Here is a 270,281-nt window from a genome sequence, read left to right on the forward strand (position 1 = left end):
CCTACTCATTATAATAGTATGAATACTAATAATACTATTATTATTATTATTATTATTATTATTATTATTATTATTATTATTATTATTATTATTATTATTATTATAGTTAATAATAGTATTAATAATATTAATAATGGAATTATAGAATAATAGAATAATAATAGTAGAACTTAATAATAATAACAATAATAACAACAACAATATTAATAACAACAATAATAATAATAATAATAACAATAATGATAATATTAGTAATAATAATAATAATAATAATAATAATAACAATAATAATAATACTACAGGTAGTAATAATTATAATAATAATAATAACCTTTTGCTCCTGGCATTGAGCTTACCTCAAAATGTACTTTTGAATCAATCTGTTTCAATTATCCCAAATCATTACCTCATTTGAAACATTTAATGGTGCAAAGCTTTTAGTAACAGCCTGGGAACTGTGAACACAATTTGTTTTAAAGTGCTGGTGAGATGTTGCAGCGTGAAACTCTGCCACATGTACAGTAACACTAAGTAGCCAGTGTTCAGCGTTTCTCTTGTTTCCCAGCCAGAATGTCAGTAGGAAAGGCGAAGGAATTTAAATGACTTATCGCTAAAGAAATATTGTTTCCAAATGCAGCGTCAATTGGTGGTGCGTTAACAACAACTTGGATTTACACAGCGGCGAAAATAATTACATGTTCGCCGGAGCAATTGTGAAACAAAACTGAGCGCAGTTACAATCAAAATGCGGAGCAGGAGGAGCAGGGTTTAGTTTACGTGGGCTTTTTGAGAGAATTTTAAATCTGGCCTTCACAGCACTTTCACATTTACGTATAGGAAAGAACTGCAGATGCTGGTCTAAATCAAAGGTAGACACAAAATGCTGGAGTAACTCAGCGGGACAGGCAGCATCCCTGGAGAGAAGGATTGGGTGACGTTTCGGGTTGAGACCCTTCTTCAAGCTGATGTCAGGGGCAGGACCAAGATAGAATGTAGTCTGAGACAGTAAGACTGGTGGGAGAACTGGGAAGGAAGAGGGGATAGAGAGGGAAAGCAAGGGCTATTTGAAGTCAAAGGTTCATACTGCTGGGGTGTAAACTACCCAAGCGACATATGAAGTGCTGTTCCTCCAATTTGTGCTGGGCCTCACTCTGACACTGGAGGAGGCCCAGAACAGAAAGGTCAGTGTGGGAATGTGAAGGGGAGTTGAAGTGCTGGGCCACCGGGAGATCAGGTAGGTTTAGGCGGACTATGCGGAGTTGTTCAGCGAAACGATCGCCGAGCCTGTGCTTGGTCTCATCGATACACAGGAGTTGACACCTGGAACAGCAGATGCAGTAGATGAGGTTGGAGGAGGTGCAAGTGAACCTCTGCCTCACCTGGAAAGACTGCTTGGGTCCTTGGATGGAGTCGAGGGAGGAGGTTTAGGGACAAGTGTTGCATCTCCCGTGGTTGCAGGGGAAAGTTCCCGGGGAGGGTGTGGTTTGGGTGGGAAGGGACGAATTGACCAGGGAGTTGCAGAGGGAACGGTCTCTGCGGAAAGCAGACAGAGGTGGAGATGGGAAGATGTGGCCAGTAGTGGGATCCCATTGGAGGTGGTAAAAATGTTGGAGGATTATAAGTTGTATGCGACGACTGTTAGGGTGGAAGGTGGGAACAAGGGGGAGGAGGAGCAAGAGTGGAGCTGTGGGATATCGAGGAGACCCTAGTGAGAGCCTCATCTATAATGGAAGGGGGCAACCCTAAAGAATGAGGACATCTCTGATGACCTGGAATGGAACACCTCATCCTGGGCACAGATGCGGCGTAGACAGAGGGATTGGGAGTAGGGGATAGAATCTTTACAGGAAGCAGGGTGGGAAGAAGTGTATTCTAGATAGCTATGAGAGTCAGAGGGTTTGTAATAGATGTAATTCAATAATCTGTCTCCTGTGATGGAGACGGTGAGATCTAGATACGGTAGGGAAATGACGGAGATGGTCCAAGTGAATTTGAGTGCAGGATGGAAATTAGTGTTGAAGGTGATGAAGTCAGTGATTTCTGCATGGATGCAGTCGTCAATGTAGCAGAAGTAGAGTTTGGGGATAGGGCTAGTGTATGCCTGGAACAGTGATTGTTCGACGGACCATACAAAGAGGCAGGCATAGCTGGGGCCCATAGCTACGCCTTGGATTTGGAGGAAGTGGGAGGAGTCAAAGGAGTAGTTGGTAAGGGTAAGGACCAGCTCTGCTAGGCGGAGGAGAGTGTTAGTAGATGGAAATTGGCTGGTTCTGCCCTCCAGGAAGAAACTGAGGGCTTTAAGACCTTCCTGATGGTGGGTTGAGGTGCAGAGTGACTGGACATCGATAGTAAAGATGAAGGAGTGGACCTCTGTAAATTGATGTTAATGTGTAGGGAAAGTGGGATAACGCAGAACTAGTGTGAATGAGTTCATAGATATTGCGCAGAAAAAAGCCCTTTGGCCCACCTATTCCCGCACACTAACACTATCCTTCACACTAGGGATAATTTGCAATTATACTAAGCTAATTAACCTACAAACCTGGACATCTTTGGAGTGTGGGTGGAAACCGGAGCACCAGGAGAAAACCCACGCGAGTTACGGGGTGGAAGTACAAACTCCGTACAGACAGCACCCTAATCTGATGGGGGTCATTCCTAAATTGCTGGGAAAATTTTGGGTTGAGGGAAAGGCAAAATTAGTCTGAAGGATCCCGACCTGAAACATCATCCATCAAAGTCCGTCAGAGATGCTGTCTGGCCCACTGAGTTACTCCAGCACTTTGTTACTCCAGGCCCTTTAGGAAAAAGACTGTGGGTGTTTACCTCATCCATGCCCCTCAAGGACAGATAGTCTTCATATAGATAATAGACAATAGACAATATGTGCAGGAGTAGCCCATCGGACTTCGAGCTCTCTCTTGAAAGCATCCAGAACCGCAACCGCCCTCTGAGGCAGAGAATTCCACATAAATAGAAACATAGATAGAAACATAGAAAATAGGTGCAGGAGTAGGCCATTCGGCCCTTCAAGCCTGTACCGCAATTCAATATGATCCTGGCTGATCATTCAAAATCAGTGCCCCGTTCCTGCTTTCTCCCCATATCCCTTGATTCCGTAAGACCTAAGAGCTATATCTAACTCTCTCTTGAATACAATCAGGGGATGCCTAGCAAGGGTTGTGAATCACTCACATCCCAAATAAAGACATTGAAGTTTTACCCCAAGGTCAATAACAATCACACGCTGGAACACATTGCCAAAAACATGCAGGCTTTGAATGCTGCAATAAGGGAATGGAAGAGAATATTAGTTTGGAAATTAGTTCTGAAGGATATCACACACTGACTGATTAAGAAAGCAACAGATATAATTGAGAGTTATAGTTTTATACTCAAAAACTAGGAGAAACTGTGAGTGGTTAAATCATTGCGCTCAAGATCTATCATAGGTATGGTGTTTTAGGGGTTATATGCACTGAGAGACAGATTAATGCATGATCTGAGAGATGATAGGATCCAGTTGAAACTATTAGGAACACTGTGAATAGTTTGCAACTATTATGATTTGTAGGATTTGAGGATTTGAGTATAGGAGCAGGGACTGCAGTTGTACAGGGCCTTGGTGAGTCCACACCTGGAGTATTGTGTACAGCTTTGGTCTCCTAATCTGAGGAAATACATTCTTGCCATAGAGGGAGTACAGAGAAGGTTCACCAGACTGATTCCTGGGATGGCAGGACTTTCACATGAAGAAAGACTGGATAGACTCGGCTTGTACTCGCTAGAATTTAGAAGATTGAGGAGGGATTCATAGAAACGTACAAAATTCTTAAGGGGTTGGACAGGCTAGATGCAGGAAGATTGTTCCCGATGTTGGGGAAGTCCAGAACAAGGGGTCACAGCTTGAGGATAAGGGGGAGGTCTTTTAGGACCGAGATGAGAAAAACATTTTTCACACAATGGTGAATCTGTGGAATTCTCTGCCACAGAATGTAGTTGAGGCAAGTTCAATGGCTATATTTAAGAGGGAGTTAGATGTAGCTCTTGTGGCTAAAGGGATCAGGGGGTATGGAGAGAAGGCAGGTACTGTATACTGAGTTGGATGATCAGCCATGATCATATTGAATGGCGGTGCAGGCTCGAAGGGCCGAATGGCCTACTCCTGCACCTATTTTCTATGTTTCTATGTTTGTGTCTTTTGTTCTGTAAACCAGCATCTGCAGTTCCTTGTGTTTCCAAAATCACTTAATGATTTCATATTTCCAGCATTATTGTTTTCATTTTCTTGGATGTGTTTACATGTCATCAACACTTGTGTTTTGCTGAAGAGTCGATAGAAGGCATCCGAGCGTGAAATGTCGCCTGTCCATTCCTTCCACAAATGCTGCCCACCCCGCTGAGTTCCTCCAGCATTTGTGTGGGATGGAACTGCAGATGCTGGTTTAAACCGAAGATATACACAAAAAGCTGGTGTAACTCAGCGGGTCAGACAGCATCTCTGGAGAAAAGGAATTGATGACATTTCGGGTCGAGACCCTTCAGTCTGAAGAAGGGTCACGACCCGAAACGTCACCTATTCCTTTTCTCCAGAGATGTCGACTGACCCACTGAGTATTCCAGCACTTTGTGTCTTTCTATAGACATGATATAACTTTAATTACTTTTGCAACAGTGTACAAGATTGCTCAAGTCCATACTCTAATGGAAAATTAACTATTGACCTTAGTGAGACATCATTCACTTTGCACTGCACCTTCATTAAAGGCAAACGACCTGAAACGTTTGAAGGGGTCAGATCCGAAACGTCACCTAGTCCTTTTCTACACAGATGCTGCCCGAACTGCTGAGTTACTCCAGCACTTTGTCTCCAGCGCTGCCAACCTGCCACTTTGTCTGCAACCTGAAACACTAATCGTTTCTCTCTCCATAGATGCTGACTGGCCTGCTGAATATATTGATAGGAAGGAATTGCAGATGCTGGTTTACACCGAAGATAGACACAAAATGCTGGAGTAACTAAGCGGGACAGGCAGCATCTCTAGAGAGAAGGAGTGCAGTCTGAAGAAGGGTCTCGACCAGAAACATCACCCATTCCTTCCGTCCAGAGATGCTGCCTTTCCTGCTGTCACTTCGGCATTTTATGTCTATCTTTGGTGAAAACCATGTTTTTAATCCTACAAATTAAAAGCTCCTGTTTCATTTGGCTTTGTTTCCCATTGCTTTTAGAGTTGGCATACGAAACCCCAGCATATGCAGTTCCTTCCCACACATTGTTGCACTCCAAGTGAACTTGTATCATGACTGGAGACAAAAAGCTGGAGTTACTCAGCGGCTCAGACATTTCTCCTTTTCATTTTCCTTTACCCCAGAGATGCTGTCACCTATTCATTTTATCCAGAGATGCTGCCTGACCCGCTGAGTTATTCCAGCTTTTTGTGTCTATCTTCGCTTTACTGACACCAGCATCTGAAGAAAGGTCTCGACCCGAAATGTCACCCATCCCTTCTCTCCAGAGATGCTGCCTGTCCTGCAGAGTTAGTCCAGTTTGTTTTGTGTCTATCTGCAGTTCCTTCCTACACTTTGTTACACTCCCAGTGAAGTTGTATCATGAGCCATTCACGCGACCACTGCCGTCCTCGCTGACTGCGCATGTGCAACAGGCCTGGTGGTTGCTGGGAATTGTAGTGCTATTGAGTGGACAAACGCGTTGTGGGGGGCGGTGTGCGCAGGCGTTGTCCGTGGACTGGAGGATTCTGGGAGTTGTAGTCCGTGCGCATGGCATTACCAGCATTAGCGGCAGAGTTGGACTACAGCACCCAGCGCCCGCTGCGCCCCCTGCAGGCGGCGGCCGGGCGGGCAGTCAGTCAGTCAGTCAGTCAGTCAGAGCTCGGCGGCTCCATGGCCGGAGCTTGAGGGGCTGCCCGCCGTCTGCAACCGCGCTGCCCGCCCGCACGGATCATGAGGGAAGAAGAGGCAGCGACCCCCGCAGCGACACCAGGGCCGGAGGACGCGCTCCCTGCCCCTGCCCCGGTCCTGGAGCGCTCGACCAGCCTGAGCCGGGAGCTGCCGCCCAAACTGTGCGGCTACCTGAACAAACTGTCCGGCAAGGGCCCGCTCAAGGGCTTCAAGAGCCGCTGGTTCGTCTTCGACCCCCGCCACTGCCACCTGTACTACTTCAAGGGGCCGAGCGACGCGCTGCCGCTCGGGTACATCGACATCGCCGATGCCAGCTTCACCTACGACCTGGAAGCCGAGGAGGGGCAGCTGGAGATCCGCTCGGCGGGGAGGGACTACACCCTCAAGGTGAGGGGGGCAGGGGCAGGACAGGGGAGTGGGGAGTGGGGGTGGGCAGGAGGATGGAGAGGGGTCACCCTCGGTGGAGTAAAACAGGAGCCAGATCTGGGGGAGACAGGGAAAGGTTGCTCTTGGTGGGGGTATATTGTGAGGATGGGGGTATATTGGGGAGGTGGGACATAGAAAATAGGTGCAGGAGTAGGCCATTCGGCCCTTCGAGCCTGCACCGCCATTCAATATGATCATGGCTGTTCATCCAACTCAGTATCCTGTACCTGCCTTCTCTCCCTTTAGCCACAAGGGCCACATCTAACTCCCTCTTAAATATAGCAATGACATGGGGGTAGACTGAAGCGAGTGGGGATATGGGGGAAGGGAGTGCTGTGGGATGGGAAGGGGAGTTGAGGTGGGAGTGCTCTCTCGGGAGGAGAGATGGGGTTGGGAGTGCTTTGACAGGAGGAGTGGGGGGTGAGACAGGGTGGGGGGGTTCTGGTGGGGAGATGGCTTGGAGGTGAGTTGTGAGGTGCAAATGGTCTGGAGTGATGATGGAGGGTGGGGGGGTAAGAGTGAGAAGCCTGGTGTGTCTGAAGTGGGAAGGAGGGATGGTGGTAATGAGCAATAAGGATGTTACAACGAGAGAGGTAATTCTCTACCAAGAGATGTTTAAGAAGGAACTGCAGATGCTGGAAAATCGAAGGTAGACAAAAGTGCTGGAGAAACTCAGCGGGTGCAGCAGCATCTATGGAGCAAAGGAAATAGGCAATGTTTCGGGCCGATTTGGGATAAGATGATTTGGGATAAGAATGTGAAGTAAGAGTTTCATTGTTCTGGTTTGGTACGTATAAGACTCGGACAGAGCAGTAGAATCAGGCCATTTGACCCATCGAGTCTGCTCTGCCATTTGATCATGGCTGATCTAGTTTTCCTTCTCAATCCCATTCTCCTGCCTTCTCCATGTACCATTTGGCACCCTTACATATCAAGAACCTATCAATCTCTACCTTAATAACATCCAACAAAACACTGTTGATGCACTTGAGGAGCAGCAGACAGAGTTATTGAGAGAAAAGTTAATAAGTTTATGAAACTGAAGTTAAATGAAAATGATATGAATACTCTGTGAATGGGAGTAGTAACGGGGAGTGAAAGTTGCCATTTCAGGTTTCTGGCATCTAGTTTTTTTGAATAATAGTTGGGAAACTGAATGTTTGGTAATTAGGTGTGACTTGGGTTTCTGGTCAATGAGAAGAGTATCTAATGAATTGCACAAATCTGGTGCTCGGTCTAATCCAATCTTCCCTGCCACCTAGCTCGGCAGTTGTTTGCCATTTGTTCTAAATCCACCGCATACAAAGAGAATTGAACTCTCGTTGATGAACCTACTTTTTTAATTTCGGTAAAAATACCTTAAATCAGTTGTCTGAAGAAAGGTCCCGACCCGAAACGTCACCCATTCCTTCTCTCCAGAGATGCTGCCTGTCCTGCTGAGTTAGTCCAGCTTTTTGTGTCTATCTTCAGGCCACTTCCTTCTATTTGTTTCTGCTCAGTGTCAAGGGCAGTGTCCCAGCATTGTTAAACAATCAGTTATGCATATTCTGAGTATTACGATTACAACAAGCGCCCTAGTTGTGGGAGTTTCCCCAATCAATGAGATGATATTTTGATGAAGGGTTACTTTGTCAACTTAAGTTAAGTGGGGAGAAGTCCAGATGTGATAATTGCTGGATTTTTCAGGACAATAAATTTCTCTATGTAAGTGGCTCTGCTGTCATCTTAATATACACACCGTGCATTATCTTTTGTTAGTAAATATGGGGAAATACATGAAGTGAATGCCTACAGCAGTGAGTGTTACTCAGAAGTTTGGCATGTTAAAATTCATTTTCAATCGTGAAACAACATAACTGCTGGTAACAACAATGTTTGAAGAACCACCTCTGAAGGAAAGTAAATATCAAAAATAGTTTTGATGAATTGCATTAAAAAGACCAATTTTTTACCCCATCCCCGCTCTATCCACTTGCGCATAACCCCCAACTCGCAGGCGCGTCTGGAGAGGGAGGGGGGGGGGTAGAGAGGGAGGGGGCAGAGACAGAGTGAGAGGGGCAGAGGAGGAGGAGGGGGGGCAGAGGCGGCGGAGAGGAGGAGGAGGGGGGCAGAGGCGGCGGAGGGGAGCGGGGCGGGTGGCCCTGGGCAGCAGTAGGCGGCCGGTTGACGTCACTTGCAGCGTGAGACCCATTGTTTGCTTATTCTGTATTTTTATTTCTATATTGCACTATTACTACGAACAGACGCTAAACTGCATTTCGTTGTACCCATACTTGTATCTGTGCAATGACAATAAAGTTGAATTGAATTGAATTGTGACGTCATTAGCCACAGCCAGCCGGTTTTATTTTCTAAATTATTTCAGATTTTTTAACATTTTGATTAATAACTCGAGAAATAATGCTGGAAATTTTCAGATAAGGCAATTTTGGACTCCACGGGATAAATCTCTACCGGAATATGTACAAATTTTACCGTTACCGCGTCGTTTTTTTTTAGAAGATGTGATCACACACAAACAAATAAACGAATACACATCCAACGGAGGGGGGGATGATATGGTGGGGTGGAGAGAGAGGGGGGGGGGGGAGATGGAGGGCGAGAGGCCGGGGAGGTGAGGGGGGCAGCGACGGGGGGTGGGGTAGAGAGGAGAGAGGCCGGGGAGGGGGGAGAGAGGAGGCGGCGGGAGGAGGAAGGTGGGAGAGGAGGGGGAGTGGAGGAGGAGGGGGGAGAGGGACCCGACCCGATCAGAGACGGACCCGAGAGCTCTGGTACAGGGCCTGACTTCTAAGCCCGGAGGAAGAGAGAGCCCGGCGGCAGGCAGCGAGCGGGTTTATCTCCAGCAGAGTCTTGAACGAGGGAGCAGGGAGCGACGAGCAGCTTCATCTCCGGTAGCGTCTTTTGAATAACAGGGGGCAGGAGGGAGATGGGGAGGGGGGGGGGGAGAGAGGGAAGGGGGGGTGAAGAGTGGGAGAGGGGGGTGGGAGCGGGGGGGGGGGGGGGGGGGGGGGAGGTCCATGCCAAGCCGAGAACCAGACCCAAGCCTAGGCGCGAGCGTGCGTCTGCCAAAGGAGTGCGGGTTGGGCCGCCGCAGTCTTCAGCTATGATCTTTGGTCTGCAGTCGATGGGCTGACTTTTGAATAACGGGGGGAGGGGGGGGGGGTGACGTCACTCGTAGCGCGAGCAGGCGGCAGTCAGGCAGATCCATTGTGACATCATCAGCGAAAAACAGGCGTTTTGATTTCAACGTTTTATCGGATTTGTGATCATATTCATTAATAACTCAAGAAATGAAGCACAACCTTTCACGTAAGCCGATTTCGGACTCCAGGGGGTAAATCTCTACTGGAATATGTTAAAAAAAATTACCATTAGCGCGTTTTGTCGTGAAGATTTGACAACACAAACAAATAAACACACACACACACACTTTTTTAATTATAGAGATAAGGATTTATTGGCCACCAGGTAGCCAAGGTTATTAATGTGTCTGCAATGACAGATTGATTGCCCAAACATTAAGATTAACTCTTAATTCCTGTGGAACAAGAAGGTTTAATTTAGAGATACAGCGAGGAACCAGATCCTTAGGCCCACCGAGTCCTCACCAACCAGCGATCCCCACACACTGGGCCAATTTACACTTATACCAAGCCAATTAGCCTACAAACCTGTACGTCTTTGGAGTGTGGGAGTAAACCAAAGAACTCGTAGAAAACCCACGCAGCTCACGGGGAGAACGTATAAACTCTGTACAGACAGCACCCATCATCAGGATCGAGTCTGGGTCTCTGGCGTTGTAAGGCAGCAACTCTACTGCTATGCCATTGTTATGTCCATATTCAAGATAACTAATAATTATTAGTCTAGGGATAGATAACTGATAGAAAAACACTTCACATTTGTCAAATTAACTGCAGAAAGATTTTGCATTTATGATCATGATCACAGTTCCTTGACATCTCGACCGTTGCAATTTCCCATCTCTTTAACTTTCCTCATCCAGAATTCATCTTTCCACTTTTTCTAGGGGGATTGACGAAGTCATGTGTTAAAAAGATTGTGCGAAAGGAAACTGAAATGATCTTTGTTGGGAAGACTTGAACTCTGAATTTATTTTCTTTCCATGGGTGCTTCCCATCATGCTGGACATTTTGTGCATTTTAAAAAATTCCATCTTTTCTAGGACAGGGTGAATAGTTCACCCCACAGCACCCGAGTGTCTTTTATTTGTTACCTATCCTTTGTCTCTCTGAAATGTTAGTTTCAGTGTTTGAATTCAGTTTTTTGATTAGTGAGTGAGTTTGTGTACATGCAATTTATGATTCCTGCTAACACTGGGAAAATATTGCCCTTGTTTCACTGATCACTGTCGTTGAGGATGTGGTGGAATCTTGTAAAGTAAACTAGTGGCAACATTGCACAACAGTTCAAGTTAATGAATGTGCCAAATGCCACTCCAGAATCAACACAGTATCTAGGAGGATCCTCCAAACATTTGATTAAAAATTGAGGGTCAGTGACAAATCAGGAAATCATTTTCCATCCAAAATTGACCATGAGAAGGTGGATCTTGTCTTTAAGCAGGTACATAGAAAGTAGGTGCAGGAGGAGGCTATTCGGCCCTTCAAGCTAGCACCGCCATTCATTGTGATCAATCGCGGACAGGTGTGATGAAGGGACTGACAGTGTTGATATGTTGGGGAGTCTTAGAGTGATACAGCGTGGAAACAGGCCCTTTGGCCCAGCTACACTAGTCCCACCTGTCCGCGATTGGCCCAAATCTGTCCTATCCATGTACCTGTCTAACTGTTTCATAAACATTGGGATAGTCCCTGCCCCAACTACCTCCACTGGCAGCTTGTTTCATACTCCTACCACCATTTGTGTGAAAAAGTTACCCCTCTGATTCCTATCAAACCTTTTCCCCTTCACCTAAAACCTATGGCCTCTTGTTGTCAATTTACCTACTCTGGGCAAGAATTGCCCAGTTACTATCCATTAATGACCGAGAAACTGTATTATATTTAAATCTAAAAAACTGCATGACTTGGGGGGACATCTGGGTGATTGCATTTCCATGCATCAACTAGAGGTTGTCAATTTGCCTGATGGTGTCAGAGGGCCTGGTGTGTTGCTATGGTCACGAGAGAACAGCAGCATATTCATGTTGTATGTTTGTGTGAGGTTATCTACCATGGGCTCGAGTGACTACCTTTCCAAAGAGCACTTAATTCTCTGCAAACACCTTGGGATGTGTACATTTTTTCTCTTTTTATCAAATCTACAAAATCATGAGAGCAATAGATCGGGTGGACGTACAGTATTTTACCCATGAGTAGGGAAAGTTAAGAACCAGAGGACACAGGTTTAATGTGAGGGAGAAAATATTTAATAGGAACCTGAGGGGTAACTTTTTCACACAAAGGGTGGTGGGAGTCTGGACCGAGCTGCCGGAATCTCAACATCTAAGAAACATTTTGGGCATGTACTTGGATAGGACAAGTTTAGAGGTATATTGGCCAAACGCAGACAGGTGGAACTAGAGTAGCTGGGACATGTTGGCCGGTGTCGGCAGGTTGGGCAAAGGACCTGTTTCCATGCTGTAAGACTCTATGACTCTCTGTATGACTGTCTATCTTTTGGTTGGCTATAAGTTGTCACATAATCTCTATTGTGATGGAATCATAGTCATGGAAGCTGCGCAGCACGAAATCAGGCCCTTCGAACCACCTTATCTATGCTGACCAAGTTGGGCTAGTCCCAACATCTGCATTTGGTCCATAGCCCTGTAAGCCCTTCCTTTATACATATCTTTCCAAGCATTTTTTAAAAGTAATAAAAGTATCCACTACTTTAGTTTTCTCTGACATCTCAGTCTTGAAACCGAGCACTCTCTGTGTGAAGCAGCTGCTCCTCTTAAATCTCTCTCACCTCACTTTAAGTCTGTGCCCACTAGCTTTAGATTCCTCGACACTGGGGGGAAAAAAGACTGTTCACTTTATCCATGCCCCTCATGACCTTGTACACCTCAATAAGTTCATCCCTCAAACTCTTGCACTCAAGTCCTAAGTTATCCAACCTCTCCCTATAATTGAAGCCCACAAACCAAGTCTGCACCCTTTCTAACTGAACAACATCCTATCTATAGCTGGCCCAAAACTGCACACAGTATTCCAAATTTGGTCTCACCAACAACTTGCATAGTGAAATGATGATGTCCCAACTTTTGTACTCAATACACTTTCTAACGAAGGCAATTGGGCCAAATGTTGACTTCACCACACTATCCACCCAAGAAGGAACTGCAGATGCTGGTTTAAACTGGAGATAGACACAAAAAGCTGGAGTAACTCAGCAGGACAGGCAACATCTCTGGAGAGAAGTAATGGGTGACGTTTCGGGTCGAGATCCTTCTCCAGACTGGTTAGGGATAAGGGAAACGCCTCCCTTTAATGTTGTCCACCTGACATGCTACCTTTACCGAATCAATGATGGAGACGTACAGTATAACCGTTGCGTTAAGGGGATAATATGTGAGGTAAATCACTTGAGTAATTGCCATATTTGGCGAATAAAAGCCAAAGTTTCACTGTTTTTTGAGTTGATGTTCATCAAAACCATGTCCAGTTAGTTTAGATAACCATGAGTTGGCAGCAGTAGTTCTAGAATTTTTGCTTCTGGTGTGCTCGGCAAAAGGACAGTTACAAGCAGATTGTCATGTTAATGGAAGCTATTCAGCCTGTCAAGTATATTCCAAACTAGGTGAGCAATTGAGCAAATCCACTCACCCACTTGCTTTCCTTTGTTATTATCCAGATCTTTTCAATACTACACTTGAATCTGCCTCCACCACTGCACCAGCATTACATTCCAGACCCTCACAGCTGCCATTACTTAAAATTAAAAAAATGCTTTGCTATTTTCATTTCCTTGCCAGTCACTTTCATTCTATGTCTCCAGAACTTGATCCCTCTGTCAATAGGATCAGTTTCTATTTATCAGTTCCGCCAGTGTCCTTAATGGTTTTAAATATCTCTCTGATCTCCTCACAATCACGTGTTATAATGTGAACAACCCCAGGATCTCCAGTCTATCCACGTAATATGTTCCCTCATTCATGTATTCATTTTGATAGCTGTTTCTGAAGGAGATAGATAGTAAAAGCAGATAGTTTAAAGATACAACGGGACACGGTTCAGCTGGAAAGTTCGGAGCATGGTAGATGGAATTAAATCCAGACAACAGAGGTTGTGGAAGTTGAGAGGTCAAATTCTGTTTGGACTAGGAGAGTAAATAGTAGGGATCTTAGTATTAATGTAGAGAGGGCTTTGACATGTAAATCCATAGCTCTCTAAAAGTGGTGACACAGCTGGATAGTGTGTTTGCCATCATCAGTTGAGGCGTTGAGTAAAAGATTCTCGTTTTGGTCACTGCACGACAGGAAGGTGGTGCAAGTAGCAGTTGGCTGGGTATATTCTCAATGGAACGCGGGGGGGCCGTGCAAAATTATGAGTAGGGCCGTGAGTGGGCGCGCTGGGGGGCCGCGAGCGTAATCAGGTCCTGCTTCTTAACTCTTCAGGGTCTGCCTGCTGCCGCTCATCCCTGTACCACCTCTGGCATTGGTAGTAGTATGGATGACTGTTCATCCTTCCCCCTCCAGCATTTTCTGGAGCCATTCATTGATAAACTTGGCAACATTCTGCAATTGCAGCAATGCCGGTGTGCTCCTCTAACTATTGCACCACCTACAACTATTACTCTTTGACTTCTTCCTCTGTGCACACATGAGCCACCTATGATGCGAGGGCATGGCTCAGACTGGAAATTGGATGACATTTCCTCGCATGATGCAAAACATACTTGACGAATAAAATCTGATTCTGATTCTGATTTAAAAAATAAAAATGTAACAAAGATTTTCACTTCTAAACCTGCTGAACAAGGTTAAGCTGTTCAAGAAACTTGCTTAACAAGATGAACAATGTCAAAGACTAGGGGGCATAGCTTTAAGTGAGGGGGAGAGTTTAAAAAAAATGTGCGGTAGCCACATTATGGAGGGCACTTTAAGTTTAATTTAGCATGTTTGGTACAGACATTGTGAGCTGAAGGGCCTGTCATATGTCATACAGTTCAGTCGAATGGAAAATTAAAAATAAGCATAAAACATTGGAGGAATGAGGATGTTAAGATGTATATGAAATCCTTCCCATTTGGGATTAAAAAATTAAGTATCTCCTTTACCATTGGATTTGTTCTTGTCGTGTTTCGTGGCATTTTTCACAAGGTTATACCAAAGTGTTACTGGTTTGTTTTGGAGTGCGGTCTCTAAACCTTTCCATCTTATTTTTAAGGAAGTCTTAGCTACAGTTTTCACTGATTTCAGTTCCCTCAATGTCCAGTTTACGGCTGTTTGTCATCCAGAAGGTTTGCCATGTCTGCTACTGAATAAGTGGGTTGTTAGTCGAAATGCTGCCAATTATTGTGATTGCTGTGCTAGTAACTATTGTGTTTTTTTTGTTTGGGTTTGTTTCTATCATACAAAGAGAATGTGTTGCAACATGCACCAAATTAGGCAACAAGTTAGGTGAATTGCCCAATAGATTTTTTTGTTTGCTAAATGAATGAAGAGTCTGTGCTATCTAAAAGCAAAGTCAAACGCAGTAACGTGTGGGTTTTGCTGGAGTATATTCACCTGGAGCAACCTATTTTTTCTACACAGTGGCGCAGAGGTAGAGTTGCCGCCTTACAGCACTAGAGACCTGGGTTAGATCCTGCCTATGGGTGCTTGTCTGGGTGGAGTTTGTACGTTCTCCTCGTGACCTGCATGGGTTTTCGCCGGGAGCTCCGGTTTCCTCCCACACACCAAAGACGTACAGGTTTGCAGGTTAATTTGCTTGGTATAATTGTGAATTTTCCTTGGTCTGTGAATGTGGAGATTGCTGGTCGGTGCGGACTTGGTAGGCCAAAGGGTCTGTTTCCGCGCTGTATCTCTAAACTAAATTAAACTATAGGTGGTCACATCATGAAGCTGCTGACAGCTTCCTCATTTCTGGTTTCTTCATAAATAAGCGAGTTTGGTATTCCGACTGCACATGCCCAGGTCATAGGTCACTAGCTATAAAACAATCTTGGCTACGGTGGTGGTGCATTGTGTGCAGGCTTGCGTTTTGTCCGTAGTTGGGGTCGGCTCTCTGTCACTGCGGGTGCTGTTGAGTTGCTGTTGAGCATGCCCCGCCCCCTCCAGCGCCGGGCCAGAGGAGGCTGAGCCCAGGCTGGCGCTCTGGTGCAGGCGAGGCCGGGGCCCTCGCTCCTCCTCGGGGTTGTGGATGAAGTGGCAGCGGGTACCGTCGGGGCAAAGCCGGTGGTGTGCAAGGTACGGCTTGTATTGGGGTGGCGGCTGAGGCCATGGACAAACTGGCGACCCATTGGGGAGCGGGTTCCTCTGGAGTTGGAGCGGGGTTAGGCTGGAGTTGGCACTGTCTGTGGGTCTGGGGCCACTGGTGTTGTCGGTCCTGGCTGTCGGTTGGCCCGGCGGGAGAGGCGGAGGTGAGCTGGGGTTGGCACTTCTCCGCGCTGGGCCTGGGGGCAGGTGTCCCGTCAGTCCGGACGTCTCCGGCTGCCACACCCCCCCCCCCCTCCCCGACGGGGATGGGACACTCGAGTGGAGGGGGGGGACCGGGGGCGGTCTTGCAGCGCTTGCTGGTCTCCTCCCCGCCCGCCCAGTCTCCCCCACCCGCCCGCCCAGACTCTTCCCCCCCCCCCCCCCCGCCCGGTTTCCCCTGTCCACCTGCCCGGTCTCCCACAGAAAAACGACAAAAAATTGGACCCAAACTATACTCTCTGAATCTACAGTGCTTCATTCGATTTTAATTTATAACGTTCGACCTTTGACAAATCCTATGATTCCTTGCGTTTTTCAGAATTCCGGACTCGCTTATTGAGATTGTCTGGTCAGTGAGGAGTACGCACTGGAGCAGATCCACCTGTGTCAAACCTTTGTTGTGTTTCTTAGTGTTCACTTCACATCTGTGTATAAGTTAACGAGACCGCATTAACTTCCTCATCACCTCTACAAAGGAAGTTTCTAATCAATCATTAGCAGTCAGTATATTAGGATTTTAGTCACTTTTTTAGGAGATAGTGATCGACTTCAGGAAGCAAAGTGGTACACATACTCCATGTATGCATTGACGGTAGATATTGAGTAGAGATTGTTGAAAGCTTCAAATTCCTAGTAGTAAATATCATCAGCAACCTGTCCTGGACCACCCATATTGAAGCAATGGCCAAGAAAGCACTCCAAGCCTCTACTTCCTGAGAAGGCTTAGGAAGTTCGGCATGTCCCCAACAACTCTCTCCAACTCCTACAGATGCGCATCACGGTATGGTTTGGGAAAAGCTCCATCCAAGACCGCAAGAAATTGCAGAGAATCGTGGATGCAGCCCAGGCCATCACACAAACCATCCTCCCTTCCATTTACTCCATTTACACTTCATGCTGCCTCAGCAAGGCCAGCGGCATAATCAAGGACGAGTCGCACCCCGGCCACTCCCTCTTCTCTGCTCAACCATCAGGCAAGCGGTATAGAAGTGTGAAAGAGCATGCCTCCAGATTCAGGAACAATTTCTTTCCAGCTGTTATCAGACAACTGAACCATTCTATCAACAACTAGAAAATGGTCCTGAGCTGTTATCTCTATCTGTTGGAGACCCTTGGACTATCTTTAATTGGACTTTGCTGGACTTTATCTTGCATCAAACGTTATTTCCTTTATGATATATCTGTGCTTGTGGCTGTACACTGTGGATGGCCCGAATGTAATCACGTATTGTCTTTCTGCTGACTGGTTAACATGCAACAAAAGATTTTCACTGAACCTCGGTACATATGATAATAAACAAAATTAGTTGCTCTGCATAACCAATTGGTATAACAGTACAGTCGTAGGTGTGAGTGAATTGCTACCGACAGTGACCAGGGCAATGAAATGGTTTTTGTATTGGTTGGATGTGAGGAAGCTTAATCAACTACTGCTTGTGTATTTGAACCCTCTGAACTCTTGGGGCACACATTCTCACCCCAATTGTAGGTAATCTCTTCCTGCGGTGGTCTCTCCAAAAATCAGTCTCTCTATCGGCCTGTGAGGTGGAGATCTGCCTTCAACTTGAGGACTGATGGGCCTACTAATTATGGTACTACATGGCCATAGGTTGCACCTTTGACTTACAAATGAAATACTCTTACTAGCTATTCATTCCCATTTTCATGAGGCACTATCATCTTCTGGATGTGCCCCATCTGCTCTGCTCTGGGCTTTTGTCAGAAATCTATCCCTCGGTATGAATTTGTGCCGAAAATTCAGAGCCATGTAGAGATGCCTTGCATTTTTTTCTCTGGGACTGAAATTAGACTAAAACTAGGATCGAGTGAAGATGTTAAATTTGCATGGGAATCTCAGTTATTATATCCTCCAATTAATACCCGTTTCCTTTTGCAACGGTTGTTGTGGTGAGGATTAGAACACGGAGAAACCTAAAGTATGACCATCAGGAGTATAATCCATGGTAGACTCTCGATATTTGAGGCAATGTCTGTAAATTATACTTGACTCTTTTGACTCTCCTTTGCTGAGACCCAACTCTCCTTTGGGGAAAACACCGAGTGCCGTCCAATCCGTACACTAGCGCTATCCTACATACTAGGGCTAATTTGTACAATTTACAGAGGACAATTAACCTACAAGCCTGTAGGTCTTTGGAATGTGGGAGTAAACGGAAGATCTCGGAGAAAACCCACGCAGGTCACAGAGAACGTACAAACTCCACACAGACAGCACCAGTAGTCAGGATTGAACTTGGGTCTCTGTCGCTATAAGGCAGCAACTCTACCACTGAGCCGCCAGCAAAGAAGCAAATAAAAATTACAGAAGACTGCCATTTTATGGGGATGTTGAGGAGCCTTCCTAGCAAACAGTCTGTATCGCGATTTTCCATCACGTGACATAATGTCATCGGCGCATGCATATACAGTGCCCTCCATAATGTTTGGGACAAAGACCCATCGTTTATTTATTTGCCTCTGTACTCCACAATTTGAGATTTGTAATAGAAATAATCACGTGGTTAAAGTGCACATTGTCAGATTTTAATGAAGGCCATTTTTATACATTTTGGTTTCACCATGGAGAAATTACAGCAGTTCCCCCATTTCAGGGCATTATAATGCTTGGGACATAGCGTGTGTCCCTGGTATGTGTAGGATAGTGTTAATGTACAGGGATTACTGGTCAGCACTGACTCGGTGGGCCAAAGGGCCTGTTTTCGCGCTGTATCTCTAATCTAAATTAAACTTGCAGGTGGTTGCTCAAACTGCTCCTGTGTCTACTGGGGAGTTACGGAGGGAAGTACCTCCTGGATGCCAGGACCATAATTTTAAATTTTAAATTTTGCATTTTAATAAGTTCTCCTGAGAATTTAAAGCAGAATTGCGCATAAACATGTCTAATGAGAAGCCAGCAGCTGTAACGGAAGCACAAATGCTATTCCAGGAAACAAAGTGCACGTATGATCTTCACTGAGAATTAAAATTCAATACATACTGACCAAGGTGTTAACACATTTGCAAATGATGTGTAACAACAATATAGGACCAGATGTTCTCTAAGTCTAGCAAACATCTGCAACCAATCTATTCCAAGCCTAGGTCAACATTTCTCTGCAAGGCCCAGATAGGAAGGATATGGAACTGTTCTAAAAATAAGGGGTCATTCATTTTAAACGTGGCATTTACTTTTGTGGGGTCAAGAACCTTTGGGACTCTCCCAGTTCAAGCATGGCGGAAATAGATGTTTAACTATTTTTTACGTCAAGGTAGTTACAGTGCCGTCCATAATGTTTGGGACAAAGACCCATCATTTATTTATTTGCCTCTGTACTCCACAATTTGAGATTTGTTATAGAAAAAATCACATGTGGTTAAAGTGCACATTGTCAGATTTTATTAAAGGGTATTTTATACATTTTGGTTTCACCATGTAGAAATTACAGTAGTGTCTTCCCCCCCCCCCCCCCCCCCCCCCCCAAAGACATACAGGTGTGTAGGTAAATTGGCTTGGTATAAATGTGAACTTGTAAATTGTCCCTAGTGTGTGTACGATAGTGTTAATGTGCGCGGATCGCTGGTGGGTCGAAGAGCCTGTTTCCGCGCTGTATCTCTAAACTAAACTAAAATATATTTTTTGACCCCTCAAAACATTGTCTGTCAAGAAGGACTGCTGTATCCTTCTCAAATTTGCCTAGTTGCATGAATTTGTCTCCATTTTGTCTTCCACCTAATGGTGTGCAAGCCATGGTCACCTGCCTCTTTACAGTGTCGTTAACCCCATCACCTGGCTCTTTCCCCATTAGTTTTTGTTAACATATTTATCAGTTCCCCTTGAAAGCCAGCAACCGAGTCCACTTTCATTACCTTTTCTGCATTGCAGAATGCACTGCAGATACGTTTCTTAATGAAGTTAAAGGATTTACATTTAGCTTGAAGTCAAGGCAAGGGCTTAGTTTATGAAGGGTATGCGAAAGGCAGGGGGCATTCACCATTATATGTTTGCAAAGTAAAAGAGAAATCTCAATTTAAATACATAAGTTTTGACCCCATAGCCAGAAAGTTCTCACTTTCACATTCACTTCCTATGCTTGATGGGCAATTTGACCACTACTACATGAGACTGTATCCTCAGATTAGTGTTGAAAAGTATGTGTAACCACTTGCATTTATGTGTGCAAGTGCAAAAGAGCATCTTCATAGCCTCTATCTCCCACATTCTTTTCATCTCTGACTCTTATCCAATGATCTGCCAATCTGCTTTGAGTTGGGGATAGGCCCTTGGAACAGGAGCAGTTTTTCATAACGCTAGCAAGGAGACCTGATGAGTTGTTGACAGGAAATTGAAAGTTCATAAGTTTTAAGAGCAGAATTAGGTCATTTGGCCCATCATGTCTACACCATTCAATCATGGCTGATCTATCTCTCCCTTAACCCCAATGTGCTGCCTTCTCCCCATAACCCCTGACACCCGTACTAATCAAGAACTCAAGATCTGTTGTAAAGTCTGAGAACTGGATTATGCCCGGAATAAAGCTTAAAACAGGTTGTCCAAAGAAAGTTGAAGCTCTCAAGGATCAAATCAAAATGATCAAACTGAGAACTTTCTGACTTCAGGAAATTTTATTCCCAGGATTGCAATTCGCTAAAATCCCTGTGGAAATGTGCTGTTCTTGTTCATATGAAATGTTCTTATTTTCTCCATTACAGTATTACACTTTGTTTGGTGAAATTAATGTTGATTGAAATATACTGGATGGAAGCAGGCCCTTTGTCCACCATGTCCACACCAACTATCAATCTCCCATTCACACCAATTCTATTGTTCCACTTTCACATTCACTTCCTACGCATGATGGGCAATTTACTTAGGCCATTTAACCTACCAACCAGTACGTCTTTGGAGTTTGGGAGAAAACCCACATGGTCACGGGTAGAACATACAAACTCCACCCAGGTCGCGCCCGTGGTCAGAACTTGTGTCTCCAGCGCTGTGGGCAGCAGCTCTACCCTCTGCACGATAGTGATGACCCCATGGTTCTCTGTCAGCTTTCTTTGCAACCAGTGGGCAGCATGGTGGCGCAGTGGTAGAGTTACTGCCTTGCACCCTGCCGGACACCCGGGTTCGATCCCGACTACAGGTGCTGCCTGTATGGAGTTTGTACGTTCTCCCCGTGACCGCGTGGGTTTTCTCCGAGATCTTTGGATTCCTCCTACACTCCAAAGAAGTACTTGTTTGTAGGTTTATTGGCTTGGGTTTGGATACTTGGTATAAGTGTAAATTGTTTCTAGTGTGTTAATGTGCGAGGCTTTTGTTAATGTGCGGGGATCGCTGGTCGGTGCAGACTCGGTGGGCCAAAGGGCCTGTTTCCACGCTGACTCTGGCATTTTACTCCCATGATATTTCTTTGCCTTACTTGAAAACAAGCATCTGGTAGTTTCAGAATTTACCAGATTTCTGTTGAAGAATGAAGGGGTTTCAATCCTGTCTATGGGTGCTGTATGTATGGAGTTTGTACGTTCTCCCGGTGACCGCATGGGTTTTCTCCAGGTGCTCTGGTGTCCTCCCACACGTCAAAGCCGTGCAGGTTTGTAGGTTAATTGGCTTCTGTAAATTATCCCTAGTGTGTAGGGTAGAACTAGTGTACGGGGTGATCGCTGGTCGGCGCGGACTCGGTGGGTCGGAAGGCTTGTTTCCATGCTGTAAGTCTAAAGTCTTATCACTCAGTAAATGCCTACTTGTTATCTTCCCTTTGAAACAAACATGTCTGGTTTTGTTATCTTTAACGACTGTTCTAAGAAATGAAGCAGTAACAAAACATTTGAAGGCAAGTATTGGTGCATATAGCAGCATTGAGCAATGGATTCAGTTCAACCGCAAATATCAATAAGCGTATGCGTTGGTCAGATAGGGCCATGATAACCCAACATCCTGTGTTCATACATGTGGTATAGAATCATTGGTAGCAGCACCAACACTGAAAGAATTATAACTTTTTATTGTTTGCTGGGTTACATTTTCTCTTCAAACAGGTTATTTACTTACAAATGAATTTTTAAGAAGAGGTTTATGGAAATTCACAGTTATTTTGGGGACTTTTTTTTAATACTCTCTCCTCATTAAGATTAGCATCAACACTCAACTTTAAAATACTGCACTTATTATCAGTTTAGCCGGTCGGGTCCCTTCTTCAGGCTATTTATATAGATATTTATATTGTAGATATTTATATTGTATGTTTGACCATCTGTGAGATAAATATTTTCAGTAGCTACAATGTACCAGCCAAGTATTTTGATTAAATGAAAAACAAGCTTCAGATTTGGTAAATTTGAAATTAAAAATAAAATACTGGAATTATTCTTGACATGTAGGATCTGTGGAGAAAAAAACAACGACTCAGTTTTGGTTGATTTTTATTAAGACCTTGTTTAGTCTGTTAAAGGATGACTAGCCCTGCAAGAATCCCCTATGTTTCAACCCAATTCCTGTTTCTATGCATAATCAGATAAGCACAGATACAGGCCTTTCGGTCCCACTTGTCCATGCCGACCACGATGTCCCTCTACACTACTGCATTTGACCCATATCCCGTAGTCTTCCCTATTGCCCTACTCTCAATTTCTCTCCACCGCATCTGTTCTCAATATGAACCTTTCCATTCCAGGACATCCAAGATGTGCACTTTCTTTGGTAAATGTGGTTTTCTCTCTGCTGTAATAGATGGATCCCTCACCCATGTCTCCTATGTGTCCCGTAGTTCTGTTCTTAGTCACACTCCCCCCAACGGAACAAAAATGTAGACCCCCTTGCCCTCGCCTTTTACCCCACCATCCTCCTCATCCAACTCCACATACTCTGACATTTCCATCACTGCAACGCTATTCCACCGTCTTCCTATATCCACCCCTTTCCAACTTGCGCAGAGACCACTCCCACAGCAACTCCCCAGATTGGTTCCCCTGCAACCATAGGAGGTATCACCTGTCCCCATACGTCCACCCTCGTCTCCATCCAGGGACCCCGGCAGTCCTTCCAGTTGAGACAGACATTCATATGCACATTCTCTAACCTCATGTACTACATATAGTATTCATGAAGTAGCCTCTAAACATCAGCGAGACCAAGCGTAGACTCGGCGACCATTTTGTGGAACACGTGTGCTGTGGTCTGCCAAAGCCTACTGGATCTTCTGGTTGCTATTAATTCCTCATTCCCATATTGACCTTTCTGTCCTCGGCTGCCTCCATTGCCAGAGTGCGGCCACATGAAAACTGGAGGAACAGCACCTCGTATTCCACTTGGCTAGCATACAACCCAATGGTATGAACATTGAATTCAGATTTGCCCCTTTGTTTCCAATTAACTCTTTCTCCACTGACCATAAACCTATGCCCTGTGATTGTTAATTCCTCTACCCTGGGAAAAGAGTGTGTACATTCACCCCATCTATGTGCTTCATGATTCTATACACTTCTATAAGATCCCCCCTCGGTCTTCTACGCTGCAAGAAATAAACTCCCATCCTGACTAACCTTTCCCTAAAACTCATCCCTTGTGTTCTGGTAACATTCTTACAAATCTTTTCTGTTCATTTTGGAGCTTCATGGCATCTTATAGCAGATTGACCAAAACGGAACACAATACTCTAAATACAGCCTCACCAAGGCCATACAACTGTTGTAGAATGTAGACACAAAATGCTGGAGTAACTCAGCGGGCCAGGCATCATCTCTGCAGAGAAGGAATGGGTGAGGTTTCGGGTCGAGACCCTTCTTCAGAATGTCTCAATTTCTATCCTCGATGCTCTTACTGTTTAAGGCCAGCAGGCTAAAAGTCATCTTCATCACACCTGTGACACCACTTTAAGGGAACTGTGTACTTATGCTCCTAGGTCTCTCTGTTTCATAACACTTTCCAGGGATCTTCCGAAAGTCTTACTCTGGCTTCACTTCCCAAAATGCAACACCTGGCATTAACTGAATTAAACTCCATTAGCCGTTTAAGAAACATTTGGATAGGTACATGGTTAGGACAAATTTATTCGGACATGGGCCAAACGCAGGCAGGTGGGGCTAGTGTAGATGGGACATGTTAATCGGTGTGGCCAAGTTGGGCCGAAGGGCCTGTTTCCACCTGTATGATTTTATTCCCGATATTCCCTTCATCACATATCTGTACACTGTGAATGGCTCGATTGCAATCACTTATTGTCTTTCCGTTTACTGGTTAGAACGCAACACAAGCTTTTCACTTAAACTCTTTTCATCATCCACCTTACCCAGCTGATCAAAATCCCGCTGCAATTCTTGGTAACTTTCTTCACTGTGTATGAGACCTCTTATTTTAATGTCATCTATAAGCTTATAACCATGCCTTGTATATTCTTATCCAAATCATTGCATCGATATCAAACAACAATGGTCCCAGCACCACCACTGAGGCAAACCACTAGTCAGAGGCCTCCATTTTGAAAAACAACCTATTATCATGCTCTGCTAGGTATCCAACTAGGTAGATCTCCATGGATCTCTTACGATCTACCCTTTCGGAGTAACTACCATGTAGTTTGTACTTTGTAAAAGGCCTTGTTTGAAGTCTCTAAAGTCTACGTCGTCTCCTGTGCCCGCATTGACCTTTTTTGGTTACTTAAAAAAACCTCAAAATTTGTGGGACACAATCCCCTATGCTCAAAGCTGTCTCTAATTAACCCCCGTCTTTTTAAACGTAAGCTATTTTATTCCTCAGAATCCCACCTGCAACATACCTACCACAGTTGTCAGTGGTAAGATATAGCTTGTGTAGGAATTGTGTAGCCGCTCCCCTGACATCAGTCTGAAGAAAGGTCTCGACCCGAAACGTCACCCATTCCTTCTCTCCAGAGATGCTGCCGGTACTGCTGAGTTACTCCAGCATTTTGTGTCTGCCGTAAGATATAGCTTACTGGTCTATAGTTTCAAACTTTTTCTTTGCAGTCATTCTGAAATGAAAGTACAATGTTCACCCCCATTCTTGCATAGATGATGCATACATCTCAACCAGAGTTCCTGCAGTTTTTACTCTAGCTTCCCACAGCGTTCTTGGATATACTTAAAACTAGAGAATGTAGATATTACGGTGAGAGGGGAATTATTTAATAGGAATGTGAGGGGTGATTTTTTACACACAAAGGTGGTGGGATATGGATTGAGCTTTCAGAGGAATTAGTTGAGGCAGGTATAATACCATTTAGAAGACATTTGGACAGGTACATGGATAGGAAAGGTTTAGAGGGATATGGGCCAAACACAGGTAAATGGGAGTAGCTGAGATTGAGCATGTTGTCAGCATGGATGAGTTGGGTTGATGGGCTTGTTTCCATGTTGTATGACTATACGTGACGATTTATGTAACTTTATATGTTTTAAGATTCCAGCAGCTCCCCTACTGTAATGCAGACTATCCTCAAGACATCTCCATTAAAAGCCCTGTCCCACTGTACGAGATCATTCAAGAGTTCTCCCGGGTTTGCCCTGATTCGAACTCGGAGATTTACGGTAATGGCCGCTCGCAGGTACTCGGGGCTCTCGTGGACATTTTTCAACATGTTGAAAAATCTTCACGAGTCTTCCCGAGATTACCGCATTTCCCGAGTAACTACCGTTAGCGTTACGAGCCGCTAAGAGACGTCCCCGAGCACCGATGTACCCGCTATGTACATTCCACGTGCTTCCACGAGTTTGAATGAACTCGTACAGTGGAACAGGGCTTTAACTTTCTTGAGTTCACTTGTCATTGTCTTTCACCATGCCGGTAAAACCAGAGGAGAAGTATTCTTTTAGGGCCTTGCCTATCTTCTGCACCTTCAAACATTGATGTCCACACAGGTCTTTGCGGGACTCTATTCTCTCCCTAGTTACTCCTCCCTTAATATAGTTTCAAATATTTGTTCATTCAGCCAAATGATTTAGAAGGCATTCAAAGCCTTACTACTGACAGATCATGGCAGAAACATCAGATTTTAGAATTGCCGTCTGACATGAAAGATGTTGCATTCTAAAGTGTAACAATTATGTGCTGTTGTGTAATTAAAATCGATTAGTTTTAATCTGCAATACAGGGGAATTTTTAGACTTGACGTACAGAGGTCATAATTCTATTTGAATGCTATTTGCTGAACAAATGTACATTGGGATATTTATTCGCATCCTGTGTACTCCTTGATTTTTTTTAAATCTGTCTCTAAAGCCACATTATATCTTTGGTCAGATTAGACTTGTTGATCTTTGTGATGTGAATGTGTTGGAAGAAATTGAAGATGCTGGTTTACACCGAAGATAGACACAAAATGCTGGAGTTACTCAGCGGGTCAGGCAGCATCTTTGGAGAAAAGGAATAGGGGACATTTTGGAGGGAGACCCTTCCTCAGACTGAAAGTCAGGGGAGAGGGAAACTAGAGCTACAGACAGGGACAGAACAAATAAGAGCCGGCAACTGATTACTCAAGAAAGGTGGAGCATACAATTGTTGGCTGCGGAAGAGGTGATAATGAAAGGATATAAACAGTGAAACTAGCAGGGCGACTTGGGTGGGAGAGGACAGAGAGAGAGAGAGAGGGAATGCAAGGATTACTGTGGAGGAGTCACTGTGGTGGATGTTCATGTAAAAATGTATTTTGTATGTTTTGTTGCTTTTTGATGGTATGATGACTATGGCAAATCAAATTTCTCGTATATTGTAAAACGTATTTGACTAATCATACTAAAGTATGATTATGATGGTTAAAATTAAATAAATTAATATTCATACTGTTGGGTTGTAAGCTTCCCAAGTGAAATATGAGTTGCTCTTCCTACAATTTGCGTGTGGCCTCACTCTGACAGTGGAGGAGGGCCAGGACAGAAGTCAGTATGGGAGTGGGAGGAGAAGTTGAAATATTTGTCAAGTGGGAGATTGGGTAGGTGGACCGAGCTGTGGGTTAGTCCGTCTGGTCTTTGGGTACAGGAAATATTTATATGAATTGGAGCTTCGGTACAGTAACGTTAAAATTGTCTAAAATTATTATTTAGTGCGAGAAGAACATTGATTTTATTTTGTTTTGTGACTGACAGGCTCCCAGCGCACAGGCTATGAGATACTGGCTACAGCAGTTGCAACAGAGGAGGTGGGAGTTTAGTAACAACTGCACCGTTGGACAAAGAGATAATCGCACATTGTCCCATTTCCCAGATTCAGCTACAGGTCTAGTTGCTAAAGATAATGGTAAGTCCTGAACATAAAGGCTAACTTTAGTTTGACTATTTGTTTCCTAATAACAAAAAATGAGCAGCATGTCCAGTGTGAATTGTATTGTATGAATTTCATGAGTTTCATGAATTAACGTTTAAATTTAAGTTTTTTTAAAGAACCCCACAATGGTGAGATTTGTCTAGCTGTTTTAGAAGGATGCAAAGTCACCTGCACCCTTTGACATTTTGCAAAGGTGCTTGTGGCCTGCATTTCTAGTTATAGCCTCTGATTGAAGGTTGGCAACAAAACCCATAGCTGGTTAATTATTTTGCCCACCCTGTCCCCACAGTAATAAAACCACAATTATAAATTTGCAGCAAACCGTCAAATCCTAAAAGCAGAAAATACTCGGGCGGTCTGGTCGGGTTGCAATTGAGCAAAGAGAAACACAAGTAACGTGAGGAAAATGGACAGTTGACATTTCTGGTTGAGAACCTTCATCTAGACTGAGTAACCACGATAAAGAGGGGGGTGGAGGGATGAGGTAAGAGTTGACAAAGGACAGGTGAATTGAGGTGAGGAGGGGTTGATTGCCAAATTACAGATGTGTGCAGGAGAGAAGGGTAGAAAAAACAACAAAGGCTTGGAATTGGAGAGACAAGAAACTGCAGACATTGCAATCTTCAGGGGAAAAAACTAAGCACTGGAGGAACTCTGCAGGTCAAGCTGCATCTGTGGAGGGAATAGGCAGGTGACGTTTTTGGGTTGGGACCTTTCAGAAAAAGGATCCCAACCTGAAATGTCATCTGTCCACCCCTCCACACATGCTGTCCGACCTGCTAAATTCCTCCAGCTATATTTTGTTTTGCTAAAGGCTGGTAAGTGGAAGGCAAAAGGCTACATATTCTACAAAGTGATATGGAGGAAAGGGTGAAGAATGGACCTGAATGAGGGGTGGTGGGAGACGGGTGCAACAGAGGGAAGGTGAGATGATCAGAAGAGGGCATCCAATTGGAGTAGTGTTCAGGGAAGAGGTGTAAAGAAAGAAGAATTTGGGGTTTAGGGGTAAGCTGGAAAGAAAGGAGACAATGTGAGAGACCAGGGTAGGTTGGAGGAGAGAGAAGGGATGAAAGGGGTATGGGTTACCTAAAATGGTGGATTATTGGTAAACTCAGGAAGCTTGAGTTTTTATCAATGTTGCATAGGCAGATTTATTCAAAGGATAAAAAGTAGATGGCCCAACATTTTTGCAAAGATAGAATCTAGTTTCTGAACCAGTTCGTCTTTTTTTTTTAAAGTTGTGTTTCCTGTACTGCCTGATAATTGGGCTATAATGGACCTATTATGGAGGGATAAGTAGGTATATTTGATTATATCCAATTATGTTTAAGTTAATAGGAATTTTCTATTTTCCACTGTTTCCTGCATGTATGGCATATGCTGTAATGACTGCCTCGCCAATGCTCCCTCCCCAACAAGCATTGAAGCAAAATATGCATTCTAGGACAGACCTTTCTTGAATGTCTGAAGAAGGGTCTTGACCCGAAACATTGCCCATTCATTCTCTCCAGAGATGCTGCCTCACCCGCTGAGTTACTCCAGCATTTTGTGTCTCCTTTTCTTGAATGGTCTGGATATGAAAACTGGCTGAAACTACAGTTGATCTTGGGTTAAAAAAAATGTTTTCCCTTCCTTGGCCTCTTCCTACAGGATGTCTGTGTAAGGACTGCTGACGTGAAATTGTCCAGTCTTGCCTGTCAATTGAAAAGTCAATTTGAGCACTATGGTCTCCTTTATCCTTTTTAAAAGAAGGTAATGATGGATCCCCAGCCACGCTAATGGCTGGTTCCATCCCGCTGATCAGAAAGGTTTGCAGCAGCAATGAATAGGCATTACTTTCCATGCAGCAGTGCTTCGCACATTTTATTTTGTGAGAGCCAAATATGCAATGCAAACCATTTCTGATGGCTACCGATGAGAAACATGTTTTATTTTCACCATGACCCTCAGCTTGCTGTTCCACCCATTATATCTCTGGTGCTCTTTTACACCTTGCTGACAACCTCAGGATCACTCGTGTTCTTGATCATCTCTCTGGTGAGTACCAGAGTCACCTCCTGATTTGACCATTCAAATAAATCCATTCCTCAGCTATCAAGATTGGGTGCTGGCTTCACCTGGTGCAGGTGGCGTAATTGGATTGAAGATTCGATAATCTGCGTAATTCTGGAAGATGGCAACTGGTCATCGGCCATTTCCAATACCTACATATCTGTTGGACAATCAGTGTGGCTGAGGCTCCTCCCGCGTTGCCACAGTCACAGCGAAACTTTGGCCTGTGAGGTTGAGGGGCCTCCAGACCTGCCACATTAGTTTAATGCTCTTGCCCCTCTTCGTTGACCCGCTCTGCAGAACACAATCTAAGGACTGTGAATGCCTCTTTAAAACAGCGCTGAGGAAACTTGCCGCTTCCTAATGCATTTCAGACTCTGAGATTAAATCTCAACCTGTCAACTCTGAGCTAAACTTCCTTGAGATGTAGACACTTATTTCAGATGTGTTTGCCAAAGATTAAAAACACTTTCCACCAGCTCCCACAGAGTGCAAATGTCCTGCAACACCATATCTACTTAAAGTCTATAGTCTGTGGATAATGCACACAGTGCTAAAATACATTTGCAAGGGCCATTCTTTTATTACTGGCATTGATTAAAAAAAAAAAATCCTATGTTGTAGCTATAAATGAAAGCTAATTTACCCCAAAAAAACACCTAATCTCACCTTTGTTTTGTCTTTGTTCTCAATTTCTCTTTGATATGACAGTTTTGTGTTAAAGGATGTTCAATCAGGAATTAAGCCATTTGGTTCTTCTGCCTTTGTTGTCATTCAGTGTGGTGATTCTTATCAGCCTTCATCTTATTTCCCCAAAATTGTCATTTAACGAAATCTAAATTAATTAGCACCAGTCTGCTCTCTGGTGCAAAGCATCAGTTCCCCTTGCTACTTTGGTTTAGAATAAAGAAATGTAGAAACAAAGAACTGCAGATGCTGGTTTACAGAAGAAAAAAAAGACACAACGTGCTGGAGTAACTCAGCCGGTCAAGTTCAAGTTCACATTTATTGTCACATGCAACAATTGGTACAGTGAAATTTAAGTTACCATACAGCCATACGAATCAATAATGAACACAATTCACAATAGAATTTAACATAAACATCCACCACAGCGGAATTAACGTTTCACACTGTGATGGAAGGTAATAAAGTTCAGTCATCTTCCTCTTTGTTCACTGTGGTCGGGGCCTAGAACCCTCCGCAGTCGTCGCTACGGACGGCCCGATGTACTGGCCCTCTCGCCGGGATGATCGAAACTCCGATGTCGGAATGGAGGAACACACTCAGGGGGGGGGCGAAGATGCGACACAGAGAAAAGACGCATCTCCGTCCAGGTAAGTGAATGAGAAACGGTTTACCCCTATTCACCCCCCCACACCACCCCCCACATAAGACATACTACGAAACATTAAAACATACATTTAGACACGCTAAAAATAACAAAAAAGATGACAGGACTACGAGCTGCTGGCGAGGCAGCCACTGTGGTGGCGCCACCCGATGGAGCCGGTCAGGGTGCATCTCTGGAAAACATGGATAGGCGATGTCTTGGATCAGGGTCGTTCTTCAGGCTCCAGGTCAGAACATGGCCATAGAACAGGAGAGCATCAGAAATGCAGAAGGAGCAGTGAGAGAGGATCTCACGGAACTCTCATTGTAGAGAGAACACCTACTTCAAAGTAAACATACCTTGAGGAGATTTTGCATTGAAACAGTAAAATGTTGAAACAATGAACTGCAGATGCTGGTTGAACACGAGTCTGAAGTACGGTATCGAACCAAAACATAATTTATCCATATTCTTCAGAGATGCTGCCTGACCTGCTGAGTTATGCCCTGTCCCACTTAGGAAACTTCAACAGAAACCTCTGGAGACTTTGCGCCCCACCCAAGGTTTCCGTGCGGTTCCCGGAGGTTTTTGTCAGTCTCCCTACCTGCTTCCACTACCTGCAACCTCCTTGTGTGGGGCGATAAGTCTCCAGAGGTTTCCGTTCAGGTTTCCTAAGTGGGACAGGGGCATTACTCCAGCATTTTGCCTCTTGGTTTAGAACAGCCTACTTTTTTGCATGTCCAAATGAAGTTTGGTGGCTAGTGGAAAATCAGGTAACTGAGAATTATTTTCAAACAGATCCTTTGTTGAATATGACCGTATGTCAACAGCAGTCAGCTCCTATAGTTTTGGTATAGATCTGGGAAATGTTAATACCGTCCATTGCTCTTGGTGAACATGCAGGGAAGATTGAAGCACTCTTGTCATTAGTAAGCAGTGCTTTAGTGGATTGTGATAATATTCGATGGATTATTCTGGGTGTAATCACTGTCATTTAGTAATAACATGGAGCATTAGAATGGAGAACATAGAAGATTACAACACAGGAACTTCGGCTGACAATGTCAATGCCAGACATGATGCCAGGTTAAACTAATTTCCTCTGCCTGCACATAATTAATATCCTATAGCGAGACACGTGTTGTCAAACACAGTGCTCTTTATTAGGTTAGCACAGAACAGCTCTCAGAACCACAACAAGGGACAAGGGTGTTACCAGCAGTATATATACCCCAGGGGAGACCATGACCCATTCTTCCCGCCAATCTAAGCCACATGACCCAACCCCCAGAGCCGAGGGTTCGCACCACGAGTGACTAACCGCCAGGGCCCGCCACAATCCTTACATTCCCTCATTGTCCATGTGTCTACCCAAAGCATCTTAAATGCCACTATCACATCTGCCTCTATCACTGCCCTGGCAGCACCTTCCAGACACCCATCATCCTCTGTACAAACAGGGCGATGGGTGTCCCACACATCTCCTTTAAAATTTGCCCCTCTCATCTTACAGCCGTGCTCTTTAGTGCTTGACATTTCCACCCTAGGAGAAAAAGGTTCGAACCATCTACCCTATCTACCTTTCATAAATGTTATATACTTCTATCAGTCTCCCATCACCCTCCGGCGTTCCAGAGAAAATAATCTGTCCAACCTCACCTTCTAGTTAATACCACCTAATCCATGCAGCATTCTGGTAAACATCTTCTGCGCTCTCTCCAAAGCCACCACATCCTTTCTGAAATGGGGCGATCGGAACTGCACACAAGACTCCAAATACAGCCTTATAAAACTATTCAACAGTTGTGAGCCAAGAAAAGTTCTATAGATGCATGGGGATCTGCTGCTATCTGTATTTTGGGAAAGAAAGAGGAAATGAGAAGAGAAATAAGTACACAAATACAAATTGGCCGTTAAAAGGTCAGGCTTGTATTCTTAAAAGGAGGTTATTTGAGGTTGCTAATAGGAAATGAAACGTTCAAATGAAAAAAAAAATCCATGTCTGTATGGTTTGACAGATGATCATATCTGGAATAACAGCTTGTGTTCTTGGCTGACCGTTACTAATTCTGGCATTCATTTTTATCTACCATGTGCCAAACCTGATCTTCTAAATGTTACGGAGCTGTTACAAATGTTACGAAGTTAGGGAAAGCATGACGTTAGCTGAATCAAACAGCATGCCAGGGGAAGGGCACAGATTACGTTAAATATTTCCATTGACCAGCGTTTTTGTAAGATTTTAATTACTTGGCCTGGGCTTTGAGTAATATTGGAAACAGCACTCTGAAAGATAAAAAGGGCCATTTGGATGGTATATTTGGGAGGAGGGGAGTAGTATATAATGCACAAAGAACAAGCAGGTTAAGTGAGGTTCCTCTGTCACAGTTTGGTCAAATTTTCAGAACAGCTTTCTTTCACTTTACACTCTTTATCCATTCTCCCTTACAAAATACATAGTGTTCTGCCAAATCTCCTAAATAATGTTTCTGTTACTGTATCTAGGCCACAGGAATGTTGGTTGGACGATGCCAGAACGTTTAGATTCTTTTGCAGATGCGTTGTTCCCCACATTGGGATTTTTGTTTAAGGGCAGTTGCTGTTTTGAAATGCATCAGATCATATGACTGGGTAGACACACAAAATGCTGGAGTAACTCAGCGGGACAGGCAGCTTCTCTGAAGAGAAGGAATGGGTGACGCTTCGGGTCGAGACCCTTCTTCAGACTGATGTCAGGGGAGTGGGCAGGACAAAGATAGAATGTAGTCCTATGACTACAGATCATATACAGATCACATGACTGGTTAAGATGCATTAATATTATTTTGACTGAAGTTTTTGTGCTGCACTTTCATTATAGCTAAATTTAACATTAATTTAATATTAATTTCTGCTTAATATCTTGGTCTTGAATTCATTTGTGAGTTGTTGGCTCTATAAGTTAAGTGAGAATTTAGCTACCATTTGTAGATTTGAAACCCAGACTTGTTCTATTGTTAGTTTAAATCAGCTGCCTCTGATGAACTAGCCAACATGAAACAGATTGTGAAAATGATTTGTAAAACAGCTTGATAGCCAATTCTAGAGATATTTGGGGGAAAGAATTTGGGCATTCACGCCAGCTTATGATGCCGTAGCTAGTGTTTTAGTTAATGATTGAACATCAAATGTCAAAACATTGTAAAAGAGGGTAATCAGCATTAATATTAATTGGGTGTTTTTTCAAATAATTTCTCGAAGCACTTTGAAATTTGGTTTAGTGATACAGCCTTTCAGCTCGGAGAGTCTGCGATGATCAGCGATACCCCACAAACTAACACTATCTTACACACACTAAGGACAATTTACAATTTTACCAAGCCAATTAACCTAAAAAAATCTGTACGTCTTTGGAGTGTGGGAGGAAATCTGAGATCCTGGAGAAAATGGGGAAAATATACAAACTCAGTATCTGTCGTCAGGATCGAACCAGAGTCTCTGGCGGTGTAAGGCAGCAACTCTACCATTGTACCACCGTGCCGCCCTGTGATGACGTATAAAAACATGAGACCTTTTAGCCCCTCACGTGCTACATTCAACTGGACAGATCGCTGCTGATCATTGTAGGAGCACGAAGCAATTGGAGTTTCAGTCACCTCAAGGGTTTATATCACAGTTGATGTGGCTTAATATGCTTTGATTCTCTGGTTATACCCATCTTGATCTTGTATAAGCTAATCATCTCCAGCTGTCGTGTAGGGAATTCTAAAGAATCAAACCCTTGGAGTTGGAGTTTTTCTTGAGTGTTATCCTAGTGCAGGATTCTCTTGCCACAGGCAACTTCCTCCAGTATTAGACTTTGATTTCAGTCAGATGATTCTTAGTATCTCTTGAGAGCTTTGGCTTGGCTCAGTCACTATTACCTCAACAATTCCATCCTTCCTCCTTCCCAGTCTTTGCAGGAATTCTATCAAGCCGCCATCACATGTCATCACTTGTTTGCCTGACTAAAACCATACGCTGTCCTCCAGATGCCTTAACTACATTTGTCCACTTTGTGTAAGATGGAACTGCAGATGCTGGTTTACACTGAAGATGGACACAAAATGTTGGATTAACTCAGCAGGTCTGGCAGCATCTCTGGAGAAAAGGAATAGGTGACCTTTTGGGTTGAGGCCCTTCATCAGACCATTTCCTTGATCAGTCCACTTTGTTTCCGTTTCAGTGCATCCATGTGAACAGATTTTTAGAAGAATTCTAATGTTTAGAGGATTCTAATCCTAAAAGAAAAAGCTAATGTAAGGTTTAAGATGATGAAATCAGATGGGTCCTTTGGGGAATATAAAGCAAGTAGGAAAAAACAACCAGTGATTGGAAGGGCCAAAAGGCCAACACATTGCCAGGGGTGATGGTTGCGGTGGCAGATACGATCGTGGCGTTTAAGTGATGGGCATGGATATGGCAGGATATGGATCGCTTGTTAGCAGATGAGATTAGTTTATCTTGGCATCATGTTCGGCACAAGCATTGTGACCTTGAAGAACTTGTTTCTGTGCTGTACTGTTCTGTGTTGATCATCATTGCTTCAATCTACCATTAATTATCTCCATATGCAGCCTTAAACCTTTTTCTCAAGTTAGAAAACCCCTCAGACCAGAACCCAGATCTTGGGTACAAAATGTGGGCAAATATTATCAGAGCACAATGCAATCAATTAGTGTATTTATAGCAGCGCAAGTTAATTGTGGAAATGCTTGTAGAACTGCTTCCTCTTTTTTGAATACCTTCACGGTTATTGAATCTGCCACTGTTACATAATTTAACCACGGATGTTCATGGCTGAATTTTAGATATCAGCTGTGCAGAGTCCTCACAGCTGCAGTGATTGAGGGGCAGTTCCTCGGCATTTTCAGCTTATGTTGGAAGTGGACAGTTCTGACATAAGGACTTCAATGTTATCTCGCTTTTCTCTCTTTCCGCAGATGCTGCCCGACCTACTGAGTATTTACACGGTGTTTTTAATTTGAGCTTTCCAATCGCTGGAATTTTTGTTTAACTTTTAAATTTGTGACAACTGGAGATCTCACTTGGTTCCATTCCACATTGTTTTGGGGTTTAACATTCCTGGATATCTGTATTACAAGTTGACTAAGTTGGCTCAACTCTTTCAGGACTGTCTAGTGTTCATCTTGTATGCTCTTGTCAAGAATGTTTTATTGTCATATATCCCGGACGGGACAATGAAATACTTACTTGCTGTAGCACAACAGAATATGTGAATATGTAAACATTGTATATAACGGGAAAAAATAAGAAAAAGTTCAATAAATATAGTGCAAATAACAAATAATAATATAGCCTTTTGCAGTTCAGAGCTCATAGCTTATTTGTTGTGTTTAATAGCCTGTGTTCCTACAATCTTTCGTTTAGTTGAGAGATACAGCGCACAAATATGTCCTTCAGCCAACCGAGTCCGCGCTGACCAGCGATCCCCACACATTAACACTATCCCTCACAAACTAGTGACAATTTACAATTATACAAAACCAATTTACGTACAAACCTGTACGTGTAAGGAGTGTGGGAGGTAAACGGGAGATCCCGGAGAAAACCCAGGCAGGTCGCGGGGAGAACATACTAACTCCATACAGACAAGTGCCTGTAGTCATGATTGAACCCGTGTTTCTGGCGCTGTAAGGCAGCAACTCTACCTCTGCGCCACCGTGCCGCATCACTGTAATAGCAGAGAGAGGGATCTGGCAGACCAAGGGTTACAATTTGTGACTGCCCAGTGCTCTCAATTTACCAGGTGTACTGAGACTATCACAGAAGCAGCATGCAAAATTATATAGGGTGCACTCAATGTGTACCCAGAACGCAGTCGCCATTGCGGCTATTCAAGATATGGCTGTAATAGTACAGCTGTGACATTTGGATGTTCCAGGCCCTAGAAATTCAGAAGACCTTGGAGATTCTGCATTAGGGAGCTGAGGTTGGGGTTAGAACTTGCAGAAGTGGAGGATAGGAAGGTTGTCAAAAGATTTGAAAGTGAGTGAAAAAGTTGACATAATATTTATTCCTCATAGTGAAAGGATCATCAGTTTAGTTACAGTGCCCTCCATACCATTTGGGACAAAGACCCATCATTTATTTATTTGCCTCTGTACTCCACAATTTGAGATTTGTAATAGAAAAAAAAAAAACATGTGGTTAAAGTACACATTGTCAGATTTTATTTAAGGCCATTTGTATACATCTTAGTTTCACCGTGTTGTAATTACAGCAGTGTTTATACATAGTCCCCCCCATTTCAGGGCACCATAATGTTTGGGACACATGGCTTCACAGATGTTTCTAATTGCTCAGGTGTGTTTAATTGCCTCCATAATGCAGGTATAAGAGAGCTCTCAGCACCTAGTCTTTCCTCCAGTCTTTCCATTACCTTTGGAAACTTTAATTGCTGTTTATCAACATGGGGACATTTATCAACAGTTGTGCCAATGAAAGTCAAAGAAGCCATTATGAGACTGAGAAACACGAATAAAGCTGTTAGAGACATCAGCCAAACCTTAGGCTTACCAAAATCAACTATTTAGAACATCATTAAGAAGAAAGAGAGCACTGGTGAGTTTACTAATCGCAAAGGGACTGGCAGGCCAAGGAAGACCTCCACAGCTGATGACAGAAGAATTCTCTCTATAATAAAGAAAAATCCCCAAACACCTGTCCGACAGATCAGAAACACTCTTCAGGAGTCAGGTGTAGATTTGTCTATTACCACTGTCCGCAGTAGACTTCATGAACAGAAATACAGAGGCTACATTGCAAGATGCAAACCACTGGTTAGCTGCAAAAATAGGATGGACAGGTTACAGTATGCCAAGAAGTACTTAAAAGAGCAAACACAGTTCTGGAAAAAAGGTCTTGTGGACAGATGAGATGAAGATTAACATATCAGAGTGTTGGCAAGAGCAAAGTATGGAGGAGAGAAGGAACTGCCCAAGATCCAAAGAATACCACCTCATCTGTGAAACACGGTGGTGGGGGTGTTAAGGCCTGGGCATGTATGGCTGTTGAAGGTACTGGCTCACTTATCTTCAATGATGATACAACTGCTGATGGTAGTAGCATAATGAATTCTGAAGTGTATAGACACATCCTATCTGCTGAAGTTCAAACAAATGCCTCAAAACTCATTGGCCGGCAGTTCATTCTACAGCAAGACAATGATCCCAAACATACTGCTAAAGCAACAAAGGAGTTTTTCAAAGCTAAAAAATGGTCAATTCTTGAGTGGCCAAGTCAATCACCCGACCTGAACCCAATTGAATAAACCTTTTATATGTTGAAAAGAAAACTGAAGGGGACTAGCCCCCAAAACAAGCAGAAGCTAAAGATGGCTGCAATACAGGCCTGGCAGAGCATCACCACAGATGACACTCAGCAACTGGTGATGTCCATGAATCACAGACTTCAAGCAGGCATTGCATGCAAAGGATATGCAACAAAATACTAAACATGACTACTTTCATTTACATGGCACTTCTGTCCCAAACATTATGGTGCCCTGAAATGGAGGGACTATGTATAAACACTGCTGTAATTTACACATGGTGAAACCAAAATGTATAAAAAATGGCCTTTATTAAAATCTGACAATGTGCACTTTAACCACATGTGATTTTTTTCCATTACAAATCTCAAATTGCAGAGTACAGAGGCAAATAAATAAATGATGGATCTTTGTCCTAAACATTATGGAGCACGCTGTAAAATCTTTTGCACGAACATTTTATTGAAAACATTCCTTGGAGCATATGAAATCTATGAGAGGTGTATAAAATCCTATATATATTTTCGGGTCGACACTAAGAGTCTCTTGCCCAGAGTAGGGGAATCGAAAACCAGAAGACATAGGTTTAAGGCGAAGGGGAAAAGATTTAATAGGAATCTGAGGGGTAACCTTTTCACACAAAGGGTGGTGGGTGTATGGAAAGAGCAGCAAGGGGAGGTAGGTACTATCGCAATATTTAAGAAACAATGAGACAGGTATATGGATATGACAAGTTTTTAAGGGATATGGGCCAAATGCAGGCAGGTGGGACTAGTTTAGTTGGGACATGTTGGCCGATGTGGGCAAGTTGTGCCGAAGAGCCCATTTCCATGCTGTTAGACTCTATTGACTACCCACGTACTTGTGTTAAGCAAAGAAAAGCAGTTTTAAATCCTTTTAGAGCTCTAAGCAACCCTTTGCAGTGTCACCACCTCCATAGTTTTCCCTTCGTTTCCAGCTTGAGTAGTGGGCAAGATATTGTCAAATTTGGGGCAGTGTATCAGTTCTGCTGTTATATAGAAAAAATTGATTTAGTAATTAGCTAAATTTAATTTCTTGCAGTTGAAGGGATTTCTCTGTCTTCCATCAATGATGGGTGGTCTTATGCGCTGTTTCATATGATTAATGCCAAACATCTTTATCACTGAACCAGTTAAATACAACAGTGCATGGAATTTTAGGTATCCTATGGAGCTCAGTTTGGATGAATATTTGGTGAATTGGCAGCAAAGTGAGCATTGGATTAGATCCCAACTGCTCTGACCTGGCTTCATGGGCATGGAAACTTGGCCGTGGGGAATGGGGGGGCGTGTGTACTGCTTCCCTCCTTGGGATAACAGCACAAGCAATGGTGACAGTGTTGTTTTTTCTGTCGACACTGCATTCTTGTGCCTGATTTGGCAGGTTTCCTTTCTGCACAATAGTGAAGGACGGCGCAATAGTCTTGAGTCACAATTGTTTCTCATTTGTGAACAAGTCCATAACCTAAAGAAAGTTTCAGTAGCTGTACTGCCCACATGCGCAGCTGCAAATACTTTGACTAAACATTGGAATGAACTGATGGAATATTTACTGAATTTGTTTTGTCTTTTTCTGGAAGAAGTTAATGTTGGGATCAAATTCTTGTTGTGACTCGTCTAAACTGATGTTTTGCATCAATGTGTGTACCAGATGAATTAGCAGCTGAAACTGAACCTAATAATCAGTGGACAAAAGTGCTGGAGAAACTCAGCGGGTGAGGCGGCATCTATGCTAATAACCATTTGGATTTGGGAGGAAACCGGAGCACCCAGAGGAAACATAGCAACATAGAAAATAGATGCAGGAGTAGGCCATTCAGCCTTTCGAGCTAGCACCGCCGTTCAATATGATCATGGCTGATTATCCACATTTTTCCCCGTATCTCTTGGTTACTTTAGCCCTAAGAGCTAAATCTAACTCTCTTGAAAACATCCAGTGAATTGACCTCCACTACCTTCTGTGGCAGAAAATTCCACAGATTCAGAACTCTCTGAGTGATAATGTTTATCCTCATCTCAGTCCTAAATGGCCTACCCCTTATTCTTAAACTATAACCCCTGGTTTTGGTCTCCCCCAACATCGGGAACATTTTTCCTGCATCTAGCCAGTCCAATCCTTTAGGAATTTTATATGGAGATCCACGTGGTCACAGGGAGAACGTGCAACCTCCACACAGACTGCAGCCGAGGTCAGGATTGAACCGTGGTCTCTGATGCTGAGAGGCAGCATCTCCACCATCTGCATCACTCTGCCACCCTCAAAGGTGTACAAACATTTAAATGTTCTCTCCGTGTTACACTCCAGTCCATTTGGGGAAGGGCTTTCATTAGCCACTAATGTTGTAACGCAAAGTCATGAGATTTGTTTATCTGATATCAGTTGTCATGAACAACTGTGTAGGAAGGAACTGCAGATGCTGATTTAAACCGAAGATAGATAAAAAGTTGGGGTAACTCAGGCAGCATCTCTGGAGGAAAGGAATGCCAGACGTTTCAGGTCTGAAGAAGGGTCTCGATCCGAAACGTCACCTATTCCTTTTCTCCAGAGATGCTGCCTGACCCGCTGAGTTACTCCAGCTTTTTGTGTCTGTCCTTGTCATCACAGTGTATGTCTGAATACATTCTGCCGTTAACAGAAATTGCTGGTTCCCTGAACTGACTTCTGCTTTCATTGTCTGGCATGTAACGCTTTAACATGGTAACTGCTACAAAGGACACATTCTTGGAGTTGTACCAAAATTTGTAAAAAATAATTGTATTTACTTCAGCTTTCATCATCTATTTTAGCCTTCCTATAATTAGTTCATCTGGAAAAAAACAACTTCCACACAGCGTGAAGAATATAAGCTTATTTAGGTGCTTCTATTGTTCCATATTAACATGTAAACAAAATAACATGCACATTCCTGCTCGTGCCCAAATTCTATGTTGTTGGGGCAACAGCCATGGACGGTTGTCAGGATTCTGAGAGTGTTAAGGTACAGGAAAAATGTTTATAGGAAACATCTTTATAGGAACGATGCTGATAAGCTGGAAAGAATGCAGACAAGATATTTGAAGATCTTGCCAGGACTTGAGGGTCTGCGCTATAGGGAGAGGTTGGGCAGGCTAAGTGTATTCCTCGGAGTGTAGGAGGTTGAGAGGTGATCAAATAGGATCATGAGGGGAATAGATAGGGGAATACGTAGAATGTTTTACCCATAGTAGGGGAATCAAGAGACATAGGCCTAAGGTGAGAGGGGAAAGATTTAATAGGAATCTGAGGGGCAACCTTTTCACACAAGGAGGTGGGTATATGGATTGAGCTCAGAGGAGGTCTTTGAAGCAGAAACTATAATAATATTTAAAAGACATTTGGCCAGGTACATGGATAGGAAAGGTTTGGGGGGATATGGGCCAAATGTGAATAAATGGGAGAAGCTTAGATTGGGCATCTTGTTGGCAGGTGCGACTAGTATAGATGGGGCACCTTGGTTGGCATGGGGAAGTTGGGTGAAAGGGCCTGTATCTGTGCTGCACAAGGCTAATGGATCCAAAACTGGCTTGGTGATAGGAGGCAAAAGATACTGATTGAAATATTTTTTCCAGATTAGAAGCATATGGCCTTGTTTGTGATGTTAGCAGCTTAAATGCCATCGTAGGAGATGTGGGTTTGGGGAGCATGGCACAGGAGTAGCAGAAGGAATTGGAATTTGAATGACCTTGGTCAGTAATTGGTCCCCTAAATTTCTGTGCATCCAGAACTAGGGTAAAGGGCCTGTCCCACTTGGGCATAATTTGTTCATAATTTACGCGTCACGACACGTGCGTTGTGCCGCGCGCGTGGTGACGTAGGCAGTAACGCTCGGTCGTGCATGGCGCCCCAGGAGTTTAGTATGTACAAAATCTTTGTGCGCCATTTGCATGACGCGCAAATGACGCCCAAGTGGGACAGGCCCTTAAGGCATCAGAATAAGGAATCGCCCATCGCAGATGGAGATATGGAGGATTTTATCACTCGGACATTTGTGAATCAAATTCTTTCCATATCCACAGAAGATGGATACTGACATACATTTAACCTGCAAGTGAATTGTGGGTTATGGATACAGGGTTTTGGCCCACCATGTACGTGCCATCTTTTTACCCAATTACATATCGTATTAGCCTGCATTAGGACTGTATCCCTACATGCATTGCCTATTTATATCTGTATCTAAATGCCGCTTAAACATTGGTGTCTGTCTAAATACCTCGTAAACAATACCTCTGATTACACCACACCAACCACATTTTTTAAAAATCCCCTCAAATTCTCTTTGAAACTACTTCCTCTCTCAACTTAAACCGCATTTCTTTGCCTTTCCCAAGAGGGGCTGAGGACCAGAGTTAATGTGCAGGTAATTGCAGCCTGTGAGATGGGGTACAAAATGCCTGAACAACTGGCCTTTTCCTTTCTTATATGCTCCTCCTTAAATATAGCTAATATAATAACTGCCTTGAGGTAGCTCTATAGTTACACAAATATAAATAATGCCATTCACTTGTTTCAGTAGCAACCCTTTTTATAATCTTAAGTGGCATCAGTTAACATTTAGTTATGAATGTTCTGTCTCTTTGTAATGCATGAGCAAACATGTACTCTGCAAAGTGGTTTATAGCCTTACACAAGAACCATTGTCATTTAAAATTACTCTTTGGACCGGGCAGATTTTGTTGGAATAAATGCATTGTGATTGGAATGATCAAGGTAATGAACCAACCAGGTACTTTGTAATTTGTTCTTTGCTTGTGCTAATAATAATGATGAAGCAATAATCAGTCTTAAGAGGGGTCCCGACCCGAAACATCACCCATCCCTGTTCACCAGAGATGTTGCCTGACCGGCTGAGTTACTCCAGCATTTTGTATATTTCTTTGTACAACAGCATCTGCAATTCTTTGTATCCACAGACACTAATTAATTGTTACTTGTTATGCAACAGTGGTGGCGTATAGTCACCTAGAATTTTAATAATGTGGTGATCTCAGAGGACATTAACCCACTGGCCAGTCATTTATTTAGTGACCACCTCTGGTACAGCGCAGTGTAGGCTAATATTGCTGTAAACTGCAGCCTTGGATTGAATATTACAGTGCAAATCTCAGTCGAAACTAGAACTGTCTGAAAAAGGGTCCTGACCCAAAACAACACCTATTCATGATCTCCAGAGATGCTGCCTGAACCGCTGAGTTACTCCAGCAATTTGTCTCCCAAACTAAAACCATTCTATTTAACCCGAAACGTCACCCATTCCTTCTCTCCAGGTAAAGCTAATGGGTTGATTGAAGGGTTTCAAGGTCAGTTTATTGTCAGGTGTACCAATTAAGGTACAGTGAAATTGATTCTCAGTGTAAGACCTGAGTAATGAGGAAGAGTTTGGAGCCACACAAGTTTTCCAGCTTGTGAAGTTGGTGGTTAGTTGAGAAGTGAACTTGAAGGTTAAGTGAGTGAACGGAAACTTCTTCCAAATGTAAGTGCCACAAGTACTGAACATGAGGCAGACTTGGATGAAATGAGAGTTGTTGTGGTTGAGATATGGAAAACTTTAATTTTTAGGTGACTTGGTTATGATAAGTTGAATGCCTCATTTTCCAAGTATTTTGTGAACTAGCATTTTTACCATACAAATAATTTGCATTTATTTTTGTAACTTCTGATTTAAATTTTTTTTTTTTTTTTTTTAATTTATTAGAAGTACAATACAGTGGTACCTTTTTACAGGCTCCCAAAAATATGTTTACATATTACATTCTCTGTACAACTTCCTTCTTTTTTTTTGTTTTTAAAGAGAAAAGTAAGAAAGAAAGAGATAGTAAAGAATAGAGGAAAGTCTAGGTGTGTGTGAATAAAAAGATGGAAAAAGAGATAGTGAAGAAAATAAATAAGTAAGAAAGGGAAGCAGGAAGGAGGTTATCCAATCACCACAAGGAGATGATTTTTTATATTCTTGATCATCTTTCACCCATACCTGAAACTTTTAATTTTTACGATACTGTTACACCACATGAATCCAAGAAATCAATAAATGGAGACCAACTCGTTAAGAATTGGTCTTGTTTGTCTATTAGGAGGAGTCTCATTTCTTCCAAGTGTGCTGTGTCCAACATATTACTGATCCACATTTTAAATGTTGGTATAGTAGCATTTTTCCAAAATTTAAGTATAAGTTTTTTTGCTATTATTAACCCATAATTAAAAAATGAATTTTGGGGTATGTTTAATTTGTTCCCCTCCCATTACTCCAAATATAATCATTTCAGTATTAGGTTCCATTTTTATCTTAAATAGATTTGTGAATATATCAAATATGTCACACCAAAATTTATGAAGTTTTGTGCAAGAAACAAAAGAGTGTGATATTGGCATTTTGAGAAAGACATTTATCACAGATGGGAGAGATATTTGGATAGAATTTATTCAACCTAATTTTTGAATAATATAATCTATGTAATATTTTAAATTGAATTAAATTGTGTCTAGCATTAATCGAACATTTATGTATATATATCAAATACTTTTCCCATGTTTCTTTTGAAATTTTTATCATTAATTATTTTTCCCAGTCTTCTCTAATTGCCTCTGTTGATGGTGATTCTCTGTTTAAAATACTATTATATAGATATGATATTAATTTTTGTGAGTCCGCCTTGATATTCATTGCTTCTTCCAGTGGATCTAAGATTATACTTTGAAATCTTGGTATATATTTCTTCATAAAGTCACATATCTGTAGATATTTAAAATATTGGTTGTTATTCAGTTTAAATTTAAATTTTAATTGTTGAAATGATAATAAATTTCCCATTTCATACATATCACCTACCTTTTTAATTCCCAATCTTTCCCATTGTCTATATGTTTTATCGATAAGAGATGGTTTAAATATCGGATTATTCACTATTGGTTTTAGCACTGATAGGTTTCTTAATTTTAAGGTTAATTTTATTTGTTTCCAGATTCGTATTTTATTATGTATAATTGGATTCTTCTTATATAATGTGTTGTTCAGTTTTATCGGGGAGAAGAGGATCGCTCCTAAATCGTAAGGAGAACAATCCTCTTTCTCCATTCTTATCCATTCCATCTGTTGAGAAGAACTATCCAACCAATAAATTATATTCTTAATATGCACTGCCCAATAATAATATAAAAAATTAGGCAGTGCAAGTCCCCCTACCTCTTTGGGTTTGCACAAGTGGTTTATTTTAATTCTATGTGCTTTATAGTCCCAGATAAAATTGGTAATATTAGAGTCTAATTTTTTTTAATGTTTTGGTATATATATTGGTATGGATTGAAATAAATATATTATAACTAGCACTGTTACCATACAATAATTTGCATTTATTTTTGTAACTTCTGATTTTAATTGATGTTTAGAATGAGTTTGTCTTATTTTCCTTTTGCATTGTTGAAAAGATGGTGATGTGATTGAGTGACAAGGAAATAAATGGTGTGAACGAGCAGTGAAAGAGATATTGGGGTAAAGGTGGTTAGTCCCACTGGTATTTGGCCTGATGAAGCCCGGTTAGAAAAGGCTAAGTTCCCGTGAAGGAAGTACCTCGCCTCCACTTATCCCGCTCCTACCTCTTGTTCCCATCTACGTTCCTAGTCATTTGGAGCTGCCCAGGACAGCACGGTGGAAATGCAGGCAATGCAGCTGTCTTACTGCTCTGACAATCTGGATTTGTTTCTGACACTCAGCGCTGTCTGTGTGGAGTTCACACTTTCTTTCAATGCGTGGGTATTCCCCGGAGAAAAAGGATGGGTGACATTGTGGGTTGGGACCCTTCTTCAGACAATTTCCGCAAGACGGTTGTGTTACTCCAGCACTTTGTGTCTATCTCTGACTGTAACCTCAACTCAGTGTACCCATAGTAACCTTTCATCCCCTGGTTTATTAAGTATCGAACTACCTCGACTTAAAAAATATTTAAACATCTATTTCCGCCATGCTTGAACGGGGAGAGTCCAAAGGTTCTTGACCCCACAAAAATAAATGTCACGTTTAAAATGAATGACCCCTTATTTTTAGAACAGTTCCATATCCTTCCTATCTGGCCCTTGCATAGAGATGTTGACCAAGGCATGGAATAGATTGGTTGCAGATGTTTACTAGACTAAGAGAACACCTCTAGGTGCTTTATTGTTGTTACACAACATTTGCAAATGTATTAACACCTTGGCCAGGGTGTATTGAATTGTAATTCTCAGTCAAGATCACTTTGTTTCCTGGAATAGCATTCGTGCTTCTGTTACAGCTGCTGGCTTCTCATTAGACATGTTTATGTGCATTTCTGCTTTAAATTCTCAGGAGAAGTTAATAAAATGCAAAATTTAAAATGATGGCCCAGGCATCCAGTCGGTACTTCCCGCCGGTGAACACGGGAGCAGAGTTCCCAGTGGACACAGGTGGACACAGGAGCAGGGTTTGAGCAACCACCTGCAAGAGTTTAATTTAGATTAGAGATACAGTGTGAAAACAGGCCCTTTGGCCCACCGAGTCAGTGCCGACCTGCAATCCCCGCATATTAACGCTATCCTACACACACTAGGGACAATTTTTATCTTTATACCTATGCAATTAACCTACCATCCTGGACGTCTTTGGAGTGTGGGAGGAAACCAAAGATCTTGGAGAAAACCCACACAGGTCACTGGGAGAACGTACAAACTCCATACAGACAGCACCCATAGTCAGGATTGAACACGGGTCTCTGGCGCTGTGAGGCAGCAAGCCTGCTGCGCCACCGTACATAGTTTGGTATGGTTTGATGGGATCAAGGGATGGATTATTAGGGTCGTGGAATGAAGGGGAGTTGGATTAGACTGGGCAGTAGTTGGTGTGAGGGGTGTTTGTAATACTGGGATTAGATGGAGTTAGAATGGGAAGTAATAGTGGCGCAGCAGTAGAGTTGCTGCCTTACAGCCCCAGAGACATGGGTTCATTCTGCTCTTTGTGTGGAGTTTGTATGTTATTCCTGTGACTGCGTGAGTTTTTGCCGGTTGCTCCGGTTTCCTCCCACATTCCAAAGATGGGCAGGTTGGTAGGTGAATTGGCTTCTGTAAATTCTCCCTCGTGTAGGATAGAACTAGTGTACGGGGTGATTGTTGATCAGTGTGTTCCCAGGGACTGATTCCATGTGGTATCACTCAAATACACTCAGGAAGCATTTAACATTGAAATCGACATTTTTTTTAATGGTAAAATAAAAACAGAAATACTCAGCAGGTCGGGGCTTTATCAGTGGAGAGAAAAACCGTTTTTAGTGCTGAAATGTTATAGATTAAAGGAAACGATAATCTAGTTATGCTGTTTGTGGGTTTGGGACCAGTGAAAATGAGTTGAACTATTTCATATATCATAACAGTTATGACAAATATTTTTTGACCTGAAACATTGACTCTGTTTCTCTTCCCATAGATGCAGCCCATCTTACTGAGCATTTCCATCATTCTCTGTTTCTATACCAGCGAATGCAGATTTTTTGATTTTTCAGCTGGTATGCTTAATGAAATAATGCATTTAAAAAAGTTAGAACCAACCCAACTTGTGAATGTTGCAACGATCTGCTTTACAGCAGCATCTAGTTGCAAATAACACTGTTAATGTTAAAAGTTGCAGCCTCCAACCACAATATTCACAAATTGAGCTGTGGTCAGCCTTTAAAAATGGGTTATTTACATCATTAAAGATGGGTTAAGGAGGTATGTGTGATGTGGCAGTACTCGAAGGAAGGTTTTGGAAATAATCCTCCCTGGTGCAATTCCTAAGGCAAACCTTGATCTGGAGGCCTTGTTGCCATGGCTCTCCTGTGGAGCGGAGCGAAGGGCTGACTAGGCCTTGAGGCAGGGCTTGATGTTTCACTCCTGGATTCCCCCGGGCAACTTATGCCATGGAAGGCCTTTCTGTTTCTCAATGACCTCGTTGATTATTGGTCCACCAGCCAAAACAGTCATGGGAGCGATCTCCCCTCTGGACTTTGGAATAAAAATACATTGCTCAGGCTCCCTGCCTCTACTGTCGTTGAGTTTGTTACCATGGAGGAGTTTTCCAGCGGGGAGCTCCACAACTAAATAGAAATGAGGCATCGTACCATCACGTTGATCAGGCGGTGATGGGAGGGACTGAAGGTGGGGTGTTAGGAGATGGAGCAGGTGCTGCGGACAGGGTGGGATAGAACTAGTGTACAGGTAATGGTTGGTGGACGTGGTGGGCTGAAGGGCCTGTTTCCATGCTGTATCTCTAAACTAAATTTGCTAATTTGGAAGTATGGAAGATTTCTGGCTATAGGGTGATTTTCTTTGTATTGGTGGGTAGCATAAAATACTACATTGCGCTTTATCCCAGCTCTTTTAAAATATTTACATCTCTGCCTCTGCTTACAGTAAAATAAGGGTTTTTGGAGTTTAAAAAAAATTGTTGGAGGAACTCAACGAGTTAGGCAACATCTGTGGCAGAAAATGGACAGACAGACGCTGTTTTGGGTCGTCTTTGGGTCGGAGTGAAGAGCTTTGAGTGAAGATGCAGGCTGACCTGCTGGGTGCTTTATACTCAAGGTTCTAGCATCTTCAGTCTCTAGTGTCTCCAAGAGTATTTAGAGATCTGCATTTGAAGTATTGTGGTAAAGACACTGGTTAAATCTAAAGTAGTTTTGTCGGATGAGAAGAGGTCTGAAGAAGGGTTTCGGCCCGAAACATCGCCTATTTCCTTCGCTCCATAGATGCTGCTGCACCCGCTGAGTTTCCCCAGCAATTTTGTGTACCGAGGAAATTAACAGTTGCTTTGATAATCTGACATGAGGCTACATTGTTCATTCCACAGAAAGCTGCTGATCATTATATTGCTAATGATTTAGATCTAATTTTACCAGGATAACAAATCTTCAAATAGAAAGCAGATTACTTTGACAAGATACAGATTGTGTTTTTTATTCAGACTAGCAATGCGTTTATGAACTAGATCTTATTTAATGCGTTACCACTATGTTATCTCTGCCGTCATGTTTTCCACTGTACTCAGAATGTAGGTTAACCACCAGCCTGCTTTTGCTGAAGTATGTGAAGGGATGTTAGTACAGACAATAATAAGATTTCATATTAATTCCAGATGCTCCCTTTCCTCCACAAATGCTGGATATTGCTGAGAGTGCAAGAAGAGTATTGGAAGAAGAGGTTGCCCCGGAGACCCTGGTGGGTGAGCGAGCAGCAAACTATCCATCTCCAATAAACCCCACAACCATTAACTTCTCCTTGAAGCACTTGGGCACAGAGATCAGGTGAGGCAACCTTACCCAAGTCATAAAGACACAAAAACCTGGAGTAACTCAGCGCGACAGGCAGCATCACTGGAGAGAAGGAATGGGTGATGTTTCAGGTCTAATCCCTTCTTCATACTGATATAAAGAAAGGGGTGTGATTGTGAATGCTCACCAGCTGCCAAATAACCAGAAGGCATTCTGAAGAAGGGTTTCGGCCCGAAACGTTGCCTATTTCCTTTGTTCCATAGATGCTGCCGCACCCGCTGTGTTTCTCCAGCACTTTTGTCAACCAGAAGGCATACATTTGAAAATCAATAAAATTCTGCAAAAAAATTAAATTATTAAATTTATTCTCAGTACAATTAATCATACAGTGACATCCCAAAGATTTTGGAAACCACCAGTCTATTTAAGCTTGTAAGATATCTTAGATTGAAATATGTGAAGTCCCTGGCATGCATAAAGAATTTAGAAAATAATTTGGGATCAAAAACTAATTTAAATCAGATGCAGACTGTGTACTTCCTTGCAGCCTTTAAAATGGTTCAAGGACGCAATTTAATGCCTTCCCAAACTAAAAAAAAAAAATCTAAAGGCATGGTGATGAAAAGCTGTTTTCCATCATGAAAGCACAGTGAATTAACTAATGCAGCACCACTTGCTTTGAAGTTGATGAGCCAAGCTTGTCATGTCTGAAGTCTGAAGAAGGATCTCGACCCGAAACATCACAAATTCCTTTTCTCCAGAGATGCTGTCTGACCGGCTGAGTTACTCCAGTTTTGGTGTCTATCCTCTTGTTATGAAATGTGCTCACCAACCACTGCCAATATCAAAATATCATTAATATTTTGTTGTAAAATCTTTCCTTTGAAATCTAGTTCTATGAACAAACTTCTAAAAACAACTTTCATTTGTATCATGCTGTTCGGTAGTTCCAAATTACTTCACAGCTAACAAATTACTGTTGCGTAAATGAGTGAGGGTTAGTTTTAGGGCGGTCCAATGTCCGCAATGTGGCAGAGGTGAATTAGACAGCAACCAAGCTAATGGAAGGACCGTTCAGAAGCCTGATAGCAGAGGGGAAGAAGCTGTTCTTGAGTATGGAGGTGTGCTTTTGCAAGCTTTTATTTCTTCTGTCCAACGGGAGCAGGTAGAAGGAATGGGACAAATCTTTGATTATGTTGGCTGATTTTCCGAGGCAGTGTGAAGTGTAGATGGAGTCAATGGTGGGAAGTCTGGTCTGTATGATGGAATGGGCTACATCTACAACATTTTGTGATTTCTTGCAGCAGCATTTCACCAGAGGAAAGTCCCATGAAATGCATTTGAAATGAACAATATGTTAATCTGTTGATATCAGTCAGTTTGGCCAAGGAATAAATCTGTCTAGGACACCAGGAGGATATTCATCTTTCTGGGAAAAGTGAGCGGAGGGCTTGGGGTAGCATAGTGGCGCAATGGTCGAGTTGTTGACTTGTAGCGCCAAAAACCCGGGTTCAATCCTGACGACGGGTGCTGTCTGTGTGGAGTTTGTACGTTCTCTCTGTGACCACATGTGTTTTATCTGGTTGCTTTGGTTTCCTCCCACACTCCAAAGATTGGTCAGGTTTGTAGGTTAATTGGCTTCGGTAAGTTGTAAAATTGTCCCTAGTGTGTGGGATAATGTTAGTGTAGGTAGGGGTTGATTGCTGGTCGGCGTGGACTCAGCAGGCCAAGGGGCCTGTTTCTGTGCTGTATCTCTAAAGCCTAAAGTCTTAAAGTTCACGTGCCTGAGGATGGAGATTTTGGCAAGTCATTTGAAATGTACCCGTAAAGATTTAGTCTTGCAGTAAAAAGGCCCTCATTTCACACATTCCATTGCTTTGCCATTTTGTATCTCAGAGAAAAGAGAATCCTTAAATGCAGACAATGTTGGAAGTACTCAGCAAGCCAGGCAGCATCTGTGGAGGGAGAAACCATGTGTTTCAGATCAAAGACCTTTCTTAAGAATTTTCATTCACACGATTTTCATTCTAAAACAGTAAAGGGCCTGTCCCACATGAGATTTTTTTTGGTGACATGTATGGTCATGTATGATGACGCCTGTATGGTCGTGAGCACTCGCCCAAAGAATCGTACCTTTTTCTGGTCGCCGCTGGATTTTGAACATGTTGAAAATTTTCGGCAACCTGCTGCGACTATGTGCCGGCAAGTCGCCGATAAAATCGCGTAAGTGGGACAGGCCCTTAACACTCTTGCTCATTCCTTAAAAAGTTTGATTTTCCTGAAAATGAACCACTGGGCAAGCAATTGATCACCTGCTCAATAAAATTAAATGTTTTATCTTGTGAAGCATATTGGAGCATTTTCATGGCACTATATATCTGGAGGTTACGTTTAGTTTAGTTTCGTGTCACGTGTACCGAGGTACAGTGAAAAGCTGTTCTGTTGCATGCTAACCAGAAACAGAAAGCTTTTCACTGTTGTATGTTGGGCATGATTCCTGTACCAGGCTGGGTCATTTGGGTCATACTCCTGCAATTCTGAATCCATTGCAGAAACTCAATGTCAAATCTGAAACCAGGAAAAGGAAACAATGAAAATCGGAAAAGTATGTTCTACACAGACGATTGGGTGCTGCTGGATCCAACCCTGAAAGAGTTGGAAGAGGCTGCAGGGCATGACGAAAAGAGGAAAAAAGAGCCTGCTGAATCAAGTAGAGGTTTGTCATTTGAAATCAAATTCATTCAAAAATAAGGGATTATTGCACAACTGATATATACTTTAAAAACTATAGATGGTTTTGTTATAATGTGTGTTTCCTGAATGCAAATTGCATCAAGTCAAAAGGCTTTTAGCACTTTGGCCTTCATCAGTCAGAGTATTGAGTATGGAAGTTGGGAGGTCATGTTACAGTTGTATAAGACATTGGTGAGACTGCATTTAGAGTATTGTGTTCAGTTCTGGGCACCATGTTATAGGGAAGATAGTGTCAAGCTTGAAAGCGTTCAGAAAAGATTTACAATGGATGTTGCCAGGACTAGAGGGTGTGAGCTTTAAGGAGAGGTTGAGTAGGCTGGGTCTCTATTCCATGGAGTGTAGGAGAATGAAGGGTGATCTTAGAGGTGTACAAAATCATGAAAGGAATATATTGGGTAGATGCACAGAGTCTCTTGCCCAGAGTTGAGGAATCTATAATCAGAGGACATAGATTCAAGATGAAGAGGAAAAGATTTAATAGGAATCCGAGGGGTAACTTTTTGTTGCCAGGACTAGAGGGGCTTGTTGGCAGAATTCCTTTCCCTCCCAACTATCCCACTGCTTTAGATAGGCACAAAATGCGGAGTCTCCAGAGATGCTGCCTGTCCCCCTGAGTTAATCCAGCAATTTGTGTCTATTTTCGTCTGTAAACTTGCATCTGCAGTTCCTTCCTACATATCCCACTTAGGTAAAATGATAAATACTTCAGCTGTTACAAAGCCCGTTTCTATGCCAAGAGTTTCCGTCTTCCTTTTGTGAGAAAAATGTCCTGCTGAACAAGTGACATTGAGGTGATATTTCTGAGTATTCGGAGTAATTTAAATATTGGCTTTATTAAATAATATCAAATGCATTTTCTTTCATCTGTCAAGGAAATGATGAACAGATGTAATTATAAAGAGACATCTGCAATATATCTCAAGCTCAGCTTTGGCTTATTTTCTATCTGGATTCAGTAGCTGTTCAAATCAAAACTGTCATGTATTGCATTGTTAATGCAAATATAATTACAAATTGGAAAAAATAGTGAAATGTATTACATAAAATATCAAGGGAATTTGTGGCAAGACAATTTCAGAATTTGCATTCATCAGGCTCTTCAGCCCACAATGTCTGTGTCCAACCTGTCTCCTGATCCACATCCCTACATCCCTTGCATATCCATGTGCATCTCTAACAGCCTCTTAAACACCACTATCGTGTATGTCTCCGCCACCATTCCAGGCAACAGGTTTCAAACGCCCACTTTTGTTTTATTAAAAGAAAACTTGTAAAGCACATCCACTTTAAATTTTGGCTTTCTCACTTAAAGTTATGTTCTCTCTTCTTTGACATTTTCACCCTGGGAAAGTGATTCTGACTGTCTACCCTATCTATGCCTCTCATTTTATATAAACAATAGACAAAAGGTGCAGGAGTAGGCCATTCAGCCCTTCATGCCAGCACCGCCATTCACTGTGATCATGGCTGATCATCCACAATCAGTACCCCTTTCCTGCCTTCTCCCCATATCCCTTGACTCTGTTATCTTTAAGAGCTCTATCTAACTCTCTCTTGAAAGCATCCAGAGAATGGCCTCCACTGCCTTCTGAGGCAGAGAATTCCACAGATTCACAACTCTCTGGGTGAAAACGTTTTTCCTCATCTCCGTTCTAAATGGTCTACCCCTTATTCTTAAACTGTGGGAACATGTTTCCTGCCGTGTCCAATCCCTTAATAATCTTATGTTTCATTAAGATTCCCTCTTATCCTTCTAAATTCCAGTGAATACAAGCCCAGTCGCTCCATTCTATCAACATATGACAGTCCCGCCATCCCGGGAATTTACCTCTCAGGTCCCTAGATGCTTCAGCCTCTGATGCTCCAAGGAAAACTATCTGAGTTTGTTTATCCTTTCCATAGCAAACACCTTCTAAACCAGGTAGCATGTTGGTAAACCTCTTCTGCACCCTCTCCAAAGCTTCTGCATCCTGTCTATAATGGAGAGAATAACCCAGAACTGCACACAATATACTCCAAAAACAGTCGCAGAGTCCTATAAAGCTACAAAATGACTTCCTGACTCTTGTACTCCAATGCATCAATTGTTGAACAAATTAATTAACTGATATAGAGACTAGCATTCTCAATTTATCTTGAGTTTCAGAAGTGGCAAATCACATAGTAGACCATCAGGAGGAATTTAATTAATCATGAATTTAATATCAAAGTAAATCAAAATGTAGTTTTTTAGTGTATCCGTTTGCCTTTTGTTTTTCTTACACTAAGATTTAATGAAAGCGTTAACCTAAAACATAGCAAATGTATGCACTGATCGGCATGGGCAAGCCTGGGATCACTGACTCTCGCTGTGCTTCTTCTGCAGTGTGCGCACAGTCTGGCCGGCAGGAGTTTAGTTGTACGATGCATTTCCCTCAAGCTTCAATGGATTAATTTTATACTTTGGCACACGTTGCCACATCCAGCACTGCTTTTCACGTGCCCTCCAGCTGTTTAATTTAAGTTCCCTTGTAGAGGCTTTCAAGATGTTATGTTTTCTCAGAGAGAAACAAAAATGGACAGGTACTTCAATAGCAGAGCTTGGATATCAAAGGGCTGGCTAAAGATCTATCTTTCACCAGAGCACTAGAGCTGGAAAAAAACAGAGAAAGTTGATTCATTTAGGAGAGAGTTAGGAAAGTACAACATGATAAGAACCTGGTACACATAAAAGCTGGAGAAACTCAGCGGGTGCAGCAGCATCTATGGAGCGAAGGAAATAGGCAACGTTTCGGGCCGAAACCCTTCTTCAAGGAGTCTGAAGAAGGGTTTTGGCCCGAAACTTTGCCTATTTCCTTCGCTCCATAGATGCTGCTGCACCCGCTGAGTTTCTCCAGCTTTTTTGTGTACCTGCGATTTTCCAGCATCTGCAGTTCCTTCTTAAACATGATAAGAACCTACAAGGTTATGAGTCTGAAGAAAGGTTTCGACCCGAAACGTTGCCTATTTCCTTCACTCCATAGATGTTGCCTCACCCGCTGAGTTTCTCCAGCATTTTTGTCTACCTTCGATTTTCCAGCATCTGCAGTTCCTTCTTGAACAGGTTATGGGCACTACTGCATAGGATGTGGATATGACTGGTTTTCCAAAAAGGTTACACAGACATGACAGACTAAATGGCCTCGAATGCAAATTTCAATTAATTGACACATGTGCAACAAAATATCCTTGTAATTTGTTGCATCCTACAAATTATATAGTGAATTGCAAGTGGAATTCTAATTTTGCTGATTGTTTTATAGCTGCATTTACTTAACAATAGTGTCAGTTAAATCAATTTGCCAATTCACATGGAGCTTGAATGAAGGTTTGAGGCTTGGATTGCTATTCAAGTGACAACAATTGAGAATCCACGAGGGAACTCGTGGAGTTTAAGGAAAATAAAGTGAAACTCTACATTTTATAAAATAATTTCCGTGTTTTCAACACCAAAACTGCTTTAGGAAAGTAATCTAAAAGTAAAAAATTGGTAAACATATTAAACATAGTTTTGTGCTATTAAACCCTTATTAAGTTTAAGTGGCAGTTGTTTCAGTAACATTTGGATACATTTGTATTTACTGTAGGAGCAGCATTTGCTTTTGATTTTGCAAAAGCATCACAAAGAGCTAAACGGCCATTCTTGAGGGATATAATCGGAGCATCAAGGTCACGAAATAACGGCGAGTCATCTCCTGTAGAGTGTGTCATTACTAATGGAAAGCCTTCAACAGAGATTCAATCGAGAATTCAAGCTCAACAAGAGGAATTGAACAAAGTGAAAGAAGACTTGAGCAGCCAAAAGGTAAGGTCATAAAGAAGAATGGTCCCGACTCGAAACATCACCTATCCATGTTCTCCACAGATGCTGCCTGACCCACTGAGCTATTCCTGAACTGCATATGTTTTTTGTGTAAACTAGCATCTGCAGTTTCTTGTGTCTACGTCTTAAGGAAGATGCAGTTTATTGGTGTTAGGGTTGTAAAGTTGTACAGCATGAAAACAGACTCTTAGGTTCAACTTATCCAAGCCTAAAGATAGACACAAAATGCCACTGTAACTCAGTGGGTCAGGCAGCATCTCTGGAGAAAAGGTATAGGTGATGTTTTTGGTCGAGACCTTTCTTCAGACTGAAGTACACATTTACTTCTGCTTCTCGATGTGTTTGCAAACAGATAATCAGCCGGATAATAATTATCCCTCAGCCAACATATTACCTGTCATTATTTCATTCTGTTTGGGGGAGCTTGATATAAAGAAATTAGCTCCTGTATTCCTTCCCTCTGTTATCAGAGACTAAATTTTCAAAGCCATTGACTCTAAATAACTTTGAGGCATCCTGATGTAACAAACGAAATTGCACAATTAGTCAATGTGCGAATAAACTTTACAGGATCAAATACAACTGGCACTGCTGGTGAGGGACATCTCAAACCTCCGGAGACTTTGCGCTCTACCCAAGGTTTCCGTGCGGTTTCCGGAGGTTTTTGTCAGTCTCCCTACCTGCTTCCACTACCTGCAACCTCCAGCAACCACCTGCAACCTCCGGGAACTGCACGGAAACCTTGGGTGGGGCGCAAAGTCTCCAGAGGTTTCCGTTCAGGTTTCCTAAGTGGGACAGGGGCATAAGATTTGCTCCATCCACCTAGTGGTCATTCTGTGAAACAACAAGTAACAACAACAATCTGCTATAACCAAAATCTGTTATAAAGAGGTCCGTTAAAATGAGGGTTTACTATATTTATTTATTAATGTTGCATAAAATAGAAGCATGGACTTTAAGAACAAAGGTGCAGGTTATATAATAAATTTGTCTCGTTTGTTTACAGGAGCTGGTCCGCCTGTTACAGCAGTCATTGAAATGTTCCCAACAGGAAAAGTACTCTCTGAATACTGCGTGTGGATCTGTGGATCACAGCATGGCGCAGCGTCTGCATCAGAAAGACCAACAAATACAAGCCCTGAACAAGCAGCTGGACCACGTTAACCAGCAGAAAGATCACATGGAGCAAGAAGTGAAAGCATTTCAAGATAAACTTACTGGGACGAGGGACCAGCTTAACATGTTCAGAGAAACCATCCAAGCCAAAGATGAAGTGATTGTGAAGTTATCGAGGCAGCTCAATGAATGTGAGAACAATCTCTCGCCCCAAGGAGTGTCGCCAGGTGGACCCTCAGTGAACAAGGAACTGCAGGAGTTGAACAGGCTGAAGGTATTGATTTAATTCAGACACTTGTACTTTAGTGAGCTATACCAGACTGGATGATGTATCATGTCCACAATGAAGAAGGGTCTCGACGCGAAACGTCACCCTTCTTTCTCTCCAGAGATGCTGCCTGTCCAGCTGAGTTACTGCAACATTATGTGTCTACATTCGATTTAAACCAACATCTGCAGTTCTTTCCTACACATATCATGCCCACAATCCATGCATCTCAAAACCTATTACTTTCCCTGTATAAATCCCAAAATACTGTCCTAGAGATCAGCATTGTTCACATGGAGCTTACAGCACAGTAATAAGATCATAAGGAATAGAAGTAAATTAGGCCATTCGGCCCATCAAGTCTACTCCTCCATTCAATCATGGCTCATTTATCTCTCCCTCCTAACCCCATTCTCCTGCCTTCTCCCCAAAACCTCTGAAACCCATACTAATCAATAATCTATCTATCTTGTCTAATACTCCATTTAGATCATTGCCAGGTCCACATGAAGATCATTGAACATGAAGTGACCTAAATCTGCATCTCTTCATAGTTACAGCTTGACTTACTGAACATTTTCTGTGTTGTTTTTGTACTTCACATTTCTAGCATTTGACGTTGTTTTTCTTTTATGCTTTTGCCAGTGTTGATGCTCCAAGCAAACCTTTCCCCATCTAACTTCCATCAATATATCCTTCTACTCCTACCCTCACATAACTTGCTTGTCGTTACCTTTCTGGCTCAATCATTTCATGTGAGAGCCAGGTTTACCACCTCGCCACTCCTGAGGATTCCTGCAAATTTCTAATTGGGTTCATTTGGCACAAATATTCATTTGGGTTCATTTTGCACAAATATAATTGACTTGAAACTGCCGCCTCATTTTAGGCCTAATTAGGGATGGGTGATAAATGCTGGCACTTGCCATAACATTCATATCCTATAAATGAATAACAAAATACCTTCCTGCATTCATGGCTCCTCGTCTTTGTTGCCTTTCCTAGTAGAAACATCTGTGTATCTACACAACAGAATATTCAGTCTAAAGAAGGGTCTCGACCCAAAACGTCACCTATTCCTTTTGTCCCGCTGTTACTCCAGCATTTTGTGTCTATCTTCGGTGTAAACTAGCATCTGCAGTTCCCTCCTACACATAACATTTCGCAATCTTCTCTTCTAAGAAAATGGTTTCCAGCAATTCAGCGGTTTCTTCATAGATGACCTTTGCAGTTTGGTTGTAGTGCTCACAAACCACTTTATTCCCCCTCTATCCTTCTGTAATATGTGGAAATTTGCAGACGAACCAAAAGGAAAGATTCATAGATATAGGTAAAGGTAAATATTAAGGGATCTTGTTAACAGATTATAAATTGGAGATCTGGTCCAAAAAGGCTATTAGAATATAATTTTTATAGCGTGAAGGCAAAAATATGAAAGGGAATTTTGTTCCAGCTGTACAAAACCCATGTTGGAGTTCTGGACAACACACTGTTGTGTGGGAAGGAACTGCAGATGCTGGTTGCATTTCTTCAAAGTCATCTTGTTGAGCCTCAATGCCTGTAACTCTTTTTCACCTAGACAACAAATAACGATAGCCTGTCTCCTTTATCATTATGTATTTGCATATCTTTCATTCATTTGTTCTATATCCCTCATTATCACTGGCTATATCTCTTGTGTGGGAAGGAACTACAGATGCTGGTTTAAACCAAAGATAAACACAAAATGCAGGAGTAACTCAGCGGGATAGGCAGCATCTCTGGGGGGAAGGAATGGGTGACGTTTCGGGACGAGACCCTTCATCAGACTGAATATTTAGACCAAAGAAGGGTCTCGACCCGAAATGTCACCCATTCCTTCTCTCCAGAGATGCTGCCTGTCCTGTTGAGTTACTCCAGCACTTTGTGTCTATCTTCTATATCTCTCTTTTTCTTTTTCTCTTTTCCTTGTACCTTCTTCCCGATGGCAGTGGTGAAATGAATGTGTGGCCAGGATGGTGTGGGTCTCTGATGATGCTGGCTGCCTTTTTGAGGCAGCGACTACGATAAATCCCTTCGATGGTGGGGAGGTCAGAGCCGGTGATGGACTGGGCAGTGTTCACAACTTCTTGCAGTCTTTTCTGCTCCTGGATGTACAAGTGACCGAACTAGGCCATGATGCAACCAGTCAATATGCTCTCTACTGTACACCTGTAGCAGTTCAAGAGAATCCTCTTTGACATACCGAATCTCCTTAATCTTCTCGGGAAGTAGAGGCGTTGATGTGCTTTATTTATAATTGCATCAGTGTGCTGGGTCCAGGAAAGATTTTCAGAAATATGCACGCCCAGGAATTTGAAGTTTTTGACTCTCTCCACCATTGATATAAACAGGATTTACCAAATGGTGCCAGCACAACCTAGCTCTCAATATCAGCAAAACCAATGAATTGATTGTGGACTTTGGAAGAGGAAATAGAGAATACTGTACATAGATTTGGTTGGTAATTTTGAGTAACAAATATTTTCAAATGATTTCTGTGAGTTCAGTATTTCAAAAATATATAAATGGGAGAAGACTAGAAGTTTGATTTTCTACTGGAGTCAAGAGCAGGAAAACAACATCAGTAACTGTCTTAAAGATGTAAGAAATCGTTTTATAGCAAACATTAGTTGACTTAATTCTCTCAAAAGAGCATTTTGATTCAATGAATAAAATTGGAGATTGGAAATCATTCTAGCCAAGGATGTTAAGGATATGGAGCCAGTGCAGATGATGGGTTAGGATGCTGATAGCCACGAGCTCCTTAAATAGTACTGGATCAACTGTCTGAACAAGGGTCTTGACCCAAAATGTCACCCATTCCTTCTCTCCAGAAATGCTACCTGTCCTGTTGAGTTACTCCATTTTGTGTCTATCTTCAGGATCAACATAAAGTTTCTGCTTTTGAATTCTGTTCATCTCAAAGAGAGCCCTATTATCTAGAACCTTTTATGGTTTTATCTACGTTGCTTTTATAATTGCAAATGGGTGCTTCTCGACCTTTTTGCACTATTTTCTAAATGATTTTTTTATTCCTTGTGGCAAACTTTACTGGCTTTATCTTGCACTAAATATTATTCACGATATTCTCTTTATCATGTATCTGTACACTGTCGATGGCACAATTATAATCATGTATTGTCTATCCGCTGACTGGATAGCACGCAACAAAAGCTTCTCACTGTACCTCGGTACACGTGACAGTAAACTAATGACTCTTCTAGCTCACATAGCTGTATTAAAATATATTTGGCATTTATATCCTAATTTTGCACTTGTTCTGATGTCTCAGAATCAATAAGCATACCTTCACTCCTCCCCTTTACAGCAACAGGGAATCAATATGGTTATGGGGTTAAGAAGGAAAGCAGAGTCAAGACCAAGATCAGATTAGCCAGTCTGAGGAAGGGTCTCGACCCAAAACGTCACCCATTCCTTCTCTCCAGAGATGCTGCCTGTCCCACTGAGTTACTCCAGGTTGTGTGCCAATCTTCGGTTTAACCAGCATCTGCAGTTCCTTCTTACACATCAGACTAGCTGTGATTGGTAGGGGCTGTGTAACCACAAACAGGCCCCTATGGAAAACCAAATGCTCCATCACCCACCTTACTTGTGGGGAAGCTCCTCTTTTGCAGCCTGTTTACTAACCATTCTGCTGTTTGCCCTAACTTTAGTCACCTTCTGCTTGGCAACCTAATGGGTTATTCATGCACTAGTTGAAATTCAGAGTGTTAGTAAATATGGGGCAGTAAGCATTCGTGCACGATAGTGATCCATTTTGAAACCTGTAATCCCAGAAATGTCCGGTTATCCTGTTCATCGAGTATTCCGTCAGACTGATGTCCTGTGAACTATTCTGATCCCTATTGGCAAGGACTGCTAGTGGACAAAACCCACATTTGTTCCGGTTTTTGAAACTTCAGAAACAAAAGGTGCAAATGTTGTGCGTTTCCATTTATGAAATGGATCAATTTTGCGATGTAAAGTGACATGGTAACTCAAATTTCACTACACCAATTGGAGCATGTGACAATAAATATCCTTTTGTCCTTTGACATGGTACAAGTGTCAGATTTGTTCAGTAGATGTTCTCATCTAGGCCATGTTAATCTCTCTACCTCAGTCTATTTGAAATGGGATGCAGTAATATTGTAATATTTGTCTTTCCAGGATGCTCTTCAGGGTTACAAGACTCAGAACAAATACCTGAACAAGGAAATCTTAGAACTATCTGTGCTTAAGAGAAATGCTGAGATGAGAGAAAATGCTCTGGAAGCAAAGGTATGTCAACTGCAGTTAATGTCCACCTGTATTGATCATGCCTATACTGTAAAACAGGCCCTTCGGCCCACCGAGTCCATGCCGACCAGTGATCCCTGCACATTATCCTACACACAGTAGGGACAATTTACAATGATACCACACCAATTAGCCTACAAACCTGTTTGTCTTTGTAGTGTGGAAGGAAACCAGAGCACATGGAGAAAACCCACGCAGGTCATGAGGAGAACATACAAACTCTGTACAGACAGCACTCACAGTTGGGATCAGTGCTGTAAGGCAGCAACTCTACTACTGCGCTACCGTGCTCTCTATATGCGTTAGGGGCAGTTTTCATTTGTTTTAAGATTTGGTGTAGACAATTGCCTTCATTTTGTATGTTCACTAAAAAAAATTCAAGTTAGTAACTTTAAAAGAAAAAGCAGAATAATGATCTGCTTGGATTCATCCAGATGGATTCAAACACCTTGTGTGCACATCCAGTAATGAAATCCTCTCTTGAAGATGAGCCATCCTCCTCTTCCTGCAGCTTCCTCAGCATCACACTTCATGATGCTCTGAGCTGCCTGCCCATCAATGGCCCTATTTTGATTAAATTAAAATCTTCATTTTCCTTTCTAGCATTTAGCACAGCAACCACTGATCTGTGGTAATTTGTCCTTGCCTTTAAATCTTCAGCCAGTTGAAAATGCAGTCAAGATGTTTGGCTATTTATTATTATTTAACATTTTACCTTTAGCATATTTCAACCTTGATAATTAGAGAAATTGATCCTTTGTCACTCAGATGTATTTATAAAAATAACAATTGAGGACCATAGAAATAAACCTACACTTTCTGAAACATTTAATATTACTTTGTAGCAAATAAGTTAATGAATCTGAACAATAACATTTCTTGTTCATAGCATGGATGAGTTAAGGGGCTGGTGATTGTAGATAGACACAAAATGCTGGAGCAACTCAACGAGTCAGGCAGCATCTCTGGAGAAAAGGAATAGATGACGTTTCAGGTCATCTTCAAACTGCAAGTCAGGGGAGATGGAAACTAGAAGTATGAAAAGGTATGGAACAAATCAGAGTTGGTAGATGTTGGGTTGGGAAAAGACATCAGATGGTGATTACCTGTGTGTGTGTGCACGTGTGGATATCACCTAGATCTAAGCCAGCTATTACTGCCAAGAGTAGAATAGTGCCGACACTGACTACAATAAACTTAAACCCACATATATGTCTGAGCTCATTTTATTTCTTTGTGTACTTATCCAACTATGACAAAACTAGACTAAAGAAAGATAATTGGGTGGATAATAGGTGGATGACCTGAATTGGAAGTTAAAGATCGGCACAAATGTTTTGGAGGCTTCAAGGGATATGGGGTCATTCCAGAAGAAATGAGGATTGAGAGCTGATCTCATTGGAACATAAGGACACAAAGTAAATCAGTGGGTTAGGCGGCATCTCTGGCAAACATGGATAGGTGATTTTTCAGGACAAGACCCTTGCAACTGAACTTGACTTGAAACGTCACCTATCCATGTTCTCCAGTGATGCTGCCTCACTTGCTGAGTTACTCCAGCATTTTGCGTCCTTTCGTGCTTCCACTCATTGAACCGTTTTTTTAATGGGGTGAATACAAGGATGATATTTGTCTGTGGTGTCTAAACCCAGGTTTAAGGTGAGAAGGGGAAGATTTAATATGAATTTAATAGCAACTTTTTCACACAGACGGTGATTGGTACATGGAGTAATCAGCCAGAAGAGGTAGTTGAGGCAGGAGGTACAATGACTACATTCAAAAGACATTTGGACAGATACATGGATAGGAAAGGTTTCGAGGGATATAGGCCAAACACGGGTAAATTGGAATAGCTTAGCTGGGGCATCTTTGTTGGCATGGACAAATTGGGCTGATGGCCTGTATCCATTTTGTGTGAATCTATATTCAGTCTAAATACTGAAACATCTACATACCCTTATTTTGTTTCCTTCAGTCATCTTTTTAACCTAATCTAAAATGTTGACTCCTCTATTTTGGTCATCACTCATATATTTGCAGCCTTAGGCCTCTTCTTTGAAGCTTTATTCTAATACTCGTTGTATATCAGTACACGTGACAGTAGTAAACCAATACCAACTTAATATATACAAAGTTTTTTTTAACTAAGTCACAATTCATAGGGGTGTCATTTGAACTCATCAGGTTTGTTTTCACAAATGCCTCGATAGTTCATGACAATATTCAACCACGTATTCAATATTGTATTCAATAATTCAATATTCAACAACACTTGTATTGGTTGATCAGTGAAACAACAGAAAAATAAACTGAGTGGCAGGACCAACTGACAGTTACTGGGATTCTGCTCGAGAGGATTAATGAGGAATGTTGTGAGTGCTCCATCCCCTTTGCATTGAAAATTCAAGTTCTTTTGTTCAGTGTTTTCTGCGAGCATTTGCAAAGGGGTCACCCAGATAGAGCTCCAAGATAATTAAAAAACATCATAACCTTTTCAATTATGATTATATCGTAATTGCATCTGACATGTATCATCGACATATGTGGTTAAACATCATAGATAAGCACTTTCTTGACCAATCCATAACATCTATTCATTCTCGATCAATCCGTGATGAGCTCCCTGCCCGTGTCAGTATCAGATATTCCCAAAGCTCATCACCACTCCCCTCATGCTTACACAGGTTAATTGTTTTATGAACAAGCTGCTTATGTCTCTGATGAACATTCACTGAGCTGTAAGTCTTGCTCAGCCTGCTTGCAGAGTTACAGGAACTGGGTCTGACTTGTTTCATAGGAACAGGCATTTTGTGTACACATTTAGATTTTACTGTGTGGTAACAGGCCCTTCACCCCACCGAGTCTGTGCCGACCAGTGATCACTCATACACTAGCATTATCATACACTTATACTCATACACATACACATACAATTTATAGAAGCTAATTAAACTGCAAACCTGCACGCCTTACGAGTATGGGAGGAAACCGAAGCTCCAAGGGAAAACCCATGCAGTCACAGGGAGAATGTACAAACTCGTACAGACAGCATCCGAGGTCAGGATAGAACCATGGTCACAGGCGCTGCAAGTCTCAGATTCAGATTCAGATTTAGATTCAACTTTAATTGTCATTGTCCGTGTACAGTACAGAGACAACAAAATGCATTTAGCATCTCCCTGGAAGACCGCTGTGCCACCGTGCCGCCCCTACTGCATCAGACCCCAAGTGCCATCAAATTATACTCTGGCAAGGAATGTTCCCACATCTTAAAAAACAAGGTTGGTCCTATATTTCCAAATAAAAATCACTCGCTTTAAAATTCCGAGTGTAGATTTTCCAATTAACTAAATTTAGGACAAGCGTATGTTGGGGTTTCTTTCAGTCAGTGTTAGTTTACACGAGTTGTAATTTTGGTTCCTACTAGAGAACTTTCTCAATTCTTGTGTGATGATGGTTTACTTTTTCCCAATGCACGTTGAGTGTGGCAATGATTTTAGTCCCATTCATTGAAAAATATCTAAACCATCTGATTTCATATATGTTGTTCTTCTGACAGTGATTGCTTTCTCTCCCCCCTATCTTGCCAGTGCACCAGCCTAGAAGCTAGACTGTGCCAGGTAGAGAGCAAGCATCTTGTACTCCTCCAGGAAGTGAAGAACCCTGTGTGTTCTGGGGAAAAAGGTCCCACGCATGAAGTAATCTCCAGACTCTTGGAAGATGCTCTGAAAGTGGACAGCGCCGATCAACCGGAGCAAACCGTTCTCAAGCCAAATCCTTTCAGGTAATATCACTTCACGGGTCTCTGAGCCGGGGTGGGGAAGGAAAACCTTGAAATAACGTTTAATGGCTCCCCACTGAAAGGAGAAGAAAACGACTGAAGAAAGAGAGACACAAGGAACTGCTGATGTTGGAATCTTGAGTAATACTCTTAAGTGCTGGAGTAACTCAATAATTCAGGCAGCATCTGTGGAGGGAATGGACAGGTGATGTTTTGGGTCAGGATCCTTCTGAAGAAAGAGTTGCTGTTTGGTCTATCAAGCCCTCAATGAATGCTGGTTATAGAGCAGGCTTGAAGGCACGTGATGTTCCTATCTTGTGTTGAGAGGAAAGAGAAAGATAGATAAAACTATCAGCATTTTATAATGCAATTAAAAATGTTGCAAGATAATTGGCCACATCAGTTCATGTTTATACTGCACATGAGCAGTAGTTATAACTATTCTTTCTCTGATCACATATTCCCATAACCTTCAATCACCTTTTTTAAGCTACTTTTAAATGTTGACTCCATTTTGATCAGAACTCTGATATATTCTGCAGACTTGCAGGCCAGAGTTTAAAATAAGATGTTTCACCTCAGTCTTAAATCTATCTTCTAATCTTTTATCTGTGCCCCCTTGTAGACTAGTCAACCACCGGAAACAGATTAATCTAATAAATTTTAAACCCTTTTGCAAAATTGCTTATTTGTTATCTTTGTTTGCATGCAAAAAAGCCACAATCTTTTTTATTTGTGCTTCCACGTACTGAGCCCCCTCTTAATTTATCGTTGCTATACTCTCAACTCTGTCGAGATGTTCAGAGTATAACCAAAATTCATTATGATCCACTAAGGTGTTGCAATGATTGACAGATACATCTTTTCAATTAATTCTCATACACAATGTATACTTTAAAAAAAAATGTTAATTGAATTTTGCTTACAGCCTTTGCCTAAAGAGCCTGTCCCACTTTCATGACCTAATTCACAAGCTTTTTTACTCGTGGACATTTTTCATCATGCTAGAAAAACGGCCCGACCTACTTGATGCCACGAGTACCTACGACTAGCATCATGGCCTACCTACGACCTTCTACGACCTCGTGACAACCATGCTGCCAGTATGAGTCAAGGGCAAACGCGGCAGAGGTCGTGAAAGTGGGACAGGCCCTTTATCCTTCTATCATTCTATGAAGATAGAGCCAAAATGCTGGAGTAACTCAGTGGGTCAGGCAGCATTTCTGGAGAAAAGGAACAGGTGATGTTTCAGCTCAAAACCCTCCTTCATTCCATGACCTCCTCTATTTTTTATGCTATTTCACTATACAATCTAGATATCTGCAAAACTGTCCTCCACCTTGAAGTTTGCATTTTTTTTGGAGCAATTTCCTCATTTAAAAAATATCTTTATTTACAGTGAAAGTATCAGCTCACTCGCTTTAATGCTTACACTTAAACTGACAAAACCACACTGCTTCCCTTATCCCTTTTTTTAAAAAAAATGTTAATTGAATTTTTGAATCTGAGACAATATAATAGGGTCTGACTTAGTTGGAGACCTTTCTATTCACAAAGAATTATTACATTTTCCCCACTTCCCCCATTTATTCCTTCATGTAATAATTTAGTGCCCACTCGCGATTAGCTCCATAAATCTGGATTATTGCAGCAGCAGATGGTGCATTAACATCCAGCTAACGGCTGCAGAGTGTGATTTTTATTTCATCCAAGGTAATCAATAACACGTTACCACATACCAGCAAAGAGATTTTACATTAGATTTTCAAATCTAATTAAGATATATCTATTTTCAGGTTTACAAGCATGACAAGAGTGTATTTGTGAGCTGCGAAAGAAACCGTCAACCTGGCTTTGGTTTCGTAAAATTCAGTGGAGCTAAACAAATAGCTAATTGTCTGAAGTTTGCCAATCATTCCTCAGAGGCCCCGTACAGAATATATATTACAATGTAGATAGATACAAAATGCTGGAGTAACTCAGCGAGTAATTCAGTCTGAAGAAGAGTCTCGACCTGAAACGTCACCCATTCCTTTTCTCCAGAGATGCTCCCTGTCCCGCTGAGTTACTCCAGAATGTTGTGTTTACCTTCGATTTAAACCAGCATCTGCAGTTCTTTCCTACATGCATTACAATGAACTAGTCCAGCATGCAGCAAAAAACAAAATGCTGGAGCTACTCGGTGGGCCAGGCAGCATCTGTGGAGCATTAATGACAGACGACATTTCAGGTTGTGATCTTGCCCCAACTGAAGAAGATTCCCAACCTGTAACATTGCTGTCTGTCCGTTTTACTCCACAGATGCTGCCATTAGACTGTAGATACAGCATGGAAACAGAACCTTTGTCCCACCGTGTCCGCACCGACCATCAATCAACCCTTACACTAATTCTATTCTACACACTAGGGATAATTTACAGGTCGATTAACCTACAAACCTGCATATCTTTGGAATGCGCCTGACCAGCATTCCACCAGCTTCTTTGTTTTTGATCCAGATTCCAGCACCTGCAGAACCTGAAGAAGGGTTTCGGCCCGAAACGTCGCCTATTTCCTTCGCTCCATAGATGCTGCTGCACCCGCTGAGTTTCCCCAGCAATTTTGTGTACCTCCAGCATCTGCAGTCTTTGTTCATGTTCCATGTTCAATACGCATCCTGAGAGCATCTGGCAAGATTCACTTTAGATTCTTTACAATAAATAACATGGATTGGTGACGACTGTTTGGTATTGAATTAAGTTTCTCAGGTGGACAAAAATGCTGGAGAAACTCAGCGGAAACTCAGTCTGAAGAAGGGTTTCCGCCCGAAACGTTGCCTATTTCCTTTGTTCCATAGATGCTGCAGCACCCGCTGAGTTTCTCCAGCATTTTTGTCCACCTTCGATTTTCCAGCATCTGCAGTTCCTCCTTAAACAATAAGTTTATCTCAAGCTGGTGATCTGGAATATAAAAGCGGGACCATTCCAAATCATAAACAGCTTGGCAAAACAAACAGTATAAATGGAAAACCAGACGGTACCTCTCTGCAAGTTTTACACATGGACTTGTGCCCTTGAGCATGGGACAAGCAACTTAGAGTTAATGCTGACAACTTGGCGATGTGTACTGAGATCTATGACAAGCAAAGACTCCCCCACCCTCAATTATGTGAAGGAAAAATTCACGGTAGGAGTTGTAAAATTGAATGCAATATGAACTGGAAAGATATTTTGTTTAGTTTAGACTTGCAGCACAGAAACAGGGCCTTTTGGCCCACCAGGTTCCCACTGATCATTGATCACCTGTTCACACTATTCTATGTTGCTCCACTTTCCCATCCACTCCCTACACACTTGGGGCAATTTATAGAGGTGCAATTCTCATAAAAGACAGCAAATCTTTGGGATGCGGGAGGAAACTCGCGGTCACAGAAGAGAATGTGCGCACTCCACACAGACAGCACCCGAGGTCAGGATCAAACCCGGATCCCTGGTGCCTGTGAGGCAGCGGCTCTACCCACTGCACCAGTGTTCCGCCGTACTAAAGAGCCAAGCTGTGTTTGTACTTTTGCACAATGCATTTTTTTGATTCATGTTATTGTGAAACCTCGAGTCTAGAAAAATGTTAAAACATGAAATGTTTGTTATTTGTGTTTAGTGAGTATGACATTTATGGCTTCAAGACGGTCCCTGAAGACAGTGAAGAGGAGACATTGATTGCCAAAGTTCGAGCTCTAGATTTAAAGTCACTAACACTCACTGACAGCCAAGAGATTTCCACGGGGGTGAAATGGGCAAATTACTTTGCCGGCACCATGAACCGTGAAATGGTGCGCTCACCGGAACTGAAGAGCCTCATTCGTTGGGGTGTTCCTCATGAACATAGGTCAAAGGTGTGGAGGTGGTGCGTTAACCTCCACGTCAGGAAGTACAGAGACAGATGCGGGCTGGGATACTTTAACTCCTTGCTGGAGAGAGCACGAGAGAAACAGAACCCTGCCTCGAAGCAGATCGAGCTGGACCTTATGCGCACTTTGCCAAATAGTAAGCACTATGCCTCGCCCACCTCTGAAGGAATACAGAAACTTCGAAACGTTCTGCTGGCATTTTCCTGGAGGAATCCGGATATTGGATACTGCCAAGGCTTAAACAGGTACGTTTTATTTTCGAATATGTCGTAAACTATCAATTAGCTAGTCCTAATCTCTCATTTTCTCATCGACAAAGCAGCAGGTACAATATAACCTGTGACAAAAGTCCAATCCGAAAAAATCCATGATATTGAAAGCTTCTTTCCATTAAATAACCCTTGTTTAAATTGTGAGATATTCATTCAAAAATGATTGCTGTGATTTGGGTTTGAATATGTTGAGACTGGCATCATCTTAGTATTAGTTTTTAGTTTAGAGATACAGCATGGAAACAGGCTTTTCGGCCCACCGAGTTTGTGCTGACCAGCAATCCCTGCACACTAACACTACCCTACACGCACTAGGGACAATTTACAATTAGACCCAGCCAATTAGCCTACACACCTGTACGTTTTTGGAGTATGCGAGGAAACCGGTGATCCCAGAGAAACCCACATGGTCACGGGGAGAACGTACAAACTCCGTACAGGCAGCACCAGTAGTCGGGGTGGAACCGGGGTCTCTGGCGATGTAAGGCAGTATCCCTACCCCTACTGCGTCATCGTGTCATCTACTTAATATCTTCAGAATAGAGTAAGTACGATTTAAGACTTCTTTGGAATGCTACATAAATCAAATCAAAAATCCATTCTTCGTAGATCAGTTTATACTGTTTGTGTGTGTGAATAAGACTTAATCAAGACTGTGAGGACCACAAGCTATTACTAGAGGTTATTGATTTCTTTTTGACATTTTATCGTCACTCCCCATTGATTCCCAGGCATCCCCGATTTGCAGTTTAATTGGACTGATGTTGCTGAAAACTTGGAACGGCTCAGCCAGTCCTGGATAATTGCAATATTGGTTTCTGTGCAGCTACATAACTCAGTCCACAGTTACGGCTTTGATGCAATTACTGCTTTGTGGTAATGCGCAGCAGTTTGGAATAGTGGATTTCTCAGAGAAGCAAGCACCGCTGTTTATTGGCATTAGGAAATTTGCTTTGTTCAGTTAATTGGTTCTATTCATCCAGTGTTGGCGATTTGTGGAAGAGCTACTGGTCTAAGAAACTCTCCCAGCGCACATGGTAAATCACCCGTGGCTTGTCTTAACACAGGGCTGGACTGTAGTGAAAGGACCAAGTCACTGAGAGGAACATTATCAGACATTTGTTTCTCAGATAAATCTGTAGTTATTTAGAAACATAGAAACATAAACATAGAAAATAGGTGCAGGAGGCCATTCGGCCCTTCGAGCCAGCACCGCCATTCATTGTGATCATGGCTGATCGTCCCCTATCAATAACCCGTGCCTGCCTTCTCCCCATATCCATCTCCACTAGCCCCTAGAGCTCTATCTAACTCTCTCTTAAATCCATCCAGTGGTTTGGCCTCCACTGTCCTCTGTGGCAGGGAATTCCATAAATTCACAACTCTCTGGGTGAAAAAGTTTTTTCTCACCTCAGTCTTAAATGACCTCCCCTTTATTCTAAGACTTAGGGCGCCTTGCAGCGGTAGAGTTGCTCTCTTGCAGCAGTAGAGTTGCTGCCTTGCAGCGGTAGAGTTGCTCTCTTGCAGCGGTAGAGTTGCTCTCTTGCAGCGGTAGAGTTGCTCTCTTGCAGCGGTAGAGTTGCTCTCTTGCAGCAGTAGAGTTGCTCTCTTGCAGCGGTAGAGTTGCTGCCTTGCAGCGGTAGAGTTGCTCTCTTGCAGCAGTAGAGTTGCTCTCTTGCAGCAGTAGAGTTGCTGCCTTGCAGCGGTAGTTGCTCTCTTGCAGCAGTAGAGTTGCTGCCTTGCAGCGGTAGAGTTGCTGCCTTGCAGCGGTAGAGTTGCTGCCTTGCAGCGGTAGAGTTGCTCTCTTGCAGCAGTAGAGTTGCTGCCTTGCAGCGGTAGAGTTGCTCTCTTGCAGCGGTAGAGTTGCTGCCTTGCAGCGGTAGAGTTGCTGCCTTGCAGCGGTAGAGTTGCTCTCTTGCAGCGGTAGAGTTGCTGCCTTGCAGCGGTAGAGTTGCTGCCTTGCAGCGGTAGAGTTGCTCTCTTGCAGCGGTAGAGTTGCTCTCTTGCAGCAGTAGAGTTGCTCTCTTGCAGCGGTAGAGTTGCTGCCTTGCAGCGGTAGAGTTGCTCTCTTGCAGCAGTAGAGTTGCTCTCTTGCAGCAGTAGAGTTGCTGCCTTGCAGCGGTAGAGTTGCTCTCTTGCAGCGGTAGAGTTGCTGCCTTGCAGCGGTAGAGTTGCTGCCTTGCAGCAGTAGAGTTGCTGCCTTGCAGCGGTAGAGTTGCTCTCTTGCAGCAGTAGAGTTGCTGCCTTGCAGCGGTAGAGTTGCTCTCTTGCAGCAGTAGAGTTGCTCTCTTGCAGCAGTAGAGTTGCTCTCTTGCAGCAGTAGAGTTGCTGCCTTGCAGCGGTAGAGTTGCTCTCTTGCAGCGGTAGAGTTGCTCTCTTGCAGCAGTAGAGTTGCTCTCTTGCAGCGGTAGAGTTGCTGCCTTGCAGCGGTAGAGTTGCTCTCTTGCAGCAGTAGAGTTGCTCTCTTGCAGCAGTAGAGTTGCTGCCTTGCAGCGGTAGAGTTGCTCTCTTGCAGCGGTAGAGTTGCTCTCTTGCAGCGGTAGAGTTGCTGCCTTGCAGCGGTAGAGTTGCTGCCTTGCAGCGGTAGAGTTGCTCTCTTGCAGCGGTAGAGTTGCTCTCTTGCAGCGGTAGAGTTGCTCTCTTGCAGCGCTTTCAGTGCCAGAGTCATGAGTTACATCCTGACTACGCTTGCTGTCTGTATGGAGTTTGTACGTTCTCCCCGTGACCGTGTGGGTTTTCTTCGATTTCCTCCCACACTCAAGTCAAGTCAACTTTATTTGTCACATACACTGCTTTAACCTGGGCTGGTGGAGAGCTGGTGGAACTGCTCATCCATGCATCTGAGATGTATTAATCACTGTCCGGACTTGTGCCATGAGGTCGGTTTGAAGGAGTTAAGTTACTTTACTTTAGACTTTGGAGATACAGTGTGGAAATAGGCTCTTTGGCCCACCGAGTCCCCACCGACCAGTGACACAGGGAGGACATGCAAACTGGATTGAACCTAGGTCTCAGTACGATGAGATGCTTGGTATGACTATAACCGTTGCAGTGCTTTCTCCTTGAGTTTTCCCAGGGCTCACATCTGTTGGTGCAATTGTTCCCATGTTGGCCTATATCATGGCCAATCACTCGCATCATCTCTGGACCTCCGATCTTCAGGCCATGCCAGGAATAAGTTTGTGACATTTCTGGAGCTGAGTGCTCCTGGCCAAAGCAAGTTGGTTATGTGTGCGTACGCGCTGCCTGTAATAAAAGTGGCAAATGCTGGTAACGCTCAGATGAGAAAACATCTGGGGAAAGAGAGGCAAAGATAAAGTTTCTGGTCGAAGGCCCATTCTGTCCTAATCAGACCAGCAGTGATCGTATTGAACAGTGAGCTGGTTTAAGAGGGTTATAAGATTAATTATTATTTAAATAACTTTTTTTTTAAAAAATTAGTATTTGCAATTAATGTTGATTAGTAACTTTTGTTCAATTACTACTGTGACGGAGGTCGTGGGGGTGAACTTAGAACATATAACAAGGGAAAGGAACAGGCCCTTTGGTCCACGATGTCTGTGCTGAACATGAAACTAAATTAAAGTCATCCCTTCAGCTTACACGTGATCATTGCCCCACCATCCCCTATGTATCCATGTGCCTATCTAAAGGCATCTTAACCATCATCATATCTGCTTCCACCATCACCCCAGCAACAAGTTCCAGGCACCTACGCGCGTGTGTGTGTGTGGTATGTCGGCTTCTCTCACCATAAAGCTGTGTCCTCTAATATTTGACACATCTACCTTACAAAAAGAATATGACTGTCTCTGTCTCAGAATTGTATCAGCTCCCATCAGCTCTCTCTTCAGACTTTAGACTTTATAGATACAGCATGAAAACAGGCCCATCAGCCCACCGATTCAGCGCCGGCCAGCGATCACCCCCTATGTTAACAATATCCTTCACACTAGGGACAATTTACAATTTTACCGAAGCCAATTAACTTACAAAATTGTGCGTCTTTGGAGTGTGGGAGGAAACCGGAACACACAGAAAACCCTTGCGGTCATAGAGAGAATGTACAAACTCCATACAGACAGCACCCATAGTCAGGATTGAACCCGGACCTCTGGTCCTATAAGGCAGCAATTCTACTGCTGTGCTACTCTGCCACCCCCAAGCCTCTGCCTCTCCTCAACCTATGACTTTCCAGAGATATCAATTTAAGTTGTCCAACCTCTTCTGCACACACTCCAATGTTTCTACATCTATCGAAAGGGGTGACCAGAACTGTGAACAATATTTCAAATGCGGCCTAACCTAAGTTTTACAAACCTGCAACATTGCTTCCTGATTCTTATATGAAATGCCCCTAAATCTGACTTCCCAACGTGCAACTTGCATGGTTTCTACTCCATCTACCATTTTTACACCCCATATCTAACTGATCTAAAGTAGACACAAAAAGCTGGAGTAACTCAGCGGGGCAGGCAGCATCCCTGGAGAGAAGGAATGGGAGAATTCAATGTTCATGCCCGCCGGATGCAGGCTCCCCAAGCGGTGGGCGATCGTTTCGCCGAACACCTCCGCTCGGTCCGCAAGAACCTACCTGACCTCCTGGTGGCTCAGCACTTCAACTCCCCCTCCCATTCCCAATCCGACCTCTCTGTCCTGGGTCTCCTCCATTGCCAGAGTGAGCAACACCGGAAATTGGAGGAGCAGCATCTCTTGGGGAGCCTGCATCCGGCGGGCATGAACATTGAATTCTCCCAATTTTGTTAGCCCTTGATGTCTCCTCCCCTTCCTTAGCCCTCGAGCTGTCTCCTCCCATCCCCCAGTCCTCGGGCTCCTCCTCCTCCCTTTTTCCTTCCTACTCCCCGTCACCCCCTATCAGTCTGAAGAAGGATTTCGGCCCGAAACGTTACCCATCTTCTTCGCTCCATAGATGCTGCTGCACCCTCCAGCATTCTCCAGCATTTTTGTAGACCTCCTTGCACCACCACTTCTGCAGGCAAACCAGTTCTGAATCTAACGGTATATGTGAAATTAAAATACAAAAGGCTGGACTAATTTAGCGGGCCAGGCAGCGTTTCTGGAGGACATGGATGGGCAACGTTTGGACCTCAACCCTTCGTCAGACTGATTCCTTGTTTCCCAGTGTGTGTGAAATTGGTCTTTGCAGTTAGTTTGGATGGTGGACGAGGCAAAGGTTGTTCAGTGTTTGCCATCTAGTGGTGCTCTTCAGCAACTGCGGGCTGTTGCAAAAATATGGAATGCAATGCTTGAGTCGGTTGTGGAGGCAAGTACTCTCATAACATTTAAATATCTAGATCACCACTTGAATTGCTTCGCATATCAGGCTGTGGACTAAGAGGACTAGAATACAAAAACAGGGATGTAATGTTGAGGCTCTATAAGGCGCTGGTCAGGTTTGCAAGAATTATCCCAGTGGGTTAACATATGATGAGCATTTGTTGGCACTGAGCCTCTACACGCTGGAGTTTAGAAGGATGGGGGGCGGGGGGGGGGGGGCTCATTGAAACTTACCAAATAGTGAAAGACCTGAAAAGAGTGGGCACAGAAAAAAATTCCATTAGTGTGAGAGTTTTGGGCCGGAGGTCATAGTCTCAGAATAAAAGGAGATGAGGAAGAATTTCTTTAGTCAGAACATGGTGAATCTGTGAAATTCAGTGCTGCAGAAGGCTGGAGGCCATCAATGGAAATTTTTAAGGCGGAGATAGATAGATTCTTGATTAGTATGGGTGTCGGGCGTTATGGAGAGAAGGCAGGAGAATGAGGTTATGAGGGAAAGATAGACCAGCCATGACGGAGTGGACTGGATCGGCCGAATGGCCTAATTTTGCTCCTGTCACTTATCAAATTATAAATTGATAAATGGGATTGATAAAGGTAGGTGCTTGATAGTGGCACCTGTATGTTGCGTCAAATTCCCTATGAAGTTTGTCAAGTAACAGGGATGGAATTTTATTCCCCTCCGTGCTGAGTGTCCTTTCACCCCACCCCCCTCCCCCTTATCCAAACACATGCCAGGAAGGTGCTGTCAAGCAACTACGGAGGAAGCACCGATTGTGTGATCTTTCTCTTTATGACACATCTGGAGATTGTCAGCCGTAGTTTCACGTTGAAGCACAACCTGTAACTGGGGGCTTCTCCTTAGGTGTCTGGAAATCAAAAGTGTTGATGAAAATATGTATCTTTAAGATCTGACATCTACTATCCAATGTGGTGAGGATTTCACCGCCTCTGTTGGCAAATTGTAAGTAACTGTTTGTCAAAAAATTGCCAGAGTAGATACAAAAGTAATACATAACTCTCACTCCCAGATCAGCAAAACCAAACTCACTGATCGCTCGCTCATCCTGCCCAGGATATGGCAATCAATTAATGTCAATTATTCAGCAGGGAAACGGGTCCTTCAGACCATCAGCCGCTCATGTACACTTCTCTCCACATTATGAACTCAGGGCAATTTATAGTGGTTAATTTACCCACCAACCTGCACGTCTTTGGGATGTGAGAGGAAACCAGAACTGCAGATTTATGTGGATGTTTTATGGATTCCAAACTACTGGGGGTGAACTAATGGATTAAATGTATTTTCATTATCATATGGTCTGTAGGGTATCTCACAAGGTTAGATGGATTCAGCAAGCCAGGTGGCCTCAGTGGAGGGAAATGGACCAACAACTCTCCGAGATAGACACAAAATACTGGAGTAACTCAGTGGGGCAGGCAGCATCTCTGGAGAAAAGGAATGGGTGGCATTAGGGTTGCCAACTGTCCTGTATTAGCCGGGACATCCCGTATATTGGGCTAAATTAGTTTGTCCCATATGGGACCGCCCTTGTCCCGTACTCGGGTCGAGGGGACTGTCAGGGCGGAGCGCCGCGTCCGGCACCGCCTCACCCGTCCCGACGTAGTGCAGCAGCGTCTCGCGCACGGCCCCGTCGGTCGGCAGCCCAGCCAGCTGTCCGACCTTCGGACCTTCGCTTACCGCCGACACCACCACCCCTTCTTCTCATGGCCGATCATCAGTTCATGAGTTGGACGGGGTGCGGGCCAAAACTCTTCAGCTGACCCGCCAGCTGGGATTTGTGTGCAGTCCAGCACCCAGGCCAACTCATCATTCACCCAGCCACAGCCGATTCGGTCAACGAATTGTCGTTGGGAATTTGTCCCTTATTTTGACCGTTTGTCCCTTATTTGGGAGTGAGAAAATTGACAACCCTAGGTGACGTTTCGGGTCGAGACCTTTATTCTAAAGAAGGGTCTCGACCCGAAACGTCACCCATTCCTTCTCTTCAGAGATTCTGTCTGTCCCGCTGAGTTACTCCAGCATTTTGTATCTACGATTTAAACCAGCATCTGCAGTTCCTTCCTAAACAACTTTCTGAGTCTGGATTAGTCTGAAAAAGGATCCCGAGCTGAAATGTTGTGTGTCTGTTCGTCTCCACAGATGCTGCCTGACCTGTGGAGTTATCCCAGCACTTTGTTTTTTGCTCGAGATTCCACTGTCTGGAATATTTAGTGTCCTCCGAACGAGGTCATTAAACAAACAGCACATGGGGTTAGGTGTACTATATTGGTGTAGATTGAGGATTGGTTAATGGAGGTTGGGAAACTAGCTAAGGGAGTGCAGTGGGACTCTGGCCTCAGCTGCTCACAATTTCCATCAGTGATTTGTGAGAGTGTTGTCCATTGACAAGAGGATGCAGAAAGGCAACAAGGGGGGTATGGGTAGCCAAATAAACAGGTAATAACATGGCAGACGGGATATAATGTGAAGAAGGGTCTCGACCTGAAACGTCACCCATTCCTTCTCTCCGGAGATGCTGCCTGTCCCGCTGAGTTACTCCAGCATTTTGTGTGTACGGAATATAATGTGAGGTCATTTTCTTTAGGTTGATGGTGGAAATCAAGGCAGACTATTTTCGTAAAAATGGTTAAATTGAGAGATGGACCTGGCTGATCTTGCACACAAATCGCTGGTCAGTTTGCAATGCTCTCAGGTACAACAAGCAATTAGGAAAGCAAAGACTTTAGTTTAGTTTATTATTGTCACATGTGCCGAGGTACATCAAAGGAAAGACTATTCATGAATACAATCACCGTCCACAATGTGCAGATCACGGACAAAAATGGCACAACATTTAGTGCAAGGTAAAGTCCGATTAAAGATGGTTCAAAGGCCTCCAGTGAGGTCAATGGGAGGTTAGGACCACTCTCTTGCTGATGAGAGCACTGTTCATTATTGCAGTGAGATTTGAGTCCAAGGATAAAGCGGACTCACTGCGTTCATAGAGGGCGACAGTGAGACTGCACCCAGAGCATGCACAGGTCTGGTCTCCCCATCTACCAAAAGGACACACGTCAAGATAGTCAAGTCAAGAGTGTGTTTTCAAACGTACCGAAACAGATCAATGAAATGGAGGGAGTGCAACAAAACGCTCACAAGATTGATTCCTTGGATGAGGAAAATTGTCTTATGCAAAGAGTTTAATTGGATTAATGTTTAACAAACTGGAAAGCACAACCCTGTTCACATTCAGGATAACTGATATTGCCTCGTGCTTCGTGACTGTTGGGAAAGTACCAAGCTCCAAGGATTGATTACAATACCAGAGGGATTAAACATACTGCCCAACCTTTCCCAGTATTTTCCAATATTCTGCATTTCTCCTATAAACACAAAAGTCTAGCCTGCCAGACAAGTCGAACTATTTAAAGACAAGTATGCAGAGACTAAAGGTGGCATATAACGATGCCATGAGAACACTGCTAAGGCAACCTAGATGGTGTAGTGCCAGTAATATGTTTGTGGCTGCAGGAGTCAGTACTTTAGAAGCTATCCTAAGACACCACATGTATAAATTCATTTGCAGGATAAATGACTCTAAAAATGTGCTTATTGTGGCCTTGACAAACATAAGGGTTAGCATTACACGCTACGAATCCCAGCTGTGGAGACACTGGTATCGTTGTCTCGTTGTAGGACATTGATCATCTTTTAATCTGGATTTTTAACTTAAGTATTGTGGGTTTTAAAAAATATATAAATTATGATGTTTTTATAAGTGATATACCATGATTTTATATGTATTTATGATATTTGATATGCAATGCATTTTTAATGTAATGTTGCCCCTTGTCTGGACCTTGAGTCCGTAATAAAGTTTATTATTATTATTATTCTTATTATTATTATTATTATTATTATTATTATTATTATTATTATTATTATTATGTCCCACCACCTCATTAATGACATCACCCAGACCTGGAGACTTGTGGAACATTGAGTAGTGCAGCACAGGAATGGGCTCTTTGGCTCACAATGCCCGTGACGAACATAACATCACGTTAAACTAATCTCAACTGCCTGCCTGATCCATATCCCTTAATTCTTCGCATATCCATGCGCCTATCCAAAAGCCTTTTAAATGCCACTATCGTATCTGCCTGCACCACCACCCCTGGCAGTGAGTTCCAGGCACCCACGACACACTCTATAAGACAAAAAATAGTTCTGCATATTTCCTTTGCACTTTACCCCTCTCATCTATCCCTTCAGCATTTGACATTATCATCCTGGGAGCATCCTTCCTGTAATGAGGCGACCACAACTGCACATAATACTCCAGATGCAGCCAAACCAGTTTTATAAAGTTGCAACATGACTTTCTGACTCGTATGCTCAATGCTTTGACCAATGAAGTTGAGCATGCCATTAGCTTTATTTTCCACTGTATCTACTTGTGTTGCTATTTTCAGGGAGCAATGTACTCTGACCCAGGCATCCCTCTGTACATCAATGCTGATAACGGCGTATTTCTTGCATTTGATTTCCCAAAGTGCAGTACCTTGCATTTACTCAGATTAAATTTAATCTGCCATTTCTCTATCCTTATCTGTAACTGATTTATATCCCGCTGTATCTTTTGACACCCTTCCTCACTGTCACTGAATTAGATTTGGATTTATTTGTGTAATTGTGAATTTTCCACATGGCTGGGATTGCAGTGTAGTGCAATGTCTAACGCTGCTGGACAAGGGTGAAGGGGTGCTAAACCTGCATTAATACATGTGTGACTTTCCACGTAGGTTGGCAGCGATAGCACTTCTGTACCTAGAACAAGAAGAAGCCTTTTGGTGCCTCGTTGCCATCACGGAGTGTTTTATGACCCCAGATTATTACACAAAGAACCTGATCGGGTCACAGGTAAGACAACTGCATGTTTACGCTCTGTTATATGCAGCAGGGAGTAGACAAGATTAACTGAGATACTTTGTAAACTGGGTAGTACTTAATAACAAAGTACTTACCCTACACCTCTTTGTTAATCTTTGCCCCTTTCACTATAGACCCCTGGACTCTAATCTTTGACATTACCACCTTATGGAAGAAGGTTGGACTGTCTAATATATCCAGTAAGAAGGATAAAACATTAACTGAGATACTTTGTAAGCAGGGTTGAACTTGAAAACAAATGTAGTTAAAATGTAGATAGACACAAAAAGCTGGAGTAACTCAGCGGGACAGGCAGCATCTCTGGAGAGAAGGAATGGGTGATGTTTCGGGTCGAGACCCTTCTTCAGACAGGTTAGGGATAAGGGAAATGAGAGATGTAGACGGTGATGTGGAGAGATAAAGAACAATTATTGGCTGATCATCTAAAATCTACCCCGTTCCGGCTTTTTCCCCATATCCCTTGATTCTTTTAGACCTAAGAGCTAAATCTAACTCTCTTGAAAACATCCAGAGAATTGGCCTCCACTGCCTTCTGTGGCAAAGAATTCTACAGGTTCACAACTCTCTGGGTGAAAAAGTTTTTTCCACATCTCAGTCCTAAATTTTCATTCTTAAACTGTGATTCCCTCAACATGGGGAGCATTTTTCCTCCATCTAGCCTGTCCAATCCTTTAAGAATTTTATATGTTTCTATATGGACATACTGATCGGATCTGTTTTTATGCCTACAATATTCTGTTGTGCTACAGCAAGCAAGAATTTAATTGTCCTATCTGGGACACATGGCAATAAACTCTCTTGACTATACGAATCTTTCTAAATTCCAGTGATTACAAGGAATCCTGGGAATTAACCTGGTGAACCTATGCTGCACTTTCTCAATAGCAAAAATGGAGACCAAAATTACACACAATGCTCCAGGTGCGGTCTCACCAGGGTATTGTACAGCTGCAGTAGCATCTCCTTGCTCCGAAAGTCAAATCCAACGCAATGAAGACCAACATGCCATTAAGGGCCTGTCCCACCAGCATGCAATTGCATACATCTAGCAGGACCAAACGTGGTCACTTGAGGCGTACGGCCTCGTGAGGCCGGTCCCACTTCCAACCGAGGAGACGTCTGGAGTTGTGCAGGGCTGGTCCCGACATCATACTCGCCAATCAGCTGGGCAGGAGGCAGGCCAACTAAATTTGGACGTTGCACGGCGTTGGGCGGTGACGTCATCACGCAACGGCACGCGCTAGGCGTACGCCGTCAAGACGCTGCGTACGAGACGCTGCGTACGCCCGTCGAGGCGCTGCGTACGGTCTCAATGCGGCTGCGGGCCGACAGGCCGTTGTCGGGCGGGATTTTCGGACAGTGCAAGATTTTTGGAGCCCCGCGCGACGTCGGAACCAGCCCCGCACAACTCTATACGCCTCCGCCGATCGAAGTGGGACCGGCCCCGCGAGGTCGTACGCCTCAAACGACCACTTTTGGTCACGCTAGACGCATGCTATCGCATGCTGGTGGCACAGGCCCTTTAGCTTTCTCCACTGCATACTTTCAGAGACTGATGTACAAGCACACCCAGGTCTCGTTGCACCTCCCCGTTTCCTAATCTGACACCATTAAAATAATAATCTGCCTTCCTGATCTTGCCACCTCACATTTATCCACATTATACTGCAAAAATGTGATAACCTCACATTTATCCACATTATACTGCATCTGCCATGCGTCTGCCCACTCACCCAACCTATCCAAGTCACCCTGCAACCGCATAGCATCCTCCTCACTGCCACCCAGCTTTGTAGCCACAAAACTTGGAGATGTTACTTTTAATTCCCTCGTCTAAATCGTTAATATATATCATAAATAACTGGGATCCCAGCACAGAGCCTTGCAGCACCCCACTAGTCACTGCCTGCCATTCTGAAAAGGATCCGTTAATTCCTACTCTTTGCTTCCTGTCTGGCAACCAGTTCTCTATCCATCAATACCCTACCCCCATTTCCACGTGCTTGCATTTGCGCACTAATCTCTTGTGTGGGACCTTGTCAACGGGTTTTTGAAAATCCAGATACACCACATCCATTGGCTCTCCCTTATCCATTGTACTTGTTACATCCTCAAAAAATTTTAGAAGATTAGTCAAGCATGATTTCTCCTTCATAAATCTATGCTGATTTTGACCGATCCTGTCACTGCTTTCCAAATACGCTGCTATAACATCTTTAATAATCGACTCGAGCAACTTCTCCACTACCAATATAGGGCTAACTGGTCTATAATTCCCCATTTTCTCTCTCCTTCTTAAAAAGTGGAGTTACATTGGCTACCCTCCAGTCCACAGGAACTAATCCAGAGTCGAGAGAATATGGGAAAATGATCACCATTGCATCACGATTTCTAGGGCCACCTCCTTGAGTTTTCTGGGATGCAGACCATCAGGCCCTGAGGATTTATCTGCCTTCAGTCCCAACAGTTTACTCAACACCATTTCCTGACTAATGTGGATTCCCTTCAGTTCTTCCCTCCCACTAGATCCTTGGTTCCCTGGTATTTCTGGGAGATTGTTTGTTTCTTCCTTAGTGAAGACAGAACCAAAATACTTGTTTAACTGTTCTGCTATTTCCTTGTTTCCCAATATAAATTCACCTGTTTCTGATTGTAAGGGACCTACATATGTCTTCACTAACCTTTTCCTTTTTACATATCTAAAGAAGCTTTTAGTCAGTTTTTATATTCCCCGCCAGCTTTCTTTCATGCTCATTTCCCCTCTTAATTACCCCCTTTGTCCTCCTCTGAGTTCTAAATTTCTCCCAGTCCTCCAGTTTGCTTCTTCCTCGAGCCAATTTATATGCCTCTTCCATGGATTTAACACTATCCTTGACTTCCCTCATCAGCCACGGTTGAGCCGACTTCCCCATTTATTTTTTCGGCAGACAGGGATGAACAATTTCTGGAGTTCATCCATGCGGTCTTTAAATCTTTGCCATTGCATCTCCACCGTCAACCCTTTAAGTATAATTTGACAGTCTATTCCAGCCAATTCCCATTTTATACCTTCAAAGTCTCCTTTATTCAAGTTCAGGAGCCTAGTCTCTGAATTAACCATGTCACTCTCCATCCTGATGCGGAATTCCACCATATTATGGTTACTGTTGCCCAAGGGGCTTTGCACAAGATCACCAATTAATCCTTCCTCATTACACAATACCCAGTCTAGGATGGCCGATCCCTGGTCGACCCCTCTACATATTGGTTTAAAAAAACATCCCGTATACTTGTTAAATGCTGAGTTGCCCCACAGGTTCCTATTAAATCATACCCACCTGCTGAAGGAACTTGTGTTTTTTGCCTGTCCTGAGGATTGGGAATATGCTGCATGTTTACATTAATACTCCATCATGTCCCTTTCTTAACGCCAGGTTGACCAGCGGGTGTTCAAGGACTTGCTGAGTGAGAAGTTGCCACGGTTACACGCACACTTTGAACAGTACAAGGTGGACTTTTCGCTCATCACGTTTAACTGGTTCCTTGTGGTATTTGTGGACAGTGTTGTCAGTGACATCATGTTCCGCATCTGGGATTCGTTCCTGTACGAAGGTCCAAAGGTACGGTGTAAAATTCACCTGTTTGTAGCAGGAGCCTGGAGCAATGTCACTTGAGGATGCTTTTTCCACAGGTCTCTCCTTTCAATGAAGTCACCCTAGTGGGCTGCTGAGTACACACTGTAATTTCGCATTTCACTGTCTAGTACAGCATGGACCCTGCTGACCAAAATGCCCCATCTAAGCTAATCTCATTTCCCTAAGTTTGGCCCATATCCCTCTAAATCTTTCCTATCTATTTACCTGTCTAAGTCTATCTTTTATGCTGTTATAATACCTGCCTCAACAACCTCCTCTGGCAGCTCGTTCCATATACCCACCACCCTCTGAAAAAGTTGCCTCTCAGATTGGTATTAAATCTTGTCCCTCTCACATAAACGTATGCCCTTGTTGTTGATTCCTCTAATCTGGGTAGAAGACTGTGCATTCAGCCCATCTATTCCCCTTATGATTTTATCATGATTTCCCATCCGACAACAAAAGTAAAACCTGGTCATTATCGTATTACAATCTATCTTGCCTCTCTCACCTTAAACATAAGTCCTCTTGTTTTTGACAGTTTTTGATTTTTTTTTAAGATCTAATTTAGTAGCTGTCATTTTGATTTTGGTTGACATTTGCATCGCAAGGGTTGACTTTTGAATGGTTGGCATTATTTTCCAGGTTATATTTCGATACGCACTTGCAGTCTTCAAGTTTAAGGAGGACGAGTTTGTAAAGCTTCAGGATTATATGTCCATATTCAAGTATCTGAGATACTTCACTCGCACGATCCTCGATGCACGGTAAGCCCACTGCGGCGTTCTCGGCTTGAACTATTCTATACCCGCCCCTTTCACGTACCCTCACTTTCTTGTATTAATGAAACAGAAGGATGGAGCTGCGTTGGAGTCGCTGCCTTACAGCGCCAGAGACCCGGGTTTGATCCTGACTACGGGTGCTGTCTGTATGGAGCTAGTACGTTTTGCCTGTGACCGCATGGGTTACCTCCAGGTGCTCCGGTTTCCTCCTCGGGTCTGCAGGTTAATTGTCCGTTGCAAATTATCCCCAGTGTGCAGGATAGATCTAGTGAACGGGTGATCACTAGTCGGTAGAATTCTGTGGGGCAAAGGGCCTGTTTCCACGCCGTATCTCAAAACTAAAGCCAGTATCCCAGGTAGACAAAAATGCTGGAGAAACTCAGCGGGTGCAGCAGCATCTATGGAGCGAAGGAAATAGGCAACGTTTCGGGTCAAACTCCGTCTGAAGGTTGTACATTCCTCCAAGTTTGTGGTGAGTAGTAATGTTGTGAGAGTAGAATAGGTGGTTGATGGTAGGCATGGCTCAGTGGGCAGAAGGGCCCGTTTTAGTGCTCCACAACTCTAACTATAGTACCAGGGTTTCCTTAAACAAGGTTTTTCATTTTTGATATTCAGGAAATCCTGAGGTTAGATAGATAGATAGATAGATATAATTTATTGCCACACAACCAGGGTTGGTGGAAATTTGGGTTGTCAGCAGCAGTACAATAATAAAGAACACACAATAAAACTGTAACACAAACATCCACCACAGCATTCATCACTGTGGTGGAAGGCACAAAAATTTGGCCAGTCCTCCTCCATTTCCCCCCCGTGTACAGGACCAGAGTCCAGTCAGTCCAGGATCGGCTCTTCCTCACCGGAGACCGCGGCTTTAGATTGTTGTAGGCCGCAGGCCGGCGGTCGAGATTTAAAGTCCCCGCCGCAGCCAGAAGCACCGTAGACAGCAGGGCCGGCGGTCGAAGCTCCCCTCCAGGGGTGATGGTAAGTCCATGCCGCACCCACGGTAAAAGTTGGCCGCGGGCCGGCAGTGATGGCTTCTTCTTCCCCCGGGTCCCCCACGAGGGATGCCGGGCTGTAGACGCCGCACCAGCTGGAGCTCTGCAGACCGCGGCTTCAGGCTGCGACTTCAGGCTGCCGGCTGCCCCGGGCCAGCGAAACGAAGCGCTCCCCTCCAGCGAGCCCCAGCGAGGGTCGCCCGCTCCACGCCGAGAGTCCACGCTGCGCCCGCCGCTGAAGCCCCGGGCGTGTCTCCGGGAAAGGCCGCGTCGATCCTTGATGTTAGGCCACGGGGGAGGCGACCTGGAAAAAGTCGCCTCTCCATGGAGGAGGCGACCGAAGCGGTTTCCCCCTTACCCCCCCACACCACCCCCCACACAAAACACACGAAGAAACACAAAATACACACTTTAAAACATACTAAAACAATTTTAAAAAGCTGGAAAAACTGACGCACTGCTGACATGGCTGCACACAGAGGAGCGCCCCCTACAGGTTATTTAAAGCTTAAACAAGCGCTAAGACTATTGAGTGTGTAGGAAAGAACCGCAGATGCTGGTTTAAATCGAAGATGGGCACAAAATGCTGGAGTAACTCAGCGGAACAGGCAGCATCTCTGGAGAGAAGGAATGGGTGACGTTTCCCATTCCTTCACTCCAGAGATGCTGCCTGTCCCGCTGAGTTACTCCAGCATTTTGTGTCTAACTAAGATTACTGACATGTGCAACTGACTTCCACACTGGGTGGCGACGCCATCGAATGTGGCAGCTGTCCGTCCTTTCACCCTTTTTGTTATTTTTAATGTCATAATGTATGTTTTTGGAGGTCTTTTAGTTTTTTTTATTTGAGGGGTGGTTGAGGATGCGTCTTTTCTCCGAGCCACATCTTTGCCCCCCCCCCCCCCCCTCACGGCCTACCATCTGGATTGGCGTGGCCTTTCCTGCCGGAGACTGGCCACGGTTTTAGTAGCGGCGCAGCACTGATTTACCATCGCGGAGCAGGCGATGCCTTACCGGGATTGCTGTGTTGGGCCGGCTGACTTTAACACCGTGGAGCTGTGGGCTGCGGAACTTCCAGCCACGGGCGGCGCTGACTTTAACATCGTGGAGTCCTTGGTCCCTTGCCGGGGATCACCTGTGTTGAATCTCCGCCTAGCTCGGTCTGTGGATTTCGGGAGCCGCGGTCTCTGGTAAGAAGTGGCCGATTCGGAAACTCCAAGCCGCTGAGTGTGTTCTGCTGTTCCGACACTGGAGCTCCGATCATCCTGGTGAGAGGGCCTGAACATCGGGCCGCCATAGAGGCGACTACGGAGGGCTCATAGGCCCTGACCACGGGTGAACAAAGAGGAAGAGGACTGAACTTTACTGCCTTCCCTCACAGTGGGGAAACATTGATTCCACTGTGTGGGGGATGTTCATGTTAAATTCTATCGTGTGTTGTGTTAATTTTATTTTATTTGTGTGGCTGTATAGTAACTCAAATTTCACTGCACCAATTGGTGTATGTGACAATAAATGTAACTTGTAACTTGAACTTGACCGAGGGTTGTGTAGCCTTTGTGGTAAATGATGAGATGAGAGCAAGCTAAAGGGGGAGGAAAGGAAGAGGAAATTGGATATGTTGTTTGAGAAATCTATAAAGAGGGACGTGATGAGTCATGTATCCTATTGTTGAGAGATTATAAAAATTGCTGATTTAAAACCTGGAACTGTAGTAAAATTCCAACCAGTGGATTAAATTTCACTCTGAAGCAAAATACTAAAGATGCTGGAAATATTCTTAGTGCAAGTTTTGGTCTCACTATACGTAGCCCAGGTCAGACTTTAGTTTAGAGATACAGCACGGAAACATCCTTTGATCCACCGAGTCCCTGCCAACCAGCGATCACCCTGTACACTAGCACTATCCTACACACTAGGAATGATAGACAATAGACAATAGGTGCAGGAGTAGGCCATTGGGCCCTTCGAGCCAGCACCGCCATTCAATGTGATCATGGCTTATCATCCCCAATCAGTACCCCGTTCCTGCCTTCTCCCCATATCCCCTGACTCCACTATTTTTAAGAGCCCTATCTAGCTCTCTCTTGAAAGCATCCAGAGAACCTGCCTCCCTCTGAGGCAGAGAATTCCACAGACTCACCACTCTCTGTGAGAAAAGGTGCTTTCTCGTCTCTGTTCTAAATGGTTAACTCCTTATTCTTAATGATTTTACCAAAGCCAATTAACCTACAAACCTGTATGCCTTTGGAATGTTGGAGGAAACCGGAGCACCCGGAGAAAACCCACACGGTCACAGGGAGAACAAACATACTCTGTACAGACAGCACCCGTGGTCAGGATCGAACCTGGGTCTCTGACACTAAATCTGCAACTCTACTGCTGCGCCACAGTGCCATCATGAATGAGTAGCTACAGCCATTTAATTCAAGATGATATTGGTCATGGAACATTTGCCGGATAGGTTTACCATATAAAACTGAATGTAATTTGTAATTCCTGGAATATTGAAGGCTAACCAGTAACTTGATCTACATTTTAAGAGAACTGGTGGATGTTATAAGCTTGGAACTGTTTTCACAATCAACAATTGGTGTTGATTTTTGGATGAGGATGATAGATAGTTGTTAATCAAAGGTGTAAACAAAATAATGAAAAGGCACATGACAATATGTAGCGTGAGTTGATGGATCATCTGTGATCACAACAATGGAAAAGCTGTGAAGGATTGAATGCCCTCTTTGTTTGATTTTCCAGTGTTGTGTTAGAAGATTACCTCGCACTTCAAACATTCCAGAGTGTTTAGCAACCAGTAAAGGGCTGTGTTGTCACTGTTGTGAAGCATTACTAATGATCAGTTGACCTGTTTTGCAGTGATGTAGGTTATGGAACAAATATTAGCCACGGTGATGGTATGGGGACGTTTATTTTTATTTTGAGTACTGCCACAGTCTCTGACGAATCGCTAGGAATACAGGCAGAGGCTTGGTTAATGGGCTCGTGGAGGCAAAGAGCTGTAACTGTGCAGCTAGACAAAAGTGCTGGAGAAACTCAGCGGGTACAGCAGCATCTAGGGAGCGAAGGAATTAGGCAACGTTTCGGGACGAAACGTTGCCTATTTCCTTCGCTCCATAGATGCTGCTGCACCCGCTGAGTTTCTCCAGCACTTTTGTCTACCTTCGATTTTCCAGCATCTGCAGTTCCTTCTTAAACACTTTGTAACTGTGCAGCACTCCCTCGCTGCTGCAATGGAGCATCAGGTCCAGATGTTGTATTCACTTCTCAATTGGGAATTGAAGCCATGTTTTCCCCCTCTGAGATAAGAATGCTAACTATTTAGCCACACCGTTAGGACCAAAGATCATGGGTGGCTAGGAGAACGATCCATGGAATGAGCAGATTCCTTGCGGAAAGACAGGACAGGCTAGGCTTCTTAAGTAAGCAAGTTATGCCCCTGTCCCACTTACGAAACCTGAACGGAAACCTCTGGAGACTTTGCGCCCCACCCAAGGTTTCCATGCGGTTCCTGGAGGTTGCAGGTGGCTGCCGGAGGTTACAGGTAGTGGAGGCAGATAGGGAGACGGACAAAAACCTCCGGGAACCGCACGGAAACCTTGGGTGGGGCGCAAAGTCTCCAGAGGTTTCCGTTCAGGTTTCCTAAGTGGGCCAGGGGTATAAGTTTATTGGCCAAGTATTCACATACAAGGAATTTGCCTTGTTGCTCTGCCCACAAGTAACAACACGACATACAGTGACAGTGACAAATACTTTCATTGGTATTTAGAGTCAACTTGGCTGAAGCACACATGAGTGATCAACAGGGTGGATGTGGATTCGACATTTCTTCATGTGGGTAAATCTAGCGCAAGTACATTGTGTAAAAATAAGGGGTTCTCCTTTTTAAGACACACAAGAATCTTTTTCTCTTTAGGTTCATTAGTCTTTGAAACTCTCTTTCTCAGAGGGGTTATAGAGACATAGAGTGATACAGTGTGGAAAAAGGCCTTTCGGCCCAGCTACACTGCTATTTGTTGGTCCCTGGAGGCTACCCCTGGTTTAGCACAGTGATCAGAAGTCAGCTTGTTTATGCAGCAGCTTCCGAATCAGGTGCTTGTGAATGTACATTCAGTGAGGACGTCATTGACAACAAAGCGTGTAAGGTCTGAATGTTTTATGGCAGCGGTAGATAGTTGCTTGATAAACAAGGGGTGAATGGTTACTGAGGGCTGATAGAAATATGGAGAAGTTACAATCAGATCGGCCATGATTGCAAATGGAGAAGTGGGCTGGAGGGGCCGAGTGGCCTCTTGCTCCTAACTCGTGGGCTCTTCCTGACCCTCCAGGTAATTCTGCATTCTGAATGGTGTGATCTTGTGAATGAATGCCAGGGCGAGTTCTGTGCATGTCCAAGATAAGCTGCTGGCTCCTCCTCAGCACCTCCCTGTGTCTCGGGAGAAAGGTTGTGCTGAAGCTGAACTTGTGTGTGAGATTCATACTGTCCTTCTGAGAACAAAGGGAAGGGAAGCAACCAGCACATTTTTCATCACAGTTTAGTTTAGAGATACAGCTGGCTCTTTGGCCCACAGAGTCCATGCCGACCAGCGATCCCCCGACACCAGCACTATCCTACACACGAGAGACAATTTACAAACTTTTTACTGAAGCCAATTAACCTACAAACCTGTACGTCTGGAGTGTGGGGGGAAACAGGAGCACCAATAGTAAACCAACAAGGTCACAGGGAGAACGTACAAACTCCGTACAGACAGCACCCGTAGTCACAGTCGAAACCGGGTCTCTGGCGCTGTAAGGCAGCAACTCTACCGTTGTGCCACCTTTTATTTATGTTTCCAGTATGTTAAGTTAACATCACATCAGAACATCACAAGGACAGGTCTTTGGCTCACAATGTCTGTGCCGAACATGATGCCAAATCTAAACTAATCTCAACTACCTGCACATGATCCAAGGTAGACAAGATTGCTGGAGAAACTCAGCGGGTGTTGCCTATTTCCTTCGCTCCATAGATGCTGCTGCACCCGCTGAGTTTCTCCAGCAATCTTGTCTACCTTCGATTCTCCAGAATCTGCAGTTCCTTCTTGCACATGATCCATATCTCTCCATGCCCTGCCTCTCCATGTGCCCATCTAAAAGTATCTTAAGCACCTCTCTCGTATCCGCCTCCACCACTACCCCTGGCAGCATGTTCCAAGCAGTTACCACTGTGTGTGTGTGTGTGTTTTTTGTGTGTGTGTGTGTGTGGGTGGGGGGTGGTGGGTGGGTGGGTGTGTGTGTGTGTGTGTGTGTGTGTGTGTGTGTGTTGCCCTGCACGTCATCTTGCCACTCTCACCTTAAGGATATGCCCCCTAGTCCTGACAATTCCGCCCCTGTCTAACCTGTCTATTCCTTTCATAATTATACGTCTGAATTGTTTTGTTTTGTAGGAAGCTCACCAGTATTGCCTTTGCGGACATGAATCCCTTTCCAATGCGCCTGATCCAGAGTCGTCGAGCTTTCCACTTGGAGAAGGTGCGGCAGGAGCTGAGTGAATTGGAAATAATCCGCCAGGACTTTCTGCGGGAACGTGAGACTGCAGCCCCCGAGAGGAGGGACGTCATTAGCGATGATGACGACGACACCTAGTTGCACACTCAGTCTCACCATACAAACGGGGGACTGACTAGCTGAATAACTAGGAACACAAGGAAAGCTAGCTTTCCCACTGGATTGTTGTGTTTGAGCCCCGCAGCTACATCTATACGTGCCGCTCGCTCTAGATACCAGTCGCCCAGTTCCCAGCTGGGCCAGAGAGGGGGTTGCTGTGTGGGTGAATGTTCAGACGTGAATCGTTTATCGCATCTTGTAAGATGAGCCACCTTTAGGCTCCTGTTTCTTTGGCCCATTATTAACAGGGCTCTACTTTCAATTGAATGTTATTTGGAGGTGAGTGGCTCTTGCACGTCCAAAAGAATGGGTGAATGTTTCTTCTAAAAATGTGCTGGGCATATTTCCCCGCGATTCCGCACATGCCATCGAACTAAAGGTACAGCTGTGCCAGATACACACTCGGCACACTGTGCTAACTGTTTAATCTTTGTAGTGGCAAAGAAATGTCAGTTTTGGTCACTTACTCATGGGACCAGTTTCAATAGTTTTGACAGTAAGTGTTATTTGGAAATCTTGTTCAGTGATTTCCATCCGTAGGCATTTATTCTTTGTGTTTTACATATCAATATTTTGGGAAGCAGGCTTCCTGGACCAAAACAAAATGTTGGGGAAAGAGTGCCTTAAAATCTCTCAGCATGTGATGTCCCTTTAAATGGAGAAAGGGAATCTGGGCTCCTAGATATATTTTAGCCATCCTTGCTCAGACTATCATTTCACTACAATTTTGTGTATTGGAAATGTTATTGATAACTCTTGGTTTAAGCTTTGCTTCCATTAAGAATATTCACCAGAAGTATGATCACACGTTTACATTCCAAATGAACTTATTGAAAATAAGGAATAGCACTCAATCCGCGCGTCTTTATTAAGAACTTGAATTATCCTGTCACTTCTTTCTCATTTTGTCCCAAATTGTTTTGTATGTGTGTTTTATCTGACACAGTCTTACCTGTATGTATAGTCTTAAATGGTACCTAGTAACTGATAGTCTGTGTCTTCCACTGATGTAGAAGTGTGAGTAAGACTGGGTTTGACTTCAAGTGGCTACTGAGGTAACTTAGCCCTAAACTTCTATTAACATAACTGGGTGGAAGATCTTGCCTTTATCTCAGCCTCATTGTGCTGGGCTTCGACTAAACACCTAATGAGCCACATGTTAATTAGCACAGAAGAAGCTAGCTGTTTTGGTGAAGTAAGAATGTTTTTAAAAAATGAAGCGTTTGTTCCATGAAATTCATTGAACCAAGGTCGTTTTGCTTATTTTTTGACTTTCAGCTAAACTCTTGCTCATCCTTGTCAATCCCTATTTGACTACAGGAGGTTGGAAGAATGCAGCAGGATCACAACCCCTTGAGTGCACTTTGTTTATTGTAGTCTACAAAGAGTTGAAATATAATGTTCATAATTTTATTGGTTCAGAACGATCTCATGCACTGGGTTAACAATAGTTGTCATGTTGATATATCGCGAGCATCTGTACCATGTTATCAGCTGAGTGATTGTTGATTCTTTCCACACGGGCGGGTTTGTGTCTCATGTCATTTGTCATATACCTGTATAACCAGCACCTAAAGAAAGCAATATATAAAATAATGTTGTACACAGAAGCTTGACTTTTTATTTGTGACGTTTAAATATTACCGTTTCATTGCAACTTTTGTTGACGTGTTAAAGGAAGCATTTTGCCTGGTTTGTTTGTGAAGTTTTACCATTGTGAAAATTAAAGTAACTTTGACACAATTAAGCATCTTTAGAAGTTTAAACATTAAATAAATATTGCCATTATGATGATGATGATGATGATGATGATGATGATGATGATGATGATGATGATGATGATGAGAGTCCTGGAGGTCGGTTGAGGATACTCCACCGAGAGAACCAAGAGGTAACCAGGCGTGGGGTGGACTGCAATGAATAGTTTTAGAGATACAGCGCGGAAACAGGTCCTTCGGCCCACCAAGTCTGCGCTGAGCAGCAATCCCCGCTCACATTAACACTATCCTACACACATCAGAGTCATTTTACACATACACCAAGCCAATTAACCTACATCCCTGTACGTCTTTGAAGTGTGGAAGGAAACTGAAGATTTCGGAGAAAACTCATGCGGAGAACGTACAAATTCCGTACAGAGAGACAGCACCCGTAGTCGGGATCGAACCCGGGTCTCCAGCGCTGTGAGGCAGCAACTCTACCATTGTGGCACTGTGCCACCAATCGTAACTGTCAGCGCATCATTAGAAGTAAAAAAGAATGGAGCATAATTTTAAAGTTATTGGTAGAAGGACTAGAGGTGCAGTAAGAAAAAATACTTTTCACCCAGTGGGTAGTGCGATGTGGAGCTGTAAAGCTCTGTAAAGCCAGCAGGAACCCTCGCCACATTTAATAGCGCCTGAATTTGTGTTTGGAGCAGTGGTCGGGTGGACTATGATTTGAGTGCAAAGGCGGGATTAGGCTGAGTAGCTCTTCAGATCGACACAAACACGATGGAGGAAAGAACTGCAGATGCTGGTTTATATCGAAGAAATCCAGGGATAGTGCAAGACCTTTGAAAATGTTATCCAGTGGAAATATGACTTAATTTCATGACACTTGGGGCACTCATTCAAAAATATCGCCAGGCACATTTTGTGTTGTATCTCTGGATTTAAGTAAACGGAGTTTCCATGGGTCGGGTAACTAAACTGTAGAGCTGTGTAAGAAGAAACTGCAGATGCTGGAGCAACTCAGCGGGTCAGACAGCATCTCTGGAGGTGACGTTTTTGGTCGAGACCCTTATTCAGACTGATGTCAGGGGAGGGGGACACTAGAGGTACAGGGAGGTGCGGAACAAAGCAGAGCCTGCATCGATGGCCCAGGAAAGGGGGAGCCCTCAATGGTTCATTGTTGGCTGTGGGAATGAGGTGATAATGAACCAATAAAAATGGTGAAAATAGCAAGAGGACTAGGGTGGGGATAGGGACGGAGAGAGAAAGAATGCAATGGTTACGGTGAGGAAGGAGCTAATATGCTGTTACATGTGGCTTATGATTTGCAGAATATGGATGACTAACCACAACTCTGACTAAAGCAACCACTGTCTAACCATTGTTGCCAGTTTGATCTGTCTATTGCACAATGGGTTGATGTACAATCAATCTGAAGATGGATCCATATCCTAACCGTTATTTATCTGTGTTCTCCAGAGAGGCTGCCTGACCCGCTGAGTTACTCCAGCAATTGTCGTTTTTTTGGTTAACCAGCATCTGCAGTTCCTTGTGTCTACTGTGTTGATACACTTCATGCGTACACTTTCTAAACATTTACCACTAGGAAAATGAACCAATATGCCAATAAAACACCTGGCCTTGCTGCTTTTTATATTTTCTGTTTTGCTTACAGAGGTGATTTAAAAGTTCAAAAAAGTAAACATTGCAAATCTTAGTTCCCCAAATTTGGCATTGACTCGGTTTCTATTTTCACAGGTTGCCACTCCATCGTGCCACTTTTCAATAACACTCCACCCTGTGCTGCCTCACCCGCTGAGTTCCCCAGCGTCAGTGGCCGGGACCGCACCAGCGCTTACCAGCTTCTGCTGTCCAGCTGTTGTAAACAAGGGAACTGGCTCTTCAGCCCAACTGGCTGAGATGCCTATCTACACTCATCCCATTTTCCCTTTAGTCCTTATCCATATCTAAATGTTTTTATAATACTGTGATTGTATCTGCTTCTACCACCCTCCTCTGCACAGTTCCATACACTCCACACCCGCTGTGTCAAATATTTGTCCCTTCGCATCTCCTTTGAATATTTCCCCTCTCACCTTAACTCTGTGACCACTCTTTTCTGACTCCACCACCCTTGTGACAATCTACCTTATCAATGCACCTGAATTTTATAATTCTCCATAAGGGTCACCCGTCAGCTTCCTGTGCTGCAGCGAGACTAATCTATTCTATTTCGGTCCACAGATCTGTCTGACTTGTTAAGTTCCTCCAACAATAGGGTTTATGCTCAGGATTCCAACATCTGCAGTTTCCTGGGTCCCCAGTCTGTCTGAACTAAAGCCCTCCAATCCAAGCAATATCTTGGTCATAGACACAAAGTGCTGGAGTAACTCAGTGGGTCAGGCAGCATCTCTGGAGAAAAAGGATAGGTGACCTTTACGTTAGGGACCCTTCTTCAGACTCAAAGTAGAAGGTGGGGGGTGAAGAGCTGGAGGCGAGAAAAGACCAGGACCAATCAAGGCCGGCCATAAATGATCTCAGGCCTGTTAAGTCCTTTGTAGGCTAGGGAAGATGAAATTCTGTTCTGCATTCTTCCTAACCCTATAACATCCTTTCTATAGTGTGGTGACTACAACTATACAATGTTCCAAATGTGATTCAAGAGAGTTTATTGTCATGTGTCCCTGATGGGACAATGAAATTCTTGCTTTGCTTCAGCACAACAGAATATAGTAGGCATGACTACAGAACAAATCAGCGTGTCCATATACCATTATATAGCCTAACAAATGTTTAGTTCAGTTGCAATATGATGTCCCGGGTCTTATACCACTGTGGATGATGGCAAGCGAGCTCAACGTCTTCACCATTTTCAGGGAGCTATGAACTTGCACCCCAAAGTCCATCTGCACACAATGCTTCAAAGTGCCCACTTGTTTACTGTACATGTCCATCCAGTAATAAAAAGCCACACAGTGCTGGAGTAACTCAGCAGGTCACAGGCAGCAGCTCTGGAGAACATGGATAGGTGATGTTTCGGGTCAGGATATTTTCTCAGATTGTGTCTGGATTAAATTCCGTCTGTCACCATTCTGCACAACTATTTTCTTACATACAGTCCAGTTGTCATGCCTAAGCACATCCTTGTTTAGCAAGTGTACAGAAATAGTCCACTGAGCCCGTATGCAAGAGGCGCCATGTTTGGCACCATTTTCAAAGTCCAGTCCGTGCTATAGTTCTTACGAGTGGTGCCCGGTCCAGGCGAGCCCCAGGCCTCCAGACGTCATCTTGCTTGGATGTGATGTCCCTCTCCTTGCCCGTCCACCTCTGTGCCCCAGGGAGGGGAGGGGAGGGGGGGGGGGGGGGGGGCACGTAGCTAACTTTGAGGCCGTTGTTGGCCAGACCTGGGTTCCCTTTCTTGCCGGTCTCTGCCCGTCGCATCTGTTGTCGCCTTCACTACTCCATCCTCCCAGTCTAAAGTTGACCACTCTCCTGTCAATACAAGGTAGACAAAAGTGCTGGAGAAACTCAGCGGGTGCAGCAGCATCTATGGAGCGAAGGAAATGGGCAACGTTTCGGGCCGAAACCCTTCTTCAGCCAATACTTCTCCCTTCAATACAAACCTGGAACCTTTGAATGAATGAAGCACCACACTTAATAGCCATGATTGAATGGCAGAGTAGACTTGATGTGCTGAATGGTATAATTTTGCTGCTCACTTATGATGTTATGATCTTATAACAGTCGGTGCTTAAAGGGATTGTTTCCCTGCTAGTAATGGTATGCCATGCACACTGGTTCTATAATTTTGACTGCAGAGGGAAAAGTATTTCCAGTTTGCGACCAGAATCCTTGATAAAATTAAAAATGGAGAATTGAGAATGGAGAGAAACTGCCTGTGGTCTATTTTTTCTGGGGGCTCATATCAGTATGTGTGCATACCAGCATACAGCTGTGCACTTGAGAATGCCACTTACACACTGGCTTCAACACTGAATAAGGGCCAAAATCTATTACCGATATAATCTAAAAAACAAAACCCATGGTGGCGCAGTGGTAATGTCATAAGGAATAGGAGTAGAATTAGGTCATTCGGCCCATCAAGTCTACTCCACCATTCAATCATGGCTGATATATCTCTCCCTCCTAACCCCATTCTCTTGCCTTCTCCCAATAACCTCTGACATCTGTATTAGTTAAGAATTAGTAGAGTTGCTGCCTCACAGCGGCAGAGACGTGGGTTCGATCCTGGCCTACGGGTGTTGTCTGTACGGAGTTTGTACATACTCCCCGTGGCCTGCATGGGTTTACTCCGAGAACTTCAGTTTCCTCCCACACTCCAAAGACGCACAGGGTTGTAGGTTAATTGGATTTGTATATATGTAAAAAACAGCCCCTAGTGTTGGGTAGTGTTAATGTGCGGGGATCGCTGGTCGGTGTGAACTCCGTGGGCTGAATGGCCTGTTTCTGTGCTGCATCCCTGAACTAAACTAAACTAGACTCCTAATTTCCACATGCTTCAGCTTGGACCTATGGCTTCTTCTTCTTGCGTATGGCATGCACAGCCTAAAGTTGTATGACAACTTGTTCTATTTGATCTTATTTGATTGTGCACGCCAGGTTGATTGCATTCATCGAAACAGGGCGGACCACGTGAAGGTTGCAATCTTCCACCCCGGACCTATAACAATTACTAGAAACAAAGAACTGCAGATGCAGGTTTACAAAAAAAGACACAAATTGCTGGAGTAACTCAGGGGATCAGGCTGCATGTCTGGAGAACATGGATTGGTGACGTTTCAGGCTGGGTCTTTTCTTCAGTCTGAATGTCACCTATTCATGTTCTCCAGAGATGCTGCCTGACCCGCTGAGTTACTCCAGTACTTTGTGCCTTTTATTAATTACATTACTACTTAGAGGAATATTGGGAAAGTGATCAAACTCTTCATCCAGTTCCCATTCACCATATATGTATGGGTGACATGGTGGCATCGCAGTAGATTTGCTGCCTTACAGCACCAGAGACCAGGATGCGAACCTGACTATGGGTGCTATCGGTAACAGAGTTTGTACATTCTCCCCGTGACCAGCGTGGGTTTTCTCCGAGATCTTCAGTTTCCTCCCACACTCCAAAGACGTACGGCTTTGTCGGTTAATCGGTTTGATATAATTGTAAATTGTCCCTAGTGTGTGTAGGATAATGTTAATGTGCGGGGATCGCTGGTCGGTGCGGATTCGGTGGGCCGAAGGGCCTGTTTCTGTGCTGTATCTCTACTCCAAACTAAAGAAAAAGTCATGGAATCAATGAATTGCTGCCTCAGTTTGCCAACTGGAATAAGTATTGTGTGGTAAGCCTGATTCATGCACATTGTGGGGATGTTTAGAGCAGCTAAACAGGTGGGATCTGTGTGGGTTTGACGGGAGAGCACCGCCAATATTCACCGTAAGTGAATTCATTGGGACGACAGATGGCATAATGGGCTAAGTGTTCGGCTGGCAACCGGAAGGTAGCCGGTTCGAATCCCGCTTGGAGTGCATACTGTCGTTGTGTCCTTGGGCAAGACACTTCACCCACCTTTGCCTGTGTGTGAATTTGTGTGAATGTGTGAGTGATTGGTGGTGGTCGGAGGGGCCGTAGGCGCAGATTGGCAGCCACGCTTCCGTCAGTCTGCCCCAGGGCAGCTGTGGCTACAGAAGTAGCTTACCACCACCGAGTGTGACTGAGGAGTGAATGAATAATGCGATGTAAAGCGCCTTGAGTATTAGAAAGGCGCTATATAAATCCCATCCATTATTATTATTATTATTGATCATATGAAAAACACTAGAATGACAAACAAATGTTTTGTATTTCGTCCAGTGGGAACATTGTATCATGCCTGATATCAGTAAAGTTTCCTTTATTGTCATTCAGACAGTTCAGTCTGAACGAAATTGTAAACCTTGCAGTCATAACATAGAATAAAATAACAAAACACACACTTAACACAGTTTAACATCCACCACAGTGAGTCTACCAGGCACCTCCTCACTGTGATGGAAGGTAAAAGTCTTAAAGTCCTTGTCTCTTCCTTCCTTGTTCTCCCTCTGCGTTGAGGCGATCCGGGCTTCCGATGTTGGGCCCCCGCCGGGTGATGGTAATTCCAGCGGCCACATCCGAGCTCCGCGAATGGGCCGGTTCAAACTCCGCGGCCCGGGGCGGTCGAAGCTGCCACCCTCCAGTCCAGCGGATGAAGCTGTCGTTGCGGGAGCTCCGGAGCTCAGGATTACTATAGCACATGTGTGAGTCACACTGCTTCCATTAATGTTTCAGGCTTTAGAGATATAGCGTGGAAACAGACCCTTTGACCCATCGAGTCCATGCCGCCCAGCAATTACCCTGTACACTAGCACTATCCTACACCCCAGGGACAATTTACAGAAGCCAATTAACCTACAAACCTGTGCGTCTTTGGAGTGTGGGAGGAAACTGGAGCACCTGGAGAAAGCCCACGTGGTCACGGGGAGAACGTACAACTACATAGGCAGCTCCCGTATTCAGGATCGAACCCGGGTCTCTGGCGCTGTGTGGCAGCAACTCTACCGCTGTGACACCATGCCCACCTTCATGGGACCTCCCACGAAATATAAACACCTCTCATCATTGGTAGACACGATGCATTTAGTGTTGTTTTTACCTCCTACAGTACATCACACCTCGCAACCCACTGACCTAAGACTGTTCCTGCAATTTGCCCAGCAAGGAATACTAATTTCCTCCAAATAGTTTCCCTTCTCGTCTTCCACTTTCACCAACTTTGTCCATAGAGAGTGGGGGGGAAAAACAGGAGCACCTGGAGGAAACCCACAATTTCACAGGGAGAACGTGCAAACTCTACACCAACAGCACCAGAGGTCAGGATTGATCCGATGTCTCTGGAGCCGATATTAATGCACACCTGTGATTGATATCTGATCTTAAAGACTCTCGATGTAACACTCCATTGGGACTGGAATGCAGTATCTACCCAATCTGTGCTCACAGACTGAGAGTGGTCCTGAACCCACTGTCCATTCAATGGTTCAATGCTGCTCGTAGTGTCATGTGTGCAAACTGCTAACACGGTGAATTTATTTTTCTTTCAAGCAATCTAGTAGAGTATTGCCATTCCGCTTAACTCCGATTAGCAAGTGTACAGAAATAGTCCATTGAGCCTGCATGCAAGAGGCGCCATGTTTAGGCTCAATTTTCAAAGTACACGCTACTGTTCTTCTGAGCGGTGCCCGTTCCAGGCTGTTGCAGACCTCCAGCCAAAGGTGGCGCTCTGTGCTATCCTGGACTCCACATCCCTCTCCTCGCAGTCCACCTTTATTCCACGGGGAGGGTGCCTCCTGCAGCCGACCAGGAGGGGGCGTGGTAGGCCAGACTCTGGTTCCCTGGTTCGACTGCCTCAGGTGACTACTATTACTGAGCTGAGACTGATGGTGTTACCAAAATGACAGAACAAGACCAGAAAACACTTGAAATAATCAGAAAATAGCCGTAAAATGCTGGAGTAACTCAGCGGGCCAGGCAGCATCTCTGGAGAGAAGGAATGGGTAATGTTTCGGGTCTGGACCCTTCTTCAGACTGGTTAGGGATAAGGGAAACAAGATATAGATAGTGATGTGGAGAGATAAAGAACAATGAATGAAAGATATGCAAAAAAGTAACAATGATAAAGGAAACAGGCCATTATAAGCTGTTTGTTGGGTGAAAATAAGAAGCTAGTGCGACTTGGGTGGGGGAGGGATAGAGGGAGAAGGAATGCCGGGGCTACCTGAAGTGAGAGAAATCAATATTCATACCACTGGGCTGTAAGCTGCCCAAGCAAAATATGAGATGCTGTTTCCCTAATTTGCGTTTAGCCTCACTCTGACAATGGAGGAGACCTAGGACAGAAAGGTCTGTGTAGGAATGGGAAGGAGAATTAAAGTGTCCAGCAACCGGGAGATCAGGTTCAGGTCAGTTATCATCTGTGAACAAGTATGACATTTTCTGCGTTTTATGCTATATTTTCTGAGGTTATGTGCTTACAGGCAGAGCACAATTCAAAAGCTCATAAATTAAACATTTACACAACTATGGTGCAAGGTGTAAATTTAAGCGTGTTAATTCAAAAATATGAGCACATAAATCAGGCTTTGGTAATAAATGGACAAGCATATTGTTCCCAAAATGCATAATTCACACAAGCGTAAATCTGTACAAGCCTGTACTGCGTACACGCTTTTCCCCTTCATTTTATGCTGCCAGTATTAAAGGTTCAATATTTTCCCCACACTTGAGTTCAATTAGAATGGAACCTGTATGTAACATGACTGTAGTAACACTAACTCACCAGTGACGCCAGTGTTGTACCTGTTTCGGCATCACCCAATTCAGAAGGAGGATCCCGACCAGAAACGTCACCTGTCCATGTTCTCCAGAGATGCTGTCTGTCTGACCTGGTGAGTTACTCTTCGCTCCATAGATGCTGCCTCACCCGCTGAGTTTCTCCAGCATTTTTTGTCTACCTGCTGAGTTACTCTAGCACTTTGTGTATTAGCTCTGCACTCCTCTTTGCATGTGCTTCCTGCGTGGCTGCAAACTGCAGTTTAACAGACAAAAAAACGTATCTGGGAACGGTTTCGGGTCAAGTCCCTACTTCAGACTCTCCTGTGGTTCTCTACACTTATATTTATTAACTCCAGGTTCTCAAAGTGCAGGTTGATAGGTCATTAATTGATCGGAAAACATAGCCCCTTGTCTGTGTTGAGAGCTAGAGTCAGGGCAGAGTTGGACAGTTTGTAAAGAATCAAGATTAATTCAATTAGTGTAGGAAGGAGTGTAGTCGGAAGAAAGGTCTCGGCCCGAAATGTCACCCATTCCTTCCCTCTAGAGTTGCAGCCTGTCCCGCTCAGTTACACCAGCATTTTGTGTCTATCTTCTGAATTAGATTAGTGTAGGATTTGTGCAAATTGGTGGCTGATGGACATCGTGGACACGATGGCCGTTTCCTTGCGATATCTCTCTCGGATCAATGCCGCTTTAATTCCTGTTGCTTTAAGCCTGTGCTATAAAACTTTGTGCTTATTCGTCCAGCTGTTCCTGCACACATTCCAGCAGCCCAGGTCCTTGTGAAGTCTGTCACAGGGCAGCCCGGTGGCGAAGCAGTAGAGTTGCTGCCTCACAGGGCCTGAGACCCGGGTTCGATCCCGACTACGGGTGCTGTCTGTACGGAGTTTGTACGTTCTCCCCGTGACGTGCGTGGGTTTTCTCCGAGATCTTCAGTTTCCCCCCACACTCCAAAGACGTACAGGTTAGTAGGGTAATTGGGGGGGGGGGGTGCAGCGGGTCAGTGATGGCAGCGGACACTGGACAAAGGGCAGTGATCATAAGATCATAAGCGATAGGAGCAGAATTAGGCCATTCAGCCCATCACGTCTACTCTGCCATTCAATCATGGCTGATCTATCTCTCCCTCCTAACCCCATTCTCCTGCCTTCTCCCCATAACCCCTGTACTAATCAAGAATCTATCTATCTCTGCCTTAAAAATATCCATTGACTTGGCCTCCGCAGACTTGTGTGGCAATGAATTCTACAGATTCACCAGACTCTGACTAAAGAAATTCCTCCTCATCTCCTTCCGAAAGGAATTCTGAGGTTATGTCCTCTAGTCCTAGGCTCTCCCACTAGTGGAAACATCCTCTCCACATCCACTCTATCCAAGCCTTTCACTAATCAGTAAGTTTCAATGAGGTCCCCCCTCATTCTTCTAAACTCCAGCGAGTGCAGGCCCAGAGCCGACAAATGCTCGTCACAGGCCAAGGTGGCGTCAGACGAAGGAGAGGGTCGGTGTTGCCCGGACAATGGGCCTAAAGGCCAAGATAAGTCTGCATTCTGAGAAGTCTTTGAGTACTTTTCTGGTGAAGTCTATTATTACACTACAATCGTTGCACTTTTGTGCTATTCTATGATTCATTTTGTTTTAGTTTAGAGATACAGCGCAGAAACGGGCCCTTCGGCCCACCGAGTCCGTGCCGACCAACATTAACACACTCCTACACTCACCAAGCCAATTAACCTACAAACCTGCACGTCTTTGGAGTGTGGGGGGAAACCGGAGCACCCGGAGAAAACCCACGCGGTCCCGGGGAGAACATAGAATAGAATAGAATGCCTTTTATTGTCATTCAAACTTGGTTTGAACGAAATTGCATTTTCTACAGTTTTAACATTACAAAAAAACCCAAGACCCATACTTAACACAGTTTACATAAACATCCATCACATACAAACTCCACACAGACAGCGCCCGTAGTCAGGATCGAACCCGGGTCTCCGGCGCTGTGAGGCAGCAACTCTACCGCTGCGCCACCTTCATGGTGCTTATCTATGGGACAGTTTTACTGCATTCTGTGCAAAACAAACACATTCACTGGAGCTTGTAAGCGCCTTGAGTATTAGAAAGGCGCTATATAAATCCCATCCATTATTATTACCTGGAGAGTGTGTGGGGACAGGGTGGCCATGTATCTGCCCCCTTTCATCTCCCCCCGTGTGCCAGCTCTATTCTCCCCGCTGCACTGTGTTGGGGGGGGAGCGGGGGCGCGCACAGTGCTCGCTCCCGCGACGTGTCCGCGCCCCGCGCGCTCCCGCTCCTCACTTAAACCCGCGCGGGATGGGAGCCCCGACACTCGCCGCCGCCGCTGCTGCTGCTGCTGCCCCGCACCTGGTGAGTCCCGCACAGCGCAGCCTCGCCACTAGCCTGGCTGGGGATGATGGGGTGGGGGTGGGGGTGGGGGCGCTCTCACCTCCTAGCCCCTCTCCACTCCGAGCACCTCCACTCCCCCCTCTCGTCTCTCTTCCCCCTCCCTTCCCTCTCTCCCCTCCCTACCCCTCCACTCGCACCCACTCCCCACTCTCCCCCCTCCCTCCTCGCACCCCCGCCTCCTCTCTCCCCCTCCTCTCCCTCCCACCCTCCTCCTCGGCCCCCCCTCCTCTCTCCCCACTCCTCTCCTCCCCTCCGCTCTCCCCCCTCCTCTCTCTCCCCCTCCTCTCATCCCCCTCCTCTCCTCCCCCCTCCTCTCTCCCCCCTCCTCTCTCCCCCCTCCTCTCTCTCCCCCCTCCTCTCTCCCCCCCTCCTCTTCTCCCCCCCCCCTTCCTCTCTCCCCCCCCCCCTTCCTCTCTCCCCCCCTCCTCTCTCCCCCCCCTTCCTCTGTCTCCCCCCCTCTCTCTCTCCCACCCTCTCCCCTCTCTTCCACTCCCCCTCTCCCTCTCCCTCCTCCATTCGCACCCTCTATTCCTTCCTCTCCCTCTCTCCCCCCGCCCTATCTCCGGCTGCCAGCTCTGTGGGTGCTGGTTACTCACTGAGTTGCTTGTTGCTTGTTACTCTATCTCTCTGTCTATCTCGGTCTCTCTCTGTCTATCTATCTCTCTGTCTAGCTCTCTGTCTATCTATCTCTCTGTCTGTACGTCTCTCTGTCTATCTCTCTCCCTCCCCCTCCCCCGGCAGCGATGCTGCTATCTGTGCCCCTGAACCACTCGCTTTCTCTCTCTGTGTTATCTGTACTTTTTTAATAGCTGTCAACTCCGCCGGCGTCTGACTGCCAAACTGAACGCGGACAAAGTGTGAGTTTAAATGGGTTAATGCGATCGTGTGGCTAAAACATAGCGATATTCTTTGTGTAACTGCGCCTTCAGTCTATTTCTATTTTGGATACTTTTGAATATATATATATATATACAATTACTGATGTGTTTTGGTCGCGTTTAAACTTTCCGCTCCACATGATGTAGTGATTCCAGGGCAGTCCATAGCCTGGAGTTAAAATCCACGGATATTTTCCGATTGCTATTTTGCATGTGTGTATGTGCAGGTAGGGAAGTAGGGATTGGCAATGTGTTCAGCACTGTTATTGTGGGCCGAAGGGCCTGTTTCTCTTCTGTACTGTTCCATGACGCACATAATATTATAAGCTTATAAAATTCAATATTGTTGGCAGTTATCTGATGAATGTTTGAATGGTGTCAGAAGTTGAGGGATGGATCAAATTTCTGTTTATCTTAGGTCTTCTTCCCTGACTTGTATCTGCTGTGCTATGAGGTTAGGCTAAAAAAATAGGATTGGTTGGATATAGAACTCATCCCACTCGAAGAAAATTCCTGATCGAGGGCATATATATTTTTTTGTTTAGCCTCATTAGAATTTCAGAGGGAATGTTTAACTGGTCAGAGAATCAGGGAACACACGTGGATGATCCTGAGTTCAAAAAACATGGAGATACTTGGTGAAAGGCTGGTGTTCTGTGTGTGTGATGGAGGGTGTGTGGTGTGGGAAGGAACTGCAGATGCTGGTTTGAATCGAAGATAGACACAAAGTGCTGGAGTAACTCAACGGGTCGGGCAGCCTCTGGAGAAAAGGAATTGGTGACGTTTTGGGTGGAGACCTTGTCTCTCAGTTCATGGCCATGGATGGAGATAGAACGTTATGGGAGAGCTTGGTGAATTGGGGACCGTCCTCGAGGGAAGAAGTTGAGACACAAGAGACTGGAGACCCTGGAGTCTTGAGGGTGGCCCAGTGGCGCAGCGGGTAGTGCTGCTGCCTCCTCGCAGCGCCGGGCACCTGGGTTCGACCGTTCTCTCAGATACTGTCTGTGTGGAGTTTGCACGTTCTCCCCGTGACCGCGCGGGTTTCCTCTGGGTGCTCCGGTTTCCTCCCACGTCCCAAAGACGTGCGGGTTTGTAGGTTTAATTGGCCCTCTGTAAATTGCCCAGTCGTGTGCGGGGAGTGGATGAGAAAAAGTGCAATAGTATCGTTGGTCGGAGGGCCAAAGGGTCTGTTTCCAGGCTGTATCTCTAAACTAAACTAATAGGTTGTGTCGGAAGGAACCTACATGAGGTTTTTGCACCAAAGATTGACACAAATTGCTGAAGTAACACAGCGGGTCAGGCAGCATCTTTGGAGGAAAGGAATAGGTGAAGTTTTGGGTTGAGACCCTTCTTCAGACTAATGGGTTGTTGTTCCTTGGTGGGGTAAAGATTGGAGGGAAGAAAGGAAAGGGATTAGTGTCATCTCAACGAGGGAAGAGGTGGGTTCTAGCGAAGGCTACCCTTGGAGGAGAGGAAGGGGTGAGCCTTTCAGTTTTCTATCCAATTAATTTCAGAATATCTAGGTAGCTCATTACCTGTATTAAATATTACAAGATAGACACAAAATGCTGGAGTAATTCAGCGGGACAGGCAGCATCTCTCGATGGAAGGAATGGGTGACGTTTTGGGTCGAGACTCTTCTTCAGAGTCTGAAGGGTCTCAAGCAGAAATGTCCTTCTCTCCAGAGATGCCGCCTGCCCCGCTGAGCTACTCCAGCGTTTTGTGCGTATCATAAATATTGCAAGCACAGTTTTCAAAGCCACAACTCCACCCATTGCTAGCCCTGATTGTTTGTGGTACGGAGGTTGGATACAAACATGTTCCTGGAATTTTGCCCACTAATTGAATGCCTAACCGCACAATGCTAGGTGCTGAAGGGCTGTGTGCTTGTGTGTAAACCTTCCCTCCTGCCCAGCCCTATAGAACTATACTACAAAATACAGAAGCAGAATCAAACCCTATCTGGCGTAGAATGACTAGAATCCCAAACAAGGTCTGGTGGAAGGAAATAGGCAACGTTTCGGGCCGAAACCCCTGGGTTTCGGCCCGAAACGTTGCCTATTTCCTTCGCTCCATAGATGCTGCTGCACCCGCTGCGTTTCTCCAGCACTTTTGTCTACCTTCGATTTTCCAGCATCTGTAGTTCCTTCTTAAGCACAAGGTCTGGTGGGAAGAATGTTCTGTAAATATAAAGTAGATAAGGACAAACCTAGCAAAGGTGATGACAAAATAACCAGCTGCCAACCCTGCCCCACCTGCCTGGTGTGTCCTGGCAGGGGCAGTGAGCGGGCATTCACGTGATGGGCGTGGGCAGTATTGATCAATCCATTTTATTGCTGGAATGCTTGTTCATGAGACCAGGAATTATAGATTCTTGCTATTTTATCGTGAAGGCAAATCATTGTTTCATTGAAAAGTGTTGAACACTCTTTAGACAATAGACAATAGGTGCAGGAGGAGGCCATTTGGCCCTTCGATCCAGCACCACCATTCATTGTGATCATGGCTGATCGTCCCCAATCAGTACCCCGTGCCTGCCTTCTCCCCATATCCTCTGATTCCACTAGCCCCTAGAGCTCTATCTAATTATAGAAACATAGGCCATCACTTCAATATGTGTAGGAAGGAACTACAGATGCTGGTTTAAATCAAGGATAGACACAAAAATCTGGAGTATCTCGGGCAGCATTTCTGGAGAGAAGGAATGAGATGCTGCCTGTCCCGCTGAGTTACTCCAGCTTTTTATGTCTACCATCACTTATCTACCCGTGTATAATCCATATCCCTCCGTTCCCTGCCTATCCATCGATCCTTAAAATCATATTTGCCTCAACCACCAACCCTAGCAGCTTGTTCCAGACATTTGCCACCCTTACCCTGGTCATCCCTAAATGTTGCCTCTTCACCTTAAAACTATGTCCTCTAGTATATGATTTTTCCATCCAGAGAAAACGTTTCTGACTGGTAGACAAAAATGCTGGAGAAACTCAGCAGGTGCGGCATCATCTATGGAGCGAAGGAAATAGGCAATGTTTCAGGCTGAAACCCTTCTTCAGTTTCTGACTGTTTATCCTATTTATGCCTCTCATCATTTTGTATATCTATCAGGTTGATGTGATTATTCTCAACAAGCTGGATTTCTAATAAAATACACTGTGCTTGGTTCTCCAGGATATACACTGGGAACAGGCAGAGAGGAATGTTTTCAGTGGACTATAGATTTATTCCCATTCCCTAAGATAGACACAAAATGCTGGAGTTACTCAGCGGGACAGGCAGCGTCTGTGGAGAGAAGGAATGGGTGACGTTTCAGGTCGAGACCATTCTTCAGACTGAGAGTCAGGGGACTCCCATAGCCGAGTTGGGTTGGACTTTAAGGGGGACGTTCAGGTTCAGACCAAAAGCAAGAGTATTGTCATTGAATGGAAACAATAATGCATTGTTCCTAACTCATCTGTTGAGATCCACCTCCATATCTGTGTCACTATCACACCTGGTCAGGGTCATGGTCTTCTGACCTCCCACGCTCTCAGAAAGTCTGACTCATTCAGACCCCGGACTACACTGGGTCTCACCACAGTGTTATCCTGAATGATGGTTAGTGGATGTGGAGAGGATGTTTCCACTGGTGGGAGAGTCTAGGACCAGAGGTCACAGCCTCAGAATTAAAGGGCGCTCTTTTAGAAAGGAGGTGAGGAGGAACTTCTTTAGTCACAGGGTAGTTAATCTGGGGCTTCTGTAAATTGTCCCTAATGCGCGTAGGATAGTGTCAGTGGACGGACATCGCTGGTTGGCATGGACTCGGTGGGCCGAAGGGCCTGTTTCTGTGCTGTATCTTTAAACTATGTGGAATTCTCTGCCTCAGAGGGCGGTGGAGGCAGGTTCTCTGGATGCTTTCAAGAGAGAGCTAGATAGGGCTCTTAAAAATAGCGGAGTCGGGATACGGGGAGAAGGCAGGAACGGGGTACTGATTGGGGATGATCAGCCATGACCACATTGGCTCGCAGGGCCGAATGGCCTACTCCTGCACCTATTGTCTATTGCCTGTGGAACCATCTCTGGACTGAGGGACTTTCCATGTGTGACACCAGGAACACTGAAGCCGGAAAGATTAAGGAGAAATCTAAAAAGGCGTCCAGAATTTTGAGAGAGAGTTGGAACCAGAGCCAGATACTTTTTGTGTAACTCCTTTCCAAGCAGAAACTCATTGAGTGTCATGGAGTTTGTGTGTGTGTGTGTGCGTGCGGCTGCTGTGGGCTGGTATCCTCCCTCGATCCCAGACAACTCTCTGGTGCCGGGGCCCTGGAATGGGAAGTGAAGTTTGCAACAGCTAATTTGAGCATTGAACAGGTGACGCTGGGCACCACTACAGAGGTTGCTGCCAACTCTACAGAACGTTCTGTCAACCCAGACCTCTGTCAGTCGGTTTGTTCTTGATCCTCAGACTGCGTACAACGGAGGGGGATGTGTCCTTTTATCTGATCAACCCCAGCAATTCTATTTGAAAACATGACTTGCTTCTGACCACTTCTCAGTAACTTCCGTTGTAAAGGCACTCATTGCTGGCTTTTAAAGCGCAGAACTAGAACCACTTGACTCATCCAGTGAGAACAAGGAACTGCAGATGCTGCTTTCCACAAATGGACACCAGTCTGTCTCCATGCTGTACAACTTTGACAACCCAAACACCAATAAAACTGCATCTTCTTTAGGACGTAGACCCAAGGAACTGCAGATGTTGGTTTACAAAAATCACACACACAGTGCTGGGGTAACTTAATGGGTCAGGCAGCATCTCTGGCGAACATGGACAGATGACGTTTTGAGTCTGAAGATGGGTTCTGACCCGAAATGTCACCTGCCTGACCCGCTGAGTTATTGCAGCGCCTTGCAGCACCACTTGCTTCATCCACCCTGTGCAGGTTTTCAGCAGAAGCTTGTGGCCACTAACCCTCACAGACTTCCCCTTTTGACAGCTATTTTGAATGTTTCTTCCACCATAATTCGTGACATTGTGAGCGATATTTTACTTTACATAAATAGCATACAGCAGGCATATTTCTTTTGTTTTGCTTCATTTTATCTTCCTGTTTAAGTGTCCATTCTTGTTTTTGATGCATACTAAACCATCATCTCTCTCATTGTGACACTTGGATGTCGCCCTTCGGCCCACCGAGTCCGTGCCGACCAGCGACACTAGCCCTATCCTTCACACTAGGGACCACTTACAATTTTACCCAAGCCAATTAACCTACAAACCTGCATGTCTTTGGAGTGTGGGAGGAAACCAGAGCACCCGGAGAAAACCCACGTGGTCACAGAGAGAACGTACAAACTCCGTACAGATAGCACCCGCAGTCGGGATCGAACCCTCGTTCCTGCTCTGTAAACACTGTGCCTCCCCTGTTAGTCCAGGGACTTCACCCAGGTTTACTGCCAGGCATCTGTCATAGGGGATGGAAACAGGCCATTCGGCCCATCTCGTCCATGCAGTTCAAGATGCCCCATTTCGGCTATTTGAATATATTTGGCCCATATCCCTCTAAACATTTCCTATCCATGTACCTGTCCAAATATCTGAACTGCTGTAGTAACTTCTGCCTCAACTGCATCCTCCGGCCCGGCAGGTTGTTCCTTATACCCTCCATCCTGACTGAAAACGTTGGCCCCAGGTTTCTATTAAATCTTTCGCCTCTCACTTTAAATCTATGTCCTCGGGTTATTGATTCACCGACCTGGGTAAAATTTCACCCTATCTATTCCCCTCATGATCTCGTACACCTCTATAAGATCAGCCCTCAACCCTCCCCGCTCCAAGGAATAAAGTCCTAGCCTGTGCGCCTGATAGCCAGTCAAATCATACTATACACCAGTACAATCAGGCCCGGGTCATGGACAACAGGTAGTATAAAGAGAAAAAAACACCAGAGTGCAGAATATGGTGTTACAGTGTTAAAATTAGAAAGTGCATTTTTTTTTTTAAAGTGCTAGTCCTGCAACGAGGTAGGTTGGGAGATCGAAATTCAATATGATGATCTATGGCTTATCATCCAGAATCAGTACCCCGTTCCTGCTTTCTCCCCATATCCCTTGATTCCTTTAGCCCCAAGAGCTAAATCTAACTCTCTTGAAAACATCCAGTGAATTGGCCTCCGCTGCCTTCTGTGGCAGAGAATTCCACAGATTCACAACTCTCTGGGTGAAAAGGTCTTCCTCATCTCAGTCTAAATGGCCTACTCCTTATTCTTAAACTGTGACCCCTGGCTCTGGACTCCCCCAACATCGAGGAACATGTTTCCTGCATCTCAGCCTGTCCAAGCTCTGGTATAATTCTTGTAACCTTTCTTGCAACCCCCTCCAGCATAGTTTTAATAATATGGAGGCTAGAAATGTTCATCATGTAAGCATAAGGTGCATAATAAGTTCACATAAAACTTGTGCAAACCTCTCTCGGGCAGGGTTGATTTAGTATAAAACCACTACCTTCCATCGACGGCTTTAACCATTTCACTTGCGATCTCCTGCTCGTACTGCGTTCGAAGCATTCGCATTCTGCGGGTAAGGTGACTCTTCAGGTTTATCAGAAACACCTATGGAGTTGAAAGGCAAGAACAACTCTCAAATTGTAGAGTCAAAGACTACTTAAAATGAGAGCATAACACAAAATGCTGGAGTAACTCAGTGGGTCAGGCAATATGGTGGAGCAAATAGATTGGCAACGTTTCAAGCCAGGCTGTCCTACACACTGAGTTGAGTTGAGTCTAGTTTATCGTCACGTGTACCGAGGTAGAGTGAAAAGCTTTTTTTGTTGCGTGCTATCCAGTCAGCAGAAAAGACAATGCATGATTACAATCACACCATTTACAGTGTACAGATACGTGATAAGGGAACAACGTTTAGTGCAAGGTAGAGCCAGCAAAGTCCGATCAAGGAGAGTCCAAGGGTCACCAATGAGGAAGATAGTAGGTCAGCACTCTTAGCTCACAAGAGGACCATTAACGTCGATAACAGTGGGGCAGAAGCTGTTCCTGAATCTGGGGGTAGATTCATTCCAGCTTTCATATCTTCTGCACGACAGGAGAGGGGAGAAGAGGGAATGACAACACCCCCGCTGGGTATCTGCAAAGTTAAGATCATGTGATGGGAGCAGAGTTAGGCCATTCGGCCCATCAAGTCTACTCTGCCGGTACACAAAATTGCTGGAGGAACTCAGCGGGTGCAGCAGCATCTATGGAGCGAAGGAAATAGGCGACGTTTCGGGCCGAAACCCTTCTTCCATTCGGCCCATCAAGTCTACTCTGCCATTCAATCATGGCTGATCTATCTTTCCCTCCTAACCCCATTCTCCTGCCTTCTCCCCACAACCTCTGACACCCATAATAATCAAGAATCTATCTCTCTCTGCCTTAAATATATCCACTGACTTGTGGCCTCCACAGCCTTCTGTGGTAAAGAATTCCACAGATTCACCACCCTCTGGCTAAAGAAATTCCTCCTCATCTCCTTCCTAAAAGAATGTTCTTTCATTCTGAGGCTGTGACCTCGAGTCCTAGACTCTCCCACGAGTGAAAACATTCTCTTCACATCCACTCTATCCAAGCCCTTCACTATTATGTATGTATCAATGAGGTCCCCCTCCCATTCATCTAAACTCCAGCGACTACAGGCACAGTGCCTCCTACATGTACTAAAGATAATAGATCCAGTGGCAGCAAGGAGCCTGTGGGGAGGGGGAGGGAGGGGGGGTAGTGGTAAGGTTAACTCCTCCATTCCCCTCCCCCACCAGTCTTGGGGTGGGGGTGGTCAGCGACGGGTGTGAAGGCATTTCAATGGTTAGGAAGTCACGTGCTCCATAACACAGGCACTTGTGTCAGTGCAGAAGGCTGACTGTGTGCAGTCTATTGGCGAGAATGTAGAAACAAGGAACTGCAGATGCTAATTTACAAAACAAAAAGACACAAAGTGCTGGAGTAACTCAGCAGGTCCGGCAGCATCTCTGGAGAATATGGATAGGTGACGTTTCGGGTCAGGACCCTTCTTCAAATCCACACAGTGTTCATAAGTGATTGGAGCAAAGTTAGGCCATTCAGCCCATTGTCTACTCTGCCACTGATGGAGTGAGCAGGGGATGGGTGTGTGGGTGTGTGAATGATGTGGGGTGGATGGATGAGGTGGGGCTGGTAATCATGGTAAATGGGCACTGATGCTTGACTAGCGATCTGTAAAAGCTCGCCATCTCCGGCTGCTCCAGATTCCTCCCACACTCTAATGAGCACAGGTTTGTAGGTTAAATATGTAGGAAGGAACTGCAGATGCTGGTAAAACCAAAGATAGACACAAAAAGCTGGAGTAACTCGGCGGGTCAGACAGCAACTCTGGAGGAAAGGAATAGGTGACGTTTCGTGTCGAGACCCTTCTTCAGACTGAGAGTCGGGGGAAAGGGAAACTGTTCCATTCTGTTTGTAGTTTGTTTGGTTGTTTGTTTGTTTGTCTTTTTGCCCAAAGTCCGCGAGCATTGCCACTTTTCATTTCACTGCACATCTCGTATGTGTATGTGACGAATAAACTTGACTTGACTTGAGAGATATTTTTGTGGGTTAATTGGCTTTGGTAAAATTGTAAATTGTCCCTAGTGTGCAGGATAGTGCGAGGGGCAACCTTATAGAGCTGTATAAGACCACGAGGGGAATAGATAGGGTGAATGAACAAAGTCCTTAACCCAGGAGGAAACCGGAGTACCTGGGAACGTTGACCTTTTATATATCGCAAGTTAAACATCAGTGGACGTTTACCATGACTCCCACCCACCCCTCCCCCAGCCCTGTGTGCTTACTCCCCCTCCCCCTACACCCCTCCCCCTACACCCCTCCCCCTACACCCCTCCCCCTTCTCCCCCCCTCCCTGTCTCTCCCCATCCCTCTCTCCCCCCCACAGTGTGTGCATGAGTATGTTTGCTCTCTCAGCCTCTAAAGCTCTGTCACGTTGCTCTCGTTACCCTGACCCGGGCACTCCAAGGCTATCGGATCTTTGCTCCAAGAGGCTTCTCGTCTCAAAACATTCCAGCGACCAGGAGATTTCTGCACATCTCCTGTCGGGACAGTTTGATACTGAAAACTCCCCACAACAACCAGCTTTGGGCTCGTTCTACATAAACCACATGGGTGTTCTAGTATTTAATTATTCACTGGCCAAAAACACATTGACAGGAAACCAAGCCTCTGGTTGAGAAATGTAATCCTCAACACAGAAAGATATATGGCCATGTGGGAGAGTTTGTTCTGGTCTGACTTGGAAGGTTTTGAGTATGGTTTATAATCAGATGGTCAAAGATTAGTGCTCCGATTCTTCTGGCACTCTGAGGCCGTGTGTCCAAAAATAATGAGCTTTTTTTTTTATTGACCGCTGGCTGGATCTCCACATAATATACTTAAAACTGACCTCAAGTACGTCAATGCTGCCTCTGTAACTGCACCACAGTGTGTGAATGTGAACAAGCGGAATAACACACGCATCACCTCCTTTGCTTGAAATACCTTTGAGGCAGGGGCGGCTTAACACAGTGAATGAGTTCTTAATCTTGTTAATACACGACTCTACAAACCCTGGGAGTTCACTTGTGAAGACTTTATGCTCTCAATTTGAAATAGTTTGAAGCCCATGGCATATCGATTATTTTAGGATGCGCTACCTTTCATACGATGTTGTTACTCTATCACTCAGATAGAACCATGCTGCTGTGTGATGGGTGGTGAATCCGTGGAGTCCAGGGCACAGCGGTAGAGTTGCTGCCTTGCAGCGCTTGCAGCGCCTGAGACCCAGGTTCGATCCCGACCAGGGGTGCTGTCTGCACGGAGATTGTACGTTCTCCCTGTGACCCCGTGGGTTTTCTCTAGAGATCTGCAATTTACTCCCATACCTGTAGGTATATTGGCTCGGCAGAAGTGTAAATTGTCCCTAGTGTGTGTAGGATAGTGTTAATATGCGGGGATCGCTGGTCGGTGCGGACTCGCTGTTTCCTCGCTGTATCTCGAAAACTAAAACCAATGAAGGCTGTGGCCAAAACAATGGATATTTTCAAGGCAGAGATAAATAGATTATTGATCAGTACGGGTGTCGGGGGTTATGGGGAGAAGGCAGGGAATGGGGTTAGGAGGGAAAGATAAATTAGCCAATGGTGGAGTAGACTTGATGAGCTGAATGGCCTAATTCTGCTCCTATGACTTATGAACACTGGATGGATTCGAAGAAGGGTCCCTACCCGAAAGTTCACCTCCCAAGATGTTGCCTGACCCGCTGAGTTACTCCAGCACTTTGTGTCTTTTTTTTTTGTAAACCAGCATCTGCAGTTCCTTGTTTCTACGTTCTGGCTTTGAGTAATGTCTCCTTCCATTGATAGATGTGTTTAGAGATACAGCGCGGAAACAGGCCCTGCAGCCTACCAAGTCCGTACCGACCAGTGATCCCCGCACATTAACACTATCCTACACACGCCAGGGACAATTTATGCTTATACCAAGCCAATTAACCTACAAACCTGTACGTCTTTGGGGTGTGGGAGGAAACGGAAGATCTCTGAGAAAAGAGATCACAGGGACAACGTACAAACTCCGTGCTGACAGCACCCGTAGTCGGGATCGAACCCGGGTCTGTGGGGCTGTAAATGCAATAAGGCAGCAACTCTACCGCTGCGCCACTGTGCCGCACACGTGACATTATCATTCTTCACCCCCTCCTCCCACGTGCTTGAAGAATCATGCTCAAATATCAAACAGTTATCCTTGCCCTTTGAAATTGGCCGATGTGTTATTGTAACCCCTGAGCTCGGAGTTTGCATAACACATGATTCAGCAAGATATCAGTCAAGTGATGTGTTACAGGATTAATGAGGAGAAGCAAGCGCTTTGTGTTGGCCTGACACTGTGTCATTCCAATTTAAAATAGGGAATGGAAAATATTTAAGAGTTGCCAAATTCAGTAGATGGATGTTTCATTTTATGAAGTTTATTAGGCCAACGAAACAGGCCAGAACTTGTGGTAAAGGAATGAATGATTCTTGTCATTATTGACGTAGAAAGCAGCCAGCAGCTTGTGAGGGAGAGATGTCCTGTGTATTATGCCCCTGTCCCACTTAGGAAACCTGAACGGAAACCTCTGGAGACTTTGTGCCCCACCCAAGGTTTCCGTGTGGTTCCCGGAGGTTTTTGTCAGTCTCCCTACCTGCTTCCACTACCTGCAACCTCCGGGAACCGCACGGAAACCTTGGGTGGGGCGCAAAGTCTCCAGAGGTTTCCGTTCAGGTTTCCTAAGTGGGACAGGGGCATAAGACACAGAACGCTGGAGTAACTCAGTGGGACAGGCAGCATCTCTGGAGAGAAGGAATGGGTATTGCTTCACATGGAGACTGGGCTGTGCTGGACCAGCCCTGGATAGGAGATCACTAACCACTCCGTCGTGTCTGAGGAAGGGTCTACGCCATAAAGCTTTTCAATCTACCTCCGCACAAGTGTCAGTAGTTAAGTAACCTATCAGTTCCACAAACTACTCCCTTTGGTCTGTTAGAGACATGGTGTGTTCCAACCCTTTGCCGTTTATGGAGTAGGGATCATGGATTTAAGATGTGTTTTGCAAAGAAGCTTTATTGAGTTCATAAGTGATAGGAGCAGAATTTGGCCATTCGGCCCATCAAGTCTACTCTGCCATTCAATCATGCTTGGTACATGTGTGGGAAAACATTATGTGTTCCATGCGAGCAGAAACTGCTTAATTGTCAGAGGATAGACAAAAAATGCTGGAGTAACTCAGCTCCTGGAGTAACCACGGAGCTTGAACTGCGGGACTGACTTACCATCGCCCGGTGGGGTATCGCCTCAGCGCAGAGGGAGAAGAGGAGGGAAGAGACAGCAACCCTAAGACTTTTGCCTCCATCACAGTGAGGAGGTGCCTGGTGAACTCACTGTGGTGGATGTTAATTTGTGTTTATTGTGTGTTGTTTATTATTACATGTATGGCTGCAGGCAACGACATTTCGTTCAGACCGAAAGGTCTGAATGACAAATAAAGGATTCAATTCAATTCAATTCAATTCAAGTGGGTCAGACAGCAATGAGAGAGAAAAGGAATAATAATAATAATAATGGATGGGATTTATATAGCGCCTTTCTAATACTCAAGGCGCTTTACATCGCATTATTCATTCACTCCTCAGTCGCACTCGGTGGTGGTGAGCTACTTCTGTAGCCACAGCTGCCCTGGGGCAGACTGACGGAAGCGTGGCTGCCAATCTGCGCCTACGGCCCCTCCAACCACCACCAGTCACTCACACACATTCACACACAGGCAAAGGTGGGTGAAGTGTCTTGCCCAAGGACACAACGACAGTATGCACTCCAAGCGGGAATAGGTGGTGTCTTGGGTCGGATTCTTCTCTAGACTGGAAAATGAGGGATCTACCTCTCCCTCCTAACCCCATTCTCCTGCCAACGTCCCGAAACGTTGCCTATTTCCTTCGCTCCATAGATGCTGCTGCACCCGCTGAGTTTCTCCAGCTTTTTTGTCTACCTTCGATTTTCCAGCATCTGCAGTTCCTTCTTAAACACACATAACCGCTGCTCCAGTTTATCTCTCGGCCTGATGATTCTTGTCAAGTCCACACTCAAGATTAGACGTTGCTCAGCTAGAGCTGAACACACTTCTCGGCATCTGCACAGTGGTGTCTGTCTTGTGCTTCTTGTGCGTGGTGGTGGAAAGATTGGTGGAGACAGGGCTGCGATCGACGTGAACGCTGTTTCCTTGACCCTGGTCTGGTGATTGTAGCTGTGCTGAGCTATGCTTAAGGGGTTGGACTGGCTAGATGCAGGAAGATTGTTCCCGATGTTGGGGAAGTCCAGAACAAGGGGTCACAGTTTAAGGATAAGGGGGAAGTCTTTTAGGACCGAGGTGAGAAAAAAAATATTCACACAGAGAGTGGTGAATCTGTGGAATTCTCTGCCACAGAGGGTAGTTGAGGCTAGTTCATTGGCTATATTCAAGAGGGAGTTAGATGTGGCCCTTGTGGATAAAGGGATCAGGGGGTTTGGAGAGAAGGCAGGTACAGGATACCGAGTTGGATGATCAGCCATGATCATATTGAATGGCGGTGCAGGTTCGAAGGGACGAATGGCCTACTCCTGCACCTATTTTCTATGTTTCTATGACAAGGAAACGTTGCTGATTATGCAGGGCTCAAGGTTCACTCTGGCCCCAAACTGAGTCTCATTGCAGACACGCCATCGGTCAAAGTGTCCCGTCGTGTTAGCGCCTGGTGGGCGAGGAGGCTGAGGAAGCCACGTCCACACGACATCTGGTATCTGACCTGCACCAGGTCAATGTAGGTGGCCCAGCTGAACCTCTGACTCCTGGGATAGTGAGCAATACTAACACTGAAGGTCACAAGAGGCATTGTGTTGGCAATGGCTGTTGCTTTGTACTTGTGTGGGAAAATGTTATGTGTTCCATGCGAGCAGAAACTGCTTCATTATCAGAGGACAGACACAAAATGCTGGAGTAACTCAGTGGGTCAGACAGCATCTCGGGAGAATAGGAATAGGTGGTGTTTTGGGTCGGCCTCCTCTTTAGACTGGAAAAGAGTTCCGACCCGAAATGTCGCCTATTCTTTTTCTCCAGAGATGCTGCCTGTCTCGCTGAGTTACTCCAGCAGTTTGTGTCTATCTTCGGTGCGAACCAGCATCTGCAGTTCCTTCCTTGCCCATTATCGGAGGAGTTACGCATGGATTTGAACCCTGAAAAATGGGTGCATGTACCTACCTCTGACCTTGTTGCCTTTTGTCTAAGATTGTCATTCCCAATTGCTGGAATTTAAGTGTTTTTAATTTAACGATCCCCGCACTTGTATGTGGGTTTACAAAATCATGGGGGGCATAGATAAGGTGGATGTTAGGCCCCTCGGTTGGGGAAAGTCTGAAACTGGAGGGTAAAGATTTAAAGGGGAGACAAGGGGCAGGTTTTTCATACAGAGGATAACAAAGTCTGGTTGTGCTAGGTTTTAACATTTTTCCTTCAAAAGACTAATTGTGAAAATACCAGTTTTTTGTTTTGATTTTGAATTGGAGTAGGAACCTCAGTTAGAAAACACTTTCTTCAATTAGATTTATGTAGTATTTTTTCCCACTTTTATTAATCTGGTAGTTCCCTCTAAGGATTAAACATTGCTTATTCCAAGATATCGTAATTTCTGTATTTTTAAGCGGAATTGCTTGAGTTTTATATTATCCTGTTATATGAATCCCCAGTTTTGTAAGTAAGAGCTTAAAAAGTTAAATTGCATCGTATTAATAAGTTAAAACAAAAATGCTGGAAATACTCAGCAGGTCAGGTGGCGTCTGTGGAGAGAGAAACAGGATTTACATTTTAGGTCAAAGGGGTTGAAAAACCCTACTTCTGACAAAGGATGTTTGTGTAGGAAGGAACTGCAGATGCTGTTTTAAATTGAAGATAGACACAAAATGCTGGAGTAACTCAGCGGGACAGACAGCAAGTCTGGAGAGAAGAGTCTCGACCCGAAACGTCATCCATTCCTTCTCTCCAAATATGCTGCCTGTCCCGCTGAGTTACCCCAGCTGTTTGTGCCTATCTTCTATATAATGGATTGTGGTTACGGCAGACTTGGGTGTTGTTTTGTGTTGGCTGTTGGCGGGCGGCAGGCAGCGCGGTGGGAAGGCAGCGACGAGGAGAAGAAGTGTAGCGTTGGGCACGGGCGTGCAGTGGCTGCCACAAAGTGTGCCGCCCTGCCAACGCCTGCTGTGGTCGCCTGGTAACGGTGCCAGGCTCTTTTTACATTCTTCCAGGACATTCTTGCTATTGAGGGAGTGCAGCGTAGGTTTACACGGTTAATTCCCGGGATGGCGGGACTGTCATATGCTGAGAGAATGGAGCAGCTGGGCTTATATACTCTGGAGTTTAGAAGGATGAGAGGGAATCTCATTGAAACATATAAGATTGTTAAGGGCTTGGACATGCTAGAGGCAGGAAACATGTTCCCGATGTTGGGGGAGTCCAGAACCAGGGGCCACACACAGTTTAAGAATAAGGAGTAAGCCATTTAGAACGGAGACGAGGAAACACTTTTCTCACAGAGAATGGTGAGTCTGTGGAATTCTCTGCCTCTGTGGAGGCAGGTTCTCTGGATGCTTTCAAGAGAGAGCTAGATAGGGCTCTTAAAGATAGCGGAGTCAGGGGATATGGGGAGAAAGCAGGAACGGGGTACTGATTGTGGATGATCAGCCATGATCACATTGAATGGCGGTGCTGGCTCGAAGGGCTGAATGGCCAACTCCTGCACCTATTGTCTATTGTACACTGCCCCGTCCCCACTTCCACCAGCTTACCCGGTGAGCTGGCACCACGAGGTGGGAGCTTCCAGCATTCCAGCCCCCCTCCCCCCATCCCCCCTGCTTGGTTATAGCGGACAAACAGCAATAAGAGTCAAGAGTTTTTTATTGTCATATGTCCCAGATGGAACAATGACATTCTAACTTGCAGCAGCACAACAAATTATATAAACATAGTAGTTCAAGAAGGAACTGCGGATGCTGGAAATCGAAAGTAGACAAAAAATGCTGCAGAAACTCAGCGGGTGCGGCAGCATCTATGGAGCGAAGGAATAGGTGACGTTTCGGGCCGAAACCCTTCTTCAGACTGATGCCTATATAAACCAAAGATCCTATAGTGGATATAAACATAGTACACTGTGAACAATATAATAAACGATGGCAGGGGTGAAATGAGTGTGGCCAGGGTGGACACTGTTCCCCGCCCCCAACGGTCAGTTACAGCGAGCACTTATAAATTCCAAAATGAAGATGGATTAAAGAACTTTAAAGAAATGACTGATGTCCTGAGTGTTCTAATGCAGATGTCCCGAGTGTTCTTTTCCTGCTAATGAAAGTGTTTGATGGAGTAGACATGGAGAGGACAATGCTACTCGAGGAGATTACAACCAACCTCTCTCAGGCAGCTGCTAAATTAATTTCCCGTCAAGCTTGGCAGTAACTGTTCACCCTGATGGCAAGAATGCAGAATTCTTTACCACAAGGTGTGTCTGATTAAGTAGCATAGATGATTTAAAGGTAGACAAAAATGCTGGAGAAACTCGGCGGGTAAGGCAGCATCTATGGAGCGAAGGAATAGGTGACGTTTCGGGTTGAGACCTGAAACGTCACCTATTCCTTCGATCCATAGATGCTGCCTCACCCGCTGAGTTTCTCCAGCATTTTTGTCTACCTTCATTTTTCCAGCATCTGCAGTTCTTCCTAAAACATAGATGATTTAAAAGAAACTTGCACCAAACTGGTAAATGTAATAATTGATCTCATTAGATGTATCGATTGCAAGTAAGTTTATTGGCCAAGTATTCACATACAAAGAATTTGCCTTAGTGCTCCGCCCACAAGTAACAACATGACATACAGTGACACTTACGAATTACTCAGAAAACACTAAACATTAAAAATAATTAGACATTAATGATAAAACACCATTGATTAAGCATGTGAACCAACAACATACCAGATCAAAGATCAAAGGAAGTTTCTCTGAACTAGTGGTGGCATGTTTGATATGTTTCATGCTGTGTCATAGTCACACAACATGGAAAACAGGCCTTCAGCCCGACTTGCCCAGACCAACCAAGATGCCCCATCTATACTAATCCCATCTGCCTGCATTTGGCCCATACCCCTCTAAATCTATCTTATCCATGTACCTGTCCAAAAGCAAAGAGAGTTTGCTTCTAATCTCCTCGAGAAGCATTGTCCTCTTAATGTCTACTCCATCAAACACTTTCATTAGCAGGAAAGTCTCTATATAAATGTTTATAGTACCTGCATCAACTACCTCCTCTGGCAGTGAAGATGTGGATTACAGATATATCCGAGACACTACACTTGGAAAACATTAGGCTTGTATTGGCGGAAAAACCAGATCCGATGCTATGATGGGTGAGGGGGGTGGGGAGAGGTATATCTCCATCTTTTCTTTTCTTATTTCCTTTTCTTTCCTCTGCACTGCTTTGGGATCTTATTCTTGTTCTTTTCTATTTTATCTCTTCTTTTTCTCTTTTCTTCTTTCCTTTGTTTTCCTTTTTTTTTTTTTTTTTTTTTTTTAAAGTTTAGGTTATCAGGTTGAAAATGAAGCTGTACAATATTTGTATAATTGTGATGTCGATCGTTTTATCCCAGTACAATTGCTTCTAATAAAAATAAATTATATAACCTTTTTTTTTTTATAAACCTACCTCCTCTGGCAACTCCTTCAGCAGTGGGTATTAGAGAATCACAGCAAACTGACCAAAGTCCCAGCAGATTGTGTGGTAGGAACAATGAAATGGCTTTCTTTATCATATGCCACATTCTCTCTTGTCCACCCACCAACAATTGGTGTGGTAATGAATTTTATAGAATTTGTACTTTTATTACATCAAAATATAAACCAGAAACGTGGCCTATCCATTCCTTCTACAGATGCTGCCTGACCTGGCCTAGCCTGACCTGCAGAATTCCTCCAGCACTTTGCCTTTTTACTCGTGAATTTGTCGCGCAGTTCTTGGTTCTTGGTCCTCCAAAATATTCCAAATGGAATTTAAACTGGAGGTGGAAGTATTTTACAATCGCCCTGCTCTCCCCTCTCCCTCCAACTGCAATGTTGCCTGAGTTCTGTTTTCTTGTTTCGTAGATACTGGATGCTGGCCATTGAGAGTGGACTGTGACCATCTCCGAGTGCCATGGTCTGTGGCGTTGGCAACGAATGAAGATATCTGGCATGGCTTCCTTTAAGCAGGATAAGGTGGAGGAGTTTTATGAAATAGGAGAAGAATTGGGAAGGTAGGAATGTGATGGACTAATATTGCGTACGTTCCCCACTGAGCATAAAATTCATCCTGGTGAGAGATTGTGTTAACCTGAACTCTGTGTGACCTCTAGTGTGTAAACTACACTGACTTTTATTTGGTACTATGTCTACAGAATTTAGTCTTGTCTCAACTTAAAGTTGTTTCCTGCTGGTTCATCTGCGCTGGGGGTTTGGAGGCCACCCAGCCTTTGTCCCTGAACTTTAGTTACTGCTGTTCTACATCTAGTCCAGAAAAAGTAACTTAAGGCCACTTACACAACTTTTGCAATCTGTACAGATCTTGCTTGACATTTTTCACCAACGCTGTTCAACTGAAATACATTTTACTATCTTTTCAAAACTCTTTTGAGTCTAGAAGTCTGGAGGTCATGTTGTAGTTGTATAAGATGTTGGTAAGACCGCATTTGGAATATTGTGTTCAGCTCTGGGCACCGTATTAGAGGAAAGATATTGTCAAGCTTGAAAGGGTTCAGAGAAGATTTTCAAGGATGTTGCCAGGACTAGAGGGTGTGAGCTACAGGGAGAGGTTGAGTAGGCTGGGTCTCTATTCCTTGGAGCGCAGGAGGATGAGGGGCGATCTTATAGAGGTGTATAAAATCATGAGAGGAATAGATCGTGTAGATGCACAGAGTAGGGGAATCGGGGACCAGAGGACAAAGGTTCAAGGTGAAGGGGAAAAGATTTAATAGGAATATGAGGGGCAACATTTTCACACAAAGGGTGGTGGGTGTATGTGGCTGGGACTATCCCAACGTTTAAGAAGGTACATGGATAGGACGGGTTTGGAGGAATATGGACCAAACACAGGCAGGTGGGACTAGTGTAGCTGGGACATGTTGGCCAGTATGGGCAAGTTGGGCCGAAGGGCTTGCTTCTTCACTATATTACTCTATGATTCTATGAATTAGAAATGAGTGACTGCAAATGGTGGTTTAACAATGAAGACACTGGGTTTCATTTGTAAAGTACTGGGGCGGTGAAGGCGGAGTTTGATAGTTTTGTGATTTAGGAAGGGCATCAAGGGTTATCGGCAGAAGGCAGGAGAATGGGGTTGAGAGGAAAAAATCGATCAGACGTGATTGAAAGGCAGAGTAGACTCGATGGGCTGAATGGCCTAATCCTGATCCTACGTCATATGCTAGAGTTTCTCAGCAGGTCAGGCAGCTTCTCTGGAGAAGCTGCCTGATCTATGGAGCGAAGGAAATAGGCAACGTTTCGGCCCAAAACGTTGCCTATTTCCTTCGCTCCATAGATGCTGCTGCACCCGCTGAGTTTCTCCAGCACTTTTGTCCACCACCGTGCTTCAATGTTGCTTCATAGCCGCATTCACCCAAGTACAGTGAAATTCTCTTTTTGCGTACGGTTCAGCGACTATTCCACTACACATTCGACACAACCATACTAACTGATCGGGAAGGGCGTCAGAAAGGGCCTACACTGAATTTCTCTTGAACTTAAGCAAGATCAGACAAGTTTTGCTCATTTTGAATCTGTTATCAGCTTGGCTATTTCTGCGAGAGTTTCTCATTCTCTTTGGTCTAGTTATTTTCCAGGAGTGCATCTTCTGCTTTCTAGTCTACATGTGTAGGAAAGAACTGCAGATGCTGGTTTAAATCAACGGTCGTCTGAAGAAGGGTCTTGACCCGACACATCACCCATTCCTTCTCTCCAGAGATGCTGCCTGTCCTGCTGAGTTACTCCAGCTTTCTGTGTCTACATAGTTGGTGCATTCCAGGACAGAAAATATTGACAAAATATTGAAAGTGGAACGAGGACTGCAGGAATGTGGAGCAGCGGATGAGACTGCACTTTAAATTGCTGTATGAAGAAGAAACAGAGCAGTATTTTTGATTCAGCATTGATAAGGAGAGTTGGCAGGAGTTTCCTTGCAAAAAGGATTTACCTTCACAAATTGTAAATTAACATTTACAGCAGCTAAGTGTGCACATACATTGCCGTTGTTGCACTAAATGCATTCTCCGTATCTTGTTTATCCTCAACAATATATCAATAACATTTTTGGAATTTTATAAATGACATGCAGAATTTTATTTTCACTCTGCGTAAGAAGGAATTGCAGATGCTGGCTTCAACCGGAGATAGATACAAAATGCTGGAGTAACTCAGGCAGCAAGATCTGCTGCAACAATGCTGGAGGAATAGGCAGCATCTCTGGGGAGAAGGAATGGGTGATGTTTCGGGTCAAGACCCTTCTTCAGACTGATGTCAGGGGGAGAGGGAGATACATAGATAAGGAAGTGTTAGGTGTGAAAATAGGACAAAGGGAATGAAGATCAAGGGAAATATAGAATAGGTCATTGTTAGCTGGGAGAAGATAACAACAACAAAGCAAACAGAGATAAAATGTTTAAGAAGGAACTGCAGATGCTGGAAAATTGAAGGTACACAAAAATGCTGGAGAAACTCAGCGGGTGCAGCAGCATCTATGGAGCGAAGGAGATAGGCAACGTTTCGGGCCGAAACCCTTCTTCAGACTTCTTCAACTATTTAGCAGCCAGTTATGCACTTCTGAAAAAAAGCCACAAAGAGTGCAGCATCTCTGGAGAACATGGATAGGAAACGTCTTGGGTCGGGACTCTTCAGGCCTGAAATGTTGTCTATCCACGTTTCCCAGAAATGCTAAAGAAGGATGCTGGTTTAAACCGAAGATAGACACAAAAAGCTGGAGTAACTCAGCGGGTCAGGCAGCATCTCTGGAGAGAAGGAATGGGTGACGTTTCGGGTTGCGACGAAGGTTCTTGCGACCTTCCCCAGAAATGCTGCCTGATCTGCTGAGTTACTCCAGCACATTGTGCCTGTATTTGTAAACCAGCATCTGTAGTTCCTTATGTCTGAAGTTCACTTCACTGCTGTGAAGGAGCAGAGAGCTGTGAGCCGGGAGTGGTCGATTAATAGAACCAGATACCACCACGACTAAAGAGCAGTCCCGAACTACTATCTACCTCATTGATGACCCTCGGACTTTGACCGAACTTTACTGGCTTTACCCTGCACGATCATGTATCTATACACTGTAAATGGCTCAATTATAATCATATACATTACACTCTATATTGCCTTTCGGCTGACTGGTTTGCATGCAACAAAACCTTTTCATTGATAGACACAAAATGCTGGAATAGCTCAGTGGGACCGGCAGCATCACCGGAGAGAAGGAATATGTGACGTCACCTATTCCTTTTTCAGTTTCTTCAGAAGAAGGGTCTCGACCCGAAAACCTCACCCATTCCTTTTTTCTAGTGATGCTGCCTGTCCCGCTGAGTTACTCCAGCATTTTGTGTATATCTTCGGTTTAAACCAGCACCTGCAGTTCCTTCCTGCACAAAAGCTTTTCACTGTACCATGGTACACGTGACAATAAACTAAGCTGAACTGAACCCTTGAATGGTCTCAGCGGGTGCAGCAGCATCTATGGAGCGAGGGAAATAGGCAACGTTTCGGGACGAAACGTTGCCTATTTCCCTCGCTCCATAGTTGCTGCTGCACCCGCTGAGTTACTCCAGCATTTTTGTCTACCTTCGATTTTCCAGCATCTGCAGTTCCTTCTTAAACACCTTGAAGGGTCTCTTCAGCCTGAGGCTTAAAATGTTGTCACAAGCTCTCTCACAAATAGGACCAATGTGAACAACACATAATGAGTAGATTAGATGGGGTTTTTTAACCACAGGCCTGCATTTTTCACATACTTCACCAAATTCACATATGCTGCCTCTATCCCCTTCCGTTTTGTGAGCGTAACTCTGAAGACGAGTCCCTGAAGCTTTGGTTTTGATGGATCGGTTGTAGCGGGAATGTTAGTTCTGAGTGTGTACACAATCTTCTATGTCGTTCAAGGATGACTATCAATCTGTAATTCAGCAAGTCAATAAATAATATTTTTCATCTACGCATTAGTGTGCCGTCCCTGAGCTGTAGTAATTGATGGATTGTACCTCACAGACTTTCCCAGGATTTTCTCACAGTGGCGAAGTTGGGCTGTGAATGGCTGCAACGATGAATCTTAAGTTCACTTCAGTTGGTGATAAATCTTTGAAACGAGTTCACTGCTGCATGATATGCTGGTATTTATAGACTCGGTCGTGGAGGCACTCGGCATGAAAGCATGCCCTTCGGCCCATCAAGTCTGCACTGACCATCAACCTTTCCGCCTATACTAATTCTCCCTGTATTTCCATTCCTTCCCTTCCAGATTCTAGCCCTTGCTTGCACAGTAGGGCAACTTGGTAGCCAATGAATCCCCCAGCATGTCTTTAGGATGTGGGAGGAAACCAGAGCACCCAGAGGAAGTCTTTAGACTTTAGAGATACAGCGTGGAAACAGGCCCTTCAGCCCATTAGGCCCGTGCCAGCCAGTGATCATCCCATACTCTCGTACTATTCCACACACTAGGGACAATTTATAAATTTACAGAGGACAACAAGCCTGCACATCTTTGTAGTGTGGGAGGAACCCGGAGAAAACCCACATGGTCACGGGGAGAACGTTCAAACTCCATACAGACAGCAGCATCGGGATCAAACCCGGGGCTCTGGTGCTTTAAGGCAGCAGCTCCACCACTGCGCCACTGTGCTGCCCTCTCCTCATGGTGAAAGGGGGTACGTGCAAACTCCGTACAGACAGCACCAGAGGTCAGGATTGAACTGTCAGGCTGCTTCAACTGTGACAGCAGCTCTGCCTGTTGTGACACTTCGCTGGCGCTGTTGAAAGTGAGAATCCTATCAGCAGATTGAGGGCTGATTTAACACCTCATCCCATTCCATTGAGTGTCTGGAATTGTACTGGACGTTTAAAAGCTTCAGATGAGGAAATGAAGTGGGACAGCAGATAATTCTTGGTTTACATTTTTGGAATCATAGTGTTTTGCAGCACAGAAACTGGCCCTTCGGCCCATCGGCACCTACCAGTGATCTCCACATCCTATCCAACACTATCCTACGCACACTAGGGACAATTTACTCTTATACCAAGCCAATTAACCTACAAACCTGTACGTCTGTGGAGTGTGGGAGGAAACCGAAGATGAAACTGATTGTGGATGATCAGCCATGATCACAGTGAATAGCGGTGCTGGCTAGAAGGGCTGAATGGCCTACTCCTGCACCTATTGTCTATCTCTGAGAAAACCCATGGAGGTCCCGGGAAGAACGTACAAACTCCGTACAAACAAGCACTCGTAGCGAGGATCGAACCCGGGTCTCTAACGCTGTAAGGCAGAAACCATACCGTTAGGCCACTGTGCCATGCTTTCTGTGGCAGTGGCGAATAATATATCTGGGTTGGATATATTTGCAGTGGAGTATCTGGTGTCAGGCATGCTAACTATGCGGTCTGGCTGTCTTAAGGCCGCAGTGTTGGGGATATTGGCCTGGGAAAGGTCACTGACGTTGGTTCACATCCGACCAGTGAATTTGGAGAGGTTTGTGGAACCTGCGTTTGTTGTATTTACCACAGATGTCTGCTGTGTGTAGTCTGAGTCACAGAAGTAAATCTGAGGGCAGGGGATGACTGCCGCCCGGTAGAACATGAGGTTTAGTTTACTTTGTTTATTGTGAGATGTGTAGAGATACAAATAAATGCATGTGCTGCATGCTGTCCTGTCAAATCACATAGGTACAATAGACCCTCCACGGACCAGCCGCAGAGTTCCACATTCCAATGCCATCTTCGAATTTCCAAGTCACTGAAAAGTCCGATCTTGGTCCAAGAAGATAAGCCGGATCTTCCTTATTTTCTCACATGAGTTGGTTCTGAGGTTTTTGTGTGTCACATACACTGTGCATCGATCGGCCGATGACGGAGCTGGAGAATTTCCTCGCTGTTGTCTGCGTTCATTCAGTGGTGCTTCCCCAGATGTGTGAAGAGGTCTATGTTTCCAAGGACCTTCACATCCAGGGACCATCGGCGTGTACAGCTTCTCGGTTTGTGGGGATAATTGGTCATAGTGTCATAGAGATACAGAGCAGAAACTGGCCCTTCGGCCCATTGAGTCCACTCCTACCACACACAGAGCAGTCATTTTTTTACACAAATTACATTTTATTCTTCCCACATTTCCATAAAAAATATCTTTTGATCCTGTGCTCTTGACTTTTATTTTAAAGATAACAGTTTAGTGGTCTGATAAACGGCTCCTGGAGTTTTCAACAATACTTTATTCGAAAGTTCAAGTTGCAGCATACAGGTTTAACAGACATGTCTGGCCACAACGGTGGTCAGCGCCGAACTAGCGCGCGCAGGAAATAAACGCGCGAAAACAACAGCCCCTCCCGAGTCACGTGATCGCGGCTTCCGAACGCCGGGTTCGATATCTGCGTGCGCTAGCAGGCGCCGCCACACAGTACAGAAACAGGCCCTTCGGCCCACCGAGTCATGGAAACATAGAAAATAGGTGCTGGAGGAGGCCAATCGGCCCTTCGAGCCAGCACCGACATTCAATATGATCATGGCTGATCACCCAAAATCTGTACCCCGTTCCTGTTTTTCCCCCATATCCCTTGATTCCTTTAGCCCCAAGAGCTAAGAGCCCGCGCTGATCAGCGATCCCCATACACTATCCTACACTCTAGGGAACATTTACAATTTTACAGAGACCAATTAGCCCACAAACCTGTACGCCCTTGGAGTGCGGGAGGAAACTGGAGCACCAAGAAAAAACCCACGCAGTCACAGGGAGAAGGTACAACTCTGTACAGGCAGCACCCATAGTCAGGATCGATCGTGGGTCTCTCGCTGTGAGGCAGCAACTCTACCGCTGCATCACTGAGCCACCCCTGTATACACGTGCATCTGTGGACACACTGAGCAATGTAGCGGCCAATTAAATTACCAACCTACCCTGCTTTCGGGATATGGGTGGAAACAGGAGCACCCGGAGGAAACCCACGTGGTCACAAGGAAAACGTGCAAACTCCATACAGGCAGCACCTAAGGTCAGGATTGACTGGGTGTCTGGATCTGGGTGGCTCTACCAGCTTGTCATTTACAAGGAGACAATTTGTGTATCTGGATATTGAGCATGGATCATCTGTTCAACTAGACACGTACGTATCTGTTCAACTAGCTACACGCACGTGTGGAGGCCGTGCTAATATTCAACAGTGACACAGCGGTAGAGTTGCTGCCTCACAGCGCCTGAGACCCAGGTTTGACCCTGACTACAGGTGCTGGCTGTGCAGAGTTTGTACGTTCTCCCTGTGACCTGTGTGGGTTTTCTCTGGGTGCTCCGGTTTCTTCCCACACTACAAAGACACAGGTTTATAGGTTTTGATTAAAATTATAAATAGCCCCTAGCGTAGGATAGTGTTAGTGTGCGGGGATCGCTGGTCGGTGTGGACTCGGTGGGCCGAAGGATCTGTTTCTGCACTGTATCTCCAAACTAAACTAAGCTTAGAATCTCTGGTTGCCTTTCCATTCTGAAGCTGAGGCCAATTTGATTGCTGTGCCAACTGCTGTGGGTGGCATGAATTAATTGGGGACACAAGAAACTGCAAATGCTGGTTTACAGAAACAGGCATAAAACACTGGGGTAACTCGGCAGGTCAGACAGCATAAGCGGAGAACATGGATAGATGCTCAGGGCAATATTGGTCAAGGAACCAACATGCCAGCTCTTTGTACTGTTGAGGGAGCTGCATGGTTCCTTGCAGGCAATTGATTTTGAAACTGATCTCGTAGTAAGCTGAAGTTGTGGTATTTGTGTTCTGCAACTCTTAGACGGAACTCCATTGATAACCATGAGAAGGTGCCATCAATCCAACAGCTTGTTCTTACGGCTATCAAAATGTTTCCTCAATAATCATTCTTAAATGCTATGCCAATAAAACTCAAGACCTTCTCAACTCCAAAAATTTCCTTTCAGAATTGTTACCGAAAAGTTTAGATATCTCGGAGTTTACGTGACTAGAAAACGCTCCTCTCTATTTAAGACAAAGTTCCCACCATTAATTATTAAACTATATGCCTACATTCAATTTTGGAAAACACTTCCTATCTCCCTTATAGGTAGAGTAAATGCCGTAAAGATGATCTTCCTTCCACAACTCCTATACTTATTTCAATCAATACCGATATATCTCCCTAAAAGTAAAAAAAAATTTTAAAAAATTGATTCAACTATCACTAACTTTATTTGGGACTACAAAACCCATAGAATACACAAAAGACATTTGTGCAAATCCAAAGAAAATGGAGGATTAGCTCTTCCTAACTTTCTTTTCTAATCCTGGGCGACTAACATTAAAAACATAATCATCTGGTTGGACGATACATGTCAACAGGTAAAGTGGTTAAAAATGGAGAATAATTCTTAAATGCAGAGTCAGATTAGTTGTGCTGGGAGAATATGTAGCGACTTTCTGTTAAAAGCTGTGGAGAGACATTTTTTTGCTCTCCACATACGAGAGATTGTCACGTTAATCGTAGCTTGTGCCGGATCTGGCTGTGGACAGGACTTCCTCTTACACCATCAGTCTTATCATAGCCTCGTCTGGCCTGAAGATAGACACAGAATGCTGGAGTAACTCAGCGGGACAGGCAGCATCTCTGGAGAGAAGGAATGGGTGACGTTTCGGGTCGTGGCCCGTCTTCAGACCCACAATGTCACCCATTCCTTCTCTCCAGAGATGCTGCATGTCCTGCTGAGTTACTCTAGCTTTTTGTGCCTATCTTCGGTTTAAACCAGCATCTACAGTTCCTTCCTACACATAACTTGTTTAGCCTGAGACAGTTTGCACTCTGCACACCGCTGCTGGTGTATAAACACACACTAAACCACACCGCCCTGTAGCCTCTCACTGCCTCTAGTTAATACAACCAACGTCAGGTTACATTTAGACGCAGTGCTGGAGAAAGGGCCTGTTTCCACCCTGTAAAACTCTGACTCCATATTTAAACCTGCTGTCCCACAATTTCCTCGTCTAAAATTTTAAAATTCCGAGTACAATTTCAGACTCTGTGGGTCAGGCAGCATCTCCAGAGAAAAAGAATACATTTTAACATTTACTTTTACTTGCCTTTTGTGGATCTTGAGTATTTGATTCTCATTTGGTTTCTGCCCACTAGTCCAAACTGAGAAATTATGTGTTAGTGTAATACATTTCACTTGGTAAGTTTTACTGTCCCAAGTCCAAAGATAATAGACAATAGGTGCAGGAGTAGGCCATTCGGCCCTTCGAGCCTGCACCGCCATTCAATATGACCATGGCTGATCATTCAACTCAGTATCCTGTACCTGCCTTCTCTCCATACCCCCTGATCCCTTTAGCCACAAGGGCCACATCTAACTCCCTCTTAAATATAGCCAATGAACTGGCCTCAACTACCTTCTGTGGCAGAGAATTCCACAGATAATGTGCGGTGATCGCTGGTAGTTGTGGACTCGGTGGGCCGAAGGGCTTGTTTCTGCGCTGTATCTCTAAACTAATCTCCTGGAGAGACTTGAGGAGAATAAGAAGGAGCCCTCTGCTGTGCGGTATATATATTTCTTTTGATGCTCACCAACACTTCAATATGCATTGGGCTTTCTCCAAAAAAGTCCAAACTGTGGTGAAATGCTATTTTTTGTAAAACATTTCATGGAATTCAGTTGAGGAAAGCAAGATGATACTAAAACTAGAGGGCATTGGCTTAAGGGCATTGAGAGGGGAGAGATTTAAGAGACTCCTCCGAGGGTAAGTCTTTCTATTTAGTAGGTAGTCGGTATCTCGAACAAGCTGCCAGAGGAAGCTATCGGTAGACAAAAGTGCTGGAGAAACTCAGCGGGTGCAGCAGCATCTATGCAGCGAAGGAAATAGGCAACGTTTCGTCCCGAAACGTTGCCTATTTCCTTCGCTCCATAGATGCTGCTGCACCTGCTGAGTTTCTCCAGCACTTTTGTCTACCTTCGATTTTCCAGCATCTGCAGTTCCTTCTTAAACAGAGGAAGCTATAGAACGGATACAATTACAACTTTTAAAAGGCGTTTAATCAGATAAACGGAAAGGAAGTGTCTAGAGGGGTATGGGCCAAATGCGACTAGCCTAATGTGCCAATTTGGTCAGCATGGACAAGGTGGGCCGAAGGGCCTGTTCCTGTGCTAAACAGATCAATGTCTCTATGAATCAGTAGCAGCATTAGCTGTGCACATGAGGGACTGTGAACTCCAAACATTTAGGACTGATTAAAACACAAAGTGCTGGAGTAACTCAGTGGGTCAGGTCGCATCTGTGGAGGGAATGGATAAGGCAACATTTCAGGTTGGGAACCATCTGATATTAGACGGAAGCAAACTCCACTTTAGTGGAGGATCACATGAGGTGTTGGTTTCTTGTTTAGAAACAACAGCCGAAACAATGTCGGAGCTAAAATCGATTCAAACCATTGGCAACAACTCTATATGCCTATTGGAGACATACAGCATGGAAACAGGCCCTTCAGCCCAACTTGCCCATGCCAACCAAGATGCCCCATCTACTCTAGTCCCACCTGCCCGCATTTGGTCCATATCCCTCTAAACCTTTCCTGTCCAGTTTAGTTTAGAGATACAGAGCAGAAACAGGCCCATCGAGTCGGCACCGATCAGTGATCTTCGCACATTAACACTATCCTACACGCACTAGGGACAATTTACACCTATACCAAGTCAATTAACCTACAAACCTGTACGTTTTTGGAGTGTGGGAGGAAACTGAAGATCTCGGAGAAAATCCACGCGGGCCATGTACAAACTCTGTACAGGCAGCACCCATAGTCAGGATTGAACCCAGGTCTCCAGCGCTGTAAGGCAGTAACTCTACCGCTGCGCCACCCTGGTATATTGATAGGAAGGGTTTGGAAGATTATGGGGCAAATGCAGGCAAATATGTTCATCCCACCGTGCCAACCTGGTCAGCATGGACAAGTTGGGCTGAAGTCCCTTTCCTTTAAATGTCAGCCAGCAACCAGAATGACAATTCCAACATAGTGCAGACTCACACAGTTCCCGAGCAGCTTTCACCATTGTGTGGTGGACGTTCCATAGGGGCTAATCACAAGCATCAATCGGCAACCCCCGTCACGAGAACACAACGTTGACAAACACTCTAGAGGGAAAAGAAAGCACTGACAGACTTGACCAACACAGACCACTTGGCAATGGGCAGTCACACAGATTGTGGGCAATGACAGAGGGGTCACATCAACTATATGGGCACCTGAACTGTTCTGTATTTATGCCTACAATATTCTGTTGTGCTGCAGTAAGCAAGAGTTTCATTGTCCTATCTGGGACACATGACATAAAACTCTCTTGACTTGACATGTACATTTTTCTGTTTTTAACAAAAGTGGTGAATTATTCTCTCCCCAGTGTCAGGTGTGGGTCAGTGATACTCTTTACCCCCTCATTCATTATCCTTGGGATCCTCCTCCTCCTCCTCCTCCACCTCCTCCTCCACCTCCTCCTCCTCCTCCTCCTCCTCCTCCGTCCCCCCCCCTTTCCCCCCTTTCTGCCCCCCATGTCCAGCAGCGGAAGGACCCTAGACTGTGGTCCTCCCCCACTGAGCCTTGGCGTTGGCTGCACCGAGCTTCAGTGCATCCCTCAGCACGTACTCCTGCAGTCTGCGGCGGGTCAGTCGGCAACATTCCCCGACGGACATCTCGCTCCGCTGGGAGGTCAACAACACTTGGGCCGACCAAAGAGCATCTTTCACCGAGTTGATGACCTTCCAGCAGCACTCGATGTCCGTCTCTGAATGTGTCCCTGGGAACAGTCCGTAAATCACAGTCCTCTGTGACGGAGCTGTTTGGGATGAACCCTGACAGTGACCCTGCATCATTCTCCAGATCCTCTTTGCAAATCCACGCTCTGTGAAGAGGTGGGCAACCGTCTCCTCTCCACAGCAGCCATCCCGAGGGCAGCGTGCATCGGTAGTAAGATTCCAACGTTGCTAGAAGCATCTTCAAACAAACCACCCTTGCAACTTGTGGCCATCTAAGATGCCCAATCTACACTAGTTCATCCCGCTTGCATTTCTCCCATATCCCTCTAAACGCTTCCTAACAATGTACCTGTCCAGATTTTTAAATGCTGTTATCGTACCTGCCTCAGCTGCCTGCTGTGGCAGGTTATTCCATATACCTACCAACCTCTGTGTGAGAAAACTGCCCTTTGGATTCCCATGAGATCTTTTCCCTCTTGCCTTAAACCTATGCCTTCTGGTTCTTGATTACCCGACTCTGGGTAAAAGACTTTGCATTCACACTATCTATTACCCTCATGATTTTATATACCTTTTGTAAGATATGTTTCCATCTAAATGTTATTCCCTTATCATGTATCTGTACACTGTAAATGGCTCAATTGTAATCATGTATTAGCACGCAACAAAAGCTTCTCACTGCACCTCGATACACATGACCATAAACTAGACTAAGATCGCCCCTCAGCCTCCTGCACAGGGAGTAAATGGGAAATCAAATTCTTGAACATCTTTATGAGGTTCTTTTATTGTATATGGTGTCCTTTGAAAGTTCTGATCGTTTTAAATGGAATCTGGTATGATCTTGTAATATTTGTGTAGGAAGGAACTGCAGATGCTGGTTTAAACATAGAAACATAGAAACATAGAAAATAGGTGCAGGAGTAGGCCATTCGGCCCTTCGAGCCTGCACCGCCATTCAATATGACCATGGCTGATCATCCAACTCAGTATCCTGTTCCTGCCTTCTCTCCATACCCCCTGATCCCTTTAGCCACAAGGGCCATATCTAACTCCCTCTTAAATATAGCCAATGAACTGGCCTCAACTACCTTCTGCGGCAGAGAATTCCAGAGATTCACCACTCTCTGTGTGAAAAAAGTTTTCCTCATCTCGGTCCTAAAAGATTTCCCCTTTATCCTTAAACTGTGACCCCTTGTTCTGGACTTCCCCAACATCGGGAACAATCTTCCTGCATCTAGCCTGTCCAACCCCTTAAGAATTTTGTATGTTTCACAAATTATGTCAATAAATATTGGTATAAAAATAGAATGTATGTTCTGTTAAAAAGAGTAAGGCTGAGCCCCTTGATTATATTGACCTTGTGAAAACCATTAGACTTTCATTTGTGGCCAAGATACTTTGTGCAACAGATGTTGAAGCAGTGATTCAACTTCTGTTCAAAGTAAGTGGCTGAGGTTTGGCAAAAGTTTAAGAAACATATTTGTTGCAAAATACAAACATTACAAGAAGATAGACACAAAATGCTGGAGTAACTCAGCGGGACAGGCAGCATCGCTGGAGAGAAAGAATGGGTGACTGAAGAAGGGTCACGAACCGAAACGTCGCCCATTCCTTCTCTCCAGCGATGCCACCTGTCCCGCTGAGTTACTCCAGCATTTTGTGTCTATCTTCTTGTAATATTTGTATTTTGCAACAAATTTTTCTTAAACTTTTGCCAAACCTCAGCCACTTACTTTGAACAGAAGTTGAATCACTGCTTCAACATCTGTTGCACAAAGTATCTTGGCCACAAATGAAAGTCTAATGGTTTTCACAAGGTCAATATAATCAAGGGGCTCAGCCTTACTCTTTTTAACAGAACATACATTCTATTTTTATACCTATATTTATTGACATAATTTGTAAAACTGCAGTTCACACACAGGGTGGTGGGTGTATGGACCAAGCTGCCAAAGGAGGTAGTTGAGGCAGGGACTATCCCAACATTTAAAAAACCGTTAGACAGGTACATGGATAGGACAGGTTTGGAGGGATATGGACCAAACGTGGGCATGTGGGACTAGTGTAGCTGGGACATGTTGGCCGGTGTGGGCAAGTTGGGCCGACGGGCCTGTTTCCACGGCGTATCACTCCATGACTCTGCTGTTCTGCTAATTATATCAGATTCAGATTCAATCTTTATTGTCATTGTACAGTGTACAGTACAGAGACAACGAAATGCAGTTAGCATCTCACCCAGAAGAGCGAACATAGAATAATGAGCAGTAAAATATATATATGTACAAACATTAGTAGTAGTGCAATTTTTCTGGGGGAGGGAGTGTCCGGGGGGAGGGGGGGGGGGGGTGGGGGGGATGACTGGCAGTCATTAAGGTGCAGAGTTAAGTAGTGTAACACGATTGTGGTGCAGCAAATACACTGTGATGATCCCAGTGACTGATCTGATGCACAGACAAAGCCCAGACCACAGCTTCAGTTATTATCTAGCATCAAATGGACCTGGTTGGTTGATGCTATCTTTCTCGATGCTTGCATCAACCGTGATGTTATCCACTCTGATCCAAGCCCATGACATTTTCCAAATCCATTTGCTCCAATTCAATTGATTAATGAATACTTTATGTTTAAGTAAGAACGGCAGATGCTGGAAAAAATTGAAGGTAGACAAAAATGCTGGAGAAACTCAGCGGGTGAGGCAGCGTCTATGGAGCGAAGGAATAGGTGACGTCTCGGGTCGAGCCCCGCTTTCAGACTTTATCAACACTTGTGTCATGTCACAGTGAAAGTGTTTGTTTTGCGTTCCATACGCAATGTATGCAAAGAGCCAAGGTTACAGAGTGTTCAATGTGGTCTCCAATGGTTCTCAGCACCCCCCCCCCCAACAGCGGGCCCCTCTTTATTCTCTCAGTGGCCCCCACTCCCACCCACTGTGGGCCGTCAGACCTTCGGAGTAAATATTCCAAATACTTACTCAATATTATTCTAAACTGCATCTTCTTTGCTGTATTGTGAAACAGAATTTCATCAGAATTTATTTAAAAGATGCAGTGACGTTTCTAAATGGCTCTTTTAAATGTCTTTTCAATTTTAAATGTCTCTTGTGAAACTTGTCATGAAGGTTCAGTGGTGAACGGCCCAGCCAATTGAAGGATAATTGGAGATGGTCAATAAAGGTTGGACTCTGAATATCCGTGGTTAAAGTCCGCAGGCTCCCTGGCAAAGGGATCCGCAGTTGTAGCTCCCAGAAGCTGGGCTCCAGCAATGGCCGCCAGCTCCTCGATGTTAGGCAGCGGTGCGGACGGAGATATGATACGGACAAAAAAAATCGCATGTCTGCACCAGAACATAAAAGGTTCACCTAATGCCTACTATGTTCTGTGTGCTGAAGCAAAACAAGAATTTCATTGTCCTATCAAGGACACATGACAATAAACTCTCTTGAATCTCTTGAATCTTGAGGTAAGAGATTTAAAAAAGTCATGTCCCCCCCCCCCCCCACATAAAACAAGCTAAAGAACACTAAAAACATACATTTAACACACACTAAAGAAACAACAAAGAAGGAATGGACAGACAGACTGTTGGCGAGGCAGCCATTACTGGCACCACCCGCAAAAGTAAAAAAATTGAGAAATGAGTGGAATTTGGAAATGACCGGAGCTGGAAAGCTGCTTCCTTCAGGATGTCTGTGTGGGGTTGATCCCATCGTGATGAAGGGTTGATCCCATCGTGATGAAGGGTTGGTCCCATCGTGACGAAGGGTTGGTCCCATCATGATGAATTGACTGTGAGCCGAGGGTCAGTGTGAGTATTTGTGCTTGGTGTAGCTGATGTAGATGCCGCCTTGGTAAACTAAATATTCTCGCTATGATTTGGGCTTTGTTAATACGTGACATAGGGTCATAAGTGTTCTCATTCCCCCATTGTCCAGAGCTGAAACCGTTCTAAACCATGTCCTTTCCAAAGCTGATGAAGGAAGTTAAACATTTGCCGTTCATATCTTGAATTAATGACTGATTTCCTGATCTACAATTTTTCATTTCCATTCTCATGGTCTGTACGCTGTGAATTTAACCTTGTATCAAAAATAATGACTTGGCTTTAATAAGTGAGTTGCACAAATGAAATTTCTTGAATATTTCAATTGTGTTGGGGAACTATTGACATTCTGGCATCACTCATCCCAGCGTCAATATCCAACTAATTAATATCCCACGGTTATTATTATCCCACTAAGTTAAGGGTGGCGCAGTGGCAGAGTTGCTGCCTTACAGCACCAGTATACCCGGGTTCGATCCCAGCTACGGGTGCTGTCTGTACGGAGTTTGTACGTTCTCCCCGTGACCGCGTGGGTTTTCTCCGAGATCTTCGGTTTCCTCCCACACTCCAAAAACATACAACATTGTAATTTAATTGGCCTGGTAGACAGTAAATGTAAATTGTACTTGGTGTTTATGTGTGGGGATCGCTGGCCGGTGCGGATTCGGTGTTTCGGCGCTGTTGCAGGGGAAAGTACCTGGGAGGGGGTGGTTTGGGTGGGAAGGGACGAGTGAACAAGGAGTCGTGAAGGGAAGATGTGACTGGTGGTGGGAGAAGTTGTTGTGACAAGTTCTGCCAAAAGCTGGGAGGTCACGTTGCAGTTGTACAAGACATTGGTGAAGCTGCATTTAGAGTATTATGTTTTTAAGAAGGAACTGCAGATGCTGGAAAATCGAAGGTAGACAAAAGTGCTGGAGAAACTCAGCGGGTGCAGCAGCAGCATCTATGGAGCGAAGGAAACAGGCAACGTTTCGGACCGAAACCCTTCTTCAGACTGACTCCACTAGCCCCTAGAGCTCAATCTAACTTTCTCTTAAATCCATCCAGTGATTTGGCCTCCACTGCCCTCTGTGGCAGGGAATTCCACAAATTCACAACTCTCTGGGTGAAAACTTTTTTTCTCACCTCAGTCCTAAATGGTCTCCCCTTTATTCTAAAACTGTGGCCCCTGGTTCTGGACTCGCCCAACATTGGGAACATTTTTCCTGCATCTAGCCTGTCCAGTCTTTTATAATCTTATATAGAAACATAGAAACATAGAAATTAGGTGCAGGAGTAGGCCATTCGGCCCTTCGAGCCTGCACCGCCATTCAATATGATCATGGCTGATCATCCAACTCAGTATCCCGTACCTGCCTTCTCTCCATACCCTCTGATCCCCTTAGCCACAAGGGCCACATCTAACTCCCTCTTAAATATAGCCAATGAACTGGCCTCGACTACCCTCTGTGGCAGAGAGTTCCAGAGATTCACCACTCTCTGTGTGAAAAAAGATCTTCTCATCTCGGTTTTAAAGGATTTCCCCCTTATCCTTAAGCTGTGACCCCTTGTCCTGGACTTCCCCAACATCGGGAGCAATCTTCCTGCATCTAGCCTGTCCAACCCCTTAAGAATTTTATAAGTTTCTATAAGATCCCCTCTCAATCTCCTAAATTCTAGAGAGTATAAACCAAGTCTATCCAGTCTTTCTTCACAAGACAGTCCTGACATCCCAGGAATCAGTCTGGTGAACCTTCTCTGCACTCCCTCTATGGCAATAATGTCCTTCCTTTGATTTGGAGACCAAAACTGTACGCAATACTCCAGGTGTGGTCTCACCAAGACCCTGTACAACTGCAGTAGAACCTCCCTGCTCCTATACTCAAATCCTTTTGCTATGAAAGCTAACATACCATTCGCTTTCTTCACTGCCTGCTGCACCTGCATGCCTACTTTCAATGACTGGTGTACCATGACACCCAGGTCTCGCTGCATCTCCCCTTTTCCTAGTCGGCCACCATTTAGATAATAGTCTGCTTTCCTGTTTTTGCCACCAAAATGGATAACCTCACATTTATCCACATTATACTGCATCTGCCAAACATTTGCCCACTCACCCAGCCTATCCAAGTCACCTTGCAGTCTCCTAGCATCCTCCTCACAGCTAACACTGCCCCCCAGCTTAGTGTCATCCGCAAACTTGGAGATATTGCCTTCAATTCCCTCATCCAGATCATTAATATATATTGTAAATAGCTGGGGTCCCAGCACTGAGCCTTGCGGTACCCCACTAGTCACTGCCTGCCATTGTGAAAAGGACCCGTTTACTCCTACTCTTTGCTTCCTGTTTGCCAGCCAGTTCTCTATCAACATCAATACTGAACCCCCAATGCCGTGTGCTTTAAGTTTGTATACTAATCTCTTATGTGGGACCTTGTCGAAAGCCTTCTGGAAGTCCAGATACACCACATCCACTGGTTCTCCCCTATCCACGCTACTAGTTACATCCTCGAAAAATTCTATAAGATTCGTCAGACATGATTTACCTTTTGTAAATCCATGCTGACTTTGTCCAATGATTTCACCACTTTCCAAATGTGCTGCTATCCCATCTTTAATAACTGACTCTAGCAGTTTCCCCACTACCGATGTTAGACTAACTGGTCTGTAATTCCCCGTTTTCTCTCTCCCTCCCTTCTTAAAAAGTAGGGTTACGTTTTACCCGCCAATCCTCAGGAACTACTCCAGAATCTAAAGAGTTTTGAAAGATTATTACTAATGCATCCACTATTTCTGGAGCCACTTCCTTAAGTACTCTGGGATGCAGCCTATCTGGCCCTGGGGATTTATCGGCCTTTAATCCATTCAATTTACCCAACACCACTTCCCGGCTAACCTGGATTTCACTCAATTCCTCCAACTCCTTTGACCTGCGGTCCCCTGCTATTTCCGACAGATTATTTATGTCTTCCTTAGTGAAGACGGAACCAAAGTAGTTATTCAATTGGTCCGCCATATCCTTGTTCCCCATGATCAACTCACCTGTTTCTGACTGCAAGGGACCTACATTTGTTTTAACTAATCTCTTTCTTTTCACATATCTATAAAAACTTTTGCAGTCAGTTTTTATGTTCCCTGCCAGTTTTCTTTCATAATCTATTTTTCCTTTCCTAATTAAGCCCTTTGTCCTCCTCTGCTGGTCTCTGAATTTCTCCCAGTCCTCCGGTATGCTGCTTTTTCTGGCTAATTTGTACGCATCATCCTTCGCTTTGATACTATCCCTGATTTCCCTTGTTATCCACGGATGTACTACCTTCCCTGATTTATTCTTTTGCCAAACTGGGATGAACAATTTTTGTAGTTCATCCATGCAGTCTTTAAATGTCTTCCATTGCATATCCACCGTCAACCCTTTTAGAATTAATTGCCAGTCAATCTTGGCCAATTCACGTCTCATACCCTCAAAGTTACCTTTCTTTAAGTTCAGAACCATTGTTTCTGAATTAACAATGTCACTCTCCATCCTAATGAAGAACTCAACCATATTATGGTCACTCTTGCCCAATGGGGCACGTACAACAAGACTGCTAACTAACCCTTCCTCATTACTCAATACCCAGTCTAAAATAGCCTGCTCTCTCGTTGGTTCCTCTACATGTTGATTTAGATAACTATCCCGCATACATTCCAAGAAATCCTCTTCCTCAGCAGCCCTGCCAATTTGATTCACCCAATCTATATGTAGATTGAAGTCACCCATTATAACGTTTTTGCCTTTGTCGCACGCATTTCTAATTTCCTGTTTGATACCATCTCCAACTTCACTACTACTGTTAGGTAGCCTGTACACAACAGGCAACCAGCGTTTTCTGCCCCTTAGTGTTTCGCAGCTCTACCCATACCGATTCCACATCCTCCAAACTAATGTCCTTCCTTTCCATTGCATTAATCTCCTCTCTAACCAGCAACGCTACCCCACTTCCTTTTCCTTTCTCTCTATCCCTCCTGAATATTGAATATCCCTGGATGTTCAGCTCCCAGCCTTGGTCACCCTGGAGCCATGTCTCTGTGATCCCAACTATATCATAGTCATTAATAGCTATCTGCACATTCAACTCATCCACCTTATTACGAATGCTCCTTGCATTAAGATACAAAGCCTTCAGGCTTGTTTTTACAACACTCTTACCCCTTATACAATTATGTTGAAAAGTGGCCCTTTTTGATTTTTGCCCTGGTTTTGTCTGCCTGCCACTTTTACTTTTCACCTTGCTACCTATTGCTACCCTCATTTTACACCCCTCTGTCTCTACGCTCACACATTTAAGAAACCCTTTCCTTTTAACTCCATCCTCCACTATCCCATTCGACACCCCACCCCCCTTATATGTTTCTATAAGACTTCTCATCCTTCTAAACTCCAGTGAATGCAAGCCTCGTCTTTTCAATCTTTCCTCATTTGACAGTCCCGCCATCCCTGGGATCAATCTCGTAAACCTACGCTGCACTGCCTCAATCACAAGGATGTCCTTCCTCAAATTAGGAGACCAAAACTGTACACAACACTCCAGATGTGGCCCCACCAGAGCCCGATACAACTGCAGAAGACCACAGCTAACAGTGGCCCGTCTCCTTTATCATCGTACCTTTTTCGCATTTCTTTCATCATTTATTCTATATCACCGTCTCTATCTCTCGTCCCCCTTTCCCCTGACTGTCTGTAGAAGGATCCCGACCCGAAACATCACCCATTCCTTTTCTCCAGAGATGCTGCCTGTCCTGCTGAGTTACTCCAGCTTTTTGTAACTATCAACTAGTTTCTTCGGGCTAATGGAATCAAGGGATATGGGGAGAAAGCAGGAATGGGGTACTGATTTTGGATGATCAGCCATGATCATATTGAATGGTGGTGCTGGCTCGAAGGGCTGAATGGCCTCCTCCTGCACCTATTGTCTATGTTTTATTGTGATGGTCAATACTGAATGTATTTCAAATATCCTTTCGAGCAGCGCATTAGAATGAGCAAAAGCCTTTTCAGAAGGAGCAGCGTGGGGTTATGATCTGTGGCACACTCTTTGACAGGGGTTGGAAATAGATTCAATCACAGTCTTTGTAAAATTCACTGAGAATCGTCCAGTGACCTTCCTGTTCTTTTCCCCATTACTTTAAACCAACGCCGATCAGTTTCTCTTTACAGTAAAGCTCCGATTACATGGCACCCACCGGACTTGGTGTTGCTGGACTGAATGATTTACCAGACTATTGGATATCACTCTTATTACAGGTGCACAACCTTTTATCCGGAGTTCCGGAAACCGAAAAACTCCGAAAACCGGCCATTTTTTCCAGGATGTCGTCTGCACACCAAAGCTCGCGTTTGGCGCCAAACTTGACCCGAAACGACCCACGGTCAACCCAGGTCTGTACTACTGTAGCGGCTGCCTCCACCCCGGAGACCGGGGAGACACTTAAACATCTGTAAATCATTGCTTAAATGTTAGTCAGTTAGTTTGGAGGGCTTTTATGTGAAGGGGGAAACTTTAATTCTTAGTCCCCTACCTGGTCGGAGGGGCGGGGAGCGGTCAATGCCTTACCGGGTCGCCGTGCAGTAAGCTCCGGAGCGCTGTGGCCGCCGACTCCCAGCTGGGGCCGCGGGCGTCCGGCCGCGGGCGGCGCCGGTTGTAGCTCCGAGCCCAGCAACTCTACCCCTGGCTGCGCGGCGCTCCAAATCCAGCGCTGCCCGCGGCCGGACGCCCGCAGCCCCAGCACCGCTGTGGCCGCCGACATGTTGTGTGTCGGCGGCCACAGCGCTCCGGAGCTTACCGCACGGCGACCTGGTAAGGCATTGCCCGCTCCCCGCTGGTATCCCAGCGCTGCGACGCCGCCGACTCCCAACATCGCGGTGCTGGGGCTGCGGGCGTCCGGCCGCGGGCCGCGCTGGATTTGGAGCGCCGCGCAGCCAGGGGTAGAGTTGCCGGGGTCGGAGCTCCAACCGCGGCCGGACGCCCGCAGCCCCCAGCTCCGCGATGTTGGGACTCGGCGGCCACAGCACTCCGTAGCTTACTGCACGGCGACCCGGTAAGGCATTGCCCACTCCCCGCCTCTCCGACCAAGTAGGGGACTAAGAATTAAAGTTTCCCCCCTTCACCCCCCCCCCACCACATAAAATCCCTCCAAACAAACTGACTAACATTGATGCAATGATTCCCCGGTCTCCGGGGAGGAGGCAGCCGCTCCAGACTTTTCAAGCCGCCCGCGCTACCTACCTAATCTACGCTAAAAATCTTCCATTCGGAAATCCGAAAAATTCTGAAATCCGACAAGTGTCTGGTCCCAAGGCTTTCGGATAAAAGGTTGTGCACCTGTAATACCAATTCACTTTCCTACACAGAAGCAGAATAAATGTTCGACTGAGACGTATGCGTTTGGAACAAGTGTGGGAAATAAGGCCATGGTGTGTTTAGAGGGAAGTCAGGAATCACAACCTCCTGAATTTAAGGGGAGTGAATGAATGTGACAAGTCACAGTGATATTCTTTGGTATGCAAAGAGTCACTACATATAGGGTGCAGTAGCCATTTAGCTTAACTCTGTATGTTATGATTATAACTAGTGCCCTTTACATTTTATCTGCCTGTAATTATGTGTGGGATTTATTACATAGTCGGAGGCGTGTTTGTGGCTGGGAGTTTTCACGCAGACGCGCGAGTTAGTTAGTTTAGTTGAAGCATGGGGGAAGGTGCAGCTTTCGACCATGCTGGAGTTCTATAATGACTACGAGTAAGATTAAAATGTACTTAAACAAGAAGAAGTTTGGATGAATATCACACTGTTTTTACCACGACAATAATGAAACTTAATCAAGCGACTGTGTTTTGAAGATTTATCTGTGGACGGCTGTGAATGCCTCATGGAGAGCTCGCATACGTAACGAGGCTATCTCCTTACCCATTGTCTTCAATCTTAGTGGCTAGAGAAAACAAATCCTTGAACGATATAATAATCTGCCACTACAAAGGGCGCTGATAGAGTTACAAAGTTTTCTCCAGCGATGCTGCCTGACTCGCTGAGTTACTACAGCACTATGTCCATGTTCTCCACAGATGCTGCCTGACTCGCTGAGTTACTACAGCACTATGTCCATGTTCTCCACAGATGCTGCCTGACTCGCTGAGTTACTACAGCACATTGTGTCTATCCAGAGGATTATTGGAGTTTTCCTGTAATTATTATCTCAACATTTTTCCTGATCCTGAACGCGTTTTTAGATTTCACCTTGAACTTCCCTGCTTCAAGGATGCCAGTGTTCCTGGCGTCACACATGGAAAGTCCCTCAGTCCAGGGATGGTTCCACAGGCGTGATTAATAATCCAAATCCATTTGCTTCATGATTTTTCTTTAGTTTAGAGATACAGCACAGAAACAGGCCCTTCGGCCCACCGAGTCCACGCCGACCAGCGATCCCCGCCCACTCATACTATCCCACACACTAGTGACGATTTACAATTTTACCAAAGCCAATTAACCTACAAACCTGCACGTCTTTGGAGTGTGACAGGAAACCGAAGATCTTGGGGGAAAACCCACACAGTTGCAGGGAGAATGGATGAATTCTCCACAGACAGCGCCCGTAGTCAGGATCGAACCCAGGTCTCTGGCGCTGTGAGGCAGCAACTCTACCGCTGCGCCACCATGCTGCCCGTGATCTCGTAACAGCTTCTTTATAAGTTAGAGGTTTCCTGACTCTCATCTGGAGCAGGCAGAGAAGGTAACTACATCCCTGTCACAGTGACTTGAGTTGGGAAAGTCACGGCAGTTAATGTGTTAAACATAAATTAATCCCCCCCTTAGCGGGGCACCTTGGAGACCAGGAACTATTTGGACTGCAGCCAAAGACTATATAGGACATTATTTGCACTTTCCATGACACACTTGCAGGCATTTTATAATAGAAAGTTAGCATAATGTGGCGTATATGTGAAACATTTGACATTTTGAACCATACTGTGATCAATTCCAGATATGTGAGACCATCTTGCTATTCTGGGGTCAGTCAGCTGCTTCCTGGACTTGGATACAAGTGGCTGCCAAGTTCCTGTTGATGAAGTCTGGAGCTTATCAAGGAATGAACAAGTTAACTTGAGATGATTAACTGTGGTCCAAAATTAAATTTACAGCTCAATCTCACACACATTTGTTTTACAGTGGGCATTACCGTCACAAGTTAAATTATCCAGCGTACTTCAATTAAATGTTCTCGATACAGCCATTGCAAGCAAGGTTAACATTTAATGCTTGCCTCTTAATCAGCTTTAAGCCATGATGTAGTTTATATGGGATATGTTGGTGAAGATGGGGCATGTTGGTCGGAATGGGCAAGTTGGGCCGAAGGGCCTGTCTCCATGCTATCTCCAAACTCCACTGGGGTCCCATTGGGGAAGCACACAGAGTGCTGTGAAATAGAATAATATCTTGGCCCAGTTGGACTAAAACTGTGGAATTCATTGCCACAGAAGGCTGTGGAGGCCAAGTCAATGGATATTTTTAGATAGATTCTTGATTAGTATGGGTGTCGGGGGTTATGGGGAGAAGGCAGGAGAATGGGGTTGAGAGGAAAAGATAGACCAGCCATGGCGGAGGAGACTTGATGGACCGAATGGCCTAATTCTCCACCTCTCACTTATGAAGATGAACTCAGACGCTGCACTGAATAGTGAACTGCCAATAACAGTATAGAAAATTAGAGTTTTGGATAGAAAAGATCTTAAAATGTTTCATGATTTCTCAAAGCCAGGTTTCCCCTTTCAGTTATTTTTAATTGTGTAAGCAACATATAACTGTTGGCATCTAAGGGCTGCTCGGTGGCACAGTGGTAGAGTTGCTGCCTTGCATCGCCAGAGACCAGGGTTCGATCCCCACTACAGAGTTTGTACCTTCTCCCTGTGACTGTATAAATTTTCTCCGAGATCTTCGGTTTCCTCCCACACTCAAAAGACGTGCAGGTTTGTAGATCAATTGTCTTGGCATAAATGTAAATTGTCCCTAGTGTGTGTAGGATAGTGTTAATGTGCGGGGGTTGTTAGTCGATGCGGACTTGGTGAGCTGAAGGACCTGTTTCTACACTGTATCTCTACACTGAACTAATCTCGGACACCTGTTCCACTTGAAAGTGTAATGAATGACTGATCCTTTTTCTTCCAGTGATTTAAGTAGGAAATAGTTCTTTGTGCTGATGTGGAAAAGCAGATAATTACGGATGTTGAAAATCTAGAATAAAAACAGGAAGTGCTGAAAATACTCAGTAGGTCAGAGCTGGAGGAACAGCAAATAGTCTGGTCAAGGTCCTTAGACAATCTGTATACTCCTGCAGTAGAGATCATGTCAACTATTTGCATTTTGCTGGTTCTGGTAGATCAGTTTTAAGGAATCTGAAGAAGACGCCACCCATCCCTTCTCTCCGAAGATGCTGCCTGTCCTGCTGAGTTACTCCAGCATTTTGTGTCTATCTTCAGTTTTAAGGAAGAGCAGAGGCAGGTAAAGGAAGGTGACTGGAGCACAAAAGTGAAGGCCTGTGATTTGAGCAGAAGGGAGAAGTTAAGACAGCGCAGCGGTAGAGTTGCTGCCTCACAGCGCCAGAAACCCAGGTTCAATCCTGACCTCGTACCAGGTTTGTACGTTCTTCCTGTGACTGCGTGGGTTTTCCCCGGGTGCCCCTTTTTACTCCCACACTCCAAAGACGTACAGGTATGCTCCAACCTGGATGAGACGGATGTTCGGCAGCTGTGGCAGGGCCTGAATGCAATCACCTCCTATAAGGCAAAATTAGGAGGTAGCTCGAATGTCAGGGAAACATCTCTCCCTGACGAGCTCAATGCGTTTTACGCACGCTTTGATAGGGAGAATACTGATGTGCCTTCTCGAACCCCCATTCACTGTGATGGTATTTCAGTCACAGTCACAGAGACCGACGTCAGAAAATCCTTCAGAGGGGTCAACCCTCGGAAAGCGCCTGGACCTGATGGTATACCCGGGCGTGTTCTAAAAACCTGTGCGGACCAACTGGCTGGAGTTTTTAACTGACATTTTCAACCTCTCACTTCTGAGGTCTGGGGTTTCCACCTGCTTTAAAAGGGCATCAATAATACTGGTGCCCAAGAAGAGTAAGGTGACGTGCCTCAATGACTATCGACCAGTGGCACTAACGCCTGTGGTGATGAAGTGCTTTGAGAGGTTGATCATGGCGCAAATCAACTCCTACCTCGACAAAAGCCTGGACCCACTGCAGTTCGCGTACCACCACAACAGATCAACGGTGGATGCGATCTCGCTGGCAAAAACCAAGCAAAGCAAGAATTTCATTGCCCTATCTGGGGCACATGACAATAAACTCTCTTGAATCTTGAATCTATGTAGGTTAATTGTCTTCAGTAAAAATTGTAAATTGCCCCTAGTGTGTGCTAGTGTGACAAGGATCTCTGGTTGGCGCCAACTCTAAATAAACTAAACTGAACTAGTGTAGTAACAAGGAACTGCAGATGCTGGTTTAAACCAAAGAAAGGCACAAAATGCTGGAGTAACTCAGCGGGTCAGGCAGCATCTCTGGAGGTCATGGATTGGTGATGTTTCAGGTCGGAACCCACTGAATGCAGGGGGGGAGTGAGGAGGGGCAGGGGAGGGCAGAGCATGGGCAGTAATGGGTGAACACAGTTGAGGAAGAGCGGGGGGGGGGGAGGGGGGACTTTGGAGAGTGGGAGGAAATCGGAGCACCCGGAGAAAACCCACGTGGTCACAGGAAGAATGTACAAACTCCATACAGACAGCACCTGTGGTCAGGATCGAACCTGGGCTTCTGGTGCTGGGAGGCTGCAACTCTACCGCTGCGCAACCATGGTGCCCCAACCTTTGGAGAAGGTGTGGCCAGCTGGTTGTTAGGCTGTAAGATGTCCCTTGAAGTAGTCGTCAGCAAGAGATTCAGAGGGATGTTGTAGGGGATGCAAGAGACATCATGGGATTAGTGTAGGTGGGTAGACACAAAAAGCTGGAGTAACTCAGCGGGACAGGCAGTGTCTCTGGAGAGAAGGAATGGGTGACGTTTCGGGTCGGGACCCTTCTTCAGGCTGGTTAGGGATAAGGGAAATGAGAAATATAGACGGTGATGTGGAGAGATAAAGAACAATGAATGAAAGATTTGCAAAAAAATAACAATGATAAAGGCAACAGGCCATTGTAAGCTGTTTGTTGGGTGAAAATGAGAAGCTAGTGCAACGTGGGTGGGGGAGGGATAGAGAGAGAGGGAATGCCGGGGCTACCTGAAGTGAGAGAAATCAATATTCATACCACTGGGCTGTAAGCTGCCCAAGCGAAATATGCGATGCTGTTCCTCCAATTTGCGTTTAACCTCACTGACAATGGAGGAGACCAAGGACAGAAAGGTCCGTGTAGGAATGGGAAGGAGAATTAAAATGTCCGGCAACCGGGAGATCAGGTTGGTTCACGTGGGCTGAGCGAAGGTGTTCGCGAAACGATCGCCCAGTCTGCGTTTGGTCTCGCCTTAAGAGTCCACATCTTGAACAATGGATACAGTAGATGAGGTTGGAGGATGTGCAAGTGAACCTCTGCCTAACCTGAAAGGACTGTCGGGGTCCCTGGACAGAGTCGAGGGAGGAGGTATAGCGACAGGTGTTGCATCTTCTGCGGTTGCAGGGGAAGGTACCTGGGGAGGGAGTGGTTTGGGTGGGAAGGGATGAGTTAACCAGGGAGTTGCGGAGGGAACAGTCTCTGTGGAAGGCGGAAAAGGGTGGAGATGGGAGAATGTGGCTAGTGGTGGGATCGCGTTGGAGGTGGCGGAAATTTTGGAGGATTATTCCAGGGTAGCATCTCTGGAGAACGTGGATAGGTGACGTATCGGGTAGGGGACCTTCTTCACACCAGAGATCTCCATCTCTCCAGAGATGCTGCCTGTTCCGCCGAGTTACTCCAGCATTTTGTGCCTATCTTTGGTGCAAACCAGCATCTGCAGTTCATTTCAATTACATGAATGTAGATGGAGATTGTTTGATAGTCAATATGTATTCAGTGGACTGAAGGGCCTGTTTCGATACTCCATGGCATTCTGACATCTTTAATCATGTGATGAGACACATACAGGTGGAACTAGTTTGTATAATTTGACGTTATTGAAAGAGTTCTTTTAGGCAACGATGAGCAGATGTTTCCGGAGGCACTTACTGGGAATTACAATAAATAACCAACTGTAGTTATTCATTTGCCAACTATTGGCAAGATCCTGCTGCACCCAGGCACAGTCATATAAAACCCACATTTATAAATCACTGTTGTGTTAGTTGCAAAGTTAATTAATATTTCACTGAACTAATAACATTACAGCAGGGGCGGCACGCTTTGTGCAGCGGTAGAGTTGCTGCCTCACAGCGCCAGAGACCCGGGTTCGATCCTGACTACGGGTGTTGTCTGTACAGACCTTGTACATTCTCCCCGTGACCTGCGTGGGCTTTCTCCGGTTGCCTCCCACATGCTAAAGACGTACAGGTTCGTTGGTTAATTGGCTTCTGCAAAATTGTAACCCTTCCCCATTGTGTGGAGGGTACTATTAGTGTGCGGGGATCACTGGTCCATGCGGACTCGGTGGGCCGAAGGGCCTGTTTCCAGGCTGTACCTCCAAACATTTGTGATAGGTAGTTGAGTGTAGACAAAGTGCCCAATGTTGTGATTTGCGGCTGTTTTAAAATGTTTCTCTCCAGACAGCATCATTCGGATATCCTAATGGCCCTGGCAGAGGAGAACGTCTTCCTGGCTGAATTGTCTCTTTCATGGTGAAGTTGCGAGCAGGTGTTGCCTGCCAGATTTAACTTGCTAACCATTCAGGAGACAATTGTGAAAACCCAACGGAATTGAAAACTCTCTTGCCAACAATATTTAGCATAAAACAATGAGTGATAGTTTCTGCTGACTGTTTTAGTCTCCCTTCTGTTAGAAATCCTTCCAAAGACAATTTAATTATTGTATTTCAAAAACAACGCAAAGTGCTGGAGTAACACAACGGGTCAGGCAGCATCTCTGGAGGACATAGGTTGGTGACATTTCGGGTCGAGACCTTTCTTCAAACTGAATCCATAACTGGATCAGACTGAAGAAGGGTCTCGACCTGAAACGACACCTGTCCATGTTCTCCAGAGATGCTGCCTGACCCACTGAGTTACTCCAGCACCTTGTGTCCTTTTGTGTATAAACCAGTTCCTAGTTTCTACATCTTAGTTATTCTATTTGTTAGCTGAGGAATTATTTTTTAGTTGCTCCTCATTAAACTATCAGTGAATCTGTCTGAAACTCCAGAGCTTTTCAGGGCTTTTTTCGCCTCTATTTGGCTGGTTCAGAATCTTGCACAAGGTATCTGGCATCCACCAAAGTGGAGCTTTTGAATAGGAGATTGCCACAAAGAAGTAACTCAGCGGGTCAGGCAGCATCTCTGAGGAAAAGGGATTGGTGACGTTCCGGGTCGGGACCCTTATTCAGACTGAAAGTAGAGGGGGAGGGAACTGGAGGTGGGAAAATGCCAGAACAAAACAGATGACCAAGGAAGGGTGGAGCCCACAATGGCCCATTGTTAAGTAAGTAAGTGAGTAAGTTTATTGGCCAAGTATTCACATACAAGGAATTTGCCTTGGTGCTCCGCCCACAAATAACAACATGACATACAGTTTACATGACATACAAAAAAAAATAAATTGGATAGTTATATGGATGGGAAAGGAATGGAGGGTTATGGTCTGAGTGCAGATATATGGGACTAGGGGAGATTATGTGTTCGGCACGGACTAGAAGGGTCGAGATGGCCTGTTTCCGTGCTGTAATTGTTATATGGTTATTATATTATATGGTTATACAGTGACAATTACGAATGACTCAGAAAACACTAAACATTAATAATAATAAAACATTAATGATAAAACACCATTGATCAAGCATGTGAACCAACAAGATACCAGATTAAAGTAGATTAAAGGTTGTTGAGTAGAGCAACTACTCGTGGATACAAACTGTTTTTATGTCTGGCTGTGGCAGCTTTGACAATCCGGAGTCGCCTTCCAGAGGGAAGTGATTCAAAGAGTTTGTGGCCAGGGTGAGAGGGGTCAGAGATGATCTTGCCCGCTCGCTGCCTGGCCCTTGCAGTGTACAGTTCATTAATGGAGAGAAGGTTGCAGCCAATAATACCAGTATACCAAGGTGATCTGAAGAATGTGCTTCTATGCTGCTCAGTTCTGTGACTGGGTGACAATAACAGACTTCATTCAGCAGGGAATTACTGAACCAGACAGATTTTTCGGACAATCCAGCTATTTTTGTGCTCCTCATTTCCAAGACTAGTTTTAGTCTTTTTAGTTTATTTTCTCCAAATTACATATTATGAACTGATTTAAATTCCATAGTTGCCATTGTGGTCTCTAGATAGTTTAGTGTACCATCATTGAGGGACAGTGAAATGCTTTTTGTTGCATGCTATCCTGTCAGCAGAAAGACTATACATGATTACAACTAAGCTGTCCATAGTGTACAGATACAGGATAAAGGGGATAACATTTAGTGCAAGGTAAAGTCTGATTAAAGATAGTCCGAGGGTATCCAATGAAGCAGGGGGTAGCCCAGGACAGCTCTGAGGGTGGGCTGGAGCTAAAGACTCAACATGTAAGAAGCATCTTGTCAAGGCACCAAATCCACCATTTAAGCCCTGGTAAATGGAATTAGTTTAGTTTAGAGATACAGCGCGGAAACAGACACTTTGACCCACCGGGTCCATGCCAACCAGCGATCCCCGCACACTAATACTATCCTACATATACTGGGGACAATTTACAATTGTACCAAAGCCAATTAACCTGCAAACCGTTACATCTTTGGAGTGTGGGAGGAAACCGAAGATCTCGGAGAAAACCCACGTGGTCACGGGGAGAACGTACAAACGCCTGTCTCTGCGACTCTGTGTCTCTGGTTGTCTGGGTTACAGCTGATGTCGAATGGCAATGATTGAAGGGTTGGCGGAAGTCAGCCAAAGTTCTTTGCCATAAAATGGTGGATGTGATTTACAATATTATTCACCTGTATGCTTTGCACAAATCTATCTTTATTAAGTATTATGAGCATGCGTCACATTACACTGCATGGCATGAGCTGTTCCATTATGCAGCGTGGGATCTACGACCAGTTTCATAATGTTTCCTCAACAGTTTGACCTCACGAGGAGAATCTGCTGTGATCAAGAAACATGATCACTCATCCCGCAGTTATGGACCCTAAAAATATCTTCGGTGAGACAGAGTGACTCTGAGCGTCTTTCCCAAAGTTAGAAAGTTGCCAAATCGATCCATCGCTGGTTTTGAGAACTGGACGGTGTAATAAATCTGTTTTTAAGTAGGAACTGCAGATGCTGGAAAATCGAAGTTAGACAAAAATGCTGGAGAAACTCAGCGGGTGCAGCAGCATCTATGGAGCGAGGGAAAGAGGCAACGTCGCCTATTTCCCTCGCTCCATAGATGCTGCTGCACCCGCTGAGTTTCTCCAGCATTTTTGTCTACCTGTAATAAATCAGCACAGGCTCCAGAAAAGCCTGCAGGCCTTATTTAAAAAAAATATCCCAGCGTTTCTCATCGACTGATGGTAGCAATGTTGGTGTGAATCCTGCTAATCTTGTTGATAGTAGAAATGTTCTATTGGACATGATCTGCAGACTTATGCCCCTGTCCCACTTAGGAAACCTGAACGGAAACCTCTGGAGACTTTGCACCCCACCCAAGGTTTCCGTGCGGTTCCGGGAGGTTGCAGGCAGTGGAAGCAGGTAGGGAGACTGACAAAAACCTCCGGGAACCGCACGGAAACCTTGGGTGGGGCACAAAGCCTCCAGAGGTTTCCGTTCAGGTTTCCTAAGTGGGACAGGGGCATAAATGTGCAGGAAGGAATTGCAGCGACTGGTTCAAATCGAAGATGGACACAAGAAAGCTGGAGTAACTCAGCAGGACAGGCAGCATCTCTGGAGACCCAAAACGTCATCCTCCAGAGATGCTGCCTAATCTGTTGACTTGCTCTGTGGAGCGATTGTCTTGTTTTGCACAGTGGACCAACTCTGAGTTTCAACATTGCATTGAGACATTCTCAATGGGGTGGTGCAGTGGTAGAGTTGCTGCCTTACAGCGCCAGACACCTGGGTTCGATCCTGACTAGGGGTGCTGTCTGTACACGATTTGTACACGGACTGTCCCACCACGATTTTTTTCGGCGAATGCCGGCATCATTGACTGACGTATCAGGTCACCGAAAAATTCACAGCGTGACGTGGCGTGACTCGGCGTGACGCGGCGTGACGAGGCGTGACGAGGCGTGACCACGTATTGACGCGCAGTGTTTCCTCAAGTTTTTTTTTTGTCGCCGCTGGATTTTGAAATGTTCAACATCTTTCGGCGACCCGGATATGTCAGTCAATGACGCCGGCAGTCGCCAAGTGTGACAGGCCCTTACGTTCTCCCCGTGACCTGCGTGGGGTTTTTCCCGGATTCTCTGGTTTCCTCCCACACTCCAAAGACACACTCTTGTAGATACATAGAAAATAGGTGCGGGAGGAGGCCATTCGGCCCTTCCAGCCAGCACTGCCATTCATTGTGAGCATGGCTGATGGGTTAATTGATTTCGGTAAAGATTGTAAATTGTCCCCAGTGTGTAGGATAGTGTTAGTGTGCGGGGATCGTGGGTCAGCGCGGACTCGGTGGGTCGAAGGGCCTGTTTCTGCGCTGTATCTCTAAACTAAACTAAATTCTGATGTCATAAAAATTGATTAATAATCTGACCAACGACCAAGGCACTGGGTTAGTTTAGAGATACAGCGCGGAAACAGGCCCTTTGGCCCACCAGGTCCATGCCGACCAGTGATCCCCGCACATTAACACTATCCTGTACACTTCAAATCCTCCCTAAAAACTCATTTTTATTCTCTGACTTTCGACACTGGCTGAGACATTGCTCCTGTTCTTAGGGCTTTTAATGTCTTTTAAATTTTACTGTTTTTAGTCCTTCGTTTTACGGTTTTTAATGGTTTGTAATAACATTTTGTCCATGAGTTCTCATGTACAGCACTTTGTGGCAACTGCGGTTGTTTAAAGCGCTTTATAAATAAAGTTTATTATTATTATTATTATTATTATTATTACACACACTAGGGACAATTTTTACATTTACCAAGCTAATTAACCTACAAACATGCACGTCTTTGGAGTGTGGGAGGAAACCGAAGATCTCGGAAAAAACCCATGCAGGTCACGGGGAGAACGTACAAACTCCATACAGACAGCACCCGTAGTCGGAATCGAACCTGGGTCTCCGGCGCTGCATTCGCTGTAAGGCAGCAACTCCACCACTGCGCCACCGTGCTGCCCACTGAGAAGGGTCTCGACCCGAGACGTCACCTGTCCTTTTTCTCCAGAGATGCTGCCTGACCTGCTGAGTTACTCCAGTGCTGGGTGTCTTATTTTGCAATAGAAATCTGAGCAGAATCCTTTCAGCCTTTATCACCGTGAGAACCAGCTTAGAAACTTGACAGATCACCTCCCCCAATCCCACAGTGAAATAAATCATCTACACTGACCAAATTAACAGTGCCAGCTGTTCTTCCTCCTACTCTCCCCTCTCCTCCCTGTCTTTCTCCCCTTATCTCCATCTACATGTATCTAACCACCATGATGATGACCTCGAAAAGATCATCCACACATTTATCTCCTCCCGCCTAGATTACTGCAACTCCCTTTACACTGGCATCAGCCAATCTTCCCTGTCCCGCCTGCAACTGGTCCAAAACGCCGCAGCGAGACTCCAGACGGGCACCCGAAAAAGGGACCACATCACCCCGATCCTGGCCTCTCTCCACTGGCTCCCTGTGTGGTTCCAAATAAATTTCAAGACCCTCCTCTATGTCTACAAAGCCCTCAATGGGCTTGCCCCCTCCTACATTAAAAGTCTTCTAACCCACCACTCCACCTCCAGGCCCCTCAGATCGGCCGACATGGGGTTGCTGAATATCCTGCGGTCTAGGCATAAGCTTAGGGGCGACCGCGCCTGTGCGGTTGCAGCTCCTAGACTGTGGAACAGCATCCCCCTTCCCATCAGAACTGCCCCCTCCATCGACTCCTTTAAGTCAAGACTAAAAACTCATCTTTACTCCCAAGCCTTTCTTGACGTCCTCTGAGTGAGGGCTACATGTATGTCGTTTGTTTGTTGTGCTATTCTTATACAAATGTAAAGCATTTTGGCCAACGAGAGTTGTTTTTTAAATGTGCTATATAAATAAATGTGGCTTGACTTGACCATGAAACATGTTTGGTCCGTATCATATTCCTGATCTTAAATCCTTGTGTAGCCATGTCATAGGCAATTGGCTTCCGTAAACAAATATTGATTTGGTGGCTCGGAGCTACAATGTACTCAGCCAAGTGGGATAAACCACTTGCCAGTACTGTGTTCATCCATGCAGACATGTGGATTAAGTTCAATCCATTGCATTGAAAAAGATAGCAAATTATCAATGGATGTAGCCCTAGGAGCTCTATCTAACTCTCTTCAATATGTACATCCAGTGAATTGGCCTCCACTGCCTTCTGTGGCAGAGAATTCCACAGATTCACAACTCCCTGGCTGAAAAGGTTTTTCCTCATCTCAGTCCTAAATGGCCTACCCCTTATTCTTAAACTGTGACCCCTGGTTCTGGACTCCCCCAACATGGGGAACATTTTTCCTGCGTCTAGCCTGTCCAATCCCTTAAGAATTTTGTTAAAGAAGGAACTGCAGATGCTGGAAAATCAAAGGTAGACAAAATTGCTGGAGAAACTCAGCAGGTGCGGCAGCATCTATGGAGCAAAGGAAATAGGCTGAAGAAGGGTTTTGGCCCGAAACGTTGTCTATTTCCTTCGCTCAATAGATGCTGCCGCACCCGCTGAGTTTCTCCAGCAATTTTGTCTACCCGTAAGAATTTTATTTGTTTCTATAAGATGCCCTCTCATCCTTCTAAATTCCAGTGAATACAATCCTAGTCGACCCAATCTTTGTCATCACAAGGGATATGGATTATGTGTTGGTCTTGGCATTGTGTTCGGCACAGACATTGTGGGCCGAAGGGCCTGTTCCTGTGCTGTTCTATGTTCATTAAGCTTCCAGGTCTGGATAAAGAGTCATTGATGAGATGGTGGGACTTGGCTGGCAGGCCAGATGTTTGTTTATCGAAGAAAGACAGAATATTGGAAAACACTGGGAAAAGTTGGGCAACAGCTGTGGAAAATGAAGCAGTTAATGTTAATGAAGAAGGGTCTCGACCCGGAACGTCACCCATTCCTTCTGCCCAGAGATGCTGCCGGTTAATTTGTGTCTATCTTCGATTAATGTTTGAGATAGGGATCCTTCATTAGACATGGGAAAGAGATAAATAATTTGCCTGGTTAGCAGCAAGAAGTGGGTGAAGCGAGGGAACTTCTCTGGCAGTGAGCATGAGTGAGTGTGGGAGCAGGTGGTGGTGCAGTTATGTAGTTTGTGGCTGGTGCAGTCCTGGTCGATTAGGGTGTGTAGCAAGCAGCCAAGCAAGAAATACAGGATGGCAGAGCAAAATGCTTCCGTTGGCAGCAAGAACAAGCTTGTTATCTCAAGTTAGAGAATTCCACGTTCGATTCAGAATGGCACGATGGCACAGCGGTAGAGTTGCTGCCTTACACCGCCACAGACCCAGGTTCAATCCCAACTACGGGTGCTGTCTATACAGAGTTTCTAACATTCTCCCCGTGACCACGTGGGTTTTCTCTGGGTGCTCAGGTTTTCTCCCACACTCCAAAGACGTACAGGTTTGTTGGTTAAATACTTCGGTAAAAATTGCAAAATAGTCCCGAGTGTGTAGGATAGCGCTAGTGTACGGTGTGGTCAGTGGGCAGGTGCTATAGACCTGCACGGGAAGGTAGACGCTCCCACCCCCACCAGTCTCGGGCAGATGGGGCTCGTCAACCTGGGAAGGCGGTCCATCTAGGAGAGGGAAAACTCTGATTTAAAACCTCCACTGCCTTGTCATGGAAAAGGCTCCTGGAGTAAACCTCAAGAAAAACCGGAGTTGGAGCCCCTAAGGCAGTTCGTCGTTGTCTACAACCTCGCTCTGGCAGCTCCTGCGACAGCACTGGTGCCAAACTCAAGTCAAGTTTATTCGTTACATATGCATACGAGATGTGCAGTGAAATGAAAAGTGGCAATGCTTGTGGATTGTGCAAAATAACTACAAAACAGAATGGAACAGAATCAGTAATTATATATTTGTGGAAGAAAAAAAGAAAAAACAGCAATTTAAAAAAGACACCACACAACAGTAAATTAGTACAGTGTTAGTCCCTGGTAAGATAGGAGTTTACAGTCCTAATGGCCTGTGGGAAGAAACTCCTTCTCATCCTCTCTGTTTTCACAGCATGACAGCGGAGGCGTTTGCCTGACCGTAGCAGCTGGAACAGTCCGTTGCTGGGGTGGAAGGGGTCCCCCATAATGTTGCTGGCTCTGGATCTGCACCTTCTGATGTATAGTTCCTGCAGAGGGGCGAGTGTAGTTCCCATAGTGCGTTCGGCCGAACGCACTACTCTCTGCAGTGCCTTCTTGTCCTGGGCAAAGCAATTCCCAAACCAGATTGTGATGTTTCCGGACAAGATGCCTTCCACAGCCGCTGAGTAGAAGCACTGGTGGATCCTCAGAGACACTCTGAATTTCCTCAATTGCCTGAGGTGGTAAAGGCGCTGCCTTGCCTTACTTACCAGTGCTGCAGCGTGTGATGCCCATGTCAGATCCTCTGAGATGTGGACTCCCAGGTATTTAAAGCAGCTCACCCTATCCACAGTATCCCCATTTATCTTCAGGGGTGTGTACGTCCTCAGATGTTGTGCCCTCCTAAAGTCCACGATCAGCTCCTTTTTTTTTAACATTTCAGTTTTTTATTTGTAAAAACATTTGAAAACCATGTATCATTTTCCTTCCACTTCACAATTATGCACCACTTTGTGTTGGTCTATCACATAAAATCCCAATAAAATACATTTACGTTTGTGGTTGTAACGTGACAAAATGTGGAAAAGTTCAAGGGGTATGAATACTTTTGCAAGCCACTGTATCCACTTACCCCCCTAACTAACTTGTCATCCTAACTAACATTTCTTGCATTTTTATTTATTTTTTAAATAACTGTTCAGTGAATCTTTTTAATTGGATTAATTTAATTACACTTTTTACTTGTGGCATCTCTTTGACATAGATGACTTGGTTCAGGGGATCATCAGATATCTATCAACTGAGATAAGGTGATATCGTCGGTAAACTAAGAAAATTAATTATTTTCAAATGTCTACACACTTAGTTTGAGGAGAGAGTTTTATCTCAGATGGTTATCTTATGTAATCGTTCGAGAGAAAGGAGTTGAGGAGGGATTTCTTTAGCCAGAAGCTAGTCAATCTGTGGAATTCATCGCCACTGACGGCTGTGGAGACCATGTTTTTAGGTAATTTTAAGGCAGAGATTGTCAGATATTTTATTAATACGAGTGTCCGGGGTTATGGGGAGAAGGCAGGAGAAGGGTAAAGGGCCTGTCCCACTTTCCCGAGTTATTCACGAATTCTACTGAGTTTTCAAACTCACAGAATGTTCGTAACGAGTGCGTAGGAGGCCGTGGATATATCGTAGCGGCTCGTTATGTCAGCCGTAGGTACTCGTGGCTATTTTTGTTTACTCGTGGACATTTTTGAGCATGCTGAAAAAACGTCCCGACTTACCTGATGCCCCGAGTACCTACAGCTGGCATAATGAGCCGCTACGATATATCCACGGACTCCTACGGACTCCTACGCACTCGTTACGAACATTCTGCAAGTTTGAAAACTCGGGAGAATTCGTGAATAACTCGGGGAAAGTGGGACAGGCCCTTTAGGAGGGAAAGGTAGATCAGCCGTGATTGAATGGCAGAGTAGACCCGCTGGGCTGAAAGGCCCACTTCTGAATCTATAAGTTATGAACATAAGGAAATAGTTGAGAGTTTTGATAATTGCATTTAGATAATGGGTTTGAGAAGAAATGTTGACTTTAAAGTCTGTGATTGGGTGTTAGCCCTGGAATGCTCTGAACTCTGTTCTCTCGCCTCCCCCTCCATTTTTCTTTTCTGGGCCTAGACACAAACATGCTGGAGTAACTCAGCGGGACAGGCAGCATCTCTGGAGAGAAGGAATGGGTGGCGTTTCAGGTCGAGACCCTTCTTCCGACTGATGTCAGGGGAGTGGGCGGTACAGAGATACAATGTGGTCGGAGACAGTAAGACTCGTCGGAGACAGTAGGGAGGGGGAGGGGAAAGGAGAGAGGGGAGAAAGCAAGGGCTACTTGAAGTTAGAGAAGTCAATGTTCATACCGCAGGGGTGTAAGCAGCCCAAGTAAAACATGAGGTGCTGTTCCTCCAATTTGCACTAGGCCTCACTCTGACAATGGTGGAGACCCAGGACAGAAAGGTCAGTGTGGGAATGGGAGGGGGAGTTAAAATGTTGAGCAACCGGGAGATCTGGTAGGTTTAGGCGGTCTGAGCGGAGGCGTTCAGCGAAACATCGGCGAGTCTGCGCTCGTTCTCGCCGATACAGGTCACCCTTGAATTGCATGACATGTTCAACACAGTGGCACGGCTTGTAGAGCCTCTGCCTCACAGCGTCAGTAACCCGGGTTCGATCCTGACCTCAGCTGCTGTCTGTGTGGTGTTTGCACAGTCTTCCTTTGACTGTCTGGTTTTCCACCCGGTGCTCCGGTTTCCTCCCACGTCCCAAAGACGTGCGGGTTTGTAGGATAATCGTCCCTCTGTAAATTGCCCCCATTGTGTAGGGAGCGGATAACACCGAACTAGTGTGGACGGGTGATCGATGTACAGCATGGGCTCGGTGGGCCGAAGGGCCTGTTTCCATGCAGAAACTCTAAACCAAAGTGAACGTTTTAGAGAGCCGAAGATAGACACAAAATGCTGGAGTAAATCAACCGGCCAGCAAGCATCTCTGGAGAAAAAGAATAGGTGACGTTTGGGGTCAAGACCCTTCTTCAGAGGTCCGATCAAAGTTAGTGGCATTGGTGTTGGTCCAAAGAATTGGGGCTTTTATTTGGTTTTTCTCGAATATTGTTTTTTATTATGTATTCAATTTCTATTGTTTTATCTATGATCTATTGATGACTGTGTTCACAGGCCTGTTATGCTGCAGCAAGTGGGGATGTCATTGTTCCGTTTCAGTATATATGACTATTAAACACTCTGCAGTCACAGATAGCTAGATTGGATAAGGAAGAATGATCTAATCCTGAAGCGTTGAGATTTTATGCCAATCCTGTCATCTATATCACCTGACCTTGCTGTGAATTCTCGGTTTATTTAATTACTGGGATGTAAACTCCCTAGAGCATGTTGAACCTGGATTTCTGGATAATAGCCCTGTCCCACGGTGCGAGTTCATTCCAAGAGTTGTCCCGAGTTTAAAAAAAATCTAACTCGTGGTAAGCACGGATAATGAACGTAGCGGGTACATCGGAGCTCGGGGACGTCTCTTAGCGCTAACAGCAGGTACTCGGGAAGACTCGCTAACGGCAGGTAAGCACGGGAAGACTCGTGAAGATTTTTCATCATGATGAAAAATGTCCACGAGAGCCCTGAGTACCGACGAGTGGCCATTACCGTAAATCTCCGAGTTCGAATCAGGGAAAACTCCTGAGGTGGGGTTATTGTCGGAGTTATTATGTCATTGGTGGACCCGTTCTAAATTGGGAAGCACCAAAAACAAGGAGCAATTGGAGATGTGTGAATGACTGCGAGCATTGCTTGGAGTTCAGTGTCCTGAGTCACCATGGTGTGTACATCAGCAGGAGATGAGGACTGAAGGCTTTGGATCCAAATACCCCTGAGTAAACCAGCTCGCATCAGTGGATTAAACTAACGACTAACTACAGTGTGGAAACAGGCCCTTCGGCCCAACTTGCCCACACTGGCCAACATGTTTCACCTGCCCGCGTTTGGCTCACTTCCCTACAAACCTGGGCTATCCATGTACCTGTCTAACTATTTCTTAAATGTTGGGATAGTCTCTGCCTGAACTACCTCCTCTGGCAGCTGGTTCCATACACCCTCCACCCTTTGTGTGAAAAAGTTACGCCTCAGATTCCTATTAAATCTTTTCCCCTTCTCCTGTTAAACCTGTGTCCTCTGGTCCTCGATTCCCCAACTCTGGGCAAGAGACTCTGTGCATCTACCCGATCTATTCCTCTCATGATTTTATACACCTTGATAAGATCACCCCCTCATCCTCCTTCGCTCCAAGGAATAGAGACCCAGCCTACTCAACCTCCCTCTACAGTTCTAGCCTTGGCAACATCCTTGTAAATCTTCTCTGTACCCTTTCCAGCATCTTTTCTGAAGATAGATACAAATATCTGGAGTAACTCAGCGGGGCAGGCAGCATCTTTGGAGCCTCACCGTCGCGGAGCTGGCCGAGTCCAGAGCGGGTGGAGCGGTGGTGGACGCTGCTGCGACCCGACCCCCGGAGATTCGGTGGCTGCAACTGCGGGTCTGGCGGGCGGCACCGGGAGCCCGCGGGTCCCTGGGGGGAGACCGCTTTTCGGGGCTTCCGCAACGGCGACTTCTCCCGCCCGAGTTGCGGGGTTGAAGAGCTCCTGGAGCGGGGCCTTACAGCACCGCCCCGCGCGGCTTGGAATGGCGGCGGGTCTCTGCGAGCGCGCGCCGGGGGCTCTAACACCAAGACCCGGTGTGCAACCTTGCATCACCCGGCGTGGCTTTAATGGCCACGGGACAATCGCCATCGCCCGCCGGGGGCTTTGACTTTGACTTTGACTGACATCGGGGGGGAGAGTGCAGTGGAGAGATAAGTTTTTTTGGCCTTCCATCACAGCAATGTGATGGATGTTTATGTAAATTATGTTGTGTCTTGGGTCTATTTGTTTGTAATGTATGGCTGCAGAAACGGCATTTCGTTTGGACCTCAAGGGGTCCAAATGACAATAAATTGAATTGTATTGTATTGTATAGAAGGAATGGGTGACGTTTTAGGTCGAGACCCCCATCTTCAAATATCTTTTCTCAGTTAGATGAATTTTCAGATGTGCAGTCTAGCATGTCTATATTTCTGCATCTTTGTAACAAGTCAACACATGCAGGTCATGATCAGATTGTGGTCTGTTTGCATTCTTATGCCTGGTTACGAGGGTTATGATATAATTTGTTCATTTATTGATTATTTATTGTGTGGTTGTAAGGATGCAACAAGTAATCATTTTACCGTTCCATTCTTGGTGAATATGACAAGCAAACAATCTTGACTCTTGAGTGACGTGTAACTGGCAGGTGTATCACTATTAATGATACTTTTTCAAGACAAATTTTCCGAGATTTACTGCAAAGCAAATCAATGAGATTCCTTCCACTTGATCGGCTACGAGGAAGCTAGATCAGTCGATCTAGTTGATCAGCTGGAAGGAATCTCATTGATTTTCTTTGCAGTTAATCTTGGAAGATAATTCGGTGGTGAACATATTATCGCTCCTCTCCCTCTCCATTCAATGTATTCAGAAATTTATCATGTAAATGGAATTCTGTACTTTGAGAACTTCATCACAATTCACAGTTTAAGGATAAGGGGTCACAGTTTAAGGATAAGGGGGAAGTCTTTTAGGACCGAGATGAGAAAAACATTTTACACACAGAGAGTGGTCAATCTGTGGAATTCTCTGCCACAGAAGGAGGTTGAGGCCAGTTCATTTGCTATATTTAAGAGGGAGTTAGATGTGGTCCTTGTGGCTAAAGGGATCAGGGGGTATGGAGAGAAGGCAGGTACAGGATACTGAGTTGGATGATCAGCCATGATCATATTGAATGGTGGTGCAGGCTCGAAGGGCCGAATGGCCTCTACTCCTGCACCTATTTTCTATGTTACTATCACGAAAATATTTTTGCTGAGATTGATTTCTTTGGCCATGGCAGCTGCAGGAGAGGTTGGTCAGTCAGCTGGTGTCTGAAGAAGGGTCTCGACCCGAAACGTCGCCTATTTCTTTTCTCCAGAGATGCTGCCTGAGCCGCTGAGTTACTCCAGCGCGTGGTGTCTTTCCACGCTGGTGTTGCCTGACTGGGTTAAAAGCAATTTCTTTGTTTGAGGTTAATAATGTGTGACGACTGTGTAATGTGGGTAATGAGCCATCATCGGCTTTGGATGACTAATCGCTTAAAGAAACTTCTTAATTAAAAAATGCAGGGGCCCATTTTTCTTCATGACCCAGTTAGTGAAGAAACCTTCCCTGTGATCTGTTGGGAAGATCGATCGATCGATCGATTCATGGTTATAAATGGCTTCCACGATCTACAGATCCCTTCAAAAGCAAACTAAATTGGTATTAGACCAAGCGTGTGGGGAAAATTTGTAAATTAACAGTGCATGTATGTATGAAAAAATAATTTAATGGTGAGAGGGAGAGAGCGGAGATGTAAAACTTCACCATTGACTGGATGATATGCGTCGTCAGGGCTTGCTGATTTCCTCATACGTTTATGTGGAAGGATGCGTGCTATCCGCAACAGCAGGTGAAATGTGTAAGAAGGAACTGCAGATGCTGGTTTACACCGAAGATAGACACAAAATGCTGGAGTAACTCAACGGGACAGGCAGGATAGAAGGAATGGGTGACGTTTTGGGTAATGTGAAGAAAGGTTAAGAACTGCAGATGCTGGTTTAAATCGAAGGTAGACACAAAATGCTGGAGTAACTCAATGGGACAGGCAGCATCTCTGGAGAGAAGGAATGGGTGACGTTTCGGGTCGAAACCCGTAAGGGTCTCGACCCGAAATGTCACCCATTCCTTCTCTCCAGAGATGCTGCCTGTCCTGCTGAGGTACTCCAGCATTTTGTGTCTATCTTCGGTGTAAACCAGCATCTGCAGTTCCTTCCTACACTAAAGATTTTAACGTTGACTTTTTCCTCACTTGAAGAGATGTTAACCATTTGACGCTGGGTCTCAATGTTGGGCAGAAGCAGAGAGTCTGGCGGATGGTATCTCTGGGGCTTTGGCCAGGGGTGGTGGCATGTTTGCTGAAACGAGTCTGGCAAACTCAGAAGACTGTTGCTCTGTGAACCACACTCCACTCTCCCACCACTGAGGCAGAGAGGCTGAAAACGGAGGCGTGAAGCCTGTGTAACAATATGATGTGATCATTTTCTGCTGGACATTTAGAACCCTCACTTACATTGTTCCTTTCACCAAGATGCAGATAGTTCTAACAGTACCTTTGAAGAACAATCATCATAGTAGGTTTATGTAAGGGAGGATTGCATCTGAGCCATGCGCAAAGATATCTGGTCATGCGTGCAGTCAAGTTCCGCGGTACATCAAAGTCTAAGCATATGGTCAAATTCTAGTTTATTGTCATGTGTAACCAGGTATTGTTGTGTGCTATCCAGTCAGCAGAAAGACTGTACATGCTTACAATCGAGCCGCCCACAGTGTACAGATATACGATAGAGGGAATAACGTTTACTGTAAGATAAAGTCCAGTAAAGGGTGAGACTGGTCATTGATTCTGCTGCTGGCCTTGCCGAGGCAGCGTGAAGTGTAAATGAAGTCAAGGGAATGAAGGTTCAAGAAGGAACTGCAGATGCTGGAGAATCGAAGGTAGACAAAATTGCTAGAGAAACTCAGCGGGTGCGGCAACATCTATGGAGCGAAGGAAATGGGCAACGTTTCGGGACGAAACGTTGCCTATTTCCTTCGCTCCATAGATGCTGCCGCACCCGCTGAGTTTCTCCAGCAATTTTGTCTAACTTCAAGGGAAAGAAGATTGGTTTGTGTGATCTTGCGCCCGTGGTCGCAGGGTGACGCCCGTATGGTCGTGAGTAGTTGCCCAAAGAGTCGTACCTTTCTCTGGTCACCGCTGGATTTTCAACATGTTGACATTTTTCGGCGACCTGCTGCGTCTATGACGGGTGCCGGCAGTCGCCAAACAAATTGCGTAAGTGAGACAGGCCCTTAATACTTTCCATGCTTGTTTGCATTTTTAAACAACTATCCAAGATTGGGATAGAATATTGCCACTGAACCAACGTTGTAAGACATAGGAGCATGATCTATCTTTTACTTTTAGCCCCATTCACCTGACGGGTCCTTTTCACAATGGCAGGCAGTGACTAGTGGGGTACCGCAAGGCTCAGTTCTGGGACCCCAGCTATTTACGATATATATTAATGATTTGGACGAGGGAATTGAATGCAACATCTCCAAGTTTGCGGATGACACGAAGCTGGGGGGCAGTGTTAGCTGTGAGGAGGATGCTAGGAGGCTGCAAGGTGACTTGGATAGGCTGGGTGAGTGGGCAAATGCATGGCAGATGCAGTATAATGTGGATAAATGTGAGGTTATCCACTTTGGTGGCAAAAACAGGAAAGTAGATTATTATCTGAATGGTGGCTGATTAGGAAAGGGGGAGATGCAACGAGACCTGGGGGTCATGGTACACCAGTCATTAAAAGTAGGCATGCAGGTGCAGCAGGCAGTGAAAAAGGCGAATGGTATGTTAGCATTCATAGCAAAAGGATTTGAGTATAGGAGCAGGGAGGCTCTACTGCAGTTGTACAGGGTCTTGGTGAGACCACACCTGGAGTATTGCGTACAGTTTTGGTCTCCTAATCTGAGGAAAGACATTCTTGCCATAGAGGGAGTACAGAGAAGGTTCACCAGACTGATTCCTGGGATGTCAGGACTTTCATATGAAGAAAGACTGGATAGACTCGGTTTGTACTCGCTAGAATTTAGAAGATTGAGGGGGGATCTTATAGAAACTTACAAAATTCTTAAGGGGTTGGACAGGCTAGATGCAGGAAGATTGTTCCCGATGTTGGGGAAGTCCAGAACAAGGGTTCACAGTTTAAGGATAAGGGGGAAATCTTTTATGACCGAGATGAGGAAAACTTTTTTCACACAGAGAGTGGTGAATCTCTGGAATTCTCTCCCGCAGAATGTAGTTGAGGCCAGTTCATTGGCTATATATAAGAGGGAGTTAGATGTGGCCCTTGTGGCTAAAGGGATCAGGGGGTATGGAGAGAAGGCAGGTACAGGATACTGAGTTGGATGATCAGCCATGATCATATTGAATGGCGGTGCAGGCTCGAAGGGCCGAATGGCCTACTCCTGCACCTATTTTCTATGTTTCTATGCTCCTCATAACATGTTCATAAGTTCCAGGTGTAGAATTAGGCCATTCGGCCCATCAAGTCTATTCCGCCATTAAAATCATGGCTGATCTATCTCTCCCTCTCACTCCCCTTCTCCTGCCTTCTCCTAATAACCCCTGATGCCCGTACTAATCAAAAACCTGTCGATCTCCGCTTTAAAAATACCCACTGACTTAAGGGCCTGTCCCACGAGCTTGCGACCTGCATGCGGCAAGCGCGATCAAACCGGAAGCGGGGGCCGCGCGGAGGTCGAGTGATCCCCGTACAGGGCCAGTCCCACCAGCATGCGGCGAGCGCGACCAAACCGGAAGCAGGGGCCGCGTGGAGGTCGAGTGAGTGACGTGAAGTTCGAGCGAAGTCCGCGGGAAGTTCGCGCATGGCGTCGAGGCGGCTGCGGGCCATTCGGCCCTTCGAGCCTGCACCGCCATTCAATATGATCATGGGTGATCATCCAACTCAGTATCCTGTACCTGCCTTCTCTCCATACCCCCTGATCCCTTTAGCCTTTAGAATTTTTGAACACAGTCAGTTTTTCGGAGCCCCGCGCAATGTCGGGACCAGCTCTACACAACTCCATATGGCTCCGGCGATCAAAGTGGGACGGCCCTGCGAGGCCGTACGGCTCAAACGACAACGTTAGGTCACGCTTGCCGCATGGAGTCGCATGCTCGTGGGACAGGCCTTTAAGCCTCAACATCCGCCGCGGCAATGAATTCCACGTACTCGCCACCCTCTGGCTAAAGATATTCCTCCTCGTCTCCATTCTAAAGGTACGGCCTTTTATTCCGTGCCCTCTGGACTTAGGCTTTCTCACTAGTGGAAACATCCTCTCCACATCCACTCTCTCTCTCGTTCCGATTCAATGGTAGGGAAAGCCAGTGCTTATTTTGTGACTATGACATTGGCATCTCTTAAAAAGTTTAAAAATTTGTATTTTTTAATACTTCACCGAAGTTTTAATTATATAATCTATTTATTAAATTAGGCAGCCAGGCCCTTAAACAGCCTAAGCAGTTTATAGGATGACAATCTGCTATTGAAGGAGTGCAGCGTAGGTTCATCAGGTTAATTCCCGGGTTGGCGGGACTGTTATATGATGAAAGAATGAGTCAACTGGGCTTGTATTCACTGGAATTTAGAAGGATGAGAGGATATCTTATAGAAACATATACAATTCTTAAGGGATTGGACTGGCGAAATGCAGGAAAAATGATCCCCATGTTGGAGGAGTCCAAAACCAGGGGTCACAGTTTAAGAATAAGACATAGGCCATTTAGGACTGAGATGAGGAAAGACTTTTTCACCCAAAGTTGTGAATCTGTGGAATTCTCTGCCACAGAAGGCAGTGGAGGCCAATTCACTGGATGTTTTCAAGAGAGAGTTATATACACTGTAGTTCTTAGGGCTAATCGAATCAAGGGATATGTGGCAAAAGCAGGAACGGGGTACTGATTTTGGATGATCAGCCATGATCATATTGAATGGTGGTGCTGGCTCGAAGGGCCGAATGGCCTACTCCATCTATTTTCTATGTTTCTTTCTGGATAAGGGCAAAGAACGATATTATTAAAAATGCAGTGGGGAAACCTACTATCTTGAAACTTAACAAGGTTGTGCTTGCTAGATTGCATTAATGCACTTGTGATGTGAAAACCAATGTTTATGAAGCAAGCCACGCTTGCCAAGTAATTCTCATTACTCTCGGGTTAATACTGGTCTACCATGGCTAACATGCAGTTAACTTGGCAAAGGTACAAGTTCTGTTTTTATTCTTGGCAGCCACACAAAGAAACGATGTTGGATTTAGAAACGTTTGAGGAAACTTGTTTAAACAACATTATGGCCGTGGATCTGGCGTGTGTCTGATCTGCTGCCTGCAGCTTGTAAAAACATCAGCTGCGACAAAAATGTCCAACGGCAAAACAAGGCTTTTTCTTGGTTAAAATGCAGAACTAAATTTGACAGCGTAAGTTTAGTTTAGTTTAGAGATACAGCGCGGAAACAGGCTCTTCGGCCCACCGAGTCCGGGCGCTGACCAGCGATCCCCGCACACCAACACTATGCTACACATACTACGGACAATTGACATTTTCTATACCAAGCCAATTAACCTACAAACCTGCACGTCTTTGGAGTGATGGGCCGAATAGCCTCATTCTACACCTTTAACTTGTGAACTGCATTTACTGGTTTACACAGAAGGTAGATACTTTTTAAACAGACACAAAATGCTGGAGTAACTCTGTGGACCAGGCAGCATCTCTGGAGAAAAGGAATAGGTGGCATCTTTGAAGAAGGGTTTTGACCCGAAACTTCACCTATTCCTTTCTCCAGCATTTTTGTCTACACACACACACACGCACACTTATTTACTACAATTTATTTATTGGGGCAGCACGGTGGCGAAATGATAGTGTTGATGCCCATTACAGAGCCGGAGACACAGGTTCGATCCTGACTACAGGTGCTGGCTGTATGGAGTTTGTACGTTCTCCTTGTGACCGCGTGGGTTTGCTCCAGGTGCTCTGGTTCCCTCCCACACTCCAAACCCCACAGGTCTGCGGGTTAATACGATACGATAGAACTTTATTTATCCCAGGAGGGAAATTGATTAATTTGATAGTGCACGGCCTTCGCCCTGTTTGTATGTGATTCATTCATGGAATGAGGATATAGGGGGTAGGATCAGGCAAGGAGCATTTGGCAACGCCTTGCATTCAGGTATTTAAACTTTATGCAGCTAGAGTGAGGAGGAGGAGGCAGCTGTGTGGAGCTGTTTGAGACGCATGCTTTATGCTGCCCGTTGTTTAACACGTTGATTAGCGCAACAAGAATGCTATTGCCCACAGCAGACTTCTCTCTCTCACTGGGTGAGGCTTTGCCTTAACACTCCGATCAGCTTAAAAAGAATGTTTCCGGAAGGGTAGTTAATCCGTGGAACTCATTGCCACAGAGGGCTGTGGAGGCCATGTCAACAGACAATAGGTGCAGGAGTAGGACATTTGGCCCTTCGAGCCAGCACCGCCATTCAATGTGATCATGGCTGATCATCCCCAATCAGTACCCCGTTCCTGCCTTCTCCCCAGATCCCCTGACTCCGCTATTTTTAAGAGCCTTATCTAGCTCTCTCTTGAAAGCATTCAGAGAACCTGCCTCCACCGCCTTCTGAGGCAGAGAATACCACAGACTCACCACTCTCTGTGAGAAAAAGTGTTTCCTCATCTCCGTTCTAAATGGCTTACTCCTTATTCTTAAACTGTGGCCCCTGGTTCTGGACTCCCCCGGCATCGGGAACATGTTTCCTGCCACTAGTGTGTCCAAGCCCTTAACAAACTTATATGTTTCAATGAGGCAGAGGTGGATCGTTTCTTGATTAGTACATTGTTGATTAGCAAATTGAAGGAACAGCACCTCATATTTCACTTGGGCAGCTTCCACCCCAGTGGTATGAATATTGATTTCCCTAACTTCAAGTAACCCTTTCATTCCCTCTCTCTCTCCCCGCTCCTCCCCCACATTAGTTGGCGTACTAGTTTCATTGTCATCCTGTTGTTTCACTGTCTGTGTAACTCGTTATCATCCACCCCACAGCCAACAATGGACCATTGTGGGCTCCACCTCTCCTTGATCATTGTTGCCTTTTGCATATCTTTCATTTATTTTTTCTATTTACTGTCTATATCTCTAATTTCCCTGTCCCCTGACTCTCAGTCTGAAGAAGGGTCTCGACCCAAAATGTCGCCTGTACCTTTTCTACAGAGATTCTCCAGATTTACTCCAGCATTTTTGTGTCGATCTTCCGTAGAAACATGGAAAATAGGTGCAGGAGGAGGCCATTCGGCCCTTCGAGCCAGCACCGCCATTCATTGTGATCATGGCTGATCGTCCCCAATAAATAACTCATGCCTGCCTTCTCCCCATATCCCTTGACTCCACTAGCCCCTAGAGCTCTATCTAACTCTCTCTTAAATCCATCCAGTGATTTGGCCTCCACTGCCCTCTGTGGCAGGGAATTCCACAAATTCACAACTCTCTGGAGTAACTCAGCCTGTTAGGCAGCATCTCTGGAGAACATGGATAGGTGACGTTTCGTGTGGGGATTTCACTGGTTCTATATGGGTTGTGACAGGTGCTTGGTCAACAGATACATAGGTAAAGACTTTTTTCCAACTATCTCTTTGCAGTAAGCAGAAAGAATTCCCACACCTGTTTGTTCACAATGAAACTGGTTTCAACGGTCTAAGTGTAGAAACTAGGAACGACAGATGCTGGTTGACAAAGAAAGACACTGCAGTGCTGCAGTAACTCAACGGGTCAGGCAGCATCACTGGAGAACGTGGAGAGGTGACAGTTTGGGTCAGGATCCTTCAACAGTCTGAGGTGTAGCTTCTGCTCATATTATCTTTCAGCCCAGAGGTTGGGACATGCAGGAAACTGGCAGGTTAGAGTGGTATCAGGTTAAAAAGCAACGGCTTTGGAACAGGTGTAGGAAGGAACTGCAGATGCTGGTTTAAACCGGAAATAGACTCAAAAATCTGGAGTAACTCAGCGGAACAGGCAGCATCTCTGGAGAGAAGGAATGGGTGACGTTTCGGGTCGAGGTCTGAAGAAGAGTCTCGACCCGAAATGTCACCCATTCCTTCTCTCTAGAAATGCTGCCTGACCCGCTGAGTTACTCCAGCTTTTTGTGTCTACGGCTTTGGAACAAGGGTTGGTCCATCCCTTTGTTATTTTAACAGGCATGAAGGGTGACAGGGCACTTACAGGGCATTACAATGAGGTAGCTTGTCTTCATTTTAACAACCAATTTATCATTAACTGAGATAGACATACCGAATAGATGTACTGAAAATAGATAAAAAGTGCTGGAGTATCTCAGCGGGACAGGCAGCATCCCTGGAGAAAAAGGATGGGTGACTTTCTGTGGTTGTTTGGTTAATTCAAGAGAATGTGGGAAGATTAAATAAAGGAATGAATGTAGGATTAGTGTAAAATAGGAGATTGATGGTTACCCAGATATGATGGGCCGAAGGGCCTATTTCTCTGTAAATTAGTAGGCAGTGGCTCTCTTCCTGGTGCAGGATTGTATGCAAACATCATGGTTGATAGATTAGTTTATAGATACAGCAGAAACAGACATTTCGATCTGCTGGGTCCGCTCCGACCAGCGATCCCCACACAATAACACTATCCTACACACACTAGGGGTAATTTACACATACACCAAGCCAATCAACCTACAAATCTGTACGTCTTTGGAGAGTGGGAGGAAACCGAAGATCTCGGAGTAAACACACGCGGTCACAGGGAGAACGTACAAACTCCATACGGACAATGGTGGTGCTGCCTCGAAGGGCCGAACGGCCTACTCCTGCACCTATTGTCTATTGCTTATTGTCACCCTTAGTCGGGATGGAACCCGGGTCTCCAGCGCTGTAAGCAGCAACTCTACCACTGCGCCACCATGTGTGAATATCTGTGTGATCTTCACAGCACAGGGATAGTTTGTCTAGAAGTGTTTAAGAAGGAACTGCAGCTGCTGGAAAATTAAAGGTAGACAAAAGTGCTGGAGAAACTCAGCGGGTACAGCAGCATCTATGGAGCGAAGGAAATAGGCAACGTTTCGGGCCGAAACCCGAACAGGCCCTTCTGCCCAACTTGCCCCCACTGACCAACATGCCCCATCTACACTCGTCCCACCAGCCTGTGTTTGGCCCAAATCCCTCTAAACGTATCCTATCCACGTACCTGTCTAAATGTTTCACATACGTTGCGATAGTACCTGCCTCAACAACCTCCTGTGGCAGCTCGTTCCATATTTCCACCGCCCTCTGAGGCAGAGAATTCCACAGACGCACCACTCTCTGTGAGAAAAGGTATTTCCTCGTCTCCGTTCTAAATGGCTTGCTCCTTAATCTTAAACTGTGGCCCCTGGTTCTGGACTCCCCCAACATCGGGAACATGTTTCCTGCCTCTAGCGTGTCCAGTCTGAAGAAGGGTCTTGACCCGAAACATCACCCATTCCTTCTCTCCATAGATGCTGCGTCAACCGCTGAGTTACACCAGCATTTTGTGTGTCTGCCTTCGATTTTATCGAGCATCTGCAGTTCTTTCTCACACATAATACAGATAGGGTTTGATTGAGTAACTGAGCCTGTTTGTCCGTGTAGAGAGGAGACACGAGGAAACAGCTACGTGCTCAGCTTCCATTGACCAGATAACCGGGGGGAATTGTCACTTTCTGGAGAAGGAAGAGGAAGGGTTTGTAATTTGTGAAGGAAGCAGGAAGTGTTTTGTGTGATTGTGGACCTGCTCATTGTTACAGAGAAGTTACTGTGCTCTTCCTTCCTATTTATTATCATCTACAAAGTGTTTAATTTGCTAATGAGGTCCCCTAATTTGAGGAAGGACATTCTTGCTATTGAGGGAGTGCAGCGTAGGTTTACAAGGTTAATTCCCAGGATTGCGGGACTGTCATATGCTGAGAGAAAGGAGCGGCTGGGCTTGTACACTCTGGAGTTTGGAAGGATAAGAGGGGATCTTATTGAAACATATAAGATTATTAAGGGTTTGGACACACTAGAGGCAGGAAACATGTTCCCGATGTTGGGGGAGTCCAGAACCAGGGGCCACAGTTTAAGAATAAGGGTCTGAAGAAGGGTTTCGGCCCGAAACGTTGCCTATTTCCTTCGCTCCATAGATGCTGCGGCACCCGCTGAGTTTCTCCAGCATTTTTGTCTACCTAAGAATAAGGGGAAAGTCATTTAGAACAGAGACGAGGAAACACTTTTTCTCACAGAGAGTTGTGAGTCTGTGGAATTCTCTGCCTCAGAGGGTGGTGGAGGCCGGTTCTCTGGATACTTTCAAGAGAGAGCTAGATAGGGATCTTAAAGATAGCAGAGTCAGGGGTTATGGGGAGAAGGCGGGTACGAGGTACTGATTGGGGATGATCAGCCACGACCACATTGAATGGCGGTGCTGGCTCGAAGGGCTGAATGGCCTCCTCCTGCACCTACTGTCTATTGTCTATAATGAAAGTGACAGTATGGTGCTGCCTATATTATTATTATTGAAATGTTTCTTTCGTTGATCAGGTTATATTAGTTACTAACGGTACTTTGTTTGTCATGTTGACCACTCAGCGGGCAGTTTGCCATCGTGAGGAAGTGCTATGAGAAACGGGCCAGGGTGGAATTTGCAGCCAAGTTCATCAAGAAGCGGCAGGTGCGGGCCAGCCGCAGAGGGGTGAGACGTGAGGAGATCGAGCGCGAGGTTAACATCCTTCAGCAGATCCAGCACCCCAACGTCATCACCCTGCACGACGTCTACGAGAACAAAACCGATGTCGTCCTCATTCTCGAACTGTGAGTGAAAAGATTTCCTCTCCACCAATACAACACAATACGATACGACAGAACTTTACTTGGTGAAATTGATCTGCCAACAGTCATAAAACACAAAATACATGAAACATGAAATTAAAGTGACGAGTGGAAAGGATTCTACATTGTCCGTGATCTCCTTTCTCACACCTTACCCTTCCTTATCTCTGTGTCTCCCTCTCCCTTGACTCTCTGTCTAAAGAAAGGTCTCGACCCGAAACGTCACCCATTCCTTCTATCCAGAGATGCTGCTTGTCCCGGTGAGTTACTCCAGCATTTTGTGTCTATCTTCAGTTTAAACCAGCATCTGCAGCTCCTTCCTACACAATGGGTTTGATGCAACTGGATAACACTCTCAAGCACTTTGCAAGACATTCTATTGGGGGGCAATGGATTGACGGGAATATGTGAAAATATCGGACAGTTTTCAATCAATAATAGCTATTGAGAAATAAGATTTGAGGTGATAATTTTGGAAATATCCTTTGTTATATTATCATCCCCATAATCATGTAAATTCATGTTCATAAGTTATAGGAGCAGAATTAGACCATTTGGCCCATCAGGTCTACTCCGCGATTCAATAATTTCCCTCTCAACCCCATTCTCCTGCCTTCTCCCCATAACCCTGACACCCGTACTAATCAAGAATCTATCTATCTCCGTCTTAAAAATATCCATTGACTTGGCCTCCACGACCTTCTGTGGCAATGAATTCCACAGATTCACCACCCACTGACTAGAGAAACTCCTCGCCTCCTACCTAAAGGAATGCAATTGTAGGAACAACTTTCCTTCTTCCTATTCTGTGCCTTTTTGTTTGTAGCTATAGCACGTGAATGCATTGCAAAGCTCTGCACTGAAGAACCAGGACACTACTCATTGTTACCTTTCCCTGCCATCACAACGGCTAAATCCCCAAACAGCTAAAATGGCTAAAAGTCTGAAGAAGAGTCTCGACCCGAAACATCACCTATCCATGTTCTCTAGAGATGCTGCACAAAATGCTGGAGTAACTCAGCGGGACAGGCAGCATCTCTGGAGAGAAGGAATGGGTGACGTTTCGGGTCGAGACCCTTCATCAGACTGAAGAAGGGGTGTCACCTATTCCTTCTCTCCAGAGATGCTGCCTGTCCCGCTGAGTTACTCCAGCATTTTTTGTCTATCTTCGGGTGTAAAGTGGCATCTGCAGTTCCTTCCTACACACTTCTCTGGAGATGCTGCCTGTCCCGCTGAGTTGCTCCAGCACTTTGTGACCTTTAATAGCCAGAAGTGTCCAGGCCACCACACGTTGATCTTGTATCCAAGGTTCACATTTACATTTCCCTCTTGGTGCTTTGCTGGGCTGTAGGGTTGAGACAATCCATCTGCGATCCCACTGCTGTGACAGTGGTTGAATCTTATATTGGGACACCAAGAATTATTGCAATCCATGGTTTAACTTTTTCGGGAAATGTTAGTTAATCTTTAGCTAAGGACCACACCGTATTTCCCTGAACAGCCCACGGTGGCAAATGACTTTGGAATTTCCTGTTCTGTTTAAAAGACATTTGGACAGATTATTCCCTGGGGAATAATATTTTTCCGAAGAATAATATTGGATGGATGCAGGAAGAGCAGATTTATTGAACAAACTTTCTCATCAATATTAAACCCTTGTATATTGTGCCTGCTCTGTTTTTAATAACCTATAGCTGAGTTTGTATTAACACATCTCCATTTGTCTATTTTGGCCTAAATATTTATGTGATTTGGAACATTAGCATTCATTCATTCTGCACAAGGAACTGCAGAAGCCGGTTTGCAAAAATACGTACAAAGTGCTGGAGGCAGCAGCTCTAGCAGATGTGCCACCAGGAGATGGATAAAAGGAGCATGTGTCTGTACCACATTACAGAGCACATTTACAAACACGGAGTACATAGAGTGATACAGTGTGGACACAGGCCCTTCGGCCCAACTCGCCCATACCGGCCAACATGTCCCAGCTACACTAATCCCACCTGCCCATGTTTGGTCCATATCCCTCCAAACCTGTCCTATCCATGTACCTGTCGAACTGTTTTGGATAGTCCCAGCCTCAACTACCTCCTCTGGCAGCTTGTTCCATACACCCACCATCCTTTGTGTGAAAAAGTTACCCCTCAGATTCTTATTAAAACTTTCCCCTTCACCTTAAACCGATGTCCTCTGGTCCTCGATTCACTTGCTCTGGGCAAGAGACTCTGTGCATCTATCCGATCTACACGCGATCTAGTGGGTCAGGCAGCATCTGTGGAGGATATGGACACTAATTCAGACTCTTGATTCCCTTTTGCCATTTAATTGTATCTGATCTCTCTCTTAGCTGAATTGTACATATTGTAGCATGTAAACCTTAACTGGCAAAAGCCAATCAATCTTCATTAGCCGCGAACAATTTGATTGATTCGATTTCATTCTCATAACGTCTCGCAAAAACAATGCCTTGTTTTGTAAACCGTCTCAAATCAGAACTCGGATAAAATCATTGCAGTTTTGTTCTGAAACTGAACGCAATGTTAATTGCTCTGTTTAAACATGGTGCAGGGAATGTACATTTTCATCACAGCGTGATTAGATATGGCTGGGTTGGCTGCCAGTATTTGGTGAAAATGCAACTCAAACCAATTAGTTTAAATGAGATAAGATATTCAGAGTGAAAGTTGGCTTGAGACCTGCAAACAAATGGGACATTAAAAAGAAAAGACTTCTTGTGGGGAGCTGAAGATTGTCTGGCAAGTATTGTATCATTTATACTGTTAGATGATTGATCGGGTGAAAGTGGATTTCACAACAAAATGCACTTCCAGTCTCAGATTTCAGATTGAAAATTGACCCAATGTCACTTTCTTTTGCCCCAGGGAGTTTGAAATTGTTCCCTCCTTACCATTTAGAAGTGGTTCCATACATGACCCCCGACCTTCAGTCTCAAATTCTGAAAGAGTGGCAGTGGTTTATCGACTCTGGTTCCCTCAACATCTTGAAGACATTTCAAGTCGGTTCATAACCATCTAAATTTCTGTACGTTGTGTAAACTTTCCTTAGTTCAATCTATGGAGTCCAGACATCAATCATTCCCGTGACCTGAACTGGTCTCCCTCTAAGATTGTTTTCAGTTTTTCATCAAAAGGAAAAGAATGTGGAATCCGTTGCCGCAGACGGCAGTGGGGGTCACATCTTAGGGTATTTTTAATTTAATTTGGGATTGGCAGATACGTGATCGGTAAGGGTGTCGAGGGTCATGGGGAGAAGCAGGAGAAAGGTGGTTGAGAGGGAAAGATAGATCAACTATGATTGAATGGCGGAGGAGACTTGATGGGCCGAATGGCCTGCTTCTGCTCCGACGGCTTATGTAAAGAACATTAAAGCGTGGAAACAGGCCCTTCGGCCCATCGTGTCCGCACCGGCCAGCGAAATTTACATTTATACCAAGCCAATTAACCTACAAACCTGTACGTCTTTGGAGTGTGGGAGGAAACCCTAGATCTTGGAGAAAACCCACGCGGTCACAAGTTGAATGTATAAACTCTATACAGACAGCACCCGTAGTCGGGATCGAACCCGGGTCTCCGGCGCTGTGAAGCAGCAACTTTACCGCTGCGCCATCGTGCCGGCCTATAGTATCCACTCCCACCACCATCTCAGCAGAATTGCACCCAGACATTTGGCGTGGTGGTGCAGAGGTAGAATTGCTAACTTGCAACGCCAAAAAAACGGGTTCGATCCTGACCATGGGTACTGTCTGTGTGGAGTTTGTACGTTCTCCCTGTGACCGGTGGGTTTTCTCCGGGTGCTCCGGTTTTCTCCCACATTCCAAAGCCGTGCGGGTTTGCAGGTTAATTGGCTTCTGTAAATTGTTCCTGGTGCCGAGGGTAGAACCAGTGTACGGGGTGATCACTGGCCAGCGTTGACTCGGTGGGCCGATGGGTCTATTTCAACGCTGTATCTCTGAGTTAAACTCAGTCTGGTATATTTCCACATCACTATTATCTCTCGGTATGTACGTTCTTTATTGTAGCAATGTTACAAAATTTTGAGATTTTAAAAATCAAGTCTGTAATTTATCCCATCAGATAAAGCATAAAAATAAGTTTAATTTGACACCTAATTCACTTTCATATCTCAAGTATTTAAAAAGCTATGGCCATTTTCATACTGGGAAATGAGCATCTTGTTCCCTATTGATTTTCTATGGACATAACAAAAAAGCTGTGATCGTGAACAGTCAAAAGCCCATAACTTTCTTAAAAATTAAGAGAACTGAATGAAATTTTCAGTTATCATAGATTGAAGCATTCTGAAACAAATATAAAATAATCTTACTTGGATGACCTGAAATTAAAGCATATAATTAGTTAGTTACCTAATTGTAGCTAATTTCAGACTTCAATTACTAGATCTAAACATCTATCCATTTCTTAATAAATGATTAACATTTTTAAATAGCCTAAATGTCCAAATAATATTCACAAATAATTCACAATAAAACATGATTTTTAAATCTCATTTACATTAATTTATAGGCCAAATGGAAGGAATTCAGTGTTCAATTGCTGTAAATAAATGCCCATTTAAATCAGCTTTCCAGTGGGTCCCTGTGGAACGCGCTGGTTTAGAACGTTCACATTGCGGTAGATTTGTGCCCCAAATGCCGAGAAAAATACTGCGCGATATAATGGGCCCAAATTGAGCTACTCGCAATATTAAACTTAGTATAAAGGGATCTTTAGAAGCCCTTTTTAATGTAAAAATATACAACCTAACTTCTGCTATTTGCTTTATGAGACCCTGCGGTTGCTGGCGGTCGCGGGTTTAGAGATTGATTTTTAAACTACTATAACTATTATTCAAGGCCTTTAAACCTAATAATAGCTTTTGCGACGGGGTCTTCCAGCGATTTTTCGTTAATAATTAACTAGGCTGAACATTTTCGATTGGAACAGCTTAGAGAAAATCGCGTTTTAAACCCGCCCCCTCTAAACGGCGCCAAAATCGCGCACACCCTCAGCAGCAGATCTTCAACGACGCTTCAGGTAGGCTTTGCAACATACCTATTTATTGCTGATGCAGTTGCTGACAGTGCCAAAAAGCTGGCTTTCATCCTGACCCCGGGTGCTGTGTCCGTGGAGTTTGCAGGATCTCCCTCTCACCATGATGGTTTATCCTGGTTTATTCCCACATCCCGATGGTTAGTGCTGTTTAGTACATTGGCCGCTGTAAATGCCCCGATTATAGGTGGGCGGCAGGACAGTTGGGGAATGGGGGGGATGTATGTGGAGTGGATGGGTATGCAAGGAGTAAAAGGGGAATAGTGGTGACTGCTTGATGGTCGGTGTGGATACAAACGGTTCAGGCACCTGTTTCCACACTGTGTGCCTTTAATAACCGCCCCACTCCTCTGTTTAAGAAGGAACTGCAGAAGCTGGAAAATCGAACGTAGACAAAAGTGCTGGAGAAACTTAGCGGGTGCGGCAGCCTTCGCTCCATAGATGCTGCCGCACCCGCTGAGTTTCTCCAGCACTTTTCCTCTGTGTTGTGTCTAATTCTATAAAACATATCTTGAATAATGTAGACCTCTAACCTTGGTGTACAATTTCTCAGAAGGGCATAAACTCATTTGTATTAGCTTGTGTTATATTCATCCCTCTTATTCTGAATACCTTCAGCATTCAATGGAAAAACCTTTAATTTTAACTTTTTCATGATTTGATACTATTCCTTGGTGCGTATATTCTGTGCAAACTCCTTGTCCGTCCCACCTTCTGCCAAGCATTATCTCTGCTGCACCTGATGTTTTGCTTCAGAGTCATAGATTGTGGATATTCAGCGTGGCTTTGTTTGTGGGAAATGATCATACAAATCTGAGAGTTTTTGAATGAGATGTCCCAGAGGATTAACAAGGGTTAGGTGCTAGACAACATTGTCCACATGGACTTTAGCAAGAGTTTTGACAGGGTCCCACATGGTAGACTGATTCAGAAGAATTTGCAGTGGCACGATGGCACAGCAGGTAGAGTTGCCGCCTTACAGCGCCGGAGACCAGGGTTCGATCCCGACTGCGGGTGCTGTCTGTATGGAGTTTGTACGTTCTCCCCGTGACCTACATGGGTTTTCTCCAAGATCTTCGGTTTCCTCCCACACTCCAAACACGTACAGGTTTGTAGGTTAATTGGCTTGTTATAAATGTAAATTGTCCCTAGTGTGTAGGATGGTGTTGATGTGCGGGGACCGCTGGTCAGCGCGGTCTCGATAAGCCGAAGGGCCCGTTTCCGCACAGTATCTCCAAAATTGATTCATGGGATCAGAGTGAGTTAACCAATTTGATGCATCATTAACGTGATGGTTGGAAACAGAAGATGGTATTTGAGGGTTGTCTTTGGATGCCCGTGACAAATGGTTTAACTCAAGGCTTGCTGCTGGTCCCCCTGTTGTTTGCCGTGTGTGTTGATAATTTGGATGAGAATGTAGGTGGCATGATTAGTACGGCCTTTAAAGTTGGTGGGCAGTGGAGCGTGAAGAAGGACTTTGGAAAATGGTACCAAAACATTCAACGCGGCGCATCCACGTATAAATATGTAAATATACACATGTGACAAATAAATCCCTGTTGAAGGTCGTCTAAAGACACAACTGGATGTTGATCAACTGAAAAAATGGCCAGAGGAATGGTGCATGTTTTATTCGACATTCAAATCCCGAGTGGTGTTCTTCCGTTCCGACGCCGGAGCTCCGATCATCCCGGCGAGAGGGCCTGAACATCGGGCCGCCCGTAGCGGCGACTACGGAGGGCACAAAGGCCACGACCACAGGTGAACAAAGAGGAAGAGGACTGAACTTTACTGCCTTCCCTCACAGTGGGAAACATTGATTCTACTGTGTGGAGGATGTTCATGTTAAATTCTATCGTGTGTTGTGTTCTTTTTATTTTATTTGTGTGGCTGTATAGTAACTCAAATTTCACTGCACCAATTGGTGTATGTGACAATAAATGTAACTTGTAACTTGAACTTAGTTTGAAGCACAATAACATAGTGTTGCTACGTTAACAACTTCTTGAGGTGATAGTGCTTCTATTAATAGTAACGACTGCACATAATCACTGGTGTGCTGGAGCCAGAAGCTAACGTCCACACCCCACATGCTGACATAGTTTATAATCTCTTAATGAAAGCCTAGGAGAGAATGCTCATTAAAACACGAGGAACATAATAGGTACAGGTTAATAAGTAGTGTGTAAGAAGGAACTGTACATGCTGGTTTAAACCGAAGATAGACACTAAAAGCTGGAGTAACTCACCAGGACAGGCCGCTTGCAGAGATCCGAAGATGTCTCGATCTGAAATGTCACCCATTCCTTCTCTCCAGAGATGCTGCCTGTCCCGCTGAGTTACTCCAGCTTTTTGAATGAATGAATATGTTTATAGGCCTAGCATTCACATACAAGGAATTTGCCTTGGTGCTCCGCCCACACGTGACAACATGACATACAGTGACAGTTAGGAATGACACATAAAACATTAAACATTAATAATAAAACATTACTGATTAAACATGTGAATTAAATAAAATACCAGAGCAAAAGGAGGCTACAGATTTTTGGTTATTGAGTAGAGCTACTACTCGTGGAAGAAAAAAATCTTTGTGTCTATATACATGTTAATAAGCACGGGAGATTGAAATCTTTCATGCACTGGACACATAGAGTTTGTAAAAAGTAGTTTGGAGGATGAATTCAAAACAGTAAAAGATCGAAGTCATTGGTGAAAAACTGCTGGAGTAACTCAGTAGGTCCGGCAGCACTCTGGAGAACATGGATAGGTGACGTTTCAGGTCGAGACCCTTCAGCACTTTTGCATTGTGAATAGCATCTTTGGATTCATTCTATAATTAACGTTAAGGAGAAGCACATAAAAAAGGATTAACTTTGCACTATTTTGATATTGAAGTTGAGTAAAAGCAAAATATAAATGGATTTGTAACTAAGGCCAAACAAGTAAAAGCGCTGTCCCACTGTACGAGTTCATTCAAGAGTTCTCCCCCCCCCCCCGAGTTTGCCCTGATTCGAACTCGGAGATTTATGGTAATAGCCGCTCGTAGGTACTCGTACAACATGTTGAAAATTCTTCACGAGTCTTCCCGAGCTTACCGCGTTTCCCGAGTACCTGCCGTTAGCGTTATGAGCTGCTAAGAGACGTCCCCGAGCTCCGACGTACCCGCTACGTTCATTCTACGTGCTTACCACGAGTTTGATTTTTTTTTTAAACTCGGGAGAGCTCTTGAATGAACTCGTACAGTGGGACAGGGCTGTGAGAGTAATGTTGCAGCTAACATAGGGTGGGCGACGGATGGATTAAATGTGACATTGTTGATTGAATGGACCTTCCAGATTGCAAAGATATGCTGAATAGCATATACCAGTGGTGAACTGCTTGTATGTGTTGGATACAGACTTGAAATTTAAATAAGACTAAGTACTTTAAACTTTCGTTCTTTGTTCAGTGAATTTTTAAATGATCATTACCCAGTTAAGGGCCTGTCCCACTTGGTGATGTTTTCGGCGACTGCCGGCATCATTGACTGACGTATCAGGTCACCGACAATGTCGTGGCGTGCCACGGCGTGACGACGTATTGACGAGCGGTGTTTCCGCAAGTGTCGCAACATTTTTTTTGTCGCTGCTGGATTATGAAATGTTCAAAATCTTTCGGCGACCCTGGTACGTCTGTCAATGACGCCGGCAGTCGCTGAAAAAATCGGCAAGTGGGACAGGCCCTTTATACAGTTAGTGGAAAACGTGTCCTCTCACTGTGGGTCAACTAGAGCAGCACGGTGGCGCAGCGGTAGATTTACTGCCTTTCAGCACCAGAGACCCGGGTTCAATCCTGACTAAGGCTGCCAGCATAATCAAAGATCAGCCTCGCCCTAGTCACTCCCCCTTCTCCCCTCTCCCATCTGGCAAGAGGTACAGAAGTTTGAAAACGCACACCTCCAGATTCAGGGACAGTTTCTTAGCTTAGTTTAGACACAGGCACTTCGGTCCACCGAGTCTGCGCCAATCAGCGATCCCCGCACATTAACACTATCCTACACACACTAGGGACAATCTTTTACATTTATAACAAGCCAAATATCCTACAAACGTCTACGTCTTTGGATGTGGGAGGAAACCGAAGATCTCAGAGAAAACCAATGCAGGTCACGTGGAGAACGTACAAACTCTGTATAGACAAGCCCCCAAAGTCAGGATCGACCCGGGTCACTGCCGCTGTGAGGCAGCAACTCTACCGCTATGCCACCTTATCTGCTGTTATCGGGCAACTGAACCATGCTCTCACCAGCTGCAGTGGTCCTGAGCGCCAATCCATGTCATTGAGACCTTCGAACTATCTTTAATTGCACTTTATCGGACTTCAATGTTATATGTGTATCTGTGCACTGTGGACACCTTGACTGTATTTCTGTATAGGCTTTTGACTGGATAGCACGTAAACACAAGCTTTTCACTGTAACTTGGTAATAAACCAAAGGGCGGTACGATGGCGCAGCGGTAGAGTTGCTGCCTCACAGCGCCAGACACCCGGGCTCGATCCTGACCTTGGGCGCTGTCTGTATGGAGTTTGTACGTTCTCCCCGTGACCTGCGTGGGTTTTCTCCAGGTGCGCCGGTTTCCTCCCACACTCCAAAGACAATAGACAATAGACGTACAGGTTTGCGGGTGAAATTGTAAATGGTTGCAAGTGTGTGCAGGATAGTGTTAGTGTGCGGGGATCGCTGGTCGGCACGGACTCGGTGGGCCGTAGGGCCTGTTTCTGCGCTGTATCTCTAAACTAAACTAAACATAATTAAACTTTTTAAAAGTTTTGATACGAGACAACATTAACCCCACTTACTATCAGAATGCGGACGGACACATCGCAACCTACACCCCACGTTCACTCACTGTTAAACAAGAGTCATGCAGGAATCTGGCAGCCTCAGCTGGCTGCAGGAGTGCCTGCAATAACATGTTTCTCTTTCATCCTCAATTACTGCATCACCTTGATCTTAATCTCTCACCTCTCACAGACAGGCAGTGCTGATAGTGGCTGTGATGCCTGACACTGGGCAGGGTGACCCAGGCTGATAGTGGCTGTGATGTCTGACACTGGGCAGGGTGACCCAGGCCTTGGATCATTACTGTGGATTGACCAGGTTGCAGAACGAGATACAACCTCAGGCCATTCATACCAAAGATCCTATAGCGAGCAAGATAGATCACTCGACGAAAAAGATGTAGTACGGTCATGGGCAGATTCATGGGTGATTTTCGGCCCCATTTCCATAAATGGCTTCCGTCTCCGCACCAAAAATCCCATCATAGTGGAGCAAAGATACTAGTGCGGAGACGGAAGCCAGTTACGGAAACATCCTCGTAAAAATAAAAGTTCTTTGGTAAAAATCTTCTCCTCATTTTTAGAATTTTAATTTATTAACACAAACTGTTCCCCCACAACGTTGATTACACTGCGAGTCGGGTCGGGTTACTGAAATGGATGAAAAAAAGGCCCACGTTCCGCTCCGTTGCGTGATCTATCTTGCTCCGCTATAGGATCATTCCAAGAGAGTCGTGTTGACTTGTGCCATTTAACATCTTTGTGCCCCTCACCTCCCTCTCCCCCCATCCTCCCTCCCTTCATGTCCACTCATACTTCCTCGCACATAAAGAGGACACTGCCCGGTCCATTACGGGATCTGACCTCCCCTCCATCGAAGGGATCTACAGGAGTCACTGCCTCAAAAAGGCAGCCGGTATCATCAGATACTCACATCTCCCTGGCCACACTCTCATTTCTCTCCTGCCATAAATAAAAAGGTACAGCAGCCTGAAAACTGCAACATCCAAGTTCAGGAGCAGCTTCTTCCTGACAACCATTAATCAGGCTATTAAACACTACAACCTCCAAATAAGCTAAGAATTATATAGACCAAAAATCCTATAGCGGAGCAAGATAGACCACTCCTGCTAAATGCAATGGGCTGACATGTAGTACGCAACAGAGCGGAACGTGGGTCTTTTTTTCATCCATTTCAGTAACCCGACCCGACTCGCAGTAATCAACGTTGCGGGGGATCAGTTTGTGTTAATAAATTATAATTCTGAAAATGAGGAGAAGATTTTTACCAAAGAACTTTTATTTTCACGAGGATGTTTCCGTAACCGGCTTCCGTCTCCGCACTAGTTATCTTTGCTCCGCTATGATGAGATCTTTGGTGCGGAGACGGAAGCCGGTTACGGAAATGGGGCCGAAAATTACCCATGACCGTACTACGTCTTTTTCGTCGAGTAGGCAATCTTACTCGCTATAGGATCTTTGATATAGACTTGAGGACATTATTTTTCACTTGCACAACTATTATCTTTTTATTTGTCTTTTTTAAAAAATATCTACTGCACTTTTATTTATTTATTGTGGCATTTACAGAGTATTATGTTCACATATGTGACGTGCTGCTGCAAATAAGAATTTCATTGTTCTGTTTCGGGACTGACGACAAAAAAAACACTTCACTCATAGCAGCGATTTCTCGGAACAGTTTAGTGGTTTAAAAAAACATTTTCACACCCACTTTTGCATCACTGCGCAACATACCAAAATAGGTAAAGAATCCCATCTCTTTGTTCTTTTTGGAGTCATTTAAAATATGTGTGAGTCATGGTGTTTCTACTGAAGACATCTCTGTCACATTTCCTGTACCTTTTGAGGTTCGCAGTGCAATGGAAATGTTTCCACGATATTTCCACTAGTGGGAGTGTCTAGGACTAGAGGTCACAGCCTCAGAATTAAAGGAGGAAAGTTTGTAAAGAAGGAGATGAGGAGGAAGTTCTTAGTCAGAGGCCGGTGAATCTGTTGAATACAGTGGATATTTTTAATGTAGAGATAGCTAGATTCTTGATTAGTACGGGGTGACAGGGGTTATGGGGAGAAGGGAGGAGAATGTGGTTAGGAAGGAGAGATGGATCAGCCATGATTGTATGGCAGAGTAGACTTGATGGGCCAAATGGCGTAACTCTGCTCCTATCACTGATGATCTTATGAAATAGTTTAGAATTGTTGTTATTCTTGCTGTGCTGGATAAACGAGGAGGTAAATATTTTCTGATCTCAGCCAACACCTCTGGCAACGAGTGAAATGACGGCAGTGATAGGAACAGTATGTGGTTTTGCAATAGACTTTACGCAGGCAACACTGTGCAGTTTGACCAGGCACTACAGCAACATAATATAATAATATAGGGACGAGACTGGCAAATGTTACAGGTATGCTGAGTAAAGGCTGAGTAATTCATAGGTCAAAGTGTAGAAGAAAGGAACATTCTTTCCTTCCGAGGCTTACACCTCGATGCTGACTACAGGTGCTGTCTGTATGGAGTTTGTACGTTCTCCTCGTGGTCACATGGGTTTTCTCCGGGATTTCCTCCTACACTCCAAAGAGGTAGAGCTTTGTAGGTTGATTGGCTTGGGGTAGCTATAAATGGTCCCTAGTGTGTGTAGGATAGTGTTGGTGGGTGGGGATCGCTGGTCGGCGCAGACTTGGTGGGCCGAGTTAGTGGGTGGGGACCGCTGGTCGGCGCAGACTTGGTGGGCCGAGTTTCTGTGCTGTATCTATAAACTAAAGTAAGCTCAGCAAGCCTGCAGCGTCTCTGGAGAACGTGGTTACGTGACGTTTCAGGCCAGGACTCCACAATAAGTCTCAACCCGAAACGTCACCTATCCATGTTGTCCAGCACTGAGTCACTGTTGTCCTGTTAGCACAGGGATCAGTCTGAATAAGGGTTTCGGCCCGAAACGTTGCCTATTTCCTTCGCTCCATAGATGCTGCTGCACCCGCTGAGTTTCTCCAGCACTTTTGTCTACCAGCACATGGATCAGTGTGGCTTTTGATTGGGAAGGCTTGTCATTTGTTACCCTGGTCCGTGTCCACCTATTACCTGCCACGCAGGTCCCGTCCCGTCTCTCCCCTTTGCGAGCTGTCTTGAGTGGCGTTAAAGATTCGTATCTCTGCAGATGTACTTTGACTGTAACTAATCTCAGCATTATTTACCTTGTTGTTGCCATTGTGAATCACGTCAGCCTACAGTGACTGGCCTTTGATACCACTCACACGGGATGCCCGTACACAGTAATACACTGTGGTTATCGATCAATAACAAGGGAGTGGTTATAAAATATTACAATACGTCAATAAACTGCTGAAGAATGTTGAATTCCTAGATAACAATATTATGCCAGTGCTGAGAGAAATACTGAGGTACTGTACAAAAATGTACAGGAATGAGGTGCAGATGTTAGTTTAAACCGAAGATAGACACAAAAAGCTGGACAGGCAGGATAGGATCTCTGGAGAGAAGGAATGGGTGATGTTTCCGGTCATTTGGGTCGTCTGAATATGAATCTTGACCCGAAACGTCACCCGTTCCTTCTCTCCAGAGATGCTACCTGTCCCGCAGAGTTACTACAGTTTGTGTGTCGATGTACAGAAATGTATCTACCTTTGTGTAGCGTGTGAAAGAAAACAAGATGAGTACTTTGCTATTAAAAGGCTTAACATCCGACAGTCTGGGAAATTTGCTACGTATTATTGGATTTGGCTGAAGGGGTGACAAATACAGTTATAAACGAGGGGAAAAAGGGCTCACGATAAGATACAAGGGCTTCTTCTTCTTTCGTGTGGCGTGCACAGCCTAAAGTTGTAGGACAACTTGTTCTATTTGATCTTCCGTTTGTGCACGTTGAGTTGATTGCATTAGTCGAAACAGGGCGGACCACGTGAAGGTTGCAATCTTCCACCCCATACAAAGGCTTGAAAGCGTGTATCACCAGAATCCAGACTCCAGCTTCTTCCATCTGTGTCAGATTTCTGAATGGTCCTCCCAAAAGCTAGGGTGTAGTCCCGATCTTCCAACCTACCTCATTGCAAATCTTGCAGTTTTTCTCTGTAAACAAGAGTAAACAATGTGGATGAACGTTTTTGGTGCTGACCAGTCAATCAATGAGTGAGGGCATCAGAGTATTAAAATGAACAATGGGACCTGGAGAAGCAGACCATTGCTGGAAAAAGGAATCAAAAGAGAATTCCGGTAATGCCCAACAGATCGGGCAGCATCTGTGGAGAAAGCCAAACTGAATAAAGATGGATGACCTTGCATCAGGACTGGCCAGTCCAGATGTGCACAGGCTATCTGGAATTCTTGAATTCACTGCAGCATCCTAAACACTGTCACCCAGAGAGGGAAGCTGAGGTTGTGTCCCTGAATGCTGCATGCTTCAGGTTATTGGGTAAAATCTGGTAGTTACTTCATATGTTTGTGAGTTTTAGGAGCAGAATTAGGCCATTCGGCCCATCAATCATGCCATTCAATCATAGCTGATCTGCGACACTATGATGTTATAACACTATAGGTGAATCAAGGACCAGAGGACATAGGTTCAAGGTAAAGGGGAAAAGATTTAATAGGAATCTGAGGGGGTAACATTTTCACACAAAGGGTGGTGGGTGTATGGAACGAGCTGCCAGAGGAGGTAGTTGAGGCTGGGACTATCCCAATGTATAAGAAACAGTTAGATAGGTACATGGATTGGTCAGGTTTGGAGGGATATGGACCAAGCGCAGGCAGGTGGGACTAGTGTAGCTGGGACATGTTGGCCGGTGTGGGCAAGTTGGGCCGAAGGGCCTGTTTCGGCTGTATCAGTCTATGACTATATTCCGCACCCTGGTATTTTTCTCCTTGCGTTTGTTTATGGCATGATTGTACTCGTGTAAAGTACGAATTTGATTTGACGGGGTGGAGTGAGTGCAAATAAACGTTTTGCTGTACCTCGGTACATGTGACAATGTCCAACAAACCAAGTTGGCAGTGGTGTGGAGCTGCATAGAGCAATGGCCGATTGGACAGTGAGGATTATGGAGGCTGAAGGTTGGGAGACCACCGGGGGAGTCCCCGCAAACACACGGCAGGAGAGAGGCTGAAACCAAAGATCCTATAGCGGAGCAAGATGGACCATTCCTGCTTAATGGGCTGATGTGTAGTACGTAACGGAACGGAACGTGGGCCTTTTTTTCATCCATTTCAGTAACCGGACCCGACCCGACTATACCCGACTCGCAGTGTAATCAACGTTGCGGGGGAGCAGTTTGTGTTAATAAATTAAAATTCTGAAAATGAGGAGAAGATTTTTACCAAATAACTTTTGTTTTTACGAGGATGTTTCCGTAACCGGCTTCCGTCTCCGCACTAGTATCCTACGGGATCTTCGGTGCGGAGACAGGAGCCGGTTACGGAAATGGGGTCGAAAATTACCCATGAATCTGCCCATGACCGTACTACGCCTTTTTCGTCGAGTGGACCATCTTGCTCGCTATAGGATCTTTGGCTGAAACTTTTGTGGTTAAAAAAGGAAATGATGAAGGAAGTTTAACTTAATACAGTAAACAGGATGTGGTGCTTCCTTCCAATTTTGTTCAACACAGACAGGGTGTAGGGAGGGGACGTGATCAGAGGGAAGCTGACGAGCTGTCCCTCGAGCTTACTGCAGGCTATTCGGCCCATCGAGTCTGCTCGTGCATTCGATGATGGCTGATCTATTTCTTCCTCTCAATTCTTCCGCCATTTGCCTGTAACGTTTTTGACCCTTATTAATCAAGAACCTGTCCTTTGGAATATTGTGAGCAGTTTTGGGCACCATATCTGAGGAAGGATGCGCTGACTCTGGAGAGGGTCCAGAGGAGGTTTGCAAGAATGATCCCAGGAATGAGTAGGTTAATCTATGATGGATGTTTGTCGGCGCTGGGCCTGTACTTGCTGGAGTTTAGAAGAATGAGGGGGGAACCTCATTGAAAAGGACAGAATTGTGAAAGGCTTGGATAGAGTGGATGTGGAGAGGATGTTTCCACTAGTGGGAGAGTCTAGGACTAGAGGCCATAGCCTCGGAATTAAAGGATGTTCTTTTTAAGGAGATGAGGAGGAATGTATGTAATGAGAGGGTGGTGAATCTGTGGAATTCATTGCCACAGAAGGCTGTGGAGGCCAAGTCAATGGATATTTTCAAGGCAGAGATAGATAAATTCTTGATTAGTACGGGTGTCAGAGGTTATGGGGAGAAGGGGGTTAGGAGGGAAAGATGGGTCAGCCGTGATTGAATGACGGAGGAGGCATGATGGGCCGAATGGCCTAATTCTGCTCCTATCACTTATGATCTTATGAACCTGGCAATCTCAGTTTTAAAAGTTTGGTTCACATTAACGGGTGAAATCAAGTTCAAGTTCACAGTTATTGCCACATGCACCAATTAGGGTGCAGTGGAATTTGACTTAGCATGCGGCCATACAAACAAAGAGCACAATAAACAATAGAATACAACATGAACATCCACCACAGTGGGATCAACATTCTTCACTGTGGTGGAAGACAATAACTTTGTCAGGCCTCCTCCTGTTCATCCGTCGTCGGGCCATGAACCCTCTGCAGTCGCCGTCACGGAAGGCCCGATGTTCAGGCCCTCTCGTCAGGATGCTCGAAACTCCGACATCGGGATGGACGGACACTCTGCGGCTTGGAGGTCCCGAATCGGCCACTTCCTACCAGAGACCGGGGCTTCACGATGTTATAGGCCGCAGGCCGGCGGTCGGAGCTCTTCTCCAGCGATCCTCGGCGAGGGATCCCAGGCTCCGCGATGAAAAGTCCACACCGCGCCCGCGGCCAGAAGCTCCACGGACCGCGGCTTCAGGATGTCGTAGTCCGCAGGCCAGCGGTCGGAGCTCTTTTTCTGGCGACCCCCTCAAGGGATCGCCCGGCTCCGCCATGGAAAATCCGCGCTGCGCCCGCTGCTGAAGCTCTGGGCCCAGACTCCGGGAGAGGCCGCAACAATCCAAGCTGTTAGGCCGCGAGGGAGGGCGAAATACAACTAGGAGAAAAGTCGCATTCCACTAAGTGACTGAAAAACAGTATCCCCCAATTCCCGCCCCCACCCCCCCACACTAAAACACACTTTTAGACATACTAAAAACAAAAAAAAAGTGGGATAGGACGAACAGCTGCCAGCTCAGGGCACCACCCATCTGGTGGTGGATATAGGAAGTGTTACCACATCAACCGTGTATGAGGGGAACGAGGTGAGGCGGGACTGTTTGGTATTACCGTGTAAGCAATGAGAAATAGCACGGTGGCGCAGCGGTAGAGTTGCTGCCTCACAGTGCCAGAGACCCGGGTTCGATCCTGACTGTGGGTGCTGTCTGTGTGGAGTTTGTACGTTCTCCCCGTGACCGCGTGGGTTTTCTCCGGGTGCTCCGGTTTCATGTCCCGCTGCGCAACCACATCATTCTTTTAAACTCCATCGAGTACAGGCCCAGTGCCGTCAAACGCTCATCATATGTTAACCCACTCAAGCCTGGGATCAGTCTCGCAAACCTCCAACACCAACACATCCTCCTCAGATATTGTGCTCAAAGCTGCTCACCACAATGCTCCAAATGCAGTCTGACCAGTGCCTTATAGAGCCTCAGCATTACTTCCCTTTTTAAAAATATATTCCAGCCCTCTCGAAATAAATGCTGGCATTGCATTTCCCTTCCTTTCTAACGATTCGACCTGCAAATGAGCTTTTTGGGAATCCTGCAGCAGCATTTGCAAATCCCTTTGCACCTGGGATTTGTGAATGGTGGGGATGCATTGCTACACCACTGTTGTCTAGCGAGCCGTGACAGTGGTGGTCGGTTGCTGCTGTGTGTGGGGTTGTGAGACAGAGAACACATTGTGGGCTGTGGAGTGAGTACAGACAGAGCCATTCACAATCTGACCATTCTCCTCAGAATCCCAACAATATTCACAGCCTCCGAACATCATGCCTGCTGTGTTGATGCAGATCTCATTTGATATGCATGTTATTGTCTTGCCTGTAACTGGGGTCTGATTGGATTTTCACTGCCGTCTCATCCGAAAGATAAATGAGACTAAAAGACGTGCCAGACATTTTAAACCAACTCTCGGTTTTGCTCTAATTATTTTCAAATGGGAATGAACAGTGTTGTATTGTAGAGCAAAGGCCTTTCACTATTCGGTAAGTCTTAATAAGTTTCCCCCTTCAACCCTTTAAACTCCAGCGAGTACAGTGTCAAAGGCCCTCGGGGTGGGAATCACAGTCATAGAATGATACAGTGCAGAAACAGGTCCTTCGGCCCAACTACTCCATGCTGACCTCATGTCCACCCCAGCTAGTCTCATTTGCCCTTGTTTGGTCCATATTCCTCCTGAACCTTTCCATTCCACTCAGCTGTCAACAATGAGCCAACAATGGACCATTGTGTGCTCCACCTTTCCTTGGCCATCGGTGCCAGCTCCGACATGTTCGGAATCTTTTCATACCTCTAGTTTCCCTCCCCCCTGACTCTCAATCTCAAGAGGGGTCTCGACCCGAATCATCATCTATTCTGTTGCCTGACCCGCTGAGTTACTCCAGCGTTTTGTGTCTATCTTAGCTGTCTTTTAAATATTGTTGTGGTACCTTCCTCTGGCAGCTTGTTCCACATACCCACCATCCCCTGTGTGAATAGGTAGGTTTCAATCAGGTCTCTGTTAAATCTTTCCACATTCAACATAGACCCTTCCTATCCTGGGGAAAAATACTGTGACTGTTCACCTCAAAGAGGAGGAAGCTTGGACTTATGTTGCCTTCCATCACAGTGGGGAGTGTGGGGAATCCACTGTGGTGGATGGTTAACTTTTATGTGTCTTGTTGCTTTTTCTCATATGGTGTATGGTAATCCGCATATTACTGTACCTAGAGGTGCATGTGACAATAAAAGACCTTTGAAACCTTTGAAGGTAGACACAAGTGCTGGCGAAACTCAGTGGGTGCGGCAGCATCTATGGAGCGAAGGAAATAGGCAACTTCAGGCCGAAACCCTTTGATCTTTGCCCTCGTGATTAAATAAACCTCTATAAGGTCACTTGTCAGCCTCCTTTGCTCCATGCGGCAAGAGACTGGTGGAGCAACATCCCAGAGACATGACAAGCTCCAGAGAGCACGAGACGCGCTGCGATCAGACTGTGAGATATTAAAGGTGGGTAGAGTGAAGAGTGAGTGGTCGGATTGTGCCTAAAACTAAGGAAGCCTCGACCAGGGGCCGTGAGGATTCAGTGTGCTGGAGAGGGTTTAAAACAGTCTTGGAGAACATTCCCGTTATCTGCTCTGAGCCCCTTAAGAGTAAGGATTGAGGCTAAAGGCCGATTGTAGAATGACCGCTCGGTATAGACCTGACCCACAAGGAAGCAGTGTGCGATAGAACTGCAGATGCTGGTTTAAATCGAAGGAAGACACAAAATGCTGGAGTAATTCAGCGGGACAGGCAGCATCTCTAGAGAGAGGGAATGGGTGGCGTCATGGGGAACTCCTCCAGTGATGATGCCTGTCCCACTGGATTACTCCAGCAGAGTGTCTACCCACAAGGAACCAGTCCTGGTCTGCGCTGATGGACTTCAAGGCAATATGCCAGAGGTGCAATATGGGAGCTGGGGGGGGGGGGAGGGTGAGGTTAAATAAGAGCAGGTAGATCATCATCCAACCCCTCTGCCCTGGCCTCCTGCCAACAATGACTGTACCTCCCTATATCCCATCACCCTTAGTTTAGAGATACAGCGTGGAAACAGGCCCTTCGGCCCACCGAGTCCGCACCAAGCACACAAACACCAGTCCTGCATACTAGGGACATTTACATTTATACCAAGCCAATTAACCTACAAACTTGCAGGTCTTTGGAGCGGGGAAGGAAACCAGAGCACTCGGAGAAAACCCACGCGGTCACAAGGAGAACATACAAACTCCATGCAGACTGCACCCGTAGTCAGGATCGAACCCGGGTCTCTGGCGGTGTAAGGCAGCAACTCTACAGTTGTGCCACCGTGCACTCCATCTGATACTCTGCACTTTGGACCTACACTAGCGATAAATATCCCTGAGTGTCTATTTACCAATTGACCAAATACCATTCTCCTGAAACTGAAACTGGCTCTACAAGATTGTGGCCAAGTTATTTTAGTATTTTGAGTGTGTTTTATTTCCTAAAAGAATCTTTAGTATTTCTGATTGATTCCTTTTAATAACCCTAGATTAAAGAATTGTAAATTCAAAACACACCACCCAAAGCAGTAATATTTACCTTACTAACTTCAATCACGTTTGGGAAGTCAACCAAGCATAATTGCAACCACCTTTTATGGGGCCATCGGCATTTATATATCTGTTTGCTGCTGGTTACCTGGATTTTCCATTGGAGTGGATTGTGGTCCATAAAATATATCTTGGAGGAATTACGATATTTAGTTTTTTTTTCTCAAACTATCCTACACAATTTTTACATTTATACCATGCCAATTATCCTACAAACTTTGGAGGGAACGGAAGTTCTCGGAAAGAAAACACACGCAGCTCACGGGGAGAACGTACAAACTCCGTACAGATAGCACCTGTAGTCGGGATCGAACCCGGGTCTCTGGCGCTGTGAGGCAGCAACTCTACCCCCCCCACCCCAGTATTGTGGATATTGTAGATGCCAGTGTGAAACTTGTGGCATTCACTATTTATGGTTAACGTGCCATTAGCTGGTGTGCCACGGTCATTGTTACTACTTGTTCCTGTTTAAATCACGCACTGTTTCAGTCACCTGAGGTATTACGCTCACCTTGTGCTGGAAGCTTCCAATGTGTAAACCGTTTTCATGCTCTGTGGATCTCAGATGATCACAGTGAGACGAGGAGATTTGTTAGGTTTATAACTGAACATTTCACTTTACAAGGCATTTGCCACCGTAGCCGGGGACTTCAACAAAGCCAACCTGAAGAAATCGCTCCCTAACTCCCACCAACATGTCTCCTGCTGCACCAGAGGATTAAACACCCTTGACCACTGCTACACCACCATCAAAGATGCCTATCGCTCTATCCCTCGCCCTCACTTCGGTAAATCCGACCATTCAGCGGTGCTGCTTCTTCTTGCCTACAGGCAGCGACTGAAATGCGCACCCCCAGAGGTGAGGACTGTACAGAGCTGGTCGGGGGGGGGGGGGGGAAGCCTTGGATGAACCATGAGATCCGCACTCTTCTGAAGTCCAGACACTGGGCATTCAGGTCTGGAGATGCAGAGGTCTATAAGAAGTCAAGATACAACCTTGGTAAGGCCATCAAAAAGGCCAACAGGGACTTCTGCTCCAAGCTGGAGGAAGAGGGATGTACGGCAACTGTGGCAGGGCTTGAATGCCATCACCTCCTACAAGGCAAAATCGCAGATGGGAGCGAGTCAGAGTATAGAAGTGAGATCGACCAACTGACCAAATGGTGCCAGCACAACAACCTGGCTCTCGACACCAAGGAACTGATTTAGGACTTTAGTAGGAGGAGGATGAGGAACCACAATCCTGTTTATATGGTGGTGAGGGTCAATAACTTCAAATTCCTGGGTTATGCATATATCAGAAGATCTTTCCTGGACCCAGCACACCGATGCAAGTGTGAAGAAGGCATCAGCAACTCTACTTCCTGAGAAGATTACGGAGATTCGGCATGTCGAAGAGGATTCTCCTAAACCTCTACAGGTGCACGGTAGAGAGCATTCTGACTGGTTGCATCGTGGCCTGGTTCGGCAACTTGAACGTCCAGGAGCGGAAAAGACTACAAAAAGTTGTGACCACTGCCCAACCCATCACCGGCTTTGACCTCCCCACTGTCGAAGGGATCTATCGTAGTCGCTGCCTCAAAAAGGCAGCCAATATCATCAAAGACCCACAGCATCCTGGCCACACACTTATCTCCCCGCTACCTTCAGGTAGAAGGTACAGGAGCCTGAAGACTGCAACGTCCAGGTTCAGGAACAGCTTCTTCCCCACAGCCATCAGGCTATTAAACACAACGAATAAGCTATGAGCTCTGAACTGCAAAAGACTATATTATTATTTGTTATTTGCACTATATTTGTTATTTATTGAACTTTTTCTTCCCCCCCTCCCCTCCTCTCCCCATTATATACTATGTTTACATATTCACATATTCTGTTGTGCGGCAGCAAGTAAGAATTTCATTGTCCCGTCCGGCACAAATAACAATAAAACACCCTTGACTTGACTCTTGATTACAATCGAGCCATTTACAGTACAGTGATACATGATAAGGGAATAACGTTTAGTCCAAGGTAATGCAAAGTCTGATCAAAGATAGTCTAATGGTCCCCGATGAGGTAGATAGTAGTTCAGGACTGCTCTCTGGGTGTGGAAGGCTGGTTCAGTTGCCTGATAACAGCTGGGAAGAAACTGTCCCTGAATCCGAACGTGTGTTTTCACACTTCTACACCTCTTGCCCGACGGGAGAGGGGAGAAGAGGGAGTGGCCTGGGTGTGACTCATCCTTGATGATGCTGCTGGCCTTGCCGAGGCAGAGTGAGGTGTAGATGGAGTCGATGGAAGGGAGGTTGGTTTGTGTGATGGTCTGGGCTACGTCCACAATTCACTGCAATTTCTTGCATTCTTGGATGGAGCTGTTCCCAAACCGTGCTGTGATGCATCCCGATAAAATGCTTTCCACGGCGCACCTGTAGAAGTTGGTGAGAGTTGTAGGGGACATGCCGAACTTCATGAACCTAAGGAAGTCGAGGCGTTGGTGTGCTGTCTTGGTCGTTGCTTCAATATGGGTGGTCCAGGAGATGTTGTTGGTGAGATTGACTCCAAGGAATTTGAAGTTTACAATCGAGCCATTTACAATGTAGAGGGACATGATAAGGGAATAACATTTAGTCCAAGGTAAAGGCAGCAAAGTCCGATCACAGATAGTCCGTGTGTCACCAATGAGGTAGATAGTAGTTCCGCACTGCTCTCTGGTTGTGGGAGTTGAAGAGAATCATAGTTAATATAAGAAATGTTGCTGTAGGAATATGAATTGAAGAGTGTGGAACGATTGTAATATGTGATTGTAGATAGATTGTGATTGACAGGGGCAGCGTGTCGGGGTCTGGTGGCCCAGTGATGGGTTGTAGACTTGCGGCCTGTTTATGGGGGGATTGGTTTTACCACCTTATCGCCCTTGGCTTTTGGCCATATTCATAATCAAATATATATTCTGCTTTAGGAAAGCGGTAAGAGAATGAGAAAGTTGAGAGAAAAATGAATCACTTGTTTCTTTTCCTGCCAAGTGTGTTAGTACAAGCCTTGTGTTCCCATAGTCTCAGAGTGCTAGTTGCTTTGACATTAAACACAGCTGACAAAGGAGGAATGACAATACACAATACAGCCCTGTGCTTGCGTTACAGCCCAGTAAACACTGGTCGTCATCTTGAGAAAGATCTCTTGTCTAAAACCTCTTTGGCATCGAGTCGTTAGTCGTGGTGAATGTTGCCGTCGCAGCTCAACCCCCTTCTGTGCTGTCATTAAATCTGTTATTCTTACACGACAAAGCCAGCTAGTGGCTCACCCTTGTCACCATCTCCTGCTCCAGGGTAACACACTAACAAAACAGAGCTGGGTACACAGGCAATGCTCTCCCTTTGTGAGGAAAGGTCACTCCATCTGCTGCAAATAATGAAGCCATCTTACTGAAGCTCTTTCCAACTAGTTTCGCAACAAACCATCTAGGACCAACGTCAGTAAAACTATAATTAAGACATTTTTCATTGCTATAGTTTTTTGTTTAGTTCTTGCTAAAATATGTCATTATGTTGCATTTTCCAAAAGGTTTCATCAATATAACAACACAAAGCATTGGCTGTAAAATTCCTAATGAAAGACATCAACCTGAAGCATTAACTTTCTTCAACACAGAATGCTGGAGTTAAAGCCCTGTCCCACGGTACGAGTTCATTCCAAGAGTTCTCCCGAGCTTGCCCTGATTCGAACTCGGAGATTTACGGTAATGGCCACTCGTCGATACTCGGGGCTCTCGTGGCCATTTTTCATCATGTTTAAAATTCTTCACGAGTCTTCCCGTGCTTACCTGCCGTTAGCGAGTCTTCCCGAGTACCTGCCGTTAGCGCTAAGAGATGTCTCCGAGCTCCGACGTACCCGCTACGTTCATTCTCCGTGCTTACCACGAGTTTGATTTTTTTTAAACTCGGGAGAGCTCTTGGAATGAACTCGTACCGTGGGACAGGGCTATAACTCAGCGGGACAGGCAACATTTGTGGATAGAAGGAATGGGTGACATTTCGGCTCTTGACACCTCCTCAGACTAAGGGTCTCGACCCGAAACATCACCCATTCTTTCTGTCCAGAGATGCTGCCTGTCCCGCTGAGTTACTCCAGCATTTTGTGTCTGTTTTTGGAGTATCTCAGCGGGTCAGGTGGCATCTCTGGATAAAAAGAATAGGTGACGTTTCGGGTCGTAACCCTTCTACAGAAAGTAGAGGTGGGGGGAGGAATAAACTGGATTTGTCCTGGCCTTTTCTCACTTCCACTACACCCACCCCCCCCCCCCCCCCCCCCCACCCCAACCTCTACTTCCACTCTGAAGAAGGGTTCTGACCCAAAGCGTTGAACTCAGTGTATCATCTCATTTACAGAGTACTATGTTTACATATTCTGTTGTGCTGCTGCAAGTAAGAATGTCATTGTTGTTTGGGACATGTGGCAATAAAAAACACTCTTGAAGCATGAAACAGATTAAATGCCAGAAGATTGTCGATGTTGGAAAAGTGGGGGTTTTGAGGCCCTGTGGCGGGCGATGAGCCTGAAGGGCGTTCAGTCCCACTGCAAGTCGACTGAAAGTGGCTTAGGGTTCATAAAATCATGTGATAGGAGTAGAATTAGGCCATTCGGCCCATCAAGTCTACCCCGCCATTCAATCATGGCTGATCTATCTCCCCTCCCTAACCCCATTCTCCTGCCTTCTCCCCGCAGCCTCTGACAGTTGCGTTGTGCAGATGTTGATTTGAATGGCGTGTAACATTGAGGAACTGGAACATTAACTCTGTTTCCCTCTCAAAAGAAACTTCCTGACCTGTTGAACATTTCCACTTTCTGCTTCGATGTTAGATTTGAAGCATCTGGCAATATTATTCGGCAAATAACCAGGATAGTGGCGCAGCGGTAGAGTTGCTGCCTCACAGCGCCAGAGACCCGGTTTTGATCCTGACTACGGGTGCTGTCTGTACGGAGTTTGTACGTTCTCCCCGTGACCGCGTGGGTTTTCTCCGGGAGCTCTGGTTTCCTCCCACACTCCATAGATGTTAGGGCGGTAGAGTTGCTGCCTTACAGCACTTGCAGCACCGGAGACCAGGGTTCGATCCCGACTACGTCTGCTGTCTGTATGGAGTTTGTACGTTCTCCCCGTGACCGCGTGGGGTTTCTCTAAGATCTTCGGTTTCCCTCCCACACTCCAAAGATGTACAGGTTTGTAGGTTAATTGGCTTGGCGTATGTTTAAATTGTCCCTAATCTGTGTCAGGTAGTGTTAGTATGCGGGGATCGCTGGTTGGTGTGAACTCGTTGGGCCAAAGGGCCTGTTTCCACGCTGTATCTCTAATATAAAATAAAAAATTAAATGTACAGATTTGTAGATTAATTGCCTTTGGTAAAATTGTAAATTGTCCCGAGGGGTATTGGATTGTATTAGTCTGCAGGGGTTGTTGATCAGCATGGACTCGGTGGGCTGAAGGGCCTGTTTTCCTGCTGTATCTCTAAACTAAACTAAAAAAATCTGGAAACATTGTCGGTGATAACCTGCGTGGTAGGACAGTATTTACGGGTGCCAGCAAGTTGCCGAAAAAATCACGTAAGTGGGACAGGCCCTTAAGGGTGTCAGGGGATATAGGGAGAAGCCAGGAAAATGGGGGTGAGAGGGAGCGATAGATCAGGCAAGATTGAAGGGCAGAGTAGACTTGATGGGCCGAATGGCCTAATTCTGCTCCGAGAACTTGTACCTAGTTGACATGTATTATCCATTTAAAATCATTGCGCCCCCTAGTGGATTCTATCATTGTTGTGTGGTGTTTACTTTGGGAACATTCTGTCATCCTACTTGCAAATAATAAAATGGTAATTGACCTGTCTGTGTGTGTGTGTGTGTGTGTGTGTGTGTGTGTGTGTGTGTGTGTGTGTGTGTGTGTGTGTGTGTGTGTGTGTGTGTGTGTGTGTGTGTGTGTGTGTGTGTGTGTGCACGCTTGCGTGCACGCACCTGAGTCTTTGTGCCTCCATTTCTGTGTGTGTCTCTGTGTCAGTGTGTGTATCGCCATGCCTGTGCCTGTGTGTGTGTGTGTCTGTGTGTGTCTCTGTGTCTGTGTGTGCGTGTGTCTGTGTATGTGTGTCCGTGCGCGTGTGTGTATGTATGTGTGTATGTGTTTGTATATGCGTGTGTATATGTGTGTGTATATGTGTGTGTATATGTGTGTGTATATGTGTGTGTATATGTGTGTGTGTGTATGTGATTTTACATGTGTGTGTTTGTGTGTGCGTGTGTGTGTGCGTATGTAAGTGTGTGTGTGTGTGTAATTTTACGTGTGTGTGTGTTTGTGTGTGCGTGTGTGTGTGTATTTGTGCGTGTGTGTGTGTGTGTGTATATGTGTGTGTGTGTGTATTTATGTATGTATGTATGCGTGTGTGTCTTGCAGATGATGCTAGACCTATTGAGTGTTTCCAGAGAAGGCAGGTATGTGATACTGATTGGGGATGATCAGCCAGTGAATGGCGGTGCTGGCTCGAAGGGCCGAATGGCCTACTCCTGCACCTATTGCCTATTGTAGGTTCCTTGTGTCTCCATTAGCAGTGATGTGGTAATGACCAAGCAAGCTGATTCTTTGGGACATTGACAGAGGAATAATGGTCGGAGAGGGAGCTCAACTTTATCTCTTTGGGAATAATGTCTCGGAGATATCTGACATCTGGCATTGAGAGAAGAAAGGATCTTGACTGAATGCCTCAGCCGAAATAGACAATAGACAATAGGTGCAGGAGTAGGCCATTTGGCCCTTTGAGCCAGCACCACCATTCAATGTGATCATGGCTGATCATCCCCAATCAGTACCCCATTCCTGCCTTCTCCCCATATCCCCTGACTCCGCTATTTTTAAGAGCCCAATCTAGCTCTCTCTTGAAAGCATCCAGACAACCGGCCTCCACCGCCCCCTGAGGCAGAGAATTCCACAGACTCACCTCTCTCTGTGAGAAAAAGTGTTTCCTCGTCTCCGATCTAAAAAAAGACGCCATCTCCGACCTTGCTGCAATACACAACTGTTGCTGGAGAGGTGGAGAAGGTCTCCATTGTCAGGGTGTTGGCCACACTGGACATGCTAATGCATGGGGTGGCACGGTGGCGCAGAGGTAGAGTTGCTGCCTTACAGCGCCAGATACCCGGGTTCGATCTTGACTACGGGTGCTGCCTGCACGGAGTTTGTACGTTCTCCCCGTGACCTACGTGGGTTTCCTCCGGGTTCTCCAGTTTCCTCCCACACTCCAAAGACGTGCAGATCTGTAGGTTAATTGGCTTCGGTATAATTGTAAATTGTCCCTAGTGTGTGCAGGATAGCGTTAGTGTACGGGGATTGTTGTTGGCGCGGACCCGGTGGGCCGAAGGGCCTGTTACTGCGTGGTATCTCTAAACTAAACAAAACTAATTGGTGCTTCTTTGTGTGAAGAACACATCATCTTCACAATTGTAGATTAATTGGCTTGAAAAATGTAAAAATTGCCTAGTATGAATTGTCCAACTTCCAGTGGACTCTTCGGAAGTGGTGACACAAGGTACAAGTAGCAGTCGATGGATCCTTGTCTAACACTCACTATAACAGTCATTGACTCTGTTTTCAAGGGTCTCTGGAGGGGAACTCTTTGACTTCCTGGCGCAGAAAGAGTCTTTGAGTGAAGAGGAAGCGACAGCTTTTATTAAACAAATCCTCGATGGTGTGAACTACCTCCATTCCAAGAACATTGCACACTTCGACCTCAAGGTAGGATCCATTATTGATCGATCAATATTATCCTTGATAACTTTTAATATTTTTATGTGTTGTCTCTTCTTCTTATTGTTCCCAACCCATAATCTTCAGCAAACTATTTTATCCAAGGCAGTTTTAGCAGTGCGTTAGTTTAGTGTAGAGATACAGCGCGGAAACATGCCCTTTGGCCCACCGAATCCGTGCCGGCCAGCGATCCCTATCCTACACACACTAGGGACTATTTACATTTACACCAAGCCAATTAACCAACAGATCTGTATGTCTGGAGTGTGGGAGAAAAATCGAAGCACCCGGATACAAACCCACGTAGGTCACGTGCAAACTCCATACAGACAGCACCCGTAGTCAGGATCGAACTCGGGTCTCTGGAGCTGTAAGGCAGCAACTCTACCGCTGCGCCACCATGCCACCCACCAAGGTGCTCTAGTAAATATAAGCTGTTTACTCTCTAAGCTGCTGTAAGTTTACTCCCGAAGCCACTCCAAATATCATATATTTACTCCCTTATGACACAGAAGGAGGTCATTCAACCCATTAGGTCTATGCTAGCTCGCAGGGAACACTCATTAGTCCCATTCCCAGCTGAAGCTCAGTGCAAAACAAGTATGTATTCTAGACTCTGAGGCAGGTTGCCCTTGGGATAAAGTTTTAGATTGAGACTTCATCTGACTGTTTATAATCTCATGGCACTATTTAAAGAACACGCACGTCTGAAGAAGGGTCTCAACCCAAAACGTCACCCCTTCCTTCTCTCCGGAGATGCTGCCTGTCCCGCTGAGTTACTCCAGCATTTTGTGCTTCCCTGGACACTGGGCTTTCCCTCCACATCCCACAGATACACTGGGTGCTTGGCTCACTGGCCACTGTATTTACTTGTCGTGCCAGTGGCCAGAGGGAGATTGGGTGCTCTTTTTGAGGTCATAGGGAAATGTGGGGGAATAGCAGAGATGGGAGTGCCCTGAGAGCTAGCATAGACCAAGTGGGCCGAATGGCCTCCTACCTCATCGTAAGGAAATATGAAGTAATACCATTGGAATATAGAACAGTAGAGCAGAGGGAACAGGCTCTCCGGACCACAATGTCCGTGCCTAACATGATGCTAAGACCAGCCTTTAATGGCCTGCACATAATCCATTATCCTCCATTCATTACAAATCCATGTGTTTACCCAAAAGTCTCCTTAATGCCCAGTGTAGTATTAGCTTCCACCACGACCTCCGACAGCACGATCCAGACACTCTGTAAACAAATTAAACTTACCCCGTACATCTCCTTTCAACTTTTCCCTCTCTAGTGTTTGATATTTCAATCCTTGAATGTTCTGACTGTCTACCACATCTATGCTTCTCATAATTTACTTTTTTCGGGTCTCCGCTCATCCATTCTAGAGAAAACAATCCAAGTCTATCTAATGGTCACGGTGGTGTAGCGATAGAGTCGCTGCCATACAGCGAATGCAGCGCCGGAGACCCGGGTTCGATCCCGACTCTGGATGCTGTCTGTACGGAGTTTGTACGTTCTCCCCGTGACCTGCGTGGGTTTTATATCCAAGGTCTTCCTCCCACACTCCAAAGACGTATGGGTTTGTAGGTTCATTGGCTTGGTAAATGTAAAAATTGTCCCTAGTGGGTGTAGGATAGTGTTAATGTGCGGGGATCGCTGGTCGGCGCGGGCCCGATGGGCCGAAGGGCCTGTTTCGGCGCAGTATCTCTGAAACTAATCTCCCCCTGTAGCTGATGGCCATTAATCCAGGCAGCATTCTGGTAAACATCCTCTACGTTCTTTCAAAGCCTCCACATCCTGCCCGCAATGGGCCAACCATTGATGAAAGTATGTACTCGAGAAAATGTCTCTAAGGTTCTTTATTATAAGTTGCATGAAAGCAGAATTAAAGAGGTAAATGTATCATAATCCCACTCGTAGACCTCCCGTACACAATACAGGTGACTTTACACTTCAGTATGAGTTGTTGATAATTTCTGGGACTCTAAATAGTGGACATTCCTGTCGAATGTCAGCACTTCCTCAAGTTGACGGTTTGTGATTAAATTGTGTTTTGTCCTTGCGGCTCAGTTTACCATTCATCTTCTGAAATCTCTCTCTTTTCAGCCTGAAAATATAATGCTTCTTGACAAGATACCTGTGCCACACATCAAACTGATAGACTTTGGCCTTGCTCACAAAATTGAAGACGGAGTTGAATTTAAAAACATATTTGGGACGCCTGAGTTTGTTGGTAGGTATAAGATTTCATTATTTCAGTTCCAGGTTAGGTATATTATCAAATCACATGTCTTTCAGGGAAGATATGACATTAAATAGAACGGTATATTAGAAAATGCATTGTGTAGGAAGGAACTGCAGATGCTGGTTTAAATCGAAGATAGACACAAAATGCTGGAGTAACTCAGCGGGACAGGCAGAGAAGGGATGGGTGACGTTTTGGGTCGAGACCCTTCTTCAGTCTGAAGAAGGGTCTCGACCCGAAACGTCATCCATCTCAATCTCAAATATAACAGCTGTAGTAAGTGATACCATTTATGTTGCTTCATATTTTTGATTTTTTTTCTGGTGTGTGTCTACATTCCAGCTCCAGAAATAGTGAATTATGAACCTCTGGGGCTGCCAGCAGATATGTGGTGAGTATCTACCTCTAAAGAGGAAGGGGAATGTCTTTAACTTCCAACTCTGGTTGAGAAACTTAAAATGTCCTTAACATTTGGGGTGGCACGGTGGCGCAGCGGTAGAGTTGCTGCCTCACAGCCCCAGAGACCCGGGTTCAATCCTGACTACGGGTGCTGTCTGTACGGAGTTTGTACCTTCTCCCCGTGACCGTGTGGGTTTTCCCCGGGTGCTTCGCTTTCCACTCACACTCCAAAGACGTAGGTTAATTGGCTTAGTTAAAGGTGGTAAATTGTCCCTAGCGTGCAGGATAGTGCTAGTGTACGGGGATTGGTGGATGGTGTGGCTCGGTGGGCCAAAGTGCCTGTTTCTCATGTGTAATTCTCAAAATAACAAATTGATCAGTCCTTTCTCTGCTCATCAAATAGTAAGAGTGACCTTTGTGTTTTTCAGGAGCATAGGTGTGATCACCTACATTCTGTAAGTATTTTTTTGATTATATTTTTTGAATTGCAGTTGATGTCTGATCCTCACCTCACCTCGATCTAAATATAATAAACACACTTCAAGGACGCTGAACATAAACGCTTTGTTTCATCCTGGCAACATGTCCAAAATTCCCACATCTAAACCACATATCAGAATCTTATAATGGTGTATAAAATTATGAGAGGAATAGATCGGGTAGATGCACAGAGTCTCTTTTCCCCAGAGTAGGGGAATCGAGGACCAGAGGACATAGGTTCAAGGTGAAGGGGAAAGGATTTAATAGGAATCTGGGTAACTTTTCCACACAAAGGGTGGTGGATGTATGGAACGAGCTGTCAGAGGAGGTAGTTGAGGCAGGGACTATCCCAACATTTAAGAACCAGTTAGACAGGTACATGGATAGGACAGGTTTGGAGGGATATGGACCAAGCGCAGGCAGGTGGGACTAGTGCAGCTGGGACATGTTGGGCCGAAGGGCCTGTTTACACACTGTATCACTCTATGATTATATATGTTTATGACATTGGGATCAGGGCGAGGATGTGATGTGTTGGGGTTTTGGGTGAGGATGCTGCAGATTTCTACAACAGTTTTGTTTGTCACTGTGGGACAGGTTGAGCGGAGCTTCCCCCTTCCTTGGAGAAACCAAGCAGGAAACCCTCGCCAACATCTCCGCAATGAACTACGAATTTGATGAAGAATTCTTCAGTCACACGAGTGAACTGGCGAAGGATTTCATCAAAAACCTTCTGGTGAAAGACACGAGGTGAGGACTGGCATTTGGTTAACGTGTGATTCATTCCTCTGTGCAGTCAACATCGACACACACAATCGCTCAGCCGAGGTGTTTCATTAGTTCATAAGTGATAGGAGCAGAATGAGGCCATTCGGCCCATCAAGTCTACTCCGCCATTCAATCATGTCTGATCGATCTCTCCCTTCTAACCCCATTCTCCTGCCTTCTCCCCGTAACCTCTGACACCCATCTAATCAAGAATCTATCTATCTCTGCCTTAAAAATATCCATTGGCTTGGCCTCCATAGCCACCTGTGGCAATTAATTCCACAGATTCACCACCCTCTGACTAAATAAATCCTAAAGGACCGTCCTTTAATTCGGAGGCTATGACCTCTGGTACTGGACTCTCCCACTAGTGGAAACATCCTCTCCACATCCACTCCATCCTGACCTTGCCCATTCTTTGTGGTGAAAGAATGAAGTGCCAGAGACCCGGCTTCCATCCTGACTGCGGGTGCTGTCTGTACGGAGTTTGTATGTTCTCCCCGTGACCTGCGTGGGTTTTCTCCGGGATCTCCGGTTTCCTCCCACACTCCAAAGACGTACAGCTTTGTAGATCATTTGACTTGGTAAAATTGTGAAAGAATTGTCCCGTGTGTGTGTGTGTGTGTGTGTGTGTGTGTGTGTGTGTGTGTGTGTGTGTGTAGGATGGTGTTAGTGTGCAGGGATCGCTGGTCATCGCTGACTCAGTTGGCCGAAGGGCCTGTTTCTGCGCTGTATCTTTGATCTAAACGATACTAAACTGAAACATTGGCGAGGGCAGGAGGTGTGAGAATGCTCTTCACCCCACAACTAACTCTACATGGTACGATCAGAGAGCGTGTCAGTGAGGAACAGGAGCAGGCAGAATCTGACACAGGCTTCCTCCTACTACTCGTGGTGTCAACAGTTTGAAGCAATCGCTTCCATGCTGTTGTTCAGTGACTGGGTGTGATACAGGCAAGTATGTACCTATCCTAGAATGAGCTGAGGATCTCTGTTTCACTATTGTAACGTGAGCTGAACTTGTTGAAGTTAGCAGCGGCCGCAACCCTCTCCTCAGGACCCACACACACACACAGTTCACCACATACAGTAGAAACATAGAGAATAGGTGCAGGAGTAGGCCATTCGGCCCTTCGAGCCAGCATCGCCATTCAATATGATCATACCTGATCATCCAGTCAGTACCCCGTTCCTGCTTTTTCCCCATATCCCTCGATTCCTTTAGCCCTAAGAGCTAAGTCTAACTCTCTCTTGAAAACATCCAGTGAATTGGCCTCCACTGCCTTCTGTGGCAGAGAATTCCACAGATTCACACCTCACTGTGTAAAAAAGTGTTTCCTCATCTCAGTCCTAAATGGCCTACCCCTTATTCTTAAACTGTGGTTCTGGACTCCCCCAACATTTTTCCTGCATCTACCCTGTCCAATCCCTTAAGAATTTTATATGTTTCTATAAGATGCCCTCTCATCCTTCTAAATTCCAGTGAATACAAGCCCAGTCGACCCATTCTTTCATCAGCTTGCACTTTTTAGATGAACTGTTGAATTTCGCTCTGGAAGACACAACATGCTGGAGTAACTCAGCAGGTCAGGCAGCATCTCTGGAGAACATGGATAGATGGCGTTTCGGGTCAGGACCTTTTTCGGGTTAGGACTTCATATTTTCACGTTCACCTTCAGTGCCTTCTTCAGGTGACCGAGACTTTGGATTTCCTGAGGAAAGGTTGTGGACATGTTTAGGGAAGGTCACGTTTGAGTAGGGAATGATCTATTGAGGCCATTTGGCGGATGGCCAACGAGGCCAGCCTGTTGATGTAGGCCACACTGGTTCAAGCAAGGCATTGGAAAAACTTCCATGGGACAGACTGATCAGATAGTAAAATCCCATGGAATCCAAGTGGAAACAGGAAAGGTTTGGTTAATGACTAGAGGGCTTATTTTGCATCTGATTCCCAGGGGCTCTGATGCTAGACTGCTTGTTTATAATAGAAACATAGGTGCACGTATGGGCCATTCAGCCCTTCGAGCCAGAACCGCCATATGATCATGGCTGATCTCCTGCCTTCTCCCCATATCCCTTGATTCCGTTAGCCCAAAGAGCTAAATCCAACTCTCTCTGGAATACATCCAGCGTATATTGGCCTCCACTGCCTTTTGTGGCAGAGAATTCCACAGATTCACAACTCACTGGGTGAAAATGTTTTTCCTCATCTCAGTCGTAAGTTTTATTTTAGAGATACACCGAGTCTGCGCCAACCAGCAATCCCCGTCCATTAACACAATCCCACACGCACCAGTGACAATTGTTTACACATACATCAAGCTAATTAACCTACAATCCTGTACGTCTTGGGAGTGTGGGAGGAAACTGAAGATCTCGGAGAAACCCCACGCTGTCACGGGGAGAACGTACAAACTCCGTACAGACAGCACCCGTAGTCGGGATCGAACCCGGGTCCCCGGCGCTGCAAGCGCTGTAAGGCAGCAACTCTACCGCTGCGCCACCATGGCCTACCCCTTATTCATAAACTGTGACCACTGGTTCTGGACTCCCCCAACATCGGGAACATTTTTCCTGCATCTAGCCTGTCCAATCCCTTAGTAATTTTATATGTTTCTATAAGATCCCCTCTTATATGTCACTGAATTAGACGAATGGAGGCTAGCAGAATTAAGAAGTTTACAGATCTACTTGGTCTGTAGGGTTGAGTGTGGCACGGTGGCGCAGCAGTAGAGTTGCTGCCTTACAGCAGCAGAGACCCTAGTCCAAACCTGACCACGGGTGCTGTCTGCACGGAATTTGTACCTTCTCCCTGTGATTGCGTGGGTTTTCTCCAGTTTCCTCCCACATTCCAAACACGTGTAGGTTTGTAGATTAATTGGCTTCTGTAAATTATAAATTGTCCCTCATGTGTAGGTTAGTGCTGTTGTATCTGTGGGATCTGGGGGTCCTTGTTCATCAGTCAATGAAAGTAACCATGCAGGTACAGCAGGCAGTGAAGAAAGCAAATAGCATGTTGGCCTATATAACAAGAGGAGTTAAGTATAGGAGCAAAGAGGTCCTTCTGCAGTTGCATAGGACCTTGCTATTGAGGGAGTGCAGCGTAGGTTTACAAGGTTAGTTCCCGGGATGGCGGGACTGTCATATACTGAGAGAATGGAGCGGCTCGACTTGTATACTCTTGAGTTTATAAGGATGAGAGGGAATCTTATTGAAACAAAAAATATTATTAAGGGTTTGGACACGCTAGAGGCAGGAAACATGTTCCCGATGTTGGGGGAGTCCAGAACCAGGGGCCACAGTTTCAGAATAAGGAGTAAGCCATTTAAAACGGAGACGAGGAAACACTTTTTCTCACAGAGAGTTATGAGTCTGTGGAATTCTCTGCCTCAGAGGGCAGTGGAGGCCGGATCTCTGGATACTTTCAAAAGAGAGCTAGATAGGGCTCTTAAAGATAGCGGAGTCAGGGGATATGGGGAGAAGGTAGGAACGGGGTACTGATTGGGGATGATCAGCCATGATCACATCAATTGGCGGTGCTGGCTCGAAGGGCCGAATGGCCTCCTCCTGCACCTATTGTCTATTGTCTGGGGTGACCTCTGGGTGGCATGAACTCGCTGGGCTGAAGGGCCTGTTTCCACCCTGTATCTCTAAAGTTTAAAGTCTAAAGAGTTGTGCAGAAGGGCCTGTTTCCTTGTTCTATGATTCTATAAGTTAGCAGTGTGGATGGTTGTGAGCTGGTGAATGAAATGAGAACAGTAGGAATAAACGATACAATGCACTATCGCGCCAGTTTCACTGTATAGTTCATCGCATGCTGGTTCCCATCCAGATTATACCATCCTGACTCGGAAAGACAGCTAGATAAGCTAGATAGGGCTCTTAAAGATAGCGGAGTCAGGGGATATGGGGAGAAGGCAGGAACGGGGTACTGATTGGGGATACACAAAAAAGCTGGAGAAACTCAGCGGGTGCAGCAGCATCTATGGAGCGAAGGAAATAGGCAACGTTTCGGGCCGAAACCCTTCTGGTTTCGGCCCGAAACGTTGCCTATTTCCTTCGCTCCATAGATGCTGCTGCACCCGCTGAGTTTCTCCAGCTTTTTTGTGTACCTTCGATTTTCCAGCATCTGCAGTTCCTTCTTGAATACTGATTGGGGATGATCAGCCGTGATCACATTGAATGGCGATGCTGGCTCGAAGGGCCGAACGGCCTACTCCTGCATTTATTGTCTATTGTCTATGGCCCTTCCCCATCACTGTGTTCTAACCCCCTACTCAACAACATTATGGGAGCATATTTACCAGAACAACTGCAGTTTCTCAAGTATCTCGCTCATTGTTACTTTCTCAAGATCAATTAACAACGGGCAATCAATATCTGTTTCTAGAAGATGTGCACATCCCATAAATGAAGAAAACAAACATATAATATCTGTAGGAAAGAACTGCAGATGCTGGTTTCAATCGGAGATAGACACAAAATGATGGAGTAACTCAGCGGGGCAGGCAGTATCTCTGGAGAGAAGGAATAGATGACGTTTTTGGGTCGAGATAATTTCTCGTCCCACCAAAATCCAGCTCCCTGCTGCAAAGAAAGAGGCAGCTTTCACAATTGTCGGCATTAGTGGTGATCTTTCAAGAATCACCAGTCAGGAGAGGACTGGAAAATTACACATGTTACTCCCTTGTTCAGGAAGAGAGCAAAGCGAAAGAGGGGGAACTAAAGGCCGGTTTGCCTGCCTTCAGTGGTTGGTAAGATTTTAGAGTCCATTATTAGGGATGAGGTTTCCAAGCACTCCGAAGCACATGATCAAATAGGCCAAAGTCAGCATGGTTTTGTGAAGGGAAGATCTTGCCTGACAAATCTGTTGGAATTGTTTGAGGAAGTAAATAACAGGATAGATAAGGCAGGACAGGTAAGGCGGGAGAATGGTGTTGAGAGGGAAAGATCGATCAGCCACAAATTGTCTATTGATCATCAAAGCCATTGAGTAGACTCGATGGGCTGAATAGTCTAATTCTGCTCCTGTGACTTATGAACCCATTTGTGCGCAAGTCCCAAACTTCCTTTTCATGGAAAGACTATGTCTTAGTCTAACAGTATTTGTATTATGTCATGTCACTTTATTTGGAAATAAGTCTTATTTCATTTGAAACCTGATTTAATTAGCAAGTACATTTTTTGACCCAATTCTGAAAACTAATTTGTTTTATTTAGGAAAAGACTCAACATAAAAGCTGCTCTTTCACACCCGTGGATAATGGTAAGTCTTAACACTAACACAATTTCTTATGATGTGTGTGTCATTGTTATCTGACTGACTATGTATTAACATGCATGTTTTGAAAAAAGTGCAGTGATTTTAATGTTGTAATTCTGCATGAACTTTACTCACTGAATTGTTCTTAAAATTGAAGGTGATGTTTGTATTTCATGTGTTGTCCTGTTCTAAGCCGTATTCCAGTTTTCCAAGGTATTCCAAAACATCCCAAAGGTTTTCCAAACCATATAGAAGTTTCGGTGATAGAATTCAAGTTGATATTCACAACAATTTATTGCATTGTAACACAACATTGGGCAAGTTGCCATATGCGAGGAGAGCAGCGTATCAGCTGAAATGCATGGCTGATTCTGCAACAAAGTTCAGCAGACCCTTCCTGGAGACAGGATTCATTCATGTTGAATGCTCCTGGCATTCAGAGGATTGGGGAAGGAGGCAGCACAGTAGCACCATTGGCATTTGCGACAAGGACATGGAGCAGTTCAGTGGTGGCATCAACCCATGTAGTTGTGGTGCTGTTCAGAGGCACCATTCTCCTGCTGTGCCTTGCAGCACCTTGTGAATGAACCCCACCAGTGCTATCTAAGTGGACCATCTATTAGAGTCATAGAGTGATACAATGTGGAAACAGGCCCCTCAGCTCAACTTGCCCACACCAACCAACATGTCCCATCTACACTAGTCATAGAGTGATACAGTGTGGAAACAGGCCCTTCAGCCCAACTTGCCCACACCAGCCAACATGTCCCATCTACACTAGTCCCATCTGCCTGCATTTGGTTCATATCCCTCTAAACCTGTCCTATTCATGTACCTGTCTAACTTTCTTAAACGATGGGATAGTCCCAGCCTAAACTACCTCATCTTGCAGCTCGTTCCATACACCCACAACCCTTTGTGTGGAAAAGTTACCCCTCAGATTCCTAGTGAATACTTTTCCCCTTCACCTTGAACCTTTGTCCACTGGTCCTCGATTCACCTACTCTGGGCAAGAGACTCTGTGCATCTACCTGATCTATTCCTCTCATGATTTTATACACCTCTATAAGATCGCCCCTCATCCTCCTACGCTCCATGGAATAGAGACCTAGTCTACTCAACCTCTCCCTATAGCTCACACCCTCCAGTCCTGGCAACATCCTCATAAATATTTTCTGAACCCTTTCAAGTTTGACAATATCTTTCCTTATAACATGGTGCCCTGAACTGAACACACTACTCTAAATGTGCTCACCAACGTCTTATACAACTGCAACATGACCTCCCAACTTCTATACTCAGTGCTGTCTAATGCCCCTGTCCCACTTAGGAAACCTGAACGGAAACCTCTGGAGACTTTGCACCCTACCCAAGGTTTCCGTGCGGTTCCCGGAGGTTTTCGTCAGTCTCCCTACCTGCTTCCACTACCTGCAACCTCCGGCAACCACCTGCAACCTCCGGGAACCACTCGGAAACCTTGGGTGGGGTGCAAAGTCTCCAGAGGTTTCCGTTCAGGTTTCCTAAGTGGGACTGGGGCATAAGGGGACCAACATCTGGTTGCTTTCGTCCAGCAGTTGGTAAGAGATTGTGAGTGCTTGCACTTTTCCACAACTGCCTGAAGTTGCGTGAGTGTGAGATTGGTGAGCAGCAGTTGCCAATATGCCCTGCAGAACGTAGACACGAGGAACTGCAGATGCTGGAATCTTGAGCAAAATACACAAAGTGCTGGAGGAACTCAGCAAGTCAGGCAGCATCTGTAGAGGACATGGATAGGTGATGTTCCAGGTCGGGACCTTTCTTCAGGCTGACTGTAGTAAGAGTGGGGAAAAATAACTGGAGTGGGAAAAATGCCGGCAGCCGATGATCTCAGGCACGACAGCAACTCTACCGCTGCACCACTGTGCTGCCTAATGAAGTGAACCACTGCATTACATGCGGCCGTTATTTCAAACTGTAACAAGGAAAATGACTGAAATTCTAATTCATATCACACACGGCACAGCAAACTAATACCACAGGTGTGCATGCAGAGTGAGTAGTGAGTGTGGTTTGAAGTGTGGTGTTGTGTGTCTCTTGCACAACCGTTGACAGTGCAAAGCTGTGTGGAGTGGCGCTAACCCCAGTGGCTGCAGAATGCTGGAGTTGCTCGCATCACTGCATCCAGATTGTTCCCGCTGTGTCCCCGACCTCACCTTGCTTCCCAATAATCTTAAACTCTTCCATCTGCCCCATCGAAGACTCACCAGGCAGAGGGACAGAAGAGCAGAGAGAGCAAGAAGCAGGTGCGCAGGCAGTTAAAGACCAAGCGCTTGAAGGAATACACCATTAAGTCACACTCCAGCATGCCGCCGAATAACACCTACGTCAACTTTGAGAGGTTCGCCAGAGTGGTGGAGGACCTGTGTGGGATGGAGACCTCATTCAGCAATCTCACATCAGCAAATGATTCTCTCCAGGAAGACATTGATGCCCTCATCTCAATTTACAATGAAAAGGAATGCTGGTACAAGGAGGAGAACGAAAGTGTCCGGCATGATCTATCCCAGATAAGGTATGAATATCGCAAAGCTGAGTCCAGGAAGAAGCAGCTCCAGAACGAGATCAAAGGCATGAACAGCACGCTCAACGCAGTGGACGGGAAGTATGCTGAACTGAAGGGTCATTTTGAGTCTCTCCAGCAGGAGATCTCGGCGGAACTGAAGTGGGTGCAGGAAGTAATCAGCTCCTTCCAGACGGAGCCGACCAACCACGGCTACATGAGCGCAGACTTTGCGTCCGTCTTCAGCAAGGACCTGAATGAAACGTTGAAGGAGCTGCTGACTGGCCCGTGCAGTGACGAGCTGATCACTAGCCCGAGTGCGATGCAACTCAGCCGCTAGTCTGGGGCACCTGACAATGCCATCGCCTCATGTGGTGCTGAACCCCCCCCTCCCCCTCCCTCGGCTGCTTGGTCCAACTCCACACAGACAGTAGCTTCAGGACAAAGTCTTGATCAGTACGTACACGCGTGTGAGCAGATCTGGGAGAAGGCAGGAGAATGCGGTGAGGAGCGGGAGATGGATCAGCCATGATTTAATCAAGGAGTTGACTTGATGGACCGAATGGCCTAATTCTACTCCTATTCCTTATGACCTTATGACTTTGATTAGTATGGGTGTCGGGGGTTATGTGGAGAAGGCAGGAGAATGGGGTTAGGAGGGAGAGATAGATCAGCCATGATTGAATGGTGGAGTAGACTTGATGGACCGAATGGCCTAATTCTACTCCTATTCTTTATGACCTTATGACCATACAATGTGTATTTATTTCACTTTTATTTACCGGGTGAAAAGCTGATACTTAATGACCAAAGGTTTAATTTTTAAGTATTTACCTGGCTTCATAAGTGATAGGAGCCAGATTATAGACAATAGACAATAGGTGCAGGAGTAGGCCATTCGGCCCTTCCAGCCAGCACCGCCATTCAATGTGATCACGGCTGATCATCCCCAATCAGTGCCCCGTTCCTGCCTTCTCCCCATATTCCCCGAGTCCCCTGTCTTTAAGAGTCATATCTAGCTCTCTTTTGAAAGTATCCAGAGAACCAGCCTCCACCGCCCTCTGAGGCAGAGAATTCCACAGACTCACCACTCTCTGGGTGAAGAAGTTTCCTCATCTCCGCTCTAAATGGCTTACCCCTTATTCTGAAACTGTGGCCCCTGGTTCTGGACTCCCCCAACATCAGGAACATGTTTCCTGCCTCTAGCGTGTCCAAACCCTTAATAATCTTATATGTTTCAATAAGATACCCTCTCATCCTTCTAAACTCCAAAGTATACAAGCCCAGCTGCTCCATTCTCACAGTACACTGCGCTGCACTCCCTCAATAGCAAGAATTGAGGGATTGGGCCATTCAGCCCATCAAGTCTACTCCGCCATTCAATCATGGCTGATCTATCTCTCCCTCCTAATGCCATTCTCCTGCCTTCTCCCCATAACCTCTGACACCCCTGGGATGGGATAATGAAAACTGATTCAACTTTTGTGACACTTCCCTGCACTTGTATTTATTAAGTTGAATGTAGCAAAAGTATTATTATATATTATACAATTATTTATTGTCATTTGAACCTCAAATGAAGTTCAAACGGAATTTGGTTTCTGCAGCCATACAACAAGAAAAGAACCAAGACACAAAACCAACACAATTTACACAAACATCCTTCACAGTGAATCTCCTCTTCACTGTGATGGAAGGCAAAGTCATTGTCTCTCCCCTGTCTTCCATTCTTCTCCCGATGTTAAAGCCTTCGCGGGCGATTGCAAGTCCCGCGGCCGTTAAAGCCGTGCCGGGCGATGTAAGGCCCCGCTCCGGGTCATTTTCAACCCCGCAACTCGGGCGGGAGAAGTTGCCGTTGCGGGAGCTCCGAAAAGCGGTCTCCCACCAGGGACCCGCGAGCTCCCGATGTCACCGTCCACCGGGCCTGCGGCTGGAGCCTCCGAAGCTCCAAGGTCGGGTCGCAGCAGCGCACCACCACATCTCCCCACACTCCGAGGCCGGCCAGCTCCACGATGGTGAGTCCGCAGGCTCCGCGACTGGAGCCCTAGGTCGTTCCGGTTGGAGGCCGCTCCACGGTGCTAGGCCCCAACGATAACGGAGACCCGACAGGGAAAAGGTCGGGTCTCCTGTACAGGGAAGAGATTAAAAGTTTCCCCCCACATATACACAGCTAAAAACAATATAAAAACCACGACAAACTATACATTCAACGGGACAAAAATAAAAATTTTAAACAGACAGACAGACTGCAGAGGCCGCTGCAACGTCGGTCGCACCGCCCACCGTTAACAGCAGTGATATGTGGGTAAGTACAATTCTCTGAGAGAGTGGCCTGAGAGGGACGATGAGATGGAGAAGCAGTGTTACTCTGATACAGCCATTACTCTGACTATCCACCCTTCAAATGTGGCTCCCCATTTAGAAAGTTGCATTTACCAGATAATTAAAAAAGTGTGCAAACCTTAATGTGACCTGGTAACTTTATATATCCAACTGTATTTGCACTGTTAAATGAAGGATTTAGATCCAAGTTATGTGATGCTAAAATGTGTATCCATTCAGTAATGAGATTGGCCTCTGTGTGGCTGGTAGTGGATGATTTGGGATATTGACTACAGTCATAGAGTGATGTAATGTGGGAACAGGCCCTTCAGCCCAGCTAGCCCACACCGACCAACAGGCATGGAAATCGCTATCAAAATATGGAGGGGACCGGGGGACAGAAGGGACACAATTTCTTGGCGGCCACGCGCGCATGCGCACACTCACACGCACGCGCGGGGCTTCGGAGGCTCAATCCAGCGCTAAATGCAGCTCAACTCTGCCTGTCTCGCCAGGTTAACCTACAGCCCTGCCTGGACTGACGGGACACCAGAGCTGCTTCTCCGCGCTGGCTGTAAACCTGGGCCATATTTCCCGCAAGTCCAATCTGTGTGAAAATTGTTTTTCTTATCTCGGTCCTAAAGGTCCTTTATCCTTAAGCTGTGACCCCTTGTCCTGGACTTCCCCAACATCGGGAGCAATTTTCCTGCATCTAGCCTGTCCAACCCCTTAAGAATTTTATAAGTTTCTATAAGATCCCCTCTCAATCTCCTAAATTCTAGCGAGTATAAACCAAGTCTATCCAGTCTTTCTTCATAAGACAGTCCTGAATCAGTCTGGTGAACCTTCTCTGCACTCCCTCTATGGCAATAATGTCCTTCCTCAGATTTGGAGACCAAAACTGTACGCAATACTCCAGGTGTGGTCTCACCAAGACCCTGTACAACTGCAGTAGAACCTCCCTGCTCCTATACTCAAATCCTTTTGCTATGAAAGCTAACATACCATTCGCTTTCTTCACTGCCTGCTGCACCTGCATGCCCACTTTCAATGACTGGTGTACCATGACACCCAGGTCTCGCTGCATCTCCCCTTTTCCTAGTCGGCCACCATTTAGATAATAGTCTGCTTTCCTGTTTTTGCCACCAAAATGGATAACCTCACATTTAGAAGCATAGAAAATGGGTGCAGGGGTAGGCCATTCGGCCCTTCGAGCCAGCACCACCATCCAATATGATCATGGCTGATCATCCAGAATCAGTACCCTGTTCCTGACTTCTTCCCATATCCCTTGATTCTGTTGGCCCTAAGAGCTAAATCTAACTCTCTCTTGAAAACGATGAACATGACTAGCCAGGTAAAATCGACTGAATGAAATTCACGCTTAAAAATGATCATTTATCATATGCAGTGGACATATAATTTAACACTTTTCAAAATAAATCATTGTAAACACTGGGGGAAATCATATTCGAGGTCAAGATGACTTCCAAATAAATCAATCTCTCCATTTCTGGAGCCAGAAAAGAGCTTTGGCCAGTTCAACAGGCAGCTGATGTTAACAGATTGAAATGATAACGGAACCATCTAGTGCTTATCATTTCGTTTGTGTCACAGACTGGGAACAGCGTCTGTAAGTTGCCATGGATTGTGCTGCAGTGTAAATGCTAAAACACACATGGCAGATCCTTCTTTTTAGCATGACATATTACCTCAAAATTAAATTAGTTGAAATAATAGTGAAAGATATTGAATCGGTGAAGTACTAGTTTTAGCTTGGTTTGGAGATACAGGGCTTTTTAGTTTTTTTAGAGAAACAGCACGGAAACAAGCCCTTCGTCCCAACGTGTCCGCTCCGACTAGTGTTCCTCGCACACTAACACTATCCTACACACACTGGGGATAATTTACAATTATACCAAGCCAATTAACCTACAAATCTGTACGTCTTTGGAGTGTGGGTGGAAACTGGAGCACCTGGAGAAAACCCACGCAGGTCACGGAGAGAACGTATAAACTCTGTACAGACAGCACCCGTAGTCAGGATCGAACCCAGGTCTCTGCTGCTGTGAGGCAGCAACTCTACCGCTTAATTTATTTAACTTTTTTTTATAGCCTCTAGCATCCTTTCAACCCAATTCACGCCTCAGAATTGGAAAACATTTAAATCATTTATTAATCTAAAACCACATCCACCCTATGCAATATTAATAAAAACAATAATATTACTTTGTGACAAACAAACCAGTTACCTACCTCCCCGTTATCTTCTCTTCCTGCTTGTTTAAGAAGGAACTGCAGATGCTGGAAAAATCGAAGGTAGACAAAAATGCTGGAGAAACTCAGCGGGTGAGGCAGCATCTATGGAGCGAAGGAATAGGTGACGTTTCGGGTCGAGACCCTTCTTCAGACTGATGTGGAGGTGGGGGGGGCGGGAAGGAGAAGCATTCTCTTAATGCTTCCTCTTTTTAACCACGTGCCTTTAACTCAATGCGGTTAATGAAGATGGTGATGACTCTGACGAGTATCATATTCTCACCAGATGGGTTCATGTAATGAGCTGCCAGAGGAGGTATTTGTGGCAGGTACTAGTACAACTGAAGAAGGGTCTCAACCATAAACGTCACCCATTCCTTGTACCTGGCCTGCTGAGATGCTGCCTGTCCCGCTGAGTTACTCCAGCATTTTGTGTCTACCTTCGATTTAAACCTGCACCTGCAGTTCTTTCATGCACAACAGCATCTAAAAGACAGGTATGTGGACAGTAAATGGTTAAAGGGATATGGGCCAATTGCAAGCAAATGGGGCTAGCTTGGATAGGGCATCCAGGTCAGCATGGATGAGTTGGGCCGAAGGGTCTCTTTCTATGCTCTATGGGTCTATTATACCCTCCTGTTAAAATAACTTTCCCATTTAATACTTATAAAATACGCTCATAGAAGTAATATTTATAGCTTGCAATTTTATTTTGGCTCCAAGATGAAAAAATCCTATCAACTCCCTCATAATCTGATCATTTATCAACCTTTTCAGTTTCCAATAAAGTGTCCCAACCTGTTCAGTTTTGTAACAGTCTCTTTATTAAACTTGTAGATTTGTTAGTCTGCACTAAACATTATCAATGAATCTATTAGTTGGGTTCAACAATGCCAATCAGACATCAGAATGGGTTTAATCTCTGGCAGGCTTCATAAAGTGTCAGCATAAATATGAACAGGCCTGAGTAAATACTCATTGTTTGCATCTTTGACAATTCTCCCCAGGAAACAGTCTTGCCCAAGCACAACAAACGCCTCCTAACTTCATCACCTTAATTTACTGTCAAATCCCCAAACCTTTGACTTTCGAATATGCAAGGTTTTCCTCAAAGCTTTCAGTTCGGCCTGCTTGCTAGAATTAATCCTTTGGCCTAGAATGAGAGCTGTGTTGTCCGCACACAAATATCACCAGGTTTATACGAATATTTTTGCCAAAGGCCTCACTGTGTATTGAATAGTGATTTGTTTTAAATTGAAAGAGACATCCTGGAAACAGGCCCTTTGGCCCACTGAATCCATACCGACCCTGTTTGCACTAGTTCATCCCGCTTTTTTGTCCACTCCCTACACACTAGGGGCAATTTACAGAGGCCAATTAACCTACTAAGAAGGAACTGCAGATGCTGGTTTAAACCGAGGATAGCCACAAAAAGCTGTGGCTCACTCAGCGGGTCAGGCAGCATCTCTGGAGAAAAGGAATAGGTGACGTTTCGGGTCGAGGCCCTTCTTCACATTTGCGTTCCACAGGACAAGCATTCCTTCCTGCCACTAACGGAGGCATCACCGCGCGCAAGTGGTCAATGAGTAATTCAGGCTCTTGGATTGCCTTATGTTGTCAAAGGATAGGAAATATTATTTGTTCACTCAACCTTAAGGTCTAAAAATCCCATCGTGACGTATCATAAAACACCAGCAATCTGCTCCACAATGTCCAGACATCTCAAGAGTTCATTAAATGTACATGGTTATTGCTAAGACTCAAGGGTCTCGGGTATAGGGAGAGGTTGGGGTAGGTAGGACTTCAATCCCTGGAGTACAGGTTGCTGAGGGTTGATCTTACGCGGTATACAAAAACACGGCATTAGATAGGGTGTGTGCACAGAAGGTTTTTCCCAGGATTGGGGAAATCAAGAACCAAGGGACCGAGGTTTAAGGTGAGAGGGGAAGAATTAAAAAGAACCAGAGGAGCAACTTTTTCCACACAGAGGGTGGTGAGTGTATGGAACGAGCTGCCAGAGGAGGGAGTTGAGGCAGGCACAATAACAACAATTAAAAGACACTTGGACAGAGACATGGATAGGAAAGGCTTCGAGGGATATGGATGAAATACAGGTAAATGGGACTCTTAGATAGGGCACCTTGATTGGCCTGTTTCTGTACTGTATCTATGACTCTATTTGACTTTGATTCCGTAAACCCCTTCAAACTGACCAGCACACTGGAAGATTTATTTTACAACTATTTCACATCTAAAACCAAAAGTGAATTAAATATATGACCAGGTATTAATAGGAGAACATCCATTAAATCTGCAGCACCACTAATATCCGCAGGGTGCCATGTTATTGGTGTCTTATTGCATTTACATTTTATTCAGCCCTGAGAGAATTAAAGTGCAAGTATTTAGCCCCACTGACTACAGACTGTCAGGAAGGAACTGCAGATGCTGGTTTACACTGAAGATAGACACTAAAATCCTGGAGTAAGTCAGAGGGTCAGGCAGCATCTCTGGAGAGGAGGCAATCTGAAGAAGGGTCTCGACCCAAAACATCACCTGTGTAGGAAGAAACTGAAGATAGACATAAAACGCTGGAGTAACTCAGCGGGTCAAGCAGCATCCATGGATAAAAGGAATGGGTGACGTTTAGGGTCGAGACCCTTCTTCAGACTGAGAGTCGGGGGTGAGGGTGACACAGGTATAAGGAAGTGTAAGGTGTGAAAATGAGATATCAAAGGAGATGTGGATCAAGGAAAATATAGAAGATATATCATTGTTAGTTGGTAGGTGAAAGATCAGCTCTTCCATTTCTCCAGAGATGATGCCTGATTCGCTGAGTTACTCCAGCATGTTGTGTCTATCTTTGGTTCAAAAAATATTTGTTTCGTTTCATGAAACTGTTCAAATGGAAACTTGTACTCATCGGAAATAACTTCCAGGGAGATCAAGTGAAGGTTTCTATGTGGAAGTAATGTAGTAATTTGTCCGTAAATTAAGATATTTTGAGATGTGACTTTCATTGACAAAGCCAGCATTGACCATTGTTTTACCATTTGCATGTTTGTCCAAACCAATGCAGGTTTAAAATCAATTGGAAAGCTGGTGTCATTTGCAATGTATTTACTTTTTTGTGTATCATTGTGCCTATTGACAATATTGTCATGGATTTGGGAAAACTCGTATTGGATGCCATTAGGTTACAACATGAAGAGTGAAGTCTGAAGAAGGGTCGCGACCCAAAACGTCACCTATTCCTTATCTCCAGAGATGCTGCCTGACCCGCTGAGTTACTCCAGCGCTTTGTGTCTATCTTCAGCCTACAACATGCACTGTGCCTCAGAGTAACAGTCAGAGAAATCCACCCTCTCCCGCTGAATCCCAGAGTCCGTCAGCTTCCTCTGAGTATTTCTATGTCATCTACCCAAGAATTTAACTAGACAAGTGCCAGCAAGAGTATGTTTTCTTTAAGAAGCAGCAGCAGTGGTATGGACACAACATCCTGTGAATGGCAAATTGTCACACATCGCTGGGTAATTTGTATCAGCACTTTTTTTTAACCAAAAATAGATTTAATCAATAAATACAGGATAATATGTGCAATACAAAACAATCCAAACAAACCCACCACCATAGTACAAAGTAAAACAAATACTCTTAAATATCAAATATACTGAGTATCAAACAACTATGTTACGATCCTTGTCAAGGGTACATTCCACCCCCCCCGTGGTGCCCAGCGGTCCCGGAAACCCCCCAGGGTGCCCGTGAACAGTGCGTTGTCCCTCTATAACACCACCCCGCGTGGACGTAACCCCGGGCAAGGGGCAGGCAGCCGGCTCGGGCAGAGCCCTCTTTGTATCAGCATTGCTGTAAGCCTCACAAACATAGAGACTGACCATCACCTGGGCTTCCAGGGTCTATTGCGTACTTGTGAGTTAAACCTGCCACAAAATCCTGGGGCCGATATATTGAGTGATTTATGTACCAATGGGCACACACAGTATCAACCTCTTTGTTTTTCAGAATGAATTAATGACACTTTATAGTCACATGTATCAAGTCACAGTGATATCCTTTGCCCTGCACTCCCAGGGTATGCAAAGAGTCACCAACTAAAGGGCAACGACAAAGTTACAAGCATCCCATTTTAGCACAGAAGATAGTGGCTTATTAACACGGCTGCAGTCTTTAGAAGGGAGTGGCCTCCACGGTGCAGTTCCAAGTCAAATTCAGTTGTCACATACTGAAGGACAGTGAGGTTACAGGTACAATATTTGCAGCAGCATCACAGGTTAATGGTCTCAGGCAACACACAGTTAGAGTGGGAATTCTCGGATTTACGTACACCAACAATAAGAAATTCCTGCATGAAGTTGTGTTAGATAGAAGGGAAATGTGTTGGTTCCCTTGTCCCAGTTGCTCTTGTGTTTGTCGTGGTGGAGGTCAGAGATTTGACTGACCACCCAGAGATTCAGAGACCTCCCAAGATTCAGAGGTGAGGGAGACTGAATAAGTCTTGTGTTTTCAGATGGTGCATCATGCAGTCCAAACTAAAGGCCACAGACCAGTCTGAAGAATATGCTTCAGCTCAAATGATCCTGCAGCCAATTTATTTAGTTTAGAGATACAGCGCGGAAACAGGCCCTTCAGCCCACTGAGTCTGCACCGACCAGTGATCCCCGCACATTAACACTACCCTACACACACTAGGGACAATTGACATTTATACCAAGCCAATTCACCTGCAAACCTGTACGCCTTTCGAGTGTGGGAGAAAACCAAAGATCTCGGAGAAAACCCACGCCGGTCACGGGGAGAACGTACAAACTCCGTACAGACAGCACCCATAGTCAATATACCTCTGGCGCTGTTGCTCTGCACCACCGTGCCGTACTGTGGGAAAGTTTTCCATTTGTATTACACCTTTCTTCCCACTCGTCCTGGTCAGCCATGATCACATTGAATGGCAGTGCTGGCTCGAAGGGCCGAATGGCCTACTCCTGCACCAATTGTCTATTGTCGGGTGTCCTGTCCTGTCCTGTCACTGATGTTGGGCAACTCTCCCTGAGCCACTGCCGTAGAGAGAATGGTGTAAATATGATAAACAGACTGTGGCAGGAAGACATCGAACATACAGGTCTCAGATAAAGCTAGAAGCTGTGAATATAATTTGAGGCAAGTTTTATCGGAACGTTTATGAAACATTTGGACAGCACCATGGATAGGGCAGGTTTAGAGGGATATGGGCCAAACGCAGGCAGGTGGGACGAGTGCAGATGGGACATGTTTGCCGGTGTTGGCAAGTTGGGCCGAAGAGCCTGTTTCCACTCTGTAAAAATAGAAAGATAGAAAACAGGTGCAGGAGTAGGCCATTCGGCCCTTCGAGCGACCACCGCCATTCAATATGATCATGGCTGATCATCCAACTCAGTATCCCATTCCTGCTTTATCCCCATATCCCTTGATGGGCTAAATCTAACTCTCTCTTGAATACATTCAGTGAATTGGCCTCCACTGGCTTCTGTGGCAGAGAATTCCACAGATTCACAAGTCTCTGGGTGAAAAAGGTCTGTAGAACTGTATGAAATTATAATGAAACAAAACTAAAGGCCCCATATTGGAATAAATACGCATTACACGATACAAAACAGATGTTGCTGAGAGTGCAGATCAACGTAAATGATGATGAGCAGAGAGCCAGTGTAGAGGCAGTGGAGTAGTGTTCTGTAGTGGCAGTGTAGAGGCAGTGGAGTAGTGTTCTGTAGTGGCAGTGTAGAGGCAGGCCTGAGTACTGAAGATGTCCTGACATTAGGGAGGATGGGAAACTGGAGGAAGTACTAGGTCTTAGCACAGCAGAGAATGTAGTGTTAGTGATACTGCATGGATACAGGCCCTTCAGCCCACACCGACCAACATGTCCCATCTACACTAGTCGCACCTGCCTGCATTTGGCCCATATCCCTCTAAGCCTGTCCTATCTATGTACCTGTCCAAATGGCCTGACCATCGATCACCCATTCACACTAGTTCTATCTTCATCCCACTTTCTCATCCACATTGGAGGCAATGTACGGAGACTAATTAACTTACAAACCCGCACTTCTTTGGGGTGTGGGAGGAAACCCACGCGGTGACCCACGCGGTAACCCACGCGGTCACATAGAGAGCACGCAAACTCCACACAGACAGCAGCCAAGGTCAGAGTTGAACCCGGGTCTCTGGCGCTGTAAGGCAGCAGCTCTACTGGCTGCGCCACTGTTGGGCCTCAGCTCAATAAGCAATGATATAAACACAGTCTGTGTGAAGATAAATAATAATGGCAAGACGTCACTTGTGTCATTGATGCATAGATCCTCAAACAGGATCCATGTGGTAGAACAAGGTATGAAGGCAGAAAGAACGACAGCTTGCCAGAAAGATACATTAGTAATCGTGGCATATTTTGATCCAAACACTGACTGGAAAAATCGGATAACAAAGTAAGATGCTCATCGAGTGTTCTCACGACAGAACGTATATTCTGGAACATGCCAGACAGCTGATATTGTGCAGAGGGTGTTGGAGAGACCCCAGAGAGCATCCATTATTGTATGGTTGCAATTTACATTCCGTTTAAGGGAGAGAAAAATGGGTCCAAAATTAGTATTTTAAACTTAGATTACACCATTTATGAGGATGTCAATACAGAGATAGCTAAAGGGAACAGAATCATTAGGTTAAAATATATAAGATTATGAGAGGCATAGATGGGGTAGACAGTCAGAACCTTTTTCCCAGGGTGGCAAAATAAAACACTAGAGGGCAGAGCTTTAAGCTGAGAGAGGCAAAGTTTAAAAGAGATGTGTGGGGCAACATGTTTACATAGATGGTGGTGCCAGGGTTGGTGGTTGAGGCTGGTACACTGGGGGCATTTAAGAGGCTTTTGGATAGAGACATGGATATGCAGGGAATTGAGAAACATGGATTATATGCATCTTTGGCATTATGTTCAGCACAGACATTGTGGGCCGAAGGGCCTGTTCTTGTGCTGTACTGTTCTATGTTCTCTGATCAGTCAATCAAGTTTTAATGGGACCTTTCAAAGTAGATACCTTCCAATAAGAAAGAACTCAAAGGGGAGAATCCCTAATCTGCATTTTACTAAATAAGTTAATGGTAGCTTCAAGCTTCATAAATATAACATCGTGAAAAGGTAGGAAGATTGGATGGAATATAAAAATAACATCAGATGTTTCATCAGGGGGAAATATTAGACTATGAGACAAAGCTACTCATAAATGTAACAACCAAAGGGCATCGATCGCCAATAAAAAATGAGTTAACAAAGTGAATGTGAGTCCTGTGGAAAGCGAGTCTGAAGAAATAATAATAGAAAATAAAATGGGAGATAGATTTAACACATATTTTCAAGATAGAGGGGATAAATAACATTGCAGAAATGGCTGTAAATCAGGAATTGGAAGGGATGGAGGAACTCAGGAAAATTCCTGTCACTGGAGAAATAGTTCGAGCTGCAGGCTTTACCTCCACATGGACTTCAAACCAGGGTCCAGAAAAGTGGCGATTGAGTTGGTTTATTTTAGTTTAGAGATACAGTGCGGAAATGGGCCCTTCGGCCCACCGAGTCCACACCGACCAGCGATCCCCGCACACTAACACTACCCTACACACACTAGGGACAATTTACATTTACAGCTAGCCGATTAACCTACAAACCTGTACGTCTTTGGACTGTGGGAAAGATCTTGGAGAAAACCCACGCGGTCATGGGGAGAACGTACAGACTTCGTACAGACAGCACCTGTAGTCAGGATGGAACCCGGGTCTCTGGCGCTGTGAGGCAGCAACTCTACCGCTGCGCCACCGTGCCACCCCATTGTCCATTTTGTCAGGGTAAAATAAAAGAAGCATGTTATTTGAACACCTGCAGAGCTATGAGCTGCGGAGGATCTGGGTGCTTAGAACATGATTAAATAAAGGCTCGTTAGCAATTGCAGTGGGTAATTAAGAAGTCTAACAGAAATGCAAGGAAAATTGAATACTGAAATCTGGAGTTATGTATCAGTTATATGGGGGAGTGCGGGTGGTGATATAGTTGTTGGTGAGACCACATCTGGATTCTCAGTGATGGTCTCCTTATTTAAGGAAGGATGTTGATTCACTGGATACAGTTGGGAGAAAGTTAACCAGACTAATACTAGGAAGGGAAAGGTTATCATGGGACAGATTAGGGTTGGAGCTGGTGTTCAGAAGAGGAAAGGGCCACTGGATTGAAACACAGGAGATCCTGACAGACCCTTGACGTAGGAGTATCTAGAATGGGGATCACTGTTTAGAAAAATTAAGACAGGGACGGGAGGAATCTCCTTCTCCCAAAAAGTCATGAGATTTTGGGACCATCTTCCTGAAAGGAAAATGAAAGCAGGACTTTAAATATTTTTGAGACTGAGGTAGGTGGAGAGATATTTGGTAGCAAGGGGGTGAAAGATTACTGTGGATTGACAAGAATGTAAAATGGGGAGCCTACTAATTTCCTGAGATCCCTGTCAGACTCATTACTGCACAAACGTCTCCCCAATATCTAGCTATCTATCTTCTAACTATCTTCTATCTATCTATACATAACTAAAACTCTGATCTTGTGCTCTTCCGGTTTGCGTGGTATTTCTATTTGCACAAAAACGGTACGCGATAGCGCTACGATTTTTTGCTAACTCACTCACCGTTCTCCTGTGCTGCGAGTGCAACAAGTTCCGTTCCGATCGGTGGCATATTATAAAAGTTAGCGAGGTTTAAACATCTTTAAAACGGCGTGTTCGCAGATTGGCCTCCGCTCCTGTCAGTCACCCGGGACGGCGACGCCCCTTCTGGCGCACTGTCGCCGCACTGATTGGCCGGCTCCTCTGTCACAATAAAGCTGAAGGAGCGGAGCGAGCAGAGTGCGGAGCGGCCCAGAGCCTGGTCTACTGCGAGGCCCACTGCTGCAACCTCGAGATTCTGGGAAGTGAGGAGGGAGAGTGGGGGGATTGAGGGAGGCGGGTGCTGGTGGGGTCGGGCGCACCGTCCCCCGTCCCCCCCTTCTCCAGCCCCTTCCCCTCTGGTCCCCCTCGCTGGCTCCTGCACCACTCGCCCATGATACCCCCCTCTCCCCATGGCTCTTCCCCCGTCTTTCCCCCAGGTCCCTCTCCCCCCCACACCCCCTCTATCACCCACACTCCCCCTCCCCCCCCCCCACACCTCCAACGCCCACACCCCCCTCCCCCACCCACACCCTTCCTTCTTTATTCTTGGTGCTATGTGGTTTTGAGTGTCTCTTATGGATGCATGTACAAAATGGGATATTAGTATAGGTTAGATTATCGTTACGTGTACCGAGGTACAGTGAAAAGCTTTTGTTGCGTGCTAACCAGCCAGCGGAAAGACAATTCGTTATTACAATTGAGCCATTTACAGTGTATAGATACATGATAAGGGAATAACGTTAAGTGCAAGGTAAAGCCAGTAAAGTTCCATCAAGGATAGCCCAATGAGGTAGATAGTAGTTCAGCACTGCTCTCTGGTTGTGGTAGGATGGTTCAGTTGCCTGATAACAGCTGGGAAGGAACTGTCCCTGAATCTGGAGGTGAGCGTTTTCACACATTTATACCTTTTGCCTGATAGGAGAGGGGAGAAGAGGGAGTGGCCAGGGTGCGACTCGTCCTTGATTATGCTGCTGGCCTTGCCGAGGCAGCGGGAGGTATGAATGGAGCCAATGGGAGGGAGGTTGGTTTGTGTGACGGTTTGGGCTGCGTCCACAATTCCCTGCAATTTCCTACGATCTTGGATGGAGCTGTTCCCAAACCAAGCTGTGATGCATCCCGATAAAATGCTTTCTACGGCGCATCTGTAGAAGTTGGTGAGAGTTGTTGGGGACAGTGCTTTCTTAGTCATTGCTTCAAGATGGGATGTCCAAACATTGTTGGTTACATTGACTCCTATGAACTTGAAGTTTTCAACCATCTCCACTTCAGCACCGTCAATACAAACTGGGGTGTGAGAACCACTTCACTTCCTGAAGTCGATCACTATCTCCTTTGTCTTGCTGACATTGAGAGAAAGGTTGTTTTGTCTCGACACCAGGACACGAGGCTCTCAATCTCCCTCCTCTGACTCATTGCTGTACCAATCAGTGCTGGTAAGTTGAGATAGACACAAAAAGCTGGAGTAACTCAGCGGGACAACTCGTAGACACAAAAAGCTGGAGTAACTAGAGTTAACTACATTCAGACCAGCAGCTTTACCTCCGCTATTTGTCTAGGAAACCAGCAACATCCAACAGCTTGGAGACGCTACTCTCTGTATCCTGAAAAATCCCTTGGGTGACATTATTAAAAAACAAATTAGATAAGCAGTTGAATTATTTTGCTTCTGGGATCATTCTGCCTCTAAATTGCCTGCTGCTACATATTTATTACCGGTTGCAATGCAAGGACTTCCTGAGATCATAAATACAACATTTCGGTCATTTTTATTCTAAAAGGATGCTAAATATTTGTTTATTATTTCTCTTTACCAATATTTTCCTTTCCTGACGCTGCAGAAACTCCATCTTGTAATGCATTCTAGTTATTGATTTATTTATTTTATTATTTTATTTTATTAGAAGTAAGTGCAGTAATGTGGCACCGAGGTGCCTAATATATATTGGCATGTTACATTTTATGTACAGCTTCATTTAAAAAAAAATATTATAATAATAAAAGAGAGAAAGAGAGAACAGATAATATAATAAATAGAAAAGCGTGTGATGTACGGTGTGTGAAAAGGAAAAGGGAGGAAAGAGAGAAAGTGAGAAAAAAAGAGAAAGAGAAAAAAAAAGGAGAAAGAGAAAGAGTAGAAAGTAGGAGATTATAGGAGATAGATATTTATATTCTTGGCCATCCTTCACCCCGTCCTGAAACAATTGTTTTTACGATTTTGTTGCACCATATGCTTCCAAGAAGTCGATAAATGTAGACCAACTCGTTAAGAATTGGTCTGGTTTATCTGTTAGGAGGAATCACTTTTCTTCAAGCATTCTAGTTATTTTTGCACAACTATTTTTTATTTATTTGTATGAATTCTTTCATTTGTGAGGCATTTTTCTCATAGTCGCAGAAGTTGTATTTTATGGTGCTTTTACCGGAGTAAAATGATATCAATCTCTCGAGAGTGCGTGGTCAGGATAAAATTTTACACGGAGTAATAAAAGATTTTCATTTTTACAATGCATTTCACAACCACTGTGCTTTGGGACAAACCTCTTTATGGCCAATAAACTATATGTGTAACATAATAAGTAGCAAAGACAACATCTGCGTGGCACTGAGCGAGTTCTCCAAAAAACTCAAGTGACGTTGACCAAATTTAGATTGAGGTTCGAATAAAGGTCGGGACATGAGGGATAACTTTACAGCTCGTAACAATCTTTTCCTCTGTGATAAATCAAAAGCAAGGAGCGTGAAATCGGAAGCAGGAAGTTCTGGGAACTAACTGCGGGACGGGCAGTTACTGGATCATATCGTTAACAGTTATAGAGTCATAGAGTGTGGAAACAGGCCCTTCTGCCCAACTTGCCCACACACCAGTCAACATGTCCCATCTACACTAGTCCCACTTGTGTTTGACCCATATCTCTCCAAATCTGTCCTATCCATGTACCTGTCTAACTGTTTCTTAAATGATGGGATAGTCCCAGCCTCAACTACCTCCTCTGGCAGCTTGTTCCCACCACCCTTTGTGTGAAAAAGTTAGCCTTCAGATTCCTACTCTGGACAAGAGACACTCTGCATCTGCCCGATTTTCGTTGTGTTCCGTCAGTGCTTTTAAGTGATTTCTTTTTTCTTTCAGCCAATGAACAAATGTCAAGCTCTGGTCCGAAGGGAATCTGTTGTTAATCTGGAGAACCTGAAGAAGTTGTACATCAGAAGGAGGTGGAAGGTTTGTAACGTTCCATGGCCAGAGCATTCATCGCAATATCATCGCCACTTGCTGTTGCTATCAGAAGTGTTTATAATAAATCTTCCCTTTCCTTACAGCTTACGTTTAGGATTGTATCATTTTGCAATCATTTGACTCGTTCATTCCTTAAGAATTCCTTAAGAAAGAAAGAAGAAACTCTGGTAGGTGGTGCAGTATTAATGGACCTTACTCACAAGTATGTTTCCTGAATTTTTAAATATTAACCATAAAATATAAATAGCATCCTTTCCCTTGGTTCTCTGGTCGATATCATGCTATAACCAACTTAGCTTGCAAAATACAAATAATCTTCACTAATTCATCGATCGCGTATGTGTCTAATTAAGGTTATGGAAACACATTTCATAGCAGAACCATAATGTGTATTTCCATAACGTTAATCGGACACGCGATTGATGAATTGGCGAACATTATTTGTATTATGCCGCCCAAATTAGTTATAATGTAATTTCTCTTGAGAACCACATAAAATTTGATGTGCAGAAAAATATGCTGTCTTCTATAAGAAAACAGTCAGGGCAGAGAAAAAACTGCTTCCATGTAACCTCCCCACCGTAATCAGACATCATTGCTAGTTTCACAGTGGGTGATCATTAAAAATGGCACGCAATCACTTCTAGTGACAATTGTGCAAGGAAAACACTATTAAACACATATTAAACAATGTAACATACACCTTTAGTGTTTTTAGTCTACAGTAGCAAAAATAAACATTAGATCCCACCGTTTGCACCCTTTTCTCTTCTCCACTTCACCTCCAGCCGCGGTTACTCTCTCCACCCTTCTCTCCCTCACTTGAATCATTTCAAATCACCCCCCCCCCTCACCTGCTGGACCTCCCAGTCGCTGGCCTTTTCCACACCCCTTCCCCTCACCTCCACCAGTGAGCTTTCTCCCCCCATCTCCACCAGTCTGAAGAAGCGTCCCATCCCAAAGTGTCCTCTGACCATTACCCTCAACAGATGTTTAAGAAGGAACTGCAGATGCTGGAAAATCGAAGGTCGACAAAAATGCTGGAGAAACTCAGCGGGTGCAGCAGCATCTATGGAGCGAAGGAAATAGGCAACGTTGCGGTTCGAGACCCTTCTTCAAATTGAAGAGTCTGAAGAAGGGTCTCGGCCCGAAACGTTGCCTATTTCCTTCACTCCATAGATGCTGCCTCACCCGCTGAGTTTCTCCAGCATTTTTGTCTACCCTCTACAGATGCTGTCTGATCTGCTGAGTTCCAGCAGCAGTTTGTTTTTTTACTCAAGCTCCCAGCATCTGCAGTCCCCTTTCATGACACGATAGAACTTTATTTATCCCAGGAGGGAAATTAATCTGCCAACAGGCATAAAACACAACATACATGAAACATGAAATTAAAGTAACGAGTGGAAAGGATTGGGGGTGTGCAACGATTGGGGACGGGGGGGGGGGGGACGAGGGCCGGGGGGGGTCGAGGGACGGGGGGGAGGGGGTGATGATGGGGATGGGGTCAGTCTACCCCACGACAGAAGGGGGGGAGTTGTACAGTTTGATAGCCACAGAAGGGAAGGATCTCCTGTGGCGTTCTGTGCTGCATCTTGGTGGGACCAGTTGCTGAAGGTTCTCCTCAGGTTGACCAATGTGTCACGGAGGGGGTGAGCTGTATTGTCCAGGATGCTCTGCAGTTTGAGGAGCATCCTCCCCTCCAAGACCCAACCTCCCATGAACCCAACTCCAACTCCGCCCCCAGGATGGAGCCATCAATGATGTTGTTCTTTTGGTTGCAGAGAGCGTATGAAAGTGACAATGAAGACAATGGTATCAAAAGAAGAGTAAGCAGGCCGAGGAGACGCAGCAGCACGTCATAAAGCGATCCGTGGAGGTGTTGCCTTGAAGAGAGCAAGCCTGAGGGTTATCCCTGTACCGTGCTAGTATCAACAGGCCTGGACCCGCACCAAAGCTACTTCTGCCTGGTGGTGGGTTGGGCCCAGTGAATGGACAAAGCCACTTTTAAGTGCAGAGATCGGTTTAGTTATGATAGGCCGTGTTACAAAGGATCATGCTTTCTTGAATAAGGCACTTGGAAAAGAAAAGTGTGCAATACATGTTTAGTATAATTCATCGTGAAAATATTTGTTTCTGTTTCGTCAAACCTTGTAAAGTCTGGACTTGTTGAAATACCGTTCTTGCGATTGCTCCAACACTCGCGCCACTGAGCAGTGAGAGGCGGCTCAGTGCCGGGGTGAACGCTCCTCATATCAACAATGTCACCGTGGATGGTCTGTGTGGCATCGGACACACGGCCATGAGCAAACAGAGCTGGGGTAGAGGGAGGGGAAAGGACAAAGGAATGGGAGACACTGTAGATTTAGTAAAGCTCTGTTAAATGTGTAGGCCCTACTGTAACAGCAGTGGTATTTGATTGTGGACTAATCCTGCTGTCGGATAGTCACGTGCAAACTTCCCATGCATGCTGAGGCAGAATAAACCACAGCCCAGGGCTATAAGTGTGGATCACAACATGTATAAGACATTAGTGAGAGGCAGACAACAAAATGCTGGGGTCACAGTGCCTGGTTTCAACTAACATTTATTTTTATATAATCATAGCTTTAGATTTTTGAAATAAAAACATTATCGGTGAAACGAACAGTTTTATTTGCCACAACATCATAAGGTGTGAGATAAGGCTGTTGAAAGTCAGGTGAACTATTACTGGTGTGTACATAATGTCAGCAGCCTGGCCCATTCACAATGTTTGACAGCATGTTTTACACTCTCGCATGTTTGGACACTGTTCCAGACTAATGGCTTAAAGTCTGCATAGAACTTTGAGTCATCCTTATTGGTAATGTGTACGGGTCCACCACCAATTCTCTGGCACCATTGGTTCCAGGGCCTTTCTGGATGATCCATGTTGCTGGGCCAACAGAGGTCACGGCCTCTGAGAGGAATCCAACGTACCGGAACGTTGCGAGGGGCCGAGATACCGGCCCACAAAGTCGGCTATGGGAACGGATGTACCGGCTCTGTCCGGGCCGATGTTCCAGAGCCCCGGCCGCAGGGGGCAAATTCAACCCGCTGATCGGCTGCGGAAGTCCCGATGAGGTCGAGATCGGCCGCCTGACCCAGCCAAGGTGCCACGTTTGTGGGGGGACTTCCAGGGTGGATTTTAAGTGTGCTCTCGTCATTTTGTCTGGATCATATGAGTTGCCAAACCACTCGTTGCCGGAAAATCGGTGGTGGACCTGTGGTGATTTGTTGTGAATTTGCTCAGGATTTCAATCACTGTCGTAGCATGCAAAATACTCACATCTGATGCCTTAAACAGCAAACTGTCGTTTCTGCAATGTTTCATTGAAAAACTGTCCCCTTGGGTTAATAATACCTTCATCCCACCGCCCAAATCTTATAGATGGCATCTATTAGATGTACGTGCAAAAAATAGATTACGTAGATAGGCTTTTCATAATTGTTGACAAAAGGAGTTAAGAACAAAGTGCCAGAGGAACTAGGGGAACTGGGGAAAGTGTTGAAGTTCCTCTGGCACTTTTCACTCAGGATTCCAGTATCTGCAGTCTCTTGTGTCACCAATTCATTGTTCCCAAGCACCCCAGTAAGTTCGATGAAGTGTCCATGATGTGTACAGATATTGTAATTTAATCAATAAGTTTGCAGCTTTGAGCATAAAATTATTCTGTGGATCTTCATACTCTGTAAGTCTATGTTATAATTCAGGCACAATTCTTGACCCTTAAGTCCGAAGAAGGGTCTCGACCCGAAACGTCACCTATTCCTTCTCTCCAGAGATGCTGCCTGTCCCACGGAGTTACTCCAGCTTCTTATGTCTAACTTTGGTTTGAAACCAGCATCTGCAGTTCCTTCCTACACAGGATGAGCATGTTGAATTGGCAGAATTACTCTTCATTCCTCAGCAGGGGCTTTATACAAAGTATCTGCCTTTAGTCATTCAGTCGATGCTTCGGACATACAGCTTTGCATCAAACACCTTGGGCTGTAAGACTCAAAAATGAACAGGTGTCTTCAAATGTTTAAGAAAGAACTGCAGATGCTGGAAAAATCGAAGGTGGAACTGGTATTTGTAGAAAGGTGTGCAGAGGTAATTGGCTTGATCATCGTGGATGGTGAGGACGATTCTATTCATGTGATGGTGGCACGAGGAATATAGTGGAGAATGTCGTGGATGAAAAAAACTTCCAAGTTGAAAGGCGCAGAGAGAGGGAGAGCTGGGGAGTCTGATGCTGGAGGGGATCAGGGAGGTTGGGGAAGTGGAGGACACAAGGGTGAAGCTCATGGAGTGAGATCAAGAGAACGTTAAAGATGCTGGTGGAAGATGGTGTAGATCCTCACAAACGATGAGGACCTTAACGTTGGTTACAACAACCTGAAGTTAGTTGAGAGCAGAGCCGAAAGGAGCCAAGTAGAAGAATGAGAAGGTAGTGGTCCAAAGACTGGCAACAGAAAGTGAGTTGGTAAGAGGACATGAGGCGAGGAAAAGGCAATGTTTGTGAAGTATAGGGTGCAGACTACAGAAACAATGTTCAGTCAAGCAAGTTGTAAGGTTTTAAACCTCCTGGTGGGGATGTTAGTGTAATAACTAAGACCACCAGCCAGAAAGTGGGATCATTGACCCAGAGACATGAATTCAAATCGTGCCACAGTAGAAAGGTGATTTAAAAAACATTTAATTAAATAAATCATTAGTTAAAAATCTTGAATAAGTAACTGTATAAAAATACCTGCCTTCGCTGATTATTCAGGGAAAGAAATCTGCCATCATCGACGTCAGAATGTGGCTTCCCTATTTGTGACTCTACACCTACTAATGCGATTGACTTGGGGACCATAGACTGCAGATGCTGGAATCGTGAATAAATAACAAACTGTTGAAGGAACTCAGCGGGTCAGGCAGCATCTGTCGGGAGGAATGGGCAGTCGACATTTCAGGTCGGGGACCTCCGTTTGGAATTCATCGATGTCTGGATGAATGGTCCCAGCCCAAAACACCAAGTGGCCATTCCCCTCCACAAATGCTGCCTGACTTGCTGAGTTCTTCCATCAGATTATTTGTTTGAATGTGATTGACTTAACTACCTCCACAGTTTATATAATGAAAGAGTGGACAATAAATACCAACCATGTGACTTATGTCCCTGTCCCACTTAGGAAACCTGAACAGAAACCTCTGGAGACTTTGCGCCTCACCCAAGGTTTCCGTGCAGTTCCTGGAGGTTGCAGGTGGTTGCTGGAGGTTGCAGGTAGTGGAAGCAGGTAGGGAGACTGACAAAAACCTCCGGGAACTGCACGGAAACCTTGGGTGGGGCGCAAAGTCTCCAGAGGTTTCCGTTCAGGTTTCCTAAGTGGGACAGGGGCATTACACGCAACATGAACAAAGATATCAAGAGAATTGGCAGATGGGAAGGAGCTGGACTTCAGCGTAGAGTTTTAGCCATGGAGGCAGGAGGGGCTTGGTACTCCATAAGCCTAGAAATCACCCAGTTAAGGTCTCTTACATTGTCATTGCTAAATCCTTTGGATATGAATAAAGTGGATGTAATGTTGTCAAGTTGCACATGCAGCAGGCAGTAAGATGCGTTGGTTGTTCAGCTCAGTATAAGTGCTGAGGTTGTGTGTTGGGAGATCTAAATAGACTAGTTGCCACAGTACACACACTTACTGAGCTTCTCATATGTTTCTGAATCATTGATGTGAGAGGGTTTGGAGACATGGAGGAGCATTAACTGTAACTTCCTCCAGAGTGATTATATCCGGTGTCAATGAGCCAAAAGATCAGTCAGTTTTGTCTGATCTTTCAGTTTTAATGACACTCCGTGTGATGCGTTGGGTTCTCCACTGTGACACAGACAACTGGTGATCTATCCTGTGGATTGTTAACGCCTCTCCATGCAGTTTGTGTATCATTGGCTGTTTTAACGTGGCAATGGAGGATCTCACTGCAGTCACATTCACTGAAAATGTACCCAAACTGAAAACAACTTCCTCATTCTCAAACACACGCAACACAACAGAAATGTGCAATCTAGACCCCTTACCTCTCCAACACACAACTTCAAACCATAGTATTGAGTTACCAGTTCACAAGTTATAGGAGTAGCATTAGGCCATTCGGCCCATCGAGTCCACTCCGCCATTCAATCGTGGCTGATCTCTGCCTCCTAATCCCATTTGCCTGCCGTCTTCCCATAACCCTAGATAAGAATTTGTATGCCTTAAAAATATCCACTGACTTGGCCTCCACAGCCCTCTGTGGCAATGAGTTGCACAGATTAACTACCCTCTGACTAAAGAAGTTCCTCCTCACCTCCTTTCTAAAAGAGCGCCCTTTAATTCTGAGCCTGTGACCTCTGGTCCTAGACTCTCACACCAGTGGAGGCAGGAATTTGTAGAAAATTACAATTAATATATTTGCAATAAACTAAGAGCCAGAATGGGTCTTAAAGAAATATATTAATTACATTGTGTACCGGTCCTACTTGCTCCAGAAAGTTTTGTCCCACAAAATCAATTACTAGTTAAAGCTGTGTTTTAGCAATTCATTAATTTTCCAGAGACACGTACTAAGTAAAGACAGCTGTGACTGACCTTTCTCATAACAGAGGACATTTTAAGTGTTCTGTGCACCTGATGCTGTGTGAAATTGTCCGTGAATGACTCACATTCCCGAACCATCATTCGATCCGATTTATTAATGGTATCTTGGAGAGATGCTGGAGTTTTTTTTGCAGAAAACAATATTTAACTTGGAGAGGATGGGGGAATACTGATGTCAAATTAAAATGCTGGGTAAAGGACAAAATAGATTGTGGGTAGAGTTGACTATTCTTGATTTCACTGGGATGGAACTTGAATAGCTGGTTTAACATTTAGGATTATTGGGAAGTCAATGGGCCAATTCCTTTAGCATTCCCAAAACCACATTTAGCCCTGGATTCCAAGTGGAAATAAAGTGAAGGTGTCCATCAAACTAGGACATGTGTTACATGAGCTCAGTATTGACAACAACATTGGCCAATACTGGCTTTGTAGAGTGATCAACCTGATCTTAGAGTTTGGGTAGAATGGTGTTGTATAGCACAGAATCCTTTGGCCCATTCCGTCCATGCCAACTTTATTGCCTATCCACAGCGATCCCATCTGTGCCTTCCATACACAAGTGCCTATCTAAATGTTGCTGAGACATAGTAACTGTATTTCATCCCACCACCTCCTCTGGCTGTGTGTTATAGATATCACGCAGTCTCTGAGCAGAGAGGTTTAGCCTTTTAAATCCCTATTAAATCATCTACCTCCCACCTCTAAAACTGTGCCTTCTTGTGTTTGACAACCCTACCATGGGAAAAAGATTCCGGTTATCCACCAAGTCAATGTCTCTGAGAATCATTCATCAGGTCACCCCTCAGCCTCCTTTACTCCAGGGAAAACAAGCCCAACCTATCCAAACTCTTCCCATAACTAAACTCCTCCAATGAAGGCAACAACCTGGTAAATATCGTCTGCACCCTCTCTATTGCAAAGTCCTTAGCTTGCACCATCCCATGGAAGTGATATCATCTATTCCATCTGCTTACTCATAGTCCTGTTTCTTTGCTGAGGGAAGAATGGATCTTAATTTTTGAACGGCACATCATTTTTAAGTGTTAATTAGACATAAAAGCTTGTTCAATCTCACCTGAAAATTATTCTTTGTAAATGTTGACAACTAAGTATTTCAAAGTGGAATTACTCCTAATAATGTGCATTTGATTTTGTTTTGTTGAACAAGTGTAACATTATTGTGGACTGCTGAAAGGTTGAATAGCTTTGTTCACGTTTGTCACAGAGACTGTGACTGAGGGCTCTGTGGAACTGGTTTCAATCCCATATTCCCAGTCAGAAACAGCGTTCCTCGGAAGCAAAACTCAGGAAATGGCAGGTTCTGCACAGTTGGAAGTGTTGGATTTAACAACAAAAAACTCTCTTCATATCTTCGAAGTTTCTACCCACGGAACATATGTCCTTGCTTCATGCTGTATCATTCGACTTAAAGCAGCACACTGCGTTCTCCCAGTGAGTTACTGTTTTAAGGATAGCATTTTTTCATAACCCTAACTTCAGTCTGCTTGGCCAGGATTGTGACTAGCACACTAGAGTCAGGCGGTGAGCTCAACCTGTCCACCGTGCCAGCTTTGTTTGCCGCCACTTGGGATTTTTTTCCATTGGAAAAAATCTCCTTGGCCAGGTGTTCACATCAGCCTGTCTAAACTATTTGCACAAAATATTCTTCTGCCAGGTTTCATCAACAGAAACATTTGCGATGGCAGCCAGCAATATCAGAATATGGAAGAATCATCACAGCTTTAACCTTTACTTCAATCCTTACAACATTATAATCGTTACACCAGCAAGTGACTGTCCCCAGGATCACACTGCACTTGCTGCTGACTTTCATTTAATATTAACCTAGATACATATTTTTTTTAATTAGCAGTTTAGAGTTCTAAATTAACCTGAAATTTGGAATACATTTCAATATTTGTTAATTCTATGTGTGTTTAACTTTGATAAACTATATAACGTGACAATTGTAGAACTGATGTGTACAATATTTTTAATCCTGTGAAAATGTTAAAAGGTTGACAAAGGTTAGAATAGATAGATCCAAACTCATGATACGGAGCTGGGAGTTTTTTTTCTTTGTGATAGTAATTAAAGCTGTCTCCATCCGGGTATTGAACTGTGTATATATTAAGAATTTGATTGAAATTTTGTACAGTATTTTTCTATAAATAAAGTTCTGAATACAGCTATTCATTGTCAATATACAGGCCTATTTATTCTCTTCCTCCAAATCTTACAGAAACAAATCCCTTGCAGTGTTTCCTAATAATATCTTCATTACAGGCAGAAACATAGACAATAGGTGCAGGAGGAGGCCAGTCGGCCCTTCGAGCCAGCACCGCCATTCATTGTGATCATGGCTGATCGTCCCCAATCAATAACCCGTGCCTGCCTTCTCCCCATATCACTTGATTCCACTAGCCCCTAGAGCTCTATCTAACTCTCTCTTAAATCCATCCAGTGACTTGGCCTCCACTGCCCTCTGTGGCAGGGAATTCCACAAATTCACAACTCTCTGGGTGAAAAAGGTACAGTGAAAATCTTACGTAAGATCAAGTTCAAGTACAAATCTGATTACAGTATCAAGGCTTTATGCATGGAAGCCAAAAAATAAGAAGGGGATGATCGCTTTGATGGGATTGTACTCTTGGGTCTCTAATAGTCAGCGAGAATTAGGGGAACAAATATGCAGGGAGATTGAAAATACCTGTAGGAGTAATAGGAATGTAATAATTGGTGATTTTAATTTTCCTAATATTTACAGTCCTGCCATTGTGCTGAGGAATTAGATGAGGCAGAATTCATCAGTGTGTCTAGGAATGGTTTCTTAAGCAACAAGTAGATGCCCGGTTTAAAGCCGCATCTGCAGTTCCTTCCTACGCAATCAGGGAACTACAGACTGGTGAGCCTAATGTCAGTGGTGGGTAAGTTACTCGAGGGGGGTTTTGAAGGAAAGCATTTATTTGAATTTATAAAGGCAAAGACTGACTAGAGCCAGCATGGCTTTATTTTCACAAAATTGATTGAGCTTTTTGAGGAGGTCACCAAGAGGGTTACGGAGCAAGTCCTTTGACAAGGCCCCACATGGTAGGCTGGTCCAGAAAGTCAAAATACATGGGATTCAGGGTGAGGGAGCAATTTGCTCGGTGATATGAGATGGTGAGAGCTAGGGCGGTCCCTTTATAGATTGGAGACTTGTGACGACTGTTGTGCTGCAGGGATCGGTGCTGGGTCTCTAATTGTTCAACGTGTATATTAATGATTCGGAAAAGAATACAGGTGGCATGATTTGCAGTTTTGCAGATGAACCAAAATTCGGTAGAATAAACAGTGAAGAATGCTGTCTATGGTTTCAACAGGATCTGGATCAACTAAGAGGGGCAAGTTGGACCAAAGGGTTTGTTTCCATGCTGAAGAACTATGAGTCTACGATACAGAATAATACAAGCCACACACTGAATGATGTGATGAATAGATGGTGTGATAAAGGAAGAGTGAGTGGAGGAGAATTGCCGCAGAATCAACTGACCTAGAATGACTGGTGAAGACCAGTAGTTTAGTTTGGAGATACAATGCAGAAGCAGGCCCTTCGACCCACCGAGTCTGTACCGACCAACGACCCCTATATATTAGGCACACACTAGGGACAATTTTACATTTATACAAAGCCAATTAAACCTACAAACCTGTAGGTCTTTGGAGTGTGGGAACCGAACGTCTCGGAGAAAACCCACACAGGTCACGGGGATAACGTACAAACTCCGTACAGACAGCACCCGCAGTCGGGATTGAACCTGGGTCTCTGGTGCTGTAAGGCAGCAACTCTACCGCTGCGCCACCGTGCCGTACCTACAAGGAAACGGGTTATTTCGGCAACATGCCACAGAGATTCCCCAGGCGGTGGCCAGATGGATCTCTGTAGTAAAACCATAAACAATACTCTATTGACTCAATTGGAAAAGTCATCATAGTTTTTCATTCTAGAAAAAAAATGTTTATTGCTGAAAATAAAATATATGAAACGGAATTTACCGTCCCCCAATAACTGATATTGATAGTCATCGAAGGTAGACAGAAATGCTGCAGAAACTCAGCGGGTGAGGCAGCATTTATGGAGCGAAGGAATAGGTGATGTTTCGGGTCGAGACTCTTCTTCAGACTGATGTGGGGGTGGGGGGGCGGGGGATGGGGGCGAAGGAAGAAAGGAAGAGGCGGAGACAGTGGGCTGTGGGATAGCTGGGAAGGGGAGGGGAAGGAGAGAGAAAGCAAGGACTACCTGAAATTAGAGAAGTCAATGTTCATACCGCTGGGGTGTAAACTACCCAAGCGAAATATGAGGTGCTGCTCCTCCAATTTGCGGTGGGACTCACTCTGGCCATGGAGGAGGCCCAGGACAGAAAGGTCGGGTTCGGAATGGGAGGGGGAGTTAAAGTGCTGAGCCACCGGGAGATCAGGTTGGTATTTAAAAGTACTGTGCAGAGGTGTTGGGCGAAGCGATCGCCAAGCCTGCGCTTGGTCTCACCGATGTAGAGTAGTTGACACCTAGAGCAGCGGATGCAATAGATGAGGTTGGATGAGGTGCAGGTGAACCTCTGCCTCACCTGAAAAGTCTGCTTGGGTCCTTGAATGGAGTCAAGGAGGGAGGTAAAGTGACAAGTGTAGCATTTCCTGCGGTTGCATGGGAAAGTACCCGGTGAGGAGGTGGTTTGGGTGGGAAGGGACGAATTGACCAAGGAGTTACGGAGGTGGTGAAAATGTCGGAGGATTATCTGTTGTATGTGACGGCTGGTAGGGTGGAAGGTGAGGACAAGGGGGACTCTGCCCTTGTTACGAGTGGGGGTCCCATGTCATCATTGAAGCAGCTGCTTTAAAGAAAAACAGAGAGAGGGTTAAGACAATACGGTAGTGCAGCGGGTAGAGCTGCTGCCTCAGTGCCAGAGACCCAGATGCGATCCTGACCTCGGGTGTTATCTGTGTGGAGTTTGCATTTTCTCCCTGTGACCATGTGGGTTTTCTCCAGGTGCTCCGGTTTCCTCCCACATCCCATAGATGTGTAGATTATTGGGTTAACTCTGTAAATTGGCCTCTGAAAATTGCCCCTAGTGTGTCGGGAGTGGATGTCAAAGTGGGACAACATAGAAGTCGTGTGAAAGAGTGATTGATGGTTAGCATAGACTCGGTGAGCTGAAGGGCCTGTTTCCATTCTGTATCTCTAAACTAAACTAATAACTGGTAATTATGATCATGGCCGCATGGAGCGGCTGAAACCAACAGCATTCTCCAGTCATATTCTCCACAAGGTCATTCAGTTTAGAAAATGATTCCCAGATCCTGGAAATGAATAAGAAAATTACGCATTTCCAATACAAATTGCAACATTTTATGCTTCAATTAATTAATTGGCAATTAGGTGAAGTACATCTTGTACTGAGGACAACAATATTCACTTAGTAAATGGATTACTCCTTATTCTTAATAGTAGTGTTGGTTCCTTCAGTTGCTGTTTCCGTAACATATTTGTGTTACGAGACAGGGTTGTTAGCCCTGTGCTCAACCCCCAACCTGGAGGACCAGTGGATCGCTCTTCATCTCACCTCTACCCTTCGACCTGTCCAGCATTGGAGACCCTAACAGGAGATGAATCTCCCGCTGGCATAGCTCTAGGGGTCACTGAGACACACAAGCTCCCCGACCACAACAAGGTTGCAATCCAATGCGGAGAATTTGCAAACACCATCTGGGAATGCGAATCATCCTGAAAGAATCCGTGGCAGATGCAAATGAGTGCGGGGGAATTCTTTGAATAAAATATGCCAGAATAAAATGCAGGAGCATTCTAACAAAGCAAGTTAAGACATGATTACAACATAATAGACCCGTCGACAAGGACTGCTGATTTCTAGGACAAGTAAAAGTATAAAAGTGAGATGAAACCATTTCCAGACATGAAACTAGGAAGTTCTTGAAACTAAGAAATCTGTGGAATTCTCTGCCTCAGAGGGCGGTGGAGGCAGGTTCTCTGGATGCTTTCAAGAGAGCTAGATAGGGCTCTTAAAAACAGCGGAGTCAGGGGATATGGGGAGAAGGCAGGAACGGGGTACTGATTGGGGATGATCAGCCATGATCACATTGAATGGCGGTGCTGGCTCGAAGGGCCGAATGGCCGACTCCTGCACCTATTGTCTATTGCACTGAACCTTTCAGTTTCAGAGATTTGGAAAGGGAATGATTCAAACTCAAACCCTCAAGGTTGCAGTTCCCTGGACTTCTTCCCAGGAGCAACATTAATATTTTGAAAACTTTATTTTGAAAATAATATATAAAAATAACATAAATATAAAAAAGTATTACAAGATGAAATGGAAACCGATTTTTCACAGGTTTTGACAGAAAGGTGAAGGTAGATTGGCAGCTAAGGTGCATATTTGTGGTGCTAGCTTACAAACTGCTGATCTAAATCTGACAACTATACGGACATGCTGAAGATATATGCAAAATGCTGCAGCCACTCAACGGGTCAGGCAGCATCTGAAAAAAATAGGTGATGTTTCGAGACACTTCTTCAAAACCAAAACGTTACCTATTCCTTTTCTCCAGAGATGCTGCCTGACTCGCTGAGTCCACATTTTGCTGACCAGCATTTTGTGTCTGCCTTTGGTGTAAACCAGCATCTGCAGTTCCTTCCTATACATATATGGACATGCCTCTGTGATGTCCCATCTCTTGTTGCTAGTGCTCGAGGTGGGGGTCACTAACTCTGCAGTGGAGCCATTTTATGATGCATGTTCCCAGGTCCACGTTCCTTCCTCTGGTACGGGACTGCGATCTATATCAGACATTCCTTCATGCAGGAATACGTGACATTACTATGTGGAAGCTAGCTGTTGGATCAATTACAGCTGTCAATTTGCACACATGGTGTGCAGTGCAAAAACAACCATTTGTTATTTAGTCAAATTGATTTATGAAATAAATATCAGTCACGGAAAAGGCTCAAACCTGAAAGGTCGTGTCTATTTCCCTCCACAAATGCTGCCTGACCTGCTGAGTTCCTCTTTGTTTTTTGCCCAAGAACCCCACATCTGCAGGTTCTGTGTCTCCACCCGGAATAACTCCCTTGTTCTTTGAGATAAGTGCCAATACCTTTTGTGCCAACTAGAGGCAACAGACAGAACATTCCCCACTACAACATTTGATTGAAAAGCAGAAATCTCTGACTGTACAACATTCCCTCAGCGGCAGTTTGGATTTCTGTGCTTCTGTCTTTGAAAGGGGATTTGAATTCACAATCTTCTGATTCAGATAGCAGGCTACTACAACTGATATTTTTAGTTTAGTTTAGTTTAGAGATACAGTGTAGAAACAGGCCCTTCGGCCCACCAAGTCCACGGCGATTAACAATCACTCAAAAACTCGTTCTATCCTACACACTATGAAGAGAATGGAGCAGCTGGGCTTGTACACTCTGGAGTTTAGAAGGATGAGAGGATATCTCATTGAAACATATAAGATTGTTCAGGGCTTGGACACACTAAAGGCAGGAAACATGTTCCCGATGTTGGGGGTGTCCAGAACCAGGGGCCACAGTTTAAGAATAAGGAGTAAGCCATTTAGAACGGAGACGAGGAAACACTTTTTCTCAGAGAGTGGTGAGTCTGTGGAATTCTCTGCCTCAGAGGGCAGTGGAGGCAGGTTCTCTGGATACTTTCAAGAGGGAGCTAGATAGGGCTCTTAAAGATAGCGGAGTCAGGGGATATGGGGAGAAGGCAGGAGCGGGGTACTGATTGGGGATGATCAGCCATGATCACATTGAATGGCGGTGCTGGTTCGAAGGGCCGAATGGCCTACTCCTGCACCTATCGTCTATTGTCTATTGTCTATAAGGGTTTACAGACGGCAATTAACCTACAAATCTGTACGTCTTTGGAATGTGGGAGGAAACCAGAGGATCCGGCGGAAACCCAGGTAAAAATGTGCAAACTCCACGCACACAACACCCATGGTCAGGATCGAACCTGGGTCTTTGGCACTGTAAGGCAGCAACTATACTGCTGCGCCACTGAGCCGTCCACTTCTGTGAGGCTGCCGATCCGATCCGACCCGCCCATGTGCCCTGTGATGAAGAAATAAGGAAGTGCAGATGCTGGTGCTTGACACAAAGTGCTAGAATAACTGCAGGTCAGGCAGCATCTCTGGAGAACGTGGATAGGTGACTTTTCAGGTCGGGTCCATTCATCCAGGGTAGTAAAACTACAAATTAAACTTGGTCATTGGACAAGATTTGCCAAGATAATGGAAAGAGGAAGAGTCCTGAAATGAAACGTCATTGATCCATATTCTCCAGGGATGCTGCCTCACCCACTGAGTTATGCCGGTACTCTGTGTTCTGACCCATGATTAAGTTGATACCAAATCCACATTACTTTGTTGATGTGGGAGACTAGAGGGCAGACGCCTCCCGGTTGCCGAGGCCGGAACCCCGTGGGTCGGTGCCCACGCCTGACGGAGCCTGGGTCGGCGGAGCCCATGGTCGCAGCCCGCGCGCCGTGAGTCGATGGAGCCTACAGATGGGGTCTGGGTCGGTGCCACGGAGGCATCCGGAGCAGACCCGGCAGCGACAATGGAGAGGTCGATGCGGCGGTTGATGGGGGCGCCGACCGACGGAACGAGGACGAACACGTGGAGTAACATTGTAAGCGCCCTATATGGGCGACTATTTACATACCTTAGCAAAGTATGCACGCAAAGAATTTCGCTGTGACTTGTCACATGTGACAATAAAGTATTCAATGCAATGAAACTACAGCTGCTGGAATCTGGAGCAAAAACCTAAACTGCTGGAGTTTGCATTTCTAGTAGAAGTTTTAACTGTGGTACTTGTGCTTTTTGCAAAATCTTTAACTCCAACATTCCATCTGCATTTCTTGGAAGATTATTCCTTTGATTTCCAATGACCACATAATTGGATGTGAACACGAGTGATTGATGTTACCGAGTCCTATACTTGAACGGGTACCTAGTTAAGCAATGCCTTGATTTGAAAGTTCTTGTACGTGCATTGAAATCCTTCATGGGTCTCACCCCTCACATCACTGTTACCATCTGCAGCCCCTCGAGGCTCATGTCTGTGTTCCTCCAATTCTGACCTCTTGTGCATCTGCGAGTTGAAATTCTCCAACGTCACAAAATCCTTTTTATCTCCTTCAAAGTTGTTTAGAAAATCCACCACTCTTTTCACATGTTTTGTTTTGTGTTGGTCCTGTAACATTGCGTGGAAGATTTAGTAAAGGTGTAAAAATACAAGTAAAAGTGAAGCTTATTAATCTATTCGATGATTTTAGTGGATATGCCGGCTGGTGGAGTGGTGCAGCGGTAGAGTTGCTGCCTTGCAGCACCAGAGACCCGGGTTTGATCCTGACTACAGGAGCTGTCTATACAGAGTTTGTACAGAGCTTGTACGATCTCCCTGTGACCGCGTGGGTTTTCTCCGGGTGCTCCGGTTTCCTCCCACATTCCAAAACATGTACAGGTTTGCATGTTAATTATCTTCAGTGAATTGGTAAATTATCCCTTGTGTGTAGGATAGTGCTAGTGTGTACAGGGTGATCTCGTTGGGCCGAAGGGCCTGTTTCCGTGCTGTATCTCTACGTTTACAAAAAAAAAGACTGCCTGAGCAAGGTGACTGAGTGGAGAAAGCAAGGTGTAGTTGCTGCATTGAGTAAATTAATTTTCCATATTATGGTTTAGGAACATTTTGTTTGGTTTAGAGATACAGCGCGGAAACCGATCCTTCGGCTCACCGAGTTCACAACGACCAGCGATCCCCGTACACTCACACTATCCTGCACACACTTGGAACAAATTACATTTATACCAAGCCAATTAACCTACAAAATGTACGTCTTTGGAGTGTGGGAGGAAACCAAAGAGCTCAGAGAAAACCCACTGGTCACAGGGAGAACGTACAAACTCCATATATAATCACAATCATAATACTTTATTAGCCAAGTATGTTTTGCAACATACATGGAATTTAATTTGCCAAGTCAGTCATACAAATGAAAAGTAATGGAACACACAAAATACATTTTAACATAAACATCCACCACAGTGACTCCTCCACGTTGCTCTCTGTGATGGAAGGCGAAAAAAAGTTCAATCTCTTCCCTTTGCTCTCCCGCGGTCGGGGGCCTTGAGCCCTCCGTTGATGGGATGATCTTGACTCCCGTAGCCGGTGGTGGGCCCTCCGTGTCGAGGCGATCAGCCCCTGCATCTGGGGGGATGTCAGCTCACCCGAGCCAGATGAACGAACCTCGCGTTGGGGCTGGTCGAACCTTCCGTGACGTTGGAGCCCTCGACATCCACGGCATCTCCTGAGACTGTGAGGCCCCGATGTAAAGACCGCAGGCCGCTGTTGGCAAGGAATCGACTTCGATGTAAGTATACGCCCCGCAGTGATGCCCAAAGTCAGTCCGAGAAGGCCTCCAGCACCATCGATGGTAGGCCGCAGAACGACCAGAGATGCGATCCAAAAATGAATCGCATCTCCGGCAAGGTAAGAAACTGAACGAAAAAGTTTCCTCCGACCCCCCCCCCCCCCCCCCCCCCCCCCCCCCCCATAAAACAAACCGGAGAACATTTATACAAATTTTTAACACACACTAAAAAAATATTTAAAAGGCAAAAAAACAGACTGTTAGCGGGGCTCTGTACCATCAGGGGCAATCGTACGGCGCCCCCTGGTGGCACAGACAAGCACCCGTAGTTAGGATCGAACCCGGGTCTCTGGCTCGATGTGCCAATGATACAATGAAGTAAAAAATAAATTGCTGGAAGAACTCTGCTGCATCTGTGGAAGCAAAAGGGACGTGTTGATATTTTGGGTTGAGACCCTGCGTCAGGACTTGAATTACAACCTTTCTCCAGTGGTTTAATTTTTGCTCCAGATTGCAGCATCTGCGGCCTCCTGTGCCTCTGACGTTGGGAAGTAATTTGATTTAACTTTCACTGATTCTGTGAAGATGGTTTCTGAGCCCAGTGTCAGTGCTGCCTTTAATGCTGCTGTGCGAGATCTGCGTGGAGATGGCCTGTTGAGGTTTTTTCATCAGATTGTTATTGGAATATTTTGAAAACCACAAATCAAACATAGTCATGGACAAAATTTGGAAATGGCTAGAATGTCCCAAATTGCTACATATTTTGTGAAGTTTAACTTGACCTGGCGTGGGATCTTTCCCAGATGAAAATTTACAAGTGTCATGAAACAACTTTCATCAATTTGGGATAATATTCTCCTCAGTGCTGCCTTTGAGGTGTTGTAAATCTTTTTCAAAGTTTTGGCAACAAAGTTTGGCTGGAGTGTATTTTAGGTTAATGTACTATTTTAGGTTAATGTGAGGTGGGATTTATGCAGTGTCTGTACTCGCTCACCATAAACCCTGCAGAAACAGTGTCAAGAGACAAGTACAGAGGAAGATGGAGTCACCAGAGGCAAAGAATAACAAGGAACTCTGTCCGCTTATCAAAAAAGTAAAGGAATCGGTCCTTAATCCTCCAATCCAGATCTTTCTGAAATGAGTGGGGAAGCATTCTTGTGAGGGTTATATAAAAGCAACCAATCTACACTAGATCAAGCAATGCTAGACTGAGCAGGTGGTTGGAGTTCCAGAGGTAGCAAAGAGGTAAGGCTTGGATTTTGATCCAAAGCAGCTGTTGCCTGGCAGAGACACAAGGAACTGCAGCTGCTGGTTTACAAAAAAAGACACAAAGTGCTGGAGTTACTGTCCACCCTACGCCCTAATACAGAGAGCTAAGTGTGTGCCCTGGATTTCCCCTCCTGAGTTAAATGAAGTTCTATCATATCGTATCGTGTCAGTCAAGAGGTTATCAGAAAGGTGGTGCAGAGGGAAAAGATCGGCCTTAATGAAGTCAGGTCAAAGGAATGGTCCCCTACTGCTTCTTTTTCCTGTGTTTTGATTGAGATAGTGGAAGGTTTGGCTAGAGTCATGTGGAGAGGATGTTTCCACTCGTGGAAGAGTCTAAACTCAGAATAAAAAGACGTACCTTTAGAAAGATGAGGAAGAATTTCTTTAGTCTGAGGGTGGAGAATCTGTGGCACTCATTATCACAGAAGGCTGTGGAGGCCAAGTCAATGGATATTTTTAAGGTGGAGATTGATAGATTGTTGATTAGTGTGGGTGTCAGGGTTTATGCGGAGAAGGCCCAAGAATGGGGTTGAGAGGGAGAGATAAATCAGCCATGATTGAATGGCGGAGTAGACGATAGGCCAAATGGCCCAATTCTGCTCCTATAACATGTGAACGTGAAGTGACACTAGATATTTTATTGCAATCCATGTGGAAAAATGATCACAAATGCAGAGAGCACACTTTAGAAATTTTGATGGCATTATATAGTCTATAATTTTCTCGGTTTAGAGGACCATAATTAAAAATTATAAAATTATTTCATATCTCTGGAAGCGATTCCAAGAAAGTGAGTGCATTAATATCAATTTTAAAGACCCTTAGTTACTATGTTGCTAGGTGGACTGATTTATTTTGAAGGGGCTTTGATGTATTTAAGTTGATCAAAGGCTGTCTCCACTTCATTAGATTTGATCTAGATTAGCAAAGGACAGAGCACTAAAAGTCAGCAGGGCATTTTCTCAACAAAGGTATAATTAGTGTTATTGTTAGCTGGAGCAGTGAGTGGAGATTCAATGGAGGCTAATACTATAAAACATAAAGAATTATGATCAACAAACTTCATGGTCAACCTTACATCCCAGAATCGATCTTAATCAAAGTGGATGTCAGATGTGAACTTCCCAGAGTTTGATTTTTCCTCTTAGTTTAAATTAGTTTGTGTTTTTAATCAGTGTTAACTTATCTCAAGAGTTTATACATCTAGTGGTGGATGGAACTATTGAAAGACACAGTGCTTGTCTACAATACACTTGAATGGGACAACCCCAATAGAAATAAGAATGGGAAATAAAGAGAGAATGGGATTGTTCCTTCGGAGCACCTTCAGCAACAGACTGGTTCCACCAAGATGCAGGACAGAACGCCACAGGAGATCCTTCTTCCCTGCGGCTATCAAACTGTACAACTCCTCCCCCTTCTGTCGTGGGGTGGACTGACTCTCCTCCCCCCCCCTCCCCCCAATCTTTGCATATCCCCAATCCTGGACCTTCCACTCATCACTTTAAAATTCATGTTTCATGTATCTTGTTGTGTTTTATGACGTTGGCAGACCAATTTCCCTCCTGAGGTAAATAAAGTTCTATTGGATCGTACATCATCATCAGTCCCTTTTGCCTCCACAGATGCTGCCTGGCCTGCTGAGTTCCACTTGCACTTTCCCCCCCGATCCTGCCCTCACACCCCCCACATAAAACATACCAAGAAACAGTAAAACACACTTTTAAGACATACTTAGAATAATAAAAACAGAGAGGGGACGGACAGACTGTTGGCGAGGCAGCCACTGCGATGGATGGGTGACATTTTGGGTCGAGACCCTTCTTCAATCATGGGGTGAGGTTCGATTGGCTGAGCTTGTTAGCCCTGCGCTGGAGGCTATTGAGGGGTGATCTGTAGAAGTATGGAAGATTACGAGAGGTAGAGATAGGGTAGATAGTCAAACTCTTTTTCTCCCGAGAGGAGTTTTCAAGGAGATTTTATGATAACTATTTTTAAACAGTGGTTGATAATCTGGAACAGGCTGCCTGATATTTAGTGCAGTTAGACATAATTACTATGCTTAAGAGTCATTTAGACAGGCTCTTATACAGGCAAGACATACTGTAGAAGGGTGACAGTCCCAACGCAGGCAAATGGGATAACAGTAGATGCCCAAAGATTTCTGCGCTGCATAGTTCCAGCATAGTTCCATGACCACTTGGTAGAAAGGACTCTGGCCTGAGGGGTAGTTGAGACTGGACTTAACATGGAGGGAGGTTTCAAAACGCGAGCGTTGTTATAGATTGGAAATAAGCGACCCCGGTTATGGAATGGATGTGGGGTGAACAGATCAGCTCCAGGTCTGGTGCAACATTGAGACGATAAACAGTGTATGTGGGACAACAGACGGGGAAGGATCCCTGTTTCATTCTAAAAAACAGGTGCTCATTGATCTAAAGTTTTGGTCTCCAAACCTGAGGAAAGACATTGTTGCCATAGAGGGAGTACAGAGAAGGTTCACCAGACTGATTCCTGGGATGGCAGGACTTTCATATGAAGAAAGACTGGATAGACTCGGCTTGTACTCGCTAGAATTTAGAAGATTGAGGGGGGATCTTATAGAAATTTACAAAATTCTTAAGGGATTGGACAGGCTAGATGCAGGAAGATTGTTCCCGATGTTGGGGAAGTCCAGGACAAGCGGTCACAGTTTAAAGATAAAGGACCTTTAGGACCGAGATAAGAAAAACAATTTTCACACAGAGAGTGGTGAACCTCTGGAACTCTCTCCCGCAGAAGGTAGTTGAGGCCAGTTCATTGGCTATATTTAAGAGGGAGTTAGATGTGGCTTTTGTGGCTAAAGGGATCAGAGGGTATGGAGAGAAGGCAGGTACAGGAGTACAGGATACTGAGTTGGATGATCAGCCATGATCATATTGAATGGCGGTGCAGGCTCGAAGGGCCGAATGGCCTACTCCTGCACCTATTTTCTATGTTTTCTATGTAAAGACTTTCAGACAAATGGTTTCAGCAACCATTACGAACACATGGATATTTCTGTCCTTATCTCTCTCCACTGATAATGGGGAAGTGGTGCAGTATTTTACACCATATACTGTGGTAAGTGCTATAGCAAGCTGCAACAAAATGATATTTATTACAAAAAAATACATTTCTTCCAATTTCATCCTGTCTCTGAAAATAGATTGCACAAATAAGGTACTGCTTTGAACAATGGCATGTTTTCTGAAAAAGAAATCCCTGAATCTCCCCACACTAGAAATAGAATAGGAAATCTCTAACATTAGCAAAGATTTTTTTTAAACTGCGCATGCTGGAAGTGTTAAATAAAACAGAAAATGCTAGCAATTCAAAAAGTCACTTTAATTTACTACTATAGTTCTCCAGCCCACGCTGAGCTCTCTACCTGCGGCTCGCATACGGCTCATGCCAGTTCAGAGAGGAGCCTTCTTCTTCCATCTCAGCACATTGCAGCCTTCCAGACTCAGTGCGGGATTCCCCAACTTCAGGTACCACTCCTTCTGGGCCAGTTGCAAGTCATCTATCTGTAGTATTGACAGACACAAAATGCTGGAGTAACTCAGCGGGACAGGCAGCATCTCTGTAGAGAAGGAATGGGTGACGTTTCAGGTTGAGACCCTTCTTCAGACTGCATCGGGGAGAGGGAGATACAGAGATAAGGAAATGTAAGGTGTGAAAACTAGACAAAGGGGATGCAGATCAAGGACAATGAAGAATAGATCGTTGTTAGCTAGGAGAAGGTAACAATAAAGCAAATAGAGATAAAATGTAGTATTGGTTCAGGTGTTCGCTCCGTCACTGCAGCCTGACCTGCTGGGCATGTCCCACAGCCTTGTAATGCTTATTTGATGTATTATTAACCTTTAATTGTCCACATTCACTCATTTGACCAGAGAATGTACAATATATCTCCACGGTAATCCTGGCCTCATTATCTGATGACCCCTTGATCTAACCAACTTTTCCTCAACTTTTGCCACAGTTCTCATTTCTGATAAAGGTTTCTGTACCTGAAATGTTAACCATTGCTGATTCCACGGATGCTGCCTGACCTCCGGAATATTTTCCAGCATTTTTATCCCTTACTCAGCCACAGCCAAGTACAATGACAATGCTTTTCAGGCATCTTTTGTGCAGGTCTGCAGGTCAGATATTATTTAGATACTTGTGCACTGTAGATTCACACGTTGAGAATGTGAGAGTGAACCTTGTTGAAGAGGGACAGGGTGGAACACACGGAGAGAAGTAAAAGTACAAACATCAAGCACAAAGACAGGAAGGAAAGACACAACAAAGAAATTAAGAAACCACATTTTGGGTCTTTATGCAAACATTGCCTTCTGTTACCCTACATTAGATTGTGTGATTACACTCCTGCGAACAGTTTACAATGTTAATGCCACTATATACACAACAAGATCTGAGCACCGTGAAAACACTCAGCAGGTTAGGGTTAAATGTTCAGATCAATTAGAGCCATGAATCTGTAGATTTAGACAACACAGAAACAGCCCCTCAGGGCAAACTAGTCCATAGAGTCAAAGAGTGATACAGCATAGAAACAGACCTCAGCCCAACTTGCCCACGCCAGCTAACATGTCCAGGTATACTAGTCCCACCTGCCCGCATTTGGTCCACATCCCTTCAAACTTGCCCTATCCATGTACCTGTCTTACTGTTTATTAAATGTTGGGATAGTCCCTGCCTCAAATACAATACCTGCTCTGGCAGCTTGTTCCATACACCCACCACCCTTTGTGTGAAAAAGTTACCGCTCGGATTCCTATTAAATCTTTTCCCCTTCACCTTAAACCTATGTCCTCTGGACCTCGATTCACATACTCTGCGCAAAAGACTCTGTGCATCTACCTGATCTATTCGTTCCATGATTTTATACACCTCTATAAAATCACCCCTCATACTCCTGTGCTTCAAGGAATAGAGTCCCAGCCTACTCTACATCTCCCTATAGCTCAGACCCTCTAGTCCTGGCAACATCCTCGTAAATCTTCTCTGTACCCTTTCCAGCTTGACAACATCTTTCTTATAACATGGTGTCCAGAGCAGAACACAATACTCTAAATGCGACCTCACCAACGTCTTATACAACTGCAACATTACCTCCCAACTTCTATACTCAATATGTAGGAAGGAACTGCAGATAGACACAAAATGCTGGAGTAACTCAGCGGGTCAGGCAGCACCTCTGGAGCAAAGGAATAGGCGACATTTTGGGTCGAGAAGAATGGTCTTGACCCAAAACATCACCTATTCCTCTTCTCCAGAGATGCTGTCTGAGCCGCTGAGTTACTCCAGATTTTTGTGGACATCTTTTATGCTCAATACTCTAAGGCTAATGAGCCAAAAGCCTTTTTGACTACTCTATATACCTGCGACTCTACCTTCAAGGAACCATGACCTGCGCTCCTAGATCCCTCTGCTCTACAACACTCCCCAGAGCCCTATCATTCAGTGTAGACTTCCCAAAATGCAATACCTCACATTGTCCATGTTGGCCAAAATGCCCAGGGTCTTATTGTAGCCCTGTATATGGGGTGGGGGTGGGGGATGAACTGTGGTAGGTGCTGTACCTTGGGGACAGACTAGTACAAGGTGAAGATCGAAGGTCAGCCTCTAAATGTGCACATATTTAAGCATCATCTGATTCGATGCCTTCTACGACACTCTGTGACTTGTAATGTACATTTTGCACACTAGGGGACAGTATTGAATTAATTTTGTGGTAGGTTATTTGCAGACAGAGTATAATCTCCAGTACACCACCACAGGCTTGGGCTGGGAAGAGCAAAGATCACGCCTTGATTCTGGCACAAAGCCCATTCTTCTGCGCAGCAGTGATTCCTGCCCTCCTGAGCATCAGGGACTTGGACTCGCCACGGCGATAAATTGTATTGTATTGTTGTATTCAAATTTATTGTCATTGTCTCAATTAGAGACAACGAAATGAATTTCCCTTTACAGTCAGTATCATAAAAATAAATAAATAATAAAACATATTAAAAATAAAATAGAATTTAAAAAAAAGTACAAACACAGAAAGTCCACGACACAACATAACACAATGGCACCAAGGTGAGGAAGGCACCATAGTCCAGCCAGCCTCCCCTCCGATCTTCCCAGATGTTCACCCGTGGTCGGGGCCTTCCGAGCACCCGCAGTCGCCACCCCGGGCGGCCCGATGTTCAGACCCTCTCGCCGGGCTGATGGAACGCCGACGCCGAACCCCGACGGTGAAAATCCTCCTCAGCGGCCCGGACCTCCCGATCAGCCGCCTCCCACCGGAGTCCGCAGCTCCCGAGTCCGCAGGCCGAGCCGGGCAGAGTCGCAGGACCCCACGATGTTTGTCAGCGCCGCCCGCGTTGGGAGCTCCGCGAACCACAGCTCCAGGATGTCGGTGTCGCAGGCCCAGCACTCCGGGCTCCAGACGGCGAACCCCGGTAAGGCATCGCCAGCCCCGCGATGTATCAGCGCTGTCCCGCCGCTGCTGGAGCTCTGGTCGGTCCAGGCAGGAAAGGCTGCGCCAATCCAGTAGGTAGGCCGCTGGGAGGGGGGGGGGGGGTGAGGACACGACTCGAATAATAGTCGCGTCCTCTCCAGGAAGTGACTGAAGGACGGTATCCCCCGCACCGTACCCTCTTTCCCCACATTAAAACATTAAAAAAAACATAAAAAACACACTTCAACATAACAAAAAAAACAAAAAAACAAAAAGATACCAGGCTGAAGGTGGAGGCAGCTGGCACCAGCGCCACCGGGAGTACAGATAAAGCACTCGAGGGACAACAAAACTGTACTTGCAAAGCAATCCAACTCCAGTGGGACTGGCAGAAACGCAAAGCAATTTCAGCATTATCTACCAGTCAACATCCACAGTATTGTGGTTCTTGGTACATTAGGTTGCTTTGAAAGACACACAGTCTCATTTACATGCGTGATCCCTGACACCACAACAAACGCTATGTTCTGAGCTTTGATATGACAGGAAAATACGAAATAGGATAACATTCAAGGATGTTCTAAAAGTCCTTCTTAAAAATGTGAAATATTTCCAAAGATTCCTGGGAAACTCTTGGCCAGAGTAATGCCCATAAAAGAGCAACCAGGAAGACATTGAGATCCTCAAATTGATTCATTGGTAGCAACAGAATCCCTGCAATTCTTGCAGACGGCATCAACAACCAAGATAAAGGTGTTGGTGAAACCATTATGATAAATTTAGGAAGTATTGCAAGTTCAAGTTCATTGTCATATGCGCAAGTATCACGAATATCTTGCATGTCTTCTTCCTTTCTGCTCTAGTGGAAAGGTTTGGAATGACCCAGAAATTGACTTTTCGATTCGATACAACTCTATTTATCCTGGAGAGAAATTGGTCTGCCACCAGTCCAAAGACACAGTTACAAGGCAAGGAAAGTGTCATGGGCATTACATCAATAATGAAATGTAAGTGAGCAGTTATTGCACAGCACATGTGTAATATTGCACACCAGTTATTGCACAGCACATGTGTAATATTGCACAAACATGAAATTAAATTATCGAGTGGAAACGTCCAGGATGAGGGATGGGGTCTTATTGGGGGGGGGGGGGGGGGGGAGTCCGTCTATCCCACGACAGAGGGGGAAGAATTGTGCATTTTGATAGCCACAGGTGAATAGATCTGCTTGTAAAGACAAGCAGGCTAAAATACCCTTTAGACATTCTGTGCAGCACCTTGGCTAAAATACCCTGGGACATTCTGTGCAGCACCTTGGTGGGACCAGTCTGTTGCGAAAAGTACTCCTCAGGTTGACCAATGTGTCATGGAGGGGGTGAGATGTAGCAATGCCAACAATATAAGAACAAACTCAAAGTTAATGAAAGCTTTCATAAATAGATAAATTGCTGAAAGCACTTGGCTGGTCAGGCAGAATCGCAATATTCCAAGTGTTTTTTGGGCTCAGGTTTATAGTTGGAGCGACTCTCAGCCTTCTGAGGGATGCCAAGATATATCCATTTATTCGCAGCTCTGCTGCCTTTCTTAATTACTTCTGACTTTAAAAACGATAATATCAATGATATGCTTCATCATTTTTGTACAAAGTGGATGAAATGCCCAATTCCTGATACAACCTGCCATATTTCTAACAATAGCCATCTGCTCAAGCACCCCCAGGATGCATAAGGTTTCTAAAACCTGCAAAACAAAGTTGTCTCCAACTTTGGTTGACCTGATATAAATTTACAGAATCTTCTAGTTAACCCTGGTACTTCAATTACTTTTAAAGTACAATGAAGTAACAACAAGACTGGTCCAGAAAGACAAGGCACATGGAATCCAAAGTGTTTTGACAAAACAAAGAGGAGAGGGTAGTAGTCAAGGGTTTTTTTTCTGGATGTTTGTTATATGACTTGAATGAGAAGCCTGTGGAATATCAAGTATGTTTTCTAATGATACCAAGGTTGGTTGAGTTGTAGACTGGATGGCTGCCTGAGGATAGAGGGACATAGGTCTACAGGAAAGGTGGGTGGACCAGCGGCCAATGGAGTTTAATCCAGGCAAGTGTGGACTAATGTCTTCCAGTGTTAAATACTCACCGGATGTGTACAACAAATGGCAAGTTCCTTTGAAGCATTGATGTACAGCGGGGTGTTGGGGTGCAAGCTCTTAGCTCCCTGAAACTGGTGACACAGGTAGATAGGGTAGTGAAAAGGGTATTTTAGCCTGCTTGCCTTTACAAGCAGATCTATTCGGTATATGAGATGGGACATCATGTTGCAGCTGTCTAGGAAATTGGATAGATCGTACTTGGAAGTACACTGATGCAATTATCAAGAAAGCTCATCAGCGCCTCTACTTCCTGAGAAGATTACGGAGAGTCGGTTTGTTAAGGACTCTCTCTAACTTCTACAGGTGCACAGTAGAGAGCATGCTGACTGGTTGCATCGTGGCTTGGTTCGGCGCCCTGGAGAGGAAAAGACTACAAAAAGTAGTAAACACTGCCCAGTCCATCATCGGCTCTGACCTTCCTTCCATCGAGGGGATTTATCGCAGTCGCAGCCTCAAAAAGGCTGGCAGTATCATCAAAGACCCACACCATCCTGGCCACACACTCATCTCCCTGCTACCTTCAGGTAGAAGGTACAGGAGCCTGAAGACTGCAACGACTAGGTTCAGGAATAGCTACTTCCCCACAGCCATCAGGCTATTAAACCTGGCTCGGACAAAACTCTGATCATTAATAACCCATTATCTGTTATTTGCACTTTATCAGTTTATTTATTCATGTGTGTATATATTTATATAATGGTATATGGACACACTGATCTGTTTTGTAGTCAATGCCTACTATGTTCTGTGTGCTGAAGCAAAGCAAGAATTTCATTGTCCTATCAGGGACACATGACAATAAACTCACTTGAACTTGAACTTGGAATATTGTGTGCACTTCCTGTCATCACACTGCAGAAAGGATGTGGTAGCATGAGAGAGAGTGAATTCTAAGAGATTCACCAGGATGTTGCCTGGCATGGAGGGCATTGATTACATGTAAAGAGTGGATAGGCTGTGATTGTTCTCATTGAAACGCAGGAGGCTGAGGGCCGACATTATAGAAGCTTACAAAATCCTGAGTGGCATAGAAAGGGTAGATAATCACAGTGGTTTTCCAAGAGTAGGGCTGTCTAAAACTATCGGGTACAGGTTTAAGGGGAGGGGAAATAGTTAAAAGAGATCACGTTTTTTCCACGCAGAGATGTTGATAGAGGCAGGTACAATCACAGCAATTTAAATTCCATTTGGACAGGAAAGAAATAGAGGGAAGACAAAACTGCTGGAGAAACTAAGCGGGTGCAGCAGCATCTATGGAGCGAAGGAAATAGGCATCGTTTCGGGCCCAAACCCTTCTTCAGAATGATGCAGGGTTTGGGGGGGGGGGATGAAGAAAGGAAGAGGAGGAGCCAGAGGGCTACAGGATAGAGTCCTTCCACTGAAGCCTTCTCTCCTATCTTCCTGCCATTGGTTCCCCAGTGGAACGTTTGGAAAGTTCTTCCCATTCTTAACATTCCAGTTGGCCAACAGTCACCTTACTGCTCATGACTGTACCTTCATTATTGTTTTTTTTTCTTAAGTTGACATTGGGTGGCAATTCATGTGCCTGTAAAGCTGCAGCAATAATTGTTGCTGTTCATATCTGGTGCATATGACAAATAAACACTGTAATATCATTGTCATCATCAAATGTGACCATGGTGGTGCATTCATCATCATATGATACCTCCACTATCGGACTCTACTAGCTTTATCTTGCACTAAAAGGTTACTCGGGAAATTGATGAGGGTAAAGCAGTGGATGTTGTCTATATGGACTTCAGTAAGGCCTTTGACAAGGTTCCTCATGGAAGGTTGGTTAAGAAGGTTCAATTGTTGGGTATTAATGGTGGAGTAGCAAGATGGATTCAACAGTGGCTAAATGGGAGATGCCAGAGAGTAATGGTGGATGGCTGTTTGTCAGGTTGGAGGTCGGTGACTAGTGGGGTGCCTCAGGGATCTGTGTTGGGTCCACTGTTGTTTGTCATGTACATTAATGATCTGGATGATGGTGTGGTAAATTGGATTAGTAAGTATGCAGATGATACTAAGATAGGTGGTGTTGTGGATAATGAAGTAGATTTTCAAAGTCTAGAGAGAGATTTAGGCCGGTTGTGTGGGCTGAAAGATGGCAGATGGAGTTTAATGCTGATAAGTGTGAGGTGCTACATCTTGGCAGGACAAATCAAAATAGGACGTACATGGTAGCGAATTGAGGAATGCAGTTGAACAGAGGGATCTAGGAATAACTGTGCATAGTTCCCTGAAGGTGGAATCTCATGTAGATAGGGTGGTAAAGAAAGCTTTTGGTGTGCTGGCCTTCATAAATCAGAGCATTGAGTATAGAAGCTGGAATGTAATGTTAAAATTGTACAAGGCATTGGTGAGGCCAATTCTGGAGTATGGTGTACAATTTTGGTCGGCTAATTATAGGGAGGATGTCAACAAAATAGAGAGCTTACAGAGGAGATTTACTAGAATGTTGCTTGGGTTCCAGCAACTAAGTTACAGAGAAAGGTAGAACAAGTTAGGTCTTTATTCTTTGGAGCGCAGAAGGTTAAGGGGGGACGATAGAGGTCTTTAAAATGATGAGAGGGATAGACAGAGTTGACGTGGATAAGCTTTTCCCAGTAGGGAAGATTCAAACAAGAGGACATGACTTGAGAATTAAGGGACAGAAGTTTAGGGGTAACATGAGGGGGAACCTCTTTACTTAGAGAGTGCGAGCTGTGTGGAATAAGCTTCCAGTGGAAGTGGTGGAGGCAGGTTCGATTTTATCATTTAAAAATAAATTGGATAGGTATATGGATGGGAAAGGAATGGAGGGTTATGGTCTGAGTGCAGGTAGATGGGACTAGGGGAAAATAAGTGTTCGGCACGGACTAGAAGGGCCGAGATGGCCTGTTTCCGTGCTGTAATTGTTATACGGTTATATGGTTAAACGTTATTCGTTTCTCATGTCTCTGTACATTGTGGATGTAATCGATTGTAGTCTTACCGCTGACTGGTTAGCGCGCCACAAACGTGACAATAAACTGAACTGAACGCTTCTGGTTTTGTATCTCCGTATGCCACGCAACTCATCTCTCCTTTAAGGTTTTTGTGGCTTATCATCTCATATACCCAACCTTCTTTTGACCCTGCTTTCATCAATTATATTGAATAATTCATTGTTGGCAGCTTCAACTTTCATCTGAATTCCTTGCAACTTTTCCTTTCAACGTAAGCTGTGAAATGTCACCAACTGGGTACTCGAGTACTGTCCTTGCAGTATTCTGTTCAGTGAAATCAAAGGTTGGGAGAGGTTTACAATGTGGTTACTCAACGTCTAGCACCTGTCACGTATTGACGACAAAAAAATAATTTCAACTTCAAAGTGATCAAAGGTTTTTACAAAATAAACTACTTTAAGTAAATCATTCAATGTCATTATTTAGACTTTGGGAATTGGACCTAGACTTTTGACTGAGGTTATTAATTTTAAGCGTTATTCAAATTTTGTTTTGGGTATGCACAGGGAGAATTTCAGACCTGCTTGACATGCTGAAAAGACTACAATATAATTTCCTAATGCAGCATAAAATGGGAAACACAATGGGTTCAATTCAAGGATTGCCTCAATAAAGCATGTTTGATCTGATGCAGGGCCTCAACCCAAAATGGTGCCCATCACTTTGCCTCCACAGATATGTTATGTTTCTCAAGCTGTAGCAACCTGAAGAAGGGTTTCGACCCGAAACACCACCTGCTCCTTCTCTCCAGAGATGCTGCCTGACCCACCGAGTTACTCCAGCTTTTTGTGTCTATCTTCTCAAGCAGTTTGTTTTCTTGCTCCAGATTCCAAAACGTGTAGTCTCTTGTATAAATTCTGTTTCACGTTTGTGCAGCAGTTTACTGCTGATCATGTGAATTAGCTGTCAAATTGTTACAATCCAAACCTTGACCATATACACTTTGATAGATGACCAATAGGACATAGAACTACTTCCTTACCTCTAGCTACTTGTATTGTTGCTTTCAGGAAGCTATAGACCTGTATTCTGCATTAGGATGGAGAGTGACACAGTTAATTCAGAGACTAGGGTTCCTGAACTTGAATAAAGGAGACTTTGAAGGTATGAGATGGGAATTGGCTGGGATAGACTGGCAAATTATACTTAAAGGGTTGACTGTGGAGATGCAATGGCAAAATTTTAAAGACCGCATGGATGAACTCCAAAAATTGTTCATCCCTGTCTGGCGAAAAAATAAAACAGGGAAGGCGGCTCAACTGTGGCTGACGAGGGAAGTCAAGGATAGTGTTAAATCCAAGGAAGAGGCATATACGTTGGCCAGTGGAAGCAGCAAACTGGAGGACTGGGAGAAATTAGGAACTCAACAGATGAGGAAAAAGGGGTTAATTAAGAGGGGGACAAAAGAGCATGAAAGAAAGTTTGCGGGGAATATAAAAGCTGACTGTAAAAGCTTCTTTAGATATGTAAAAATGAAAAGGTTAGTGAAGCCATATGTAGGTCCCTTACAGTCAGAGACAAGTGAATTTATAATGGGAAACAAGGAAATGGCAGAACAGTTAAACGAGTACTTTGGTTCTGTCTTCACAAAGGAAGACACAAATAATCTCCTGGGGACCGAGGATTTAGTGGGAGGGAGGAACAGAAGGGAATCCATATTAGTCAGGAAATGGTGTTAGGTAAACTGTTGGGACTGAAGACAGATAAATCCCCAGGGCCAGATGGTCTGCATCCCAGAGTACTCAAGGAGGTGGCCCTAGACATCGTGGATGCATTGGGGAACATTTTACAATGTTCTCTTGACTCTGGATCAGTTCCTGTAGACTGGAGGGTAACCAATGTAACTCCACATTTTAAGAAAAGGGGGAGAAAATGGGGAATTTTACTTCGGAGTCACGTGAGTGACTAGGTGAAGAAGGGCCGTCCGTCTGCATGCGCGTCATTACGTCTGAACGCAACGCGCGACGGACTGGCAGAGGCACTGCGTCCTCCCAGGCCGTTAGGATCGGCAGGTAAGGAAAGTTGAATCACTTACCTGCGTTCTTTCGGGCTTGAAACTTTTTGTAGTTTCAGGGCCCAGATGTCGAGGAGACGGTCCGCGGGGAAGTCGGCTGCCGAAGACCGCAGCATTTCCCAGTAGCGGGCAACGGTGTTTCCCGACATTTAGCGCTGGCAGCTGAACCGGCAGGAGACTTGTTGCAGGAGGAGGAGCTCCGTTGGTGGTCCTGCAGTACGGGAAAATCCACCCGCAAGTCAAACAACCCGTTGACTCAGAAGAGTCTGGGGAGGGAAAGGGATACCCTCCCTCAACGGAGAGTGTCTGAGGACGACTCTCCCACATAGGAGCAACTTTTTGGAGAAGTTGCTCCAACAATGACCTGCTCTAAGGAGAGAGCTGTGTCAGCCCGGGCCTACAGCAGCAGGCAGTGCCGGGAGCCTCGCATAATGGGATACCCAATGTCTTCCCCATTGGAGGGGGAAGTACATATGGAAGAAACCACTCTGAATCAGGGTGCAAAAGCAGGGGGGGGGGGGGGGGGTAAACCCTCCCAGGGACAAGCAGAAGAAAGGAAGTAAGTAAGTAACTTTTACTTATATAGTACTGTTTAAGTTAACTTGCACCAAAGAGCTTTACATAAAATAAATAATAAGCACAAAAGAAAAGAAATACTTCTGCAATCATCCAGGTTCCACTGGGTGCTTCCCTGGATAGAGATCTAGAAAATGTCTCCTGCTCTGAGGAGAGGAGCATTCACGGTCAGTTTCAGTCTGACCCAAAGCAAGAATCTCATTTAGGCCCGCTGGAGAGGCCATGTCAGCGCAGGTATCCTCAGGGGCCTGCGGCAGCACCTGTTTTCAGGGCTACCTACAAATCTCACTCTCAATGGAGGGGAGTGTGAGTGATCAGTAGGTAACTGATCTCGAATTACAATACTATACAATACCATTCATTTGTCATTTGAACCTCACATAACGTTCAAAAGAAATTTGGTTTCGAGATCAGTAGGTAACTGATCTCGAATTAAAGTATGAACATACTGAAGCACATGCATATGGCCTCAAGAGACAGCAGTTGGCAGAATATCCGCACAAATGCCGGCAAGGGAACAGCGCTATCAGGGTGACTTTGGAGAAACCAGCCGCCGAATCCTCTCTTCAGGTAAGACCAGAAGAAGGAAGCAAAAGCTGTCGGACCAATCAAGGTACCAACGACAAGCAAACTTCATCAGTAGGCGACAACACACCCCACACCTCCACAGGGGGTAAGCAGTTCACTGAAGCCGGTGGTAGCTTGAAAGCTGGGCACGGAAATATGATCAGAGTCGTCTTTCAAGGCAGACTCAGAATTATGGCCAGAATTGTCCGATAAGGCAGGCTCAGCAGGATAAGGTTTTCAGACCAAGACTCAAGCAGAGGTCAGGAGAAACATGGAATCCACACTTCCTACCAGTCCAACTCCCAATCAAGGAGAGAAAAGGAACCCGCATCAGCGGCCTTTGGGCTTACCACAAGACTACCGATAGCCATGGAGGTAGGTGGGTCTGGGTTTACTGAAACAAGGGATTGTGGACCAGTTACATGTTGGTAATTTTACTCTTGTGTTTTTGTTCAAAATGACAATAACATGAATTTCAGATCTGGTTTTAAAAAAACAGATAACAACATGTGATTATTTTTTACTGCACAACATACATAGGTTCCAAGCAGACTTGGAACTCGGGCCGGAATTGTCTTCAAGGCAGGCCCAGTATTTTGGGCAGGATTGCCTTCCAGGACAGGTGACAGATGGAGGATGTCACTTCATCCAGGTTTAACTCATTTGTGCAGTACAGACTTTTAGAAACAGCAATTTTGTTACAGTCTAACTACTGTTTTATAGGAGCTTCCTGTAAAATGGTCACATGGCATGCATCGACCTCAAAGATGCATACTATTCGGTGTCTATTCATTAAGAACAGGAGATATTTGAAGTTTAACTGGATGGCATGGCTCTGCCAAATGGGTTGACATCAGCTCCTAGACTATTGACTAAACTACGGAAACCAATTCTGGGACTACAAAGGTCTCAAAACCACATAGTAATGGCATATTTGGAGGACATTTTCATTTTGGAGTCACCAAGAATTGGCAGAAGCATCAGTCAAGCAAACCAAAACCCTGTTTGAAAGAATTGGTTACCTCATCCATCCAGTTAAATCAAAATTGACACCTACAAGGGTAATTGATTACCTAGAATTTACTATCAAAAACAGTAAATATGTTGGTGACTTTGCCTAGGGGCAAACGACAAAATTAATTAAGCCTGCAATGACCTGATAGTCAAATTCTAGCCATCTATCAGGCAAACAGCGAGTGTAATTGGCAAATAGTAGCTGCATTCCCAGCAGTACGGGCCTTTGAATTACCAGAACTTACAGCAAGCAAAGGAACGAACACTCAGATTACATGCAGGCCGAATTGGCAAACTATGGATTGCCAGCAGAGGCCATTGTTGAATAACTATGGTGGATAACGAATGGGAGACAGCTCAGGGAAATTTTGCTCGAAAGCCATCAAGGTTTCTTCAGACCTATGCAAGCGGCTAAGGATGGGGAGACACCAACACAGTCGAAAGCTGTGGGGGCAGATGGAATGAGCAGGAGTCTGTAATTCCCCAACACATGGAATCAATTACCCAGAATTGTTGGGGGCACAATATGGACTCAAGGTTCTCTGTAGCGATATGCAACAATTGGTGTATCGAGAGGAATATTTGGGAAATCTACGAGGTAGATATAACACGGTGACAGATGCTGGATCACAAATGTTTAATAACAACACAGAATGGATGTTGAATCAGACAGTATTTAACAAAATAACTACACGATTTGGCATACCAGATGTTGATCCGTTTGCATCTAGACTAACCATTAGTTACCCAGATATGTGTCCTGCGAGCTGGATCCAGGAGCAAGGCAGTGGATGCTTTCTCCCTCAATTGGGGAGGAATGTTTATGTATGCTTTCCGCCAATTTGTCTCATAAACCGATGCTTGACAAAAATCAAGCAAGACTAAGCCACATGCATATTGGTAGTGCCAGATTAGCCTACTCAAGCCTGGTCCCCAAAAATTTGTGGAATTATAGTCCAGCCAGTAATGGCTGTACCCAAGAGCAGGGACCTCCTAGTGAACCCAGTTACAGGAAGCAATCATCCGCTACATGAACGTATAACTTGTTGGTCTGCAGATTCTGAGGAGGCCATTTCAAGGCATAGGATTGTCCGAACAAATACAACACAGTTCGGATAACGGATGTCTTAGAGTTCCTATCAACTGTACTATAACTATAAACTAAGTTATAGTGCATCTATAGTGCCAGAGGCGCACTCTCCTCCAATCTGATGCCGGAAGCAGGGCACAGTTCGATAGGAACGCACCCGTTTACAACAAAATTCATGAAGGGAATTTACAATTTAAGACCTCCAAGGCCAAGGTACACTGACACATGGGATGTGAGCGTGGTACAAACCCTACTTTGACAGTGGGGACCGCCTATAACTAACCCTGAAGGTGGTATGCTGACAAAGAGTCCAGACACTGCAAAAGCTACGGTTGGACTACATTACAATTACAATTACAATTCAATTTATTGTCATTTGGACCCCTTGAGGTCCAAATGAAATGTCGTTTCTGCAGCCATACATTACAAACAAATAGACCCAAGACACAACATAATTTACATAAACATCCATCACATTGCTGTGATGGAAGGCCAAAAAAACTTATCTCTCCACTGCACTCTCCCCCCCGATGTCAGAGTCAAAGTCAAAGTCAAAGCCCCCGGCGGGCGATGGCGAATTGTCCCGTGGCCATTAAAGCCACGCCGGGTGATGCAAGGCCGCACACCGGGTCTTGATGTTAGAGCCCCCGGCGTGCGCTCGCAGAGTCCCGCGGCCATTCCCAGCCGCGCGGGGCCGTGCTGTAAAGCCCCGCTCAGGTGCTCTTCAACCCCGCAACTCGGGCGGGAGAAGTCGCCGTTGCGGAAGCCCCGAAAAGCGGTCTCCCTCCTGGGACCCGCGGGCTCCCGGTGCCGAGTCCGCCAAACCCGCAGTTGCAGCCACCGAATCTCCGGGGGTCGGGTCGCAGCAGCGTCCACCACAGCTCCACCCGCTCTGGACTCGGCCAGCTCCGCGACGGTGAGGTGAGTAGTCGGCACCACAGCCCCCGGTCTTCCTGTTGGAGGCCGCTCCTCGTTGCAGCCCCAACGACAACGGAGACCCGACAAAGAAAAGGTCGGGTCTCCCGTGCAGGGAGAGATTTAAAAGTTACCCCCACCCCCCCCCCCCACACACATACCCCAACAAAAATAACAAAAACTACATAAAAACATAAGACATAAAATAATAAAAACGCAGACGGACTGCAGAGGCCGCTGCTGACGAGAGTCGCGCCGCCCACCGAATGACCACTAATATGAACAACATAACATTCCTAATCAGGAACCTGATAAAACAGAGCAGGCCAGGAATGCCAGGGATGGAGATCCAGTTCTTGGCATATCCAGAGGACCAACGGTTGTGTGGGTGGTAACATACTAACACCACTATCTGAGAGTCACGGAGAACCTCAGAGGCTCAGAACAACCGGTCCTCATCAGCCATAAAAAAAACACACCAAAAGGTGTCAACTCAAACCATCTCCAGATGGTCAAAGGAGGTAATGGCGGTAGCAGGAGTAAACATTTATATGGTTAATTCTCACTCCACCAGGGCTGCATCTACGTCAGCAGCAAGAGCTATGGACGTGCCCCTTGACGACATCCTAGTGGCTGCAGGATGGACGAATGAAATAACGGTCCACCGGTTTTTATAACAAACCCATAACCGGACTGGGGGTGTTTGCACATACCATTTTAAGTTTTGTCCCTTAGTTTCCCCCCCAAGGTTGGGAGGGGTAACTTTTTTTAAAACTTTTCTTTCATTTAAAGCATCAGTGTCTTTACTTAACTACGTAATGTCTGAATGCTTTAATGATTACACACATCCATGGTCAATCCATTCAGTGTGTGACGCCTGAATTCGTAACCGGCGTAAAATCACAGAGCTTTGAAATCTTCACGTAGTCACTCACGTGACTCCGAAGTAAAATAGTAAGATTAAACGAGAACTTACCAGTTTGAAGTTTGATCTTGATTTTATGAGGAGTTACGATGAGCTATTACGTGCCCACCGCTCCCGCCCTCATACTATCAAGGTCATATGGAAGTTCTAGTTTCTTCACAATCTTACTATTCTCAGGTCTTCTTTTTATCTGTGATTTAACACCGCTGCTTTGAAGATTGACGCGCATGCAGACGGACGGCCCTTCTTCACGTAATCGCTCATCGTAACTCCTCATAAAATCAAGATCAAACTTCAAACTGGTAAGTTCTCGTTTAATCGTACTATTATAGACCAGTTAGCCTTACATCGGTAGTGGGGAAGCTGCTGGAGTAAATTATTAAAGATGTTATGGCAGAGCATTTGGAAAGCAGTGACAGGATCGGTCAGTCAGCATGGATTTATGGGGAAATCATGCTTGACTAATCTTGTGGAATTTTTTGAGGATGTAGCAAGTAGAATGGATAAGGGAGAGCCAGTGGACGTGGTGTATCTGGACCTTCAAAAAGCCTTTGACAATAGACAATAAGTGCTGGCATAGGCCATTCGGCCCAGCACTGCCATTCACTGTGATCATTAACAATCAGTACCCCGTTCCTGCTTTCTCCCTATATCCCTTGACTCCGCTATCATTAAGAGCTCTATCTAACTTTCTCTTGAAAGCATCCAGAGAATTGGCATCCACTGCCTTCTGAGGCAGAGAATTCCACAGATTCACAACTCTCTGTGTGAAAATGTTTTTCCTCATCTGCATTCTAAATGTCTTACCCCTTAGAGATTAGTGTGCAAATTTAGAGCACATGGTATTGGGGATAGGGCATTGACATGGATAGAGAACTGGTTGGCAGAAAGGAAGCAAAGAGTAGGAATTAATGGGTCCTTTTCAGAATTGCAGGCAGTGACTAGTGGGGTACCGTAAGGCATGGTGCTGGGACTCGTTATTTACAATATATATTAACGATTTAGACATGGGAATCAAAGTGACATCTACAAGTTTGTGGATGAAACAAAGCTGGGTGACAGTGTGAGCCGCAATGAGGATGCTATGAGGCTGCGGGGTGACTTGGATAGGTTGGGTGAGTGGGCAGATGTATGGCAGATGCAATATAATGTGGATAAATGTGAGGTTATCCACTTTGGTGGCAAGAACAGGTAGGCATATTATTACCTGAATGGTGTCAGATTAGGAAAAGGGGAGGTGCAACAAGTACATCAGTCACTGAAAGTTATGGCATGTTGGCCTTCATTATGAGAGGATTTGAGTTTAGGCGCAAGGAGGTCCTACTGCAGTTGTACAGGGCTCTGGTGAGCCCGCACCTGGAGTATTGTGTCTAATTTTGGTCTCCTAATTTGAGGAAGAACATTATCGCTATTGAGGGAGTGCAGCCTAATTCTCGGGCGAGACTGAAGGATGCAGAGAAAATGTTCTCGGTGTTGGGGGAGCCCAGAATCAGGGGTCACAGTTTAAGAATAAGGGGTAGGCCATTTAGGACTGAGATGAGGAAAAACGTTTTCACCCAGAGAGTTGTGAATCTGTGGAATTCTCTGCAAAGAAGGCAGTGGAGGCCAATTGATGTATTCAAGTGAGTTATATTTAGCTCATAGGGTTAAAGGAATCAAGGGATATGAGGAAAAAGCAGGAATGTGATACTGATTTTAGATGATCAGCTATGATCATATAGAATGGCGGTGCTGGCTCGAAGGGCCGAATGGCCTACGCCTGCACCTATTTTTCTATGAACTGGACAGCAAGATTGCTCTGTACATCAATGCCATTAAGGATCCTCAATGGTTTCAATGGGTTATTTTTTTGTCACGTGTACCAGGTACAGTGAAATACAATTTTACATACAGCTCAACAAGACTATCCCCATACATAAACACAATCACCACGGTCATGCGTAGAACAGTCCACTGAGTCCATATGCAACTGGACACAAAGGCCCATTGCAGCCGTTGTCTTTATTACACTTGTGAATCAACGTCCCTCTCCTTGCACGGCCTCTCCAGCCCTTGATCCCGGAGGGTGCCTCCTGCAGTCGACCTCGACGGCGCGGAAGGTAAGACCCCTCCTGGTCGTTCTTACCAGGCCCCTTGTTCAGCGTCCACCGTCGTCTCCCTCCACCTTTTCTCCAGTTCCCAATCCACCAGGTGAGCAGGGGCCTGCGGTTGGGATAAAGCCTCGGCTTGCTGGGCTGAGCCCCAGGCTGCTGCATGGCTTCCAGCGGCCTTCTCCACCGTTGAGGCTCTGCACTGTCTCTCTGCTTACTAGCCCTCTGTCTGACTCCTTCCTCTCAGGTCCACAGAACATAACTTCCACAATTTCTCAAATTATAGTAGAATTAGGCCATTCGGCCAATCTAATCTCCTCCGCCATTTTATCATGGCTGATGTCCCCCTCCTAATCCCATTTTCCCGCCTTCTCCCCATGCCCTTGCTTTTGTGCTCTGAATCCTGAGATACCACATAATATGCCCTGCCATTAACACAAATGTATGCACCGATACCCAGGACCCTGTTACTGCACAACAGTTAATGTACATTTTCTCATTAATTCTGCTATGTACTCAGGTTAAAATAATTTTGTGCATAAAATTACTAAGTTATACAAACTGTGGAAGGATAAACCTTGAAGATAGACACAGAATGCTGGAGTAACTCAGTGGGTCAGGCCATCTCTGGATAGAAGGAATAGGTGACATTTCGGGTCGAGACACTTTTTCAGACTTCATCTGAAAGGATAA

General features: G+C 45.0%; 2 protein-coding genes across 3 annotated transcripts; both read left to right on the forward strand.

Moving 5' to 3' along the window:
• The first annotated feature begins 5,844 nt into the window (after positions 1-5,844).
• Positions 5,845-92,364, forward strand: tbc1d2b (TBC1 domain family member 2B). The gene is made up of 13 exons (XM_033015077.1): positions 5,845-6,306; positions 27,041-27,191; positions 49,068-49,236; positions 51,756-51,919; positions 55,563-55,780; positions 56,805-57,188; positions 61,374-61,484; positions 65,093-65,286; positions 68,920-69,414; positions 79,549-79,666; positions 83,110-83,295; positions 83,956-84,077; positions 90,535-92,364. Exons 1-13 carry the CDS (start codon positions 5,962-5,964, stop codon positions 90,731-90,733), a joined length of 2,856 nt encoding a protein of 951 aa, XP_032870968.1. The 5' UTR covers positions 5,845-5,961; the 3' UTR covers positions 90,734-92,364.
• A 10,743-nt stretch (positions 92,365-103,107) lies between these two features.
• On the forward strand, positions 103,108-234,271 carry dapk2 (death associated protein kinase 2). Of its 2 annotated transcripts, XM_033015034.1 has the most exons (12): positions 103,108-103,204; positions 121,849-121,997; positions 173,967-174,188; positions 202,039-202,177; positions 204,296-204,422; positions 204,777-204,825; positions 205,262-205,288; positions 205,911-206,063; positions 211,302-211,347; positions 230,330-230,419; positions 230,518-230,601; positions 232,216-234,271. In XM_033015034.1, the coding sequence occupies exons 2-12, from the start codon at positions 121,921-121,923 to the stop codon at positions 232,294-232,296; spliced, it is 1,095 nt and encodes a 364-aa protein (XP_032870925.1). In that variant the 5' UTR covers positions 103,108-103,204; positions 121,849-121,920; the 3' UTR covers positions 232,297-234,271. The 2 variants fall into 2 exon arrangements, with proteins under 2 accessions (XP_032870925.1, XP_032870924.1); XM_033015033.1 differs by lacking the exons at positions 230,330-230,419; positions 230,518-230,601; positions 232,216-234,271 and adding an exon at positions 213,582-214,396.
• The last annotated feature ends 36,010 nt before the right edge of the window (positions 234,272-270,281 follow it).

Source organism: Amblyraja radiata, chromosome X (genome assembly GCF_010909765.2).
Source record: "Amblyraja radiata isolate CabotCenter1 chromosome X, sAmbRad1.1.pri, whole genome shotgun sequence".
Taxonomy (NCBI): domain Eukaryota; kingdom Metazoa; phylum Chordata; class Chondrichthyes; order Rajiformes; family Rajidae; genus Amblyraja; species Amblyraja radiata.

Bases quoted from the DNA above. Each gene is read 5' to 3' on its own strand.
- tbc1d2b (XM_033015077.1), top strand. From the start codon at position 5,962: ATGAGGGAAGAAGAGGCAGCGACCCCCGCAGCGACACCAGGGCCGGAG. The intron at 49,237-51,755 runs GTGAGGCAACCT...AATCCATTGCAG, and splicing joins CACTTGGGCACAGAGATCAG to AAACTCAATGTCAAATCTGA. The intron at 57,189-61,373 runs GTATTGATTTAA...TTGTCTTTCCAG, and splicing joins AGGAGTTGAACAGGCTGAAG to GATGCTCTTCAGGGTTACAA.
- dapk2 (XM_033015033.1), top strand. From the start codon at position 121,921: ATGAAGATATCTGGCATGGCTTCCTTTAAGCAGGATAAGGTGGAGGAG. The intron at 205,289-205,910 runs GTAAGTATTTTT...ACTGTGGGACAG, and splicing joins GGTGTGATCACCTACATTCT to GTTGAGCGGAGCTTCCCCCT. The intron at 206,064-211,301 runs GTGAGGACTGGC...TGTTTTATTTAG, and splicing joins CTTCTGGTGAAAGACACGAG to GAAAAGACTCAACATAAAAG.